The sequence below is a fragment of the Lissotriton vulgaris genome, chromosome 11 (genome assembly GCF_964263255.1).
Source record: "Lissotriton vulgaris chromosome 11, aLisVul1.2, whole genome shotgun sequence".
Taxonomy (NCBI): Eukaryota; Metazoa; Chordata; class Amphibia; order Caudata; family Salamandridae; genus Lissotriton; species Lissotriton vulgaris.
In genome coordinates, this window is record NC_141699.1 from 95,402,449 (window position 1) to 95,690,806 (window position 288,358).

Consider the following 288,358-nt stretch of genomic DNA (forward strand, 5'->3'; position numbering starts at 1 on the left):
AAAACAAAGTCTGGAGAACCATAACTCCGTTCCTGGTGCACAGGTGATAAGCGGAACTATTAACGGTATCTAACAGGTAAGAATCGTTGACGCACACTCCTCCGTAAACTCGAAGAAGAAGCATCAACGGTATTATCACATGTGTCATAAGAATCATTACAAGAAGGAGAAGCAACAGGATCATTAGAAACAGGTCTAGACTCATATTCTGATTGATCATAACCCTTGAGGCCGTGTTCTGATTGATCATATACCTTGAGACCTGTTTGGTTATTTATCTTAACCACTCTTGACAAATTCCACCAATTTTTGTTATTAACCCTTACCGCATTTCCACACACTTTGTCAACCTTGAATGATTCAGAAAATGTAGACAAACCTTTCTTTGCATGTGTGGGAATCTTGATCCTTACCAAATCACCAATTTTGATAACTTGGGAAACAGAACTTTTTCTAAGATCTAAATTTTCTTTTTGTCGAGTTTGTGCATGAGAAATATTACTTCTAACAAAACCGTCTTTGTTATTCAAAGTGTTCATCTTAACCCATCTGGCCATCCAACCAGGGCAAATCTTTGAACATGGTTTTTTTTACCCCTGAGAAGTTCGAACGGAGATACCTTGGAAGAAGTATGAGGGGTGGTGCGATAAAACCATAACATGGATCTCACTGCATTCTGAACATTGCACTGACTAGATAACGCCCACTGTACACAATTATTAATAACTCGGTTCATTCGCTCCACTAAACCATTTCTTTGTGGGTGGTAAAGAGCACTTTTGCAATGTTTAATGCCACTTTGGAGAAGAAAACTCTCAAACTCTTGACTAACAAATTGTACACTATTATCACTAACAATGGTAGTTGGGCACCCCTCTCGTAAAAATATATCTTTCAAAAAGTCGATGATAAATACTTGAATTGGGCTCCTTAACAAAACGAGCCTCCGGCCATTTTGAATAATAATCAATGGCAAACCTTGCATTCATGGGAAGAGTATTCAAAGGCCCTAATAAATCAATACCAATTTTCTCCCACGGTCAACTGGGAAGATCAATGGGTTGGAGAAGAGGTGTGCGCACTTTCAAACTTTTCTCAGAATTGGCACAAATAACACAACTTTCAAAGAAAACATCCACGTCCTTATCCATCTGAGGCCACCAGAAATTTTCCCTCAATCTTGTTTTTTTTTGTGTAAATGTTCTGCCCAAATAACCCTCATGAGCTCCCAGAATCAACCTAGACCTAAGAGAAAATGGAGGAAGCAGTCTATCTCCACGCAACAACAATCCATCTTCAATGGAAAGCTCATTAGCCACCTTCACGAAAGTCTGAAGGGCAATGTGGGCATTCTTTTCTTTAGGCCAACCAGCTCTCACACATTTGATAACCTCTCCAAGAAGAATGTCCTCAGACAATTTTCTTCTCCATTCTTCTTCACTTATAGCCCACATTTCATCCAAAACAACAGCAGCAACAAAACAATCATCCCCATCATAGTCATCAACGAGACCTTCATCACACTCTATTGGATGTCTCAAAAAATAATAGGCTCTAACGTTTTTACATCCTGGAATGAACGAAACTTCAAAATCAAATTGCAACAGCTTGGTGGATAAACATGCGATTCTGGGTGTATGTTCCTTCAATTTGTCTCCAGACAGAATAGACACAAGAGGATTGTGATCCGTGCATAATTTGAAATGCTTGCCCCACACATAGGGTGAACATTTTCTTATGGCCCATCAACATGCCAGCAACTCTTTCTATAACTGAAAATTTCAATTCTGAGCCATGCAACACTCTTGAAGCGTAGCCCAAATTATGTTCCTGACCCTTAACATTTTGAGTGAGAATGGCACCCAAACCAACCCCACTGGCATCTACAGTAATAGTACATGAAACATTTGGATCAAAAGGTTTCAAAATGATAGGACTGACCAAACGCTCTTTGATCCATCTAAAAATAGCGTCACACTCTTTGTTCCAAACAAATGGAACACTTTTCTTAAGCATATTAGACAACGGTTGGACTTTAGAAGCATAATCTGACAAATAACGTGCATAGAACTCACACAACCCAATGAAAGATTTCAAACCAACTTTGTCATTGAGTGCAGGTGAATCCACAATAGCTTTGACTAAACCTGGTCTAGGCTCCACACCATGTTCAGACACAACATGACCTAAATACTCTATCTTCTGTACTTTAAAAACACATTTTTCACTTTTCAAAACAACACCTGCCTCACACAACGTCTTAAGAACACAACTGACCACCTTGTCATGGCCCTCTGATGTTTCACTATGAACCAACACGTCGTCTTGAAAAACAACAACTCCATCTATATTTTTTAGGAGATTAGACCTGATTCTCTGAAAAACCGCAGCCGCGGAGGCTAGGCCAAAAGGCATACGACAATACTGGAAAGATCCAATTGGTGAAACAAAAGCTGTCAAATGTCTAGAAGAAGGATCTAAAACAACCTGATGGTAGGCTGAGGCTAGATCCAACGTAGTGAACCACTTGGAACCATTAATCATGCACAACATGTCTGATATCTTTGGGAGAGGATGAGTATCAATCCATATGTTCTTGTTTAGACTGCGTAAGTCCACACACACGCGAAGATCACCATATTTCTTCTTAATGACGACCAAAGGACTGAGCCACAATGAAGATTCAATAGGTTCAATGATACCCTTACTACACAAATCTTTCAGTTCTTTCTCCAACTGATCCCTCACACTAAAAGGCACATTTCTAAGTTTATGCTGGACTGGGTCAGCACCATCCTTGACTTTAATACAGTGAGTAAAGCCTTTAATTCTACCTAGTCTTTTGCTAAAAACAGAAGGAAACCTCTCACACCATACATCACAAAACTCCTCTGACTTGATAATGGATACCTGATCTTTTGTGCCGGGTCTAAGAACCATTTTGAATAACCCAAGTATATTCAGTCCCTTAATGGCAACAAATTTTTCCCAAAATTTTCCTGCCTCTAAATTCTATGGTATCCTCAAAATATCCAGCAAGTTCGATAGTTCTACCGTCATATGATACAGGGGACCTATCGGGAGGTAACAACGTTTTTGACCCCCAAACTTCACGAAACTTATCTTGGTCAATCATAGTGATTCTTGCACCAGAATCCACTAGCATAAACAAGACCTTGGTGCCAATACCAATCTCCACATATGGGTCAACAACACCCACATCTGTAACTACAACAACCATGTCTCTCAGATCATCCTCAATTTTTTCTAAAGCATCACCCTTAGATTCTGCAGTACACACATTTGCAACAGAAGATGAAGTGTATGATCTGTTATTTTGCCTTTGATAAATTGTAAGATCAGAATACTTTTTGACGTTCTGACAAACTTTTGAGAAATTACCATGTTTACCACAAATCCTGCAATGAACATTCCTACCGGACAAGGGCGACCTGTTCTAAAATGAGGTGCATTCCCACACTTGAAGCAAATATTTGTTTGCTTGAAAAACTTATCATTGCGTAAGTAATTACCGGATAGATATGAAGACAAGCACAAGCCAATGAAAGGAATACTACAGAGCGCCAATCCAGTTAGATCCTCTGACTTGCTTGCTGGGATGTGTGGAAAATGTCTCGAGACTATACCATCGACTGGGGGCGCTGCTACTGGTCAAGTGTAGAGTGGCATGCGCTGTGAATGGTGCACTGCATCGACTTCACAAGCCTAGGCTGTAGACGCTGCATACTGTCGGGAACAATTCTCGGTCTATTGGGACCTGATGCTCCCAAGGGCAAGACACAAAGATATTTGGGAGCCCTTTGTAGCTCATCTGAGAAGTTTACCTGGCCTGACCAACGCGCTAGATCAGCCTGCCATGACCACCAATTAACTCCACATCGGCTATTACTGCTGCATTGGACCCTGCACCAGGAGGGGACAAGATTGTTGTCACGGTTTGCTATAGATGTAATAATTACTGTAAAGTGTTGCTCTCTGATGTGCTTGTGTATATACTGATACTGGACTAACAGACTGTACAATGTGCTGCAAAAATGGTGAAACCGCACTGTATTCCTAAGAAGGGTGATGTTATGTGGGTTATGTTTGTTTTATTTATTTTTCTGTGATTAAAAACCAATAAATAAAAATAAAAACTTCAATGTTGCATCTGCAGAAACGCAACACTCAATAAGGTTCACAGCTTGCTCGTGATGCAATTAGCTTTTTTCTCTACACGCCTTTTGCAGCCCACGTCCATAGATCTGGGAGGTGCGGACAACATAGTTTGGCAAACTGCCTCTGCGCAGTTCGCTGTGGATAACTGTTCTCTTTGTCCCAACCTGTAAAATGGGGTTTAACTCCTAGGAATGTTGTAGTGTGTGACGGGGCAGGTCAAATCTCCTAAACAAGGTCCCAATAGGCCCCAGAATGAAGCGCATGATAGTGGCCTGCTACTAAAAGCCGGTAACTAAAATTAATGAATATTCTCCTGGGGTGTCAGTCATGCAAGCACCCAACAAGGCTGCCCTCTATCCCCGCTCATATCTGCCTTAACAATGGAGCCTTTCGTACAGAGTGCAGAATAATCTGGCCATCAACTGGTTTTTGTTGGACACAAAAGAGCTTAAACTGGCATTATACGTGGATGACCTGCTTTGCTTCTTAACCAAGCCAGATTCCTATTCTATCATGAAAGTAAGAATTAGCGTGTTTCACAGAGGCCTTGGGCTTCCAGGCTTCGAGCTAATAGGCGACTGCGCTCAAATGAGCAATACCTAGAAGTCGTACCCAGAAGTTAGTGAGTTAGATTATTAGCAACAAGTAACCTGTAGGGTGAGCTCCACAACACTCCTGTCCCCACTCACCCCCATAATCTTTAAGCCTTTTTTTAAAGTTGGTTTATTAAGGAAAAACAGATAAAATTCGAGGAACAGCAGCATGTAAAAAAAGGTACAATACATCAAGAATATAATTATTGTCAAGAAACGTTCCATAAAAAAGTGAAAAGGAAAAGAGGGGGAGAAGGCAGGGAGGGAGAGACACCTATATATATATATATATATATATATATATATATATATATATATATTTTATAATCTTAAAACTATTATAATCCTAAAAAGAGAAATAATACATGGAATTAATCTCTGTATGCATAAAACACAATTAAAAAGTAAAACAGCAAATTGTAATAAGAAATACAACGGAGGGAGTATTAATGAAAACATATTTGAGCGGATAAAAAGTGAATCAAGGAGGCTTCCGAACTTAATCAGAAGTATTGACCGGTGGATCACTATGTGAGGCAATGTAGGTTAAATATGTAGATATAGGGAGCCATAAAAGATCTCTTTTAATGGACACAGCAATAGGAGTAATGTAATTAGTATCAAGTCTTTGATGAAAGCAAACAGCATTCCACCACACTCTAAATGTGACTTTGTCGGCCTGTTTCCAATTGGAAGTCAATAAATGGAGGGCTATTACCAATAATAAATCTACTAGTTTGAAATTGGATGGTGATTGGTGCCGGGAAGATGATAAAGAACCTAAATAAACGTTAGAAGGGGAGAATGAGACTTTTGTTTTAAAAAATTTATTAATTGAGACCAAACTAATTGCCAAAAGCGTTATATGCGAGGACAATCAAAAAGCATGTGTTTTAAATCAGCATATGTGCAGGGGCAAGACCAGCAAGTAGAAGTAGAGTTTATAGAGAAAGAAGCTAATTTTGCAGGAGTGAATTAAAGGAGTTGGTAAACAAAATAAAGGGTTTGAGAAGTGTTAGCAGCCCTAGAAGTTTTATGAATTTTGAGCCACAGCTTATCCAAAAAAGGGTCGGCCAACACTCCATTAGATCCTTTTCCCAAGCCAAATCAACCTTCATTTTGTTCCTATCAGAAGAAATAAATAAGCATTTATATCAAGACTAGCAGCCCGTCCCGTCGTTGTCCGGGTATGAATTGCTGCCGGCCAGTAGTATATTGTTTTGTAGGATTTCGTTTTGATAGCATTTCTTATCTGTGACAGGCCTGTGAAACGCTCCGATTCACAGTGCACTGCTGATGCACTTAAGAGTGCGCGTTCAGTAGTGTGTGAACTCGAGTTTCCCTACTTTATTTTTCCTTGCAATATTATATAGCGCGAACTCGACAACATGGCATGAGCACAATTTACATTACAGAAGAACACATTCATTTGTGGTAGGCACGGGGAGACAAAGCGATTTGCCTGGAATCACAGGATGTTGAGCTGATGCCGAGATTCGAACGTAGCTTCCCAGCTGAGCTCTAAAGTTCGCAATTCTAGAACTTGTGGCGGGAGGTGTGTCTAAAAGTGTATGTCGGTGCTGGCCATCAATGTGAGAGACCTGTGCATTTTTCAAATGGTTGGTGAAAAAATATGAGTATGTTGCTGGAGATGTGGGCTGCAGTGCCACCAATGTACTTACCGGGGGAGGGTAAACACCCATTATTCCGCAACTTTCTTTCCGCATACCATCACTCCGCATACTTTCATTACGAAAGTACCATGACTCCGCAATGCCATGGCATTACATTTTATATGCACTTACCACGCATACATTTACAACGAAATTTGTTGTAAATGCATGAAAGTACCATGACTCCGCAATGCCATTATAACGCATGGCATTACATTTTATATGCTTTTACCACGCATACATTTACAACGAAATTCGTTGTAAATGCATGAATGGTAAAAGCATGTTTTTTTATGTTTGGATAACGTAAGTATGGGTATAGGGAAATATGTTTTAGGGTACTGAGGTATATGTTTTGGGGTGTTTGGGTATTTTAAGGGTTCAGATATAGTTATGGGTTATGGGGTACAGGGGTAGTTTTAGGGTTTAGAGATCGGTATGGGTTTTGGGTACAGGGGTATTTTTAGGGTTCAGGGCTAGGTTTGGGTTTTGGGGTACAGGGGTATTTTAAGGGTTCAGGGCTAGGTTTGGGTTTTGGGGTACAGGGGTATTTTAGGTTTCAGGGGTAGGTTTGGGTTTTGGGGAACAGGGTTATTTTTATGGTTCAGGGCTAGGTTTGGGTTTTGGGGTACAGGCGTATTTTTAGGGTTCAGAGGTAGGTTTGGGTTTTGGGGTACAGGGGTATTTTAAGGGTTCAGGGCTAAGTTTGGGTTTTGGGGTACAGGGGTATTTTTAGGGTTCAGAGGTAGGTTTGGGTTTTGGGGTACATGGGTATTTTAAGGGTTCAGGGCTAGGTTTGGGTTTTGGGGAACAGGGGTATTTTAGAGTTCAGCAGGTAGGTTGGGTTTTGGGGTACAGGGTTTTTTTTAGGGTTCAGGGCTAGGTTTGGGTTTTGGGGTACGGGGTATTTTTAGGGTTCAGGGGTAGGTTTGGGTTTTGAGGTACAGCGGTATTTATAGGGTTTAGGGATAGGTTTGGGGGTACAGGGTATATTTATAGGGTTAAGATGGGTTAGTGTTCGAGGGTGTTGGGGTATTTTAAGGAGTACGGGTGGGTTATGATTCTGGGGTGCAGGAGTATTTAAAGGGAGCAGGGTGGGATTAGCACTCTATAAAAGACATGGCATGAAGGGCGGACTGTACCACACGCCCCCAGCACACGCCCACAGCACAACGCAGACACGCCCACAAGGGACTACTTTGCTGGCACGGTTCTTTTACCTTTTATATGTATATGGTAGGCGTCTGCATAGCCTATGTCCTTCTGCTGCAACTGCCCTTTCCAACGCTGTATTGGGTGTTGTGATTGGTGCTGTACTTTTTGAGTTTACACGCCTCAAAGGTTTAGGCTGTCTCTTTATATTATTAGTATGGATGAAGCTGAGGGAGGGATCACATGGAGAAAGGAGTGGATGCAGATGGTATGGAAAGAAGATATTGGAAAAGAGAGGGATTTACATGATCATATTGAGTTTTACAGGAAGATGGTAAGGAAAATTTTGTTTGAAGATCCGAAAAGGATAAAGGAACATTAATTAGTGAAATCCAAAGCAATCCCTTGATTCTCCAGGATTTCCAGTGAATGGTGCAATTTTTTATGCATAATAAGTTATTGTGCCAAACGGGTTGTTGATCTATCAAAGAATAAGGAGGATATGAGGAAGGTAAGAGAGAGGTGAGAATTTTACAAGTATGAGAAATTACAGGGGGTTGAAAGGAGGAAATATTATTGGTAAAAGCAAGAGATTCTTTAAATTCAAAAGGAGACATAAAATACTTTTCTATAGACATCCAGATGGGAGGATGGATATAGTGAACAAGAGAAAGCCAACGGGAAGATTGTTTTATAGAGAAAGCATAATGATATGATTTGAAATCAGGAAATTTAGGACCACCAGAAGGTTTGCCTGCCTTCAGAGTGGACAGGGCTATTTGGGGAGATTTGTCTTTCCAATGAAATTTTATTAAAAGAGAGTCAATTTTCTTAAAGTAAATTCCAGGGATATGTACAGGAATCATAGAGAGAATATATAGAATCAAAGGAGAAAGCATCATATTGATGTAATCTAATCTTCCCCACCAAGTGAGAAAAAGTGGGTTCCAACGATCAATAGAGTCAGATAGAGTTTTAATAATATGGTCAAAATTTAGTTTTACCGTTTCCAGAATGTTTGAAGAGAACCATAGGCCCAGATATTTTATCTTAGAAGTTTGCCAAGAAAAGGCAGTAGATATGAAATCTTGTTTAAGGCAAAGCACATTGAGGGGAAGAACTTCAAATTTGTTTGAATTGCGATAACCGGATAATTGAGAGAATGTATCAACCTGTTTTAGAAAAGAGGGAAGGGACGTAGATGGATTGGAACAGTATAGAAGAATATCATCCGCATAAACAGACATTTTGACATGAGAAGTATCAAGTTGGAAATAAGTAATCTGAGCATCTTGCCTAATTTTGGTTAATAAGGGCTCTAGTGCTATTATAAATAAAAGAGAGAGGGGCAACCCTGACGTACCTCCCTAAAGAGAGGAAAATAGTCTGAGATTTTGCCATGAACAAAAATAGAAGCTTTAGGACCTGAGTACAGTAGTGAAATAAGGGATATTAATTTAGAAGGGAACCCTATCCATTTAGGCGCCTGAAACATGAAATCCCATCCAATCCTATCAAATGCTTTTTCTGCGTCCAACGCTATAGCTGCAATGGGGTAATCAAGAGAGGAAGCTTTACTAAGAATATAAAAAAAGACTGGCATTATCGGATGATAGACAACCTTTTACAAATCCCGATTGTTCAGGGCCAATGAGATTAGGTAAAAATAGGATTGATACGAAGAGCAAGAATTTTTACAAATATCTTTTAATCAAGATTAACTAAGGAAATTGGGCGATAGTTTTTGCAATGAGAAGGATCCTTGTTGTTGTTAGGTATGAAACAGATCATGGCCTCCTGAAACGTTCCAGAAGAAGTTCCAGCTGTGATAAAAGAATTAAAAAGTAATAAAAGATTTGGCAGAAGCAGATTAGCAAAGTGCGCATAAAATTCAATAGTAAATCCACCTGGACCTGGAGCTTTCCCTCTTTTTAAGACCGATACTGCATGGGTAATTTCGGATAGGGTGATATTGGTTTCTAAAAATATAAAATCAATGTAATGAGGTGGCGGGGGAGCAATAGATTGAAAATAAGTAGAAAGACTAGTTAAGGTTGGTTGCTGTGCGGGGGTATATACATTTTTGTAAAAGGAAACACACTCATTTAAAATATCATTATCTTTAAATAAAGAGATACTGGCATTGTTCCGCAGAGATTCTATTTTAGTCCGTTCACGTCATATTTTCAAGTAATTTGCTAATAATTTCCCCATTTTATTTTGGCCCCCATAATAACGAGCACTGCTTTTTCAAAGATGAGAAGAAGCAGCTTTAGTAGATATTTTATTAAAGGTAAATTTTTGCGTCAATACGTTTTTTTAACAAAGATTCAGAGTTCGAGTGATAATAAATATATTCAAGTTGCTTGATCTTGGCAAGATGCTGGGAAGTTTTCGCTTTAAAAGATTTCTTCTTTTGAGAAACAAAATTTATAATAAAGCCTCTGGCCGCAGCCTTAAAGGAATCCCAGATCATTACAGGAGAAGAATTCGGAGTAGAATTGAAAGAAAAGAATTCAGAAGTAAAGGAGGTGAATTGGCTTGTAAAATAAGGATCAGATAGTAAAGCATTACTGAAACACCATCTACCTGCATGAGGGGTAAAGGGTGACAAATCAAAATCAACGTAAACTGGAGCGTGATCTGATATTAAAAAAGAGCCAATTTCGGAACGGAAAGCCTGTTTAGCTAGGGATTTACTAAAGAAGAGGTAATCTATTTGGGATTGTGAGTGATGAGAGGGGGAATAAAAACTATATTGTCGAATGTCTGGGTTACAAAGCCTCCAGATGTCGACTAAAGATTTACGGCGTATGGTGGAAATAAATTGTGAATGCATCTTAGTGTTAGAGAATCTAACCGAAGAGTGTCTGTCTAATATGGGGTCAAATACTTGATTAAAATCGCCACCAAAAATAATATATTCATCATCAAACAAAAGAAGCTTATCAGATACATGAGTTCAAACAACTTTATCAACATTAACTGGTGCATAAATGTTAAAAAGGACTAAAGGTATTTGATTTATGAGAAGTTTGACTATTACCCAACGGCCTTCTGAATCAGATTCCTGGTGTACAACTGAGATCTGATATTTCTTATGACACAGAATAGAGACTCCATTTTTCTTACCTAGAGCTTGGGAAGAAAAAACGTTACCTACCCAACATCGTTTCAATTTAGACGCTTCGGCATCAGATAAGTGGGTTTCTTGAATCAATGCTATGTCAGCGTTTAATTTAGCTAAATGGGTTAATACCGTTGTCTTTTTATAGGATTATTTATTCCCTTAACATTCCATGTAATAACTCTAAAAATAACCAATCAAATTTAACTTGAACAGTTATTATACAAGCAGTAAGAAAACCAAATTCATTACTGAAAGAATGAAAAAAGTAGATAAACAAAGAATGAAAAAGAATTTCCGGATTAGAGGGAGAAAAGAGAGAGGAATGAGAAAACTATTGCAAAGTGTAAAAGAGAAAAAGGAAAAGAGAAGGAAAGGAAAGGAAAGGAAGGGAAGAAAAAAGGACAGGGAAAGAGAAAACACTGAACAAGGAAACAATACAAATCAGATATTTGATGATAAAGAAAAATACGAAAAAGACATACCACAAAGACACAATGAGAATGGGGATGGTGTAGCACACCGGACGGAAGACTCCAAGAGGATGCAGCAAAGGGAACAGCCTCCAGTCATATGACGAAGAAGTCATAAATCAAAGGATCACAAAACCGCGCTTGATAAAAAGAAAGAGGAAATATTAAGAAGGTATCTCATGACGTAACAAAATACAGCAGGAAAGAGGGTAAATACAAATAACTGCAGACATTGATGAGATATTCAAGACAATTATTATCGAGGAATGTCCATGGATTCATCTCTGCAGGAGTCCAGGAAGTGTTGAAGAAGCACTGGGTCTTCATAATATGGTGTTTTATTATTATAAGTCACCTTGAAGAGGCAAGGATGAAACAAGCCATACCGAGCATTCAGGGTACAAAGAGCAGGCCTCATATCTAGAAATTGCTTGCTACGTTCTGCAGTAAATGTAAATGTATTTGAGCTTATATAGCGCACAGCTACCCGCAGTGGGTTTCCCGGCGCTTGCTTAGGGAACCCGTCCTGGTATTCCCCTGTGAGATAACCCCGGCAGGGTATCCACAAGGTGAAAGCCAGGCATCCCGCCGCGAGGGGCCGTTGTGGAGATTAAGCAAGCTATTGCCCAGAGTCGCAGAGTGTGAACCCGTGAGTCGAGAAGGCACCGGAGCGAGAATTATCGAGTCCGTGGAATTTTTAGCCCAAGACCCGCTGAGGCGGGGAATTGAACCCTGGTCCAGGGCCGATCTCAGCTTCCGGGTCTGCCGCCTCTAACCCCTGAGCCACACTTCTCCACTGTAACTTTGGCATATACTTGAACACAGAAAAGATTAGAACCATTTCAAGTAAGTTTCTGTAGTAATCCAGACTGCTCCAAATAGGATTTAAAAGTAGGTTTATTTGGAGGTCATTTACATGCAGCAACCTTCAGCAATACAATCCAATACTGGTAATTTCCTGGAATCTTAGCTGTGAGGCAGTTCCATCGCATCACAGTTACATCATTCAATTCCAGCTATTACCACAGTTTCCCTTTCTGTTTGGCAGCTTGGATGACTTTAAGCAGATTTTTGTATTCCAGAAAATACAAGATAACGGCTCTAGATTTCGTTGAAGAGGATGAAGAGATGGATGAGCGAGAGATCTGACCTAAGCGATGGGCACGCTGAATATTCAATGGAGGAGAATCTGGAAGTCCAAGAAGTGTTGGCAGAAAGGATTGAATGAAGGATATGGGATTAGAACCTTTGAGACCTTGTGCAAAACCGTAAATGCGTAGGTTATTGCATCTGTTACGGTTTTCCAACTTTTCAACTTTTTGCTTAAGATATTGTATTTCTCTGTGCAGACGTGGAACCTGGTCTGAGACTACTTGAACTGAAGCCACTCTTCTCTCAAGATCCTCAACTTTTTGCTTGGTATGAGACCAGTTATCCTCGAGGCTTTGAAGACGAGAATTTTTTTCTGCCACGTACGGTTTGAGTGAGCGAATTTCTTCAAGTAAAAGTTCCATGAAAATGGAAGAGGAAGAGTTGGTGGGGGAAGGAGGATTTGCCTTTACTCGTTTGCCTGATGTGGAAGTAGATGTGGAAGGTATTTTGGAGTTAGTCTTAGAACCTGGACGAGAAGTATTAGGGGAGGAGGCTTTTATTCCAGCAGAGTTATTAGTTGCCTCTTCCATGTTGTCCTGCAGAACACTGAATGGATTATTGTCCTCTAACGACGCGCAGTTAGTACTAATTTGCTGAGAATCACTGCAATTCGAGCGTGACATTGCTGTTGAAGGTATGTGGGGAGAAAAGAATTGGCTGGCAGGTTCGAGAACCTAAAATGGCGGTCAAGGATACACTGGTTACTATTGAGGAGAGCTGAAAATCTAACTAATGTGAGCCAAGAATAAACATACTGTCAATAGGAGCTCAGTATCAAAGAAAAATTAGGAGGAATTGCTGTTTTAATCCCAGTGAGCATATTTTCAGGGCGGAAACATATGGCAAACTGTTGAGCGGGAGACACGGGGAGCGGCAGACATGCAAAATGGCAGTCGCAACGTAGCAGCAGTCCTGGGTCAACAATTGAAGTGAAGAAAACATTCTTCGCGCTCACCCCGTGCAGCTGCGAAGGCAGGAGAGGTTCTGCTCCATGAATTTGTGGTTCCGAAGATCACGCGTCTGGGTTGAAAGCCTGGAGGAGTCCTGTTGCTCTACGCCCTCACGGAGCTCCCCTGAGCGGCGGCCATCTCCTCCGGCTCCTAAGCTACGCCCCCCATAATCTTTAATCCAGACTTTCCCCAAGTCTCATAGAACCACGATTTTAGTGGTGGACCGATGGCAGCCCCCCTTCATTTCGGTGACCTTTTTTCTGTCCATGAGTAAAGATCCCCAGATGATTCACATGCAGTCTGGCATCTGGGCAGGGAGGAGAACTTCTGACTTACACAATTATTACACTGGGCGAGCTTGTGTGAGGTGGGAGATGGGGCAAAAAGTGAGAAAGCTCCACATTACAGTAGAGCAGGGGTCTTCAAACTGTGGGGCGCGACCCCCAGGGGGGCCGTGGAATGATGCAAAAGGGGTCGCGCCTTCACAGTGTCACTTCTGCTCTAGCCTCCAGGGCTTCAGCCCCCTCCTCCCCCATCCTGTGTCTCAGCCCGGGCTGCTGCAGTGCAGCTCGCGCTCCTGGGGCCTAGGCTGGGCAGTGTCTGGAGTCTTATCTCCGTACCGAGTTTTTCACAGGTCTTTAAAGACCATTAGCATATTTACATGCCTTTGTTGACTGATTTCCAAAGCTTAGTTTTTTTATGGTTCCAGTATCCCCTGGGCCCCCACTCGGCCTATTCCTTACATTTGTATTTTTACACTTACTGCTGTAGTGTGAGAATGCATTTAATGAACAGAAATATAAAGTTGGGTTGCCAAAAGAAACTATGTGTTGTTTAAAGATCCTGCAGAGACCTGCTCTTGACATTAAATTGAGTTATAAATAAAAGTATGTATTAATTAGTGATGTGACTTTTCTGTCTTTATTTTCTTTAATTATTAGTCATGGATCATTGAGGCATCCCTAGAACACAATCAAAAGTGCTTTCTATTTATATTTGCTGTTCTAAGTATTCACAGATAAGTGCAAAAAATACAGCTGTAGGTGATTGCTTATTTCTGGGCCATCAAAATAATGAGCTGGTAACCCTAATCATTAGACTGGAAGTTTGTTGCAGGATCAGCACATTATTTATTTCCTCCACCCTCGAACCCTGATTAATGCCATTCTAGCAATAGTTTAACTTATATCTGAAACCCTACGCTTTAAGTTTCTGGGAATGCACCCTGCTTTCAAACTACTCACTTCTCATTCTCGCCTTCACTTTCACGGTCACCCTGCACTCCCAGCGATCACAATACACTCACACTGATCGCAATGCACTCACACTGATCACAATGCACTCACACTGATCACCATGCACTCACACTATTCATCCGCTCACCCTGCACTCACACTGATCACCATGCACTCACACTGATCAACATGCACTCACACTGATCACCATGCACTCACACTGATCAACATGCACTCACAACATTCACCCGCTCACCCTGCACTCACACTGATCACCATGCACTCACACTGATCAACATGCACTCACAACATTCACTCGCTCACCCTGCTCTCACAGTGATCACTCCACTAAAAATTCGCTTGCATTGTTCACTCTGTACCTCACCCTGCAGTCACACGAGCACACTTCTCACCTTGCACTCATGTGACACCCCACTCACCTGTCCCCCCTTACTACTCAATCTGTAGCTCACTCAAACAAGGCCATCACTAACAATGCACTAATTCGTCCCAATCTGCACTTACAGCGGAACCCAAATTCATATGGTCACCTCACTCACCCTGCAGTTACTCCTTTTACTATACTCTCACACTGTTGCATTGCTCACCGTGCAGTCACATGGGCACTCTTGTCACCCACACCGTGCAGAAGGTTAAAGAGCCTGGTACAAAGATGTACCATTCACATCACTGAGTGTGAGTAAACTATGAGTAGCGCTATAAAAAATTAAATGTTTGTAAGACAGGTGCTATAGAGAGATGAGGTGTATTGTTGGTGAGTGGTAGTGAGGGAATTCATGGAGAAGGTGGAAAGACTGTTGCACCGTGTGCGACCATTGCTTCGACAAGCCCTGGTAGGGGTGTTTTAAACCCCCCCCCCCCCCGAAGTTTGGGTCTAGTGGATCCCCTGCTTCTGCCTATTATTTACATTTGGAGTGCGCGAATGTTACCAAAAGGTGTCCTGGGACTAATAACCATCTGCCTGCAAGCTGAGAGAGAGATCCGGGGTTGGGAGAGGAGAGAAGAGAGGGATGGAAGAAAGGGGGTGAGAGGAAAGGGGCATGGGTAAACTGTTTAACTGCACAAGACCGCCACGGTTTGCATGCACCCTTGCTGCTCCCGGCCATGGCCAGGTGAGCTTCTAATGTGGCAGCGCGTATTCCTGAGGATTGGGAGGCCCTTCACAGAGGTTGACTAGACATCTTTTTGATGTTAATTGCTGTATTGTGGTTATAAACTGGTACTGATGGGGTGAAATCTTTCCTCAGTATTACTGTGTTTAAAAATATTCTAAATAATAAAGCAATGCTACCCAAAAATACGCAGCATCACAGAACATTATTTACATTTTCTACTCACACAATTTAGTGAAGCCTGTTGCATAATTTGGCCCTCACCTTCCTCATAACCTAGAGGTTTACAAATATTTGTCAGGAGGGGGTCCTTACGCTTGAAAATGTTGACAGAGGGGTCTTGGCATCCAAAAGTTTGAAGACCTCTGCAGTAGAGCATATTTCCAATGGACTGGGAGGAAAGGGAATAACTTGGCTAGAACAAGCAATCACAGCCTACTAGTGGCAACTCGCCTTGCATTGGCCAAGGTTTGAAAACAATCACCCCGCCAAAGCATATATGGTGGAGAGAAGTATGGACAATTTACGCCCTTGTAAGGGCATAACTGTACCATCTGGCTGTCTTATCATGTATTGTTTAGGTTCCTTTTGCCAAATGCATGTAGTTAATTTTGTCAATATTTATTATCAATTCCTTCTTACTACAATACTTTTTCAACTCATCTAGTTTCCGGTGAAGACCTATTTCTGTCAGGTCCATAATGATCTATTCATCTGCATATAGAGTGCAAGGAATCTTTGAACCATTCATTTTAGGGTTAAAAATATTCGCCGCTACTGAAACAGATGGTAGATCCACTAAAAATATTGAAAATAAAAGAGGGACCAATACACATCTTAATCCATTTTAGATAGCGATCTTACAGGACTGTAACTTCAATGTCTACTTCAATATGAACCCAGGAAGGTTTAGGAGAAGACCTTTGGGGATTTCTAATTTTACTAACATTTCCCACGGAAGATTGAGGTCCACCAGATCGAATACAGCCCTAAAATCTACGAAGCAACAGATTAAATTACCACTTTGCTCAATAGACTTTCGTGCCGGAGACCACAAACTGAATCAAGGATCTAGAGTCAAGTGCCCCTCTTTAAAGCCTCCCTATTCATCTGGGATTGTGTCATTTAATTCAGTCTAATCCATCAATAGGCCCAAAAAGATTTTAGAAAAAACCTTTTCACCCACATCAAGCAGTCAGATCATCATTTTTTTTTAAATGGCTTTATTTTGGCATCCTTTAAGTTTTCCAGGAAAGTTCCTTTTTTAAATATTCGTTGAAACAACAACGAAAACATCCTAACTTCATCAATCAACACTTAATTATAATGGCCAGTAGATAGTAGAGGCCAGCCACTCCCATTAGTTGTAGTGACAGGTTGTAACCTCCATGATCGCTCTTGAAAACTGGGCTACTATCTATACTTTTAAAAAGGGGTTTTCAAGCTGTCCACCCACATAGCTGTTTTCTCCTGCAAGTTTTTTCATACCCTACTAAGCACTGTAAAATTCCTGGCTCATTTCCCGTCCTGTGTTGTAGAAGTTGCTAAAATGTTTTAACTTTTCGGGTTGCAATCAATTCAATCATACTTTTCTAGCAATTGCCATATTGTGATTTTTTTTCTTGTTTCTTAATATTTTTATATCCTGAAGTTGGGCTTCCGTTCAGTCGTACATGAACTCGATCCCTCTCTTCAGATTCCTCATCCGACTTTTTAAATGTCTTACCTATTTTACCTTTCAATTCCTTTTAATTTTGCTCACCTCTGTTTAATTCTACTTTTAAACAGTCACAGTGCTTAATTTGTCAAATATGAAGTCCAGGTGCTCAAATGTTTGTCAGAGGCCACACCTGTTTTCCCTGGCTCCACCCACTTCCTCCACTGGCTCCACCTACTTACCCTGTTGGCTCCATCCACATCCCCAATTGATACTGCCAAAAGTCAGCTTTAATAACCGATCTGAATTTCAGCAAGGGAGTCTTATTCCAAGTAATGTTTTGATAGGAGGTTTCCCCACCCCTGCATTTAAAATTCAATTTTGGAATAAATTAGCTAAAATGACTAATGCATTGAAAGGGACATGTGAAATGTTCCAGTGCCCAGTTCCAAATTCGGCATCACTGGCCATAGTGCCACATCCTCTCCCCCACTGAACACCATACTGCCCCACTGAGAGAAACTTGCACTGCCTTCAGCTGCAACCCAATTGTGCCCCTCTATAAACACCTAGATGTGACTCAATTCAAATTATGCACTAGACAAGAATAATATGCTGCCTGAAAAAAAAAAAGCAATAACATCCTGGAAAAAGCAAACACTCATAGGGAATGCACAATTAAGTAAGCAGGAACAACATGGTAACCTTAACGCTTTTACACTCAATATTCAGAAATCAATGAGAGTTTTCCCCCAGTGAAGTAGTGTGGCTCACTGGTTAGAGGCGGCAGACCCGAGAGCAGAGGACGGACCGGGACCAGGGTTCGATTCCCGGCGCGGCAGGTTTCTGGACCAGGGTCAGCGGACTCGATAATTCTCTCGCCTCGGTGCCCACTCTGATCAGCGATCACACTCGGCAACTCTGGGCATTAGCTTGCCTCATCTTCACTAACGGCCCCACCAGACCGCCGGGGATGCCTGGTCTCACCCTGGAGATACCCATTAAGGGACCATCTCTCAGGGAAGCCTGGAAGGGTTTCGCAGCGGTCGAAGCGCCTTGGGACCCTACGGGTAAGTAGTGCGCTATATAAATTCCTATTCCTATACATTTCCCTTAAAAGTTAAGGACATGACTACAGGGCCCCTAAGGGACCCGTTTTAATGTCCATTGCTTATATCCTTACAAAACGTAAGCAGTGTGGTTTAAAAACACCAAATTCCTGAACACAGAATCATGGAACAAATTTTATGAAGTAAAGTAAGAAACACAGCTGAAAAAAATCACATTAAACGTTTTCTACTCCATGCATCAACCAGGCATTGCAGTACCCTTAGGAATGGTACACTTCCCAACCCGGGGAAAACCATGCTTAAAGAACGACGAGTAGCGCTTCACTGGCAAACTCTGTAAAGTGGTGCTAAAGTGTTTGGGTGTGAATAAAACCAATTTGGCCACTTTGCAACCACTCCGTCTTACTTTATTTAGTTATTTTTCGTATTATGAACCTTTTTTGCATGCTTTCCCGAGGCGGCACTTTGGAATAGAAAAATGCCAGACTAAGACGACATTTCCAGCAAAAGTGTTTCTTTCTTTTTTGGATCCATTTGCAGGGGAATGAATGAAGGAAAGGAGAGGAAATAGAGGGTAAAAGCAGTTTCTTGAAGTCAGGATTTTCATTTAGCAAGTTAGGAGGAGCAAGACAGAGAGACAGAGGAAAAAAGAGGGGGGGGGAGCAGCTGACTGCGGCAGAGCAGGAAAAGTGGACTCTGTCTACTCCTTCTTGACCAGAGAAAACAAGGACACATTAAGGTATTTTTAATTCAGTGACATGGTTCCCTTCACTGTCGTAGTAGCTTTTATCTAAGAACTTCCTCCTGCGCAATGTCCAACAGGAGGTTGAATCCGCCCTGGAGGTACTGTCCTTCCTGGGTAGGGAGAGGTTGCCGATGATGCAGCATGACACAATTTTGTGTGGGAGGCTTCATTTTCCATAAGGATGAGATTCCCCTCCCTTCAGCAACCGCACAGGGTTTCTGTGACGGTCCAAGTGTGCCTATTTGGATGTTTGTTCTCAGGCAAAAACACTTTTGGTGCTTTTTACCTGTACCTGCCATATTTCTTGTGGTAACAGTAAAATAATGCAAAACAAGTGTTAAAGAAAACAGATTTTATTTATATTCCGAAAGAGTGTATCATTTGTTCACACAAGATTGGCTGTATCGTTTGCATCATTAATCTTTTGATGGCTCCTGCTCTGGGTACAACAGCCGAGCCAGACCCCTGGCTCATCTCTCTTGGTTTAGGTCTCATCTGCGACAGCCATGAACTCTTGCTTATGAGAGATATTGTTTTCTAAAATGTAAATGTAGAGGTACTTGTATAGCGCCCGACTACCCGGAGGCATCTCGGCGCTTGTACGAATACCGCTGAGTAACCCTTCCTGGCCTTTCCCTGTGAAGTGCCCACTCCTGGGCACCCCCAAGGTGAAGCCGGGCATCCTAGCGTTGTCGGGCCATTGTGGAGATTAAGCAAGCCATTGCCCAGAGTTGCAGAGTGGGACTCCATGATTAGAATAGGCACCGAGGCGAGAATTAAAAGGGGCTTGGAGCCTGCCCACAGCTTACCATTCGTTGACTTGATTGTCTCTCTTACTTGCTGGCTTGTAATTGGCCCATCCGTGCCGGCTTCACTTCATTTTCTTTCATGTGGAGTATGGACCAAGTACTTATAGCCTAATTTTGATTGGTGTCCTTATGCTGGTCATGCTGTGATTGAGGTACTATTTTTCTTTTTTACTTTCTTCTTCCCTTCGTGTTGGTTTTTGTTAATTTTTCTTTCTTATTCTCAACATGTTAGTTTTTGTTCATTGTTCTTTCTTGGTCTTGTCATGTTGCTTCTTATTGTTGGTGTTGCTTCTTCCCTCCCTCCCCCAGTTTCTGTGCTGCTTCTTTCCTCCCAGCCACCACCCTCCTGTTGTCCGTGCAGCTTCTTTCTGTCCCTCCCGCCCCCCCAACCCACCTGCCATAAGAATACGAAGCGCTATGACTTGACCAGCACTGGCTGCATCAAAGTTATTTTTTTCCCTCCCCATTGACTGTGTTGCCCCTCCAAATCTCCGTCCCGTTGCCCCTCCCACCCTTCCTCCCATTGTCCTTTTTACCCCCGCCCTAAGAAAAAAAAGTGATATAGCGCGGCCATAACTGACAGCATCTTAGTTATTGTCCCCCAACTTTTAGGCATGCTGCACAACTGCTACGCTGCTGTACCACGTGTCTTAAATACATTGTCAACCTGTTGTATTTGCTAATGCTTGTTTTCTATGCTGGCGGTGTTATACAGACCAAACTTGGTCTGGTGATATCAGCGTTGGACTGGGAATCCAAAGCAGCCCTGGCAATTTGGTCACACCAGTACCGCAAAAAGAGTGGTTTCTCAAGTGTGAAGCTCTGCTACTTTTATTACTGGGGACCGATATTGTAGCACCGCTGAAAACCAGCCCCTATTAACGACATGTCCCTCACAACTGCAAAACCGGCTCCCATCCTTCCAGCCTCCCAGGGAAATTCCCGGTGCCAACTACGGCCAGTCTGGCCCTGGCTGAGAAGAGTTTAACTCACACTGTGCTGATAGTTCACATTCTACGTTCTGTCCTGAGGGAATGTTGGCTTTCAAGTGTTGGGCCAGGTGGTTCCTGGCGCTGTTGGGGGCTTGTGGTGAAATAAAGAGCTACAGATCTACAGTGAATCTTCTGGAGTTATTTGTAGATGAGAGTTTCTACAATTTGGTAAAGAGCTAAAGATGTTTAGCAGTGCTCCTCTCAAACGTATGAGTGCATTCCCCTCTCAAACGTATGAGTGCATACCTGAAGGAATCATTCGACCTATGTTGCTGACTACAAGACTTCAAGGAAACTGTTTTTCCTGCAACTCACAATAAAGATATATGAACTTTTACCACTGCAGTGATTTTAGTAAATTAGATCTAATCTTTTAGTTACCAGATGCTCCAGTAGATTATGTTTTCTCGCTGTGTCTCAAGCACCTCCACACGATGTTCTCTGCTTGCGCACACCTCTCCTCTGGGTTCAATAAATCAATCGGGGATTTGTGAAGCGTACTACTAACCTGTGAGGGTCTCAAGGCGCTGGGGGGTGGGAGGATATCAGACAGCTCTGCATTAACCTAATAGCCAGGTCTTGAGGCTCTTCTAAAATGCTTGCAGTGTAGTGGTTCATCTGATGCTGAGGGGTAGTTCGTTCCTGATCTTGGCTGGGATGTAGGAGAAGGCTCTTCTTCCCATTCTGGCTTTTCAATTGCATGGAAATTTGCCTAGGGCGAAGTCAGCATAGTGTACGTTTCTCTTGGGGGTGTGGAAGGAGATTCTTTTGTTGAGGTATTGGGGTCCGGTATTGTGGAGGGATTTGTAGGCATGAGTGTGCAGCTTGAAGGCCACTCTCTTTTCAATGGGGAGCCAGTGAAGGTCTCTAGGTGCTGTGTGATGTGGTCTTGTCATGGGATTCTGAGGATGCGTCTGGCTGCAGCGTTCTGGATGGTCTGGAGTTTGTGGAGTAGAGATTTGTTAATTCCAGCACAGAGGGTGTTCTCATTGTCCAGTCTGCTGATTATGAGTGCCTGGGTAAACTGAAAGAAGCTGAGCGTGTGACCACATCATTGCGCACAGCGTCAGGAGGTGCCATTTTGCCCTGTAAAGTCTTGGAGTGAGCATCCAAGTGCATCACCACGTCATCACTTTGGTGAGTGTGTCTCAGCACATCACGATGTCTTCCAGTTTGAGACATCACAGCACTATGCTAAAGAAGGCTCCATTGTGAATTAGGACCTTTCTAAACGGAAGTACATCATTGGTGCCATGGTGTTTGGGAGTGATGGGAAGATTGGCTTCAGTTCAGACCAGCAAGGTCTGGGGAGCTTCTCCTTTGCATGGAAGCTGGAGCAAGCCCGGAGCAACCAGGCAAGTGGTGTAGTTTTACAAAGAAGTCTTCAGAGGGCTCACAAACGGGAAGACGCAGTGAGCTGAAATGCAGGCGCAGGCCCTACGCGGCACTTGTTGGGGGGGTGGGGGGGTATTATTCCAAAGTGTTTGACACCTTACATGACATGCTTTGATAAAGCCAAACCAAAGTTAGCATTATTAGGATTATAATGCACTTAAGAGTATATGATATGGCTATATCCTAGAACAGCTATAAGGACATGGTTTCGAAAGCTGCAGACGGGCTCAGCTCATCCTAGAGCACCATCTCGAATAAAACCAAGCACTCTGCCTCCAGGATTGTTAAGGCCTGCCATAGGAGTGACTTATAGGTATATATGGTTCTATATATAAGGTTAGATATAGGTATACTATATGTAAGCAAGGAGTGATTACATGACCTTGCCCAAGCTGGGTGATCAGCCTGTGGTGTCAGTTTGGATGGCCAGCCCGGGGTGGCATAATTCATGCTGCAGCCCCTGGTAGGCCTAGGATGCACCTATGCCCTGGGTACCTATGGTACACTGTACAGGGGATCACAAAGGTGACCCAATTCCCAATTAGGTATGTACCTAAAGTACATGGGCCCTTATTTATGAGGCCTTGCGTCAGTTTTGCGCCGCCGGTGCGTCACTTTTTGTGACGCACCAGCGGCGTACAAAATGCACCTTGTTGCGCCATATTTAAAAAGTGACGCATCTAGGTAGATGCGTCACTTTTTAAACCCCTACACCACATTATACCTGCGTCAGGTATAATGTATGCAGAGGGGGTGTTCCCCCGCAAAAAGCCTCGTAATAGTGACGCAGTGAGATTTCCCTGCATCACTTTTAGGATGCTGTTGCGTCAAAATCTTGCGCCTGCCTCACAGCAGGCGTAAGACTGACGCAAGCCCTTTCACATGGGGCTTTCCCCATGTGAAAGGACGCATTGCTGGAGTTGCGTCACTTTTGTGACACACTCCAGCAATGCGTCACTTTTGCGCTTACAGATGCGTCAGAAATACTGATGTATCTGTAAGTCCTTGCGACATGATGCGTCATACATTAAATATGACGCATCATTGGTGTCGCAAGGAGTGCGCAGTGAAAAGTGACGCATCGCTGTTTTCACGCAGCGATGCGTCACTTTTCATAAATGAGGCCCATGGTATCAATTTAGAGAGAGAACAGCTGGGCTGTGGGTCTGATTAGCAGGCCCACAGCCACACTAAAGTCAAAAAGCCAGAGTATCACAGCAAAAAGTGGGGGTGACCATAGGAAGCAGACCCTACTCTCCTACAAGCACCTCCCCAGACAGGCTTTAGTGTATTGGGGTAGGGTGGGTTGATTCAGTGAATGCTTTTGAGACACTGCCTGGGGCACACAAGGTGCTCCATGCATTTCCAAGTTTAAACCGGTTGCTGGAGCACTCAGCCCCAGCTCTGGCGTGAAACTGGACAAAGGGGAAGGGGTGTAACCACCCCCTCCCCAGGTCCTCCCATCGGTGGGACCCTAGAGTTAGTCCATCCACTAAACTTAGTTTTAGTATAGGAACCCAGTCCCTAGGACTTTAGATTACCCTGGACGAAACTCTGAAGACCAAATCCTGGACCTTTGACATTCCATATCAACTGGAAGATGGAAGAAATCTCCCTTGGGGTCAAGGAGTGACCCCCCTGTTCAAACAGGCACCTAAGAGTATCTTGTCGATCTGCATTTTCGAGGTTCCCGCCGGATCCCGAACAATCTGCAACAAAGGACACGGACTTCCAGACTTCTCTGAAAGCCGACACGAGAGATCCCAGCAAGCTGAGACCCGCAGCCGTCACGAGAGACGTGGGACCGAACTCCTGGACATCCTGCAATTTTGCAACTGCACCTACTTCCCGAAGTTGTGCATTGGGCTATTTGTTGGCCTTGCCCCGAGCACCTTTTGCACCGAAGCTGAGAGGCCTACACTCCACGAGTGTTCCGTGAGTCCACTTTCTTCATCGCAGCTCTAGGCTCCTTCGCGATCCCTAGTCCATTGGCTAGTGGGTCACGAAGCATGTATTATTCCACCCCTGGGAAGCCTTCCAAAATGGCAACACAGGTCTGCACTTGCAGCCTGGGTAAGGTGGTGTAAGCACCCCTTACTACGATATAGTATACCTATATCCACCATTTAAAACAGACACATATTAACCTATAAGTCACTCCTTGGCAGGCCTTGACAATCCTGAAGGCAGAGTGCTTGGTTTTGTGTGAGAGGGTGCTCTAGCATGAGCTGAGCCCCTCTGCAGCTTTCGGAATCCCTTCCTTATAGCTGTTCTGTGATATGGCCATACCATATACTCTTAAGTGCATTTTTCATTATAATCCTCGCGGTTAATGCTAACTTTAGTTTGGCTTTATCAAAACATGTTGTGTTTAGTGTCAAACACTTTGGAATACTACCCCCGCCACCAGTTATGGCGGCGGGGGTAGCATTCCACCCTTCTAGAGGGAGAAGACATGTACACACTGGTATACCTGTTTAAAGCTTTACAGAGCCTCAGCATCACAAAATTGATGTTTCTGCCTCAGACACAAGTCTGACCTCCTGCTGCTGGACAAAACTCCAGCAGGGGAGGCCGGGACAATAGGTTTCCTGTCCAGGGAGGTGCCAGCACTGTGAGAAGTTAGCCTGGTATATGATGTCCACTATTCTAGTGGGCACCCTGTACCAATCTTCACAACCCTTATGGTGATGGTTGTAAAGTCAACCTTATAGACCAGCTATCCTAGTGGTAGCATGGACAAAGCAGTCTAAGGCTAAAATTTCGGCGAGCATGTGAAGCCAGCTGTTTTACCAATAATAATCCCTTGAATATCAAATGAAAGGACACCACACAAGGTATATATAAAAAATATATGTATTGTATTACTAACACAACCCCTCTGAGCTCTTTATGAGGTCAAAGAACTAGATACAGCACAAGTTACTCAATAAGCATACTTTAAGTTGCACAAATACAATTCTGCCCTAGTGTCCTCACGAACCATATACTAAGTAAGTGGTATAAGAACCACTTCAGGAAAGGTGAATAGGCCTAGGGAATCGCTGGGGCTACACTGAACAACCAAGGGATTGGAAGTAGGAGGCCCACGGGAGGCGTGTGCAGTGTCTAAACACACACGTGGGTTACCATAGAGTTATAATGGAAACGTAAAAGTTACAAAGCAGTAGACTTTGGACACTTCCGGATGGACTACGATAAAATACCCTTTAAACTAGGACACTTTGAGAGTCAACACCCATGGGAGCACCGGAGTACTCGAGTTACCTCACCCAGGGAAGCCGGGTGCATAGGTGTTCTTTTGTGTCGGGTTTCGTCGCTGTTTCCTATGGAGAGCTGCAAGAAAGTGCTGCAGGCGACCAGGAGAAAAGTGTCGGGGTGGATCCAAGGGTGGATCGAAGTAGTGAAGAACCTGAAAGCAGAGGGGACAGAGTCTGGGTCACTAGCCAGTGACCAGGAAGGAACCAGGCGATGTCGAGATGCAATCAGGTGAGGATGTGAAGCTTGTCTCTGCAGCCACGAGGACCAGGAGGCGTCGACGATGACCAGGAGCTGGATTCAAGCTGCCCCACGAAGTATCTAGTTGACTGCGGTGTCGGTATCCGGATTGGACCCAATAAGCCTTGGCAAACGCAATCCACGCAGGATGGGAAGATTGGCTTTATTTCAGACCAGCAAGGTCTGGGGAGCTTCTCCTTTGCATGGAAGCTGGAGCAAGCCCGGAGCAACCAGGCAAGTGGTGTAGTTTTACAGAAGAAATCTTCAGAGGGCTCACTAGCCAACGGGCTCACAAACGGGAAGACGCAGTGAGCTGAAAGGCAGGCGCAGGCCCTACGCGGCACTCGTTGGGGGGGGGGGGGGGTATTATTCCAAAGTGTTTGACACCTTACATGACATGCTTTGATAAAGCCAAACCAAAGTTAGTATTATTAGGATTATAATGCACTTAAGAGTATATGATATGGCTATATCCTAGAACAGCTATAAGGACATGGTTTCGAAAGCTGCAGACGGGCTCAGCTCATCCTAGAGCACCATCTCGAATAAAACGAAGCACTCTGCCTCCAGGATTGTTAAGGCCTGCCATAGGAGTGACTTATAGGTATATATGGTTCTATATATAAGGTTAGATATAGGTATACTATATGTAAGCAAGGAGTGATTACATGACCGTGCCCAAGCTGGGTGATCAGCCTGTAGTGTCAGTTTGGATGGCCAGCCAGGGGTGGCATAATTCATGCTGCAGCCCCTGGTAGGCCTAGGATGCACCTATGCCCTGGGTACCTATGGTACACTGTACAGGGGATCACAAAGGTGACCCAATTCCCAATTAGGTATGTACCTAAAGTACATGGGCCCTTATTTATGAGGCCTTGCGTCAGTTTTGCGCCGCCGGTGCGTCACTATTTGTGACGCACCAGCGCCGTACAAAATGCACCTTGTTGCGCCATATTTAAAAAGTGACGCATCTAGGTAGATGCGTCACTTTTTAAACCCCTGCACCACATTATACCTGCGTCAGGTATAATGTATGCAGAGGGAGTGTTCCCTCGTAATAGTGACGCAGTGAAATCTATGAGATTTCACTGCGTCACTTTTAGGATGCTGTTGCGTCAAAATCTTGCGCCTGCCTCACAGCAGGCGTAAGACTGACGCAAGCCCTTTCACATGGGGCTTTCCCAATGTGAAAGGACGCATTGCTGGAGTTGCGTCACTTTTGCGCTTACAGATGCGTCAGAAATACTGACGTATCTGTAAGTCCTTGCAACATGATGCGTCATACATTAAATATGACGCATCATTAGTGTCGCAAGGAGTGCGCAGTGAAAAGTGACGCATCGCTGTTTTCACGCAGCGATGCGTCACTTTTCATAAATGAGGCCCATGGTATCAATTTAGAGAGAGAACAGCTGGGCTGTGGGTCTGATTAGTATCACAGCAAAAAGTGGGGGTGACCATAGGAAGCAGACCCTACTCTCCTACAAGCACCTCCCCAGACAGGCATTAGTGTATTGGGGCAGGGTGGGTTGCATTCAGTGAATGCTTTTGAGACACTGCCTGGGGCACACAAGGTGCTCCATGCATTTCCGAGTTCAAACCGGTTCCTGGAGCACTCAGCCCCAGCTCTGGCGTGAAACTGGACAAAGGGGAAGGGGTGTAACCACCCCCTTCCCAGGTCCTCCCATAGGTGGGACCCTAGAGTTAGTCCATCCACTAAACTTAGTTTTAGTATAGGAACCCAGTCCCTAGGACTTTAGATTACCCTGGACGAAACTCTGAAGACCAAATCCTGGACCTTTAACATTCCATATCAACTGGAAGATGGAAGAAATCTCCCTTGGGGTCAAGGAGTGACCCCCTGTTCAAACAGGCACCTAAGAGTATCTTGCCGATCTGCATTTTCGAGGCTCCCGCCGGATCCCGAACAATCTGCAACAAAGGACACGGACTTCCAGACTTCTCTGAGGCCGACACGAGAGATCCCAGCAAAGCTGAGACGCGCAGCCGTCACGAGAGACGTGGGACCCGAACTCCTGGACATCCTGCAATTTTGCAACTGCACCTACTTCCCGAAGTTTCCTGAAGTTGTGCATTGGGCTATTTGTTGGCCTTGCCCCGAGCACCTTTTGCACCAAAGCTGAGAGGCCTACACTCCATGAGTGTTCCGTGAGTCCACTTTCTTCATCGCAGCTCTAGGCTCCTTCATGATCCCTAGTCCATTGGCTAGTGGGTCACCACGAAGGACAATCCTTTGTTGCTTGAGCTTTCCTGGTTGCTCCAGACGTGCTCTGACTCCCCTCCAAAGGGTGAGTACCTCAGACCTTGCTGGTCTGCACCAAAGCCAATCTTGTCATCTTGCGTGGGTTGCTATTGCCAAGGCTTGTTGGGTCAAATCCGGATACCGACGCTGCAGCACTCGACATCCTTTGTGGGCCAGCTGGAATCCAGCTCCTGGTTGTTGTTGACGCCTCCTTGTCCTCGTGGCTTAAGAGTCAAGCTTCACCTACTTCACCTTAAAGCACCCAACATTGGCTGGCATCTTCCTGTCGCCATCCTAGTCACTGGCTAGTGACCCAGACTCTGTCCTAGTGACCCAGACTCTGTCCCCTCTGCTTTCAGGTTCTTCAGATCTCTGATCCATCCTTGGATCCACCCGGACACTTTTCCTCTGGTCGCCTGAAGCACTTCTTCGCAGCTATCCATTGGAATCGACGACGAAACCCGACACCAAAAGACACCTATGCACTCGGCTTCCCTGGGTGAGGTAACACGAGTACTCCGGTGCTCCCGTGGGTCTAGACTCTCGAAGTGTCTAAGTGTAAAGGGGTTCCATCGTAGTTCACTCCAAAATGTCCTTTATCTTTAAAATTGTAACTTGCTTTTCCTCCATAGAAGTCAATGGTGATTCTCGGCTGTGTTTAGACACTGCACGTGTCCCCCGTGGGTCTCCTGCATCCCTACCTTGGGCCGTTACTGGTTGCCCCATCAGTTCTACAGGCCATAGGCCTCACTTCTATCACCTCACGTGGTTCTTATACCACTATTTTAGTTTATGGTTTGTGAGGCCCCTAGGGCATAACGTTTACTGTGCTATTCACTGTGTGCTATTTAAAGTTCTTTCGTTGTACTTTGGCCTCTAGCCTCATAAAGAGACTAGCGGGGTTGTGTTTAGAATAAATACATATATATTTGATATATACTTTATGTGGTGTACTTTCATTTGATCATTCAAGAGACAATAGACTGGTAAAACAAGCTGCTTTACATTCCTTCAAGACTTAGCCTGAAGGCTGCCCTCCACAGCTACCACTAGGATAGCTTTCTATAAAGGTTGTCTCTAAACCTACCATCAATAAGGGTCATTTGGACTGGTTCAAGATGCCCACTAGAGTAGTGGACATAATATGCCAGGCCACCTTCTCACAGCAGGGTGCCCACTTTCATAAGTTTGCATCATATACCAGCTTCTCACACTTCCTCTTTGTATGTATGCTGCATCCTGTAGCACACATAGGAGGATTATGCCTCTCAGGATTGTTTTTGTACAGGAAGGTGCCCCCTACTTCACAAAAACAATCCTGCATGCAACACAGGCACCCTTGTACCATGGGGCAAGGGGGAATGCATTGACGCTAGGGAGCCAAAACAGCCCCAGCACAGAGATAAAGGCAGAAATGCACTGTATTTTTCTAAATATGATGCATTCCTGCCCTTTCCCTGCTACACAGAACATAAACCTAATATACATCAATAGTATGATTAAAACATCTCATAAAAGTCATAAATATTACATACAAGTAAAAAGACATCCAGAGTCCATTTAAAAATATATAAAAATTATCAACCAGAGTCTATGGAGGTCAACTTCAGTAAAGCTCTGCGTGTACACTACATGGAGAATAAAAAGCCTGCTACTGAAAATGCTACAGGGAGACACGTATCCTATTTCAATATCCTAAAAGCCTCTAAACAGTGCCTGGTTCCCAGGTTTCTGCATAACTGAATCAGCCATTGTTTTTTCGCCTTCTTGTATACTGAGCAGAAAAAAAACACACATGACATTGTATCTCTGCTGTGTTATTACAGGCAGGGCAACCCAAAGTTTGTGAACCCGCCCATTTGTTTGTGAAAGCACGCAGTGGCAGTACCCCATGCCTAAACTGCAGGTATAGCTTCCTTGCAGCAGCTGGTTTAATGTCATCCAATACAGGCTCTAATCTGTACTGTTCTTTGATTTCTAAAAACACTGTGGTAAGTTTGCCTATTAGGGAGGTCCCCTGGAGGTGTGCCAGTTTGTTCTCCCAGTAGCTCTCCTTCAATTCCTTCCTGGATACTACAGGGAAGGTTACTTCTGGGTTATGTCACAAATTACCCCTTCCCATAGTCAGAAAGGTGTCCCGGATAAAAGCCAGCCATGGTAGTTTCCCCACCCCTGATATACTCAACACCTCTTTCAGTTCTTCCAAGTACTCCAGCAGTTGTGAGGTGATGCACAAACGTTGCCTGAATAGAAGTGGTCTACGGGCAGCTTCTTCTGAGATTGATCTGACCCCAAGGTCTAGGCATAGCGGAGTGAGGGGGGAGCTATGAGGGAGACCAACTAATTTCCTGGCAAATGTGTTCTCGACTTTTACTAGATTGTCAGGGAGACAGTGGCCCCAAATTTCAGCCCCATATAAGGCAGCACCTATAGCTTGTGCCTTGTAGATTTATACTACCGGGCCCACAGGTTTTTAGATGGAATTTCAGAATACCTTTGTCAGGCCACCCATTTAACTTCAGACTGGCTTTTTTAATTTGTGCCCCAAGCCCATTTTTACTGTCATGATGAGGCCAAGGTACTCAAAAACAGGCACCCTCTCCAGGGATCTGCCTTCCAAACACAGATTTGGTCAGGTGCTGCTGCCTTAATTGAACACCTTAAAATGTGTTTTTTGTAGGTTAATCTCAAGCCCCCTTTCCTTACAGAATATGTCAAACTTATCAAGGACCCTCTGTATACCCATAGGTGTTTTTTTAAAGTATCGTCAGCGAACATCATGGCCGGGGTTTTCAGGTTCACCAACTTGGGGGCGCCTATGTCCTTCCCTGTATTTAGAAGTTCAACTAACCCGTTTATAAATAAACAAACAGGAGTCGGGCAGTGTGGAAATCTTTTCTCTAAAACCAGCTTGGAAAGGGCTAAGAACATTATGCTCCTCCATCCAGCTCTGTAGGCGACCCAGCAGCCCTCGTCCAAATATTTTTGACTGATGTCAATGAGGCATATGGGCCTGTAATTTGTGGGGAGAAGATGTGAGCCCTTTTAATAAACAGGTACGATTTCCGCACCTGCCCAAGTTGCGGGAATTGCCATTCCTTACAGGATGGCATTAAATAGGAACCACAAGTAGGGTGCCCAAATGGTGAGTTCACTACGGTAAAGGTCTCCGGGGATCTTATCAAGCCCTGAGGCTTTTGCTGGAGCTACTTTGCTCAGTGCTGCAGTGATCTCTTTAAGTGTTATCACAGGGGAATATTTTTTCTCCTTAAAAGTTATCGTGTGGGTCTCAGGACAGTTGACCTGTGGAGGAGAAGGCTCATTATCTGCTACACTATCTAATGCCTCTGCCCTCGAGTAGAGGGACTAAAAATGGTTCTTCCACACGTCCGCCCCTAGATTCGGTTCTATCGCGGGTTTACCTTCAGAACTGCCTGTGTTTACCACGTTCAAAAAAGTCCTCATATCATGAGTACTCAGGGAACTTATCAGGGTGTCCCACTAGCCTCGATCTCACCCATTTTTGGCCTCATCCATATTATTTCTGTAGGCCGGCCTTATCTTTAATTAGCGGCCTATGCTTGGCTTAATGGCAGAGATCAGAGCTGATTTGGCCTTACAACAGCTTTCATTAAGCCAGGGATGTCGGTGTTTTTATTATTCCTGATTCTTTTATTCGGGTAGAAAAAAATTGCCATAAGAGTTGTCAGTGTAGTGTGGCTTATGGCAACTTTCGAAAGTGCAATTGAGGTGCCATCAGCTAGAAATGATTGCATCGCATTTGTGAGAATCGGGATGTTGGTTTGGTATAGGGAGGACAACTTTTCTTGAGATTGACATATGTCCACCCATCAAACTCTCTTCCTGCAGTTGGTAAGGGTTAATCTATCATCAACTGGTGATACTGGACAAGATACACTCCCAGGGCATGGCGAGACCATCTCTAGAGTCAAGGTGTTATGGTTGCTACCATGACGAGGCACAATCCTAATGTCTATTACCCTGTGCCAGGATTTTGTATCTATCAAGATATAATCTAGAATGGAGGCATGCCCAGTTCTGTTGAAAATGTGATTACCTGGTGAATCCGATTTTGTCCTACTATTACATGCCCTCAATTAATTTTTTAATGTAAGGGAATTCATCTGAAGCACTAAAGGGGTCCAGACTCTTACTGACGGGATAGGGGTCTCTGGGATATTCTTCACTGGGATTGCCTCCATTCAGTCCATCCAGGGGCTCATATTGGCAATTAAAGTCCCCACCAAGAATAACCAGATAGTACCCGCAGCCTTGGTGGGTCCAAACGGCTATCTTAGATGATGGGTATGGGGGGTTGTGAATGTAAGGCCTCTACTATACTCAAATCTGGAACCTGCACAATCTTGGTGGATGAATTTAAAGGTGATCTAGTTGTTGTGGCCCTGTGGTGCCTCTCAGTTTCTTCCATTTTGTTGCCAAACACCTTCCTGGAGGTCCCACCCCACCTAGATGACGTACTCTGTTCTGGAACCTCCTCTAAGTAAATAATGCTCCCCAGTTGCTCCCTCTGGAGATTGAATTCCTCTGGTTGATGCCTTTCAGGTGTGAGTCAGTCCACTCCCTCTAAGACCCCATATCTATTTGTTGTTGGTATGTTGAAAAGTAGCTGCTTGGGTCGTTCATGATCCAAATTAACAGGTTGATAGATCTGATTCAGCATTCACCCCTCCCAACCATTCTGCCATCTAGTTTGTGGGGGTCTCCCTGGGGGGTAAAAATAGCCCAGCGGAAGGGCCCTTATGTCCCTCTCCTGTCTATAATCCTCCCTGCCTAAGATTGCTTGGGCAACCAATGGATTTCTAAAGTTGATCACAATACAGTCCCCATATGCATCTTTTGGTCTCCGGCCAACCCAGCCAACTTTGCGTGTTAGGAGGATCTCACCTGCATCCTTGTAGGAAAATTGCCTCTGTTTGGCTAGCCAGAACATGCATTTGTTTTTTTAATTCCTGATGTGATTCACTGTGCCCCCTCACAAGCTCTGGTTCACCTTTTAAAACAATAACATATGAGGATGAGGCGGGTGGAAGATTAATACACCGCAGGGCTAGCCTTTCTCTACTGTCTTCTATGCGTCGAGCGGATCCTTCCCCCTTCCGTTGTCTGAGCTCCTGCGGTTGCTCATTTTCATGTACTGGCGGGGGATTAGATTAGCCCTACATACGTTTGTGGAACACTGGTTGGCTTGATTTGGGGCAGTAATAGTGCTTCTTTTTCGTACAAGTGGGGAGTCAACCCTGTTAGTGCTGGGTGCAGCCTGTGCTTCTTGGCCACTGATATTCTCATTCCCCCCAGTTGGTACCCCTTGATTGCCTACCCGAGCCTCAAACAACCATGCCAATTTATCCACCCATGCTATCAGCGATTTGAGCTCATTCTTCACAATCGCCCTAACTTGAGCTTGTAAATCCGCCACTAAATTTGTTACCCATGTTGGGTGGTCGTTGACTATCGCTTGGAAACTAGGTGTTCCTCCCTCCCCAATGCCACTGGTGTCCGGGGTTTCTTCTGCACCCTTCTTCCGTTTTGCCCCTGATCTCACTGATGGCTTAGGTTTTCCTTTTTTTACGGGGTGTGGTGAGCCAACCCCTAGATGCAAATCAGAGTTAAATAGTTCATCTGTAGCTACACACCCCTCTAGCTGGACCTTGGGGGGAATCACTAGCCAGGGTTACTGGAGCATGTGTGGCATCCAAGTCTGTCAGGGGAAAGTCTAAATTCGGAGTTAGCGATAGTCGTCTTGCAGTCAATTTAATTTCAGTAGCTACCACTCCTATAGCCCTCTGTAACATCCTGTCAATAGAAGGGGGATGGGCTGTGGACATGGTTTGCAGAAGTGCCATTTGCTTCTTGTCAGCACAGGTTTGCTTCCCCATTGTTCTGCTTATTTTCAATGTTCTGCTTATTTGCTATGCGTAGAATATGTGGGGTCACCACTTGTGTTTCAAGCTCTCAAACTTTTCAGATATCAGCAGGGGGCAGCAGTTAGCTGGGGCTTGTAGTGAACCACACAAATCAAGAGGGAGAAAATTTGAAGAAAATAAAATAAAAAGGGGCTCAGTGGTGCAAATGTGTCTGCTGCAGGGGATTAAAGCACAGACCTCAATCCATACGATGTCTAGGTACTAGGTTCATCCAGTTCAGAGGGAAAAGCTGAGGAGGGTGGCCCAGCCCAGCCTTGTCGGGCCACGGACAGGCGCAGATGGGCCCGACCTTGTGCGCCTCTTATGCGCCTCCGGTTACGGTCTCTTGCTCAACCTTTTGGCTTCTCGAGGCGCAAAGAACCCTGGGGACTGAAGTCCCCTGCTTGAAAAACAGCTGTGTAGGCAGTATCGGGCTCTCAAACTTCATCTGTTCAACAGCATGTATGCTAGCATTTTAAAAACCATATTAACAGTGTAGTAAAGGAGGCATGGACGATAATGCAGATCTCACTATTTGGTTGTTTTTGAATGCTGTTTTGCACCTGTTGCAGTCTCTTCTGAAGCCCACTTGAGTAGTTATAAGCCTTAAATTTCAGTAGCACATTAAAATTATGTAGGTCAGCAGACCATCTTAAAAAGTGGAAAACTGCAAGTTCCAGAATGCAGTCTGCTTTTGGAAATACTGCACATGATGATGAAAAATGGTTACTTTTAGCAGTAATGCATGGCAGCCACTCACCATCGTCCTGATTTGTGATAACATAATGCTGCTGTAAAGGCAGCAGACAATAATTTCAACTCTTTGTGCCGGTAGAAGTGGATCTTCACTGGTTCAGCGATCTGAATCTAAAATTAAACTCATAGAAGAAGTATAGTTTCTTTTGTTTGTATGTCCAAATGTTTGCTTTTTTATTACAATTTGAGTAAAGTAATCACTATGCATATTTTAAATTCATATGTCTGATCACGCCAACATCATTCAAACTAAATCCTTCTTTAAAATGCAACATTCGTATGGTTATCAGAGAGCTATCAAGTGATCCTAACTTGTGTGACTGACACCCCAAGTCGTAAATGTATAATTGTTAGTTCTTTACATTCCACAACTGAAAAATAAACCTTTCCCATTGGTGGAGTGTCTGCTAACCATCTCAGTGTATGGTTGATTTATAACAGCTCCATGTACGTGCAATCACATTCCTTATTTGCATCAATACAATTAAATATTTCTAAAGCACCATTATAAATTCTGTTTTGCAAATCCGAACTCTCATGTAAAAGAACGCTAACGCTCACAGACTGTGGTACAGAGATCCAGGTAGAAAAGTACCACCACAGGAATGATGAAGAAAGCAAGCCAGCCAATAAAATCCAGAAAGGTTTTTATTTTTAAGTCCAATTAGAACATTGGAATGTTAGGAGCTCTATTGAAAACAATGGAGTGCTCTGGGTTTATAATGGCTGGTATAAGCCTGGAGCTCCAACATTCCAATGTTTCTTTGTTCACAGCTCTGGCTGTGAACAAAGGGTTCAGGGAGCCTGAGGGGATTCCAATCCCCTCACGCTTCCAAAAGGCTTTGTTTTTTTTGTTACAACATTCTGTCCTCTAGTGACAGAATGTTCTAATAGCCTTATGGCCCTTCGTAGATGGGCTATTCCGCTATTAAAGTCCCTCTCCCTTGTTAAAGTCCCTCGCCTTCGGCTCGGGGCCTTTAACGCTGGAGAGGCATAGCCCTCTACGGCGGGCTATAAGGCTATAGTAATAAGGAGCCCACAGCAGCAGGTCTGACAAACACAACAGCCAGGCAGAATATGACATAAATGTCCGGACCTGGACACTTGTATAAATAAAGCACAGTTAACTTTGAAAGAAAACATGCACCCCCACGCAGACAAAGGCATCTGCATTCTGATGCACATTTCAAAGAAAAATAGAATACAGACAACAATGACATTCTGGCGCGCACGGAATGCTGGACGCGTGAGTGGTGGGAAACATGCAACACCACTCACAGTGTGCACTGGCTGTGCGCGAGAACGTTTGCAGAAAAGCAATAGGCATTGTACAACAAAGACCCTTCCACACAGCTCACGTTAGGTATGTGTGCACGTCGGTGGAAGAGTTCACGTGTTGCTTCTGCTTGTCATAGTGTCATTCAAAGTGTCACACATAAGGAAATAAATTTCACACGGAAGCACACTGACAGCACAGAAAGGTCACTCATGGCTGTAATGGTTGGCAGTCTAGTTGGGCTTCACACGCATCCCTACATCCGCAGGCCAGGCGTGGCAGGCGGGGAATTAATAAATGGAAGACGGCTGCTCGGAGCACGTCACTTTCGACATAGAGTCTGGTGTGGGCCGACTCCTTGCCTGCTGCGCGCGACTACCCCTGCGCTAGCCACCGTCACTAGTCGACCCAACACCCCGGCACCACATTGGCGACGAGCGGAGGGAGTCCAACCCTCGCTGGTGCACCGCACTGACCCGGAGCGCATCCGCCGCCTGTGTGCGGCAGCGCCACAACGCCGTACTCTGACACCGCTGCAGGCCCGCGATGACTCTGCGCGGCTCCTGCGGCTGCATCCGCGGAGGCTGGAGGCCCTGGGGAGTTGCTTCCTGTGAGCGCTCGGAACGCCCGGTGATGTCGCGCCTCATACGCGAGGCAACTGCAAGCCCGAGTGTCGGCACGTTTCCCCTGCATCGTGTGCAGGGATGAAAGCTGCCCTGAGCCTGTTCCCTGCAGCTACAGTGGACACCAACGTTGATGGTGCACCCCTCCATGTTGCTGCCCCACGGCGAAAGGGTGATGTAGCACTGGCCACCCTGTGTTGCCCAAGGAAACAAGCACTGATAAAACCCAGAAGGAAAAAAAAGAAGGAAAAATAGAAATTCTTAAGGAAGAAGGAGAGGGGAACATCGCCAAGCCAGGAAGGCCATTCCAGAAAACAAAGTAAGGAGAGTAGAAGGGGGGAGCCCGCTCATGCTGGCGTGCCCCGAGGGCAGGAACAAGCGTCACCACAACATTATCTAGGATGCACGCCGCCACATTCATCTCCAAGGGCTGACTTGGTATTCCAGGAATACCCCTAGCCAAGCAGTATGGGAGACGATGATGCCACTGCCGCGCCTGTCCGCATCCCATTCCAGCACGCGGCGTCAGGAGTCCTACCCCTGTTTAGTGAACTGGAAGACCCAGTGACAGCTTTCCCCAGGTAGAGGACATGGAGAGAGTGCCTAGACAACTATTTTGTTGTGACCCGAGAGACGGACAAGGCGATAAAGAGGTCCCAGCTACTCCACTATGCCGGAGACTAAATATTCAAACTATTCAAGCACCTACCCAACACAGGAGCGGCGGATGACTACAACGCGGCCGTGGCAGCACTCAACGGCCATTTTGACCCGCAGCTGAACCCGGATTTCGAGGTCTTCAAGCTAGGACAAGCATGCCAGAGAGAAGGAGAGTCCATGGACTTGTTCTATGCCCGCCTCAGGGAACTAGCCAGCACATGCACAGAGGAAGACCAGCCAAAAGCAATCAGGAGGCAACTTATTCAAGGATGCCGCGACAAGACACTACGTGGCCTCATACTGCGGAAACCGAGGATCACGTTAGAAGATATCCTGATACTAGCCAGGTCGCACAACCTGTCCGCAGCAAGAGCAACAGCAATGGACCAAGCGCTGACCAAGTCCCAGGGGAAGGAAGAGTCCATCAAAACAGAGCAGGCAAATGCGGTAAGGACAAAACCGAGAGGAGACCAACTCCAAGGACCGCGAGTAGACGCACCCAGAGCGAAATGTGGATATTGTGGACACGAGCCTCACGCCGCTAAGGACTGCCCTGCCCAAGGAAAGACCTGTGCCAACTGCGGAATCCCCAACCACTTTGCATCTGTCTGTAGACAGCGCAACAACACCCGAAACTTCTGAGGGCAGAAACCCCCAATGCGAGATGTCCGGGAGCTATCAGTGGCAGACGCCACGCCACCCGAACACACCCAAGAGAGGCCCGTGAAACATCTACCAACCGTGGAAGACTCATCAGACGATGACGATGAGGAGGCCTACATAGTATCCTCTGCGAAGGAACTAAAGGAACGCAGTAGACCCCAACCCACCTGCGTAGTCCAAGTTGCTGGGACTGATGTCAAAGCGGTCATTGACACGGGAGCGATAGTCAACGTCATGGGTCTACAACAGTACCGGAGCCTGCGCCCTTTGCCCTCCCGTAGTGCCATCCAAGACCTAGATATACGCATATGGAGCCGACATGCCCCTGCCTTTAAAAGGAAAGATGTTAGTACCCATTAAAGCTGATGACCTCGAGGTAATGGCTACGATCCATGTCATTGACAGGGAGGCGGACACCCTCCTGAGCAGCCACACCGCCGAATACCTGAAGATGATCGCATTTGCCAGAAGGATCCGGACGCACCAGGTAGAAGAGCTCCTGGGGCAGTTCCCCGAACTGTTCAGAGGCCTTGGGTGCATCAAGTGTAAACCAATCCAGTTGCATATCGATATGTCTTTTGCCCGGGTCGCCCTGCGGCATCGGCGGATCCCGTTCCACCTGCGACCGCTCGTAGAGAAAGAGTTGGAGAGCCTGGAAGAGCAAGGAGTTATCGAGAAAGTGTCGGGCCGACGCCCGAGAAAATCGCAGACCATCAAAGACACCCCGGCTCCAACAACACCAATGGAAGTAAGGAGCTTCCTGGGCATGGCCACCTACTGCGGGCGGTTTGTACCAGCCTGGCCACTACGAGCCCTCACAAAAGTAGACGCAACCTGGCACTGGAGCCCGAAGGAGGAGGAAGCATTCCAAGGGATAAAGGATGCTCTCCTAGGCGAGGCCACAATGGCATACTTCGACCCTGCGAAGCGGACAGAAGTACTGGTAGATGTAAGCCCCGTCGGCCTCGGCGCAGTACTGGCTCAGGAAAGTGAACCAGGTCAGTGGGCCGCCCTAGCGTTCCCCAGCAAAGCCCTTACCCCAACCGAAGCCAGATACGCCCAGATTGAGCGTGCGACGCTCGCTATCAAGTGGGCCTGCAACCACTTCCATCTATACCTCCGGGGCCACCCGTTCACCATGGTCACCGACCACCAACCGCTAGTTCCCCTCTTCAAAGTACCGCGCCCCATCCACCCCCACGTATTGAACGATGGGCGGTCCAACTGCAACCCTATGAGATGGAGGTAGTCTACCGTCCAGGATCCAAGAACCCCGCCCACTTCCTCTCAAGACACCCCGCTTAGGCAGAAAGACTTGAGGAAGACGAAGACAGCGAAGAGTTTGCCCACTGGATAGCCCTCACATCATGCCCCCAGAGCATGTCACTGGATGAAGTAAAGGAAGAAGTGGCCACCGATGCAGTGTACACCAAGACACTGGGAGCAGTACAGGATGGCTCCTGGACCGACTATCTGCGCCTGGCCAACTCGTGGACTCCAGAAGACCGGGAACTCCTCACGAAGATGTGGTGAGTCCGTCATGAGCTGAGCGCCACCGGAGATGGCATCCTGCTGAGAGGACCCCAGCTAGTCATCCCTCAAAGCCTTAAGCACCGGGCTGTCCAACTAGCCCATGGGGGACACCAGGGAACCACCAAGATGAAGTCGAGAATGAGGGAGAAGGTATGGTTCCCGGAGCTCGAGGACATGGTGGAGGAATATGTAAGGCGTTGCTCATCATGCCAGCTGACAAGCAACCCGTAGAGGCCCCTGCTGGTCATCACTGAAGAAGCCTGTTCCGTCCCATGGTCCAAAATAAGTGTGGACTTCGGGAGCTTCCCAGGAGGAAGACACACACTGGTTATCGTGGATGCCTACTCAAAGTATCCCGTGGTCGAACCAATCGTGTCAACAGCATTTAGTCACGTAGGGCCTGTCCTGGAAAAGATTTTCGCAATGTTTGGCTTCCCTAAAGAAGTACGCAGCGACAACGGTCCCCCGTTCCAAGGGGTTGGGTTTGCCACTTTTCTCCAACAACGAGGCATAGCCCATCGCCGCATCACTCCCCAGTGGTCCCAAGCTAATGGGGACGTGGAGCGGTTCATGCGTACGCTGAACAAAATGTTTTGCATAGCCGTCGTGGAACAGACAGACCCAGAACAAAGACTCCATGAATTCCTGAGAGAGTATCGAAGTACCCCTCCCTGTACAACTCAGCGGAGCCCGTGGGCCCTCATGCTCCATGGCCCCTGCCGGGACCTCCTCCCTACCTGCCCAGGGTGGTCGCCACCTCCCCTGGATGTGAAAGAAACACAAGAGTGAAGAAGGCGACAGAACCAGGAGGCAAGTGTTTGCCGCCGAGCTACCCCCAGAAGACTCAGGAATGGAGCAACGGTCATTCTGCGAAACCGACGTCAAGGGGGAAAATTCCAGACACGCTATGAACCTGGCACCTGGACTGTCACGGCGAACCGAGGCACGATGGAAACTGCAAGCAAAGGAACAGAAGAAGTATCAAGAAACGCGTCGTGGTTTAAAGAGGTCCCGCCAGAACACCGCAGGGAGACCTCGAGGGACCACCAAAGCTCAAGGGCCGTGGAAATATCCGAAGATGACACAGGAGAGTCAGCAAGCAGCCAGCACAGTGAGGCCCCAAAAGTACCATACTCTCATCCACACGAGGCGAGCTCTGGAAGCCCCAGCCTAAACAACATGGGAGGGCGTACTGGCTCCCAACGATACAGCCTGAGGCCTAACCCACACCCGAGCCAATGGCTGAGAGACTATGCCGGCTGACGAGTGCCAAGACCCGCCAAACGAGGTTCACGCAAGTACCGAACATTTTGCCTGTGAAGTCAAATGTACATTTGGAGCTGTGTATTGTGCTAACAGACAATTAAAATCAAAGGACAAAGTTGGATAGGGATGTAATGGTTGGCAGTCTAGTTGTGCATCACACGCATCCCTACATCCGCAGGCCAGGCGTGGCCTGCGGGGAATTAATAAATGGAGGACGGCTGCTCGGAGCACGTCACTTCCCGACATAGAGTCTGGTGTGGGCTGACTCCTTGCCTGCTGTGCGCGACTACCCACGCGCTAGCCACCGCAACTGTCTGGGGGTCACTAGTCGACCCAACACCCTCGCACCACAATGGGCAATCTGAAACGTTGGCCGCTATGCGCTCTGAGACTGTTGCGCACACTAGTGCCAAGGTAATTCTCTCTTAATTTTATTTCTTTTATTCAGAACAGCGTCATCATTCTGAGCCTGTAAATTACAACTCTACTTACAGTTCTGTACTAGGCTGTGTTCAGCAGTCTAGAACGTTGGCTGTTCGTTAGATGGGGTCCAGGATTTGCAGCTTTAGAGCACTTCTTCAACAGCTCTTTTACTTTAATAAACTGGTTAAATCTTACAGGCAATTTGGCATTCATTTATCACCAAACCTCCTGCAAAGTGAGTGCCCTTCCATTCCTTGTGCTTTGCACCACTTTTAAGATCTTTTTAGAGTTTCTTGTTGCTCAAATGGGTGTAATTTCAGATATTTCTGTTTCCCTCATCTTCATTGCTTGATTTTGCTCTCGAGAAAGTGTCACCCATAGTCCTTGAATATCACTCATAATTACACCGAAATTATGAAAATGTCACAGGAGCAATCTGAAACCTTGGCAGCTATGAGCACCCTATAACAACAGTGAATCCATGCACTTGGTCCACTTTATTATCCTTGATTGTTTTTTGAATTCTGTATATTCTTATTGAATTTGTACTGGGACCCCCTCTCTATGTACTTCTAAAACTGACAGCAATAGCAGCATGGCGCCCCCTACTGCTGCAGACGGCGTTGTGTTAGCGTTTTAGATCTTCGTGTTATGTCACATTCAGAAAAGACGAGTAGAGACAGATGTCGCCATGGAAAGCAAAACATAAACAATTCAGCGAACGTCAGGCGTCACTATAATGCCATTTACGAGGATGTCCTAGTGACGCTGTGGCCTGACTCTAAAATGGACGCCATTAAATGGCCATGCACGGCACTATTCTTTGTAATACAAGGCCGGCAGTTCCGGTGTTTCTGCGCTTATTAAAATGCTGAAGTTTTAACTGGGGATATATTTTTTTCACATTTTTATAACTTGAGGCTTATTTTTTCAAATCAACTTGGTGCCTTTTGCTCTGACAATGAGGTGATGTGCGCTTATGTAGTCCTCTTTCTACCCCCTCATTAAGTACACGTCATCTAACTGCGACTGATTTGCTCAGTTTACTGTAACATGCTGTTTTCCCAGGAGTGTGTTTTGAGTGGTTATGTCAGGGAAGGGATACAAGATTGCAGGCAGATAAGAGCGCTTGGAAGGGAAGTGTGGTAAGGTAGGAAGGGAGAAAGCGGAGCGTGAGGGGGCAATAAATAGACTAGGGAGATAAAAAGACGGAGAGAAGGATGGGGTATGTAGCGACGTAAAGAAGGAATAAAAAAGTGGTAGCGAAGGAGGATAAAGGGAAAAGAATGAACAGGCGGCAATAAAGTGGGGAAAGAAGCACGAAGAAAGGGTGCCGGGGCAGACAAGGAAGAAAGAGGCAGGCAAAAGCGGAAAAAAGTTGCTGGCATATAAGCGAGATAGTAGAAGAGGAAGGGAGAAATAGAGAAAAAAGAAAGAGATTCACGAAGAGCAGAAGGAAAAGCCCACACGGGAAACGAAAAGGACAGATAAAAGGAACAAGGGAAGACAAGGAAAGAAGAAGTTACTGTGGCGAGGAGCATTGCTCTTAACGAGCACGTTTTAGGGAGGGAGGGGTGAACAAGTGGTCAAAGTCTCAGCACACATCTTCTTGACAATGGCTCTGTTTGTCGTTAACAGGTAAATACATCTTTTATGCTATTACAATTTTTTTTACCTTAGTATTTGTCAGTTTTCTGCTTTGAGACGGGTTAGGTTGTATGCAGACCTCTGTCCGCGATTGCGGACTTACCTAATAAACGGTCTGGATCTCCGTGGCAAATGACTCCCCTGATCCTTGTAAGTGGGGTTACATTGGCTTTTGTGGAGGTGTGGCGGGTTGGTCCCCTGTGGCAGTGTTCATAGCAGGGTGGACATTCCAGCCTTCTAGTCTAATCTATTAAAGTGTTAATTGCCTTATGGTTATACCTTTGGATGCTCTGCTGGTGGGGGTATTACAGTTAAAGGTGGGCGCAACTTGCACAGTTATGTAAAAACGGAGCAAGATTCTATAGAGTTCTGTGAGTGCCGGAATTTTGGCACGTTGCGTAGATTTTTAGAGCCAGAAGCTTGTTCTGCGCTGTAGAGGATCTGGTTTTCTGTATGCAAGGGATGTCCTCTATTTTTTGGGCTTGTGTAAGATTTGTTCATGCTACTGGCCAGATAGTAATTCTTCTTTTGAAGGAAGAATCCTGGTCACGTGTTAGTACTCCCAGGCCGTGGCCCTCCAGCCATTATATCTGTGTGGTGGAAGGCTGTAACTAGTCAGTGGCAGCTAACCGTTGGTCTCTGTGCATCAGCGAAAATCCACCAGTGAAAAGGCCAGAAAATCACATCTAGACAATAAATATGTTGTTTAACACTTGAGGACTTGCAGGTTCTGTATTAATGACATGGGCTCTGTATGCTTTAGATTTGCAGGAACAATGCCTTCAGGAAGAAAAACATTTATTATATCATGCATGATTGCCACTTCTAAGGCAAACTCTTTCAGTTTGCAAATCCACTATCAAGTGTCTGGAGGAGATTTCGAGTGTCTAACATTAGCAGAATTGCCAGAAGCTCATCCTGCTTTACCAATTGACATTCAATAAAGGAACGGATGAGTTTGTGCTTTGTCAGCAGATCCTGATTTTTGCACTTGTCTCCCGATAGTTCTGCATTTTTGGCTTAAACAGCTACAGATTTATTGGCCAGATGCTCTCCACTTAAGCAGTCATCAGTTCATTGGCAAGTACTCATAAGCATGGAATCGTTGCCTGAAAGTTAACATTTTCTTTAAAAGCCTATTTCAGCGTACTCATTACTGACTTCTCTTTTGGCTTGCCGTTAGTTTGTTTACTTCTTTAATAAAATAAATACAGTTTTGCACTTTTTAATTTCACATAGGTCCTGCAAGTCAGGAATAAGTCTTTTTTTGTTTTGTTGCTTCAGCCCCTGCTGTCGAATCGTGCACATTGAGTCCTCATGAGCATCAGTGGTAATACTGGCCAGTGTTTGAAAGTCTTTCGAACTTTTCATATTTACAGTGCCTTTCTTTTTAAAAATCGATTTAATTACATTTTAAAAACAGATAATTTATAGCTAGTACAATGTTTTCTCGATTGGAGCATATTTTTTCTTTTTTATTATATGGAATTGTGTTTATTGTGCTGCACCTTTAGAGTATGCTTTATCCATTAAGTTGTTGAGGTGCATGTCAAAATATGGTGGGTGAGGGTAGAAAAGGGAAGGAGTGGTTTGTATAACATGTATCCTAAAAGTATGATAATCTTTGATGGAGCTCATGCTCGATGTAAGAATTCCATAGCTTATGTTAAACACAGTGCCTCACCTTTGACGGGTATTAGCCAAAGCAAGGCATTGCTTCCGGTTTGAGTGTTGGCAGCAAAAAGCGCTGACATTTTTTCTATATTTCCCTGATGCCAAAGGTTGCTGTTGGAAATCACTATTGTATACCCTAAACCTTCATTGTTTCAATATATACGTTTATCAAGAATCAATTTACATTTTTATCAGTGAGCTATACATGGGACTGCACGTCTCCTTTTGGTCAGTTCAGAATTCTGTAATAACAATAGTGTTTCTGCAAAATGAGGAAAGGGAAATTGGATTCCAGTCCACCAAGGGTTGAGCCATGCCCAATATTCTTTATTTGCGATTTCCGTTGCATGTAAAGTAGATAATGCAGCAAAGTTCAATTATCAGGCATTTCTTGAAGTGCATATCGTTTGGTCCTGCCCTGAAAACTGAGTTGAAGGAATTGTGAGCATTGGACCTCAATAGATCTGATTCTGTTGTATCTGTTAGAAGTAGTGTTGGGTGATCAGATGTTCAAGTACCCAATCTCATTTCAAGTAGTTAGGAGCTGGTTGCTCTGGAAACCCCATTCCTTTACCCCCGTAGGTATTGCACATGGTATAACAGAGTTTAAAATTAATGCTTGCAACCACCAGAAACCAGAGGACTCCTTTGATCTGTCGGTCACAGGTTTAAATCAACGTGATTGACAACTCATCATTTAATTCTTCCAAGATCGATAAGCTAGTTCACATTTTGAAGTGGGTATAAAATATTAATTGTAAAAAACTTTACATAAAAAACTTTACAGTGCTACAAAAAGAACCAAATGTCATTTGTTAAACATTTACAGGTTCCTCGATGATACTGTCAAAGATGTCAAGGAAGACAGGTCCCAGGCTATGCTGCAAAAAGTTGTTGAACGGGCAAAGGCCAGACAGTTGGAAAAGCAACGGGCTTCAGTTGGCGGGCAGAAACAGGCAAAATCAGAAAGCAAGGTTCTCATGGATAATTCTGCAAGCCCGGCGCAGGAAGAAGTGAGAAAGGGAATATGGGGCAAAGAAAAGAGCCCTAGCATTGTGAAGAAGAAAAAGTCTAGGATTGAAGAAGGCGAAGAGACACCCAAACGAGCACAGACTTCTTTGTCAGATCCCAGTGAAACTGAGAATGATTCAGCGCCGAAGGAAGCAAAAAAGATAAGACCGAAAAGTGAATCCGAACTGGTACCAGAGGATGTAGCCAAAGATGACAAAGAACTAATGGAGGCAGAAGTGGGAATAAAGGATGAAAATAAAAAGACGAGAAAGAAAAGGAAGTCTGGGCTGGGAGAAGGGGATGAAGCAGGAACAGAGAAAGAAGTGAAAAAGAAGAGAAAGAGGAGAAAATCAGATCTAAGCCTGGAGGATGATGAAGCAGATGGGTATGAAAAAGGGAAAATGAAGAGCAGGATTAAAGATTCCAGACAGGAAGAAGGGGATGAATCTGATCAATCGGAGAAGGAAGAGAGTGATGGGGTTGGAGAAAATGGGAGCCAAGAGCTGAAATCATCAAAGGCTGAAGAGGAGGATGACGATAAGCAGGATGTAGCTGCAGGAACGGACTCCGAAATCAGCTCCCTCGTGCTTGGAGGATTCGAGAGGAAAGCAGTTCAGAAGGTAATTAAGATCATATTTCCGCATTGGTGGAAATATGAGTGGCACAGGCTTTCGTGAGAAGATCTGGAATGTGTTTGCATGAAAGGTAGATGTAGCCTAATTACGTAGTTATTGCTGATGAAAGGGACTTGCAGATAAACGCAGATGGAGAGGTGAATTAATAATAAGTAGTTTGTTTGATTTATTTAAAATATTTACAATAAAAATCAATAAAAAGAACAGCACTGGTAGTGATCATTCAAAATATCAATAGAAGTGTATACTTTAGATGATCAACAGTAGTTTAAACGTTTTTAGGTCGAGCAGACGTACTCTCAATGCGTGAGCATTGAGAGTGTCTGCTCCAGACCTAATATGGCCCGTATTTAGGAGAGTGGACACGACTCAGACGCGCGCTTTTGCAGTCTCAGTTTTGACCGCGGGAGCACGCGTCTGAGCCGCGCTTGCGCAGATCAACTCCCAGCCCCTGCTCACACACAGCCAGCCCCCACCCCTCTGCATGCATGCACGCACACACACACAGGCGCGCGCGCGCACACACACACACGCTGTCCCCCCTCCCCCCTCCCCCCTCCATACACACAGACACGCAAGCACGGAGCCCCACTCACCCGGACTTCTACTCGTCCCGCTCCGGGGCTGCTCACTCCGACGTAATACAGGCACAGGGACACCGGCACTCCGCTCCTTGGCTTCCCGGGCGGACGCCGGCTGCACGCAGGGCTCTCCTCTCTCTGCACCGGAGCCATGCGCCAGCCACTGCAGCCTGCCTCCTGGGAAGCTCCGGTCGCGTGTCCGGCCCCGCCCCCGTCCCAACAAAGGTTGCCTGGCTTCCTGTTGAAGCCGGGCTGCGGCGGTGAGTTTGCTTTCGTTACAGTGGCGGCACCTAAACCCATATAGGTTGCAGGACAAGTGGAAGCAGGAAAAAAAATGCAGCTTTGTACTTAGCTGAAACGTGACGGACACAAATAATAATGAAACAGACCTCTTTTGTTTAATTTTACCAATTTCATTTGGCAAACGCTCCTTTCATAAAAGCTAGGCCAGCTATAAAATATTTTTAGGAAACTTAAGGCAATTACATTACAAGATTTAAAAAACGAGTCACTAGACAGATGTGAAAATGTACACCTCTGCCACTGTGCCTCCCTTTTCTGCCCCTGTGCCACACTTTTCGGCCGCTGTGCCTCTTTCTTGTGCTGCGGTGGCTCTCTCTTGTGCTGCTGTCTCTCTCTTCTGCCGCTGTGCCTCTCTCTTGCTCAATTGTGCCTCTCTCATCCTCAAGTGTGCCTCTCTCTTCCTCAATTGTGCCTCTCTCTTCCTCAATTGTGCCTCTCTTCTGCCGCTGTGCCTCTCTCTTCCTCAACTGTGCCTCTCTCTTCCTCAATTGTGCCTCTCTCTTCCTCAATTGTGCCTCTCTCTTCCTCAATTGTGCCTCTCTTCTGCCGCTGTGCCTCTCTCTTCCTCCATTCTGCCTCTCTCTTCCTCCATTGTGCCTCTCTCTTCCTCCATTGTGCCTCTCTCTTCCTCCATTGTGCCTCTCTTCTGCCGCTGTGCCTCTCTCTTCCTCCATTGTGCCTCTCTCTTCCTCCATTGTGCCTCTCTCTTCCTCCATTGTGCCTCTCTCTTCCTCCATTGTGCCTCTCTCTTCCTCCATTGTGCCTCTCTCTTCCTCCATTGTGCCTCTCTTCTGCCGCTGTGCCTCTCTTCTGCCACTGTGCCTCTCTCTTCCTCCATTGTGCCTCTCTTCTGCCGCTGTGCCTCTCTCTTCCTCCATTGTGCCTCTCTCTTCCTCCATTGTGCCTCTCTCTTCCTCCATTGTGCCTCTCTTCTGCCGCTGTGCCTCTCTTCTGCCACTGTGCCTCTCTCTTCCTCCATTGTGCCTCTCTTCTGCCGCTGTGCCTCTCTTCTGCCGCTGTGCCTCTCCCTTCTGCCGCTGTGCCTCTCTTTTCCTCCATTGTGCCTCTCTTTTCCTCCATTGTGCTTCTCTTTTCCTCCATTGTGCCTCTCTTTTCCTCCATTGTGCCTCTCTTTTGCTGCTGTGCCTCTCTTTTGCTGCTGTGACTCTCTTCTGCCGCTGTGACTCTCTTCTGCCGCTGTGCCTCTCTTCTGCCGCTGTGCCTCTCTTCTGCCGCTGTGCCTCTCTTCTGCCGCTGTGCCTCTCTTCTGCCGCTGTGCCTCTCTTCTGCCGCTGTGCCTCTCTTCTGCCGCTGTGCCTCCCTCTTCTGCCGCTGTGCCTCCTTCTTGCGCCACTGGGCTGCCCTCTTGCGCCACTTTGTCTCACTCTTGTGCCGCCATTGGTTACAGACCCCACAGCTGTTGGTGCCTGTGTGAAGGGGACAGGGGACAGAGTACATGTACTTTTATATGTCCAGTTTAAGGACTGGGAACAAAAATAGGTTTCGTCTTTAGAATTAAATGCATTTTATTATGCTATGTTACTGGTCCTTTTTTGGTTTTTGAGCTCTGTGCGGTATGGCTCTGAACTATCTGCTATGTGTTTTGCAGTAGTACCGTGTGCTGCCTGTACTGAGGGTTGCTGCACAGTTCTGGTATATACACATCAAGTAGGTGAGGATTAGTGTGCAAGGGTTTTGGTTCTGCAGTTGTATTGGTTTTATGTGTGTGGTCTTCAACACTTGTTCGTCTTCACAACTCTTAGATCCTTTATTCTCTTCTGTCATAGCTCCCCTCTCTTTCACCCTCCTTCTTTTCAATTCTCTACACCCCTTTCTCATTTTTTTACACCCTCACACACACTGCACACTCACACACACTGCACCCTCACACACACAGCACACACTGCACCCTTACACACACTGCACCCTTACACACACTGCACCCTCACACACACTGCACCCTCAAACACACTGCACCCTCACACACACTGCACCCTCACACACACTGCACCCTCACACACACTGCACCCTCACACACACTGCACCCTCACACACACTGCACCCTCACACACACTGCACCCTCACACTGAACACACTGCACCCTCACACACACTGTACACACCGCACCCTCATACTCTGCACCCTCACACACACTGCACACACTGCACCCTCACACACTGCACACACTGCAACCGCACACACTGCACTGCACCATCACACACACTGCACACACTGTATCCTCACACACACTGTATCCTCACACACACTGTACCCTCACACACACTGCGCACCCTCACACACTGCGCACCCTCACACACACTGCGCACCCTCACACACTGCGCACCCTCACACCCTGCGCACCCTCACACTCTGCAATGGAACATACACTCCAAATACCACTCAGTGCCACATAACACTGTATATATCTGTCGTCCTCCCTCTATCTATCGCCCTCACTCTATCTATCTATCTATCTATCTATCACATCACCATAGCATCACTCAGCTCCACCACAGCATCACTCAGGGGCACCACAACATCACTGTGCGTTACCACAGCATCACTAAACGCTCCAGCATCACTCGTCGTCACCACAACATCAGTCAGCGCCACCACAGCATCAATCTGTGCAACCATTCAACAACAACTGGTTCAAATGTGTTCTCTCAATGTTTCAAACTTTATTACAAATGTCACAAAAATATGTTAATATTTCACTTCTGTTCTTGGATTTTCGTCACAATAAAATACAATGAACATAATCTTCACAAAAGTTATTTACAAAAGCATTTGCCATTATAAATTACAATAACTTTTATTCAAGTATTAATTATTAAAAAAAAGACATTTTTATTTGTAATATCAATACATCTAAGTCACGTAAATAAAACACATATTACATTACAAATGCTATAGGTGTCACATTTGCGAAAGGTAAAACTATTAGCATTGTAAATGACGAAGCTATTAATTTTGCTATTTTCAAAACCAACACATAAATAAAAAAATTGTCATTTACAATACCAATAGCTCAAACTTTCCTAATGCGAGACCTATTGCATTGCAAATGCTTGTTGTACATCTGTGAGCAAGTAACAGAATAAAATGGATTAGTCCAGAGTCCTTGGAAGTGGGCGGGGCAAGTAAAATGAAGCATATTATTGTTGGGACTGACCAAGGATATGACTATTTCCTCAGTCAGAGGGCGACGATCAATCTGTTGTTTGGGCAGGTAGGTGTATTAGCCCTTGGCGTTGTTTTGCTGCCTTTATGGGTGCCTTTTCCACACCTAGAATATACTTGACTGTTCTGGCAATGGAGCTTTGATCTGATGAATTGAAGGTCAGGATAGCTTCCCTACAGATGCACACCACTTGCTGTTTCCATTAAGGGCGTAGAAATCGAAGAATTTCTAGGATGGTTTCGCAGAGGCAGATGGTATGGACCAGGTTTTCGACTGCCAAGCCACATAACCTACATACAGGCTGTGTATCTTGCTGTCCTAAGCCAAGTCTTGTTGAATGGTTGTGACAGGAAGCCGCGCAGTCAGCAGGACAGAAATTGATGTTTTATCTTGGGGTTTAGAGCTTCCACAAGGTACTGCTGAGATCTAATGGATGTGTAGCTGTTCAATGTGACTCGGGCATGTGAGTGTTTTGCTAGGGCTGCTCTGTCTTCAGTGATGCTGAAATTGTAGATGATTTTGATACTGATTTTTTTTGAATTGGTCTTAGCAACCACAATTCCACCAGGCCTAGCAGTTCAACAGTATCATTAACATGTTTGTGACAAGGCGAACATGGCTTTTTTGCAATCTCCTCCCAGACATAGTAATTAATGGAGTTGTGCTCTGAGTATTTTAGCTTATAGCAGAAGGTGATGAAAGCTGCTTCTCTTGCGCGGGATTGCTTTATTAGCCCAAACTCTAGCCTGATTTGTTCTGGTGAGGTGCTTTGGGGGGAGACGAAAGATTCGCCTGAACATCCGAACCAAGGTTTTATCCAGGACCGAAGTATCTCTACCTCTCAGCACTTCACAACCAGAGACTAGTGTAGCTACCAATTTTGCTTTAGTGGTTTCCAGAATCTGGATAATAGGAGGGCCTGCTTCGGTGTCTAAACATGCCTGCAGCGAGAGAAACCCTTTCTTTACGATCTCCTCCTTGTGAGACTCGAAAGAGGTGTCACTTTCAAGTGTGAGGCTGAGGTATTTGTAGCTGTCTGATTTGTAGCTGTCTGTTTCTTCTACACGCCTCCCCCCCCCCCCCCCCAAGGTACCAGATGGTCTTCCCTTTAAGGGACTTTTTTTCCAGATATCATTCTTTTGGGATTTTTGCAGTTTATTTTCATTTAGTTGCTTTCATAAGACGCTCCATCCCGACTCGTGTTCTACCTAGTATCACCAGGTCGTCGGCATGGAGCACGTTACATAGCTGAGCAGACCCTAATTTCAGGGCAAGCAAGTTGGTGGAAGAGAGTATTGGCGGAAGGTCAGCATGAAATAAATTGAATAGCAGTGGTGCTAATACGCACCCTTGTTTGAGCCCTCTGGTTGTCAGGATGGCTCTTGAGAGATTGTCTCCATTCCCCAGTTTGATCCTTACCCAAGTGTTGGAAGATTGGGGTTTCTGTCGCTCTCCGGAGGTAAGATGGGATTTTCCAGGTCTTCCATTTTTCCTATATCTTATTCAGTCCACTCGATCAAAGGCGGCCTGAAAATCAATGTAACGGATGTAGAGGGGAAGCTTTGAGGCTCTAGAGTGGTCAAGTATGAGCGAAAGGGCTATTATATTTGTCATGGTCCCGGTATTCCTGGTGAACCGTGTTTGGTTACGGGGGATGATAGAGTTCGAGTCGTTCCAGTCCCTGAGGTGCTCAAATAGGACTCCGGCATAATATTTAGCTTAATTATCATTCAGGACTGTCAGTCTGCAGTTTCCTGGATCGAGAGGTGAATTAATATTATATGTTGGGAAAAGGAAAATGGTGTTATGCCAGGGGACGTGGAATCTAATTGTAATCATAAACAACAGAATAGGAGTTTTGTAAACCATTGTATGATATAGGGAGTTTCATCTGTGTACTGTTGTCTGTAGAGAATGAAAATAGGTTGTCAACAGTCGTAGGTAAAGTAGGATTAGAATCTGTGTACCTTTCAATGTAGTGGAAGGTTGAACTCTGCGTATTGTGCTGTTGGTGAGACAGTACTCTTTTGAGTTAAATGTAGGGGTGCGTTCTGGATCTGAACATACATGTAGTAATCTGGAAGGCAGTAAGGTATCTGTATTCCAAATTCATGTAGCCTTGAGATGAACCTGTGTAAAGTTGTATCCTGGGGAGAAGGCACTCCTACTAGATTCCTTTGCAGTATGAGCGAGATTTGAAAAGGACAGTATACTGAATCACTTATCCTTTAGCTTTTGAATTTTCATAAAAAAATAATATGTTTAATGGAGAAGTTAACTAAGACCACCACCCTCCCCCTGTAGCAACAGCCATTTTCTGCCCATAGGCACCATGGTCTATCCAGGAGCAGCGAGTTGTTAGGCTAATGTCTAATCCAGGTGGAAAAGTGTAACTTCAGTGTAGTTGTATCCAGGGCAAAAAAGGAATCCTAATAGTTTTATCCATGGTACAACAGGAATCTGGACACAGTCCCATTGAGTGAGAGGGAGGAATCTGAACGTAGTCTTATTCATGGAGAAGGGAATCTGGCGCAGTGTTACCTGGAAGGACGGCAGGGAAGAGGAATTGAGATACATTTGTATCCAGAGAAAGAGCAATGAATTGAGATATGATTTTTATCGAAGGAGAGCTAGGTGTTCAGCACACCGACTTGTACCCCGAATAGCGAAATGAGGATATAGCTGATTTGTAGGAATAAAGGAATCTGATTACTATCTTATTTAAGGAGAGCAAGGAATCTGGATTCAGTTATATGAAGTGGAGAGTAGAAATCTAGACACATTTATGTGCAGATGAAAGTGGGAAAAACTAAGATTGTTTTTAAGCCCTGACGTGAACTTTCAAATTATGAGTTGAAGAAAAGTCCATTAACTAATTTGTGCCATGCAGAGTGATAGTGTAATGGATGGTTAGTTGCCTGCAGCTTGGAATCTTTATATAGTTCCAAGCACTAAATCCGAGCTCCCAGAAAGTCTTGAAGATCTGACCAAAGAAAAATAAAATAGTAATTTTTAATAGTCACAGAAGACTTCTAGGATTTAATTGAGATTAAGTGAGAAGTGCTACTGGTGTCATCTTATTGGATGCCTGAACCTCAAATGGCCACTCTTGCACACTTGTGGGGCCTGCCATCTTTCTCTCCCTCACTCTCTAAATTGCTTGCAACTCTTTTTGTCTTCCAGGTACAACGGGTTTTACCCCACTGGCTCTCCCATCCTAGTCTGGTTCAAAAGGATATTAAGCAGCACTTGGTTCCCATCCATGAGGTGCCAGGAATCCATCCCAAATTGTTGAAGAAACTCCAAGCAAACCAGATCCATTCTTTTTTTCCAGGTATCCACTTTGCATCAAACTCATATATTGTCTTCTAGCTTCACTCGCATTGATATGCAGATTGAAAATAATTGGTGTTGAGGAGAACTTACCGGTATATCTAGAAAAGGGCATGCCTCATGTTAGACATGCTGATAACTCTGCATTTGCCGTGTCGGGCTTTCTGCATTGATGGCATTGTAGAAGTTAACCTGATCCATCTCTTGTGGAGACTACTCCAGCAGTGTTGTTTCATTACTATTTCCACCCTTCTTTTTTCATACATCATTGCTCCTGGTGAATTTGCTCTCATGCTCCATTCTTGCTGCTCTACTTTTACTCAGTGCAGGCGGAGGTGATCCCGGCCATCTTGGAGAGCACCTGCCACGGGTTTTTAATCGGAAGAGGTGGATACCGCCCCAGCGATCTCTGTGTTTCTGCTCCCACTGGCAGTGGAAAGACACTGGCCTTCGTCATCCCGGTGATACAGGTGAGTTCAGACTTTTCGAACAAAGGGAATCTATGCTCAACCCATACAGTCTTGTTTTTAGCTGTGATCTTCTAGAAAACTAGATTAAGTCATTGATTGAATCCCACCCTCGTTACAGCTTCTGCTGTTGTGGGTCCCAAATCCTCGCGTTGGAACCCCTGTGATCAAATTGTACCAGTCAGTTTCCCACACCTCTTTAGGAGCCACTCATGCTGGTGCCTGGGCATTCTGCCAGTGTCAGTCCTCCCTGTGTGTTTGAATCCTGGGAGGGGGAAGTGGGGGGGGGGGGGGGGAGGTTTCACCATCCTGCTAATGAGGTGTTTCCTTCAATAGAACACAAAATTATGCCACAGCAAATGACTTGGGAAGAATGTGTATCGCTAATGATTAATTAAACCTCCTTTAAATGTGTTTCTTTGTAACTCGTGGTGCATTTAAGTACGTAAGTGGCCTATCTTTGAAGTGAGCAGTCTCTATACTGAAGTAATGTTTCATCACTCAAAGATCTGGTGTTCACTTAAATAAGACCCCTTTGGGTAAATATATGGGTGTGTAATTGGAAAACAAAGCTGCTGCTGTTTGACACACAGAATAAGAATGTAAAATCTTTATTGACACAACCAATTGCAAAACCAGCTTTACATTGAAGTGTCAGTTTTCTTTGCTGAACGAATGTTGCATCACTCCGAGACCAGGTGTTGATTAAGATGAGGTCCCGGTGGGTCAGTTTGGCAGTGTGTTGTTTCAGCTTGGATCTGTTGTCTGACAACGAACACACCGAGCTAAACACAATGATTGTTGCTGTCCAGTACTGTACGTGGCCGCTTTAGAAATGTGCAGTCCTAAGTAATGTTGCATCATCCAGGGACCAGGTGCTGCTTGTGGTCCCCTCTGTGGAATACTGTGTGGGTATGTCAGTTCAGAGTAGATGTTAGTTGGACAACAAATAACAAACGTACTTTAAACAGATGTATTCCGCACTAGAAGTAAAATCCTAAACCAAACGTTTCCTTACATCTTTCTAATTTTAACGTCTCCTACTCCACAATGCCCCCTGACATCCTATGTGCATTTTCTGTTGTATTGCATAACTATATAGCAAGCATCTCAGTCCCAACAATTGAACAACACACAAGTAGAAAATGCATCAAAAGCGTTGAAATCCTAAAACGGGTGTCAACAGAGCATACTTTTTAAGTCCACTCACTAACCGGGTACCATAGAGCATATTCCCTGGTTACCAGAGGAGGCTCACACTGTTAGTTACCCTCTGGCAAACCCTGTTCATCTTCCCCTTTCTTCTCTTCACGTAAAAAAGGTGAACCTACCCGTTTATGACACATTCCAAGGAAGACTATTTGTATCTTTTGGCATCACAGGCTCCAGCTATTCATCTCCTACTGAGCTGTGGATGAGGATGCGTACCTTGTTGTCTATGAAGCCCGGGTTGCATTGCTGACCTATTGCAAAGAAAAGGGGCTCCCTGATACCAATGTGAAGTACACCTAGACAGGGAAATACATTAATTTGAATAGTTTCAGTTTCAAAATGCTTTATTCGGTTTGTACAGGTACAACCATATAGCAACATTCATAGATACAATTGAAGTCACTTTTGGAGGGTATTAAAGAATAATGAAACATGCTAAAAACAGAATACATTAATACTTTAGTACAGCCAATCAATTAAAACCTAAAAGAAGAAAGTAGTCACTAAATATAGCGCTAATGTAAACATTTGGTGCGGGACATGCCAGGTGGGGTAATACTAGACAAAGGCCTATGCAAGGCATAAAGTGCGATAATGTGTGCGAAAATAAGCAAAGGGTTGAGCATAGTATTTTAGCAGCAATTTTAACAATTAATGGAAAACATATCATATATTAAAAATAGTCATATTAAAAATAATCACTTATATATAGCAGTCGTTTTAGCATTTGATACAACTTGCAAAGATGGTACAAAAATATGAGACCTATGCTAGGCCTAAAGTGACATAGTATGTGCAAAGTACAAAACGTTTGGAAAGGGGCGACCACTCGGTCCCCCCGAACGTATGGTGGAGTGCCTCGATCCCCCCGGGAAGCCATTTTTGGGCGGGAGGCGTGTCTCGGCTGGTATGCCCGAAGCGGCGTAGCCGGAGCGCGCTTTTTCCCGCCCTAGAGTGGGCTGGCCTAGACACCAACGTAGCCAGCCCCGCCCTAGGGGCAGGCAGGGGCGGGTTCTCGCCCGCCCTGAAGACGGGTAAAAAGTGACGCAAGACCAGAAGACGTCCTCTTGTTCTTGTGCTCCGAAGCTGCACCTCCTCGCTACACGTGAGCTCGGGACAGAACGAAGAGCCAATTTTGAGCGTTTTGATCTTTTTCTTTGTCTTCTAGATTCTTCCTCGGAGAAATGCCCAAGAAAGGTGCAAAGAGAATGACGACCGACCAGATGGTGCGGGCCCTTTGCAAAGAGGTGTCCGACATAAAGAAACGTTTGGCGGAGCGAGATGGGGAGGAGGGTTCGGGCCCTGCGCCGGCTGGCGGGAGACCGAAGAGGCCGAGAAAGGTTCCAGCCGGTGGAGACGTCCCGGTTCCCTCTGCCCCGCTCGAGGCGCCGACCCCAGTACCGATGGAGGGGAATCCAATCCCCGTTGTCGTCACCCCGACATCTAAGGAAGACATGCCCCCCGAGCTGGCAGCACAGCTGGCAGCTTGGTTGGGGGATATTAGTGATGGCGCCACGGCTGCCGAGGCACAGGCACTGATAAAAGGGCTTCGAGAGAAGAGAGAGGCGGCTAGAGTGGCTGCGCCGTTGGCGGGGATAGACAAGCCGCAAGCGGCAGAAGCTGCGTCCAGTTCAGGTAAGCGGCCATTGCCGATTGCAAGGGACGAGTCAGCACCCTCTCGTAGAGAGAGATTGGGACAACATGTGCCTTTAGCTATAAAGGAAAAGATCTGGGCAGGGGAATACGTGAATATTTTTTCCTTGCTTGTTGACCATTATGATGTGGAGCATGTGAAAAGTCAGAAGGACTTAATGCATCCGAGTGTTTGGCGCGCAAAAATGGCCGCCTTTAAGGTAAATGAGAACATTGGCAATTGGGGCAATGCATGGGGTATTTTTACATCGATTTTGGGGGAACGTAGGCCCGAGTTGCTTCCCGAGTTTCCCGTTTATCAATCAAGGATTATGGGTTACTCGACAACGTATCAAGGTAACCATTGGTTTTGTTACGATAATCTGTTCAGGAAAGAAAAGGAACATAACAAGAGTTTAACTTGGGATTGTTACGATTCTCTAACATGGGATAAAATGAAAGAATCGGGAATGTTAAGAATGCCATTGGCCGGGAGCAATGTTGTTGATTACTCCCGCCAAAACGTGGGGACGGCCTTTCGACCAAGTACGAGCACCGACGACCAGTCGAGGCCCGCAGGTAATACAGGGAGAAAGGGTTTCTGTTTTAATTTCAACAAGGGGAAATGTACCAGGCCTCCTGGATCGTGTAAATTCAAACACGAATGTAGTACGTGTGGGTCATCCCATCCTGAGTCATCGTGCAGAGCCAGAACGAGTGAGAATGGGGGTAAGGGGGGCGCCAAACAGGTCTGAGCTAGGCCGAGGGGCGCCTTTACCAACCCCGATTGATACCTTGGCAATGATTCCCTGGCTCAGCGAATACCCGGATCGTACTTCTGCCGGGGTGCTGCGGAACGGTTTTACACATGGTTTCCGCATCCCGGTAGGGGACTTTCAGGGGGTGGGGATGTGCAAAAACCAACTTTCCATTTTACAACATACATCTGTAGTGCAAGAAAAAATTCAGAAAGAGGTTAGCCGGGGACGGGTCGCCGGCCCGTTTAGTGTACCCCCGGTACCGGATTTCGTTTGTTCTCCGTTAGGGGTAGTCCCCAAGAAGGACCCAGGTGAGTTTCGTTTGATCCATAATCTGTCTGCTCCACATGGTCTTTCGGTGAACGACGCAATTGATCCAGAGGTTTGTTCGGTGCGATATGCATCTTTTGATGAGGCAGTAGCCATCTTGAATCGCCTGGGGCACGGGACGTTGATGGCGAAATCTGATATCGAGTCAGCGTTCCGGTTGCTCCCGGTACACCCAGACGATCAGCGTCTTCTGGGATTCGGGTTCCAGGGGTCATTCTACATGGATAGGTGTATGCCAATGGGATGTTCTATATCATGTGCTTACTTTGAGCAATTCAGTACCTTCCTGCAATGGGTGTTCACGAAGAGAACGGGTTTCCGAAATGTAATGCACTACCTTGATGACTTTTTGTTTCTTGGCCCCGCCGGTAATCTCGAATGTGCACAGGCCTTAGCTGAATTCTGTGTGTTAATGGGTCATCTTGGCGTGCCATTGGCACCGGGTAAAACTGTGGGTCCCACGACTTGCCTCGAGTTTTTGGGGATCGAGTTGGACTCAAGGGAGGGGTGCTTCCGTTTACCAGCAAGCAAAGTGTCAAAATTCAGGGCAGCACTCCAAGTTTGTTTAAATGCATCCAAAGTTACACTGCATCAGTTGCAACAATTAGTGGGAAAATTGAACTTTGCCTTGAGAGTGATACCAATGGCTCGCCCTTTTTCCCGCTCAATTGCCCAAGCGATGGTGGGCCTGAAGGAGGGTCATCATCGCACAAGGTTATCGGCTGAGGTCCGCCAGGACATGCGGATTTGGTTAGCATTCTTGGCGGACTTCAATGGCCGAGTCGTCTGGAGCAAGCCAGCCGTGTCCTCCGAAGAGCTTGGGCTATGGACAGATTCAGCAGGAAGCGTAGGTTTTGGCGCCATCTTCGGCACAAAATGGTCGGCACAAAAGTGGCCCCTATGGTGGCATGAGAAGGGGCTGACGGGTAATATCGCTTTCCTTGAACTGTTTCCCATTCTGGTGGCCCTGAGAACATGGCCAGAAGGGTTGAGAGATCATTCTGTTGTGTTCTGGTCCGACAATATGACCGTGGTAGAATGCATCAATAATCAGGCAGCCCGTTGTAAATTGATTTTGAGGCTGCTCAAAGAAATTGTCTTACTGTGTATGCGACTGAACGTGATATTCAGAGCGAAACATGTCCCAGGGGTGATGAATCAGGCTGCTGATGCACTGTCTCGTTTTCACATGCAGGCTTTCTCGGGTTTCCTTCCCTCAGCGGACCCAGAGCCGGCACCCTTCCCCGAAGCTCTCTGGTCTCTCGGTGCCCCGAACTTCGTCACCTCGTGGGAGAGAGTCTAGCACCCAGGACAAGGAAGGCATATGAAGGGGCGTTTCGGGCCTATTTAGCCTTTTTGGGGGCAGAGAGAGGGGGACTTTGGGGTCAGGAGGAGTCGGTAATACTTTTTCTGATGTCTTTACGTAGGGCTGGGAAATCGGTGGCTACGGCCCAAAGGCATCGTGCCGCCATTTCCTTCGTTGCCAGGGCCCATGGCATCCAGGACCCAACAGCGTCTTTTACAGTTCAAAAGGCGCTGCGTGGGTGGCAACGCCTAGAGGGTCACAGTGTAGACGTAAGACGACCGATAGGGCTAGATAGATTGTCCCAGTTACTGGCCTCGCTCCCTAATACATGCTCGTCTCCCTTCGAGACCTGTTTGTTCCGGACTGCATTTACGCTAGCGTTTCACGGGGCTATGAGAGTTAGCGAGCTGGTTGCAAGGAACAAACAGGATGTGGCGGGGGGCTTGTGCAGGGAGCATGTTCAGATCAAGGGCGATGCGATGATTGTCTCCTTTCCCAGGTCCAAGACCGACCAAGATGGGAGGGGGGACTGCACGATCATTCGCAGGATCCCCGGGTCATCCATGTGTCCGGTACAGTGCTTAGTAGATTACCTAGCACGAAGGGTGGCATCATGGGGAGGGGCATTGTTAAGGCATGCAGACGCCACCCCACTGACGAGGTTTCAGTTTCAGCGGGTGCTTGCAATGGCCATCGCCGCAGCGGGCTTGGACCCGGGCGAATTCGGGACCCATTCCTTTCGGATAGGGGCTGCCACTGAAGCTGCAGCCGGGGGTCTTACTGTAGAACAAGTGAAACGTGTGGGGCGCTGGTCCTCCAATTGTTATAAGAGGTACGTGCGATTGCACATGTTGTGAAGCTGTAATCATGTACTCACGCTTCTTGTCTTTTGTTTGTTTTCAGTTGCGCAAGCCTACGCGGCAGGGCGGACTGTGCAGTCGACCCAACACCAGGCCAGCGGTCGCACGTCACCGGCTGAGAGGAAGGAGGTGTGGGTCGTGGGCCACTCATACGTGAGACGGGCCGCAGACGTATTCAAAGCAGGTGACATGATTCACGTACCTGGGGAATACGGGTACAGAGTGTCCTTCTACGGAAGGGGCGGTCTCTGTATTGACCAGTTTCAGGCATTCTTTGAGGGTTTGTTAGAGCGGATGAGGTCACCGCCGTCCATAGTCATAGTGCATTTGGGGGGCAATGATTTGGTCACCACCGGTAGACGACTTCTCCTGGAGTCTATGCTTTCCACGGTAAGTTGGTTAGCAAGGAGAGTTCCGGGGTGCGTAATTGCATGGTCTCATATGATCCCACGTAAAGTATGGCGGGGGGCTATCTCGATCCCTGCTTTAAATCATTCGGTTAGAAAATTGAATAACAAAGTGAGTAGGTTGTTCCGTTCCAAGACATTGCATTCGATCTTGCATAGTTGTATTAATGATGACAGTATGTATTTGGGGGATGGTGTGCATTTGTCGAGGGTGGGCAATGAGTTACTCATAGGAGACTTCTTAGCTTGGTTAAAATCGTTGAAACATGACCTTTAGGTAGGAGTTTTGTGGGGGGTCCGGGTAGCCGGTCAACTATCCGGACCTGTGGCGGTAAGGTCATGATCGGTGAGCACTAATTGGTAGATCCCTATGAGTGGGCGTCACCCAACACGGATGGGAGCGCTCGGGAGAGGTGGCCATTGGCCCCTCAGTGGGGAGGCGGTCCCGTCTAAGGGCGGGTCGCCGGAAGTAAAGGAAAGGCGGTCAAGGCCCCTTCCTTTGTAGGAGGGGTTACAGCCCCCTCCTGGGGAATTTCCCGGGGCCAGGGTCATCTGCGACGGCAGATGCGGTAAGTTGTGTGGGATGGGGGGAGGTCCACGATACCTTCTAGATACCACACACAAGTCTTCGAACGACCTTTAAATGGCGTCGAGTCTTAAGTGCCCCCGTCAAGTCAAGGGAAATTGTTAGTAGTTGCACTTGAGGTAAGCCTCTGTGCTGTCGCCCCTCACAAGTGGGAGGGGTAAGTCTGGTTAGGGATCTTGACTCCGGTTATGACCTTGCCGTTGGCCCTTAAACGTTAGGATGTACAATTTCAGTGTTTCTAGAGAATGTTTTGTTGGATGCTAGTTCGGCTAGGAGAAACTCTGTATTAGAGAATATGTTAAGGTGAGCCAAACATCGCAATGTGATAATGAAATTGTACATAAAATGAAACGTTTAATGTTTTAATTTTTTGTTTTAATAAATACGGCCGGGGGAGGGTCACTCCCTCCCCACATCCAAAAACTTCAAGAACTGTTTCCGGTTTCCCTCCTTTTGGGGATTGTGTTGAGAGGGGGTGGCGGGTATCTCAGCCATATGGAAAGGGGCGACCACTCGGTCCCCCCGAACGTATGGTGGAGTGCCTCGATCCCCCCGGGAAGCCATTTTTGGGCGGGAGGCGTGTCTCGGCTGGTATGCCCGAAGCGGCGTAGCCGGAGCGCGCTTTTTCCCGCCCTAGAGTGGGCTGGCCTAGACACCAACGTAGCCAGCCCCGCCCTAGGGGCAGGCAGGGGCGGGTTCTCGCCCGCCCTGAAGACGGATAAAAAGTGACGCAAGACCAGAAGACGTCCTCTTGTTCTTGTGCTCCGAAGCTGCACCTCCTCGCTACACGTGAGCTCGGGACAGAACGAAGAGCCAATTTTGACCCACCCACCAGCCCCTGAGGACAGCAAGTTGTTGTGCAATAAAGTGAATTGATAAGTTTGTTTTTCCATTCCGTTTACAGGCTGTGAAAGTATCAGTTTGTTGTTGATCATAATAAAGTATGGTGAATATTGTGTAGGTTGTTTTCGATTAAAACGATTTGATGTAGTGTTGCAATTTTAGCATGTTCCTTCGGTCGTAGCGACCAATGTTTTTTGTAGGTTTGAATAAAAATTGTCGTATTTATTTTTGGTAGGCGGTAAGGTCATGATCGGTGAGCACTAATTGGTAGATCCCTATGAGTGGGCGTCACCCAACACGGATGGGAGCGCTCGGGAGAGGTGGCCATTGGCCCCTCAGTGGGGAGGCGGTCCCGTCTAAGGGCGGGTCGCCGGAAGTAAAGGAAAGGCGGTCAAGGCCCCTTCCTTTGTAGGAGGGGTTACAGCCCCCTCCTGGGGAATTTCCCGGGGCCAGGGTCATCTGCGACGGCAGATGCGGTAAGTTGTGTGGGATGGGGGGAGGTCCACGATACCTTCTAGATACCACACACAAGTCTTCGAACGACCTTTAAATGGCGTCGAGTCTTAAGTGCCCCCGTCAAGTCAAGGGAAATTGTTAGTAGTTGCACTTGAGGTAAGCCTCTGTGCTGTCGCCCCTCACAAGTGGGAGGGGTAAGTCTGGTTAGGGATCTTGACTCCGGTTATGACCTTGCCGTTGGCCCTTAAACGTTAGGATGTACAATTTCAGTGTTTCTAGAGAATGTTTTGTTGGATGCTAGTTCGGCTAGGAGAAACTCTGTATTAGAGAATATGTTAAGGTGAGCCAAACATCGCAATGTGATAATGAAATTGTACATAAAATGAAACGTTTAATGTTTTAATTTTTTGTTTTAATAAATACGGCCGGGGGAGGGTCACTCCCTCCCCACATCCAAAAACTTCAAGAACTGTTTCCGGTTTCCCTCCTTTTGGGGATTGTGTTGAGAGGGGGTGGCGGGTATCTCAGCCATAATATTAGCAGCAATTTTTTTAAAACTAGTGCAAAATGCAAAATGAGGTAATATCAGTCAGGAAGAGGCCTAAACTGGATATAAAGTGCAATAGTGTGTGCAAAATATGCAAGGGTAACTAAAGTGCAATGTCTACAACGTCACTTACATATTTTAGCAGCAACAAAGAAAAGGCCTAAACTAGGTATAAAGTGCAATAGTATGTGCAAAAATGCGCAAGAGAAACTAAAGTGCACTGTCTTAAAATTCTCTTACGTTTTTGGCAGCAGTTATATACATTAAAGTTTTTAAAAGGTAGGTCCAGAGGGATATGCAATATCAATATACAATCAATATGGGATCAAAGAACATAATAATACCGAAAGATCATGTGTAAGAGAAATGCAAAGTTTTAGCGATAGCTCACAGTTGGTCAATGGATATTTTTACCAACGGCAGTCATATAATAATGGATTTCCTGTGCCCGATGCATTTAAGGACATAAGTGGCTACACGGTAACATATATTGGGAGACGACAGGTCAAACAACAGTTGCATTGCAGCTCTTACATCACATGTACTGTATTCTAAAAATAGTTGCTTTAGATAAAACTTCCTAAAACCAGTATAAAAGTTACAAAATAGTAAAAAGTGGCAGATATTCTGTTTCGATTTCCCATCGCATGGGCACGGGCAGGACCCTGGCTTCTTTACAGTAGGGAAGGCCACCAAGTGGTGGACTATACCCAGCCTCAGGCGTGCAAGGACAAAACGATGGGAATTAATACTGACGAAAGTAAGATATAATGGGGATCCTGTATTTAGATTATATTCCAGGTACAGTTTAAAAGTACTTTGTGTAGCATACCTCTGCATTCTAATCCCTTCTGCATGATCTATATAAGCGGATTTTAGGTCACGCTTTGTTAGCACTGAATCTGTCAGGGTATCTTTAAAAATGTCTTGACCAAAAAGGGAATTATACCAATAAAAAATGTGTTTTAGCCAGGGGATTTTTAAATGCTGATCCAGTTTAATACAGTCCAAAATTAATTCCTGGGTAAACTTGGTTTCTTCTTTAGCCCAGATGGATCGCCAGAGGGAGAGGGGGCGTAATACAATCAGGTCTATGGCATGGTGTATGCCCAGCTCCCTATGAGTGATTTCGTTGGAGGCTGAGGCAGGAAGACATAGTAAGCGTTTGAGGTACTTATTTTCTTCCTGCTGAACAGAGAGGGCGATCTGTGAATTATATCCCCATATCCCTGCACCGTAAAGGGCAGAGGACATGCACCTGGAATTATAAATAGAAATCATCTCCCTTATTCTACGCCCACCTAGTTTGGAAGAGAATCTGAAGATGCAATTTGTATTTCTAATCATCTTCATGCCTATACAGGATTGCTCACTTGCCCATCTCCCATCCCCTGAAAAAGTAATGCCTAAGTAACAAAAATGTTGCACAGACTCAAGTTTATCCCCGTCGAGGAAGAATGACTTACTTTTCTTTAATTTCTTCCCGCAGGTCATAGTCATAGTCTTGCCCTTGTTGATTTTAAGCATTCTGCCTTTGATAAAAACATTAAATTTGTTGATTAACTTTTGGAGCCCATTCGCGGTCCTGGAAATCAGGACCGCGTCGTCCGCGTATAATAGGACGGGTATTTGTTTACCATTTATCCTAGGGGCATCAACAGAAGACTCTTGTAAAAACTGATCAACATTATTTATAAAAAGGGAGAACAGCAAGGGTGCGAGAACGAGAACGCACCCTTGCCTGATCCCTCTACCTATTCTAAAAAAGGGGGTACACTCTCCGTTCGGTCCAAATCTAACTTTACTTGATAGGCTGCTGTACATTCTGGCCAACAAATGAATAATTTCGGGTGGTGCGCCCATAGCCAGTAATGTTGGCCAGAGCAATGTGTGTTCCACCAGATCGAACGCCGAGCTTAGATCGGCAAAACACATGAACAAATGCCCTTCTTTTGCTCTTGTGTATTTGCCGATGATAAGCTCGAGGTTCACACACTGCTCCATGGTTCCTATGCCCCTGCGGAATCCGTACTGGATTGGTGACAGAATATTATTGTCCTCAACCCAGGACTCTAATCTTCCCAGAAGCACGCGACTCAGTATTTTTAGAGACGAGTCCAAGAGGGAGATTGGGCGGTAATTACGTGCTTCAGCCCTTGAACCTTTTTTGAATAATGGCACCAGAATAGATTGACCCCAAGAGGTAGGTAGTTCATCCTCAATAGCAGCATTAAAATAGCGTGTTAAAATAGGTGCCCACAAATCGATGTTGGATTTAAAAAAGTCCACAGGGACCCCATCTGGGCCCGCGGCTTTCCCCCCCTTACTTTTCACTATAGCATCCTGCACCTCGTTTAAAGATACTGAAAACAATAATTTCATCCATTTAAAATTGATTGGCGTTACAGTTAAAACATTAGGGTCTGTGACCAGGGTACAGTTAGAGGGACAATCAGAGTTAAAAATCCCAGTGAAGTGTATAATCCAGTCTTGACAGCTAACATGCGAGGTAAGTTCGGGGATATTGTCATTCTTTAAGAACGGGCTGTTTACAGTATCCCAAAAGAGTTTATGGTCTTTCGTTTCCGCTGCCTGGTCTAATTTAGCCCATGCCTCGTCCTGTAGTTCTCGCTTCCGGGCGGCTAGTGCAATTTTGTAGTTGTAACGCTCTGCCCTTATCATACAGGAGTCTCTTGGTTGTGTATCTAGCGAGGTTTTTAGCCTTTTTAGTGCCAGGGCACAATTATCATCGAACCATGCTGTCTTGACTTTTCTTCGCCCCCGTGATTTGCATGTCAGTAATTTCTCAACAGTTTGTGTAATGATTAAAAATTTAGACAGCAAAGTTTCTGGGCATGGTGTTGGGGATAAACAGTACTCCACTTCTCCATAGCAATTAGTTATTACATTGGTTACAATTTTAGTGGGGTCAACTTTTATCCATTTCACCCTCATCCCATTTGGCCTTCCTACGGAGATGTCCTGAATAGGTTGACCGTAAGAGTTCCTTTTAGACCCCCATCCTAGTAGTTCGACAGATACACTGTTGTGGTCACTGACCGTTTGTTCAATTACCCAAACGTTTATATATATTGCAGAGCTGGATACGATGATGTGGTCTATAAAAGATTGACTGTTCCTTCCATGGAATGTTGGACATCTAACATTATTTGCGTTCATATTGCATTCGAGGAGCTCCAGGTCATATTTAGCCAGTAGATTATTCAGGGCACTGCCTAAGTTGTTGTGCGGAAAATGATTGAAAACACTGATAGTTTCCCTTCCGGAATATTCCTCCCTGTGGCCACAAGCCCCCTTAAGTGCGTAAGTGCATGTTTTGATGTTAAAATCTCCGACCCACAAGATTACAGCTGGTTTAGAGGAGCTTAGTAACATTGCATCAATTGCCTGCTCGATGTTAGAGATGAACAACCCCTGGCTGTGGCTGGCGATGTTGTTGTAAAAGTTCGCGATTATTAAGTCCTTATCTCCATTATGGGCCACACGCAAGACGGATGCATAATCTCCCAGGACTACGTGATTACTAACCCAGAACTCGGTCAATGTTGTGGATAGTAGAGTCACTAACCCTCCCTTGGCGCGGCCAGACTGCGAAGCCACAGCCAGGACGCTAAAGGAGGTATATCCCTCGACAAATACTTCAGCTCTGTCCCAGGTTTCTTGTAGGCATATGATGTCGTAGCCTTGTTTAAGAAAGTTATCCCATGCGGGTGTATTTACCTTGGAGGCTAGGCCCGCTATATTCCACGTGGTGACCCTCAATGAACTCTCCCTGGATACATTGGGAGAAGTAATTTCGTTTATGGATGTCGATGGTATTTGGACGCCTGGGTGGTTTGTAACAGTACGGGTGCTGTTATCTGTCGTTGTCGGGTCGTTTGGGCTGGTTATAAGGTTCTCTATTGGGGATTCATTTACAGGAGAGATTTCAACCGAGCAGGTGCAGGTGGTATTGGCTATCGTAGATGGATTATTTGAAAAAGTATCAATGTGGGTTTCACTTTCTCCAACCGGTGTATCCGGGAGTCAGTCATTTTCATCAAGGGAATTGAGCACATGGAATCTGTTTGATGTTGGAACAGCGAATTGGCCAAAGATGTTGCTTCCAGACCCGATTGTATTGTGATAACTAAAGTAATTGGGATTAGGCATTCTGTACAGGTCCATAGGTGGTTGTAGGACATGCTGATTATTAAATACATGGGTGGTCGGGGGGTGTAAAGAATGTGAAGGATGCCCGGCTAATAGTACAGGTGCCTGCTGTGCGGGTGGGTAAGGTGTATTAGTTGCTCTAGGATGTTTAAAGTTCTGCATAGGAATCTTATACCCTACTAGGTTCCTATAAAAGTAGTCTAAAGGAAACAAAGTTGTATTATATTCATTGTCAGAAGGGATAGGTGCATTCAAAATAGAGTCTCGTGCCCATTCAGTTGTTTTATAATTTATAATTACACAATCCCCGTTTATTTCTTTTTTGCTTGGGCCCACCCACCCTACCCTTTGAGTTGAAATAATCTGGCCCGCACCACTTAAGGGAAAACCACAGTTAGTGGCCAACCAGTGTAAAATTTTATTTTTGAGAGTTTCACTGTTTTCGAATTGGGAGGGTTTAAGTTTAGGTACATTAGCAAGGATTGCCACCAGAGGCCTGCTTTCTGGTGGGAGATTAATCACAGCGGGGATGATATTATTATAGTAGTTATGCGCTGGTGTATTCCTGCTTGCTGGAGTACAGTCCTTGGGCACCTCCCCAGTTGTTCTGTGAGATGTGGAAGGAGATGGTCCATTAGGGACGCCACTTTGCAAATTTGCAGTTTTACTGGTAGATGCTGGAGGATTTGTATTACTCGCTAGTTGAGTTTGTGATTTAGATACGGTATGGGCAGTTGTTTTAGCCTTATTCCTGGTTGATACATTTGGGATGGGTAGGGTAGTTTGTGTGTTTCGTGGGCCAAGATGTTTGAGGATGTCTAATTTTGCTAGGCCCAATTTTTCCAGGTTTTCCACCTTTTTGCCTATTTGCTCGAGTTTGTCATTTAAAGGAGCAATGAGATGCTTCATAACATCCGTGATGTGGGCCAGTATGGACTCCATATTAGCTGTAGGTCCTGAATTAGGCACTGGTTGTACAAATCCATTGGATTGTTCTATGGGGGGTGTTAGTAAAATGGTATTCTTTTTTTTGCCTTTTTGTTTTATATATCCCCTAAAAGGGGCCTGTAGTTTCCTAATATGGGTGCGTCTAGTTCTACGATGGACAGTACTCTGGTTGTTTATACTATTGTCGCTGCTATTGTTAGCTAGATCTATTGTATGTATATTATCTGTGTTCTCGCAGGTGATCAATAATGCACTGGGCGCAGTACTAGGGCCCGGTTCCTCAGGCAATGAAGCTGCAATCTGTAGATTAGGGGTTAGGGACAGACGGCTGTCCCCATCTTGAAATATTGTGGGGGGTATCGGAGGGTCTTCTGTGGGTGGGGGCACAGTTCCAGGAAGGCCTGTATAAGATTGCATCAGAATGGAGTCATTTGATAATGCTGTCATGTTGATGTTATATACAGTGCTATCAACAGGTTGTGGTGAGCGGTGAATTAGGCAGGCACTAGGTGGTAGGGACAGTCGTCTCTCAGTGTTTTCGATGGCATTTGCTACCACTACGATTGTCTGTTGGAGCATGCGATCAATGGCAGTTAGTGTTGGTAACGGTGTTTTGGTTTGGGCAGTGGCCCTTGCAACAGAGCGTGTGTGAATGGGCGTTTTTTTAACCATGGTCTTGGTGGTGGATTTGGATGCAGTTGGAGCCATTAACAATGTGTATTAATCACAATATGTAGTACCTTGATGGTCACTGTGAGAATGGCCAGGGGGTAGTGCCCAGCCCAGTCTCCTCAGGCCTCTGAGGGCCACAGAGGGCCCGCCCTTTGCCCGGACACGGCCCCGCGCGCGGTCCCGCGACGCGGGAAGGCCAGCCCCTTTAACGGCGCCTCCGGGCGCCAAGCCTCGACGCGACTTCCGGTCGTGTCGCGGAGGCTTCTGGGGGCTGTAGTCTCGACTCCCCCGCTCTGCGGCAGTACCGGTGTTGAAGGACTGCGGCGGGGGGAGGAGACAGCAGGCGCGGTGGTGGTGGATACTCTGGACCCCTTTCGGCAAGGCTGGCGGCGGGTCTGGGCCCCTGGAGACGAACAGGCGGGCAGGTAGGCACACACGCTGGACGCTGAGGATTTTGCGCCAACACCCCGCTCCACCGCAAGGCCAGCCCCTTTAACGGCGCCTCCGGGCGCCAAGCCTCGACGCGACTTCCGGTCGTGTCGCGGAGGCTTCTGGGGGCTGTAGTCTCGACTCCCCCGCTCTGCGGCGGTACCGGTGTTGAAGGACTGCGGCGGGGGGAGGAGACAGCAGGCGCGGTGGTGGTGGATACTCTGGACCCCTTTCGGCAAGGCTGGCGGCGGGTCTGGGCCCCTGGAGACGAACAGGCGGGCAGGTAGGCACACACGCTGGACGCTGAGGATTTTGCGCCAACACCCCGCTCCACCGCAAGGCCAGCCCCTTTAACGGCGCCTCCGGGCGCCAAGCCTCGACGCGACTTCCGGTCGTGTCGCGGAGGCTTCTGGGGGCTGTAGTCTCGACTCCCCCGCTCTGCGGCAGTACCGGTGTTGAAGGACTGCGGCGGGGGGAGGAGACAGCAGGCGCGGTGGTGGTGGATACTCTGGACCCCTTTCGGCAAGGCTGGCGGCGGGTCTGGGCCCCTGGAGACGAACAGGCGGGCAGGTAGGCACACACGCTGGACGCTGAGGATTTTGCGCCAATAATCTAGGGCTACTTCAAAAATTAATTATCTCAAAACATTGCAAGGTAAAAAACAATAGTGACACTAATGATTAGAAAAGTACAAAAATAATTTATAAAACTTTAGTTATTTTGATAAATATAAAGCACACATATAGAACAAAGTCCTACAGAGACTGACAACTAAACAACATTCTGACCGCATTCATTCATTACACAAGCATACTACATTCAAATGGTCATATTGATATATATGATCTTCTTTGTGAGAACAGTTTAATTTGCAATTAATGTAGCAAAACAGCTTGATGAACACATGATTTTTTGGGTGGTTTCCAGAATAACTCTACGCACGTTTTGACAGACTACTGCCTTTATCAGGAGTTCCACCACCGAATGTTGTGCTCGTAATATTTAATCAAGGTCCATAGAATAAGATGAGAGAGAAACAAACTTTCCGAAGTTGCACTCTGCCTATCTGCAGGTAGTAGATGTGCAGAGTCAAGGACTGTATTAGACGTTAATAGGGGTCAAGTTGAATCTTGAACCGTCCTATACATGTGAACACAGATGGCTTCAGCAGGCCTTTAGATATCAGCCTGCGTAGGAGTAATGATTTCCTCTCTTGTGGTTTCTTTTTGATAAAAATGATTCTGACCCCTAAGCTGCTACAAAGATAATTCCTGCAGGACGGACGAGCTGCTAATCCTTTAAAACAGGGGTACACATACTACGGCCCCCGGGCCGGTGGCGGCCCGGCAAGCCTTCCCTGGCGGCCCGCGGACCTTGCACACATCATACCAGTGTTTTATTTTATTTTTTAAAAGAGTGTCTGCAAACTAAGTTACAGCAGCGCGACTCAGAGACTCTGCTGCTCTGTGGGGGCCGGCCGGGCGATTCCTGCCATAGTTAGAGTGGAGCTGCAGGGGCGCTAAGAGGTGAACAACACAGCCTCATTAACATGCTAATGGTCTTTTAAAGACCTGTTCATTATTATTATTATATTTCTTATATAGCGCCAGAATCAACCCCCGAAGGGGTATCTCCGCGCTTGCATTGGGAACCCGTCCTGGTTTTTCCCTGTGAGATAGCCCCTACAGGGCATCCCCAAGGTGAAAGCCAGGCATCCCGCTGCAGGGGGGCCGTTGTGGAGATTAAGCAAGCTTAATGCCCAGAGTTGCAGAGTGTGAACCCATGATTAGGTCAGGCACCGAAGCGAGAATTATCGAGTCCATGGATATTTGAGCTCAAGACCCTGCCGCGTCGGGAATTGAACCCTGGTCCCGGGTCTGACCTCTGCTTCAGGGTCTGCCTGCTCTAACCAGTGAGCCACACTTCTCCACACTTCATGCGCTCGTGCAGCTATGTGTGTATGTGTGCTCCGAAGCTGTCTCAGCCCGGGCTGACACAGAGGCAGGGTGAGATGGCAGAGGGAGAGGGAGGGAGAGGGAAAGAAAGGGAGACAAAGGGAAGGGAAAGGGAGACCAGGTGAGGGAGTGAGAGAGGGAAAGGGTAGGAGGGAAAGGGAGGGGGGAGGGAGGGAAAGGGAGTGACAGTGAGAGAGGGAAAGGGAGACAGAGAGAGTGAGGGAGGGAAAGGGAGACAGTGAGTGAGGGAGGGAGAGAAAGGGAGTGACAGAGTGAGGGATGGAAAGGGAGACAGAGTGAGGGAGTGAGGTAGGGAAAGAGACAGAGTGAGGGAGTGAGAGAGGGAAAGGGAGACAGAGTGAGGGAGTAAGAGAGGGAAGGAGGGAGGAAAGGAAAGGGAGGGTGAGGGTGTGGGAGGGAAAGGGAGTTACAGTGAGGGAGGGAAAGGGAGACCGGGTGAGCGAGTGAGAGAGGGAAAGGGTAGGAGGGAAAGGGAGGGAGGAAGGGGAAGGGAGGGAAAGGGAGTGGCAGTGAGGGAGGGAAAGGGAGACCGGGTGAGGGAGTGAGTGAGAGAGGGAAAGGGAGACAGAGGGAGTGAGGGAGGGAAAGGAAGGGAGGGAGAGAAAGGGAGTGACAGAGTGAGGGATGGACAGAGTGAGGGATGGAAAGGGAGACAGAGGGAGGGAGGGAGGGAGGGAAAGGGACACAGTGAGGGAGGGAAAGGAAGTGACAGAGTGAGGAAGTAAGGGAGGGAAAGGGAGGCAGAGCGAGAGAGGGAAAGGGAGACAGAATGAGGGCGTGAGAGAGGGAAAGGGAGGGAGAGAAAGGGAGGGAGGGAAAGGGAGTGACAGAGTGAGGGAGGGAAAGGGAGACAGAGTGAGAGAGGGAAAGGGAGACAGAATGAGGGCGTGAGAGAGGGAAAGGGAGGGAGAGAAAGGGAGGGAGGGAAAGGGAGTGACAGAGTGAGGGCGTGAGAGAGGGAAAGGGAGACAGAGGCAGGGGGACCGAGTAAGGGAGAGGGAGGGAGGGAAACAGAGAGAGAAAGAGAGCGAGAGAGAAAGAGAGATGTCTGGTGGCTCAGTGGACGAAGGTGTCCGCTGCAGGGATCAGTGATCAACCTCATGATCAGTTTTTTTTTTTTATTACACTAGCCCCGCACCCTCCCCCACTGACCCCGCCCCCACTGGTGCGGCCCTCGGACACAAACCACAGTGTAAATTTGGCCCCCGAGAGAAAGTTTGTGAGTACCCATGCTCTAAAACATGCTGTCAGGTGTGTTTTGTAATTTGTGGATATAGCGGGAAGCTCTTTCCTAAATCCGGGCTCTAGGCAACCGGTGCCGAGGTCTCGTTCTACCGATCGTTGAGATAATTATTTGCAATGCTGACCTATGCAGTCTTTCCAGGTTTCTCGTCCCCTTTCATGATCTCGGGGTTGTGGATGCTGACCATACAGATTGCGGCACTGTGTGCCGGCGCTTTTGCGGTGACTTTGCAAGGCGCGCACCTCTTGTGTAGAGGAATTCCTTCTCTACTTTCAGGGGAATGACTGGCGAATTTGTACAGTTGTAAGGTTTCCACAAGAAACATTTGTTTACACTTCTTGAGGTGTATTATATTCACAATAGCATTATGTGAGTGTTTGTAAGTGCATTGTTGTGTGGACGTTTAATACTTTAAAAAAAATAGCAGATGTGTAGTTTCTGGAGTCCCACTCTGTGTAATCGTTGCATATTCACCACAGTATAGGAGAATCTAACCATTTATCATAAACTGGTATTGGTGGGCTCCCACTTCGTCTAAGCTCTGAAAGACCAATTATTTAGTTTCTGTTTTGTTTAATCCCTGTGTTTGCAGTAGTTTAGAGTGTATTGAGGCTTTGTTTGGGATGTAGTTCTTGTGTGGAGAGGAGAACAGACCATTTGTGTAGAGCAGGCAGCTATTTTTTGTATCGTCCAAGAGTAGCCAGGAGTCTGTCATTCTTCTGAAGCATATGCTAACTTCTTCGTGTGAAGGTTAAATAGATTTGAGCTATGGCAGTTTTTCTGCTTCACCCCTTGTTCCTATTAGAAGCTGTCTGACTCAGCTGTTCATTAGGTCGAGCGTAGCGATGGACCTCTTGTATACTTTAGTATACCTATATGCTTACTGAATATGTGGACAAGAGTCGGACGCGCGCATTTTCCGTCTCGGATTTGGCCTTGTGAGCGCGCGTTTGCTGCTGGCATGAGCTGTGAGCGTGTACGGCGGCGTCAGCAACGTCTGTTCTCGTTTTCTTTTTGGTGATCTTGCACTTTTACCCCAGTCAACGCATTTTTTGCAATCTGCTGCCCTCTTGCGTTGCGACGATTTGTGGTGGTGCCGCAATGCGCCGCTTCCTCTCTACAGTAAGCTAGACCTATGACCTGGGCTGTAGATATTTGATAAAGTACCCCATTCAAAAGCCTTCTTGAATCCCAGCGGCCTCCGTGAAGGAGTGGTCGCGTAGGACCAATAAGTGCTGGTGGAGGATAATATCCGAATCGCTAAACTGAGCTGTCGCCGTATTGATGCAACATGGTTTATAGTTACAATTTGCAGGACAACTGCTGAGACTTAAGTTCTTCTTTCATGCGACCCAGCGCCGACTGTGGAAGCAGCGGATAAAATGTTGATGTGGGAACGAGAATTTCTGAACCGCCACACTGGCTCCCTCAACATCGTGTGAGCCGGCTGTTACTTCGTTGTGATTAAAAATAAATAAACAATTTTTTTAGTCCCTTTATGCTTCTGGTCGGTGCACTTCGGGCGATCTTCCTGTTGTACACTATTTGATCACTCGACGCTCTGACTCCTAACTTAACATTAAATGCAAACGCAGATTGATGCACAAATGAAACCAACGACAAATAACTGTCTGAACAGACTCGGAAGCTATTTCTTTCCCAAGGACTGGCGTTTCTGTAGAATTGAGCAGTTTGTGCGCCGCCTTTGAGTTTCATTTTTTAAAAGGGCTTGTTATTTTCAGTCGGACTCGTATTTAAATTCTTTGCGTTCCAGTCGCTCTCAGTTTTACCTAAATATATGTTTCTCTGTCTATCACCCCTAGAGGATAGAGGGCTGAGTCGCCCTCGCCGCGATTTGAACTGTGACCTGCATATGACCTCACATGTAAGCGGTGAGCGTTCACTTACTGAGCCATATAACATTTTGAAAAAGTTATCTGCGGCATGTTTAGCTCAACTGTGCCATCTTGTGACACTCATGAAAATGATTTTTGCGTTACTTAGGCGGTGTTGTAGAGGGGTTGTGCTTGGTCTTTAAGTAAATAGTCATTAGTGACCCATATATTTTAGTCTGCCAATGTAGGCCTAGCGTGTGTTTCTACCCCAGCACGGCATTGCACACCAGACAGTACCACATCGTAGTTGACTAAGTTAAGCCCTTGTCACTGGACATCAAATCGATATTAAGTTATAGTCGTACCATATCCTACACCATAGTACACTTCTTCCTCAGCACATGTACCCCAACAGTGCAAACTAGACCGCCCCCCACCCCGCGCGTACAACACAACTCCAAGCTACATGTTTGGCCATGTATTTGCCACCTAAACTTCAATTCTATATTAAGCTATAGTCCTACTGAATAGCCCCATTTCTTGTAGATGTTGTTTTGCATTGCAATTACTTTGCTTTTCAAGGCAAGACAACAAAAATAAAATATGAGTCCTGGACAAAACCTATGTCTGCTGCACGAATTGCTCCTCTGATGTGTCTTTACATTTTTATTTTAAGAACATTTAAACCAAATTTTTAGGTCTTGCACCTTTTCTATTTCGCAGAAATAGAAAACAGGGGTGAGTCCTTATGTCGCTGACCCAGTTCTTTCCCCAAAGGCTCTCTTCAGGCAGCTGATTGGCTCTCAAGGAGGATTTCCAACAGTTCATGTGCAGCCCAATCATGTGACCTGCTCTCATGCACGAGGCTTCAAAGCCTCAGCCATTTGCTTCCCAACCAGCGCTGCAGGCTTATTCACGGCCGCAGGCCGTGACTTCAAAGGGTTCCGCTGCCCCGCCCCCTGCTTCACGGCCATCTGTTCCCCAGCACCTCCCCTCTCTCTCCCCTAATTATTCACTGCTGGCCGGCCGGCACATCTATTTTTCCACGGCTTTCGTTTCCTTAACCCCGTCCATGCTGATGACAGAACGGTTCCGTCATCAGCTACGGGTGAGCTGTGCTGATGACGGAACCGTTCCGTCATGACCACACCCAATTCTGAAATTGCAGCACAAGAGGAAAATATCCTTAGCAGCGATGAGGTTAACTTACCCGACCCCGTTTATTTATTTACGTTTAATTTATTCATTCATAATTAAATCACGCTTAAATGATGCAGCCCACGCCGAGGTTCGAACCCTGTTTTCCTACTCCAAAGTCAACAGCGTTATTTGTTGAGTCACCTCCTCGCACCGTTTGTTGTACTTGGTTTCAGATGTTACACTTGTTCATCTCAGCCGTGTTTTTTTTTTTGTGTTCTTCTCAGCCGTGTTTTTTTTTAATTGTATCTGTCTCCCCCTCAGTGTGTATTATTTATTTTATTTGTTTCTCCCCACCCCCACTCCGAGATTGCCGTTTTCTTGTTTAATAATTAAATAACGGTGCCCACGCCGAGGCTCGAACCCTGGTCTCCAGCTCCAAAGTCAGCACCTTCAGCAGAGCGCGCAGCCGGCCATCTGTTTTAGGTCAGGTTACAAATGAAAGCTTCGCTGCCGCGCTTGTTTTCCCCAGCGAGCGCACACCACTCGTTCACTTTCTTGTTTATTTGTGTGTGTGTAGCGCTTGTTACGGCTGTTTTGCAATCACCACATACTTTGAAATTAATCCAGCGTTTCGTTTGTTCACCTTAATACGGTCTGCTCTGTGAACACAGAATGCTCTAGAATGCTGAATTTTTCAGGTATTCAGATCTGAGCTCTGCAGTCAGTACTTTGCAGCAGGCACATTAACCAATGGAGACTTTTTTCTTTGACAGATTGTGCTGCTAATACTGCTGGAGCTCTCGGAATCAGTAAGGTCATGACCATGACTGCGCAGATATCACCTTGCTACACACATTGTCAATGTTGTGAAAAAGAAGGCAATTCAGGCAGAACTATGACTCGTGATTAACCAATCGTCTATTTTATCCACCTCAATGGTACACCTTTTATCAGGGTCATACAAAAGATAGGGTTTGTCGGTCGTGCTAGAGGTCCGACCTCCAACCTGCAAAGTAAAATAAAAACAGCAACTATAGCGTGTTTCCAGCCCACTGAGCTACTAACAATTACACTGCAACTCGGGATTGTGTTAGGGGAAGGTGCCGCTGTGCAGAAAGGAAGCCATTAGCTGTACCTCTCAGGCACGCTTTGAGTCAGGTTCAGTGTCCGCTTACATGACGTAATTGGCAGAATTCCCCTGGCTAGAGGTTTAAGTGTTGGTGTGCGTGTCTTGTTTCCAATCTTACGCTTTATAGTGGTTTTCCACACCAGGCACACAACAGATGACGTCACGGTCTCAGGTGCAGGAATGTCTAGAAAACCTACCTATAGCGCTTTTCATCTAGGTTTTCCCCTAAGTAAAATAAATATACCTTCTTCAATATCTATTTTATCCAGCTTTTGAATTAATCATCACTAATAGTAATACGGTTCAACGAAATCTCCTACACATGGGTACCAATGTGTACAAACCTTTCAAACACCTGAGCATTTCTCTCTACCACTAGCATTTATTTATTGAAGTGCAATAAATAGAACCCTATAAAAAATACTAAGGCACATATTTACAAGACCCCCTGCATCCCTCTTGCTTGTTTAAATAACAAATCACCAATTGTATTCCTGTGCCAAAAAATAGCCTTTAGTTAAAATCCAATTTTTTATTATTTAAACACAAACTTCTTCCATCTGGCTTGTCCCTGCTCTGAACTGGGCAGCACCACTAGTCTAACTCCTGCTGAACCGTGTGTCCCCAATCAGGACGTAGAAGTGAAATAAATAAATACAAAACAAACAAATGTTAGGGATAGCCAAAACGTATTCTTCGAGATCCTGCCACCTTGAAACATGGAATGTGTACTCATGACGTTTACTACAGAGTAAGCCCATAAACAAGCAAATGCAAGCAGAAACTCTTCAACTCAGCGAGCAGACAGAGTCCTAAAATGAGCTGACCAGATAAAGCTTTGCACGCTCAAAGACAGGTGTGGAATGCTGAAGCGCCTTTATGAGCAAAGATTTCACCCGGCCCCACAATGCCACTCTGACCTTCTGTCAGGGTGCTTCTTTCAGACACCACCGCTAAGCATTCTGGAACTTGTAGTTTAAGGATTCATCAAATTATAAAACGGAACAGTAAGAGTCGGCATGCTTGGATCTGTTGGCTGAAAGTCACGAGCAATTTGACTGCTAAGTATAGCAAGCACACACCGTGTACAGTGTCGTTAGTGACAAATGTTTCCCCCCACACGGCAGGCTCCTCCCCATCTGTGGGCTTCGGGTTGCACAATTCACTGTAAAACTGCTTCAAAAGGCCCAGACGGCACTTCACATGGCTGTGTGCGTCCCAGGACAAACATCGAAAGTTTCACACCTCCGTGTTTGTTTCCTCACAACATGTGTTCCTCGCCTGTCTTTCTTTCGGATGAGAGAGAATTTGCCCAGACCGTGTGCTAGCTCGTGCCCCACCAAGGAAGGTTTACATTTCATCTCCTGTTTAACCGAAGGCCATGCTCCTTTACGTACAGAGATCATCTTGGATTTTGGAATATACCATTCAGCTGCTAACAAAACTTGACCCCCAACCCCCCAATCCAGACTCACTAGGAAGGTAAATGTGCTGAGGGGGGCTCCCTGGAGCCCGTTCCCACCCCCTACCCTGCACTGCGGGGGGCCTTTTGATTTCATCTCATGCTTAACAGAACTCCTCTGCCTAGGCTCCTTCACGTGCAGAAGCCATCTCGTATTTTGGAATATTCCCTTTCATGTCATGTTTAACCGAACACCTCTGGCCAGGTTCTTTTACGTACAGAGGCCATCTCGTGTTTTGGAAACACTGTATTGCCATACTATGGACTTGCAGGATCACATTACATTAAATTAAATGAAAGTCATGAAATGACATCAAAACATGACTAGATGGAATACAGGTACTTGGTTCCTAGGACGTGCAGGTGACCAGAGGGGGTTTAGACCTGGGCAGTGGTCATGGTGTATTCACTGCTGACTCTGGCAGCACACTTCCTCATCAGCATACCAGCACTGGCCAGGGTTGGTCTGATATCACTTTTATTGTTAAAAGCAGAGCTGCCAGTTTCCTTTGGCATGAGTAACGCTTTAGAAAAAAAAAAAAATTCCCAGCGGCTATCTAGGATAATGGTCGCACACCAGTTTCCTTTGGCATTCTAGCACTGGCATTGCTCATACTTTGGTCTTCAATGTATTTCATGAAAAGGAGGAGGGGGCATAGCCTTTCAATAAAACTTAGCTTTCAATCAGTGTTTAGTAAATAATTGAAATCTATATGTTCATTATTTTCATGAGTAACGCTTTAGAAAAAAAATTCCCAGGGGCTATCTAGGATAATGGTCGCACACTACAAATCTGTATACCACGATCAAAGGTTGTAACTATTCTAGGGATTATAAGGGAGTGATTGATTGCAAAGCATGGTCTCTATATCAGACCCAGGCAAAATTTCAATTTTGCAGGTATGATCTTTTTAACTAGTTTACTTTCACTGCCATGCTCCGCCCTGAGCTCCGTTATACTATTCTTGCCCCAGCGCAGCACCGTCTCCACTACAGCTGCACAGGGCTTTACTTTTATTTTTTAAATTACGCATGCAGCAGAGAAAGGTTTAAAAAATTAGGCCCCCGTCTTCACTGTGAGCCCCTGTGGTGCCCTTCCTTGGTTTAAGCCTCATGAAGGTCGTTCATTAACACAACATAAATTAGATATGTTCCATCTCTTAATGGAAAAAAAGCCCAGCGCGATATTTTTAACGGAGACTTGGCTACATGATGGTGCAGGTCCAGATGTTGCAACTGCCCTCCCCCCGAGTTACGCTATTGTAAGGATGGACCGTATTGACCAAATAGGAGGGGGCATTGCCATTATTCACAGTAGAGATCTTGTGTGCAATTTTGAACCTGCAGACATTCCTAACTGCGTAGCGGCATCTTTTAAAATTACCCTCAGTCCTAACTTTACTTTCTCTGGCTTACTTATCTATCGACCGCCAGTAAATAACCCCTCATGGTCCGACAATTTGGTAAACTTCATTTTACCTCACCATCTGAACTCCCAAAATTTTACAGTACTTGGAGATCTGAATCTTCATTTAGAAGGCGACAATAACAAGAGCTGTAAAACTCTAATTGATGACTTTATGGTCTTAGATATGACTTTACGCAATAAGGGTCCCACCCACAAAGCTGGACATTTGTTAGACCCTATCATATCTAACATGAGAGAACTCCTATGGCTGAACACCACCCCTATTCGCTGGTCAGACCATTTCCTCACACTTTTCTCTATTTCACTTAAACCTACTAAACGCCCTTCCACGATTCCCTCTGAAACTTTTAGGAGAAATTGGAAAACTCTAAATATGGAGGATCTCAACAATGCATTGAGGAAAGACCACCCATGTTTAGATGGGGATATGGAAAGCATATCAGAGGCCACACAGATATGGCTAAATGGCGCAGTGAATGCCTGCCTGCCCCTATCCCGCTGCAAAGGGAAAGTGCATCGCCCCCCCGCCCCCTGGTATACAGAGGCCCTCAAGAAAGAAAAATCTACATGTAAGACCCTGGAGAGGCAGTGGCGTAAGAACTATGAACTGCATCAAAAAGAGGTTTATCGCAAGGCCAGAAATAGCTACCACTCTGCATGCATGAAAGCCAAAGCATGCTATGTTACTACTACTATTAACACGGCCGTAAACAAATCCCAGACTCTCTTTAACACTGTAAAAGAGTTGGCTGGAGAGAATTCAAGAGCGGAGGCTATCCCTCTCAATACTCAGCAGTGCCAGGATCTGGCATCTTTTTTCACTGAAAAGATTGAGAATATTGTCTCTAACATCAACGGAAACAGTATTATCACACACAAGCAAGACAACACCCCCCAAGTCTCCAGAGGAAGTTGTCACCTTGAAGCTTGGCCTCCCATTAATTTGGATAAACTGAAGGAACTATTAAAATCTATCAAATCGGGTTCCCCACGTGACCCCATTCCTATCAGCATCATTGGTAAACTGGAGGACTCTGCCTTGACTTCCATAGCAGAGATACTTAACGCCTCCATAGAACAGGCCACAGTTCCTGCCTTATGGAAACACGCTATGGTCAGTCCTCTGCTCAAAAAGTTGGCCGCCGACCCTACGATATTGGCCAATTATCGACCAATATCGCTACTGTCTGCTTTTTCCAAAATTTTGGAGAGGCACATTCATAAGGCTCTTTCAACTTATGTGGAAAACAATGACCTACTTCATCCGTCCCAATCTGGTTTTAGGAGTGGTTACTCCACCGAGACTGACCTACTCGGGGTCACAGAAAGGATCAGGGAACTCATGGATGATGGCCAAACGGTAGCATTGGTCTTGCTGGACCTAAGTGCGGCCTTTGACACCATTTCTCACTCCAGACTGCTTGCCAGAATGGTGTCGAGGGCAGGGCACTAGAGTGGATTAGATCATACCTATCCCTCCGCCCCTTCCAGATCACCTCTTCTGCGGCATGTTCTGATGTATTCTACTCTCCCCATGGTGTACCACAGGGATCTATCCTGAGTCCCCTATTTTTTAACTTGTACCTACGACCACTGGCCAACCTTGCAGAAAATTTCGGTCTCACCTTAATGACCTATGCAGACGACTCTCAAATTCTGTTTTCACTCTCTAAATCTGACCCGTCTGCTCCATCTGCACTAAAAATAGGCCTTCACAAAATATTTAGTTGGATGTCGGCTAACCAACTTAAACTAAATGGGGAGAAAACCGAGATCCTCCTCTTAGGGAATAGTAAAGATCTTTGGAGTGATCCCCATTGGCCGACGTCGTTGGGTAAGCTCCCGCCACCAGCTTCTCAGGTCAGAAACCTTGGGGTCATCATAGATGACAGTTTATCTATGACACAGCAAGCCAACAAAGTGGCAGGCATATGCTTTACCATTCTTAGATGGCTACGCAAAATTGTCTGGATGTTACCACCTACCACCCAGAAGACCGTAGTCAATGCCTTAGTGACATCTCGGCTTGATTACGGTAACATCCTGTACCTGGGCTCAAACAAAGCAGTAATAAGACGCTTGCAACCCGTGCAAAACGCTGCTGCCAGACTGCTTTGCAGAATCCCTAGATCCGCCAGGATCACCAAACATCTTAGGGACCTGCATTAGCTCAGGGTTGAAAACCGGATTCGCTTTAAAACCCTGAACTATCTGTTTAAAATCAAAGCTGGTACTGCCCCCAAGTATCTACAAGACCTTGCCAAGCCTTACCTCCCCAAGCGCAGTCTCCGTTCATGTACAGCAGCGAACTTCGCGGTGCCGAGGTACAAACGGGCTAGAATGGGCGGGAGATCCTTTTCATATCTGGGCCCAACTCTCTGGAACACACTGGCCATTCATATACGCAAGGAAGAAAACTATAGGAGTTTCAGGAAAAGCGTAAAAACCTGGTTGTTTGACAAATAATTGCCTTTTGATTGCTCTCTCTCTAGTTGTGTCTTGTGCCTAGCTAGTCCAGCGCCGGGAAACCCTTTGTGGGTAGCTGCGCGCCTTATAAGTGCTATAAAATAAAAATAAAATAAAATGCCTAATTGCCTATCACGGAGCCTGGTTGTGAGTTGCATGGCCATGACTATATTATGCTGGCCAGCATACCGGCCAACTCACCCACATTTGGCGCTTGTCGCATGATCGCGAACACACCTTTCAGTTATTCATAGCGAATAGGGGACTTGGGACTAGTACTTCGCAGGTCTTTGCAGGGCATAAAACAATTTAATGGGGAATCCCTGTGTCACCACAATCAAACTTTGGGCTGATTGTGCTGATGTTGAACATGGTGGCAGAGTCTGGCCGATTGGAACATACCACCTAGCCTCAGTCACTTTCAGTCACAGTCCTCCCAGCCCCTACACCATTCACGGCAAGCACTTTACAACCTATACTCCCTTCAAGGGCCTTTGGGTCAGTCTCCATCAGCCATTGCCTGCTTTTGCCTTGGAACCTTCAACCCCCTAGATCGTGACAATGTCTAAGAGAGCTTAGATCAGCCAACAGGAGTATTTGGTGTCAGCTTTTTCTATTGCCTACTTAGGTATGTCCTTGCACCCCACCCGAATGCATAAGGTACTATTTTACTTTGTTCCAGTAGCAGAGAGAGCAAGCATGGACAAAAATACATGAGGAGAAAAAAAAAAAAGCAACATCAATGTTTCAAATACATCGGTCTTGCGGGGAGTCCACAAATTAGTATCTCAAACTGCACAATACAATTGTGAAACCTATTGGCTTTGTCAATGTGCCACAGATTCACTCAGCACAAGTGAATGCCACAGCACCCCTCAACACCACAGAACCACTCAACGCCACAGCACCACTCAACGCCACCACAGCACCACTCAACGCCACAGCACCACTCAACGCCACAGCACCACTCAACGCCACAGCACCACTCAACGCCACAGCACCACTCAACGCCACAGCACCCCTCAACGCCACAGCACCACTCACCGCCACAGCACCACTCACCGCCACAGCACCACTCACCGCCACAGCACCACTCACCGCCACAGCACCACTCACCGCCACAGCACCACTCACCGCCACAGCACCACTCAGCGCCAAACCACCACTCAGCGCCACAGCACCACTCAGCGCCACAGCACCACTCAGCGCCACAGCACCACTCAGCGCCACAGCACCACTCAGCGCCACAGCACCACTCAGCGCCACAGCACCACTCAGCGCCACAGCACCACTCAACGCCACAGCACCACTGAATGCCAGAGCATCACTCAGCACCATTGAAGGCCACAGCATCACTCAGCACCACTGAAGGCCACAGCATCACTCAGAACCACTGAAGGCCACGGCATCACTCAACACCACTGAAGGCCACGGCACCACTCTGTGCAACCATTCAACAACAACTGGTTCTAATATGTTCTCTCAATGTTTCAAGCTTTATTACAACTGCCACAAAAAGATGTTAATATTTCACTTCTGTTCTTGGATTTTCATCACAATAAAATACACTGAAATTAATCTTCCCAAAAGTTATTTACAAAAGTTTAAGCTATTGCCATTATAAATTACAATAACTTTTATTTAAATATTATTATTAAAAAAATAAAAGCCATGTAAATACAACACATATTGCATTACAAATGCTATAGGTGTCACGTTTGTGAAAGTTAAAACTATTGGCATTGTAAATGACAAAGCTATTAATTTTGCTATTTTCAAAACCAACACATAAATAAAAAAATTGTCATTTACAATACCAATAGCTCAAACTTTCCTAATGCGAGACCTATTGCATTGCAAATGCTTGTTTTTTAATTGTGTTTTGTTTTAGTTCAGTGCTTTGATTATTTCTTATTCAGTTCTTCCTGTACTGTTTCCAGTGAATTTGAGAAAGTCTACAGTGTATGTAGGTTTCATTTTTAGGTCTCGCGACCTATCAATGCGCGTAAGCGCATTGAGCGTAGCGAGAATTCATGTCCTCAAAACGCTCGTGAAACCAAGGGTTTCGTTCGTGCGGTTTTGTTTAAGTTCACGTGAATCACGTGACCAAACAAGCACGCGCATTCACGGCCGCAGAGCACATCAAAGGGCTTCTCCTCCCCTAATTATTCATGGCCGGCCGCAGGCCGGCCGTACTTTCAGTTTCCGTTTCCGAAACTCAGTTTCCCAAAGGGCTTCTCCTCCTCTAATTATTCATGGCCGGCCGCAGGCCGGCCGTACTTTCAGTTTGCTTGTCTTGTTATTCTGCAATGTTTTTAACCCTACTCCACAAGTAATCTGTTTCCCATGCCTGATGCTTTACTTGTTCTTTTTGTGTTTGTTTCATACTGCAGCCACAGTTCATACTTCTCCTTCTCTTATGTCGTTTCTCGCTCCTCCACTATCCTCCTCTCTTTTCCTACATTTACACTTTTAAACTGTTTCTTTCTCAATGTTTCTTACAAGCGCCATTCCTTCATTCATCTTTGTTTCTTTCTTTTCTTCCCTTGTGTTCGCTTCCCTTTTTTCCTTTCCTCTGCCCTTTGTACCTTTCTTCTCTTGTTTTTTTTATTGTCAACCATCAGCGGATCACGCCACGCTTCCCCTGCAACCCGCACACACGACCATACAACCCACATACACAGCAACGGCCTTTGTGGCGCCCGAGCCCCGGAAACAGGCACCGCATAGGCCGATAAACAGGAAATCACTAGGGTGGATGGCGGGTTCCGGGGGAAGTTGAATTATTTTTTACTAGCAAAGAGATCAACTTCCACATCCGGTACGGGCCAGAGAGGCACAGAGCGCCGACACTGACCTGGAAAAGCTTGGGGTCTACATCCCGACTCTTGTCGTGCTGCCAGCAAAAGGTCTGCCAGGCGTGTAACGGCAGTTCCAGCGCTGACCCTTAGAGTAAAGCAAGCAGATTTTCCGAAAATGCCGTCCGATGGGCATAAAACCATAAAAAGTCTTCTTTGTTAGAGTACTTGTAATCCAAACGGTAGAATTGAGTAGCATGCCGAATACTAGGTTACATGTGAATTTGTGTACATGTCCTTTTCAGGGCTTCTCCCTAGAACATCAACACGTGCTCTTGTGCAGTAAATTTGATAAGCCATTTCAAGTCTGCACATTTGCTCGCCGGATGTTCGCTTACAGCAGGAGCATAACACAACAAGCATTTGCAATGCAATAGATCTCGCAGTTACGCAAGTTTAAGTTATTGGATTTGTAAATGACAATGCCTTTTTATGTTTTTAAAACAAAAATAAAAGGCATTGTTATTTACAATGTCAGTAGCTCAAACTTGCGTAACAGCGACACCTATTGCATTGCAAATGCTTGTTGTTTCTAGGGGCTAGTGGTGTGGTTGCTTGTCCACTGTTTGGTGGAGAAATGTATTTGGTTCTTGTGTGGACGTCTTGATTTTGTCTGAGTTCTTCTACTTAGGAGACATACAACAACTTAAATACTTTTCTGCTATAGGTTATCTGTACCTGGTGTGCTCTTTTTTTGTACTTTGGGGAAGGGGTGATCAGCCCTTCTGAACGCGCCTTGAGGAATTATTCTGAATGGAGTGACATGTTGAATAGTTTAATCATTGCAGATAGTAGTCTACAGCAGTGTGTTGGAGCTTTCCATTGATTGTGTTGGCTCAAATGACTTTGATTGGTTTAATTGTGCTTTCCAGTTTTTGTCGCCTTGAAACTTTTTATTTAAACTGGTGTAAGTTGCTTTCATTTTTTTCTCCACTTTCTATTGTTTTGACACGTTGTTTCAGGACATATGTAGCTGTAATGCATAAGAACTATATAACTTTTTTTTTGGTGTGCAAGTACCACTATTCCACCCTGTTTCAGAGGATGTCCACAAATTCTTGGAATTTTTGTGCAAGCTGGAGTTTATCTTTCTTGTCACGGTATTAAATCTTTTAGGGTATTCTAGTATTTGACACTTAATTCTTGTTTGGTTATTTGTATTTTAATTAGACAGTTTTTATTTTTTAGCCACCATGCAAAAGTCAACATTTTAAGTCAAACTAGGTGATCTGTACTTTATTTCCTTTCCTTCGTGGTTCCCCTGTAGCTAGTTATGGACTGGAAACTTTGTTTTAAAGATGTTTGACCTTTTTTGATCTTCCCTATGACTCTTGATCATGTTGTTTCATTTGGCCAATTTCCTGCTGCCTTTCAGTATGTTTCTAATTGATGGTTTGTTTCAATTAGCCATTGCGATTGGTCTCCCACTTGTACTTGGGTGAGAGGCTGGGCTTGTTTTTTAGGTCTCGCAGACCTGCATTGCAGTGCATGCGCGTTGCTCGCTCAGCGGGCTTCTTGTGATCGATATGATTTCAGATGTAGAGTGTAGGCTCCGCCCCTTCTTTCCATTTGATAGCGTCATTGTGCATGCTAAACCCTGGCTTCCCATTGTTAGTGAGGCTTTTTAGTCTCTCCTGGTCACCACCCTGTCCATTTTTAGCCCTTCCCTACTGGACTGGATGCTTTACTGGCCGTGTGACACTCTCACCTTCATTACTCTGTGTATGCACTTTTTTGGGGGAGAAAGCGCGATTTAAACAAGTGTCTGCCGTTCCGCAATGGCGACAATTTGTTATTTTCAGGTAGTGCACAGAAAAACCACAAGCTTGAGCGTTAATCTGTAGAAGAAGCCTGTCCCCTAGTGCCCTAGTTCAGCAGCTAACACGGATATTAAAATACTTAAGATGACAACACACGCCTTCAAGGTAGAAGCAGAAGTGTATTTCCGTGCATTTTTAAACACACATCTCTGCTGTGTAAAAACAGGCATTAATAGGGCAGCTATTAATGCAACGCTGTAACAAACTGGATTCATATTTCGTCCTAATAAATACTTTTATGATTTATTCTCACAATGAAAAAAAAACCTTAAAACACATATTTATTCAAAACTACATTTTACCGCATGAGATAGCAGAGAATGCAACATTATGTATATACGCCCCCTGTGTATACGAAAGGAAACCATTCAAACATAGTAGCGGACTTCAACAACGGTACACTGTACCCCTCCCTTTGTGGCCTGTCGGCTTGTGCCCTCTGTTTAACTGCAGCCTTACGTCACCCTGTATCTAACTGGTGCACAACAAATACAGACTGGCACATTCTCTGCTGTGGCTCAGATGTCCGTTACTCGAATAGGTTTGCGCTTGTTGATTAAATGTGTGGTCTGCTGGCCCGCCTTTCTCTCCAGCATTGGGCAGCGGATGGAGTTTGGGATTGTTGGGCTGTGCAAACAAAGCAGTAATTGGCTCCTTGGTACTGGCTGCGGCAAAGCTAAGCTGCGATGTGTGCAGGATGCAGAACTGCCCCTCCCCCTGCGTGGCGGCTGACTGTCCCTCTGTTGTGTGCGTTCAGCCGCGCGTCGGTTGGCCTGAGGAGGACAGGACCCCCTCGGCAGGTGCCGCAGAAGAGAGAATGCTGGGATCCCTGAAAGCCTGACCCACCCCCAACCAGAGGCACAGAGTGCCACTGAGCGTATTTCCCCAAGTCTGCTGACGCTGCCTGGAGGCCTCAGAGCCACCTGCGAGTTGTCTTAGAGGTAGGCCCTCCCCTCTTTTCCGTGCTAGACAACCCCTTTCCCTGTTTATTCTAGACATCATCTCTTCTGTATAAAATCTTATTCACCCCAATAGACCCCACCCCCTTCATTGATCTACTTATCTCTTTTCGTTAACCGACCATTCTACGCTCTTCTATGTTAGCTGGTTATTAGCAAAAGAAGGTGAGGGAGCAAGGAGTAAGGCCAGGCCTGGAGGAATTGGTGGGAGAGGGGCTGGGAAGAGCCGCAGGGGACAGCTGGCAAAAATAGCTCAGTGCGTGCGGTGCTCAGGGGTTAGCTCATCTGCTGCTTGAGAGGGCGTAAATCACCTCAGCTACACAGTTGCACGTGGTGTGAATTAAAGGTGCTGATTGTGCGTGAGGGTTGGTGCTCAACCCAACATCAAGAAAATGCTAAAATTGTCTCAGCCAGCCGGGAGGCATTATCTACACCCTCAAGCTGGGAATAAAGGTCGGGGTGGCAAATATATACATTTCCGCACCAACATTTGGGCTCTGTTCCTTTTCAATGCTTTGGTGCCTTCTTTCCCCCGCCCACCCTATCTCCCTCCCGTTGTCCTTACATTTCACTCCCCCCCACATATACATTAATATTTACAATGCCAATATCTCTAAATAAACCTTGTTATGTTTTCCAGGCCCTACTTGGGTTCCTAAATTGGTCTAAGCCTAAGTCAATGTCATTGTATTGGAACAAGTGAACAGGTGCGGGGATAGTAAGTACCTTGACAATATTTGTAGACCCAGTACTGACCATAGCATAGTCTACCACACTGCTTCATAAAGTAATAATAGACTCCAATATAAGCGGCTTATCGTGCCCTTTTATGCAGTGAAATGTTGCGCGTCTAAGGGAACGCCATCCTATATGCTACTGTGAAAATCAAAGTGAATAGTAAGTCATTCACTGCCTTCTTATGGCCACATCAAAACATTTGTCACACTTTGCCTGTATACTTTTTTGTGCCTGGCCTTGAAAACTGTTTTACTTGTTTGGCTAGACTTTTTTGCCCAAATAATAATACATAAATTGTAGACATAGAGGGACTTTAGGTCTGCAGGCTTCATCCATTGGTCAGTTGCATTATCGTTCACATTATCTCTAGGAAGGTGGAATCTTACTGCTTGGTTGCCCCCATTTGTTTCCTGATGTGTTGATGGGTTTTGACTTAGTTTGGCTGGGATCTTGCTATTCAGGGCCCCAGCCTAGCTGCTTCCTCTCTAAATCGATTGCATGTACATTAAGTACACTCCAGATTTAGGTACTAAGGGCATAGTTTCCCCAGCGGCCTACCAGGGGCAGAAGCATGTATTATGCCACCCATGGGAAGCCTTCCAAAATGGCACCACAGGTCTGCTACTGCTGCCTGGGTAAGGTGGTGCATGCACCCCTTGCTAAGATATAGGTCACCTATATCTACCTTATATCACTGACACATATAAACCTATAAGTCACTCCTATGGCAGGCCTTAAACAATCCTGAAGGCAGAGTGCTTGGTTTTGTGTGAGAGGGTACCCATGCATGAGCAGGACCCCTCCGTAGCTTTCGGAATCACTTCTCTGTAGTTGTTCTGTGATGCGGCCAGGCCATATACTCTTGCATTATAACCTTGCGGTTAATTCTAACTTTGGAATGGCTGCATGGAAACATGTTGTGTTTGGTGTCAAACACTTTGGAATTTTACCCCCTGCCAGTTCTGGCGGCGGGGGTAGAATTCCACCCTTCTAGAGGGAGAAGGCATCTACACACTTACCTAACCGGTAATAGTTTAAAAGAGCCCCAGCATCACAAAATGGATGCTGCAGCGACAGACCTGAGTCTGACCTTCTGCTGCTGGTCGAAACTCCGGTAGGGGAGGCCTGAACAATAGGTTTCCTGTCACAAGCAGGTGCCCCACCTCCCAGACAGGCTTTACTGTATTGGAGCTGGGGGGGTGCATTCAGAGAATGCTTTTCAGACAGTGCTGGGGGCACACATGGTGTCCCTGTGCATACCCCAGTTCAAACCGGTTGCAGGGGCACTCAGCCCCTGCTCTGGCGCGAAACTGGACAAAGGGAAAAGGTTGTAACCACCCCCATCCTGGGTCCTCCCATAGGTCGGACCTAGAGTAAGTCCAACCCCTAAATTTAGTATACGTATAGAAACCCAGTCCTTAGGGCTTGAGATGACCCAGGACGAAACTCTGCAACATATATCCTGGAACTTCAACATTCTATTTCGACTAGAAGATGGAAGAATCTCCTTTGGGGTCAAGGAGTGACTCCCCTGTTCAAACAGGCACCAAAGAAGCATCTTGCCGGTCTGCATTTCCAAGGCTCCCGCCAGATCCCGGCGGATTTGCGATACAGGACACAGACTTCCAGACTTCTCAGAGGCCGACACGAGATCCCAGCAAAGCTGAGACCCCCAGCCCTCCCGAGTGACGTGGGATCGGAACTTCTGGACACCGTGCACATTTGCAAGTGCATCGACTGCCCGAGCTTTACTGAAGTTGTTCATTGGGCTACTTGTAGTCCAAGCCCCTAGCACCATTTGCACCGAAGATTGTGGGCCTACACTCCATGAGTGTTCCGTTGGCCCGCTTCTAGCATTTTAGCTCGAGGCTCCTTCGCGATCCCTGGTCCGTCGACTGGTGAGTCCCCACAAAGGTAACACTTCTGTTTCCTGGTTGCCCCAGACGTGTTCTGACTCCCTCCAAAGGGTGAGTCCCTCAGACCTTGCTGGTCTGCACCAAAGCCAATCTATTCTTTCTGCGTGGGTTGCTGTTGCCAAGGCTTGTTGGGTCCAATCCGGAAACCGACACCGCAGCACTCGACAGCCTTCGTGGGACAGCTCGAATACAGCTCCTAGTCATCATCGATGCCTCTTGGTCTTCGTGGCTGAAGAGTCAAGCTTCACCTTCTTCACCTGAAATCACCCGACATCAGTTGGCATCTTCTCTTCGCCTTCCTGTCACTGGCTAGTGACCCAGACTATGTCCCCTCTGCTTTCAGGTTCTTCAGATCTTCGATCCACCCTTGGATCCACACAGACACTTTTGACTTGATCGCCAGCAGCACTTTGCAGCAGATCTCCATTGAAAACAACGACGAAACCCAACACCAAAAGACACCTATGCACCCGTCTTCCCTGGGTGAGGTAAATCGAGTACTCCGGTGCTCTCGTGGGTATTGACTCTAGAACTGCCTAGTTCTAAAGGAGTTTGCTCCAAGTCCTCTTCTGTAATTTCCCAACCGCAACTTTACCCATAGAAGGTAATGGTGATTCGCGGCTGTATTTAGACACTGCATGCGTCCCCCGTGGGTCCCCCGTGTCACTCCCTTGGGTGGTTCCTGGTAGCCCCTGTGGTTCTAAAGGCTCTAGGCCTTGTATCTGTCCGTTGTGGTTCTTATACCACTTTCTTAGTATATGGTTTGTGACGCCCCTAGGGTTAATCCTATATTGTGCTAATTTACTGTGTACTAAATAAGTTTACTGAATGTACTTTTGCCTCTGGCCTCATGAAGAGACTAGAGGGATGTGTTTAGAATAAATACATGTATTTTATTGATATATTTAGAGTTAAACCATATCAAATTTCTAAAATGTTGACCTGTAAATCAGAATATGTTGTTTATGTTTTAACATGCCCGTGTGGCAGAATGTATGTTGGAAGTACAAAATTACAAGCCAATTTAAGAATACTGCAACATTTGCGTGCAATAACAAACATGGACAATACCTATCCGGTGGCTAGGCATTTCAAAGAAGTCCATGGTGCCAACAACAAAGGGTTATCCTACTACTTGATCGATTCTATACCCCCAAATAGACGGGGAGGAGATAGAGAGAGTAGACTACGCAAACTAGAAACAAGGTACATTCTGCTACTAGATTCAAAACAACCACAGGGTCTCAACAATACGGAAGACTTATATACATGTCTAGAATAAGCAGTATGTGAAGTAGAATAGAAAATATGATGACACAGGAGAAAAGACAAAATACCATCAACCATGAGATTAACATGTCACCTATACACTAAAGAAAACTTTTTAGTACATAAAGGTACTTATTATATATTCGATCACATATTTTAGAAATGAGACTTAGATATGAAATTTTTAACCTGTATATAGTATTTGTTTATTATATTGATGTTAAATGACATATTGATTCTCATTATGGAATGTCTTGTATATAAACCAATTAATTTATGACATTAAGTTGGATTTAAGTGACTGGTAGAAGTATTAAGTGTGCAAAAAATAACAGAATACATGGAATCTAAATTGTGGTTTGAAAGTTTTAATTGACCGTATATATTATACAGCTATACATAATATTATGATTAATTACTGTGCTGTATATATATATCAATTCTATTTTATTGTTATTTATTATTTTATTGTTATTTATTATTTAATTTATCACAAATTGAATCTTAGGATTCAGACACTTGCACTTTAGGGGTTGTCTTTATTGTATTTTGGTTTGAACTATCTCAATGGAATTATGAACATACTAAACGGTATTTTACTACAATCGCCCTTTTTATTTGCGGATTTGCACATACAACTACGTTTGTAGTTTGACAAATTGTATTTTACCTTTATTTGTCAATGTACATATTGGCATAGTTAAGATATGAGATTCACAGCACAGGCAATATTAGGAACAATGTCCACGCAAGCTGTGCTAATATATGCTAATATCATGCACTATGGACTATATTCACATCGTAAGAGAGAAAAAATGTGTCGTACCGGTATTTTACCGATATATTATATGACATATGTTTTAAAATTTTATTGTACATTTGTATGTTTGCGTATTTGCACTGAAAAGGAAAATTTTGAATGTGGAATGTAAAGGATAGCGATAACATTATAAAAGCAGCATGTTTTCCATATCCATTGTGAATGATGTCACGTGATCGATTTGAAATGAGCACTTTTCACTTTAAATAAGCTTTCCATTGGCCATTGTATTGTCGAGTGAACAAGCGGCGAGAGCCGCGAAACGTGTCTTTGACTTTGGGCAAAAGAAAAATAAAATAACAGAGAAGGAAATTCGGGTCCGTGTCCTGTTTCCACGCTGCATGCGCGATTGAGGCGTGTGCGCCAGGCTGTTCAGGATTTTGGAATATATATATATGTATATATATAATATATATATATCTATCTGGTATGGCTCTCCTTTTATTTGGTCCTTCATGAAATTACAGACTGGTAAAACAAGCTGCTTTACATTCCTTCATGACTTAGCCTGAAGGCTGCTCTCCACAGCTACCACTAGGATAGCTTTCTATATAGGTTGTCTTTAAACCTACCATCAATAAGGGTCGTTTGGACTGGTGCAAGGTGCCCACTAGAATAGTGGACAGCATAAGCCAGGCCAACTTCTCACATTAGACTCTGCCCACCACCGCATACCATGTTCAGACTACTCTATCCATTGACTCCCTTCACTTTGGATGACTGCACAAAATATATGCACACTAACAGCAAAGCTATTCAAAGTATGCTTGTTATATCTTATTTTTCTGTATTATCTTTAAAAGGAAAAAAGGCTATTTATTTTACGTGCACTTTGAGTGCCAAGTTAAATGGTGATTTATTTCCTACGCCTATTTTAAAGTTTCTGGTATAAAGCGTTAAAGTGACATTTTGACTATGTAGCTACCTTCAATTTGATTATATGATTGAATGATGCTTCCTTCTTGTGCCATTACACAAAAATTGTAAAGTGCCTGCACAAGTGAAAGGCTTTAAAAAAAAAAACTGGTGTAAAACATCCACACCAAATACTGTTTTTTTCATGTCCAATTTATTAAGTATATGGTTAGAGAGGCATGTGTTCTTGTGGCATATGCTTGCAATAAAAATATATCCAAGAACCCATTGATCCAGCATGCCAAAGCCAGACTTATCAGCTTTACCAGTGCCTGTTTTTGTTAGGACTGGACACACCTTTATTTGTTTCGCCAGCCTCCCGTTTTCCCTAAAGGTCAAAACAAAAATGCTTCCATATGTACATAAATAAAGCGGCTTTCGGTCTTATGATACATTGGTCTGTTCAAATGGAGAAGGAGGGCAGAATCCCCCAGTGCCGCAAATCACAAGTTGTTTCCTGCAACACCCGACGATTTTGATTGATTTGGACGAGCTCTCCTGACTAGCCTGGTGATGCCACTGAGGAAGTGTGGGGTGATTACAATGGACCGTACTGTGAACCATATTTAGTCCCATCCAAAGCACAAGAAATAGGGAAGTGGATCGGTCCCATTGTTATGGCTGGGGGATGGGGGAGTTACTGATGGAAGGGTGGCAGGTTCTACAGTCCCGGCGGAGACTTACTGTTATGGCAAAGGAAGTGCAAGAAGGTGGCACTAATGGCAGGGAAGTAGAGCGTTGAGTCTTAGGCAACAGTGGCGGTGCTAACTGCAGTTTTACAATTTTGTGATTATCTGGACAGTGGAATAGGTAGACTAACCTCCATTAGGGTGCAAAGACAATACAAACTTGTATTGGCAACAACTCTTCGAGAATTTCTCACTTTCTTTTTAGGCCTGTGTTCCGGATTTTGATCTTTCCTTTTTGTCCTTTTGGGGTTGGTTGTGGTGCTGATCCCTACTTGACTGTTTTATGGTTTGGATGTGCGGCAGTTCATAGGGCTTGAGTCGCCTTGGCCACTGATGGTGAGTCTCATATTGTGACACCGAAAAGCCATGGTAATAGTCCACATTTGGTTGGGACCTCCTGGGGCTAAAAATGCTTTATTAATTCTTTGAGATACTTGGGAGTTAGTTAACTCCTATTATAAGTAAGCCTTTTAAAGAAAATCGAGAAATAATGGAGGACCAATGGGAATTATCCCACTGTTGCCACAAATCATTATAGAGTTAATCAGACGATAAGCACAGAAAATGCTAAATGTTTTGGTTCCGACTTCTACAAGTTGAAAAATAACAATAGCAGTTGTTCCGGGCCAACCTCTGGCACCGGCTCCCTCCTGTCCCGTGTCCCTGAAATGCTGCCCCCAGACCCTGAGCCTTACCGCAGTTGTTCCGGGCCAACCTCCCGCACGGCTTCCACCCGTCCGATGTCCCAGCGCCTTACCTGAGCCGTCGCTCCTCCCCGAGCTCCTCACTTCACTGCCGCTCCTCCTCGTCATCACGTATGTTGCGGCCAGCGCTATGTCGTGGCCGTCAGCGTTGCCGCCGGCGCTACTTTCAGGGCACTACTTTTTTTTTTTTATAAGTTACATTTTTAAATTTACGTTTTTTTAAATTTTCTATAGCCTATGTCCATCTGCACACCCTGAGGATTACAACAATGTATTGGGTGTGTGGATTGGCGCTGTGGTTCCCGAGTTTACCTTGCCAAAAGGTTTGTGTTCTCTCTTTATAATAGTAGTATAGATAATGTGCTTTTGTTAGTACAAACTAGATCAAGGCCAGGCTTACGGTCTGTGACAATGCTTGTTTAATTAGTTTTCAAGAACATGGCAAATATTCACAATACACAGAGGCTTTGCAGAGCGACAAGAAAACATTATTAGAAGTGTACATTAACCTCTTTGCATCATAGTAATGTAGTTGTTCATGCTTGGCAGAAACAGGTGCCGATACTACTAGAGTATACGTTATTCGATCTAAATAAATAGACCATAAAAGTACAATAAAATAATAACATTATTGTACAATTAATATTCAACAGTGTATTTTACAATACATTATAAGAACAATTTATAAGGAGAACTAGCATGTCTTAGCATTCCCCTGTCTATGACGTTCAAATATCAATGTTACGTTTTTTAATTGAAATCAAGCGGAAAGGAAGAAGGGCAAAAACTCAAATAGGGTCCGCTATGCACTCCCACCTACCTTGGTGTCACTCACAGGTAGTGCTACTAGTATCTAAAGTAGATTATTTACTTGCATGTCAGAATGAAAGCATTGCTTCTGTACTTTAAAATTAGTTCTGCTGAGAAAGTATATTTTACTGAGCAGACTTATACTCTCGAACCTTTACAAGAGAATTGCCAAAGATTCCTTTTAGAATCGATTGATACCGCTTTGCATAAAAGTTGTTGGTTTTCCCCCGATGTCGATGTGTTTTTGGGTTCAAGGTAAATTTTTCGTTGGTGAAGCTTAGGCAGGTATACTGCTTGCCATACTTTCTTCATTTCTTTGTGTAGAAGAGTAATTCCCTTCCACTTCCTGTTGTAATTCAAGTGGCCTCATGTTAAGATTTTAGTTCATCTCTGTTCTAGACACTGACTAAACAATATTCTTTGGAAATGGTTCCCCTGTTCTTGGTCTGCTTCCATGAAACTCTTGATTTGCTCATTTTAGGGTGTTTTCAGTTCCTAACGTGGTGGGTGAAAGCTTTGCTGTGGGATTTCTGGGAGTCTTTTAAAAAAAAATTATTCACTTATTTCTATTTTCTTTTTTTACTGGAAAAAAATATTACAAATTGCTTAACAATCATATGCTGATCCTGATTCAAGGTGCAACAAGTACTATTTCAGGGATTTTACAGTATTGCAATAACAACTACTTACACAACAAACTACCTAAACCAGTTTACTTGGCAAACATCTTCATTGTCCTGCTTATGTTACCCCTCCACTTCTCCCTCCCCAACTAGGGCATCTTGTAACCCGAGCAGCAACGACATCTTTCTGGAGACTATTATCACATATTGATGTAAGAGTTCTCAATGTTATCAATCCATCCTCATGATCGTTCTGGACTTATGAGGTACTATCTTTGCCTCCAATAATCAATCACGTGTGCATAGTTTTCATCCTGTTTTATCTTATTGATCATTTCTGTTCAGTTTTATATTGGGGCAAATGGTTTCACATTTCTTACCTTATGTCCACCTAATTAATAGCCTACACGTTTCGCCCTTGTGCCTAGCAATTCAAGGCATCTTAGTATCCAGAGAGTCTGTTAACCTAATAATTTCTGTCCAGGCCACCAGCAATTAATTTATCCAGGCGAACTTTTTTCATTTGGGTATCTTTTGCGGTTGTCCAATTTAGCATATCCTTAACCCAGCGATCTAACTCCCAGCAAGTGGATGGCTATTCGCCTCTTGTCGAGCACTGTACCTAAACTTATACATTTCCTACCCGAGTCAAAATATACATTGCTTGGTTGTACAAGTCACAGTTCTACCTGTACAGTGTGAGTATATTTTATGAGTCTGTCTAAAACTCCTGTACCATGTGACAATGACATGATGTTGAAATCAGCCTCCCCAGTATGACATTGGGGTCATCTGGCAGATCACCCCGGATACATTTTACTCAATTGGCGTTCGATATGTCATATGAACATACCTGCACTGAATAAGCTTAAAAGCGTCCACTGCTTGAGACCTGTTTTGTTCCCATACATATTTTATCCCACTCCATGTCTGCAATAGGTTTGTCTGCTATCTCCTGCCGTTTGGTCTTCACTTTTAATTTGATTAGGAATCTGTCCTTTCTTAGTGGCCTATATAGTATAGTTATCAGTATATTGCAATTAAGCTAAAGATCTCTACCACAGTGCGGGTACTTCCGTAATATTGGGACATATGTTTCTGGATGTGTGCGCTGTTCAAGCATATTGTAAAAACTGGCCTAATCTAATCCCCAAGGCCTCCTGTGCTTCTATAAAGGTCACAAACGTATTGTTTGGGCAGAGATCTGCTAACGCCAACCATCCTCCACTTTTCTGCCTGTCCACTGCCATACTTTGGTCTTTTTGTTCAAATGGGAGTATGGTCCAGATATGCATGTACGGTGTAAATAGAGGATGCTTGAGAATTTATTGATCACTCTTTCCTAGATTCCGTAGACCTGTTTTACAATTAATGGCATATTTGCTGGTACTCTTTTACCCATCATCAGTAGGTGATCCATTGAAGCATTCTCATTCCCCCCCCTCTCCCATTCCCGTTTTTAATGTTGTGCGTTTATTCAACTTTTTTTCTGCCCAAATCAATTCCACCAATAGTTGATCCAGCTCTGTAAATACCTTCCGTGTAACTTCGCACGTTGCACTTTGTAGTATATAAAGACATCTCAGCTAGGGCCGCCGTACCCATCATTGACAACGGTAACATAGTCCAGAACTTTATAGAGGTACAAAGCTTTTTCACTGCTCTCCCCATGTTCATTTATGACTTTCAGCTTCGTTGTGTTGGATACATACGCAGAGATATTGGAAGCTTGATGTTACCCGTGACATTCCCAGAAGTGTCAGCCAGCTATGCCTCTAAAGGAGCCCAATGGAAACCCTTCAGATTTATTCCGGTTAATACAGGGTTCCAAACTATTCCCATGTTCCTCCATTGCCTGCAATAGGATTAGAGCTGAATAAGCCATCTGTCGAAGACAGCCTAGAGCATCTTCTGCATATAATGATCTTCGTGTGTTACTTACTGACTGGAATCCCCCTGGGTTACAGGACCCCCCTCAGTCTGCATGCACGGATCAGTTGCTAGCGCAAATAATAGCGGGGACACAGGGCACCTTTGCCTTGTTCGCCGCTCCAGCTTTCTGTGAGTTGTTTGTTCTAGGTTCGAGACACAGTGTGTTTTCTTACTTTGGTGCACCTTTGGTGGTTGCATTCTCGTTCTCTCCCTCAGTTTTTATCTTTGTTGCCAGGTTATAGGTTTTATCTTATGTGGTCTGGAGGTGCAGACGCTGGTTGTACACTTAATAATTTCTTTAACTCCTCATTGGTTGGTTTTTGTGCTTCATTTTCTCTAGCCCTTCTTGTCTTTCGTTGCATATTTGCTTGGTTCTCTGCTTTGTCTTTTTCGTGGTATTTTGCCGTTGCCTGTGTGGTTGGACATCTCTATATCTTTCTCTCTTGCTCTCAACTTTTTCATTTCATAATGGACGATGCCACGTGACTGTTCCACATTCATCACCTTCTCCCCCAATACAAATCAATCCAGAAAACAGATTTTTTTTATACTTTCAGTACTTTGGCGGGGGCTTCCCTGTGGCATGGTCCTTGCTTTCCCATGAAAAGAGAGCCAAGCGGAAGTGGATCATGTTAGTTTGTAATATGGTTTGTTGTCGGGTTTTCGGACAGGCCAGCAGCATTGATTTGCATTTTTGCACATGATTGCAGGCCATAGAAGAGTTGAACATTTTAAGAGTTATTTTAATTTCATGCAGAATTTGAAATTGATCTGAGTATGTTTTTGGCCTTATTTTTTTAAGCCTGCACAGAAAATGCATCCTGGTTGTAGGGGTACTTTGGCAGAAATGTAAGACCGCTCATACCTCTGTATGGTAATCCCAGTATTACTTATTTGGGGGCAGAAGTCGTTTGACGTGGAGGGTGGCGGTAAATGGAGGCTGTGCATATAATGACCCTCTTAAGCTACCCAGAGGTAGTGTCTTGTTGCACAAGCACTGCAGAATACGTCCTTAAATTACCCTGGGCCCTTTTCCTCCAATTGAAACCTTCTTCTAGTGTCAAGGCACACTGATTCATGAGGTAACCGCTCATTTCCTCACCAGTCTTGCCTCTCACTATTCTCTCCTGGTGAAATGTCTGTCCTCAAGTATTGCTATAACTATGGGTTTCAAGGAGCATTTCTAGCTTGATTATTCACAGCACAGTCTACCCATGCCAAGCATCTTGCAGCTTTAAGTACCACATCCACTGCTTTTACAGCGTACCCAGATTCTACCTTAATAGATCCCAGGACGCTTTATCTACTTGTTGGATATCCGCTTAATTGGAGTTAAAAATACATCTAGTAAAACGTCAGGTGAGAGATCAGTTTTCAAAAATAGTTTCTAATAGCCTGAAGTCTGTATGCATTGGCGTGAAATGTCCTATGGCCATCGGTGTATATGTTATTCTAGGTGTCAAGAAGAGGGAGATTTTGCACATGTGTCTGTATATCTACTTTTCACTGTTGTTGTGCTTCAATTTAAGGTTGGCAATTGCGTTCAAATCTGATAATCCCTTTCCATGCAACTTCCAAATGCCAGAAAAAAATGGGGACATATTTAAGAAGAGTTGGTTTGCAGGGAAATGACTAGATGCTTGGATTTATCACAAGCTGCACAGGAGCAGAGGGGTGTGTTTAAAATGGGGATTCTGGAAAGAAATTGATCATTCTTACCAATCAACAGTGACCGATAGAGATGACAATTTTATTTTGTTGTACAACAGGCTCTTTTGGAACGGGTTGTATGTTGTGTTCGGGCCCTGGTGGTGCTACCAACCAAAGAACTAGCGCAGCAGGTAAGGTGCACATTTATCTTTGATTCTTCATGCCACATTGTTGAACCCCTCCACGTGAAGCCCCCATGGTTTCCATATGATGGTTTCAAACAAAATAAAACCATATATGTTTTCTTTTGCCTACACATTTTCTGTTCTCATCTTGTCTCCACTAACCATGGGGCATAAAGCAATTTAATGGCCATTGACATCTCTGCCCATAGCAAAGGGATACCAAATAAATGGTCGAGTTATGAAACCGGTATTCGTTATCCTTAGTACATTGTTAAAATCTTAACCTATGAATGAAATTGGGGTGTAGCAAACCAAGGAGCTCAGGGACGCTGGGGCATATGAATGTGCTAAAACTATGGAGGGAGGATTATTAGACGCACAAAGAGACTGTGTATAGCCTCAGGTCTAGTCGAATGTTATGTTCTGTTAGTAGAATTTATAAAGCATCATTGATTTCTTGGCACTAGAAAACTGCCCTGACCATATAATGCCAAAATGAAGGAGAAGCGAGAGGATCATAATGCCTGGTAAAACCAGCAGATTTTCAGGTTGCATCGAAATTTGCTTAGACAAGCAAATTCAGCAAAGCAATGTATTGCCTGGATGCGCAAACCTAAGAACTGTAACTTCCAATTCGTTATTTTTCTTTTTTTTGTGTACATTTTTGTTTTGGCAACAAACAAGCAAAGGAAATCTGCAAGGCTCGTTTTTGTATAATACAGGGTGAGTGTCTATTGCTCTGTGTACAATGCATACTATCTTAAAGTGGATACACAATCTGATTGAGAGTCAGTGAAGGTATTGGAGGAGGAGACATGTTTGGCTGATTGTGTGGGCTCTCAGCACAAGCTTAGCTGCTTAATTACGGATTACCTGAATTAATTGAAGACAATAGTAAGGCAGGCCAAGGTATAGGGAATTGCTATAGGTAATCAGCAATGTATAAAACAGAGCAAGTATTCAAACAAAATAGTATAGAAAAATGAACAGAGTCCGATATCTTCTATCTAAAGCAAGGAGCTAGTCAAGAACAATGCCATAGCTCAAATCTATACCTGCTCATAAAGAAGTTAGCAGCTGCTTAAAAAAAAGAACAGATTTCTGGCTACTCCTGGATCATACAAAGATCAGCTGCCTGCTCTACGCAGATGTTCCGGTTCTCCTATCCAGAACAGAACTGCATTTACAGCAAAGCCTCACCATTCTCTAAAAGACTGCAAACCATAGGATTGAAAATAAACAAAATAAAAACTAAAATATTGGTCTTCCAGAACGAAAACAAAGTGAAAGCCAACCAATGCCAGCTTACAGTAAGTGGGACGATTATCGAACTCGCAACCAAACCTAGTTAGGAAGAACATTCAAAAGATCTGCAGATGTCACCTGTACCATGAAAAGCTTTGTAAACGCAGCCAGGCAATGACCTGTGCTGTAAAGAAACATTTCAATGTGTGTATGCCCAGTGAAGCTCTGGAAGAAACTGTTTAACAGGGTTGCGAAAACTAATTTTTTGATTGCTGTGGGCCTTTTATACCATTCCCATTAAGGAAAGGCATCATTTTCAATAGTATTGTCAGATGGTATGAGCAAGGGGACACCAAAGCAGAAACCTAGTTGGAAAGGAATGTATTAGTATCAAAGTTACTCCTAGGCTTTTCGACTCTTGCTGCGACAGGAAGAGGGCTTCTAGAAGGCTCTCGGAACACAGGCCAAGCTAGCTGTTGAACCTTGCCCCAGCAATTACGGGCTTTCGAGAAGTTCTTGATTTCCTCCTTGGCCAGTCCACCACCGGGATTGGTAAATCCTGAAAACCAGCCATCTTCTGATTTAACAGAGGTTATTGTGATGGTGAAGCAGTGGATCCTCCTTATAGTAATGAAATTACTGTGTAGTTATTTTGGGAGACTGGTCACCCTATTCCCCTTATCAAATTAATGTGTTGTTTGTAGGATCTTCTGTTCTGATAATAGGCAGCAAACCTCTACTTTGACTTCCCTTTCTCTTCTGTCTGGCAGGTGGGTAAGGTCTTCAGCATCTACGCTGATGGGACGAACCTAAAGGTCGTATTGGTGACTGGCCAAAAATCTTTTTCCCGGGAACAGGAGACCATTGTGGAAAAAACGTAAGTGTTCTAGATTTTTTATTTTGTTTTTGTAGAGTTTTATTTAGCGCAAACCTAACACGAATCGGCTATCAGAGCATTTTACATAACACCAGTTGCATTACATGAGGACACATTCATTTTTGTTAGGTATGGGGAGATTACATGATTTGCCCAGAATCACAGGATGTTCAGCGTCCTTGCGGAGACTCGAACCCTGTTACCCAGATTCGAGGACGACCGCCCTAGCCGTTAGGCCAACCCCTCTCCCCTTTCTCTCCAACATTGACTAGCTCTTCTGTGCTTCATGTAATTACAATCCTACGTTCACTCATTTGAGCTTAGTTCCGGCTTGTTAAGTACTTTGATATGCAGCAAAACCGTCAGAAAATGTATAACTTCTTTATTACTATGACAATGTGCCATAGCATCAGAACTCTTGAGTTCAGATGTAGGCATGAAACACGTCTTCATGCCTACCACTGGGTCTGCAACAAAACCAGTGGCGCAGGGTGGAGGGTGACACCTCACCCATGACCCACTCGAAGGCAAACGCTGCTCCACAACAAAAGACTGTTGCTCACTTGGGCACGGTTGCTCTTCAGGGGCAACACCATCGCCAGTACTTTGCTCCAAACTGGTCTGAAGGAAATTACCAGATGGAACTCTGCCATATTGGAACCCACCAAGCTCCCCTCCACCCCAAACACTCCATTTTGTAAAATGATGCGGGGATGGCAATTTTTTTTCTATATGAATAATTAGAAAAGCTGAATTAATATGAAATGTTATATAAACTGTAATGCAAACATGCAAACCTCTCACACACTCGGTTAGTAAACATAATTTTAAATGTAGTTCATGAGTTTCATTAGTTTCATAGGGTTTAATTGGGCAGGTGTTATTTGAATCAATATATAAAAATTAATGTTAGTAGTGTGTATAAGCTTTTTGCACAGCATAATGGTCTGACAGGAAATGGCAACAGCCAAGTTCTAAATAAAAACATTAAAAAAATGTGGGTTAAATGTCCGAAAGTGATTTGAGGAGCAACTGAGGAGCGGGTGGTGGGGGTGTGAGGACACCAGGCAGTGGGTGGTAGACGAAGGAGCAACAGAGGCATCGGGGCAGGGAACATGGAAAACCAATGTCCCAAAAAATAATAAAAGGCAAGGAGGGGTGGAAATTGCAATGGAGGAGGGGTAATACCCTGAAACCGGCCCCAGGATGCTTGTTTCTGGCTCAAGGAGGACCTGGCTTGACAGTTCCGGCTGGACTGTTACGTGAGGAGCAAGGTCTATGCGTATTTGCATATGGCTGGGTCCAAACTGGGGTGGTGTGGTGGTAAAAAAAACAATGGATTAAACCCAGATCTGTTGATGACTGGAGGTGAATGTTTTCATTGTTCAGCATTCTGTCCATAATCTATTCTTTTTGCTATGGAAGAATGTAAGTCATCCAGTCGGAATGATGGTAAAGAGGCTGTGCTTCAGGGAAGTGACAAACACAAGAAGAAGATGGCAAGCCCGATGTCGTGTTTCTTACTGAAATTAAGCTTTGCGATAGCTCTACCCCAGATATCCTGGATGCTTTACCGGAAGGTTATGGGATAGCAAAACAGGATCAGATTGGACATAGAGGGGGGGGATTGCAATAATCTGTAAATCACCAATGAAATGCTGCATCAAGGAAGCCTACCTAGAAAAATATGAGGGGTTCTTTTTTACGCTCTCCATAGCAGATAATGACTTTAGAGCTGTTTGTTTTTTGATTTATGATTCTCTGGCCCAGACATGCAATTCAATACTAGCCTCGGGGAAAAAGTGATACATACAGCGATACGTCACAATAAACTCCTCGTTCCAGGGGACCTCAACATACACTTAGAAGAAACTGAGAAATTGGAGGTACAAACTGTTTGCAAAGACCTCATTTTTTTTTTTTAAAGACCAACGGTCCCAAACTTTATTTAGTTTCACAGTTAAGAAGGCAATTATTAACACAATGTCATTAAGAGGGATAACCACTACAAACGGTACCCAGCAAGTAGCACATTTTGACATGTCAGGCATACATGAGTGAAAATAAACAGTAGTCAGGGGAGATGCATTAGTCCGCAAGCGGCAGTGCCAGGAAATGTCTCGGGCTGCAGTGCTCGTGGCACGCAGCACTGCAAAAGGACCAAGGTGTACAGGAACGCCAACAACCATTGTCTCGGGCGCGTTCCCTGGTTGACACAGTAGCAGTTAAAGGCAGGATCATATCCCACATAGTCATATGGGTCGCTGGGTTTCAGTCTCCTGTTCTTGGCAGTGTCCAGCAGGCATTGTGCGAGAAATAAACAGGGTGGGGAAATCGAGCATCATCAGGGGGAAAGCGTAAACAATCTCTTTGCCAACCAAGAGACATAACTGGGAATTAAAAGAAGGGTGGGGAGGGAGAAACATTTCAACAACTGTTGGACTAGTAGTGGCGTGTACAGTAGTGTATCAGTGATCCTAGCTGTGTGTGGTGCACCCTATGCGGGTCGTGTGGGAGTGGGGACGGCTGAGGATGTAGCGTCGCTGCGACTGCAGGGCAGGGGGGGGGAAGGGAGGGGAAAGGCGGGGAGGGACGACAGGGGACATCTCCCGTCGGGCAAGACCCTGGTGGCCGGAGGAAGGGAAGGGGGGTGGGAGGAAGAGAGGGGGGGGGGGAAGCTCGCGCCGTGTCTGGACAGTAGTCATCTGGGCCCTCACTATTCCGTGTCGGGGCGGTCACGCTATATCGGCCTGTGTGCACGCCCGATGGTATGCGGTCAGGGTAGCGTCCCAGTCTTGGGCGATCGGGTACTTCCGTAGGCCCGCAGTCTCCTCCCTGTGTAAAGACACACTCTCCGCGCAAGCCCAGTTGCCAAGAGAGCGACGCCAGTCCGCAGGGCGCGGTGGGGTGGCACTCTTCCATCGTTTTGTGATGAGACGTTTAGCCGTGATGAGCCCTAAGTCCCAAAAACGCGCCCTTAGCTTGGTCTGTTTGGTTCTCTTGTAGAGTCCCAGCAGGCATGCTTCCCACGTCTTGGGGAGGGTGTCACCTGTGGCCGCCGTCAACGTGTCAATGACCGCCGACCAGTACAAGGTGAGGTGGGCGCAACTCCAGAGTGCGTGCAGGAAGTCCGAATTCAGGAGGCCGCATCTGGGACACGCCGACGACGTGAGTCCGAAGTAGCGATTCAGTTTGTCTGGAGACAAATACGCGCGGTGTATGATGTAATATTGGATGGTCTTAAATCGCGCGTTGCGAGGAATATTTCTGGCGCCCGCTAATACCACGGCCAACTGCTTGTCTGTCCAGTCGCTACCCCGGTCGGTCGTCCACTTCTCCCTCAGTCTTTGAGAGGAAAATTGAGTATGACTGTGCAGTGCTTGTGCTAACCAATGTACTATATGGGAGCCATCGGCCATTACATGCAGATACTGGATAAGCATATGTGTGGACGGCTCGTGGCCCATGTCACCCCATGCCTTCGTCAGCTCACGGAGAAGTCTGGCTTGTGCCAGAAATTGGCCCACTGGTAGACCGGTATCTGCGGCCAAGGACTCGAAGGGCAACAGCTCTCCGTCGCTATACAGGCCGCCCAGTTCGTCCAAGTCTGCCGCAGTCCAACTGCGTAGCTCGGTCGAGGACAACACGCCAGTGCCCAAGGGAGTCCCCAGTAGAGGCAGGTTCGGAGCATAGGGCACCGTACTTTTGGTAAGTCTGAGGCTCCGCATAAAGCACTGCTTCGCGACTGCCACATGGACCTGAACGGGGGGCCGGCCCCGCGTCAGGGGGTGGAAAAGTGTCAGCACCTGCACGGGGGACAGGGTAGTGTCAATCGTGGCCGTGTCCATCAGGTTCTTACCGCTCAGCCAGTAAGCGACCCATTGTAGCTGGGCTGTAATATAGCTCCTGATTGGGAACCGCCAAGCCTCCGGCGTCCGAGGCCGCGTAGAGGGTCTTCAATGCTACCCGGGGTCGCCCTTTATTCCAGATGAGGCGCCTGGTAAGGGCTTCCAACCCTTTGAATATGCGTGCCGGTACGTACACTGGCAGGTTAGCATAATAATAGAGGAGCCGGGGGAGCATTATTATCTTGGTGAGCGCCACTCTGGCCGGCACATTCAGTGGGAGGGAGTTCCAGAACGTGACCTGGGCCGAGAGCGAAGATATGGCTCTCACTAGGTTGCCCTCCAGGAGATCCGCAGGGTCTCGGTATATTAAGATCCCCAGGTACCTGAATACTGTCGGGTGCCACCGGAGCGTCTCCCCCATCATACGCACATCACATTGTGGCATCTCATCACTGAATGCATAGGCTCCCGATTTGGCCCAGTTAACGCGGAGCCCTGACATGTCCCCGAACGTTCGAAAGATGTCCGTGATTACCGCGGGTATACGGGCGAGGTCTCTGATATATAGCAATAAGTCGTCGGCATACAGAGACACCGAGTGAATGCCATCCGCCAGTGGGATGCCCCAGTCGTCGCCGGAGTTGCGGAGCAGTTCTGCTAACGGCTCCATCGCCAGGGCGAATAATAGAGGGGAGAGGGGGCAGCCCTGCCTGGTGCCCCTCCCAATACGGATCCTGTCCGAGAACAATCGCCCAGTCCGGACTCGCACCTCGGGTGCCCGATAGAGGAGCCCCACCATCTGGACATAAGCGTCGCCTAGCTCGTACTTCTCGAGGACTCGGAGGAGGTATGGCCACTCCACCGAGTTGAACGCTTTTTCCAGGTCAAGTATGATGCATCCTGAGCGAGGCCAGGTGGGGGTCGCATACCGTTGGACTCTGAAAAGCGGCACAGATTGTAGGACGTGCTCCGGGTGGGCACAAAGCCGTTCTGATCAGGGTGTACAAGCGTGGGGACCAGCGGTGCAAGCCTCCGAGCCAGTGCCGCCGCTAAGATTTTGTAATCGGTGTTGTGGAGTGCTAGTGGCCTGTACGAGCCGAGTTCGTTTGCCTCTCTGCCCGGTTTTAGTAGGGAGGCCACGTTAGCTTCGTTCAGGGACGCCAGGAGTTCAGCATCCTCCGATGCTGCCTTATACACCTTCAACAGTTCCGGTATTAACACCAGTGAGTAGGCTTTATAGAACTCAGCCGGGAGTCCGTCAGGGCCCGGAGCCTTGCCATCTCGTAGTTCCTCACTGGTAAGCGCAGCGCCCAACTCCGTCTGGTGGGCAGTAGTCAGTTTGCAAAGACCTCATGATGTTTAACCTAGCACAAAAAGTTAACGCTCCAACACATTGAGCGGGCCATATTCTAGATTCAATTTTTACTAATATAACTGACTTTTAAGTGGGAGCATCTTGGCCAGTCCCCTGGTCCGACCACCACATAATCCCTTTTCGTATTCGGCGCCTGGGTCCACTAGTCAGTAAACCTAAACTTTGCCCCATAGGAAGTGGGATACTTTTAATTAGTTTACTCCGGCACTACTAAAAGATGAGCCCAAATTGAATAAGGATATTAATATAGCTAACAGACAAGTGGGAACTTGGATAACAGAAGCACTGAATAAAGTAGCACCATGGACCACTGAAAATACCAGGAGGGCGAAGGTATCATGGTTTACTGAAACCTTAATAAAGGCCAAATAAAAGTGCAAACAGTTGGAACGCAGATGGCGTAAGAATTACTGTATTAAAATTAAGGGGGAGTATAAACGAGAACAAAAAATATATTACACACTGATGAAGAAAACTCGCTGTGATTTCTATACTAGAAAAATTGAAATGGCTAAAAATCCCTCAAAAGAAATGTTTACCATACTAAAATCCCTACAGTCAGCTGATAGACTAACGGAGCCCCCCCTACATCTGAGGAATCCTGCAATAGAATTGCAGATTTCTTTGCAGAGAAAGTGGCAAAGATCTATGATACCTTCCCTATGGAACCAAGTCAGTGCATCTGCACCAAAGATACTATGGATACAGTAGTTAAAGGAGAAACCTTAGATGAATTTAAACTGCTAGAGCCAGATGAGATAAGGAAGCTAGCTAATGGAATTCATTTTGGCTCTCCGCGGGACCCAGCACATTGTGCCACTCATATGGGAACTAATCTCCCACTCCTTCCAATCGGGAGAAGTTCCCTATGACTGGAAGCAAGCCATGGATCGCCCACCAAGGAAAAAAACCGTAAATAGATCATGTGATACTAGAGAACATACGTCCCATTTCGCTCCTACCTTTTTTTGCGAAAATTGCAGTAGTCGTCAACAGACAGCTTACCGGCCACAGCAATATTTTTTTTTTTATTTTTTTTTATTTTTGAAAACCTTTATTGTGCATAGTAAGCATACAAATACGGGCCTACAACCATACAGGCCGGCCTCGAAAGCAATCTGTGGCACAAAAAGTAAGGATAGGCCATCTCAGCGGTCCCTAGGAAAACCAAAACGAGAAGTGTCCAAGGCATGAGAAAGAAACAGGACCGCTAGGCTGAGGAGAAGTGAGGTTAATTTTTAAAAGTTTTGTAGATAAGAAGGATCAGATGCATTCGATCCACTGAGAGCAATTGGCAGGCAACGAACCTGCGAGTTAGCAACAAAACGAGGAAGAGACATGATATGCAGCGAAGAATAATAATCATCAGAAATAGTTGCAAATTAAACAGTACATATTGGCCATCACCCGCCCACGGACTCAGTACACCCAAATCCACTAAAACGACAGTATCAACAGCGGATAGAATAGGTATCACTACCCCAAGGCACCTGAAAACCCAGAGGGAAAGGAAAGAAAAAGGAAGAAAGAGGAGATAATAAAAAGAAAAGGCCCATAGAAACTGAAACTGAAACAAAATCCCTACCCCCCACCCCCCACCCCGCACGTATGCTGAGGCTACGGCCGACCCCCCCCCTAGCAACGTGCCTGTCGCCCACAAACCGAACCCGAAATTTAGAACAGAGAAGGGAAGAAAAGAAAAGCAAGAAAAAGAAAAAGGAAACGTGTTACACATAAGACCGGAGGAGGGCCATCGGATATTCCCAAGACTATCATCACATATCACTCCGGCCGCCCGATCCCAAACCCCGCGACCAATACAATACCAATATTCACCATCTCCGGCAACCCATCAGTGTCCCAGCAGTGCAAGCAAAACAAAAAACAGTCCGAGCATATGAAGAAACGACCTCATCCCTGCCCTCTGCGATGCGAAGCAGCGACATAGTCCAGCCTCACGGTAGACATCTTGGGGGAGGCGGGCGAGCAAAGTAACCACATCCGAGCGGGGGGATGTCCATCAAAGTACATCCAACACACAGCCTTGTTGAGAACCACAGTACAGAAGGATGTAGCGCCCTTTAGTGAACCACCAGGATCAGCAAGCCAAGTCAGTAGAAACCATTCCAGGATAGATGAGCAAGTAGTGTCAAAAACCCCGCAAGGAGTAGCCAAACGTGGCACCCGGGCATCGTTCCTCAGCACCATTGCATCTCCAGAGATTTCAAACCTCCCCAAAGGAATAACAGCTAGCACTGCAGCAGTAGTAGGGTCTCGCATCCCAGGTGTGGAATTAGCAACCGGGGAGGAGGGAAGGAAAGTAGAAGCCGGGTGTGGCATAGTGTCCTGCTCCCAGAGGCGTTTAACCAAGGATGTAGGCGATAGAATCTCATCCAGCCGGTCCCCCAATTCGCGGCCAGCAATATCAAAAGCTGCTCCTAAGTTACGTAGGGCTACCAGGATGTCACCAAGCAGTACTGGTTTATCAGGGAGAAAAGACACAGTATTTCCACTGGGCGAATGTTCGCAGTACTGACCCGGGATATAGCCGCCATCCACCTCCACAGTCAGCTGGTCCCTTCGCCGATATGTATCATGGCAGCGCCCAACCGAGGGGACAGGGGGGGCAGACTCCATAGTGATTCAGTGCCGATGCGGTGTGGGCAGGCGTCCGCGGTTTCAGAAGCAGCCCGGGAGCCTCCGTCACGGGAGAGAAAGGCAAGCTGCAAAGATGGCGGTCGGCACAACACGCCAAGAAACAAAGTAGCAAGGAAGCCGTCCCCGGGCTAAGAATTAAATACAATGTTGCCTTCGCGGCGGCGGCGCCCAAAGCCGGCAAAGCGATAGATCAGGGTCCAGGGAGCAAGACGCGCTTGCCGCATGTAGTCGGTCGATTCCGATCTGCGAGGAATGGCGGCCGTCGTTGTGGACAGGGCCGGTCAGCGAGAGAACAAAGACCCGGCTCAGCCTCGCAGCGTCAGGAGGAGGCAGAGGCGTCTCAGCACTTTCACAGCCGGGATCGAGCAAAGGAGCACATCGGCAGGTCCGGGTTCGCCTCCCGTTTCCGCTACCGCCACTCGTGTGGAGGATGAAGTGAAGGATGAGGCGGAAAACGGGAGAAAGGCGAGAGGGTCGGCGGAGCCGAGAGATCAGGCGGCCATCATGGTTTCGCGCTAGGCTCCTCCGGCCACAGCAATATTAATGCCCTATTGCACTGCTCACAATCAGGTTTCCAAGCTGCACATTCCACTGAAACCGCTCTGCTCCTGACCCTAGAAACCTAAGGCAATGGGCGGACGAAGGACAAACAGCTGCACTGATCCTGCTGGACCTCAGTGCAGCACTTGATACTGTCTCCCATGGCCTCCTTCTCCAAAGATTGGAGTCAACATGGGTGGTAGATCACTACCTAAAACTCAATGGCAGTAAAACAGAGGTAATAAAATAAAAATGTAAATCCAGTATTTGTAAAGCGCACAGCTAACCGTAGGCATCCCGGAATATGAATTGAGCTATTGCACAGAGTCACATGGTGCTGGGCTGACCTGCCACCGGTGCCGGGGATCGCACCGTGATCCCCAGCGTCCGGCGTCAGTCGCCCTGGCCGCTGTGCCACACCTCTTCCCTGATAGTGGGAGGGGCACCATCTGTCTGGAGATCTGCATGGTGGCCTGAGACGCTCGGCCAACTCTCAACCCCTAAAGCAGAAGTCAAAAACCTTGGAGTATGGGTTGACTCCAACCAGACGTATGAGTGTCAAATCCGAAAAAGTAACAGGTAAATGCTTCAGAACGCTGAAAATCATGAGGAAGGATCTTGACCTGCTACCAGACAATGCCAGAAAAACCATAGTACATGCAGTGGTCACTTCTCAGATGGACTACGGCAATGTCCTTTACGTAGGCGCATCTAAAAAAAGGCTAATGAAGCTGCAATCAATTCAAAACGCAGCTGCCCACCTAGTGCTGAATCTCCCTAAAAGATCATCTACTGCAAAGGCTTTAGCCAACTTACACTGGCTACCTGTGGAAAAAAAGGATATTTTTCAAGGCAATGTGCTTTTGTCACCGTATCCTGGCAAATAAAGGTCCAAGGTACCTACAAACCATGAGAACATCCAACAAACCCAGCAGAAACCTAAGATCTGAAGGAAATGAACTAGTAAATGTACCTAGAATGAGGAAGGCCAGGATGGGTGTCAGATCGTTTAGATACCTAGCTGCAAAACACTGGAACTCATTACTGGTTGATATGAGAACAGAGCCATGTGAAGCTGCTTTTAAAAAAAGATAGAAAACATGGCTTTTCCCCACCATTAAATTAGAATAGACACAAGACATGCTAGCTGTATCATACTTACTTATCTCTTGTCATCTGAGAATCTGCTATCAGCCCAGGGACACACCGGGGTGTAACCATGAGCTCTATAAATGGAAAAATTAATAAATAAAATAAAATAACCCCTGAATGAGAAACAACTAGATGAGTGACACTAAATACAACCACTCGTAAGTAATGGTGGCCTGAAAACCTACTGTAAATTTTTGGTATGGTCCTCAAGAAGCATTTGTCTTAAGACGTTGCCTGTTATGGAAGACTAAAATTCAGAGGAATAAAAATTTTCACTCCAGATAATTCCTGGTGAATGAAACAAATACAGCCTGAAACGACATTTTTTAGAGCGGTAGTGCAATAGGGCACCTCCCTGCTGGCAAACACAGAAATTAGCTTAATTTCATTATGGGGAGACAACACACTCCCAGTCCAGCCACATTCCTTTAGTATCAAATTGACACCGAGCAGGTTTATAAATTCTTGAGCTCATATTGCCTGCATGTCCAATGCTTCAAACTCTGCATATTCCGCTGCTTGGACAATTGGCGTCTAAAACATCTTCCTGCAAGGGAGCAACCGACCTTTCTCTCAGTCCACTGGAGCACTGTGGAATTGGGCCTTTCAAAACATTACAATTGGTATATAACACCTGTCAGGCTTGTTATGCCAGCTAGCATGCATGCATGGAAAGGAGATGTGAATTCATGTCACACGATTGAAATTGACTGTCAGCAACTTCAAAAGGTATTTACCACACATGGATTGCCTCCCCTGGGTCTGTAATGCTACATTCACGAGCTAGAAATTCCATAGCTCTGACAGCAGACATTGGCAACAATGGTTTTAGGTGCATGGAAGGGCGTTTTTCACATGATGGCCAGACATCTTTCTGCTTCTTTTCTGATCTTGCCCTTGTCACCAGATTACTGGCGAAAGCTAAGGAAGAAAGACATAACCATGACATGTCTAAGACAGTTTAATGCTCCAAAGCCATCAGTCACTGTCCGTAGCAAAACAATTTATGAATCTCCCCCACACTATTGACACTAGGTAAGGGCTAGGTTTTACGCAACAAACAAGCATGGTTACACTTCTCATTGTCTGGCTCCTGAGGTACATTTTGCATGCAGCCAGAACCAATTCTATCATAAAGGCATAACAAAGAAGAGATTCTGCCACTGGTGCGTGATAAAAAGGCTGTGTCCACTGCCCTCTAAACATAGGCAGGTATTTCAGTACTTTACTGCTCTTGACTCACTTTGAACTCAGAATCAGAAAATGCTTTATTCGATTTTAAATACTATATAAAATCATAAAAGCAAGAAATACCAAAAACAATTCATATGTACATTTTATCATTTTAAAAGTAAGTTACAAAAACAGCTTCCCCCATGAATCACAGATTATCACAATTATTAAAACATTTAAAAATGTATGCTTCTCCTTTTTCTTAATATACATTTTAAAAAACCGGTCATGATTCCAATACCATACACATTTTCCAGTATTTGTAAGAATAAAAAGGCCGGACGACATTGCCTCCTTGCTCCTTGCTTTAAAAAAGGGATAATCCATCTTGCACGCTCGTTATCATAAAATTTACAAAAAAAGAATCACATGCAATGTGGTTGGTGAAGATAGATTATCACACAGACATGGGCAGAGCTGCCTAGACCAATCGTTTGTGGCTGGGAAAGATACTAGACGATAAACTGTCAAACCTGAAGCCGGTCAGGACATATCTATCATATCCACCTCGGCACAATACTAAGTATGTTTGTATAGAGCTGTAGGCCAAAGTCAATTAATGTCGGAGCACTGTACTTTTATTCATTTCCAGCCCAATACTTAGAGACTCGAAGTGATTTAAACAAAAACCCTTTAGCTCTTTTCTAGATATTGTGCACATTATAACCGGATTAGTATAAAAATCTGATCGGCCTAGATCATTAGACAGCTTTCTTATATAGTTCAACCAGGGAATTTTTCCAGACTGTTCTGATCCCAAGTAGTCTGTTATAATTTTTCTATTTAATGTCAAATGGGGCGACGTCCAGACTCTGTGCCAAAGTAACATGGGCTGCATTTTAATCACATCGGCAGTGTGGGATATCCCCGGTTCACTGTGACAGTTAAAAACCAACGAACTTTGAGGGACGGCTAATATAAATCTTAAAAAAGCATTTTCTATTACCTGAATAGAGGAAACATCATAAAATCCCCAGATTCCCGCCCCATACGTAGCTATGCTTAAACATTTAGCTGGATAAATTTTTAGCAGGATGCCTGGGGGCCTTTTACCCATTTTCTTCGTTAATAGCATCACAGCTGCAGTTGATCGCTTAACCACTTCAGCGCTGCGCGAATTCCGCGGCGGGGCTGAAGGTTCTAAAGAACCAATAGAACCATGACGGAACGGTTCTGTCATAAGCACAGGCCAACCGACGCTCATGACGGAACCGTTCAGTCATGAGCATGGAAGGGGTTAAAAAGGAGGGTCCTATTCTTAATCGCAGATCTTCATGATCCTGTGTCCTCTAATAGGATGCCTAAATAAGATTTTTTTTTTTTTGTAGATTCAATTTTACCGTTTACTACTATTAGGTTACACTGTTTATTCCTTACCTTGCCACATGACATTACAAAGTTCTTCTTGACATTAATCTTCAAACCCCTGTTATCCATGAAGTCAATGTAGGTTGTGAGGGCCCTTTGTAAACCAAGTTGGGTTCTTGACATCAATTCTGCGTTGTTCGCGTGGAGAACGGAGACAATGTGTTTGTTAACTTTTGGAGGATCTCTTGCCGTGGCCACCAGTTCCTCCTCCAAGGCGTTGGTGTATAATGAGAAGAGGAACGGGGCCAGTACGCAACCTTGTCTAACACCCTCTCCACACGGAACGACTTGGCACATTCTCCCTTTAGGCCATACCTCACCCTGGCTGTGGCTCCTGCATGTAATTGTCTCAAGAATAACACCAGGGAGGACTCGACCTTAAGGCCCTCCAAAATTTGCCATTACCTGTTATGGACAACACAATCGAAAGCTGCGGTAAGATCAACGAAAACCACAAATATTTTCCCCTCTTTTGCATTAATGTATTTCCCCTGTAATAAAGTAAAGTTTAAAACTTTTTCAACCGTTCCCCTACCCTCCTTAAAGCCATATTGTACAGGGCTTGAGATATTATTGTCCTCTGCCATCTGTTGGAGTCTATTGAGGATAACCCTTCCTGCAACTTTCATGAATGAGTCTAGGAGTGATATAGGCCGGTAACAAGCGGGGCCTTTCTACCTTTGCTCTCATTTATGGCTGTCAAAACTTAACCATGAGTGAGGTGAATATCAATTGGGAGAAAGGGGTAACAATGTCCGCGGTTAACAGGTCTTGTGAAATTACAGAGTTTTTACCCTCTTTACCGTATACCTGGGAGAAAAAGTCTACCCAGAAGTTCTCACTAATTGAAACCTCCACTCTAGCTCCCTCTTTATTAGCAAAGAACGGTGCCTTTACTGCCTGCCAGAAATAAGAGCAATCCCTGCGAAGAGAGGCTTCGTAGAGATTCTGCCAAGCCTGCTCTTTAATTTCCTTATTTCGTTTGTTCCTGGCACAATTATATACCTTCCTATACCCCCTGATTACCTCATAATCCCTGTCTGTTTTACTTAAAGCAGCCTTTATGCAGAATAATCCTTGGTCCAAGGTTCAAACCAACCGTTCTTATTATTGTGAGACATATTATGGGGACGGCTCAGCTTTTCTTGTATCACCAATACAATCTGCGAATACGCAGTCAGTATGTCCTTATACGTGATCCTTTTGCGTAGGTACTCTAGAATGTGATCTTTTGCCTTGGAAATAATCTGTGAGTATCCATTTTGACGATCCATTACGCTATCTTGTGTCCATGCCAAGCTTTCAACCACCGAAACAGTACTTTTAAAAGGAAGAGTAATCTTAATGCTTAGCGGGAGGTGATCGCTTAACCCTTTGGGTGAATAATACATTTGTTGATCCAGGTTGCATACCGGTTTGGAATTATGATGAAATCTATCGTAGAGCTAAGGCCTCTGCCAATAAACATGGAACCAAACTCTACTGGTTGGGAACAAAGCTTATTAGCAAAACCGAGGTCATGAGCGGCCATAACCTCATTATAACTTTCGCCCCTAACGGAGTGAACAAAGTGGGGTGTATAGGTGTTATAATCTACATCATTGTCCCAAAACCTACAATGCGCCTGGGAACAAATTCTAATATTGAAGTCCCCTCCCCAGATTGTAATTAAGTCCTTCCCTGTAGGTGCAGATAAATTACTCATGTCCTCGTTGAGGTTTTTTAGAACACTAATAAAGTTTCCCTTGTCTATATTGTTGAAGAAATTAATAACCACAACCACAATTTGTTTTGAAAAATGAATATTAACTATTTGGTAATAGGTAGATGACTTAAAAATGTTAATCTTCATGACCCTTAGAATGTTTGAAATATAGACGCAAATCCTCCCTTTATTCCTATCATGAGCTGATCGCAGTGCTGGTATATGGAAGGTCTTAAAGCCATCTATATGCAGTTTGGTCAACAGCCAAGTTTCCTGAAGGCAAAGAATATCAAAGTTCCTTATAAATTCAACCCGTACCTGGTTGGTAACCTTAGTAAGGAGCCCAGAAATATTCCAGGAAATTACTCTCACCATCCCTTGAGCTAATTCAGTTTGGGATTTTAGTGTCTCGGCTCTGCCTGTCTTAAGCTCCTCCCTAGGTGTGTATCTACAACAGGGGAACCTACGACAGTTGCAGCCATAGGTGCAACAATGGGTAATGCATCTCTTGACACAACATTAGAAACTTCATTCTCAGTTCCAGCTAGGGACAGTAGTTCCGTTCTATCTAAATCCTTGCAGACATCACAATTTACATAATTACAAAGAGTTGGAAACAGAGCCACAATTTCCCTCCCCCACATGTATCAGTGTAAACATTAACAGCTAATTTTTCCAGCGATACCAAAGAGTTTCCCATCCCACAAATTATGGAAGCCCAGTCAGCTATGGTAACTTGATGTCAATCACTATCCTGGAGTTAGTCGACCTCCTCTAGGGAGTGTAGAGGACTATACCTATTTGTTACTTCCAAATTGTAGCTCCAGTTGTTATTCGGTTGGGAGCTACTATAACAATTTGTGTTTCTCTGCAATATTTCCAAACGATAAAAATACCCCAGGGGAAAAATTGTTATATATTTGAACTCAATCATCCTTTAGTCTAGTGCTTAGTGCAAATATTTCAAGGTACAGATAAGAGCTGGAAGCCACATGCTCCATCTTGAATCAAATGATTTCTGCAAGGGTTCTCCTAAACATTTCCATCTTCCAAAGAGCCAGCTGTCCAGAGGCAACTGATAACCGTTAATTAAAAACGTAAGACTCTTCCATTTGAACCATACCATAAAGCGAACTTTGATTGTCACACTGTTGAACTCCTTTGCTATCTCCCATGTCAGCCTAACAGGTGGATGTCTTCAATTAAAGAACTCTTTCTTCATTCCTATAAGGATAAGGTTCCTTTTTAAAGACTAAACCCAACTTCACTCTTAAAGTGCTGATAGATTTCCCCCTCTACGGACCAGTAGATGTTTTTGCTTTCCCAGATCTAATCCATTTGCATGACTCAAAGAACATGTCACTGGCTGGATCCAAAACCATGCATCTTGTCCAGCTTTTAGAAGACTGACTTTTGGAATATCCAACCAGCTCTACGTTTCCATCAACCCTTTAAAGAAGAAGAAAGGTACTCCTTTACGCTGCATCAGATTCTTTCATGAGAAAACACAATGCCTGCTTTTTCAAAGAGTAACTTCTCAATTTCGTAGTGCAAACCTCTCTATAGAGTGGCAGAACATAGTACAATAGCTGAAAAGCAGCAGCGTATTGGACTTGCTACTTAGTTACATAGCGCTTCTGCTGGTTATCCAGTAGTCTGTTGTGGAATAGGCACTTCTAAGGTGTAGGGTTCAGTATTGCAAGGTGAGCCTCATTTTTGCCTTTAATTTTTTATTTTTTTTGTAGTGTTTGCTAGTCTTAATTCAGCCATGTTCATCTATGAAAGACTAATGCCCGTGAAGAAGATTACTTACCTGTAACTACTGTTCTAATGCATTGATATATTTTATCTGTAGTCATATGCAACTATCCCTCTTCCCTCAAATAATTTTAGAATCCTTTCCACCAGGCTGGTGTGCAGTTCTAAGTTTAACCATCTCTTTGGCTGCAGTACGTACTAAACCATGCAGCAGAAAAGTGCAACATAGTTTTATTAAAGGTATGAATCTTTAACATTTATATATATAACATTACACTGGGAATCCCACTGTAACAAGCTGGAGTAATTTCGACATGTCAATTTATAGTAGATTTGCCTGTCAGTAACTTTCCTACCAAATTTGGGACTTTCAATGGCTAAAAAAGTAATCCGCTTGACTTGGCATGAGAATTGAAAATGCTGTGCGTACGTTTCTCAGCTTTCATATGGATGCTGCAATAGGGACAGTGTTGTGGGCCATTTAAAGTTCAGTCTTGGTACTGCTCACTAGCACGCCATTTGCCATGGCTTCACTTAAGAAAAGGATCTTCTAGAGTACATTTTTGCTTTGGCGCTTTAATTTCATGAACAAGACTGACGACTTAAACAACCGGCGCAGATCCTCAAATGATGCATTTACAGAAGGTGTTTTGTGGAGTTTCTGTGTTGGTCTCTTGATTGATGTAGTTTTAAAATTGCATGTGACTTGTTAGGGGCCTTATTAATATTTTTACTATGGAGGGACACTTTTTCTTTAAACTGGTGTGTAATGCACACACCACCTATGCTAATTTCCTGCAAAGTCTCTTCCGATTGGCAAACTAAGTTAGATCCATTCTTGCCCTTGGTTTCGTTTGGATCCGTTTCAGTGGGGCTGTTTTTGTCAAGGGTCTTTGAAATGTTGCAGTAACAGGGTACCTTGGATTTTTCTGGGCTTGTATTGCCCAGCAGAGTGACTCAAATGTCATAACCATTAGCTTGAGCTTTGAGTTATTTATTTTCTAAAACTGTATGAACTGCATGGCCTTGGGGGATGTGGAGGGAGTTTTGTTCAGGGGACACCCTATGTATTTCAGTTGGCTAGTTGCATCTGTGACAATAATAGATTTTCCACTTGTATACCTTCTTTACTGAGCAACTATAAAGGAATTGCTATTGCAGGTACAGTTTCTAGGGTAGGTGGTGTACTCTAGAAGTAGATTACGTTGCTCCAGTCGGCTCTCTTCATACTCAAACCCATTTCAATTCCTGCTGCTTCCTAGTGTTTCAGGGATTCTGAACAAACACAGAACTATGCGCAGGATTATAGGGCCTTCGTGTATAGGGACTGAGTCATCCTACCACCTTAGTACACAAGAGTCCAGGACAGACTAGCTATAGTGTCTCACTTGCTCTCCTACTCACTCACAGAGAAACAAATGATTAGACACCCCAGAACACAACACTCCCAGATCTCTCAGGAATTGCAGTAACAAGACACACCCCACACCCTTTCACTCTCACTCTTGTACTTGTCCACAATAAGATCTGACAGAGACCCAAAACAGTTTAAAATTGTTACTTTAACTAACGTGCCCTAACATGCAGTAGAAGTGCCACAACAAGCAGGAAAATGCATAATACAAATACTGTCAGCATATCAGCTAGTCCATAAATCATAAAGGGAGATGTCATTACAGGAAGACAGTAGAACCTAACCTCCCGCCCCTTCTTAAGAAGCAGTATTGTTATATATTAGAAGATCTCTGGGCTTCGTGAGCAGACCCCATACTTCAGCCTACAGAGGGGAGATCTACATCACAGGTTCTGTCTCGCTCTTCTCCCTGGAAAGCTCCCTCTCCAAGTGTGTGTTACCTATTTGTGTACCCCCATAATTCCAAAGTACGTTGTCCCAAACAGTAGCTGCATCAGTATGTTTTGTCTAGGTGCTAAGGCCTGACCAGAAGAAAATAACAAAGGGCATTGTTTATCGAACTTGCTCACAATGTTCAGACTAAATTCCAGGAAGCTGCAGAAAGTAAGCACAGAAATTATTTCTCATGTGAAAACTGTCATGGAAGTTATTTAAAAAAAATAACGTTGTGTAGTAATGTGCGCAAAGCAGCAAACAAGCTGCAGTGTGCTCATAGTAAGTTAGTGAAGACCACAATGTCCCTATGGGCCATGTGACACTACAGCTTACAAATATTTACTTAAGTGTCACACTGCATTAACTATGGTAGAGAGGGACGTGACCCTCAAACGTTTTAGGTCTTCTTCATGTGGTTTCTGTGGCAGTCACTGTCCTGAACCTTCTGTCAACTGGGCTAAAAATGCAGCTGATATTCGACTCCATTGTTGTCAGGGAGCAGCGAAGCCATTTTAATAATTTGTTGCTCATTGGTAAAGAGGTTGTAATGGGAACTTTAGGGAGGAGATGGCCAGAGCTGCCGACTTAGGGACTGAGGAACCAGGTTTGAGACCTGATGTTGGCTCAACTTCCTGCGATTCTGGACAAATCACTTAATCTCCCCATGCCAAAAAATGAGTCGCCCCTTGTGTAATGTAATCTGGTGCTAAGGCAGAGCACTCCAAAGCCCTTGTGCAGAGTTTGTGATATGACTACAAAATAGGTAAATTCGAAGATAAAAGGAAAACAAGATAGGCCCCCAGATAGGACTTGAGAAGCACTGTCACCACCTAGGGTGACATTAGAGTATTCTGTAGTGGAGTCCTAAACTATTGCAGCCAGCTTTCTTGGGCCGTATCTTGCTAATTTATCAAGGTTGCAATAGCCCACAGCAACGCCCTTGTGTTCTATTTTTACTTATCTGCTATCTATTGTATTTTTCAGAAATTATTTTTGAACATACTATCCCCTCATATCTGTATTCTCTTTTCCTCCAGAATAATGGGTTACCGCAGTTTGGCAGACATTATTGTGGCCACTCCTGGGCGTCTTGTGGACCATATAGAGCAGACGCCGGGGTTCAGTCTGAAGCAGCTGCGTTTCCTGGTGAGTGATGGGGTCGTCTGTGATGGCCAACAGCCTGACAATGTGCTGCATGTTTGAGGAAGATATTTGTGCAGAAATCTAGAACATCCTCTGCCTAAATTACGAAGGGTGGCAGTTCTCAACAGCCAAGAATGTTTAATTCTGTGGCTTTTTTTAACCAGTTCTAGCAGTGGAGATTTTCTCACATAAGTGCAAAAGCATTTGCTACTCATTGGCTATTTTCTCTTTAAAACATGTCTGTAGTCTGAAATGCAGAACATTCTGATAAATAAAGGTCCAGTTAAAGCCACCAGGGGGTATGAACAAATGCAATCCGAGTGAGGTGCATGAGTATCCATGTCAGTGCGAAGCCTCTTGCATGCCAGAGTGAAGACCCTGTGCGGTCCCTTTTTAGTCACAACATAATACAAGCTAATTCTGACCCTGCCTGTCTGTCGCCCTAAGATACCTGGTGTTTAATGCAGAGTTGCACAATGATGAGCAAGCAAATCATTCCAGATTTTCAGCATATCCGAAGCATTTCTGAGCTTTCTTTTAATGATGTCTGTAGCAGAAGCAAACCAAAGACAGTTATGTTTGTTGTTTTTTTCTGCAAATTACAGACTGATGATATTTTAGGATGTCAGTCCTCTTCCAGTTCCACAATGCCAGTTGTCCATAACTACAGACAATACCACTGTCTACTGATTCTGTTGTGATCCAGGACTTTTGACCACATCTCACTCTCAAGGACCAGTGCTGGTTCCTTGGCACAAAGGACCTGGTGTGGTCATTTTAGAGCTAGAAATCCGATTCTATTCAACGATGTGCACGTGCATCGAGATAATCTTAAGGAAACATCAACAGGAACTCTTTTTCATTCAAGTCTGTCGTCAGCAGATAACTAGCAGAACCAAAGTTCCAGCAGTCAGGAAGTACAGGCTTACAATCTTGTGCAAGACACCCTTTGCCTACAGATTCACTTTTTTCAGAGCCTTTGCAGGATCCCTTATTTCATTATTATGCATGTAAGTAATTTTTTTATATATTGTCAAATGTATTTTTTAGCTCTCGCCTAGGCAGTGCTTGCGCTGCCTTAGAGACATGCTGTATTCTCGACCTAAGTGTGCCGGGTATGCCCAGACACGGGTCCCGGATTTAACCCAGATCTCTTGACTGGGGAGGATGTTTTGATTTGTTCTGCATTCCGTCCATCAATTGTGTGTCTTTTGCTTTCTCGCCCTAAGTGTGGCGGGCACGCCCAAAAGTGGGTCCCGGGCTCACTGTTCCACTGGATTCAAGCTATCGTGGAGGGATGAAACCCCGAACCAGGTCCTAGGATGCTTGTTTCCAGTCCAGGGAGGCCCTGGCTTGGCAGTTCGGGCTGAACTATTCCCATGAAGCACAGGGTCAAGATTGATTCGCATACGGCCAGGTCTAAACTGGGGTGGCCTGGTGAGCAAAATAATGATGGATTAACCCAGATCTCTTGGAGGAGAATGTTTTGATTTGTTGTGCATTCCGTCCATCAATTGTGTGTCTTTTGTATTCAGGATATGGGTATAAAGCTCCGCCCACTTTCTGCCCAGCTTTTTAATTGGCTCCTGTCCCTGTCCTTTGTAAATGGTGGCTTGTCGTTGGTCAATAGGCTTAGTAGTTCCTCCTTAGTACCGCCTTGTGTCTTCTTGTAACCTGCCATTAGGACACCCCTGTTACATTTGTTGTTACTCTTTAGGTTTTAATTGCATCCTCAAGGCACTATTTTCTTAAAAGGCTTCATGCAGGACACACACTTGGCCTAAGCTGGGTTAGCAGTGGTTACTTCACCCACTAGAACACCTCACATTTATAGGAGACTGTCTATAATTTTCCATTCATCAGCTCCACACAGAGTACAACCTAATCTGAAATTAACTTAATAACTCTGTCACATTTCAAAGCTACTAATTGTATACATGGACATAGCTATTTGAATGTACTCTTAGTTCTGTCTTTCATGCTCTGCATTATGGGTAGGGTGGATTTACCATATCTTTTGCAGGGTGCAGTACCATATGTGGGCAAAAAAGGTCCCATGGGACCTTTTACTTCGTTTCTCACACATATGCTTTAATTAGAGCCTGTGTTCACAATTTTGTTTAATTGGCTTTCTTGTACTCTCTCTCTCAACTCTTGTTTGAAAATTTTATCAGCACGGCCACCTCAGATGAGATAATGGCAGACGTGCTTTTCTTTTATCTGAACATGGGCATGCTTGTTTTGTTATAGTGGATCGTCAGCTGTCCATTGAGGTCACCACGGTCTTATGACTTTAGACATATAATTGGTCATATTTCAAGCAGCTGTGTACTGTTTCACTTAGGTAGTTTATGATGCTCAGCAGTTTGCGGTACTGCACCTAGACATGTAGTGATAGTGCCTTGCTCACTAGGGACCTCTAGGAGCAGTTTGCGGTATTGCACCAAGACATGCCGTGCTGGTGTCTTGCTCACTAGGTGTGATCCTCACAGTCTCCGGGATCGACCTACGGTTGGTACGGACCACCACAGGGAGGACCTACCAGCACTCAAGCGCACTGGCTGCCTACTGATTTTCCCTTGTGTGTGAGATAAAGCACAGGAAATGACTTCCGCTTCCTACGCTATGCGTGCCGCAAATACAACAACCAGACAACATAGAGTGTTTAAACCTGTTAGGATGTTTTAATGTCACATCCAAGAAAGAGCACACAGGAAAATATAACAGTAAGTAAATATAGTTAACGATACCCTTCACCGCTCCGCAACTCCTTGCGGAACCCCTCCTCGGCCGACAATGCCGAGCGAACTGTACGGACCAACCGTCCTCCGCAAGAGCCCCCGTCCAGGTAGCTCACCAACGGAGGGCACTGTGAAAAGTAGCGGCCGAAAATGCCGCTCGAGTTCCGCTTGCTGCGATAGGGTCAAAGATAAGCAACTGTGTAAGAGAAGCCGCGGTTACATCACCGCTTGGAACCCCAGGTGTACTCTGAGACTGTCCGCTCAGCAGGGCATCTCTTGATCAGCGCCACTCGTTTCAATCCTCTTGGTATCAGGCAGGCAGGCAGTGAGAAACCCCAGAACAAGGCGATAGGCTTCCGGACCGTCACGGAGTGTAAACGGTCCTGGCTGTTCACGATGGTCCAAAGAACAAGAAAGGGAGACAAGCGCTGGCCTCGCGCTTCTCTCGTAGTGAGCTGGTCTCCTCTAGCGTTCGGCAATATCCGACGATGTGCCTTACTGGCGGCCGCCATTTATGCTGGCAAGTCTGCACATGCGTCGCGCATGCCCCTAGCACGGGTTTCCTGGGTACTGTTGTTCCGTAGTCTGCGGCGGCGGTGACGCTCCTGTACCACGCGCAGCTGACCGGAAGGCTCAGAGACCGATGGAGGCTGTGGCTAGCGCCGTGCGTCCAGCTTCGGGATCAGGTAGGGGGCGGGGGGGTTGTCCGGGGTGCGAGTCTGACAGTAGGGACCAGTACTGTACCTAGACAAGCAGTGCTGGTGCCTTGCTCACTAGGGATCTCTAGAAGCAGCTTGCGGTTCTGCACGAGACATGCAGTGCTGGTGCCTTGCTCACTAGGGACCTCTAGGAGCAGTTTACGGTACTGCACTGAGACGTACAATGCTGGTTCCCTGGCTCATTACGGAAGCATTTGCAATGCACTAGGTATCTCATTACTGAAAATATGCGCTATTGGCGTTGTATTATTATTTGCAACACCAATACCTCAAACTATCAGTAATGCTAGACCTATTGCATTGCAAATGCTTGTTTATTCAGCCTTGAGGCCTTTTGGTACAAAATAACAGTAGATTATATCATTAGCACATGTTTGACTTTAATATAATTTAGAAAAGGCAACAAAGAAAACCTATATTTTTACTGACAAATGAATAATTAAATGGACGAAGTCCATTCTAGAAATGAATAATAAGGGTTCGGATTGGGTGTTAGGGATGATAGCAGGGCCTGCTTGACTAGTACTGCTTGAAAAGAAGGCCATTTCAAAGGTGAGATGATATGCGTTTTTTTTAAATTAAAAAACGTTTTTTCAATTTTTGACTGCCTGTCCTCATCCCAGTGCTTTCAATGAGGGCATGTACAGTTTTTCCTAGGTTACTTGTACAGTCTATGCCATGTAAAGCGCCCTTAAATGCATCCCAGATGATGAGGAATGCTATAGGAGGTCTAGTTCTGGACTGGGTCCCTGTCGAGTCCAGACACCTTTGAAAACATCTCCCCTTGCCTCTTCAGCATGATGTACTGGTGTTGTGTATGGGCAACATTTATTTTAGGTATGGATGTGCCCTTCGTTGTCACGGAATCTGGAGTGCACTCTTTCCTGCATATGAATGACACGACTTCGGTATTTGCAGTTACCAGCATTACCAGTTTAGTGACTTTTATGACCTGTTGACGTCTAATATCACCACCTTTCCTGCTGATTGTCTCTTGTTTGGGGAATTAGTAAAATCACAGAAACTGGGAAATTCCTTAGATGATTGTATGTTTAAACCAGGCTTGAGAGAACCAGTTTATTGACAGGTAGATATCAATGACAGAATAGTTTTCTATTTAGGATTTCCAAGCAGCATTCTAGACAGTGAGAGAAAAATGCATTTCATATTCCATCCTCCACAGGTCATTTGTACAAAACAAACCTTACTGTTCCCTGCATCCTCTTAACACCTTGGATGCTTGAGATATTTTCCTCCTGTGCTGCATTCCCTGAATCCCCATTGTTCATGACGAGCTCAGCTCATCATAAGCACAGCTCAACCGTGCCTCATGACGAGCTGAGCTTGTCATGAGCATCGAAGGGGTTAATCCAACCCAAGCCTGAACCTTAAAAGTCCCTTGCAACCTCTTATTCCGACCCTTACCTGAACCCTAAAAAGAAAGCTCTCTTAATGTGAACCGTAAAAACTCCCACTACTTCTTGCAAACCTTTACCATTATCCATTTCTAGAAGGGACTTCGTCCATTTGTCAATATAAGTTTTCTTTGTCAACTTTTTCTTTTATTTTTTTAAAGTCAAACGTGCTGGTAATAGAGTCCTGCTTTTTTGTACTAAAAATCTAGTCGGCCTAAATGCTGAATAAAAAATCAATTTAATACAAATATTTAAAAAATTGACTTGCATGCATAATACATACTGAAATATGGGATCCTTAATATGCTCTGAAAAACACTCTTGCTAAAAAGCCCATTTGTAGGCGTGGAGGTGTCTTGCACAAGATGTTAAACCTGTATTTCCTGAGTTTTGGAACTTTGGTTCTGTTAGTTGTTTGCTCAATGGATGAAGGACTTGAATGTAAAAGAGTTCCTGTTTCCTTAAGATTATCTCATTGCATGTGTGTGTGCACATTGTGAGACACTGGCTTAGTATTTGGTGCACACTTATGTAAGTGGGCACCCTGCACTAATTCAGACCGCTTTTAGATGATTTCAGGGGTCTTAGACAACCTTAAAAAGCTCTCAAAGTGGTAGTTGCAGGGAGCATCCCTCAGGCTTAATCCAGAAGGAGCGCAAAGCAGCTTGTTTCACCATAACATAATCTTATACGTATAGGTTAATTAAAAAAGTGTGTTTATAAAAATATGCATTCATTATAAGACACTCACTAACACATACAGATCTCTCCCAGCCGGAGATATACACAATACTTTTGAATAGAAACAGGTAATTAGCATGAATACACAGTGGTTGCCAGGGGGAGACCAAATCATATAATAAAATAGTGGTATGCTACTACGACTCGAGTCAAGACTATACTCGTAAGACGTAGAAGTGCCGGGGATCCAAGGAACCACCCGAGGTAAGTAACCAGAAACTCCACGGAGGCCTTGTGCAGAGTGGGAACAGGACCGCGGGCTCAACACAAGTCAGTGGGTAAGTTGCGGTTGAGATTTTAAAGAAGGACCCTTCCCTATTGACCCTGAAGAAACCCTGTGGAAGACAGAAGATTGGAGAGCCACTCCACCAGTGGATACCCTAGGAAACAGGATACCTACACCTGGGAAGCCGGGTGCATAGGTGTGAAGTGTCGTCGGAAACCGCTGTCTAACTCAATGGAGGACTTCAGGAGATGTTGAAAGTGTCCGGTGGAACCCAAAGGTGGTTTCAAGTAGTACCTGCAAGCAGAGGGGAAAGTCTATGCCACTCAGGAGTCACTAGGAGGCACAGAAGATTAATGCCCACCTATGTTGAGTGTTGCTGGAGAGGTGATGATGACCTTGGAGCTGCAGCTTTGCGGGCCAGGCGATGCTGTGGAAGACCAGGAGCCGTTCACGAGCTGTTCCATGTCGGATGTCAAGCGTTGAGGAGGTCGGTGTCCGTGGGGATCACCAACAAGCCTTGGCAACTGCAAACAACTTGGAAAGTGAAGAAGGTGCAGTGTCGGTACCTATAAGGTCCCAGTGACCCACCAGAAGCAGGGAAGTCAGGGCAGGCCCAAAGCAATCCTGGGAACTTGCTGAAATGAAAGAAGACCCTCAAGAGGACCCGCAGGCCGGAGGCACTGGAGTCACAAGATGACCTCGAGCAGCTCAACAAAGATGCAGGTCCATGATGCAAGTGATGTGGTGAAGACGAAGATCTTGGTCACAGGCGATGCTTGAGGTTGGGGCTACTTAGAGCCTGAAGATCTTGGTGGAAGACAGCCATCAAGCCTTAGCAACTGCAAGTCACCAGGGTGCGCAGGGGTTCGGTTTCAGCGGCTCCGACGAGGGTTATTGGCCTCAAACATGGTGAGAGGACTCGGCAGGCCACCCGTGTTGCTGAGCCTTTCGAGAGTCCGTGGGAGCTCTGGATCACCAGTCCGGTCAGCTTAGTTGCGGTGCCTGCAGATGCAGGAAAGAGACTTCTTCACTTCAAGGGATATTCCTTGAGGTGTCTTAGATGCCCACAGGCCTTGGAAGGTTCCTGTATGGAGCACAGGCACGGGGGTTGCAGCAGACGAGCAGGGCGACAATAGTAGGAGCAGCAGGAGTCTTCCTAGTTGCAGCCTTGAAGCCCAGAGTGCCCAGACATTCGAAGAAGTGGTGTCTTGAATCTTGTCCTACGACGATTCTAGGTACCAACACGCAAGTAAACCCTTAAGTACCCTAAGGAAAGGGTTTGGACGATTCAGGGTTCCCTCCCAGGAGAGGGGTCGGACAGTGTGGAGGATACTCCCATGTCCTTTGTCCATTTTGGCGTCAGAGCGGGAGCCAACTGCTCCCTAAGCAGGTTTTAACTGGACTACGCAAGGAAGGCACCAAATGTGCCCCTCAAGCAAACTGAGTGGTGCTGGCAAGCGCTCCAATACACTAAACCCTGTCTGGGAGGTGGTCACACCTCCCTGTGACAGGATACCTATTGTTCTGCCTTCTCCTGCGCGAGCATGGCTCAGCAGCAGGAGGGCAAAATCGTGCCTCTGGTCGGCAGCAGCCATGTTGTGCTGTCTGGGTTTAAAAGAGTGGTACCGGGAGCACTGAGGGTCTCCCGGAGGTGCTTTATAGTGCATGAAACCTACCTCCCACACCGTGTACGGTGTGGGGGCTGTGATTTCAACATGTTTGATACCAAACATGACCGGGTTTGTTACAGGTAGTTTAGAGATTGTCATCGCGTAATGAAGCATGGCCACTCTGTGTATCGTAATGGCTGATGAACTTACAACCCTGAAGAATAGATTCCGAAGGTTGTAGGGGTGTCCTGCTCTGCTCATGCAGGGGCACCCTCACACTTAGAACCAAGCACCCTGCATTAGGGGTGACTTATAGGTTTCAAGTGCAGTGACCTTATATATCGGGAAACCTATATCGGTCGTAAGTGGTGCTAGCACCAGCATACACAAGATGCAATGGCAGGCCGGTAGTTACAATTTGAGTGGTCTCTCATGGGTGGCATAATACATGCTTCAGCCCATGGGGGACCTCTGGTGTACCTATGCCCTGGGTACCTCAGTACCATATACTTGGGACTTCTAAGGGTTCACCAGTGTCAAATCTGGGTTGTACCTAAGTACTTATCATACCAGTTTACGAGAAAAAGCGCAGAGACTGGGGTCCTGATTAGCAGCATCCCTGTCAGATTAGTCAGAAACCCTCACAGCACCATGCAAAAAGTAGGGGTAACCATGCAGAAGGATCCTACCTTCCTACACACGTTGTTGAAAAAAAACAGAATTCTAGTTTTGAAAAAAAATAATGCCGAGTCCAAGCAGGTTTCTGCTCAAGCCAGAATCCGTTTTAGTAGCCAATCGGGACATTCTCAGCTCTGTTTTTTGGATGCTTAGATTTAGCCACAACTTTTGACAATGTTTATCATCTTAGCCCATCCTAATAATTTAGCTACGAAAAGTTGTAAAGAGAGAAGGTTTAATAGGCTGGATATTCTCCTTTTTTTAAAAACAAAACAAGGTATTGCGGTGCTTACATTTCGTTCCATTTCCATATTGTAAATACCCTTGGAGTCGTCTCTTAGCCCAACTATTTTCAATATTTACTTATCGCCTACCCTACATCTCATTAGAAGGCATGGTGTTCAGTTGAAATTCTTGCCTAGTCTAACTTATTTAACTTCAAATCTTTTTTACTCCAGGTGTGTTTCCAAAACTGCGTAAAGGACAACACCACCTGAGTGCGAAAGGACAGCGTAAACATTAATAGTGTCAAGACAAATGTAATACCACACAGTATCAGCCGCTTGCTATGAAAAGTCTCCCATAAAACCCCTCTAGGAGTGGTACTCACTGTGTGATCGAGCTGGTGTATAGAGACATGCTATACAGACCAACCTATGCTTGTGGACACAACAGAAGCTGATGATAGGGATCCATTTTCTATGGTGACCATCATGATAGACTCTTCCAACCATGGTGGTGGTGGCGTGGGGGAGGGGAGGTCACTTGAGTGCAATTTGACAGACCAAGGACAATACCACCAAGACTGTCTGCTTGAGCTGCATAGGGAGAATTTGAGTTTTTAGGTGTTTCTACCCACACATACATGGAGTTGTCCAGAACTTGAAGGACAGCACCACAGCTATCTTGTGCCTGAACAAGCAGAGGGTAGTATGAATCAACACCCTGTTGAAAGCAGCACCGAACACAGTATACTAAGGCACTAAGCATGTAATGACAAACCACTCAGTACAGACACTTTCAGCAGAGTACAATGAAACCCCCCAGAATCAGATTTTACCTTCTGGTATTGTCATTGTCCAAGAGCAGTGCCATATGGATCAGTTGGTAATTGCCCTTTGTATATAGTTTTCCACAATCATACCTATCCCACAAGTGGTCCAGAAGTTTGCAGTGTTTGAAATGACGCTAATGGCACCAATTTGGATGAGTCATCCATGATAAGCGTGTGCCATGCACGGTCATCCACATGTTTGGCTAATATTCATATGATAGGTGAAGTCAGTTTTGTTACCTGTATTGCTTATATACTTTTATGGGCATTCTTCACAAGGCTAGACGGCCAGCTGTACACATTTAATGTTCAGCATGTGGACTTGGCTGTCTCCTGGTGTCATGAGATACAAAAGGCACCTTTTACAGCAAATATCCACACTATTTTGCCACACTTGTTTAATTTAGCTGCATTCATGACATACCACTGCGACTAAGGGCTGCACTTCTCTTTTAAGTTGCGCATAATTTTCTGGAGTGGCGCAAACACATTAACCCTCCACTCCTGCTCCGCTTCCACTATGGTAACTAAATACCGTACTCACTAAGTTGTTGTCAGCTCTGTTTGAGCTAATGCTGAATGATACTCTCAAGCACCTGCCTTTGAAAACTGCTTTTTCCTTTGTGATTACCTCACTACTTGAGTTGCTGAGATTCAAGTGTCTATTTGCAGAATCACAATAGCAAGGTTTTCTACTCACTCAACCCAAGTTCATTCCCTAGGGAGAGCCATTGGTTTCAAATCACACTTAACTATAGAATTGCTTTGTTTCTCCAGAGACCCTAAAACGGCAGCAGAAAGAGTTTAGATAACCGTGAAGAGTGAAGAGCTTACTTAGATAGGGCAGAAAACGTTTGTGGAGTCCTAACAAATGTTTGTGTTGTCTGCCAAGCATAGCATAGGTACTTTAATTACCACAACTGTGATTACACACTAGATTGTACAATATGCATACTGCCACGCTACTCGGTACCTTGGAACCTTTTACTCACAAGACCATGAAGGCATTTAACAAGAAGCAAAGCAACGTCTTTGATTTTCACTGGCAGTGTATTTTTTGTGGGCATTTGAAAGGTGGCAAGGTGGCCCTTGGTTCATGCATTCACTAAACACTCCTATGTAGACCTTCATTAAGGCAGAAGACAGTTGAGGGGTAGACTATTTCAAAGAATCTGTTTGCAGCACTTGCGCACTTTCTGCCTCCCTGCCTCACTGCCTTACAATGGGAAAAAGTGTTTTTCAATAGGTGAACTTCGTGCAAATTTAGGTTTGGTTCTCTAAAGGAAAACCTTAGTTACCTGTATCACAGATTCTGGCGTCTGATGAATTTATTAGATTCAATGAAGATAGCCCTCCACCACGGAAAGTGGCGATGACTACTGCATTATTACAGACGCAGCGGTCTAACACTTTACATGTAGAACAGGGCATGTTGGGTTTCAGGTTGACATCATGCGTCATACTGCCTCCACCTGTGGTGGATGCCCAAAAGGCCTTGTGATAGATACCTGAAAAGCCTTGTGGTGGGATGTTGCAAAGCCTGCAAATATAGCAAACCCTCAAGGTGCAAAACTATTTTTACAGGTAAGTAGACTCCCCTAAATGGTGAGCGCATGTATTTTTCATCTAGGACAAGACATGCACCTCAATTGCCATTCATTCCATCTGTCTCCTAGTGTGTCATTCTGTGAAGTTTCAAGTATATTTATTTGTTTGACATTGCACTTTTTTAGGCTTTAAAAACATAATGTAAAAAAACACAGAGCAGATGTGTGCCACTTCAAACAAATATTGCAGACAGTTTGATACAGTAAAAAAAAAATAGTTTTCCTTGTATAAAAGCGTCTGTCTTAAAAAGCCACCCTATTTCATCATTCTTTCTAATAAGTGGAAAGAAAATCCTATTTTGTAGCATAGAAATTTATATTCCTATTTCACCGCATATATCGATCGGTCCATCAGTGACCGACTCAATTCGCCTGACAGAGGAACTGTTGATTCCACCGTTTGCAATATTTGAAATAAAGAACGTGATTAGCACAACTATAATCGTTATACAGTATATTATTTCTAAAGTGAGTCCACATCAGTTTGAGATGCTTATCAATTTCTGTAGTAGCACAAACCCCTGGGGGTCGTGTAATTTGTATACAGTTATTTAGTTTGTTATTGGATTTAACTTGAAAATCGCTCCTTCAACTAAGCACCACCACGCAACCCAGTATGCTGTTTCCTTTTTTTTTAAAGTTATGGTCTGTAACATTTTAGACTCTATTTTAGGTTGTATGAATTTAAGACCACATCCTGATGGTACAGGAATTGATGACCACCTCAAATCGATATGGCTAATCTTAGAAGAAATATTCTACATAAAAGCTATAGTTGCACTGATCTCTATTTGTGTTTGGTATAATTCCAGCAAGCAAACGAGCATCTTTACAAAGAAAGCAAAAGTAGTTCTCATGCTTGTTAACCTTTTTGCTTTTGACCCATATGATGGTAGTGGGAAGGCTCTGCATTTGCACTCATTGGACAAAAGGAGGTATAACAATACCTCCATTTTCTTGTAAAGCTTATAAAGGTGCTCTATATTTGCAAGCCTTTTCTTTCTTTTTTTCTCCTTCTTTTTCTTTCTTTCTTGTTTGTTGTTTCTTTTCTTTTCCCTTAATTTCCTCTTGCTTTTATTCATTTCCTCTTTTTCCTTCATTTCCTCTGATTCCTACATTTCCTCTTTCCTCTTTCTTTCCCACATTTCCTCTAACTTTCCTTGCTTTCCTTCATTTCCTCTTTTTCCTACATTCCTCCTCCTTCCTACATTTAGTCTCTTTCCTACACTTTCTCTTTCTTTCCTACATTTCCTCTTTCTTTCTCACATTTCCGCTCATGCTTTCTCTCATTTCCTCTTTCTTTTTCCCTTCCTTTTGTTTTACCTTTAGCCTATGTGTTTGGGAAGCTTGTTGAAGTTCCAGCAGCTTCCCAATCATGTTTCTGTTTGCAGCCAGCTTTCTTTCATATGTTGTGCATGTTCTATGATTGGCAGTTTTATCCACACTGGATGTGTTTTGCTGCATGTATCCTCACAGGTCATCGATGAGGCTGACCGCATGATAGACAGCATGAGCCAGGATTGGCTGCATCGGGTGATAAAGGCTGTTTATCGATTAGAGGAGGGGGATGACCCCAGCAGCCCATTCACCAGGAAGGAACCGGGACCCATTACAGCTGCCAGGTAATTTCCTAGTGGCTGCCTCAAGAGCAGCTTACCTCTGATTGCAGGGAACATGTATGCCAGCATTTATACTTATTGAGCATCTGAACACTTAAAGAAAAAATGTGGTATCAAAGTTGCTTCAAACCATCCCTACGAATATATTCAATAGTAAACCAGTACTTGACTGGTTATTTAGAAACTTTGACACGAAACGTAGTACATTCAAGTTTAGGAGGTGTTCCTATGTAAGTGGAGTTTGCTTTTCAAGAACTTCGGTCCGGAATGAACGTTTTACATTAGAGGGGACATTTTTGGGGGGCCTTGGGGATTATCTGTGTATAGCTTCTAAAGAGAGGACTAGATGAAGACAGCCCTAAATGTCTCATCTTCTAATAAAACGCTAATGATGCACACGGAGAGCCATCTCCCCAACCATCTTCATGGCATCAGATGTACTACTAGTTTCTATCTAATCTGTTGTCTTGATAATGATGTAGTTCTTGAGGAGGAAGCCATTTTGATTCACTCCACCACATCAGAGCCATTTTATGCTCTGTGTTGGATGTGCATCTTTTCACACGTATCTATTAAATGACTTGGCATCATCAGCCACCGATAATTCATACCCTCTCTAAGCAGCTGGGCCGCTTGTTCAGCAGTTTATGCTCAAAATACCCAACTCTACTGGTTTGGTGAATGAATGCAACGTTTCTAGAATCTGGTTCATTTGGCATCGATCTTCCACCCAATGCTTATGTTCTCCGCCTTACACAGAACCACATCTCCTTCAGAAAAGAACTTAAAACCTGGCTATTTGATAAATAATGAACCCCTTCCCCAAGCGCCTTGAGACCCTCTGGGTGAGTAGTGCGCTATATAAATTCTTGAACTTGAACTTTTTTCATCCTTGCCCAATTTTTATCATAATGCCATGATCAATCTCTGAACCTCAGACTCTTGGTCTGTTCAACAGAAGAATCTGCACAAGACTTTTGTGCAACAGGATCTGTACTTTGACTAACTAAGAGCATTGTAAGTTTACCCATGTCTGTTTGTATTAACTAACTTCGACTCAACGCTTTTACGGCCTCATTCCCTTCCCCCAACTTCTCAGCACTTTGAAGGTGCGTGAGAGTAGCACATGAAACAAATAAATTCGGGATTGAACTGCGCCGTGCTGACCTGCAGACAGTCTGAGGGGGCGAACACAGAAAGGAATCCACGCTCCCCTGCAGTCCGTGCGGACCCCTACGCCACATCTCGCGCTTCCCGCTCCGCGGGAAACGCTCGCAGCTGGGGGTCAAAGGAGCCACAGGGTGAGGCAAACTACAGCGCCCACAAACCTCTTGGCCTGCTGAGAGGCGTGCTACCGCCAGGACATCGCCAGGACACGCCCCACAGGTGAACAAAATCGGATCAAGCCTCTGGCATCGCGGGATTGAACTGCGTCGTGCTGACCCGCAGACAGTCTGAGGGGGCGAACACAGAAAGGAATCCACGCTCCCCTGCAGTCCATGCGGACCCCTGCGCCACATCTCGCGCTTCCCGCTTCGCGGGAAACGCTCGCAGCTGGGGGTCAAAGGAGCCACAGGGTGAGGCAAACTACAGCGCCCACAAACCTATTGGCCTGCTGAGAGGCGTGCTACCGCCAGGACATCGCCAGGACACGCCCCACAGGTGAACAAAATCTGATCAAGCCTCCCGCACTGCGGGACGCGCCGGGCGGAGCCCGGGCAGAGGGCGGGCCGTCTAAGGCCGTCCAAGGACGATCAGGGACGGGACGGGCCACATCTCTAACATCATGGGTAAGCGCAAACTCGTGACAGCGGCTGTTGGCGAGGCTAAAGCTAAGGTTCCTAAATACACTACTAGCATTATCACGTATTTGACTACGAAAGTGTCTGAACTATCTACCCAGATCGCAGAGTCAGAGCGCGAGCTGGGTCTGGAAACTATTCCGGTAGGCGCGGACTCTTTAAATACCTCCACCATTAACTGTATACCGTTGGAACCCAGGGTTATAATTGAGTCTTGCAGGCCAACTCTGCCACAATCTCCCACGGTTCTCCCGACCCCGGCACTGCCTGAAATAGTGAGGCCGTTTATTTCAGCGGTTACGGGTGATCCAGGAAGCACAGCCTGTAGTCAGCCTGGGGCTCAACGTGCATTGTTTGTTACTGAGGAGGGTATCTCAGCTCTTCTTGAAAAACTTTTTTCGGACAGGCTTGAATCTGCCCTAATCCAGATTGCCACTGACATTACCGAAACATTGAAGGACTGCGTTAAGGAGCTTCTGGTGAAATGCGAGCGCATCAACAATGTTCTAAACACACGGGCTCTTTCAACTACTATACAAGCGGCGTCAGGCCCAACAGCGGTACAGGTTTCTGCTCACAAGACTGGTGGCCCATCCACTATTGCATCCACTGGGGCTACTAATGTGGCCGCTGAGAACCCTGCTCAAAGCAAAGGGAAAGTTAACAAGGGTTTGCCCGCACCTTTCCTAGAGGCCGTACCTAGTGTAACCCCAATAGTAAGGTCTAGAGCTACACAGGGGGGCCGGGGGAGAATGGTACCCCCAGTAAATTTACCTCCTGATGCAACACCTTTTGTAGCAATACTGGTTAATGTACCGAAACTTGCTGTTGGGGAGGTTGAACATCACGAAACCCTTATGAAGCATATCAAAAATTGGTGTAATGCGAATTGCACGGGTGCAAGTAACATCGCTGATAATATTTTGACAGGAAGAAGGGTGGACTGGGTGGGCACAACTAGGAAAAGTGTAGCTGGAGACTGTAATTGTTAATTTTAAATCGAGAAACGTCTCCAGCCGTCTTTTTTGGGACGGTTCCCCACTGGACTCAGCAGGCAAAGGTGTTCGTGCTATGCCCCTTGGCTTCTTCTATCCCCCTGCATTTAGGTTAGGTGGTGGAGCGAACACTATGTCACATCATATTAATAATGTACAGGCAGGATGGGCGGAAAACAAACCTATCCCGCCTTCACAAGCGAACCAATGGGTGACCAAGCAACCCAGGGTTGGTGGCACAGTTAATTCTGTAAAAAATATCCCTACTTATGACTTACTACTGTCGAATAGATTCTCGGCTCTGGCAAATAATTTAGACACTGATTGACTAGAGCATAATCATATTACCCGGAATGACCCTTGTAATGAAAATGCTCCTATTGACTTATCATGTAACTCAGCTACTGCCGTAAATGGCCCTTTAGTTTTGGGTAGGGGTAACTTCAAGCTCCTTTCCTGGAACATTGCGGGATTACGTTCTAAGCAGGATGACCCGATTTGGCTACATAAGATAAAAGAACATGATATAGTGGCCTTACAGGAAACTTGGGCAGGAGATAATGCTCTGTGGGTGGACGGTTATACATCATTTTCTGTCAAAGCACAGAGTTCCACGGCGGGAAGGGATAGGGGGGGCCTGTTGCTTTTAGTCTCGGTTAACGTAACAGGCACTGTAAAGGAAATCCCCAGCTCCTCATATTATTTTCAGCTGGTGGAAATTCTGCAAAAAGACAATAATAAGATTGTGCTAATAAACTGTTATAATTCTGCGCAGGGGGGTCCCCCAAACTTTGTTTTAGAAGAGTTCTCTTCATTTTTAACCAATTACATGTCAAAACAAACCACTTTTGTTCAACTCATATTGATGGGAGATTTTAATGTTCATTTGTGTGGGCTACACTGCCAGATTGAGGATGACACTGGCCCAGATTATACGACTCTGCCACATTTTGAGCACAGCCCTAAGGGTGTGGCAATGGAGGATTTGCTTTCTTCTAATGATTTATTTGAACCAGGGTTTTTAGACTTAAAGGAGCGTGTGGTTACATACAACGCGAGGGGAAGTGAATCGATTATATTTTTATGTCCCCGGGTTTGCTCCGCTATGTATTGTTTTATAATGCCATAGTAAGTGGGTTCAGTGACCACAACCCGGTGTCGCTAGTCTTAGACGCTTCCATTGGTCTATGCAAAGGGGCCTTGAGGGCCACCTCTGTGAAGGATGTAAGGAGTAAAGACCAGGGAAGGCGCATCAAATGGTGCAAAGTTTGCCCTGAGGATTTCCTTGCCGTTATTGAGCAAAACATGACAGTGGAACTTGGGACATGTAGGGATCCAGACATGGGGGGGAGGGAGGTAGTTTGTGCTTTTGAGGATATTTGTGCTAGAGTGGAAGAAGAGCTTAAAGCTAGACCAAATAGGGGATCTGCCCCAGCTTTTGGTTGGTTTGACCACATATGTTCCAAGGCACATTCCGCTCTGTTGAAAGCGCTTAAACACTCCCCCAGAGATAGGTCACTGGTAGCACAGTTGAGGAAAAAATATGCAGTGGCAATAAAGACTAGAAAAAGGCCATAAAAGAGGAAGCCTGGGACTCTTTGATGGATTCTACTACCCTCAAACAAAGCTCCAAATTCTGGTCTATAATCAAAAACCCTTTATTTGCTCAATCAAACAACTCAGATCTTGATGTAAATATAGCTGAAGCAGAATGGCTCAAACATTTCTCTAATATCTATGGGTCTAATGAAATAGCAGAGACATTTGTTATGTCTTGTTTTTCAACTTCTCCCCCCAAGCTAAATTTCAGCAAAACTGAAGTGGAGGTTGCTATAAAAGGTTCAGCTGTAAACAAAGCCCCCGGTCCAGATGGGGTTCCTCTGGATCTCTATAAGCTAAACCCAGGCATGTGGGCAGAGATATTAGCAAATGTTTTTAACTGTGTACTTGAGGGGGTTTTGCCAAAAACTTGGGCTTCTTCAATCATTGTCCCTATTTTTAAAAAAGGTCAAAGAAGCGATCCCAAATGTTACCGACCCATATCCTTGCTGGATTCTTCGATGAAGGTCTTGGGCAAAGTTTTACTGGCAAGAATCAACAATTGGTCTTTGAATAATGACATCTTATCGGATGCCCAGTATGGGTTCCGTTCAGGAAGAGGTACAGAGGACCAGTGTTTAAATCTCCATCTGATAATTTCTAAATATTCAACGGTATCAAAGGGGTCAATTTTTGTTGCATTTATGGACCTGTCCACGGCCTTTGATTTAGTCAACAGAGCTCGGCTGTGGACCATGCTGCTGAAATTGGGTCTTAATCCTCCTCTTGTACACTTTCTAGCTGAACTTCATAAAGACTTAAAGACATCGATTAGAATGGACCAAGAAGGAAATCGCACAGGCTGGTTTAAATCGAGCAGGGGTGTACGGCAGGGCTACATTCTTGCCCCCATGCTGTTCACTCTTTACATAAACTCATTGGAGAAAAATCTTTTAACTGCTACCTTGGATACACCGCGTGCAGGGGATACTCGCATCCCTGTTCTCCTGTACGCAGACGATGCTGCATTAATAGCTCGGACACATTTAGACCTCCAGAGACTTTTAAACGCATTTAGCGAGTTTATGTCCTCACTTGACTTAGTGGTAAACAATTCTAAATCCCATGTTATGGCTTTTGGGGCTGTTAAAAACAATACCAAATCATTTTATTGTAATGGTGAAGTGATCACTAAAGTCAAAATTTTTACTTATCTTGGGGTGATTTTTGATACAAAGGGCAGTTGGTTACCGCAAATCACAGCCAAGACCAAAGCGGTGAGGAGTTCGACAAATGCTATTCTAAGTTTTTCTAGGAGACTGGGAGGGAAGCAGAGCGGTGCTTTATTAAACTTGTATAGGGCAAAAACTCTGGCAATAGCCAGATATGGTTCAGGTCTGTGGGGCTATGTGAATACCGAAATCATCCAAACGGAGGAAAATAAGTTTCTTCGGGCCATACTAGGACTCCCCCAATCGACAGCCACATTTTCAGTTCACCAGGAGTTAGGTTTAGGGTATATCACCGATATCCTTTTAATGGCACCTATTCTCCTATGGATTAGGACTTGGACCAATAATAACTTAGGTCTAAACCATAAAATACTGTTGGACTGCTTAAAACTGGAGAAATCCAAAAACATTGCTTGGCTGTCATATATCCATAGGTGCACTCTGGAATTAGGACGCCCTGAGATATTTACTGCCCCCATGGGTCTGAAGAAATCTGACTTAGATTGGGTCAAGCTCAATTTCTCCAAATTGAAGACCCTGGAGAGAGAGGATCAGCAACTTATTAAGCCCACGGTTAGAGCCCATTACATGACTATTACTTGCTTTGATATTCAACCGTACCTTGCTACAGTGAATATCCCTTTTCATAGGTGGCTTTTAGTAAAATTCAGGTTAAACCAGATTTATATGGTTCTGTGTGATAGCCAGGGTTGGTATAAGCAGGAGGATGCACCTGTGTGTAAATGTGACAACTTTTCACTGCAGGATAACATGCACCTAATGCTGTTTTGCTATTTCTGTAACATGCCCAGACAGAAGTACCTGGTACCCTTATTGAAGGATAAAGCTTTTCTTCAGGCAAAACCAGCCCTCCTGTATCTCCAACTGCTGGACTCACCTCTGGTCATGTTTAGCGCGGCAAATTATCTCGTTGCTGCAGTTAGGATTAGGAGGAGGCGATTGAAAATGTAATATGGGGGTATTCTTTGGAAGATGAAATGTGTTCTTTGTATCTGTAATGTTGGCTAATTACCTTCTCTTTTTTAGCTGTTTTTAAATTGTTTTTAAACTGTGCACATAAATGATAATTTTGTATGTAATTTCTATGATATCAGATTGCCCTTTTTATTGATTGTAGTATGCTTTTATGATTTTTAACTAAATCGAATAAAGTGGTTTTTGACTTTGACTACTTGAATAAGTGGCAGAGCCTGTGACCTTAATTTAGCAGCTCTGCATGCCTCTCACCCAATGTAACTGCTGCAGTGTGGCCTCTCACCCGGTACCCATTTAATTATTTTATGTTCTTATTAATGTAACACTAAGCAGACCCAACTTGGCAACCGAGCACTCCACATGGCTACCTGCACTTTCAAGAGAATGCAAAAGAAAATATATAAATCAGTATTACTATAGAGTTTAGTTTCAATAAGTACAGTGGGGCAATCATTGATATGCTATTATAGACCTCTACATACAAGGACATAAAGAGGAAAAACATACTGACAGACCAGCTATGTACATATAACATATGTACAAATGTAAGAATATATTCTTTCTCCAGTATGAAATAAACTGTCGTTATCAAGAGAACCATAGCAAGTTACAGTATGGATATGGTGTTATTTCAAAGTATCCCTTTGAGTGCTTTTTACAGAAGTATCAAATGGGGGATTATTCTTGTTAGAGGAAGGAATGGGATTCCAAAGTTTGGATGCAGAGCCTGAGAAAGCTTGTCATAAACTTCTTGACTTTAAGAAAAAAAGAGATCTCAAGTCTGAGAGGACCAGTGTTCCACAGGGCACGGATGCCCACTTTTGCGCTTGCTAGGTTGTAGCTCACAGTGAAATATATATATATATATATATATATTTTTTTTTTTAAAACCTTTATTGTGCCTTCACAGTTTTACACAGCTTGTCGCCTACAACCCAAATGGGCCGGCCGCTAATCAAGGTGTCAAAGGAAAAACGTTCTTTACATTACATTTGTGCAGGTAGTCGCCGAAGTCATGAAGGTAAAGATCGGTAAACAAGTGGTGATGGTAAAATGCAAATGGTCCATGCTTGGTGTACGAGGTTTTCATTTTCTGTTTTATACCTAAGGAAAGAACATTCAAAACTTCGGGAAGTCACAGTACGATCAATGAATATGCTTATTGCCAGTTAGACATGAGTTTACTCCTGAGTTAAATCCAACCTCATTCACGCCCATTATGCAAGGTAGAGTGTGAGCGAACCATCTTTACCCCCCCCATCCCCCCCAGAAGTACCCCCCCGCACTAATCAGCCCTCCTCAGCCCAACCCGTCTTCCTCGTCTGAGTCTAGTGGGTCATCGTCAGGTAGCGGATCGCAGATGTCGCCCCTGTATGCGTTCCACGGGGACCACACCTTGTTCCACTTGGCGGGACATGCCCTGTTCAAGTAGACTGCTCGTTCTGTGATCATGGCCCTGTCCATATTTACGCACCATTGTGAGGCCGTCGGGGGGTCCGCCACCCCCCAGCGCTGCGCGATGTCTCTCTTGGCCAACATCATCCCCAATGTTACCCAGAGGCGGCCATGCCGGGACAAGTCAGTTGGCTCCCACACATTGAGGAGGCATCGCCGCGGTTCCGGGAGCACCGAGACCTCCAGCACCTGTGACACAGTGCGCATGACCTGGCGCCAATAGGTGTGTATAACTGAGCAATCCCAGAATGTGTGGAAGAGTGTGCCTTCCTCCCCGCAGCCTCGCAAGCAGAAGGGGTCAGGGGACCGTTGTATGCGGTGAAGCAATGTCCTGGTGTAATATGTTCTGTGTAGATCTTTGAGTTGGATGAACCTCATTCTAGACGATATGCCCGCTTCCTTAGGGGACGCCAGTGCCTCGTTCCATTCATGTTCATCCAGCTCGCCCACTTCCTGCTCCCATTTCTCCTTAAGAGGCACTAGCGGGTCTGGGGAATTGTTAAGAAGTTTTCGGTAAGTGAGGGAGGTGGCCTTTTCTATCATGTAATCCGTCAAGAGGCGATCTTCTAGCGGGGAGGACTCGGGGAGAGTCGATCCCGCCGGGATAGCTGCCAGTAGTGCATGACGGATTTGGACATACCTGTAGGTTTCATGTGGCCCTAGGTCATAGAGTTCTTTCAGACGGGCGAAGGTAATGACTCCCCCATGTTCCCACATGTTTCCCACCGTAGAAATGCCGATATCGTCCCAGCGGGAGAACCCCTTACTGGTCCGAAGATTGCCTAGGGCTCGTGAGTCCCAGAGTGGAGTGAGTTTAGTGAGGGTGTCTTTCCACCCTAGCGCAGCGGTGGCTGCGTGCCAGGTGGCCACTGTGAGCCTAGTAGGGCCCTTCAGCGGTCTGAGTTTCCGTCTATCATAAAGCGGTGCTAACAGGGCACTGGCGCCCAATTGGGCCCTGTCTGCCTGGAACGCTGGGTCCGATTGCGATGCATGCAGCCACTGGTTGAACGGTCTGAGCTGTGCCGCCCAGTAATGGAGATAAAGGTTGGGGAGTGCGATGCCGCCCTCGTACCAGCTCCTACATAGCTTGGCGTGTGCTATTCGCGCCGGGCGGTTGCCCCACAGCAGACCAGAGACCACTGCCGCCACCCTCTTGAAGTACTTTTGGGGTACAGCAAATGGGGTATTGTCTAGGATATATAGGAAGCGGGGCAGGGATTTCATCTTAAACAGGGCTGCTTTCCCTAGCATCGTCAACGGCAATCCCGCCCAGAAGCTTGCATCTTGTTTGAGGCGGTCCAGCGGTGGCATGAGGTTCAGTTTTTCGTGTTCTGCCAGGTCACCCGTGACGTGGATTCCGAGGTACTTGAATGAGGAGCCTGCTAACCGCAGAGGGCAGTCCGGACCAAGCGTTGGGTGACCACCCGTCAGGGCGTACAATTCTGATTTACTCCAATTAATAGTGTAGCCTGACATCTCTCCGTGGTCATTACAGAGGCGCAAGAGGGCCGGTATGCCTTGATCGGGGTCCGTCAGGTACACCAGCATATCATCTGCGTAAAGCGATATGCGGTCCTCCCAGCCCTCCCTCCATTTAATCCCTTTAAGTAAAGGGGTAGTCCTGATGCGGATAGCCAAAGGCTCCAGTGAGAGTGCAAAAAGAAGGGGGGAGAGAGGGCATCCTTGTCGGGTGCCGCGCCTGAGTGGGAAGGTGCGTGAAATGTGGCCGTTCGCTACCACATGTGCTACCGGTGCAGTGTACAGCAATTTGATCCACGAGATGAAGACGGGTCCGAATCCCATATATTGAAGAACCTCAAAGAGATAGGCCCACTCCACCATGTCGGAGGCCATTTTTGCGTCAAGCGCCAATATAGCCGCAGGTTCGCCTATGTCATCCGCTTTAGCTAACACCCCATGCACCCGTCTAAGATTGAGCGAGGTGTTCCTGTGGGGCATGAACCCTGACTGGTCCGGGTGAATCAGATCGGACAGATGGGGCATGAGACGATTTGCCAGAAGCTTTGCTAGAATTTTACTCTCTGCGTTGAGCAAAGATATAGGGCGGTATGAGGAGCATTCCCCAGGGGGCTTACCGGGCTTAGGAATAGCCACGATTGTGGCCGTCCGCTGGTCTAACGGGAGCACCCCCTTATCACGACAATCTTCATACATTTGGAGCAGGTACGGGCTAAGAACGTCTGTGCGTGCTTGGAACCATTCCACTGGGATGCCGTTTGGCCCCAGCGCTTTGCCCGTACGGAGGGCCCCAATGGCTATCCGCAGTTCGTCAGCGGTAAATGGTGCTTCCAGTTCAGTTGCGGCCTCCGGTGGCAGTGTTGGGATGTTTATGTCATACAGTGCGCTTTGGGCTGCAATCGCGGTGATGTCCCGTTCCGGAGTGTATACTTTTTCAAAATGGGTAGCCAGTGCCTCTACCACGCGGTCCGGGTCTGTCTGTGTATTTCCCTCCTCGTCTTTCACCTGCTGGATCCCTCTGGAGCTACCCCCTCTCTTGTCGAGCCAGGCCAACATCTTTCCCGCTTTGTCTCCAACATCGTATACTCGATTCTGTGTATCTGAGATGTGGCCTTGTGTGATGAGCCGAGCGTGGTCTATATATAGGCGCTGGGCAAGTGCGAATGCATGTGTTGTGTCCTCCGTGGGGTCTGCTTCATGGGCAGTGGTGGCTTCACGCAGTCGGAGCTCAAGGGCCGCGTGTTCAGCTGCCTGTTCTCTTCTATGTGATGTTATAGAACTGATAGCTTGCCCCCTCAAGACTGTCTTGTAGGCCTCCCAGAGGACCTCAGCCGAGGCTGCTGTCGGTTCGTTCTCCGTGAAATAATGTGTCGTGGCAGTCTGCAGGGCCTTCCTGACCGTAGGGACCTTAAGATAAGAGGCGTGTATAGGGAAGACGCGGCGGCGTGTTCGTGTCTGCGAGGTAATGGTGAGAGTCAGTGGTGAGTGGTCTGAGATGCCCCTAGGGTGAATGATCACCTCCTCTACGCGCTGCAACCCATCCCCTAACGCCAGAAAGTGATCAATGCGGGATAGACTATTGTGGACGGTGGAGTGGAACGTGTACTGTCGCAGTGTAGGGTGAACATGGCGCCATACGTCCACCAGCCCTAGTGCCTCTGTGAAGCGCTGAAACCTGGAGGGACTCCCCGGGAGGGCAGCCGTTGGGAACCTGTTGAGTTGTGGGTCTGCAGGTGCGTTGAAGTCCCCGCCTAGTAGCATGTCTCCCTCGGGGAGGGACAGTAAGTAGTCACCCAGGGCTGGTAACATCACCGAGTGTAATGAAGGTGGGATGTAAACTGAAACTATTGTCAAGGGGCGCCCATCCCATTGTCCTGCCACTGCCGCAAAACAGCCTTGTGTGTCAGTCCTAGTGCTGAGGGTGATAAAGTTGGAAGATTTCCTGAGTAGGATACCCGTACCCCGGGACCCGGTGGAGAATTCCGAGTGGGCCAACATTTTATACCCCCTTCTGTCCAGGGCCTTAGTAGCGCTCCCCATTAGGTGGGTCTCTTGGAGGAGTATTAGGTCAGGTTTGTGACGTTTCACCTCGGACAGAACGAGGCCACGTTTCACTTTATCACCTAGGCCGCGCACGTTCCAGGCAAGAAGTTTGAGGGAGGAGCCGCCCATTCGCGTCTCCTCCGCTCGTATTACGTTAGGTTGTACATCCACCATCAGTAAACATCAGAAACATAAACCATCGGAATAGACTCCACCTCCCCAGCAACATTTTATTAAGCATCATAGCACATTGTACAGTTTGTGATCGATTCTGTGAGTGTCCCGTAAAAACGAACAATCCCCTCCCCAACCCCCCCCACCCTGCCTCCCTGCCAAACGGACTCAGAACTGCCCGCCACCCCAACTTAGCAGAGCGCTTATCCCATGCCAAAAACAGAGTACTTGCACGTCAGGGGAGAGTGTCCCCCAAAGCAGGCGGTCCCTCTGCTGTCCTCGGGCTGTCCGGGCCAGCATCCAAGAACGACTTGATGAACAATCATCGTGGGAGTAAGATCCAGGTCACACAGTTAGTCCCTCATGGTAGTGTCATTCGCCTCCAGCGGCACCCACGTGGTCCTGCGATGGCGATCCATTTGCACTGCCCCTGGTCGACGATTGCGAGCCCGGCCGGCTCTCCTCTCCCGTCCTGTTGCGTCGGCGGTTGGAAGTGCGTTCCACCGTGCGCCAACCGTCCAGCCATTCTCTTGCAGACTCCGCCGAGTCAAAGAACCAGACCTTCTTGTCGGCCACCACTCTAAGGCGGGCCGGAAACAACATGGAGTACGGCAGTTCCTGGTCGCGGAGTGATTTTTAACCTCGAGGAAGGTCCTCCTCCTGCGGGTGACCTCCGCCGTGTAGTCCGGGAAGAAGGATATCCGTGAATTTTGGATTTGGATGGGCGGTGCCACCCTGGCTGCCTGAAGGACTGCATCACGGTCTCTAAAGTTAAAGAGTCTTGCCAGGATGGGGCGCGGGGCGGCCCCCGGCGCAGGTGTCCCTCCAGGGACCTGATGGGCCCGCTCTACTGTAAAGAAGTTGGATAGTCCCTTCGGGGCCAGTTTTGTCTTTATAAGTTCCTCAACATACAGATCCATGGCTCCCTTTGTTTCCGACTCCGGAACTCCCAAGATACGGACATTGTTGCGTCTGGAACGCCCTTCCTGGTCGTCCAGCTTGCTTTTAAGAAGTTTGTTGTCCGCCTGCAGTCTCTCCATTGCCACTTGTAGGTCGGAAACGTCCTCTATCAAAGATTTGGTCACCACCTCCACCTGCTTCACCCTTTCGCTCATTTTCTGGAGGTCGGCTCTAATAAGGGTAACCTCGGCTGCGGTCGAACCCACCGTGGCCTGTACCTGCTCCAGTGTTCGCAGTACATCGTCCAGCGTGGCTTTTTTTGTCCCGTCGTTGTCCGCGCCCTTTCCCAGTGATTTGCGCTGCTCAGGTTGAGTGGACGTCTGGTTGTCATAAGCATATTTTCCGAGCTTCGCCTGAGCGGCGGTCTGTCGTGGCCCCTTCCCCGCCATTGACCCTTTGCGGCGAGACACCGTTTATGATGGAGAGGGGCCGGACGCCCGTAGCCGTCCGCTTGGGGGGAGGGGGTATGTAGAAGGTTCAGACTGGGTACAGGCCAGGGGTCGCTGACGATGGCAAGGTGCTGCCGATGGCCGCGGAGCTGTTGCGGCCTCGGCAAGTTCAGGCAAAATGGCGACTGGTGCCTCGCAAGTCCCACGGTTTATGTCGAGTGCAGCAAAGGGGTCACCACGGCGTAGCGCCACTGGATATGCCACGTGAAGGGTGAAGTGGTCGGCGCAAAGGATTGCCAGCCGGTGGTGTCAAGTGTCGTCGTCAGCGGCTACTTCCGGTTGGTCGTGCCGGGGAGGGTAGACTCCCGCCCGGCCCAAGGTTCCACTCGATACCGGTGCTCGCCTCGTGTCGCCAGGCCTTTCGTCCGTGAGGGGCGCGGACGAAGTTTCGTCCCGTTGCAGGGGTCTGAGCGCTCCCAAGTTTTCTTTGCGGGCGCCGTTCGGTCACCGCACCCAGGACACACCTTCTGGACTGATCAGTGAACGGATAGGCATGCGGATTGTTGCGGGATGCCGCCTTGCTACGGGAGCCTCTCTAGGTTGCTGCCGCCATCATCGGCTGCTAGCCACGCCCCCACAGTGAAATATTTTGTAAACTTCTCAGGCCAACATATAAAAACCTGGATACGTTAGGATGCCATTGAAGAGTAACCAGGACTGGGGTGATGTGTTCTGGTATTGCATTTAAATGCTGCAAAGGAGTAAGGAATTGTCGCAATCAAATCTTGACAAGAGTAAAGTTTGAACTACTCGAACTGACCTGATAAATGCTATTGTGAATCTCTGAGGTGCCACACATTTTACTGATCTGATTCCGGCTACTGTTCTTAGACCGCAGCACCTCTGTCACCTAGTAGTTAACATTGATTTGAAATCCTCTGTTGGTTTAAAGCTTGTCATATCCCAGTGGAGCCTGATTTTGCCTTGTGCAGGTGTAGACTTTTGTCCAAGATGAAGTCTGTGGATGTCTGAATGTCCAAGAGTGTTTGTGTGGTTGGCAATGATGTCTATCAATCCCCCCTATTGACTTGTGAGACTTATTGATCTTATCAACTTGTAGGACTCCTCCACTTCCCTCTCCTTGTTGCTGGTTTTTAAAACTGAGAATCCTCTATCCTCTTGTTAAGGCCTTTTGCAGTTACTTCCCCATCCCTGCTCCACATGTATCTAGGTTTGTATTACCATGACTCTGTTTTCCCTCCTTCTCTCCAGTAAACATTCTTCATGCCTTCCAGACAGACTTGGAAAGGTCAACATCAAGATTATTGTTCATATTCTCACCACTTTAATTCCCTCACACACTACTTCAACCCACAAGCCTATACTAACCCATGCACCTACAGTATTTTGTGTTGTGTTATTCGTATTTATACCGTGCCCAGTCTGCCACCAATATGGCTTTTTAGAACTGTCTTTTTTTTGCCTTCTTGTGTTTCTGAGGTTTCCATCATAGACTGGAGTCTGAGTCGTTCTGTGATGTTTTGGCTCTGTGTTCTAGCTAACTCTTTATTTGACAGGTAATATAGAATTGAGTAAACCATAGATATACTCTACCTGTCAGGGAGGTGTGTGTGGAGGTCTTGTTCAGTTGCCTACATATATTTTAGTAGTTCACCTGCTTTTGGCCGAGCTCTTAGAAATAATATAAATGTGGTGTTGTGTATGTTGCAAATTTGTGCTGTGCTTTATACATGATTTTGAGTGAAATGCCGTAGACTGTTTTCACAGTACAAAGCTTGGTGTATTGCAATCCCTGTGCGTTTCTGCCACACTTCTCCTGCGTAGCTTGCTTTTTGTTGTATGCCCGGCGGGGTACATAAATTACTTTTAATGTAGCTGGTCATCTGGAAGTCCTTTCCCCTTGTGGGTATGCCACTAGAGCAATAAGTAAATAGGCTATAGCTAGCAAATTTATAACCACTTCCATTGGCACGCATGCTAGAACATCATCAGATACAATTCTAAAAATAAGCAGATAATACCCAAATCCACATCCAGATATGTGTTGTTTGAAGCTCCATTTTTTTTTTTGTAAAAGAAAATCTGTCTCTCAAATATTTATACATTTTCTAAGAGTAAACCCAAGAGCAGTAGAACAACGCCCTCTCTGCTCAGCGTTCATTTGAATAATATACATTGGGTATATTTGGTTGTAATTAATCTTGCCAAAATTAGTATTTCACTTATTAGGTAATGCTATTCTGAACTGCACAGCACTTTGCATCATAAGTTCTCTATCACATCGTGAATTCAGGGGCTTTGATTGTTTGGGACTTGTAGCAGTAATCCGCCTATAGAAACTCTGCTGGTATTGCTGAGTGAGAGCTACCATTCCAAGTGCTAAACAAGAGATGTATCGGTTTCCCACCACAGTACTCCTGTAATTGCTGACCTCCTGTAGGATTAAACCTGACACAGCATGTGCAGCTCTATATCACATGCTGTGCACAGTCCTGCTATGTAGTCTTGGGCACTGATGATTACACATGGTTTTCCTTTGCAGGAGACGTTTTGTTTTTTAGGTGGCATGTGGTACCCTATGCTAAAATCCACATTGCACCAGGACAGACTACATCTCGGAGTGTTTTTTTTCCTCGACTATTGGTATCTGATATGCAAAGTTTTTCGCCATGCGACTAAATTAGAACTATTTTTTTTTTTTTGTAAAGACCTTTATTGTACTCAACTGAACTTACACAGCTTATGGCCTACAACCACCGGGGCCGGCCGCAGCAAATATATACCGTATTTTCCGGCGTATAAGATGACTTTTTAACCCCTTAAAATGTTCTGGAAAGTCGGGGGTCGTCTTATACGCCGGGTGTGAAATTTGAGAGTATGTTTTCATGCGTTTTTACATAGCGCGGACTTCACCCGAAGGTGTCAGACCGCTTCTCAATAGGAAATGGTGCATTGCAGGAGGAAAAAGTGACATGTGTGCAAGTAGAGGTACAGTATAATACTGCAATAAATGGAGGGCACTCAAACACAAGAACTAACGTTAAGTAGGCGATGGGGGCACTGTGGAAGTATCAAAAGCAAGCCCACTGAAAGCGGATCTGAAAGAGGGAAATAAATTACAGTTACGGTACCGGTAATCTAACAATACTAATGTGGATAATGGCAATGTACAACACAGGGAAGTGGGGGGCACATCTGGTGAGGACATTCTATGATCCAATATGACAGCATTCACATTACATTTTGAATTGATTTTGGATGAAATGCCAAAGAAAGGATATCAAGTACCGTAAACCAAATATCAAAAAGAATGCTTTGGGTGCAAATCTTATGCACAATTCTCCAAATGGCTATGCAGGACTGTGTTGGAAGTGGGGGTAGTCTTATACGGCGAGTACAGCACTAAACCTACATTTTATCAAGAAAAGTAGGGGGTCGTCTTATACGCCGGGTCGTCTTATACGCCGGAAAATACGGTACCTTGATCAAATCTGTCGAAACAACGCAGCCCTTCAGCCGACAACCCTGAGGTCCGGCGGCGTAGTTGATTAATGTGCGTACTTCACCTGCACTTGCACACCGTATAACTTATAGGTCTGTATTTTCCGTTTTGAAGAAACATACAAATTAACTATGAAACTAACACAATACACTTCGTAAGGCAGACACTTAGGTTAACACTCATCCTCCATCCCGACCCACCTCCAACACCCACTCTCTTTGGGCATACAGAGGACTCCAATCTGGCTGGGTTATTGTTTAACACACCTCGGGGCGGGTAACCCCATTCAAATGCTGTGTTGATGCATGTAGTTAGGCCTCTATCTCCCCCCCCCCCCTACCGTGTTGCCTTTCTTCAATGGAGTAAGCAGTCCCCATGTCCGCCCACCCCACCCCACCCCACCTCAATCCCCCTCCTCCTCTTCATCTGAAGTGAATTGCTCATCCTCCTGTAGCGGTTTGCAAATCTCCCCTCTATATACGTTCCACGGGGACCATATCTTGTTCCATTTGCGTGGGCAAGCCCTAGTTGTATAAACTGCCCTCTCCGTTATCATCACCCTGTCCATGTTCGTACACCAGTGTGCCAGCGTGGGGGCCTCTGCTGCACCCTATTTCTGGGCTATATCTCTTTTTGCTATCAGTATGCCTATTGTGGACCATGTTTGGCCGTGTCTAGTGAGGTCGTTCAGTTCCTATATGTTCAACAGGCACTTCCGCGGCTCTGGGACGAGGGACAGCCCCATCACCTGAGATAAGGTGCGCATTATTTGTCTCCAATACTCCAGTATACGAGGGCAGTCCCATATAGTATGTAGAAACGTACCCTCCTCCCCACACCCGTGTAGGCAGTAGGGATGTTGTGCCTGCTGTATTGTGTGCAATGTCGTTCTCGTATAGTACACCCTGTGTAGGACCTTAAGCTGCACCAAATGGAGCCTAGCGGAGATGCCCACCTCCTTCGGTGAGGTCAGTGCCTCGTTCCATTCAGAATCATCTATATCGCCCACTCTTGCTACCCATTTTTCTCTCAATGTCAGTGTGGGGTCCGGCATGTTGTTGAGCAACTTACGATAGGTGAGTGATGTGGCTTGCTGTTGCATGTAGTCTGTGAGAAGACGGTCCTCAAGGGGGGATGCCGCCGGGGCCTCCGAGTCAGGTGGTATGGCCGAAAGCAGGGCGTGCCGTATCTGCACATATCTGTACGTTTCGGTTTCCCCCAGCTCATATTGCTGTTGCAGCCGAGTGAAGGGGATCACCGTCCCTTTGTCTCATAAGTCTCCCTCCGTTGAGATACCAATGTTGTCCCATTGGGTGAATCCTTTACTTTGTCTCAGGTTCTCCAGGGCTCTAGCGTCCCACAGTGGGGTGAGCTTGGTGATGCGTCCTTTCCACCCTAATTTATCCTGCGCTGTGTGCCATAGTGCGGTCGTAAGTTTAGTGGGTCCCACCATCTTGCCTATGAGGCGTTTATCATACAGGGCTACTAACATGCTATTGGTGCCCAACTGCGCTCTGTCAGCCCTGTAGGCAGGGTCATCCTGGAGGCGTGCAACCATTGGTTGATGGGCTTCAATTGGGCCGCCCAGTAGTACAAGAGCAGGTCTGGCAAAGCAATCCCTCAGTCGTACCAACTCCTATTCATTTTAGCCTGTGCTATGCGCGCTGGGCGATTGTTCCACAGCAGGTTGGAAACCAGCGCCGACACTCGCTTGAAGTACCCGGGCGGTACCGGGTATGGTGTGTTATCCAGGACGTAAAGAAATCTAGGTAACAACATCATTTTGTAAAGCGCCGCTCTGCCCAGTAGAGTCAACGGCAATGTCGCCCAATACTTAACATCGTGTTTCAACCGGTCCAACGGCGGTTTCAGATTCTTGTTGAAAAATTCTGTTGGGTCTCTAGTGACATGTATGCCAAGGTATTTAAAGGAAGACCCTGCTAGTCGCAGGGGGCAGTCAGCCTCCAGGACGGGGGCTGGCTCCCGCAGCACGTTTAGTTCGGACTTCTCCCAATTTATGGTGTATCCTGAGACCCTCCCATGCGCATCGCACAGAGCCAACAGTTCCTTTATGCTACGGTCCGGGTCTGTCAGGTAGACGAGCATGTCATCGGCGTAGAGGGAGAGACGATCCTCCCACCCTTCCGCCCAGGTGATCCCCTTCAGTAGCGGGGTCGAACGTATCGGAGTCGCTAGGGGCTCCAGAGCTATCGCGAAGAGTAACGGGGACAAGGGGCATCCCTGTCGGGTACCTCGCACCAAGGAGAATGGGGGGGGAATGTGGCCGTTCGCCACTACTTGCTCCATAGGATTAGAATACAGCAGCCGAACCCAAGCTATTAACTTAGGACCAAACCCCATATGGGTCAGGACCTCGAAGAGGTAGTGCCATTCGATCAAATCAAAGGCCATTTTCGCATCTAGTGCCAATATGATTGCTGGGACGTCATGTGATGTTGCGCCGGCCATCATTCTGTGCACCCGTCTCAAGTTGAAGCGGTATTTCTGTGAGGCATAAAGCCCGATTGGTCCTGGTGTATCAGGTGCGGGAGGTGGGAGATCAGCCTGGTAGCCAAAAGTTTCGCCATAATCTTGACTTCCGCATTGAGAAGGGAAATGAGGCGGTATGATGTACATTCCGCCGGTGGTTCTCCGGGCTTAGGGATCGCCACAATTGTGGCGGTCCGCTGAACCAGTGGGAGTTCAGCCGTCTGCAGACTTTCGGTGTACATAGCCAATAAGGGCTCGCTGAGTTGATCAGACATAGCTTGGTACAGTTCGATTGGGATACCGTTAGGTCCCGGTGCCTTCCCTACTTGCACCTCGTGAATGGCCCTTCGTGTTTCCTCTGCCGTAATGTCTGCCTCCAGCTCCTCGACTGCCTCCGACGATAGTGTTTGTGTAACAATGTGGCTGAGCGATGCTCGCGCCATGTCAGCCGTCACAACTCTATCCGGGGTGTATACAGCCTCAAAATGCTTTCCGAGGATCCCTACCACTTCCTCGGGGCTTGTGTGTGCTATTCCGTCCATATCGTGTACTTGCTGTATCCCCCTAGCACCCCAGCCTCTCTTGTCCAACCAGGCCAACATTTTTCCGGCCTTGCCCCCATTGTCATATATTCTATGTGTGGTGGCCGTGAGCCGCTCAGTCGTCCGATGTTGTAGATGTTCTATGCTGCTGTTGACGTAGGAGTAGAGTGCGAGATGTGTCTGGTCCGCCATATGGGTGACATCCGCCTCGTGCAGGGCCAGTTCTAACTTGGTTAATTCTAGAGTTTTCTCACGCTTATAGCCTGTGATGGACGCTATTGCCTGCCCCCTTAGAATCGTTTTGTATGCCTCCCAGAGGACCACTTCTGACTGTACCGAAGCCGTGTTTTCTGCGAAGTAGTGTTTGGTCGTAGCCTTGAGTGCCTTTATAACCTTGGGGACCTTGAGATATGACGCATGTATAGGATACGTCTGTTTGCGGGACTTCTCCTGGGTGGATAGGGTCAAGAGGACTGGGGAATGGTCTGAAATTCCCCTGGGTTGAATTTCGATGTTCTCTACGTGTTGCAGGCCCCCTCCTAACGCCAGAAAGTAATCTATCCGAGTCAGACTGTTATGTACTGTGGAATGGTAGGTGTACTGTTTCGCGCAAGGATGTACATGCCGCCACACGTCCAGCAAACCCAAGGCCTCCAAGAATCGTTGAAAGCTGGAAGGTCCGGGAGGCTGGGCCATGGCCGGGAATCTATCTGTTGTAGCGTCTATTGTCTCGTTAAAGTCTCCTCCGATAATTATATCCCCTTCCGGTAGCGTCAAGAGAAAATCACTTAATGCTGGCAGCATGACTGAATGAAGCGCCGGGGGTATGTACACTGAGACAACATTCAGTAGCCTCCCCTCCCATTGCCCCTGAATCGCCGCAAAGCAGCCCTTATCAATTTTAGTGGTCAACATTATGAACGGGGAGGACTTCCTTACCAGAATACCTGTACCCCTGGAGCCTAATGTGAATTCAGAGTGCACCGCCATTGTGTACCCCCTCCTATCTAATGCTTTGGATGTCCCTCCGGTGAGGTGGGTTTCCTGCAGGAGTACTAAAACGGGACCCTGCCTCTTCACTGCGTGCATGACTAGACCGCGCTTGATTTTATCCCCCAATCCTCTCTCATTCCACGTCAGAAGTCGGAGTGGAGCGACTGTGGACCTCAGCGTCCTTCCCTCAGGTGTGGTGGATTGGGAGTCCTGCATGCCCGCCATAAAAGCCTATTTGGTGCCCGGTGGATCCCACCATCCGATTGCATTGCCAGTCTTAGTAGCCTGTCGAGAGTGTGTGCCCCGTGTTGTGTCATGCCCTTACTTGAGAAACGTGAAAAACAACAGAACTGCCCCCACCCCCTCAGCCCCCACTCCCTGCCTCCCTGCTTACCGGACATAGAACCGCCCGCCACCCCAACTTAGCAGAGTGCTTTACCCATCCCGTTAACAGTGTACTTGCTTGCTGGGGTGGAGTGTCCCCCGGAGCAGGCGGCCTCCCTGCCCTCTTCAGAGTCCCCCAGGCCTGCATCCCAGCTCAGACCAACCAGCAGTGTCCTCTTCATGTAACGCTCACGGGCGTTCCGGGTGCTCGTGAATTTACGCCTCCTTCTGCTCCAATGTCCTCTTGTGCCGGCGAACGGGCCATGTCATCTCTGCCGGATACCTGCAAGCCCGTCCGGCTGCCCTCTTTGTGATTCCGGTTGGACCTATTCGAGCGGCGGGGTAGGCCTACTTGTCTCCAGCCCTCCAGCCAATCTTGAGCCGCATCCGGCGTGTACCATACTTTATTGTCCGCCACTACTCTCAGCCTAGCCGGATACAACATCGAGTAGGAGAGATCCTTCGCTCTCAGCGCCTTTTTAACCTCAAAAAAGGTCCTTCTCCGTCGCGAGACCTCGGCCGTGTAGTCCGGAAAGAGGGCTATTGTGGAGTTTTTGAATCTGAATCGGATCAGACACCCTCGCTGCCTGCAAAATGGCGTCCCTGTCCTGAAAGTTGAATAGCCTTGCCAGGGGGGGGTGGGGGGTGGGGGGTGGGGCCCGGTTTCGGTTTCCCTCCGGGGACTCTATGCGCCCTTTCAACCGAGAAGAAGTTCGAGAGCCCTTTGGGCCGAAGTTTCGTCTTGATCAGCTCCTCCACATAAAGGTCCATTGCACAGGTGTCTTCAGATTGCGGAACTCCTAGAATGCGGACGTTATTTCTTCTCGAGCGCCCTTCCTGGTCGTCCAACTTCTCCTTAAGCGCTTTGTTGTCGGCTTCCATCCGATCCATCGCAATTTGTAGTTCCGACAAGTCCTCTACCAAGGATTTTGCGACCACTTCAACCTGCTTCACTCTCTCGCTCATCTTGTGGAAGTCCGCACGCAGTAACGTGATCTCAGTGGCGGTCGACCCCACCGTTGCTTGTACCTGTGCCAGGGCTCTCATGACATCTTCAAACGTTGGTTTCTTGGACCTCTCGCCTGCTGGTGACTTCCCCGTGGACGTGCGCGGTTCCGTTTGTGGAGGGTTATGCTTATCTTTAGCAAATTTGTCCAACCTGGATTGCGTTGAGTTGTGCTTCAGGCCTCTGCCTGCCATGGTTCCCTCCGTCTGAGTCTCCCCGCCGCCAAAGAGCTGTCCTGGCCCTAGGTAGTCCCACTTGCGTTGAGGCCCCGGATGTGCTTATCGGGTCCTGCGCCTCTTCACCTCACTGGTCTACTGAAGCATAGGCAATGGGCGACCAGGCGCTATATGACGTGTGGGCAGTGCCCCGCAACTAGCCCAACCTATGCACGCCCTCTTCCGGTGCTCCAACTGTTCAGGGAGTCTCCCGGGCTGCCTCCTGTGTGGGTGAGCACCCGATGTCCGTGATGTGCGGAGGGGTCCCTTCCGAGGCTATACCACAACCTTGTGATGTATCAGTCAGCTTGCGCTCCGTGACCGCCTATGCTCAGACCTTAATACAGCATCAGGGGCTCGTAGTCTGCCTGTGCTGTAGCCCCATTGAGCTCCACTGGCTTGTTCTGTAGAATGGGTGCTTTGGAAGGTGGCAGAGTTGCTTCTATCGGGTGCTCAGCCTAACGTGATCTTGTGCCTTTTGTGCCCGGTGATATTCTGGGCGCCACCCTGCTATGCTCAGCCTCCTGCTGTCCTGCGCACCGATGCAGCATGTGTTTGGCCCTTACCGTAATGTCGGGGGCCCACCGTTTGCCTCTGCTGCAACTTAAATGTGCATCAAAGGGCCGCTCCGTAGTGTGTGTGTGCGCAGGGAGGCGCCGGATCCGCTGCTGTCGGGCCCGTCACACAGCGCGTTCCCGAGCCTGCGGGGCCGGCGCTGTTCCGGGCGCCCCACCGCTGATTTGTCCTCCGGACGGCTTCCGCTGATGCCGGCGTGCTGGAGGAGCCACACAGGTAGGGTCAGCGTTAGTCTGTCCCTCTCCGCCGCCGATACGTTGCAGGTGTCTTCGTCTGAGGCGGACTTCCGGTGTCACTCTTGCCGCTTTACAGGCACTTCCACCCGGCTCATGTGTCCACTGTGGCTCGGTGCTGCTCAACTCCTTTAGGCCCTCACCAGTGAGGACATACGATCACCGATTCCCGGTCCACAGTCCTGATCAAAAGCGCACCGGCTGGTCGTTGCCCGATCCCGGACCCAGGACCTCCTCCTCCGAGGCTATTAATGGACGGATAAATGTACGGATAGTCAGGGAAGGCCGCCTCACCCCCGGAGCATCACAGCTATGCTGCTGCCATGCTCGGCTGCTAGCCACACCCCTAAGTGAGAACTATTTTGACGATGAACAGGGGGGGAAGAAGAGCACTGTATCAAAGAAAAGATAAATCAAATTGACCGCAACAACATACGTTGAGTTGGATGCTGTGATGCAGGTCATATGAAAATGGCTGATTTGGGGGGAGAGCATGGAGAACACTCGTTTTGCCCCTTCTACTAAAGCAAGTTCCTGTGGTTGGACCAACAAAGGGTCTGTAACCTTTGCTTACCAAGGGTCCTCAGTGAGTCCTGTTGCACAGTGTGTAAAGAACATCTATCAAAGAAAACTATCCGGCACCAATGGAACAGGGGCAGGGCGCATTATTCTGCAGGGCCAGGCTCATACTGTGTCCCCATCTGGGGCGGTAGTCCAGAATATCAAGGGTTTTGAAGACGACAGTGAGTTGGGAGAACCATCCAGTAGACCGAAGGATCAAAGAGAGCAAAGTCCTATTTCCATCTCTCCTGAAGACTGACTCCAGAGAAGCTGAATATCCATGACCTTATCAGAACCCACACACAGGTCAAACACCAGACCTTGTATATGTGAGAACGACACCAATGACAGGACACAATACAGACAGCCCAAAAAAAGGAAGTCATTTTACACAAAGGAGCCTCCCTCTGGGAAGGACCCTTGAAAAGAGGCTCAACCCAACTGAAAAGTTGGGATACCGTCTTTTGTCTGAAGAGCCTACACTAAAAGAGACTCTACAGTCGATACTGCCCATTGGTATCACTCGGCACTGAAAAGCACCCTCAATGGCAGAAGAAACTCAACTTACAGGATAGGAATCTAGAAACTGAAAAGATTCTTGAGGCAAAGATGATGCCCTGTGGCTCCTTGATGTTGAAGATGGTCTTGAAGTTGAGACTTCTGCACTGAGGGAGATATGAGTCAGAGAATGATGTGCATAGATTCTGACACAGGATACAGTGGGCAGCATTGTATGTAGATCATTTTACCAACCACAGCAGTCCTTTCTGGAGCCATATCAACAAACTAGACAAGGACAGTAAGCCAGGAGAACATGTGGCAACAAAAGAGCCAGAGCAAGAGGCGCATAAGGAAAATGCACTCCTGACAACAAGCAGTGATTTTCCTCTGAGTCCCCTTCCAAGGGAGGATTTGGGATCATACCTCCCAACTTGAAAGGACTTAACCTCAAATCAATGAGTATTTTTGCTAGGTGTTTCCCACTATCCCTCACAATTCCACAACACCACCACACAAATCAAGCAGGGTCATCTTAAACAATTACTAGTAGTGCAGGCACTTCTACAAGAAGGTGGAATTGAAACAGTGGCATATCTTCAAATAGGACAAGGAGTGTACTCTTTTTATACTTCCTGATTCCAAAAAAAGGACAAGACCCTGGGACTAGTGTAGGATCCTAGAGCACTAACATGTTACATGATCTCAGACAACTTCAAGATGTCACACTACTTCTTAAGAAGGGATACTGCTTGACATCTCTCAATCTGAAAGTTGCATTTTGCCACATCCCTATCCTTCAGGCTTACCTCCAGTGCCTGATGTTGTGTGAATGGAACATATTACCTGTTAAGGTTCTACCACTCAGATTGACATCATCGCCAGCTATATTTACACATCTTAACTGTGCTGTTTGCTCACTTGAAGCACAGGCAACTTCATGTGTTCGCATATCTAGACAATTGGCTGGTAAAGCGGACAAGTCACATGCAGTGCCTTGATCACAACCAAAAGTTTTATCAACTCCTCGTAAATTAAGGTTCACAATAAATGCCAAAAAATCGTTCCTCTGCCCGCAACAAACACATAAATTCTGTGACCGAGAAAGACTACGCAGAATCGAAAAAGTAATGTCATTTCAAATGCTGCTTCCTTTTTACCAGACATCATGTACTCTGGCTGTGAGGACAGTAATAAATGCATTGTGTTAGTACCCAGTGCACGGCTGCACATGCAGCCTTTGCAAGAATGTCTAGCTAGCAAGTCACAAGCGACTGGGGAACTGTAAGATCTAGTATTATTGGATCCTACTGTTCGGCACACGCTGCAGTGGTGGAAGAGGAAAATGTTTTACTAGGCAACTCTTGACCCCTCCACACCTCCCCCCTCCTACAGGTGACCATCAAAATGGATGCCCCCCTAACAGATTAAGGAGCACACACAGACAATCTGACAATTCCAGGGTATTATTCCTCTCTGAGCAAACTTTACTCATCAGTGTGTTAGAGCTCAAGGCTGTGCAACTAGCACTTCAGGTTTGTCGAAGGCAATTCAAGACCAGGTTCTACTTTTTCCTGTAAACAACATGACATCCATGTACTATCTATAGAAATGAGGGGGGAGCGGAGCGCACTCAACCCAGCTTTCAAAGTTGGCTTAATAAATTAGGCAGTAGGCACTGTGTCATTGGATATACATATTAGGAGGTATCTTAAAGTGGTGTACAACTTTGACGATCTCCGCGGGTCACATCAGGAGTCTCACAAGTAGGAGAAAAGTTCCCATATGGTAAACAGTTATTTCCAACTTAGGGGAAGCCCAGCAGCTTCACTGACATTAAATTGTTATCTCACCCAACATGAGCACGTCAGCCATGGTTTTCTCCCCTAATCGAGATGTCCATTCATCCACATGTAAAGTTAAGGTTCCATTCTGTTGAGATCTGCTAAGTCAGCATTATGTGTGCTTACTACTTCTAAGCTGCACGTCGCTTAATCTAGTGATTTGGTGTCTGAGGTCTTAGAATTTGGTTACTTCCAGTTACCAGAGGAAAGCATGCATATCCAAAATGAAGCTAGAAAAGTACTACTCGTGCATACTGTGGGGTTAAATGGTACAGCGAACTGCTGCACAAGCAAAGACGGGTCCGTGGACACACTTGCCTGAGGAAAGAGAGTAAGCGCCTGTATCCTGGGACGACCCCCGTGCCTGGCTGAATCCATCTGCTGGTTCCTCCCTGCCGAGACGCTAGGAAAAACAGCGTCGCAGGTTGAAGGAACTAGCCTTCCCAGAGGGCACCGCTTTCGCGCACAGGAGCGCGTCAGCACCCAGCGCCAGGCGGCGCTACAAAGCGGGACTCCGCCCGACCAGAGGGGCGAACTGCTGCACAAGCAAAGACGGGTCCGTGGACACACTTGCCTGAGGAAAGAGAGTAAGCGCCTGTATCCTGGGACGACCCCCGTGCCTGGCTGAATCCATCTGCTGGTTCCTCCCTGCCGAGACGCTAGGAAAAACAGCGTCGCAGGTTGAAGGAACTAGCCTTCCCAGAGGGCACCGCTTTCGCGCACAGGAGCGCGTCAGCACCCAGCGCCAGGCGGCGCTACAAAGCGGGACTCCGCCCGCAACGCGGGACGCGAGCGGGACGCCCGGGGCGAAGCCCGGGCAAAGGGCGGGCCCTCTACGGCCCTACAAGGCCAGATAAGGCCGGGCTGGGCCATTCCCATAACCTGTGCTTCTGTTCCACACAGTCCTAGTAGCCAGAATCATGCCCAAAACAGGAACTGAAATGCATCCAAATGCAGAAGGGACCCTGATCCTTGGTCCATTGGACAAATTTTTCTTCAAAGCGACAGGTGAAATTGATAGAGACTTGGCCCTGGTAGAGCGTCGTATTGCACGGCGTCAATCCATAGAGCTACTTAAAAACATCATTCTACTACCAGACCCGACTCTTACTCCGGAGCCCCTTCCACTTAATTCAACTTTAAAAAACATAGATGAGGATCTAATGAACACGGATAATGTCCCCTCAGTGTTCCGATCCTATTTTCCTCCAAAAAGTGGATCCTCTCTCCCATCCCCTTTAAAATCCGCTAACAATACAATCTCTGCACCCTCTGACCTCATTGACCTGGTTACCCCAAATTTGCCAAAGATTGCAGAGTTTGTTCCACCTGACATAATAGAAATCCCTCACTCGTTGGCCACTCAAAAGGTAACCATGTTTCAACCTTTACCAGTTGTATTAAAGACAGATAAAGTTTCACTTTCTAAAAATCAACCCAAAAAGAAACAGGTCATTATTCGATCCCCACCAAAAAAACGACGTAAAAGAGCCCCTATGAAAAGCATTTCTAAAACCCAAACATCGGTTAAGGAAATACTAACCAAAGAACTACTACAAATTGTAGAAGGATCACCCAGAATACCACGGGAAACCTTTACTTCATGCGTCCCTCCTTCAATTAAAGACTTTGTGGACGCCATGGAACATCTTGTTAAGGCTTTGCTAATACCAATACACGAGAGAGTGAAAAGAATAGCCACCCAACTTGACACTCTCTCAGAAACTTTGACCCAAAACCAACTAGCTAAGGGGGCTCCAGACGCCGTCTCAAACTTAACAGCTGTAGACAAAACTATCCATGAATCAAAACTTACAATCCCCAATGTAAAGCCCACTACATTGGTTGCTGAGGGAACAAACTCGAAAATAGAAAAAATGACCAAAGCCCAGAAATCTAATAAGCAACCCACTGCTCCAATTCAGCAAAAAACCCACCCACCAGTCCCAATAAAGAAGACAGTAACTATTCATAATCCAGTTCCCTCTCCAAAAGTGTCTTCTGATACTCATTCATCACAAGTTAACTCCCTCATAGCCTCTGCAAAAATGGGCAATGCACAACCTACCCCTGAAAAAATGATGTCTGCTGTCCAACAGGAAAAACGTGTACCTAAAAGATATGTCGACTTACCCCCTGCCGCAGCACAGAATGTTATCATTCTAACGGGAGTTGCACCATTACCTCCTACAGGAGGTTATGAAAACCATCATAGCCTAAAAAATAAGGTGATTTATTGGCTTAGAGAAAACAGGCCCCTACCTCCTCACATAAACGGCGACATAATAATGGTAAAAAGAACTTACTGGATCGGAATTCGCCCCAAGGACATAGAAGGGGATGTAGTTATTGTTACCTTCAAAGATCCAAGGGTCATCACGCACATCACAGACTGGTTCTCTGGTTTTAACAGGGGTCCAATTTTGCCAAAACCCCTAGCTTACTTTTACCCTGAGGCGTTAATGCATCCTAAAACACACCAATCTAAAGCTTACCACAATAAACCCACATCTGTGCATTACAGAAATTACAACCGAAGGCATGGAACAAGAGACCAACCTTTTTTTCCTTTTAGTGATTACATGCAACCGCCGACACCACGGCTTTACCCAGAGGGGTTTGCCCAACCCCCACCAATCTTTAATCCGACCTGGAACTTACCTTGCCATAACTACTTTGAGTCACTCTACGGGCTGGAAGACGTGGAATGACTCCTTCAAGTTAAGGAAGCAGACCATGACACTGGGATTGGTGACCGCATAACTGATCATACCCATGCCTTGCAGGACGATCCACTAAATGGGACCAATAAAAATTCCCCAGAAACGGGACAAGCAATAGAGTAAAAATTTCTGAAAGGGGCAATGCCAAAAGACTATCTTGTCCTGCCATAATTGCAACTGACAACTCAACTTCCACCTATAAGGCACACCGAAATAACATGTTCAACCTGCATTTCCTCTCATGGAATTTGGCAGGTCTTTCCTCAAAAATCACACTACCGGACTGGCTAAAGGTTGTTAACCAGTACTCCATCTTGTGTTTCCAGGAAACCTGGGCGATCTTACCTATCCACCTCCAAGGTTTTCAGACATTCCACTCTCCGGCTGCCATGAGTAAACAGAGTAGACATAAAGGAGGATTATGCTCCTACATCAGTGTAGCAGTTGGTCTTAGGATTAGGAAAACAATACTGAGAGACTCTTTCCAGGTAATCGCTATGGATATCGCCCCGTCACTGCTATTATTAATTGTCAACTTTTATAACAACCTTACGGGAGAACAATTGGGGGTTGTCATTCAAAATCTCCAACAAACACTGCAAAAGATCAAAGATTCCTCTGGTGGAGAGTGTGCAATAGTCTTTCTCGGCGATTTAAATTGCCATATTTGCCCAAACATTGTAAGAGATGATTGTGACAGGTTTGTGACAGATGATTCAGACTCTGGTAAAGCTACTTTCAACCATTTCCTGCACACAAAATCAGGGGATCTTTTTAACAACTTTGTGACCTCATTTAATTTACGTTTTGTAAATGAGCTTCTTCATACCCCAAGCCCTCACAAACCAACCTTTTATGGCAGAGGCACGAACACCACCATTGATTTCATACTATTCTCAAAAACTCATGCGCCACTAATACGAGACTGGAACACCCTCGACCACCCACATAGTGATCACTATCCTTTGTCTATGACCATCGAGCTACCGGTGGTTATCAAGAATCAAAATCTACACAAGGTTACCTACGAACAACCTATTAAAATGGGAGCTAAAAACGGATACTGTGTTAAATGGAATAAAATCAATCCAAACAACCTTCTCAAAAACCTAGTCGACAAGAGGAGGGAAGAGATCCATACCTGTCTTTCTAATGAAAAGAACCCTGATGATATCTGTAAAGCCTTCATTAAAATTCAGGCCACCTTGAAAGAACTTTTGACGAGACAGTTCAAACCGGTGTGTTACCGTTACAACGGAACTTTTACAACGTAATGCTGTTACAACGCAGCTATTACATCGCAAATACCATTACAATGCATGCCATTACAACGCATGGCATTACATAGCAGATGGTATTACAACGCATACCATTACATCGTAAGTATTGGTAAGTATTTAATTTTTTTTTTTATTTTATTTAATATGTTATTATTGATTTAATTATTATTAATTATAAAAAAATATTTATTTCGTTTTTAAATATTATAAATTAAATATATTAATTTAAGTATTTTTTAAAATAAGTATGAGTATAGGAGTATATGTTTTGGGGTACTGATGTATATGTTTTGGGGTGTTTGGGTATTTTTAGGTTTTAGGGCAGTGTTTGGGTTTTGGGGTACAGGGGTGTTTTTAGGTTTTAGGGCAGGGTTTGGGTTTTGGGGTACAGGGGTGTTTTTAGGTTTTAGGGCAGTGTTTGGGTTTTGGGGTACAGGGGTGTTTTTAGGTTTTAGGGCAGGGTTTGGGTTTTGGGGTACAGGGGTGTTTTTAGGTTTTAGGGTAGGGTTTGGGTTTTGGGGTACAGGGGTGTTTTTAGGTTTTAGGGCAGGGTTTGGGTTTTGGGGTACAGGGGTGTTTTTAGGTTTTAGGGCAGGGTTTGGGTTTTGGGGTACAGGGGTGTTTTTAGGTTTTAGGGTAGGGTTTGGGTTTTGGGGTACAGGGGTGTTTTTAGGTTTTAGGGTAGGGTTTGGGTTTTGGGGTACAGGGGTGTTTTTAGGTTTTAGGGCAGGGTTTGGGTTTTGGGGTACAGGGGTGTTTTTAGGTTTTAGGGCAGGGTTTGGGTTTTGGGGTACAGGGGTGTTTTTAGGTTTTAGGGCAGGGTTTGGGTTTTGGGGTACAGGGGTATTACGACTTTATATAAATTAAATTAATTAAATTAATTTTATTGAATTTAATTAAATTAATAACAATATTTACAATTATTAATTTAATTGTATTAATAAACGATTACAATTAAATTATAATATTAAAAAATGTTTAATTAATTAAATTCTTTTAATTTTATTAAATATAATTATATTATGTATTATTTATAACTTAATTAAATTATAATTATATTTATTGTAATTAATTGCATTATATTATTTTCTATTTATAAATTTTTTATATATCATTAATTATATTATTTTAAATATATTAAATTATTATATTATTAATTTAATTGTATTAATAAACGATTATAATTAAATTATATTATTTAAAAATGTTTAATTAAGTAAATTTTAATTTTATTAATTATAATTATATTATGTATTATTTATAACTTAATTAAATTATAATTATATTTATTGTAATTAATTACATTATATTATTTTCTATTTATAAATTTTTTATATATCATTAATTATATTATTTTAAATTACTATAATTAAATTAATTACTGTTTTAATAATGTTATATTATTTTTATTATTTTAAATTAATTTAATTAACTTTATTACATTTTTTAAAATAAAGATATACTTACCAATACTTACGATGTAATGGTATGCGTTGTAATACCATCTGCTATGTAATGCCATGCGTTGTAATGGCATGCATTGTAATGGTATTTGCGATGTAAAAATCGCGTTGTAACGGAACGCGTTGTAAAACATCGCGTTGTACTGACACCAATCCGTTCAAACCAGGTCCCATTGTACAAAAAGGATGGTTCGACACAAACTGTTCGAAGGCTCTGAAACACTTAAAGAACTTGCTGCATGTCATACCCAAACCCCAAACAGAAATAAGCCAGGCAAGAGCTCAATATCGCCTAGCCATAAAAGACAGAAAAAGGGGACTCAAACAGGAAGCATGGCAGAACCTGGTCACAACATCGGAAATGGGGGATATGTCAGTTTTTTGGAGACTCATCAATACCCCCTTACCATGGGTGAAAATGCCTGAAAGGAACCTGGATATGGCAATAAATGGGGAGACGTGGGCGGAACACTTCCAGAAGTTATATTCGAATCCCACATGTCCGAATAAGTTGGAATTAGAAGGCCTCCCCTTACCAATCTTAAATCCACCTCGAGAGAGTCCCTGCAAAATTCCTTTTTCGCTTGAGGAGGTAGAACTGGCCATCAAAGAAACTCCAGCAGGGAAGGCACCTGGACCGGATGCAATTCCTGCAGACGTCTATAAGGCAGACATGGAGTTTTGGGTACCTCTATTGACCTCTGTCCTAAACTCGATAAACACCGTCGATCTCCTTCCAACATGGGGAGAGGCAATAGTAATACCAATTTTCAAAAAAGGAGATAGACACTTGCCATCGTGCTACCGGCCTATATCCCTCCTCGATACCTTGATGAAAATTGTTGGACGAATACTCCTGAAAAGACTAACCACCTGGCTGGAGGGAAAAAACATACTCTCGAAACTACAATATGGCTTCCGGACAGGTAGAGGCACAATTGAACAGGTCCTCAATTTGCATCTAATCAAGTCCAAATACATCGACATCAAAAAACGCAGTCTGTACATAACGTACATAGACCTTACCTCAGCTTTCGATTGCGTCCAGCATGACCAACTATGGGACACATTAAATCAACTTGGGATAGATCCATCAATCCTTCTATTCATCAAGGCTCTGTACAGAGAAGCCGGAGCCAGAGTTAGATTCGGTCTGAGGGGAGAGTGTTCGCCACGTTTTGATATCAATAGAGGGGTCAGACAGGGGTGCATTTTGGCACCCCTTCTCTTCTCCCTTTATATAAATGCGATTGGGGAACATCTCAAAAACATCGAGTGTGATTTCCCCAAAATAGGAGGACAACCGATTCCAATCCTGCTATATGCAGACGATGCTGCAATCCTCTCCCAGACTAGATTGGGTCTTCAAAAGGCAGTTTCAGCGTTCACTGATTTTATGAAGGATAGGGGCCTTACAGTGAACATAGGAAAATCTTATTCCATGCTAAGTAATAAAGGCCACAAAAAAACCCCATGCCCCATTTTCATCGAGGGTCAAAGACTGGAAACAGTGGAGGCTTTCACTTACTTGGGTATCTGTCTACATAAAAAATTATCCTGGAAAGCTGCAATAGAGAAAAGGAAATTTGCTTTTTTGAGTGCCATTGGCGGGCTCCGTGACTTCGCAGGAAAAATAGGGGGAAGACCGGTGAAACAATTACTAACTGTATATAAAGCAAAATGTGTCAGTACTGCTATGTACGGGGCAGGCCTTTGGGGAATAGACAAAAACATCTCGCCGATACAAATGGTGGAAAATAAATTTGTACGGTATCTCCTGGCCGCCTCAAAAGCAACCTCGGTGTACCAGATGCACATTGAACTGGACTTACCGTTTATATCAGATATTATAAAATCTGAACCTCCCCTTCTTTGGCACAAAATTTGGACCACCCCCGAGACTGATTTTAATAGAGAGGTGATACAAGACATTTTAAATTTGGAAGGGGCTAAACACTCTCTATCAAACTGGCTGGTCTATGTGAAAAAGTTCTTTTTTAGGTCGAGCAGACCTACCCTCAATGCGTGAGCATTGAAGGTGTCTGCTTCAGACCTATTGTGGCCCGTATTTAGGAATGAGGACAGCTACCAGACGCGCGCTTTGACGAGGTCAGATTTCACCTCGGGAGCGAGCGTCTGGTAGCTGCGCATGCGCAAAGCCCTTGCTCAATACAGACACAGGCAGCCCCCACCCCTCTGCACGCACGCACGCACACACACACACACAGGCGCGCGCATGCACACGCAGGCACACGGCACACATACAGGCACACTATCCCCTACCTCGCATTCTCTCTCTCAATCACACACAGTCACGCATGCGCACACACATTCCCTCGCGCGCACACACGCACGCACACACTCTCCCCCCCTTCCCGCCCCCCTTCCCTCCCCCACAGGCACGCACGCACGTACTTCGCTTCAGCCCTGGGCCCCACTCATCAACTGCGCTCTTCCGGCGGGGCTCCTCGCGGCGCGTCTCCTCATGTAAATCGGGGCTCCCTCAGGTCAGAGGAGCCCCGCAACAGGCGCCACACTCCTCCTTCTCCCCGGCCCCCTCCTGGGGACACGGGCTACCTCGGACGGCAAGGCGCTCCATGCGCCGGCAGCCGTGGACCTCGGGAGGCGGGACTTCCGGTCGGCCGCGAGCAGATTGGCCGGCCGGCCAAGAGCTTCCGGGTCGCCGCAGGCAGCGCGGCGGCGCCTGCCTCCCAAGGCATTTTTTACACCCCTTAGTGCTTGTTTTGAAGAGCGACGAAAAAAATAATAATTCGCGGTTGAACTGAAAGTGAAGAAACTTCGCTAGAATCAAAAGCTGGGAGCTTCGCCTGCGTAATTAAAAGCTCAGAAGCGTCAAGTGCACCAGGAAACCGCTACTTGTGTGAAAGTTTCTTAGTGTGGCTAACAGCGTAAAGTGTAGGCTGAGCGCGTGCAACGTGTGGCTCGCGGCGACAAACATGTTTTTCATCTTTTCAATCCCGTTGTAAGCTTTTAAGGTAACAGGAAACCCAGTGCTGCAAACACCAGCTTTCAGTCGCCAAGAACGGCATCGTTGTCTTGGTGGTAGAAGCAGTGTCGGTGTAGCACTCTAGAAAGCACCCGCTTCTGAGCGCTACAAAGGATATAGCACCCAGCTGTTCTGGCATTAACTGCGTTATTCGGTTAGGGTCTTGAACTTTTCAGCACTACAAACAGTCACAACGGTTCCCTGCTGCAGCTGGGGGTCTTCGTTTCTTAGTGCTACGAAGCAGTTATTTCACAGATTCCACTGCAGGTGGCGCTATGGGTGCAGCGCGGGACCCGTGCACTGCCAGTGATGCACTGTAAGAGCGGCTGGGGAGATGACTAACTTCACGTTCAAAAGTAAGAGAAGAGAATCAGAAATGGAAGGGCAAGTAGAACAAGCATTGGCAAAGCTAGTAGGTCTGAGTTTAATGTGCTAAAGGATCTATTTTACCAGATTAGAGGGAGCAGTTCTTAATTTGTAAAAAAATAAAATAAAACATAGGTGCCAGAGCCCTTCTCTGAAGAACACTACAGCTTGCACCACCGATTGCGCCCTCTAGCGCTGCCAGTAAGTCAACACAAATAACTATCACATTCATGCGTGTGAAATTACAGACTTTAAATATACATTAAAAAGTATTAATACATGATAAACTCAAGCTATACCCCTCCTCACCCTCTCACCCCCTCACACCCCCCTCACCCTCCTGCACCCTCACCCTCCTGCACCCTCACCCTCCCGCACCCTCACCCTCCCGCACCCTGTCACACCCCCGCACCCCGTCACACCCCCGCACCCCGTCACACCCCCGCACCCCCACACACCGTCACACCCCCGCACCCCGTCACACCCCCGCACCCCATCACACCCCCCCTGCCATTATAAATTACAATAACTTTTATTTAAGTTAATTATTGAAAAAAAATTAAAAGCCATTATTATTTGTAATATCAATACACGTAAGTCACGTAAATACAACACATATTGCATTACAAATGCTATAGGTGTCACATTTGCGAAAGTTATAACTATTGGCATTGTAAATGACAAAGCTATTAATTTCGCTATTTTCAAAAACAAAACCTAAATAAAAAATTGTCATTTACAATACCAATAGCTCAAACTTTCCTAATGCGAGACCTATTGCATTGCAAATGCTTGTTGAAATTGGGCACCCACAATGGTTCACAGATCCTTTGACATTAGAAAATATTACACGAAAATGTTTAAGAAAGACTCTTATGGCCCACCTGGAAACAGCCAGATGGAATAAACAAAAGCACCGTGACACTATTCTGGCATATCAAAGGGTGACACCACACAAGGGTCTTCAACTATACCTTTCAACAGATTTTTCGTGCTACTCAAGGATGCTGCTCACCAGATTCAGACTGGGTTCTTTCTTCCGATATGTAACATTTCCAACATGTAACGATTGGTCTCGGACTCTTTGCTCCTGCCCCTGTGATAATATATCTCAACAAACTAACATCCATACCATTCTTTTCTGTAAATATTATGGGTTATTGAGAAAAGCTCTATTATCTCCCCTACTTAAGAGATGGAATCTCAGGTCGTGTAAACTTGCCTTCGAGCGTCCACAGGAACTCGAAGATAGGGAGGTGATAACTAAAATGGAGCAGTTTTTAAAATTATTGATAAAATTTAGGAATACTTTAGACTGATACCAGAGAAAACAACCATCTCTGTTTTTTTAACTGTCGTTTGTTGTTTATGGCTCTTTTTTAATAGTCCTTGTACCAATGTTTTTAATATGTTACCAAGTACTGGATGACTTTTTTAATTGAAATCTTTTTTTGTCTTTTTAATTACCATGTTTTACAAATTATGTATAATAATGTATGCTTATATGATATTTCTCTGAATATCGAATAAAGCTTATTTTGAACCTTGAACCTTTGGTACCATTTTACGGATTACTGCTAAAGACAGAAACTTCTGCCCTTATATGCTACCATGCAAAACGTTGTCTTTATCTGCTGCACCTGCCAAAATATGGATTAGCGTACACATGGCAATAATAGTTGGGAACTCGCAGAATTGAGAGCACCAATCAGTACTTAAAATTCCTGTCTTTAAAGAGTTTTTGGAAGGCCTTAAATGGGTTTTCGCTACAAATCCTTTGACCCATGTCCACTTGGGACCTTAACATTCTCCTAAAAAGACTCGGGGTCAGTCTTTTGAGCAACAATATTCATGTCCTTCACAGTTTCTCTTTCTTGGAACGTAGTCTTCATGGCAGCTATCCCTTCTGATGGGCATATTGTGCTTTCCTACAAGGCCTTAGAATGTGGTGCAGAAGTACACCCATGACATGTAACATTAAATGCCTTGTATAGACTGCAGCACCTATTGTGCCATCCACTACAGTGGCAGTGAAAAGTATGGCTTGAGGTCTACCCTGCGCAGCTTAATAGAAGCAGCTTGAAGCCTGCTGCACATACCTGTCAAAACCACATGGTGTATCCAACCAATGCTCCATCACGTTCAGCCATAAATCACGTAGCGGTCCCGGTCTACCGCTTCTGTGGACTATAGTTGGCTCTTTGTGCTTTTTTAACACATTTTTCAGTTACATCTTTATATCCTTGTTCCCCTTATCAGATTTTTGTTTTGTGGTCTTTCTCGCTCATTACATTTTTCTCTTTATTTCATAATTGTGACTTTTTGAACTATGTATGCATTCCTTTAAATACTTAACACTTTCCTTTTGATTTAACCCTGACTGCTTCCTGTCATGTGACCAGGAGCTTGAGCACAGGTTTATTGTATTCAATTTGTGACACAACTAGAAAGTCCCTTTATTAGGGATGTGGGTGCTGCTTTTCAGTCTACGCACAGTATGTAATATACAGCTACATGTGCAGCAAAGAGAAAACTTTACAGATCTGTAACGCTTGGTTTCTAGCTTGTACATGTGCCCTGCCCACCATACTGGATACAAGCATAGTGGTACTCATGTAGACCTTTCCTAGCCATGCTTCCAGAACACAAACATTCTTTTTTCACTTTGCTTCAAACACATGCCTACCCTTGGTGCTTTGGGGCCTAGGAGAGCACACAATCTGAGGTGGGGCATGTGTCATGGTGCACTGTGGGTTTCAAGGGAGGTACTAGGAGTCACAGAAACTCCTGTTTTGCCGAAAATAAACTTGTTGATATCTGAGCCCAACACTAGATACAGGAGTATGCCCAGCATGTGATATACTGCACCACAAGCTGAACCAAGTGTTTCTTGCTCCTCATGAACAGGCTACAATGCGTGTCTTATTCGCTTACATAGGTTAACATAGTTACTCACAACCACTCGGATCATTTAATGAATGTACAATAGATACCACTATCACAAATTGCTGAGATATAAATAAATATATAGATATATAGTGCCACAGCTGGAGGTGCGCACCAGTCGTATAAACACATTCAAGCAAAACCCTGTTTATATCAAAAGAGCGCTGTCTCGGGGCAGATGCGTTGTAACCAAAAATCATTTATTGTGTGCAGGAAAAAGGCATGTTTGGTTGAAGATAGATATATGTCCGATTAATTTTATTTAACATTCTTTCCTGCAGGGTGTTATTTTAAGTTCCTGCCTCCATTATTTTCTATGGTAGTGTGATATAGTACCTGTGAGTGGCAATGTCTGATGCTTCACTTACTCTAAGTTTGGGCCAAGGACAGATGTACTACTGATTTGTCACTTTCAGGGCTTTAGTAACTTTTGAAGTGTTGTTTGTGCATATCAAAGTGCTTACTCTTTTGTAGGTGGGTATTTTTAGTAGCCCCTCCAAAAATCCTCCTTACTTTCCCATACACCCCTCCCTTTTTCATAGTAGATATTCCCCATTTTCCCACCACTCCGCTGTTCCCTTCCATATTTACTTCTTAGTAATAAACATACATGTGTGGCCATCCCCCTATAGAAAAGATAGGAGTGTTAGAGATTTCCCCTGGTAGATTTGTGAATTGCATTCTGTTGGAAGTAAGTAGTACTAGTTTACATACTACAAAATGTAGTTTGTGAATTAGGACTTTGATGCCAAACCTTGTCCTCTGTCTTGTTTGAAGCAACTGCAATTCTCTTGTCAATTTATGGCTGACACAACATATTTAATAAATAATACCCTTTCCATGGGAACTCAAACATGTTATCATCACTGCTTCTGGAATGACCCGAATCCCATGAGTTCAACCCATAAGAGCCCAAACATGGTCCAAAAACTCCTGATGCCCTAACTCTTTAGACAGACATCTGATTTCTAGCACTGACGAGCAGCAATAGAGAAATACTGATCAGTGGGCTTCACTTCACATTTGGTTGGGCTCTATGCCCTTTCCCTAGCCTCTATGGGCCCATTTTCTAACTTGTACTGCTCGGTAGCCGCTACAGGGCACCCTGTCTGGTGCTTTAGAAACCCTCTAAATAAATACATATAATACAACCCATACCAAATCAAATGCTTTATAGTAGACCCGTACAACACTCCTATATATGTTGTTACGCTAGTCCTCAGTCCTCACTCATATTTTAAGTAGGTTTCTAAATTGCCATTGCTTGTTACACATCATCTACTGTGAAAGACCTCACCTTGCTTTGTGAGTGTTGCAGATGATCATATATTCAACCCACAATACATTAAATACACTAGACCTCTAAACATCCAACATAAAGACTTCACACTAGCATGGTTAATGATCTCCTGGCCACTTCATATTCTGAAAATATTCCATCTGTTATAAAGAGAAAGTTTTAGTCCTCATTAACTCGTGAAACATTTTCTCTAAAACCAAATAAAAAAGAATTCCTCTTCCTTCTGGTTCACACGAGTTTGTTCCAGTAGATGCCTTGTTAGGAAGTTGGTGGAAAAATTGCAAAAACAACAAACCTTTGAATTCATGATTGCACTAAAGATTCGAAGAAATTACCAGAATGAATTTATTCTCCATGCCTAAGATTAAGAGTTCAGAAAGAAGTCACATACACCGTGCAACTTTCTCCTTCTCCTCCTCCATATTAGTAGTACTTTCCTCGAGGAATGCTTTACTATTTTTCAAACATACTACCAAATCAACCCCTGCTAAATGACACTTAGTCTCATCTCTTTTCACTGCCAAAACTAATGGGCTGTACTGAGGAAATCTCCTTCATATCGCACATAGTAAAGATTTAGCCACTCCTGTTTTCCCCCTCTTCCTCTTGGTACAGTTCAGAGTTTAGTTTTATTTCCATTCCATTTCTATTGGTAGATCGATTATCTGCAATCAGTGGTTCACGAAGGCAGTTTGGCAGTCCATCAGTACTCTTAGGACATCTAAGTATTCCTTTGAATTTTGAATCTTGACGTTGAGAACTTGAAGTCACAGAGCAAGAAAAAAATATTGAATGAACTCTCACTGAAACAAAATGTTCAAGAAACAGAATTCAGTCTTCTTCGCTCCAAAAAATATGCCTCCTCCAATCCAGTCTGTCTTAAATACATCTCTCTGCCAAGCATATCTCCAACACTTTGGCCATCTGTGGTCAACACCTAACAATGCAGCCTCTCATCTTTAACCCGTTCAGCGCGGCGCAAATTCCTGCGCTGTGCTGAACGTTCCGTTGGGCCTATGGAACCATGACGGAACGGTTCCGTCATGAGCACAGGCCTACTGACGCTCATGACAGAACTGTTTCGTCATGAGCATGGAAAGGGTTAAAATCTTCAAAAGAAACCTCCTACCATATTGACTCTCCCAAGAAAGTAAACCCAGCCCTCCTGTACCTGAATCGATTTTCAGAATAGTTGTATGAGCAGAGATACTGTTCAACAAAAATGGAGGAAATGGCATCCTATCGCCCTGCCGTTCTAAGAGTATGACATTCAGCGGCCCATCTGGTTACATGCTATGATATCCCAAAGCATATGCCCCCGTTTAACCTGATACTTCCATACTCCCTTCACCTCTCAAAGCAAGAAACAAAGAGTTGTACTTTTAGGCTTCCAGTCCTTCCTGAATGGTAAGATAACTATCTTAAACTAGTTGAAATAGCAGATCAATATGGAAATACATAAATTAAGAGCATATAAAGGTTTTACAGTAAGAACTTAGAATCTTTGTCTGAAAATATCTATCTAGTACTCAACATTCAAGCCTTTAAAGCTCTGAGGACACATTCATTCCCCGTAGACTTTCCCATGTAAATTCTGTTCCCACCTGCCCATTATTTTTCCCTTCAGCCTCTCATACCTTCACTCAGTTACAAGTTATTGCTGAGTGGTTTCTTGGATACTGGTTTGTGTGAAGCACTCTGTTGCCCAGGTTGCTATATTACAACTATACAAATGCACAGATGAATAACTAATTGTCACTTTGCATGGATGGTTTACACTGACTTCCACTCCTTTCTTTCAGCACCTGTTTTCCACAGATGCCCCTGCAGAAGCTCCTTTTCTCAGCCACTCTAACCCAAAATCCTGAGAAGCTCCAGAAGCTTGGCTTGTACATGCCACGTCTCTTCACATCCACCTACAATAAGAGCCCTGACTCTGCTGAAACAACAGAGGACTCAGAATTGAAATACAGCCTACCAGAGGGTCTGTCGGTAAGACACTCTGAGCAAGATATTTTTGGGGTCTCAAGTTTGTGGTCCAAAATACTTACATCAACCATCCCAGACCTATATCAACACACAATATGTATGTTCACGGTACTGTTCATTATTGCAGCCCTTTAAACAGCAGATGCAATGACTTTTTGAGTACACCCTAAGGTCTGAATTAGTTGGAAGTGGTATTTTAAATTACCACAAAAGCCAGTAAGCAACGTCCCTATGCACGTTGCATAGAGATATGCAGCCATTCATTCTAGGTAATGACTACATTTCCTTGTTTCCTACACATGAACAAACATTTGCTCCACAAATCTTTCTTTTCCCTGATCATTCCTGTTTGTGTGCCAGATTACATCTGAGGTTTATTTTCATTACACCACTTGTTAGGTAGCTATATATGACACGTAGATTGTGTTCACTGAAGAAATGCATTCCAGGTTCCATTTTTATTCCTGTCCCTCTGCCTGGTATGTCTTTTTCCATGGCCCTTTGAGATCGAGCTACATGTTTGGTAAACAAATATGCTCTTGTCCTCTACTGTAATCACATCAAAGGGGCATTTAAATGATCCCTATTAACATATAAGTGTTTTAATATTGTAAATTGCAATTGAATGGCCCTTTGTTCTCTATTTACATGTTTAATATCGAGTACTGTAAACTGAGGTTTCTACAGCACTGATTGATTAAGCAATCTGAAAGTGCTGAATCTATTTATTTATAAAGATTAATATAGAGCACGAGCATGACCCACGAGGGTATAAGAGGGCTTTACAAGTGGTCAGGAAAGAAGAAACAGTAAAACAAAAACACAATTAAGAGTGAAACAGGATGTGATAGGTCTCAAAACGAGGTAGCGGACCTCTATCGGGATCAAGCCACCCACAAATGCATGATCATACAAATCTAGAACTTTACATGGGTATAGCAAATGTGGAAGTCTACTAAAGTGCATATTCCTTAGAGCAAGAACTTGTTCATAAGTAGCACTTTGACTTCATTTTTAAAAGATACGGGTGAGGGTTTCGGTCTGCTTTCAGGTGGGAGGGAGTTCCAGGTTCTCGGGGCAATACCCAAGGAAGTTCAATGGTACTTTTTCTTTTTACAGAGTATCTGTGGTTTCAGCAATTAAGTGCTTGAACTTCTAGAAGATCTACAGCCACAAGATAATTCCAGTTTTTGTGCTAAGTATAACAGGGTTTTAAAATGTATGGCTTTATGCACCATACATGTGATTTTTTTTTTTTAACAATCCTTCCTTCAATTGGGAGCAATTTAGAGCCTATCAGGAGTGATGTGGTTGTATCTTTTACATCCTGTGATGAGCCTTGCAGCTGAGTTCAGAGAGCCTTAAAGGTGCCAACATTGATCTAGGTAGGCCACAGAGGGTTGTGCTTCCATAGTCCAACCTGGAAATCACTAGTGCTTGAAACACTGATTTAGAATAGAATAGAATAGAAGTGGCATTTATAAAGTGCATGGCTACCCATGGGCAGCCCAGCGCTGGAAATAAGAAGCTGTTGAAGCTTATCTGGGGAAGAGCCAGGTTTTCAACAGCTCGCGAAAAATCAGATGATAAGTTTCTTTCCGCAGCTGGAGAGGAAGAGAGTTCATCCGATCTTAGAGGCCTATTGGCTTGATAAGGTTTGGCTAAAGGGGAGATGATATTAGGTCTGTTCCCTCCAAGCAATTTGTGAGTGATACAAAGAGATTTAAAATGGGCTCTCTCCCAGATTGGCAGCCAGTGTGAGGCTTTCACGCTGCCTGTCGATAGGGAGTTCCCATGAGGGTTCTTGACGCACAGTTCTGAATCATTTGAAGTTTAGAAAGTACTGCCTCTGAAGCACCCAGATAGAGTGCATTACTGAAGTCCATGCATGATAGTATAAGTTCTTGGACTGTAAGTTTCCTAGCTTGAAAGGGGAGTAGAGGCAGTACTTTACGTAGCATTCTAAGCATGCTGAAACAGGCGGCGACCACCTTTCTGGCTTGGACTTTAAGAGTAAGGTCTGAGTCCAGTCAGAACCCCAGACTCTTTATATTTGCTTTGGGAACAGGTGCTGATCCCATTGCCGTCAGCCACATCTCTGTTGGTCTAAATTATGACGAATTACCAAGGAGCGTAAGCTCCGTCTTGTCCCATTCAGCTTCAAATGGGGGTAGTGCATCCATTTAGCCACTTCTTCGAGACAGGTACAAAGGCAGGATGTGGATAAATCAGACTGGTTAAGCGAAACCACTAGCTGAGTGTCATCAGCATATGTTACAGTGTTTACTCCATAGGGCTGTATGACCTCTGCCAGTGGATCCATGTAGGCATTGAAAAGCGTTGGGCTTAAAGAAGAGCCCTGTGGAACTCCACATGAAAGGGGCCAGGGCTTGGAAGTGGTTTCACCCTCAAATACTTGGAAGGATCGCCCTTCCAGGAATAACCTCAGCCAGGTTAACGCTGTTCCGGTCACCCCCAAACTTCTGAGACGGTCAATCAAGATACAGTGATTCACTGTATCGAAGGCCGCGCTTAGATCCAATAGGATCACAGCAGATGATCCTCCAGAATCAAGAATTTTTCTCGATTCTTCCAGGACAGCTAAGAGCGCTGTCTCTGTGCTGTGACCGGGACGAAATCCTGTTTGGGTTTGATGGAGAAGATGGTTGGATTCTAAGTAAGCAGAGAGTATGATATTTATATATTTCTCCAAGATTTTGCTGATTCCCGGGAGAAGGGAAATCGGACGGTAGTTGGCCAGACAGTCAGGGTCTAAGGTAGATTTCTTCAAAAGAGCTCTGACCATAGCTTTTTTCTAGGGAGAGGGGGAACTACTCCGGATACAATAGGAGAATTAACCACATCTAGAAGGACCGGGCCAGCTGTCTCTGCTACTTGCTTAAGAATACTAAGTGGGGCAGGGTCATTAGGTGATCTGGTTTTTACTCGGCCAGCCATCGCTAGCAGACAGTTGTAGTCCATTATAGGAAAAGCTGCTAGACATGTTTCCTTGCCTTCTGTGTATGGCTTATTGTGATAGATAAAATTAGGGTCTTCAGTGGTAGAGAAGCATCCATAGATATTCTTAATTTTATTATGGAAAAATTCTGCCATTTCGTTGCAGCTGGCGAATGGGAGGAAGGGTTTAATTTCCCTTCGGATGTTTATTTGGAAGTTGGCTCCTTTAGTGGCAGAACTGATGTGCTCCTGCATGTTCACGTTCTTGTCATGGGTTATTCCAAGTGATCTTGTGAAATGTAAAATGTGTGGAAGGCAGTTAAGAGCCATTAGTTGCTTCATCCATTCTCCGATATACGAGGACTGTTTAGGTGGGGCCATTGAGGAATTGTGTTGTTTGAGCATTTAGTTTGAAGTGGTTGCATGTATGCCAGTTTTTCGTTTTTTGGAGAGTAGTTTTAAGAAATTGTACATCTTCAGGGGAAGAGATTTTCAAGTACAATTTGGTGTCGTCAGCATGCATGTAATAGTGGATGTTGGATAGCTTCAGGATTTCCGTTAGTGACTCTGTGAACAGTTTAATGATGGTGAGTGAGAGCTTTGATCTTTGTGGAACCCCTAGTGTGACAGGTGAAGAATTGGAAAGCGAATGGTTAACCTTGATTCTTTGGGATCTGTTGTGGAGGAAAGAGGTGAACCAATTAAGGGTGGACCCCGATTGCCCCATTCTCCATTCCAAAAGGTCAATGAGGCTGTCATGTTTAACTGTGCCAAAGTTGATGATAGGTCAAGGAGAATTAGGAGGCAGGATTACAGCGGAGCTGTTTTTTAGGTCTCGGTTATAACGCGCTGAAAGCGCGTTCTCGCCAGAGAACTATTGTCGGTGTCTCAGCAGTCTGAGAACACCGAAGTGAGACAAGACCTGGCCGTGCGCAGCGTTTCCCCATAGGATAACGTTGTGCGCGCGGCCAGGTCTTGTCTCCACAGTGCTAATGCAGCCCGGATCGTAACGCGTGCCTGCTGGAATGCAGGGGGAGTCTGCATACCAGAGCGCAGCGCTGATAACACACACACATGGCTGCCCCTTGAAGCAGGCTTCTTTAAGTTGCAAAACCTGCTCTGACTAAAAGATCCAAATTAACAGATTTAAACTGTACCATATATCTAAGTTTATTTCTAAAATGCAGCATGCATGATACAGAGAATGTCGATCGCCATCAGCCTCAGAGCAAGAAGCCCATTTCCTAAATGTTACAACAACTAGATCACAGTACCACGCAAGGAGCAGTGATGCTCACTCAACTCCGATGAAGGACCAAAGGCAGCGACCAATGGCTGAGCTCACAGTGGTCTAGAACACTCTCACGTCATCATAATAAACACTTCATCATCACCATGAAACAGAAGTATATGACATGCTACCCTAGGGCTGGAGAACATACAGACATTCAGCCAGGACTCAGGCATACACACGACAGATGTTAACACTTCTCCCCTCATCCACACGGGGACAAAGTACAGAAACATACACGGATTATGTGGACAACACAACAGCTTCGGGCTACACCTTCAAAACAAAGCAAAACCAAAAGACTCTGATATACTGTCATTGTACACTGAATTTATATACACTGTATTTATATAGCACTTACTAGCACTAGTAATATCTTCACTCGCCCTCTATGAAAAACAAGCCCTCCCACGTGGGCGGATGGACAGGCGCTTAACTCTCCACCCACGTAAGTGACCCCGGAAACCACTGGCTCAAATTAAGCAGGGTTGGCAAGACTAAGTCAGAGGGGTCTCTAGAAATACCAGAGGCACAAGTGGATGTAAGATTTCGATGCGTGAACAAGACCGACCACATCCCTCTTCTGGTTCTTGCTCGTTCGCCCATTTCTCTTGTACTTACCTTTCACTTTACTCACGCATTGTCTGTCTCCCTTTCTCTATCCTTTCATACCCTGTATAGTTTACTTTTTTCTTTCCTCGGTTACACTACCTGTCTCTTTCCGTTTTTGGCACTATGTGCTTCTTTTCAAAAACATTCTGTGCTGGACTACTTGCATAATACATCTAACTTGCCCACTCTCAGGCAGTGGAGCCGAATCCGCGGCATGTACACTTTAGCTCCGATTAACTACAACTGACATAATGGCTGACACTGCAAGAATGCAATGGTCAGTTAATTAAATTCGGAGTTGCCAACATTGAAAACGAGCATTTGCAATGTAATAGGTCTTGCATTTACGCGACTTTGAGCTATTGCCATTGTAAATGACAATGACTTTTATTTATGTTTTAGTTTTTAAAACATAAATAAAAGACCTTGTCATTTACAATGTCAAGACCTTAAACTCGCGTTCATTCACAATGCTAATAGCTCTAACTTTTGCAATGCCGAGACCGTTGCATTGTAAATGAAAAGTGCTTGAGTGAGGTGTGATTTAAAATTAGCTCAATACTCTTGTGTTTCTAAACTCAATTTAATAATTGAAATTATTGGTCAATGTTAAAAGAGGTGGCAGATATGTGAAGGATATTAATCCAATACTTTTTATCCAGTGGTTGGTCTACATGTTTCAGCCATGTACTGATATGCCCAAAAGGATTTCTTCAGGACCTGTAAATGCATGCATGCACACTAAGACATGCAGCTAGGGTATGGATTGTACTTACAACCCACTATATTGACTCCATGTCGCAGCTGTATGTTCTGCGGTTGTGGCGATTTGCCACCTGAGATCGGCTGGGGGTGGACTCTATAGTCACACTTTCGTCAAGTTATCTCACCCACGGATACCTATTGTTCCTCGGTCGTCCCGCATCCTGATCCGTGGGTAAGATACCTTGACGAAACTGTGACTATTAGGTCCACCCTTGGCTGATCTCAGGTGGCAGAGTCCAGAAAATGCCTGCTCCGGATGAAGGTGTTCACACCTCCTCTAGCAGGATGACTAGGGATTTAGCATAAGAAACAGTTGATGGATGGAATGCTGGACAATGCAAACATTCACCACCAGTCAGAAGGACCTTGGTTTAATCCATCATTCTTATGCTCACCACACCACCCCAGTTTGGACCCACCATATGCAAATCAGTCTTAGGGATTTAGCATACCAAGGCCAAGGGCTTCAAAGACCCTGCTGCTTTTGATATGCGACTGCGGTTTCCTTCAGACCTGGGAGATGCCACCCCCTGCTCTGAGGCCCATCTAGCACCAAGACAGATGGGAAATTAACCATTACCATGAAGGCCTGTTCGGCTACCAGGGCACTCAAACCCCCTAAGATGGTCTGCATGATGTGCTCCACGGAAGGAAGATTCCACCATCTTGTTTTTGGTGCTATTAGGAACTCTGGAACAGGGTTATGCTGACTCCCTACAGGAAGTTGTCATAAAGAGGGTATAGTGACCCCAAAGGTTCGTTACCCATTGGCTACTACCCATCACTTCCTTAACACCCCTAAGTTCATCAGATTCGCCTGACCTAAAGAAGAAGGATGAAGAAGAGCAGATGAAGCAAGAACTTTGGACTACTGGTGGGCTTTGGCGCCAACCCTGCATCCCTGCTCTTGGCCTGACAATTACGACAATCCGAATCATCCTGCAGATTTGCTTCCTCAAAGCCTCCTAGGGTTGCCAGTACTTCTCCAACCAGCCAGCATCTCCCTTGAACTGGAGCCACTTCCCTGCAACCACCGACTGCAATGTCCGGGCTACTGTTCTGCAGACCACTGGGTCCACTGATGCAGCAGCCACACAGACGGAGGTCACAGTGCTCCAGAAAGTCAATTCCATCTCCTCCCCAAGTTTGAATATGTCAGAACCCCTAGGAGCCATCCTTCAATAATATCCTGGGTCCAGACACTTTGCAGCAACCAAAGCTTGTTTGAAGGCCAATCCTGACTCCAACACTGCAACAGCCGATGAGGGGCATCCGCATCACAGAGGCCAGCTCTGAGAGTGGCACAGCTGTGCTATGTCCCCCTCTGCAGGTCTGACCGAGAACCGTGAGCGCCGTCGCACAGGAACAGCTGACCAAAATCCTCTGGACAAACACAAACTGTGCCCCCCCCCCCCTCTCCCAGGATCCTCACGAGCTGAGCCCCCCTGTTGGGAGCTCCTGGACTTGTCCCCAAGTCTCCCCCTGCAGCCTGTTTCTCAGTGCCCCTACCCCCTTTCTTGTCAACTGTGTAGCGCAAGGCATCCACCCCTTCCAGCATCCACAACCGGACACTCCAGGACAGGTAAACCGCAACTGCTGGTGCGTCTTGTAACTTTTAACTTTTACCCCTAACACCTTAAGTCCTAAAGGGGAGCCACAAAATACGATTGCAAATACGTGTATGCATATAGGTTTCTTTCTCCACATAAAAAACACACTTGTGTGACATTTTTTTCTTAATCGTAAAAACTGATAACACAAAGTACTTACTCGATTACGAAGTTCTTGTATGTTAAAAAATATATTAAAATACCTGTTATTTTTAGGTCTCGCGCCTGCGATGCATATGGCAAAGCCATATGCCATCGCGCAGGCGCGATACTATAGTTGCTGGGTCTGCTTCCCAGGAGACAGGAGATGTCACGCGCACGCTCAGGAAAGCGATCGGAGCCGGCCGCGCGCATCTCCTGCCTCTCTAGGAAGCACACAAGCAAGCCCAGCAAGCCCCGCCAAGGCACCACGAGCACGTCCCACGTGGGCGCCGAGCACGAGGACAACCGCAGCAGCAGGGCAGCCCCGAGAGTTACTTGTAAGGCATATTTATGACCACATAAGTGTGTGTGTTTGTGTACCCTTTCCAGGGAACGAGGCCTCTTTCCCTCCCTCCCTTTGGTGCCCCTACAACTGAGCCATCCGTGCTTTGTTCCCACAAGACACGAGGTTTGGGACAGTGGCGGCCCATGTAACGGAGATTCAGTAGCAGTGTTGCATTCTTTCACACCCCCACCGACTCTAGTCACGGCTGAAACTCCTGTATGACTCGAGCGGTGGTCTTACTTGAACCCAAATGTTTAAAAAATAATTGATTAGAAAACCTGTGATATGTTTGCTCTTCGAAGTTGTACAAAGGAATCATCGTGACTTTCTATTATTTGAAGATGTTTATGGTGATAAGATGATGTGCTCACGTACATGTTTATGTTTAAGACGGTTTCACTGTCCGAACAGACAAAAACGAATAAAAATATTTTAAAAAGCTAGTAATAATTGATTTCCTGTTGTTAATTCTAGCGTGATTTATTTCAACAGCTCAATCGGCTATTCTGCCGCAACAGTGCCACCTGATGGATCGGCCCATCACCGCGCCCTGCCACAGGTGAACTGCACCACTCTCTTGTCTCAATTTCTTGAATCCGGCGGCACTCCAGCTGAACACCAGCTGAGCTGCCCTGTGCCTGTTAGCTTGCCCTTTCTTTGTCATTGACAGCTCCACCGGCAGTGCCTGCCAGCCCCTATTTAACAAACTGTCACTCACCGCAGTTCCCTCTCCTTTCGTATTAGTCCTCAAATTACCACTTTTACATCTAATAAATACCCTTACATTGCAGTGGCAAACAGGCCTACCGTACTGAGCGCACTCGCAGACCTCCCAAGGGGCAAATACCTTTATGGAACACACACCTGGTCCAAGAACCCAGACTTATCAACGTTTCCTTCCTGCCCTTCTCACTGCCATCAGGGCCTAAACAACAGCATTTCACTTTGCACCTACCGTGACTACCCTACCACTATGCCCGACCTACAAACAACAAACCAACGAAGCCTTTAATTAACTTTAAGCACAAACCAAAATGGTGATGCCTAAAAAGTAAAACCCTCCACTAGCCTGAGTAATGTGCTGGCACCTATCCAAACAAGCATTGGCATAGCCAAAAGGTCTCGCTTTTGGGCACTTTAAGTATTTAGATATACAGCACAATATCCTTGGTGCAACAACATGAACTGTTGCATGGCTAAACACTTATAAGGTTCCCAAAGACGAAACCTATTGGTTATGCCAATTCTTTTTTTCAATATTTCTCCTGCTTATCAGTAAGTTCACAGTGCCAGGGAACCATTCGCTCTATAGGCATTTATTAATGTATTTGTTTACTTTAAACTGGATTCCAGTAGGTTATAATTACTCATTTTAGCACTGATGTTTTTGAGGTAACACGAGCCATGTCTTCTCTGTGGATGGGACATGTTCAGAAACTTTAAGCCTCGGGATTTAGATTTCATGCTCTGATTGTTGTATGTTCTTACCCAGCCTTTGTTAGCACAGCCATTTAGTACATGGAACTAGAGTGTGCAGGTAAGACTGAAGACATGTGTGTATTCTCTCTCTCTCTTATATTATTTTCAACTGATTTTTGTGAGTGTCATTTTTAAACACAGAATATGACTGTCTGGAAACATGCTTTAGCTCGGTTTTCCTTTTTTGATTGAGTGTGTAATAAATACCTTTTAAATTTTTTATGGTGTGCTTTTTCAACTCCTTGGGAGAAACGTTTAAAAGTAGTATTTCCAGAAGAGGGCCGCCTGAACTTAGCAGAATACCTCACATATCATTGCTTTGCCATAATACATAGTGCGTTACTTCAGTGCTTTCCCATGGTGCCTCCTTTACAGTTCTGGAAATTTGTGTGGACTTTTTTCCATCACTTTTCAAACAGATAGTGCTATTATTTCTTACCAGAGCGCATCAAGGTGTTTCTTGTCACTACTAGAGAACAAAAGTAGGACTTGCATTTCAAAACAAATGCTCTTCTGTTTGTATCACATGGTGGACCAGGGATGCATTCTCTTTTAACACAGTTGGCTTAAGTTTCTGAGCAACAATATCCATTGTCTGTGTTCCTGATACAAAGGACGTTCACACAGTGTAAATGCTTCATTGACAACACATGTTGATTGATGTGCTATTATGTGTGTGTTTTCAGGAAATGTAGCTGGTGTGCTTGCAGCTAAGTTTGTGTATTTCACAGCAAAAGTAATTCAAGTTGTGTGTCTACCAAGTGTTAAGTATTAATGTACCTTTCAGGCTCCTCCAGTGGGAGTGTTTTAGGGAAGTGCATTAAGTATTTTTGCGTACCCCTGAAAGGTCTCTGTATGCACGGTATAAAGCAGTTCCCCTGCAGGAGTGTTTATTTGTAAAGCATACAATGTGTGCTCATTTTTTTGTCAGGCAGCATATTACTCTTGTTACTGTTTTGGTGCCTCTCATTCTCTTGGGCACTGGAAAACAGGAGTGGGGATAGTATTTAATGTTCTTTGTGGCTCTTGTGGCTAATGTTAATTTGATATGTACACATTTTAACTTTCAACTGCATGAGGTCCCTGTGGCTTCTTCCATTCCCACCCCTTGTCTGTTTTCCTTCTTCCTTTCATATCTCCTTTGTCAACTCCCATCTGTGTCGGTTCAAGCAAACACTAAACCAAAACACATGGGTAAAAAGCATTGTCATTAACCACGCCAATAGCGCTACCTCTCACAAATGCGAGACCTATTGCATTGCAAATGCTTGTTCTAAATTTGTCTAGAGTTTCTTCTTGAGTGTGTCTCTCATTTATTTACTCTTGCAACACTCTGCTCGTCCACACTACCACAAAACAGAGCATTAGGGATTATTAATTTAAGGCCTGTAAGCCAATTAGGGTCACCTGGGCTTTCTCCTGAGTACCAGATTTAGGTACACTACATAAAAAGCTAGATTCCTACAAACACCAGCAGCCGCATTGCATTTGATAATCGGAAATCGCTGAGGGGAACTGGGTGACTTGATGACATCATTTCTGGGATGATGATGGTGGTTACTGAGGATGAATGAGTGGATGAGTGTGTCGAATCAAGGGTCATTGGTGAGGGTACATTGTATGTTCAAGCAGGAGGTGTAGTCGGGTCCTCAGGCTTACAAAGAAAGTATTTTTCAATAAAATATGATAATTCTCAAAAAGCCCCTCATTATTGCAGAAAAGCTTCTGATAGCCACACATTTCAAATGTTGTTTACCTGGTATTTACTTTCTTAGTAGGAAGGTTGAACCCATGATAATCTAAGGCATGTGGTGAGCTACACAGTCCAACTCAAGAGCTCCCAAGGTGTCCCCTTTTTTATTCGGAGAACTTTCTCCGTAGGAATAGCAAAAGCAGAAGGTAACCTGCCCAGGGATACTGGATCTATAACATGTTAAATAAAACCAGCATAAACGGCTTAATACAACTAACATCACGGAGGTGCAGCTCTATATTCAATGTTACTTCTCCTCGCCACAAGTTTAAATTCTGTGTCACTTTGCGATAGTCTTTGCATTGGCTACTTTTTGTGTTTTTATTTCATTTTCTGTGCATTCTTGTTTGCTTTGTATATGAGCACACACGTACTGCCACAATTTTCAAAGTATATTTGATTTTGGATACCGAGGCCTTCGTGTAGTGGTTTAATTGCAATTCCTTTGGCCTTGCTCTATGAAGTGGCTCCATGATGGTGTTTTTATAAGAGCCATACATTCTGTTTTTTCTTGATGTTGATATGTCACTAATTGTTCTCACATGTGCAAATATATACAAACCCATTATTATTTTTAACAGCAGATGTTTTTTTTGCTTCTGTCACTGTGATGGTTAAAGACTGATTGCATTATAGATTAACATTTCTCCACCATTATTAAAGTTCTTTTCTCCTTTTTTAGCCTGGGCATGGGGTGTTTTGTGTTACTGTTACTAGCAAGCCACTACTTACTCATATCTGTCTCTTCCAGCAATTCTACGTGCCCTGCAACCTTAATGTGAAGCCCCTGATTCTGCTGCATTTTCTGGCCACCTTGAAGTACTCGCGGGTGCTGTGCTTCACCAATACCAAGCAAGCATCTCACAGGTGGGTGCTATTGCCTTATCCCATAGTGTTGCATGAGTAATCCTTAGACATTGCTTGTGTGTCCATGTGTTGACTGTTCACTTTGTTTACATATGTAGCCTCATTCCCCTTTTCTGCCACTGTTACCTCGGACTGACTCAGCCTTTCCCTGATGCAGTGCTTGACTTTTATCATAGGTTTGCAAAGAGTGGTCGGAAGGATGGGGTGAGTGGTGTTGGGAAGCTCTGCAATTTTTGGAGCGTAATCTTGGGGCAGAGAATTGGGCCAGCTGTGTGGGATGATGGGTAAAGTGATTTTGGGTTAAGTCTGCAAAATGTTAAACTGCGTGTTAGCGAGTAGAGTTTGAGATTGATTTTGGTGAGGAGAGGAGTTTGTGGAAGGTATAAGAAAATTGGGGAAGTAAGCTGTGAGGGTGTGGTAGGCATATCAGGGCTAGGAAAGTGGTGTAAATTAGAGTCGTTTTGGGAGGGTTTGGGGTGAGTCTTTGTGAAACCTGTTGGGCGATGGATGTCCATGGAGTTACAGAAAGCATTAGATTGACAGATTGTTTCCGTTGTCTAGTATCTTAGTACTCCCCAAGAAGGACTTTTTTTTTCTTTTTTTTTCCCTAATAGTAATTCCGGGACAAAGTTGTTCACTGACAGCATGACCGAATACTACTTCCCTGTTAAATATGCTACTACACTGCAGCATATGTCGCCGTGTGTATGCTCAAATCAAAAACATGACTGTAAATACCAACCAAAGCATACAAGGGTTCAGCATGTCAGATTTTGGGGTCCTATACCTTCTTGCGAGGGAGGATAGTGGCATATCCATGTTCTTTGATTGAGGCAGTATTTTGTAATTTTAATGTGCATGTATGTGTGGTGACATCTTTTGATATCTACTGCTTTTGTCATCATGACTCAGAATTGCTGATTTTGTAACTCTAAAACCAGTGCTGTGACCCCGAGAAAGACATTCTCAGGCAATATTAGCACTTTGTGACTAGGTATTAGAAATACAATGATCTCAGAGGTGCCTGAAAAAAATGTATTACAGCTTACATTTGTACAGCTTGTTTAAGTGGAATGCAGAACAGGCACGTTAGGAGTCTGGTCTTTGGACCGAAAAAATGTCATTCAGATTGTGGTGTCGTTCACCGAAGATTTAGATAGGGCAGCCGAGTGCTTCCATGACTGCATGCAACAGATGGGGAGCTGGATGTCTAACAACCATCTGAAGCATAAATCCGAGAAAACCGAGGTACTTCTCTTCGGTAATCATCAATTGTTCTGGTCTCCCAAATGGTGGCCTCGGGAAATGGGAGCTCTCCCGACTCCTGTCCCCAAAGTGAAAAATTTGGGAGTCCAATTTGCCGAGAAAGTTTCCTTTGTGGGACAATCTAATACTATCACCTCCTCCTGTTTCTTCTTATTCAAGTCACACAGGAAGGTTCTTCCTTTCATTCCTTTAAATTTGTGCAACGCAGTGATCACTGCACTCGTCATTTCTCAAAACTTGACTATTGCAATGGGCTGTTTCTTCCTGCCCAAATGAAAGGAAAGCATAAGCTTCAGATGGTCCAAAATGAGAAGCAAGATTATTTCTCGGGATCCCTTAACATCAGTTAGTCTCCCAATCTCTGCCCTCACTTCACTGGGTCCCTGTGAAAAAGCGGGTGACTTTCAAATCTTTGTGCATAGTCTTTAAAGCCCTTCTCCTCGAGGGTCCAGAATCTATCAAACAGCTTTTTCAATGGTACAGTCCATCCAGAACTTTAAGATCATCCTCTCTGGCTAATTTGGTTGTGCCTAAAATCAAAAAAGCCACTTGGGAGGCAAGAGTTTAGCTGTGGCTACTGCCAAACTATGGAACTCGATACCCCTCAAGCTAAAATGTATCAATAACCAATTTACCTTTCGCAAGACTCTTAAAACATATTTGTTTAATAATTAGTAGGGTCTTCATGTTTCTTTTCTTTCGTGGCTTCCTTATTTCTATGTTTGGTTAAAGTACTGTTTTTGCTGTTCTTACCGGCCAGAAGGTCTTAGCACCTAGACACCTATGGGTATTAGTGCGCTTTAAAATAACAATTTCATTTCGTTTTTTGTTTTTTGATATATCACACATTGACATGTCAGGTAAAAGTATATGCAGAGAACTGTGATGAACCAGTGGAGGGCCCAAACAATAGGTCAGATGTCATGAGCTGTGTTAGCAGTCTGGTTTTAATCCAGTTGCCTTTTATTTCTGTCCAAGGTGTTTTATGAGGCAGTAGTTCAGTGGGATAGGGCAGACACAATGCCTTTGGCTCTTTACCTAATTTTACATTGATCATGCCTTTATTCCAATTGCTCATCTGCCATTCACCTTAGCGGGGGTTGCTAAGCTAACATCTCAACCTTCTGTAGTAAGAGGTTCATGTGCTTCTCCTCATAGAAGCAATAGAGGCTGTGCCCCTTCAACATAGGGCAAGGGAGTCTACTCCCTGTACTTACTCATCCTCAAAAAGGACAGCTCCCTCAGGCCACCCTGTCAAAAGATTTCCTCATGACCACTCTGCAGGGCATTATCCCTCTGCTGCAACAAGGCAAATACATGACCCCTATTTCCACGTACCTATCCACCCTGATAAGCACCTCATGAGGTACCTCCGATTAATGATATGTAAACAACTCTACTGATTCAAGGTTTGGCCTTTCAGAGGTACCACGGCCTGAAAGGTTTTTACAAAATGTCTTGCAGTGATATTTACCCATCTCGGCAGGGGAGACACCCTAGCTAGACAATTGACTGATCAAGAGCGCAGGCAGGCAGCAGTGCCCAACCCACACTCTAGCTGCTATCTCCCTGCTCCACAGCCAGGTCCCATATTCAGCTCCTCCCTCCAAGTTTAACCCTTCCCAGGATCCATTCCAAATGACACCGCAGTCAAGACATGCACACACCAATAGTGATTAGTGGCAATCCAGCAGCTAATGCCTCTTTTCTTGCTAAATTGTCAACTTGCAGTCAGAACAGCCATGTGTCTTTTAGAGATTGCCTCTTGCATAGCCACAGTTCCCCATACCAGACTCCATATACATCTGTTACAGGAGTGTCTCTCAGCACAGGAGGTCACAAGCGGAGGGTCACTTGGAAGATCTTGTTTTGAGTAAGGGCAGTTCCCATGGTTCTCTGCTGTAGTGGAAAAGAAGCAATCTGCTGCAGGGCAGCTCCTTTATGGACCCAATTCTGCAACCCACTATTACCATGGACTCGTCACTCTGGTGGGAGAGTGCATCTCCTCAATACAACAGGGGTTGTGGTCTTCTCAACAACAGGGTCACCACATCAGTTACTTAGAGCTCTTAGACATTCACCTAGCTCTGAAAATATTCTTTCAAGACATGCAAGGTAGTAGTAGTTAAAATAGATAACATAACTGCCATGTACTATCTACAGAAGCAGGCCAGCATGCATTCTCAGCAGCAGCACAGCAGATTTGGCATTGGGTGATACACCTCCTAGTGGGATGTCTTCCAGGGGTGGACAATGAAGTTGCAAAAAATGCTCATCAACAAGTCCATAAGTGGGAGCACCACCCACAAGTCGTACTCCTATATGTCTGTCAGTTGTGTGTTTCACACATAGATGTGTTCGCCACTCATGACAACACAAAATACCACAACTTCACTACAGTTTTCCTTACGCTCAGTCCATGGGCAATGCTGCATGGATGAACTAGAAAAAAAACGCTTTGGAGGAGTAATTTTTTTTTTTAAACTTTATTGTTTAGTTAATTAAAACCATAACAATTTGATGAATGTCACACACAAATATAAAATTTACAAATTTGTCGTTAAAAAATGTTACAATGTTAAAAAGTTCAAAGCATTAATTGTTCATATTGTTTTTATACGTTTCTCAAATGCCTGCAAGAACTTCACCAGCTTGCAGTCTATTCTTGGAGCAGTAGTATCCAGGCTTCCAATAATGGCTGATCTACATGTTCGTAGTTTCATGGACCGATAACTTTCCTTTAGGTGTGACCGTTCCTTGGATAGCATCTTACAGTGACAAATTATGTGTATTAGGTCCTCTTTAGGGCTACCACACAGTCGACAAGAAACGTCGTCAAGCATTTTCCAGGCAGGTTCATTTGCTCGTGTGGGAAAGTCACCAAGTCTCAACGCCATCAGCTTTTTCTTAATAAAAATAGAGTAAGTTGTTTCCAGGTATTTTGCAGCTGTCAATGTCTTATAGCCATTTATCACAGCCCATGAGTGGGAACGATGGGAGAACATTTCTTTGTCCAAGATTAACGAATGAAGTTTGGCCACTTTATTTAGGGTCTGTTTTAGGACAACAAATGACAGATTATTATCCCATAGGGTTTTTGAGCAGGTTGTCTCCAAAGCTTGCATGAGAAATTGATTTGCTTTGGAATTCTTTTGGGAATTAAACTCTTGCCATAGGTAGGTATTCAGATTGTTATTACTTGCTTTTTGCTTGATCTGATACCAGACCTTAATATAAGAGTATTGTCTCCCCGATATTTCGTTTTTTAGTCCAAATTCAAGTCGTAATTGCGCTGGTGATGTCGTGCGTGGGAGACGTAATACTTTTTTGTATATTTTAGTTGTCAGGGTGTTTAGTAGGTCGGCATCCTTTCCGTGCATTGCAACACTTTGGAGGAGTAAGAAGCGTAAATAAAGGTTAGAGCCCTCAGCCTCTCTATGCTTGCGACAATATGACTAGAGAGGGTTGCCTTGGCTACTTAATCCTGTTATTGTCTGCGAGATTGTTGAGTGGCCCAACCAATATCTCATTAAGGTGTAAGCTTAATTTCCAAGGTAAATCAGTGAAATCACTCCAACCTCATAGGATATATTGTCGACTCCACACCCACATGTACCACTTGTGGCTTCCTTCATTATCGGACTGACGGGCTCAACGCATTTGTAAGCAGAGGGCTTGAGCTATTTGTTTAGGGATTTTATGAATATTAAAATTGCCTGCCGGATCCTACTATCTTTATTAATGGTTGGTCCTTTGGCAAGACTAAAAACAATGCGATGTCATGCGGTGTAACGACCCTATACATATGAGGTTGCCATTGAAATGCCCTGTGGGTCAGTCGGCATACTTCAGGATCATATACTGTGCAAAGCCTGAAGTACTAAACTAGCTAGTTGCAGCCATATTGATCAGTCTTCTTACTTAATTTGTGTAAAAGGCATGCACACAACTTATGCAGACCAATTTTGTGGACCTTTTCCTTTTGTTATGGTCTGAACTAAAAGAGAGAGAAATCTCATGTCACACTAGTAACACGTATGTTCCATGATTATACGTATTATCTCCCATTCCCATGCTATTGTACTACTCGTCATGCACACACGTGTTGAAAACCCTCACTCAGTAAGAATATTTACAAATACAAACATTTAAGAAGACATAAAAGGCACGCAGTGAAATACAGTGACATCTGCAAGCAAACGGCGAAAATCACTTAATAGCACCAAAAAGTAGATGCACCATGTGGGAGGGCAACCACACAGTTGGAGAATGCACCAGCAGGGTGCAGAATCTGTGGAGAGAAATGGAGAACGCTCCCTTTAGATTCTATTTCAAATGCCACTATATGTTTGCCCAGAGGAAAACCACCAAGTCTGGTCCCTCTGCTTGCTGAGAGACCATAGCACCTTAGGCTGCAAGGTGTGCTCCTAGTTCCTCCTGAAGATACTGAATACTAAAGCCAAGCACAGACAGGTACACTCTGTCACCATTCAGATGCAGAAGAAGGGGAGCCCATTGTTGAGAGAGTTGGGACTGTTGAGTGAGGAGGACAATATTGGCACAGAGGTTGCATAATCTGAAGGGTCTGATGCTGAGCAAGAAGTTGTTGACTTGGAGCCACATGTCCCATCGAAGAGACCTAATAAGAGAGAACTCTGATAATGCCCTCTGATAACGAGCAAAAACAAGGGAGAGCTGTCCATAAATTGTCAAACTTGAAGTCCCCCAAGAATGCCTCGGTACCGAAAGCCTACAAGACGTCCCCAGTGCCATAGTCCCCCTTAGGGCGTCCCCGGTGCCAAAGTTCCCCACAGGGCATCCCTCGGCGCCAGCGTCCCCCGCAGGGCATCCCTCGGCACCAGCGTCCCCCGCAGGGCATCCCTCGGCGCCAGCGTCCCCCGCAGGGCATCCCTCGGCGCCAGCGTCCCCCGCAGGGCATCCCTCGGCGCCGGCGTCCCCTGCAGGGCGTCCCTCGGCGCCAGCGTCCCCTGCAGGGCGTCCCTCGGCGCCAGCGTCCCCCGCAGGGCGTCCCTCGGCGCCAGCGTCCCCCGCAGGGCGTCACTTGGCGCCAGCGTCCCCCGCAGGGCGTCACTTGGCGCCAGCGTCCCCCGCAGGGCGTCCCTCGGTGCCAGCGCCCCCCCCCCCCCCCCGCAGGGCGTCCCTCATGCCAGTGTCCCTCGCAGGGCGTCCCTCGGCACCAGCGTCCCCTGCAACGCAGTCCTCGGCGCCAGAGTCCCCCGCTGGGCGACTAGACTATGATTGAAGTCAAAAGGAATGACTCAAAGCTGAAATAACGGCAGTTCTAAGTAGAATAAAGATTTTTATGCATCCCTTCTGGAATTTCCAACCTGTTGGAAAGTTTCAGGGAACCAAGATGAGAAGAGACAGGAGGTCGAACTGGAGCCACCGACCATGACAGAGTCTCAAGAGGAAGAACAAGAAGTCTTCTTCTACCAAGAGCTCAACAAGGACCAGAGATTATTCCCAGTCATCGAAAGACTCAACCAGTGGCAGGACCTAGACGCCAACTCATCGGAAGAAGGGTTGTCTCCTATCCCTTGAGGTCATCTCCTCCAAATGTAATTGCTATGTATAACTCAGTGTTTAGAAGGGCGCCAGGCAGGTTTGGAGTCCAAGTCAAGTAAGAGAAGGCACAGACATGCTTTCTCCTTAAAATCCTCATATTGTAGCAAAGCAGAAGATAATGCTTCCTGATGCTCTCCAGCACTCTGGATCAAGAAGGAGGCTATGAGAGAGCAAGCAGCTTGCAAGGCTGTAACCCAGAGGGTCGCGTAAATAAATATAAGCACTCCTCCAAGGACCCACTCGGTAGCATAACTAGATTGTTTGCACTAACCATCTTTCAGTGGTGTCCTTTCTTACTGCCAATCCTTTACTAGAGTGTGCGAAAGAGGGGGATAGGATGTAGCCTTACGGCTAGTGCTGTCAATCTCGAAGTTGGGGAGCCAGGTTTGAGTCTCCGCATCGACGCTCAACATCTTGTAATTCTTGGCAAATCACATAATCTCCCCTTGCCTAACAAAAATGAATGTGTGTAGCAGCACTCCAGCACCCTCATAAATCGATACACTCACCAACACTGGGGAAAAAATGGGAAAGCTGATGAAACATCTCCCCGAGCGAATCCAAAGGGAAGCATCTGCACTAGTAGAAGAGTGGAAGACCATCGGTAACAAGTGTCTGCAGTCTGCCCTTGACGCCGCAGGCACACCACCAGCAGACAGATGGTCACAGGCACAGCCCTGAGGAGGCATGCCTGGCAGCTGTTTTTACGGTAAATATCCCTTCACTGGAGAACACATGCAACTACTAAAAAAAGTAAATGGCACGGCGAATGCCATGGCATTGATGCAGTTTCGAAACCACCAACAGAGGGGGACAACCCCCATGAGGTGACTAACTGGAAGGGGAAATTACCAACAGAGGGTGACAGCCCCCATGAAGGGACTAACTGGAAGGGGAAATTTTAGTTTAAACAGGTGCAACCAGTCTCGAATGGCTCTGATCCTGATTGTTCTGCAGTGGGCAAAACAAATGTGATGCTTGGACCTGCTGGAGAAGGCACAAGGAAATATAAAAAGGCTACCAGCAAACAAGACCTCCTCTACATGCAAGGCGGGAAAATCCACCACCTAGAGGCAAGGAACCTGAGCCTAGTGGCCTATATCCTGAAGACATAGAGTTTGGATGCTTTTGTGAGAAGTTAGCCTGGCATATGATGTCCACTAGTTCTAGTGGGCACCTTGCACCAGTCTAATCGACTCTTATTGATGGTGGTTGTAAAGTCAACCTTATAGAAAGCTATCCTAGTGGTAGCATGAACCAGCAGTTTTCAGGCTAAGACTTCAGTAGGCGAGTTAAGCAAGTTGTTTTACCATATATAATCCCTTGAATACCAAGTGAAAGGACATCACACAAGGTATATATCAAATATATATGTATTTAATCTAAACAAAACCCCTCTGCACTCTTTATGAGGTCAGAGGTAAAAATACAATACAAGTCACACAGTTAATACACAATAAGTTGCACAGTATACGTTATGCCCTAGGGGCCTCACTAACCATATACTAAGAAAGTGGTATAAGTACCACGTGGGAGTTAGAAAGCAGGCCTAGGGCCTGTAGAATCGCTGGGGCTACACTAAGCGACCAAAGGATAAGACGTAGGAGACCCACAGGAGTCGCGTGCAGTGTCTAAACACCGGCGCAGGCTCCTATTGACTTTCTATGGAGTTCGTAAAAGTTACAAGTTAAGGACACTTCCGGATGGACTAGGACGGAACCCTTTTAGACTTAGACACTAGGAGGGCCAATACCCTCGAGACTATCAGAGTACTCGTGTTACCTCACCCACGGAAGCCGGGTGCATAGGTGTCTTTTGATGTCGGGTTTCATCATCGTTTTCTATGGAGAGCTGCAAGGAAGTGCTGCAGGCGACCAGAGGAAATGTGTCCTGGTGGATCCAAGGGTGGATCGGAGATGTGAAGAACCTGAAAGCAGAGGGGACAGAGCCTGGGTCACTCGCCAGGAACCAGGAACTAACCAGGCGATGTCGGGTGCTTTAAGGTGAAGAAGGCGAGTTTGTCTCTTCAGCCACGAGGTCCAGGAGGCCTCGACGATGACCAGGAGCTGGATTCGAGCTGCCCCACGATGGATCTAGATGACTGCAGCGTCAGTATCCGGATTGGACCCAACAAGCCTTGGCAACCGCAACCCACGCAGGATGTCGAGATTCGCTCAGTTGCAGACCAGCAAGGTCTGTGGCGCTTCTCCATTGCAAGATGGATAGTGCAAACAATCTAGTTATGCTACCAAAAAGCAGCCGCATGTTCGGAGGAAAGACAGAGAGCATATTCCACAAGGTAAAAAGGAGCCACGGTGGCATTCCTGGCAAACGTGCCAATAAGCGACATATGTATCTCAGCCACATGGTCATCAGTCTATGCCTTCACAAAACATGTGCGGACATCCAAATGAACAAAGAGTCACAAGTGGGACAGAGAGTACTACACCATCCCTTTGCAAGCACAACCTAATTTTAATCCCACCTCCAAGAGTGACCAAAGATACTGCTACAAAATTCAGAAAAAGATTTGTGCTGCAAAACGAGATGGTGCACTAGGAGTAGTTTTGCAGCTTGAAGAATTTACTGGATTCATATGTAACCATCCACCTCCCTGGAAAATGAGGAAAAACAAAGAGGGTTTGATACGGCGATACCAAGTACAAGTAAAAGTCACCTAAGAAGGAAAAAAAACGAATCTTAAAGAGGGCGACCATACACGAGGGCTTCGGGGGCGTATGTCTGATATCCTGGGAGGACGGACATAGCACCAAATGGCCACAGCCAACACCCATCCACAAAAAAAGGCAAAGACGATGATTCCGGACCCACACACTAAGTGTCGGAACAATGCACAGCATGCGAGTCCAGAAAATACAATCCTACTCCTACTTTCAAATCGGGATTAGCTTACACTTCTATACACTTTCACCTGGCTGCTATTACTGCGTTTTTACGCAATAGGGAACCCTTCTCATTATATGGAATTCCATCACGTTAACTTTTATGGACAGATTTGGAGTTCCTCCACGCAGGGTTCCTCCTACTCCCCCAACAACTCCCCCGGCTCCCATTTCCGTCCCTCTTCCAGTCTGGAACCTAAGTGTGTGCTTACAAGACTTTTGGGTCCTTCGTTTGAACATTAGGTTTGCACTTTGCAGTTCCCCTCTTGGAAAGTAGCCTTCCATAAAGCTATTCTGTCTTTCTGGCATATTAATAGGGTTCTTGGTTTTCAGTTGAAACATATTTTAACAGATAAATCAACACCAAAGGGGATATTGGTTTTTTTAGTAGAAGCTGGAAAAAAGTTTTTCTGTACTTTTATTTCTTTGGTGGCCTCTGGTGTCAAATAGTATAACTGCAGCCCCTACCTACAAGCACTTTTCTGTAATGGAAACAATACTCAATACTGCTGTTCGTAGATTTTCATTTTGATCACTTAAAACGCATATTTTAACACAGAGAAGCATCAGGGGCTATATCATGAATATGTTCAGTGCCGAACTGCAATACAATGAAGTCCATGAGCTAGTTTCTGGTTTTGGTGAAACTCTATTGCTTCCCATGCATACATTAGCTCAGAAAATGTATGAGCTGAGTATTTAAGCTGTAGACAATACAGCTCGTAGTTTCCTAGTATGAACTACAGATGGAGCAGCTATCCAAGTTGCATTGAACAATTTTACCTGGGAATATGGAGAATGCAACATTTTGAAAGGGCAAATTCAATGCAAGGGTTCAAACAAGGGAGTTAGGGGAGAGGTGTTCAAGATGGTGACTGGAGCGGCTGTGATGTGCAGAGCTCCTCGGGAGGCCCACTCTAGAGTCCTGCAGAATCCGTGCTTCGCCCTTCCCTACCCAAGCATGACGTAAGCCCGGGTTTTGCGTGGGGGTGGAGTGCATAGAGCTCGCAACGTGGCACCTGTGATTAGGAAAACTTCTGCTGGTAAATTGCCTTCTCGGGCAGCCAGCTGCTGGTTCGCCTACTCTGAGTGAGGTTACACTTGGAAGTGAGCGGTGGAGCTTGGCGGCCAAATCCCGTGGTTGGTGAGACAGTGCCAGTCGGAACTCCTTGCTGCTAGTATACTTCTGGAGTGCTGGAGAGGTCCCAGGCGGACTGCAAGCCCTGTGCTGCTTCTGAGCCCAGCCCTTGGGAGCTGCATGGCCGGGGCCACAGATGATGTAGAGGTGGGGGCAGTCTGTGCTCTTGCGGTCCAGTCCCAGAAAGCTGGGCCGGGGCCTTGCTCTCTACTTTGCGCTACATCTGCCAGGATGGTGAGGTGAGGAGTCGGACCCAGAGGCATCTCTCCATTGCCAGCCCTCCACTCCCTCGTCTCACACCCCCACTCTGGTGTCTCCAGAACTGTACCCCACAGCTTGAGTACAGCCTAATACCCATCTTCTTGCCTCAGCTATGGACACCGCAGGGCGCCGACTTCTGAATTTGTTGGGATCCTGTGGAGGTCGCCTTGGCTGCCTGCGCCGCATGGAAGCATTCTCGCCCTGGATTTGAACTAGGCCTAGTGGGAGGCCAACATTCGCCCTATATATTGTGTGGTACCCTCTGTTGTGCAGGTACGTGGTGCTGGGGAGGACCAACTGGGCACATGCTAACCTCTCACTCTACATCTACAGGTGTGACTCTACGATCTGCCATTCCAACGGATTTGCACATGTGTCGAAGATGGTAGGATATAGCACTCTGCATTGCCACCTGCCCTGGTGCTGTGCCTCACCCGAATGAAGTGGTAAAACCTAAGCAGGCCAAACTTACAGCGAACAGGGACATTATGAACTTAATCGAGATGCCGACTCCCACGACCAGCTGAGTACTCTGGAATCTACCTTGGAAAAAAACACTCAAGACTATTCGAGGAGAACCTGCAAGCATTCCAAAACATTAGGGCTTCTCTCAAATCCAAAATAGATGCGGTCACCCTTGAGTTGAACCTTCTCTGGACATATCACAAAAAGCCAGTTGAAAGGGTTGTTGAGACGGAGTCCTCACTTACTTAGATGCGGCCCACATTGTAGGAAGTGCAATCAGAGCTTTGCCTCCACCGAACAAAAGTTTCCCACTTGCACCCCTGAGCCGAAGATGTGGATGGACGTTCTTGGCTCAACAACATACCCCTATTGGGTTTTCCTGAGCACTCTGAGGGCCCCAATATGGAGCTGTTCCTGAAAAGCTAGCTATCAGACACAGTGCTGGGGTGATCGCCTCCCCAAGTTCTTCGAATGAGCACATTGCATGCCGGGGTGACCAGTGCTGCATGGCTCAAATCCCTGACCAGTGATTGCCATTAGTAAACTTTAGAGACCGGAATTCATTCTACAGCCCTTCACAACTAAAGGCCCATGGCCTTAGAAGGGGGCTGAAAATACATTGTGTTCATACTGCAGTTTTGTGGAGTGCACTCCATGTTAATAGTTTTCAACATTTTATGATACTCCAAGGTAAATATATGTGGCGTGCGACCTTGGCACACGCTCCGTCCGTGCAAGTGAATATCCACGAACAAGCTCCAGCCACGTCTGGCTTAGTGAGCGCCAAGATGCACAGCCAAAAAAGGCCACCATCAATCAAATTATGCCCGCTTCTTACTTTATTCAGCTTTTATTTAAATTTTAGTGCAATTCATTTTCCAGTTTCATTCATCTTTTTTTCCTTCTGTTTCAACTGCTGATATATGGCTTTCCTCAAGCACGCTGTAATTCACTGCTCTTCATAGCCCAATATAGCAGGTAAATTTCAATGCATTTTGGGCATGAGCGCCCTTCCTCAAGGGTAACTATAATAAAAGACATGCTGTCAATATCATCTTTAACTAGTTAAAACTCAATAACATCAGCAGAATTGTATAGTAATGCACTTTTTGTCCTTCAAGCAGAGTGCTACCTAACAGTGAAATTAATTCCCTGAGTGAGAGAACACCAGGACCCCTTGTAGCAAGAAGAGCCCATGAGAGTCCAATCGAGGCTCCAACTACACCAAATCCAAGCAGCTTTCGAGGGATGTTCACACAGCAGAGACCACTTCCAGAGTGGGCCAGATGTCTTGATTTTGCCGCCCTCAATCAGCGAGACCGACAACCGCAAGGTTCCAAGGCGCATAGAGCCCAGCTGACCTTTCCTGTCTGCACCGAGCGCCCCAGCCCGGTTACAAATGAACCGACTGTGCTCCCTTGTCCCCCCGAAGCCTTTGAGCAGAGGATGCTTGTTTCCAGTCAGGGAGGGCCTGGCAGTTCGAGCTGGACTGTTCCCATTGGGAACAGGGTCAAGACTGATGTGCATATGGCTGTGTCCAAACTGGAATGGCACGGTGAGCAAAAAAACTATGGATTTAGGCCCAGATCTCTGTACTGGGGTGAATGTATGACATTGTTCTGCATTCTGTCCATAAATTGTTCTTTTTGCAATTGTCACCCCGAGTGGGACGGGTATGCCCAGACGTGGGTCCCGTGCTCTCCATGCCACTGGAGTCAAGCTATCCTGGCTGATGAGGGCTGAAAGCCCGAAACCGGTCTGTTAGACACGGGTAGCGTGGTGCAGAGCGGTCGGGCCAAACTCCGAAGGAAATGTGTAAAGCATCCACGCAGCACACACAGGGGACACACAAGGCACACTACAAAAAGAGACCACACCAGTTTAGGTGAAAAACAGTATGTGTATTGTAACATATACACATCAGAAGGGAATCATAGGTGCAGATAAACTGTGCCAGCCGGCACTGGGGAATAATTCACAGGGGGACTATATACAGGGAGCGCCAATCGGGCCTCTACCAGAACCGTCATAAGTCCAAGGATAACTGAAAGTACATAAGCAATCAAGGGATGACGGCCAGTAGTGCTGGCAAAATCCTGAACTTATCAACCTCCCATTAGCCTGAGAGCCTCGGGCCTAAACAGGTTAGCATTGGCAACATTGCCATAAACACTAAAGCATTATCTTCAGGCACAATCCTGTGGGCATAAACATGTGAACATTAGGCATATTATGTAAAAAGACCATCGGTGTAAGGGCCTCCACACATTTGCATAAATCCTGGTAACCTCACATTAAACATGTTTATTTATTTATTTATTTAATTTATGTATTTAATGGTTTTGTATGCTCATTGGCATCATCATACACATAGATTCAATATTAGGCAGAACTCCAACAATGTAATCCTGCGGTCAGAAAACATTATCATTAGCTTTAGGTAGGACCATAGAACACCCTTGCATGGCTCGAAGTATAACGTAGGGCCTAAAACCCTCATTAACATAAACGGCATTAGCAATGGCGTTAGTATTAGGCCTTAAACACACTATGCACCACCATAACCTTAGCAGTGGGCAACATCATGAGCATTTCACTATGCATTACATCAGGGCATCAAATCATAAGCCTGAGACATCAACCATAGAAAAGAGCGTTAGGCACATTAGTATAAACGCATTACCATGTGGGCCTGACGGCATGAGTCCTCACTAGCATCAAGTGGGCATAAAGCCTCCTTGGCATAAGTGACGGGTCCTTAGGCGAACATCACAAACATAGAGGCAACCCCAGCATAAACAACACCTAAGGTGTGACGTCAGCTATGAGCCTCCTTAACAGTGGGCATGGCACCACCACTTGTCCTTAGGTATGAGACACATTATGCACTACACCATCAGCAGGGTGAGCCTCTCACCAGCGAGCCCTCGGGCGGCACATTAGGCCCAAACATGATGCGTCTTCTTAGACGTAAACCCCATCAGATTAGGCATGAGTCATGAACATAAACCCAGGGATGACCTCGGGGAAGAGCGTCAGGCCTCAACACCCTAGCACCTGGCCTTTCTGAACCCTGTTGACCCCCTGAAGAAACACGTTGCAGCGGGCCGCACTGCGGCGCCGCTGTGTAGCCCCCGGGGCACTGTGGCCCGGTCCGTGGTGCATTAGTCAGAGCCCAGCACCACTCACCACTCCTTGGGGACTGGGCAGGTGAGTCCTCCGCCGGCGCAGCTCACTGGTGCCAGAAGCAGCCTGGCTCAGTGTCCCGATGCCCCTGTGAGCACCAACGCTGCACCCAGGGAGCTCCACAAGCACCTGGGGACTCCTTGCGCCGCTCCTCCTCTTCAGCCGGACTTCCTCTGATTCTATTCTCGTTGCACGGGGCTCTCAAGAGCCCGGCTGGGCGCCTCACTCCACCCGGACCACCCCTTGTGAGGCCCGGGACTTCTGGTTCTGGGGGGATGAGCGAAAAAATTCAGGAAAAAGGGCCAAGTCCAACACGGTCCTAGGATGCTTGTTTCTAGTCCATGGAGGACCTTGCCTGGCCGTTCGGGCTGGACTGTTCCCATTGGGCACAGGGTCAAGACTCATTTGCATATGGCTGGGTCCAAACTGGAATGGCATGTTGAGCACAAAAACGATGGATTTAGGCCAAGATCCCTGTACTGGGGTGAATGTATGACATTGTTCTGCATTCTGTCCATCAATTGTTCTTTTTGCATTAATCCTGGTGCTGGGCACATGAATGCTCTCCTATCCTGTCATGGATATATACGTACGAGAATAACCTATTGCCACCTTGTGTAGCTTCACCGTACCTGGTGCTGTTGATGGGAAAACTGGCTTTACCTGTTACCTGGCATTTGAAGACTGCTAACCTTTTGTTCTTTGGACTGTGGAAACTGGAAATTCATGTTTTTAAGCATGCGGAAAATGTTGCCCTGGGGTAGAACAGCCACCTAGTGTAAACTGTATTTTAGAACCCATCGGTTTTTGGTGATTGTTACTGGTGAAAGTTCTTTGAAATGCAACATATGGAATTATTTTTCCTAAAATGCCCATGTGAAAGACCTCCGACTCCCCCATATAGTGATAACCTATATTATCATGATAGTGCAATCATTATTAGCACAGTGTGCTTCAAAATAAACATTTTTGTATAATTTTTCTCTAAATTTATCCGTGAGCGGACAGGTCTACAAATTCTTCAGTATTTACCAATGTTACTGGCCAAATGTGCTTTAAACAGATATCACCATGTGAATCTGTTTAGCCCAACAATGCCTTTTCGTAAAACCCTACCCCGTGCCAATAGAGAGGTTTACAATTCCTTCTGTGTTTTTGCCAATGTTACTCACCCAATTCACTTTCATATGTGCCATATACACATCCACCAGTGACATTTAAGGACACCAAATTGTTGTGAGGATACAGGTCATTGAAATGCTTTTTTAGAGAGGTTGGGGCAGTGGCTAGCTGTCAATGTGGTGACTGATACTTTAAGCCACTAACAATTTATTTTTCTGAGAATGTGTTTTATAGAGAAAGAGTAAGTGATGCCTGATGCATGTAAGGTGCTGCTCATCCTTCAGTTCACTGTTCATAAGGAGACATTAAATATGTGCTTGTGCAGCGGTGTCTTTAAGTTGCTAGCGGAGTCTGGGGTGTTGTGTTGCCCTTTTCCTCATGTAAGATATTACACTTGTGAGCGTTTTCCAGGCCTATTGCTCATGTGATGAGATCATAATATATCTTGGAAACAATGTTTAGTGCATCCGTTCATATGGTAGAATTATTAAGTTTCATCAATAGCTTGAATACAAATTTTGAACTACAAAAATGAAGGTAAGAGTGGATTTGATCGTCGCCTGTCATTCAAGGAGGAGTTTCTCTGCCCACCTCTCCCCCTCTTTTCAAGGATGAAGAGCGTCTCTGTGAGGCTGAGCCTGACAGAAACTCTTCATGTTCGGGTGAGACTGGTGGTGCTGTACATGTGCTAAATGAACAGGTACCTGTGAGCCTGAGAGTACCTTTGATGGGCTGAAGATTTCACCGCCCTGTGGGTGTGACCTCAGCCCGGCAAAGGCTTATAACAATAGGGTGTATCAGTAATGGCCTCTGACCTGGACGCCTCCGTTTTAAGCCCCGAAGCGCCCAGGGCTGATTGTCCATCGTTGATGCCTCATCACAGAGTGGAGTGTGGTCAGCAGGTCTCACTAACCACATCCCACCTTGTGACGTGCAAGGGAAGGTCCTCCTCTCTTTGTCTGACCCATGACTAAGTCAGCCAGTGAGAGGAGGCGGCACCCTCTTCCCAATCCTCCAGGAAGCACTGAGGCTTCCCTCCCACCACCCAGTGTCACCGCTGCGGTCCGATTTTTTATTTTTACTGTTTAATATTGATGCATGTGTCTATGTAGGTGTATTTGTGCTAGTGTGCTGTGAATGGCTGTGTGTATGTATATGTGCTTGTGAGAGGGGGGGAGGTAAATGTGCACCCTTGTGAATTAATGGATGGGTGTGATTGTGCATATGAATGAGTTGTGCACATGTGGCCCGTCTGCCCCTTGTCGACATTTTCTGCAAGTTTCCTATTTTGAGCACATTTACTGAGTTTCTTTTTTTTGCAATAGACGCAGGTGCCCCTTACTAAATGGTGAGCTCGAATTGGTCAAATGAAACCACTTTCTGTGTGTAAGGAATCTGTCTCTAAATATAAAACCCTACGGCATACGACTGTGGCAAAGTAAAGCTTTCACTAACGGACCATATACAGGTGACCATACGGCTTTTTGTTGCTAAACAGGATTATTATTTTAAGAAATATTGTTATTGACTTAATAAACCCATCAGGCTTTGTTTGAAATTGCATGGAAAGGTAGGTATCCTCAAAAGTGCAGCATCTAACATGTCTACGTACTGAAGTTATTTATTAGTCATACAATAGGGTGTTGAATTGTTGACTGACACTACAGGTTAGGAATAGGTTTCCTCCAAACACACAATTTAGGGCTTGTACCTTATTTTTGGTGAATGAGAGAATGATTTGTCCTGCTCTGAAAACACCTCCCTTGTATTAAAAATTCTGGTGATTTGTGCCCTGGAGCTCATCTGAACATATGTTGTCCTTTGGTAGACTTAGCTAATAGTAGTAGGTACATCATTAAAATACTAATGTATTACTCCTTTTGTGGACAAAACATCGTGGATTCTTGCCCTAATGACGTAATCATCCAAAAAAGGAATGACCCTTGAAGTTTTTGGACAATGATCTCCCTGCTCCGCTGAGAGCAACAAACAATAATAGACTTGTTTGGAGATCTGGGATCTTGCCTAGAGTGGGTTCCCATCAGTTTGCCGCGGTGTCTGCCTTGCACACAATTTGAAACAACTTATTACAGATAAACTAGGCATCTCTGTCTATGATGAGATTACTGGACCGCTTGCTGCCTTTGACACTACATGCCGCGCTAGCTGCCTGCTGCTGATGCAGACTAAGGAGCCAGCTGTGGGAGGGCTTTGTTGTTTGCTGTTAGAGCGTGAGTGGTGAGGGGGACAGGACAACTTTCCGTCTTCTGCTAAGCACGTTACAACTGGTGGTCCTCGGGACTGGAATGTCTCTCCTCCTTTTTAATATCAATACGAGACAGTTGATGGTTCTTCTCTGGGGCCGTCTCACAAACACAACTCTTCTAAATCTGTAAATGTCTCTCATTTGATATGATTTCTTGGTTTGGCAGATGTAAAACTGTGTTGCGATCTAGATTTGTTTGTGTATAAGACTGTTTGTGTCACTGCTTCGTGGATGTGCTCGTCTCAACCCTTTGAGTTTCGTAATGCTCCGCCATAAATGAAATATAGTGCACAGTTGGAAAACTTGCTTATTTTGAGTCCTGACACATACTTCAAAAATACTTATTTTGTGTATTTTGTCAACACGGAACGTGTTTTCTCTAGTGAGGGCTTTGAAAGTGTCCCTAAACACTAAAGAGTCCAGGACTCAAAGGTTCCCTTAGATTTAAGAGTCTGCATTTAATGGGAAGCAAGATTGAAACCATAATTGTTTCTTCCAGTGGAGCACAGAGAAGAAAGGAGCTGCCTCACAGAACGATAGTAGGGTGTTTCGTGACCATAGACGTTCTAGAAATTTAGTATGGTTTATTCATTATCTAGAAAATGTATGAAGTGCTGTCTTCAGTGGGTTCTTGCATATGCCACATCAAGCTATAGAGATGGTTTTTTTCTGTTTTCTACAGGCTGTTCCTCCTAATCCGGGCATTTGGTGGGGTGAAGGTAGCCGAGTTCTCTTCCCTCCTGAGCCCCTCTGAGCGACAGAAGACGCTGAAGGAGTTCAAGCAAGGGAAGATTCAGATGTGAGTGCCCATGCAGTGAAAAACAACTCTAATGTGAAGTTTGGGGGTGGTTTGATTTTATTGCATTTAAGTTCTGCCTAATTGTGAAAAAAGCGAACGGGAGAATTGTGTGGAAAAACTCCACCAAGGGATCGCTGGCAGTCTCCTGGGAAAGAGACTGGAGGGACCAGAAAGCAGTTGCTGTAGGAAGAAGAGGAGAAATTAGTACATAAATAAGAGGAAAAGCTTGAATGGAATTGAGACTGTGTTTGCTGGTGGCAAGGATAGAGCCTGGAAAGGGAAAAAAAGAGAGAGGAGTGCATAGAATCAGAACTGCCTAATTGGTGTGTGGGATGGGCTACATGGGTTGAATAGTTATGAAAAGAATCAGGTGTTATTTGCACAGATTGTTAAAGTTTGAGTGACATCTACTAATGGATTTGGCATCAACATGAGAAAGGATGTAATCTACAGAGGGGTAAAGATGTGGAGAGGAAGCAGGGTGTAGAATTTGAATTGGGGATAAATGACAATTCATGAGAGGATCACATATGCAGACAATAAAGGTATAAAAAGAATGAGAAGGATCGTTGCATCTCACGTGGATGAGCTTTTCCAAGTTCGAAAGGTTTGAAAGTCACGCCACATTGCTTATGTGTGGCCTCAAGCACCATGAACCCGATAGTTGTCCTGAAGCCAATTCACTGGCTACAGATTGTACATAAACCTTTGCTCAGGCTATCTCTTGGCAATCTGACGAGCACCATCCAAACCTACCTGCCTCTCTGAGCTTATTTGACATTTTCCTTCACTAGTGCCAAGAAAATGGTGGCATATTTAGGGCTCCTCCCGCTGAAAGGCCTTCCCACCCCACATGAGACAGAGAAACTTGCTAAAACTTTGCACGGTCCCTATTCTGTGTCTGTTTTGCTTCCTCTGAGGGTATTTCATCGAACCTTTGACTGATTCACTCCAGTATAGGTCTGCTCTAACATCAACACCAGTCCGTGATCCTCTGGCCAATAAAACACCTATGACCAAGACATAACATTCACACAAGTGGTAGAATCCTGTTGGTGCCTCCTCCACAGGTCTGTGCCATCACACTTCTTGGCTACATGTAGCCCACCAATCAATCAGGGCTACAGAATTAGACTTTAGTAAATGCATAGTTATCTTGAGCCACATTCTTGACTTCATTGTGCCCCCACTCTTTCTGCAAAGCACTCTAAAGCAGCCTCGAGCACTAATAAAACCAAAATACGTGCATAAAATAAACAAGTGTCACACTGTACATATTGAGGCGGTATAGTAAGTAGATGGAAGAGTATACAGTTGAAAGAGTTGTTGAAATGAATGTTTGTGGACTGAGATGACTGAGAAAGGGTTCAGATTGAAAGATCACAGAGGCACTCAGGCATTTGCATTATAAAGAGTCCGAAGTTCCGGATATTTTCTTAGGAACTAGAGCCCTGTCCCTGGTACGAGCTTCAGTAGAGGATCAACGTCGTCGTTTGTGTGCCAGCACAAAAACATCACTATGTTTTGTTTTCTACCCAAAGTTTGATCAGCACAGATGCCACCTCACGAGGGATTGACATTGAAGGGGTGAGGTGTGTGATCAACTACGATGCCCCACAGTATTTCCGGGTCTACATCCACAGGTGAAGCATCTCCAAGTTTTTGAAGTTGTTTGTTTCAGATTATGTCCCACTTTTCTATCTTATTTGTGGTTTGCTTATGTTGTTCTTCTGTTGCTCATCTTTCTTCCAGCTCTGTCATTCATTTTGAGGTCTCGTGACCTATCAATGCGCAAGCATTGAGGTCACGAGACTATAGGGCTTTAAACAGACTTTAACTGACTGGCGATTTGGTCCTGTGCCCGTGCGCTTTTAGGTCCATGCGCAAGCTCATTGACCTAAAATGCGCGTGCACAGCATCAAATTGTCAGCCATCTGTTGCCCAGCTTGGTGCCGCTCCACCCCCTGCAGCATCAAAGGCTTTCACGGCCGGCCAGCCGTGCTTTCAGTTTCACGGCCGCCCGGCCGTGTGAAGTGCTGCTGTGTCGCATTTCTCCTCCCCACAGCAATGCCCTCCGTCTTGTTTCTCTCTCTCTCTCTCTTCAGCTCGTCGTGAACTAGAGGGGGCCAAGAAAATGGGTTAATTTGCTTCCCGAAAACACAGTGCCTGTGAACCGCACTCTCAATAAATTCCCAAAAACTATTCTTTCTGCTGAACTCTTTTTCAGTCTGTTACTTGATGGAATAACTCACGGGAATGTCTAGAAACCACATATTTAATTGCGAATAAATCGCGTTCTACAAATCTCAGTTTGGCTCGCTGACAATGACGAGCAGTTTGTGCCAGACTATCAGGCTGAAAATTGTAAGTACCCCATTCAATGATGTCAGTGCATGGTCCCTCCGAAGTGGCACTGCATCCGCCTGGGTACTATCCCAGAACAATGCTGCTCTCTGCTTGCCACATTGCCGCTGTGGGGTCATTCTTCTACATTAGCCACAGGCCATGCCACGCTTTACCTACGTGGCCACAGTCTCGCTCTGCAGATGCTCTCTATCCCTCTTTGTCTCCCTCTCTTCCTCTGTACCTTATCTGCATTTTTTCTCCGTCTCTACCTACGAACTGCGCTTGTTCTCCAAGTCTGTCCGCGTTTGCAGGGATTCTAGCAAAACCACCATGCTGTCTCGGTCTGCAGCCTCTCTAGCAACTCTTCACCTCTTTACCTTTGTGTTTTTTTATTTCTCTTTCTAGCTTTTTCAGCCTCTTTCCCTCTGTCCGCCTTTGTTTCTCCAACATTTTCTGTCTTGCTTTCTTTTCTCACTTATACATTATCTTTGTTTGTTTCTTCCTTTGTCTTTTCTTCTCTTTTTCTCTCTCCGCTAAGCTGCCTCTGCGTACTATGAGTATGTAGCAAATCTTCTTTTCTTTGCGTCTCATACTATCTCTATTTTACTTTATTTCTTAGTTGTTCTTTGTCTCCCTCATTATTTTTTCTTTTTCCTCTATTTTTTCTTAGTTTTCTATCTTGCTACTTTGATCTCTTGCTATTTTTTCTGTTCCACTTTTATCTTCCATAATTTGCCTCCTACTTCTTTTTTCATCTCTCCATTCTATTTTAATTTTTCCGCTTTCATTCTCTACTTTAAATGAGAATTATGATGAGTGATAAAACATTTGTTGGCAATTTGTTAATCCTGTAAGCATCCCTATCGTTTTTCCGTTAAATTGTAAAATCTAACCTCTAATATGTACTGTTACATGTCTTTCCATTGATTTACAAATGGGAAACTCCAAGTCTAGCCCTAGACCTTAGCCTACACTTATCCTTTACCCTTATCCTGTTTACCAGGCCGGTCGCTCCCCTCACCGCCACGCAGCCCCCTGTGTGACCACTGACCGCTGCTGCATTGTGTCTGCCTGCGTTAAGATTGACTGTGCCCTCCTTCTCTTCTGTACCCACGAGTGAGTGATTCTAATGCCCAGCTCTGCTGATACAAGGCTTCTAGACAATATACACAACCACCCCATCCACCACCGCATCCACCATCACCACATCCACCGCATCCTCCACCATCACATCCACCACCACATCCATCACCTCCACATCCACCACGACATCCACCACCACCACATCCACCACCGCATCCACCACCACCGCATCCACCACCACACCCACCACCAGTACATCCACCACCGTATCCACCACCGCATCCACCACCACATCCACCGCATACACCACCACATCCACCATCACCACCACATCAACCACCACCACATCCACCACCACCACATCCACCACCACCACATCCACTACATCCACCATCACATCCACATCCACATCCACCACCACATCCACCATCACCTCCACATCCACCATGACATCCACCGCCACATCCACCGCCACATCCACCACCATCACATCCACCACCGCCACATCCACCACCACATCCACCACCGCATCCACCACCACCGCATCCACCACCACCACTTCCACCACCACCACCACCACTGCATCCACCACCACATCCACCACCACCACTACATCCACCACCCCATCCACCACCACCACCCCATCCACCACCACCACCGCATCCACCACCACATCCATCATCACAACCGCATCCACCACCACATCCACCATCACCACCACATCCACCACCACCACATCCACCATCACCTCCACATCCCCATGACATCCACCGCCACATCCACCACCACCGCATCCACCACCACCACCACACCCACCACCACCACCACTACATCCACCACCACATCCACCACAACCACCACCCCATCCACCACCACCACCACCACATCCACCACCACATCCACCATCACCTCCACATCCACCATGACATCCACCGCCACATCCACCACATCCACCACCACCGCATCCACATCCACCATCACCACCGCATCCACCACCAGATCCACCGCATCCACCACCACATCCACCACCACATCCACCATCACCACCACATCCACCATCACATCCACATCCACCATCACCTCCACAACCACCACCACATCCACCATCACATCCACCATCACCTCCACATCCACCATGACATCCACCACATCCACCACATCCGCATCCACCACCACCACATCCACCACCACCACACCCACCACCACTACATCCACCACCACATCCACTAAATCCACCACCCCATCCACCACAACCACCACCCCATCAACCACCACCACCGCATCCACCACAACCACCACCCCATCAACCACCACCACCGCATCCACCACCACCACCGCATCCACCATCACATCCACCATCACATCCACCATCACCACCACATCCACCATCACCACCACATCCACCATCACCACCACATCCACCACATCCACCACAACCACCACCCCATCCACCACCACATCCACCACAAACAACAACCCATCCACCACCACCACCGCATCCACCACCACCGCATCCACCACCACATCCACCACCACATCCACCGCATCCACCACCACCGCATCCACCACCACATCCACCATCACCACCACATCCACCATCACATCCACCACCACCACCACCAAATCCACCATCACCTCCACAACCACCACCACATCCACCATCACCTCCACATCCACCATGGCATCCACCACCACCACATCCACCACATCCGCATCCACCACCACCACTGCATCCACCATCACCACATCCACCGCATCCACCACCACCACATCCACCATCACCACCACATCCACCACCACCACATCCACCATCACATCCACCACCACCACATCCACCATCACCTCCACATCCACCATGACATCCACCACATCCACCACCACCACCACCACCACCACACCCACCACCACTACATCCACCACCACTACATCCACCACCACATCCACTACAACCACCACCCCATCCACCACTACCACCACCATCGCATCCACCACCGCATCCACCACCACATCCACCGCATCCACCACCACATCCACCATCACCACCACATCCACCATCACCACCACATCCACCATCTCATCCACCACCACCACCACATCCACCACCACATCCACCATCACCTCCACATCCACCATGACATCCACCACATCCACCACCACCACCACCACCACACCCACCACCACTACATCCACCACCACTACATCCACCACCACATCCACTACAACCACCACCCCATCCACCACTACCACCACCATCGCATCCACCACCGCATCCACCACCACATCCACCGCATCCACCACCACATCCACCATCACCACCACATCCACCATCACCACCACATCCACCATCTCATCCACCACCACCACCACATCCACCACCACATCCACCACCACCACCACATCCACTACCACCATATCCCCCAGATCCACCACCACCACATCTATATGTGTGTGGCTCTGTGTGTGTTTAGGTGCAAATGCAATGTTCTTGGATTTTCGTCACAATAAAATACACTGAACATAACCTTCACAAAAGTTATTTACAAACATTTAAGCTATTGCCATTATAAATTACAATAACTTTTATTTAAGTATTAATTATTTACAAAATTAAAAGCCATTTTTATTTGTAATATCAATACATCTAAGTCACGTAAATACAACACACATTGCATTACAAATGCTATAGGTGTCACATTTGCAAAAGTTAAAACTATTGACATTGTAACTGACAAAGCTATTAATTTTGCTACTTTCAAAACCAACACATAAATAAAAAAAAGTGTCATTTAGAATACCAATAGCTCAAACTTTCCTAATGCGAGACCTATTGCATTTCCAATGCTTGTTTGTTTCTGTGTTTTTATTTTAGTTTTTGCTTTTAACCCTGCTCCTCATTGACATTAATTTCTCTCATTCCCTCTCTGCTTACTCGATTGCTCATTCTGGCTTAAAGAGGATTAATCGGTGGGTCAGGAGGAGGTAATTCAGTGGTTGATTAGTCGTTCTTTATAGTGATGTCCTTTTCTTTGATACAGGGTTGGAAGAACGGCACGAGCGGGCAAGTCTGGCTTGTCATTCACAATGCTCCTGAGAGTGCAGGTAAGTAGTCAAGCTTTTTTAAGGCAGGACTCCTTTCAATTTAGCCGATCATGGCTAGGGGATGGACTAGCGGCTCCATGATTAGCAATTAGTATACACTACATAGTGACTTCTGCTTTAAACTTCAAGGCACTTTCTGAGTGTGATCTTTCTACTGACACCACACTCAGTATGTGACATGCAGGTGGCACTCTGTGCACCAGTGCTCTGTTAACTGCAGTGTTATGTGATACATGAGTGGGTGGTGTTATAACAGAAAGGTAAATGTAGAAGCAGCCTACTTTGCAGCATGTTCGAATACTTGCATCTTAGTATTTACAGGTGGTGACGACTGAGTGCCCTCCTCATTACCGGACCTGTAGTCATTTGGGTAGCTGACCGACTACACTATCATTGTAACAGAGGGATCCCAGTGACCTCACTGCTAACACATAACCGAGGGTTATTGACGGAACTCTCTGTTGAAGCCAAACTAGAGGACATTCAATAAATTTAGCAAGCTCACTGTCAAATGTTAACCTGAAAATATTTAGGGGCAGCGTGACTTTGCTGGAATTACAGGAATTTAGGGTACTGAGTGACCTCACTGTCATACATAGCCCTAATCTATTAGGGAGTGCCATTGCGTCAGTCATTGCACGATCTGGATGGTCACAGTCTCTTTATGCTTCCTTTTTCTATCTCTTGTCTCTTTGCTGAGTAGGAAGCGTCGTTCTTAAACATGTTGAGGGACGCAGGTATCCCTGAGCTTCAGAAGCAGCTGGTGACGAAGGCGCAGCTGAAGCCGTCCTTAGTGGAACGATATGAGGCGGCATTAGTCGAGCTTCAGAAGACTGTTAAGGTAAGCCGACTCCTGTATGACACTCTCTATACTACAGGAAGAGCACGCTGTGCAAAAAGAAATTGAAACTGTTGTCTGTGCATTCTGCATGACATGAGTGGAGCTGAGAGAAATTTGGCGAGAATTGAGCGAGCAAAAGCCAGGTGGTAAAGTGCTGAACGTATGCAAAAGAGCATAGAAAGGGATAGATTGATGGATGCTGGGTCTGTCTCTGAGGATATGAAGTTAGTAAGGGAGATCTTACCATGGCTTTGCTGAGGATCTGTTGGTAAGTTGAGGATTTGTAGAAACATGTATAGTGAAATCTAGGAAAACATTTCAGTGAATAAGAAATGAATGTGAAGGTAGCTTTTAGGGCATTTCAGTGTCGTGCCTAGAAGTTAGGTTTGCAAGTTAGGTAGGTCAGACCCTGGGTAAATGGTGAACACGTAGGGCAGAAGGTGAGGTGTCCAAGATGTGGAGGTGAGCAGTGGTAGGATGTAGTTAAGTTTAAATATCGTCTATGAGTTGGTAAGCATTGGTGATGAGGACTTTGAGCGTGGAGCTGGAATGAAGTGGATTCAGTGTTTAGCTAGATGGTGAGTTAACCAACCAAGGGGTGACAAATGGGATGTAGACATGAGCAGTGTAGTAGATAAGATTGGGGTAGGGTTGAGTTGGTATAGATCAAGTGGAGGAGACTTGACCAGTTTGGTGATGAAGGAATTTCTGAACTTGTCATAGATGTGATGTAGAAATACTGTGAAGTAGGGGTTGTGCTGATATTTCTTCAAGGTAGCATTCTGCTAAGATTACTGCCGAATTCCGCGTAGCAGGAATATTTTAGGAAGACCTTGTCTTTGCGGTATTCCTGTACTTTTGTTTACTTGGGATTACAGATTAGGTCAAAACACTCCTTAAAACGTATTGTTTATGTACTGTGGGCCTTAATAATTTGATCTAGAGGGAGGGCTTATGAAATTTCACCACTGTTGGAACCCAAGTTCGCAGGTTTCATACTGCATCATCAGCTCCTGGAAAGTGATCAGATTGGTAGCGGTTAGAACTTGGTGAAAGTATAATTATCTATGAATTGCTTCTGGCGCTACCATGTTGTCAATAACTAATTAGTCATGAAACATTTGTTAGGACTTCTGATAGGAAAATGCATGTAGGAGTATACTGATCTAAAAGCATGTTGGGATGTCGATCAGAAGATTCAATGAAGTTGAAATGCTGTAGAGTAGCAGAGGAGATGTCACACTATAAGGACCCATAACAAATAACGATACAAGAACAAATTGAACTTGTACACAGGCCAACTTCTATATTTTCTGTAATCCTAGATTTTTTTTTGCTGCAACTTCATGTTAATACCAGAAAATTAAACATGGGAATCTGATAAGTCTGCAACACTCTGCCTCCACAAAGACGCAAGCAAGAGGGGCTCAATTAGAACATTGAGGTATGATTCTCAATGTTATTCATGTGACCCTTACAGTGTTGTCTTCTTCTTGTGCACAGGAGGAACATTTAAATAAGCGTGCATGAGGTGATGCAGACAGTAGAGGCAAGGACTGGCCAAGTATTGACTGTGCAAAAGGAAGATTGATGAAAGGCAGACACGAAAGATGGAGTTCAGAAAGCATGGAAAGGTCTTAACCTGCAGCCTTTTCCTGAGCAGCTGAGGGCCGTCTTCCGCAAGGTCATGGAGTAATACCTCAATGTCTGAGGGTTCATAAGTCGAATGACTGCAAAACCTCGGTTCAGTCATCGATAAATGCTGTAAAACTTTGTTTCAGTCCTGAAGTACCTGAACATATTCATGCCAAGAATAGTAATTGTGCTCAAAAGCATTTACCCTGAGGCAAAGACTAAAGATGTTTCAGATTCTTTCTCGGGGTGGGGGGTGTATCTGGCGGAATGTGGATGGCTTGATTTCTCCTCCAACCTAAAGAATCTTATGAAGCCCAACGTTTACAAAAGCTTGTCTTGGAAAATGAATGGTTTGTGTGATTTGTACCATGAGATGATTAAATAAATTATATTTTTCTGCATTGTTTTTTGTTTGTTGTCACCCTGCTCATGTGCCCTTATTAAATGACATCATAATTTAGTTAGCCTCCCAAACGTGGCAGATATTTATCATGGGTAATAAATGTTAATCAGCAGCTCCACAAGACTGCAATTTTTAACGCGAACAAATTGCAAAGAACTGTCTCTCTAAAGCTACTTAAAGCAATTTTACTGGAATCCTAAATGCTGCACCTATGCAGGTCTTGGTGAGAATAAAATCCAAGGGAATAAGCGGTTCCACCATTACCCAACTCAATTTACTTAGTCGTCCTCAGAAGAGTACCATTTTTAGATGAACCTCTGAAATTTTGAACCTTTGACCCTTGTGGTTAAACAAGTATCTTCACACTACGTGTATTTATTCCACGCTTTCCATAAATCTCCACGTCCAAAGCTGTCTTGAGTGTATTAAGTGTATGTTCGTAACATGGCTCGCTGCAGATACACATGCTCTACATACTTCTGCCATCCCGGGAAAACATTTGCAACTTGTTTTTGTTTGAAGAAATCTTTCAAGTCACGTGACATTGTGTGACTCCTCCTTTAGCTGGCAATGCGCATGGATGCCGACTACATTGTTGCATTGTTTATCTCTGCCATCGGTTTTGGACACGTATCAGCGCCCCTCCCAGACTAAACGTCTGTTTTTGATTCAGGTCCACAACCTCTGCGCTCCTCGCTAAGACACAAAATGGCAAAACTTCACCTCCAGGTTTACACAACACAGTCCATGGGCAATGCTTTGTGGATGAACTGGTCACAAAACTTTGTCTATGCCTTTCCTCCTCTCCACTTTCCCTTACATAGTGAGGCTTCCACTTGGGACAGACAATCCTGGTTCTCAACCCTCCTTAGAGATCTCCATCGCTTCTTACAAGCCACTTCACAACAGGCCAGACCTCACACAGAACCAAGGCAGAATCTGACATCCAGACCCCAATCTGTCTCCTTAGGTAACAAAATGTATATACGTTAACCTACCTCAAGAATGCGTGGACATCCTGAAGGAAGCGCAGGCCCTCTTCACAGGCCTGCTGTACTGTTAAGTGGAAAGTTTGTCTGCTATTCCATCTCAAGTTGCATAGACCCTCCCCCCCCCCCCCCCCCCCCCCCCCAAACCAGTGGTCTAAGACCTTGTATGCTACCTCCTGTATGTACAAAAGCCAGGGCAGCCTACACCTATATGGCTACATTTAACCGCCATCGCTGCATATATGCAGAACATGGAACACTTATCACTTTTCAAAATCCCTGTCATCAAAGCCTTCATGGGAGGCCTTCTAAGAATCATGCCACCTGCCTCAACATAGACCTTAATGTTGTCCTTACTAGTCTCATGGGCCTCCTTTTGAACAACTATACTCATGCCCTCTCCAATTCCGATCATGGAAGGTCGCTTCCCTCTGTGCTATTGCGGCCCCCAAGAGAATTGCGGGCTATTACCCTGCAGGAACCTTTCTTCCAGGCCCACAATGACGAAGTTTTCCCAAGGACAACCATACATTCTTACCCAAGGTTGTTACTTTTCAATTTCCACCAAACCCTAGAGCTCCCAGTCTGTCTTACACAGTCCACTTCAGTAGCCGAAACAGCACTCCAAACATTTGCCGTTATGCGCATCATCATGTATTAAACTGACAGGACCAAATCCTCTCGCAAGACGCAGCAGATTTTTGTTTTCTTTGCTGAACCACATGAAGGTCACCGTATGTCAAAGGCAGGTCCAGCCAGATGGCTTGCCGGATGCATCGAGACCTGCTACCTTAAAGCCAACGGAGCCCTACCTGCCTCTCCCAGGCCACATTTCACTTGTAAGCAGAGTGCCACTATAGCTTTCCAGGGAATAGCTCCATAGCTGACACTTCTAAAGCAGCTACATGGTGAACTCCTCACACTTTCACAAAACATTACTGTGTGGACATTCTGGCACGCCAACAAACTAGAATCAGACAAAATGTCTTAAGGACTCTGTTTCAGACAGCAGCACCATCACTGGCTGATCACCAATATAGGGAGTACTGTTTTACAGTGTATGCAAGGCGTGTGTATCTACAGCCACACAGGCTATGAACTGAGTATATTACCCTATAAGCACCTGTAGAGTATAGTGCTGTAGATTCACATGCAAACTCCTCCTCTGAAGCCAGTGGTTGCAACAGATACCCTCACTTTTAACTTCCTCTTTTTGTATACACATCACATGCATTGTCACCATACTATCCTACTCACTTCTCCATACGTACTCCATATTTACTCTGTGCGGAAAACAATCTAACAATGAAATAAGTGCCCCTGCACATTGCCAGCTAAAGAAGTCACACAATACCTTGTGACTCAAAAGACTTCTGCGAACAAAAACAAGTTGCAATCAATCGAGCTTAACACTAGATGGCTGGAGTATGCAGGGCATGTGAGTCTTCACTGCTACACTCTATGTACAGATGTTTACAGGGTTCTTTATTATGCTTACCAAGAAGATAAACCTTGACTCAGGGGTCAAAATGTTCTTAACTTCCAGGCCTCTGTTCATGCCAATGCAGGCCTTTTTCTAAAAACCTTGCCTCCAATTGTAAACCTTACTCTGACCCGGCTGTGGGTCTGCCTATTTACACGTTATGTGATTGTGTGATTGTTTAATTTTGAGTGCCGGAGTATATTTATAAAGAGGAAATATTTCTGACTGCTGTCAAGAAAGCAACCACCGCAACTGTACCTAGGAAGGGCTTGAGACATGGCTCCATTACTTCTAACACGTTTTGGCAAGACTCCGCTTCCCAGACTAGATCAGGAGTGCATCTCAAAGAGTGAGGGGGCTGCTCAAGAGTTTTTCATGGTCTGGAATTTCACAATTTCAGCCAAATTGGTATTGGATGTCATAAATTTAGGCTATTGGATCGAATTCTGAGGGCAACCAATGGAGGTCTTCTAGGCCACTCCGCAACACCCTTTTCATCATCAAACAATGTATAAGAAGTTGCAGACAATTATACACCAAGCTTCAGTAGCCCCAGTACCAGAGGAGGAAAAGATGCAAGGTTGATATTCAACATGGTTTAGTACAAAATCCTTTTGGGGATTTAGGTTCAGGATTGGCTTGAAGAAAGTCAATACATTATGCATCAATAATCATTCAAGATGTTGACTCTAGCAACAATAATTCCAATTATAATGCTGGAGAATTATCTAACAATGTTAGATATACTGGATGGATACCTACATTTTCCAATTGATTGTAAATTTAGCATATTTCAAATATTCTTTGTCATTGAAAGACCTTTTCAGTTTGAAGTGCTCCAATTTGGCATACCATTGGCTCCATGAGCCTTTTTACAAAATACTGGTAACATTGGTTGCTATTACACACTCTAGCCATATCTCTGTATTTAGAGTACTAGCTAATTCGTTCCCCCTATTTTTCTATGGGCTGTAAGGATGTGCAAGGAACATGTAGAAAACTCAAGTCATATGGATCTCTTCTCAACATGTAGCAGGCACACCAGCTGCCAACTCGGCAACTGCAGGTTTTTAAATCACTTTTACAAATGTTTGCAGGCTGTCTACTCCTTTCCAACATGAGAAGACAAAAACTGATGCTGTGCCTCTCGAAGTTAATAGAGAAACCAGAGGCTTCAGTATGCAACTGGTTGAAAGCGGAGAACCACACAGCAGCTTGGTGATTAAGCTGCCATGAGCCAATCTGCATCTTCATCTATTGGTCTATCATCTTCGGGGGTGGTCCTTAACATTAGGAAACTACTCATCAAACTACTGGAGCAAACTACAGGGGGGCCCCCTCAGTGCTTCAACCAGCAATGGGCCCCAAACGAAAAGGGCGAGTGCACATAACCCCAGAGGAAACTCTCAAAGCCCACTCCTCAAAAAATAGGACCACAAGGATTGAAAGGAGTAAATCTCTTACAGACAACAGAAAGGAATTACTGGTGGTTGCAATACAAAAGGGCTCGATAATGTATTTCCTTAGGAAAAAGGACACTTCGAACCCGGACTACGAAACAACACACGAGACATCCATCGGTGGTTCACCTCACGGCCTGAGTGTGCCGCTAGCCAACAGTCCCAATCCCAAGGGAACGGGCTAAGCAACTCCGGAGTATACTCGAAAATGCAGGGAGGGCCATCCCCCGAGTAAGGAGATTAAGGGACAGAAGGGAGAGGTGGGTGCAGCCTGCATCCTCCCAGACTCAACACAGTCTAAAGACACAATGTCAAGTCCGATTCGCCACCAAAGAGACCGGTCATGAGGCAAGATGCCACCCGCACCAAGTTAAATGAGCAGACTCTAACCAGGGACGCACCCACGTTTGTGATAAAAGCACAAATCCATAAAGTGATCACAGTCCAGATTGCCAGAGTATGGACCCCAAAGTAAATTGCACAACCATGTGACCATACTCAGTGGCCGAGGGGCCAAATTCCCCAGCGGGAAGAGACTTGACAGCATCATTCCTCCACGATCTGGGGCAGAAGATTGAAAGAATACTCGATTTAACACCTAATCTGCTGCTGCCACCAACATCCTCACGGGGCACTAATTCAAAAGCCGGTCACAACCCTAGGAACGCCAGAAACGTCAGCACAGACTTGGATTTGGAGAGATCTCCCTCAATCGAGATAAACTCTTCCACTAACATAAACTCTTCCACGAACAAAGCCCTTCTGTGGCAGTCATCCAAAATGGAAGTCCAAATAGACCTCCTACAAACCATCGCAGCCCGTCTAGTCAATATAAGCACCAGGGTGGAGGCATTGCACAACAGGGTGTATCAGTATTCAACTGCTAATCGGGGGGATTGTACCTGCTGCTGCTCAACCCTTATGGAGAAATGGGCTTCGCTCCCCGAGATCCTAACGGACATAGTTGAGTTAGCTGACCAACCGGAAACACCCGGAGGCAAAAAAGCCAGTGGAATCCCAAGTGGAACCAGATTCAGTGTCGCACGGCAAAATGGGCAGCCCTGGAAAGGCCAAAGAGACATCAAGTACATTCCAGGGACAGCGCAGGGGTGCGACATCCTGGCTGTTGACCCGCAGGCACACACCCTCTGTACAACCAACGTACAAGACTCCACTCTATCAAGGCGAGCAAAAAAGAAGCTAAGGAAACAACGGAACAAAATAAAGACAAGAGGGAGGCAATCGCAGTTGAGGAAGAGCAAACCCTAGCCCCTGCTAGGGATCACCAACTCTCCCCAGCTCTATCAAATCTTCATAAGCCGAAAACTACTGGGGCAAAAAGGCGGCCCATGGCACTCTTTTCCGGGCAGAAGAGCAAAGCCAATCAAGGCCTCCGAGCACCACAGGAGTGACGGACCATAAACCAGCAGGAAGGACAAAATCCTTTGTAAATCCAGACCATCTTAACAGACACGTGGTATCAGTCAAAATAAGTCAGCCACTGTACGAAGCAAGCCCCCAGAAAGCGATAGCCATAACAGCACTGCAACCGCCGGTCCTGGCCTCACAAGAAGCAGAACTAGAACAAGAGGTCGGCGCTGGGGCCAATCAAGCCTACATCAACTGGTCCCAAGCAGGACACACAACAAGTAAACATGTACGCCACAACCCAGGACCGGGCCAGTCAGAGCCCTCCGCATATAGAGGAATAGTGGCTCCTATCCCAGGCTCACCAACATTAGTCCAAGAGATAATTCTCACTCTCGGGTATCAAAGCACAGGAGAGCACGACATCTTGAACAGGAGCAACATACTCCGCCTCTTCAACCATCTGAACTCCCTAGATCAAATACAAACGGGTGACATAGAATGGGTGAAATTCCTGAGTACAAAGGGGGACACACACGGTGACTCAGTGGTAGGATTAAAGCAAATAAAAACACAACAAGCCATCGTAAACAACGCTATTCAACTCAAAACTCAGACAGCCCCCAAGGTCCCAAAGGGGATCAGGATTTCCTGCACAAAACAATCACCGGGTCATTAGTGCAGGCCCCCCGCCCTTAATCAACTAGGAAGGATAAACGGGGGAAACCAGCATTCCTAACATTAGAGAAAGTAGGCCGGCAGGGGCAGGAATAAGGCGAAGACCAGTTCACAAAGAGAAATTAAATGTAATCTCCTGGAACGTAGCAGGAATAAGCCAAATCAGTGGCAACGGAAACTTGAGGCAATTTCTGGAAACTGCCGACATACTCTGCCTCCAAGAGACCTGGGCCCTAGCCAGCTCCTCATTGGCAGGGCACTACGAACACTTTATTGCAGCCATAAAAAATAATTTATTTGGCCGACTGGCCGGCGGCCTATCAGTTTTGCTTTTGAAGCTAAAACTATCAACTTAAACACAACAGGATTGCAAGCCCTACAAATTAAAGGCCTGAACATAAATTCACATCCTATGCCTCTTCTAATAATTACTGTTATATAAACCCGGCCCTGCTCACCACAAAAGAGAAGTTGGAGGGGCTGCTGGGGAAATTAGAAGATCTCCTGCGTAAATATAAATCCCACCAGGTTATCCTAGCTGGGGATTTCAATCTGAAGGATCTAGACATTAACAAATCCCCTCTCCTGAGTTCTGGCAGGGCAGCGCCCTTGATCAACTTCGTCAGCAAACACAACCTGACTTCAACCTACGCACTGAAGAAAGCCTACTCGAACACATGGAATCTCACTCCTACCTTCAGAGACATTTCAAGAATTGACTACATCATGATCAGCGAAGCACTGGCGGCTAGCTTGTACGACTTTGAAGTGGAAGAAAGGTCAGAAAGTGATCACAGGCCACTGAGAGTGGTCTTCCTGATGACATTCCCGACAGCTCCACACTATCAAACCATTGGTACCATTGGTACATCGAGAGGGGATAAAAATTACAGTGTTTTGAAGAGAATCAAATGGTCGGACTTGGAGGGGTGGGCAGAAGAGAATAGCATTATACCATCTTATCAAACGGGCTTCAGGGCAAAGGCATCGACCATGGATAACGTACTGGCATTGGCCTATTTATCCACCCAGGCCACCACGAAGAACCATCCCACACTTTTCTGCTGCTTCGTGGATTACAGCACAGCCTTCGATAAAGTGTTGCGTAGAAGTCTATGGTGGAAGCTAGAAAACTGGGGCATTCCACCGAACCTATTGAAGGCAATAAAATCGCTTTATGAAGATCCCTGGGTAAGAGTCAAAACCAGCGCCAGCACTGTGTCCTCGAAACTCAACACGGAGAACGGGCTGGAACAAGGTTGCGTGTTGGCTCCCATTTTTTCCAATCTTTAAACAGTGGATTTGGGCGAACACTAAAAGGAGCCAGCCTAGTAACTCCAAGACTAGGAAATGTGAGGTAGCCGGTGCTCCAATACGCTGACGAAACTGCCATAATGGATCACATAAAGGTGGGTCTCCAAAGAGCCCTAACTGCTTTAAATCAATTTAATAACATCAATAATCTGTTAGTACACCAAGGAAAGACCAAGGTTGTCATCTTTGGGTCCTACCATCAGAAAAAGAATGCACAATAGCATTTGGGTAACCTGCAAATCAAGACGGCGGTGTCATACAATTACCTAGGGGTATGGCTGATGGATCGATCTAAGGAGACTCCCCATTTGAAACATCAAAGCACTAAGGCCAACAGGGTCATACATTAAAACAACTAAACAATCAGCTGACTAGTCCAGTCGCCGGCCCAATATAGAAAGCTATGAAAGCGAAACTTCTACCTACAATCAGCTATGGCCACCAGGCTTTCCCAGGGTCACCTCAGGCCTACTTAAATACAGTGCAATCTAAAGCTGATAAAACAGGGTTTCAAATCCCAAGGCAAGCAAGGCTAAGATTGGAACTGGGAACGGCAAGGCCGGACCTGACGTGCCGGTGTGACATCATAAAACTCTACCTCAGGATTTTAAGGGCTCCGGCCAACTCCTTAAAACTCCAACTCAAATCAATCTTTGAAGAGCCATGCACGCCCTGGCATTCTGCACTCGATAAAGCGATTGAGAGATTGGATATAGTGAGAGAAAGCATATCGAAGCCGAACATTCCCCTGAACACATGGAAAAAAGTGATTAATAAACAAGTGTGGGAAATCTCATTTGATCTGGACTAAATCCCTTCGTTCAAGTCCATTCTTAGACTCCTTGAATAGTTCTTACACAGTAGGCAAAGCTCAGGCTTATTTAAATGACGCCATTAAACCATCAGTTTGAAGTAAAATCTTGTCCAAGAGACTAATCACCCTAGGAATTGAGGATTTTAATCCTGTGTGGGCTCGCTGAGGGGAAGCCACTAAATGTAGACTCTGCCCATACAAGAGTGAATCCTGGCTCCACCTGCTATTTTGTTGCCCCAGTCTTATCAAGGAAAGAAGGCGATTACTGCGTCCAATTTAATCCACCAATGGAACAAAATCCTGCAGCGAAGGATCAGCCATGTGTTTTTCCACAAACAGCACGATTATTCTTGCCAGACTGGGGAAATGTATCCATCATATTAGGACTGACTTAAAACTGGCAAATAAATGCAATAAAACTATGGAGAAGATCACTGCAAACCCAGTGCAAGGATGCTGAGGTGGCCTAGTCTGTGCATCGACGCTTGCCTGCACTTCCAGCATCCCAGTCAGGAAAACCTCTCTCATGGTGAATGGTCTAGAGGCCAAGGAGAGGAATCATTACCTGACCATGCCACCCATTTAACAACATGGGAGCCCCGGCCACCTTTGAAACCACACCTCCACACACACTAACTCTGGAGAGGACCGACTTTGGTGGAACTTGGCAAGGGGAGTCAAACCATTTCTGTATTAAAATGTATTTTAAACTCCTGTTACAAATAATATTTTTTAATTATTGTTCTAGTTGCAATATGATGAGCACTTTTTACTGTAATGATTTTAATTAATTGTACAGTTAATAAAATACCACTTGCACTCATCAATGATTCTAGTAGCAGGGTGGATTAAACCAGAACTTTCGGGGGTTGCTAGGCAGGAAAATACAGGCCTGTTGATGGGCATTGGGCCGAACAAAAGATGCAAGTGGTGTACGCTGGGGGAAAACCTCATTTCAGCGCGATTGTAACTGGGAGGAGAAGAACACCATTTCTAATTGGAAAGAACTGACAGCAGTTCTACAACCCCTCTACCATTTTGCTCCTCTCCAACTACCTGACTCCGTGGCCCCCTACCTGGCCAAGATCTTTAATGTCATGTTCAGTTCAGGAGTGTTTCTTAAACTGTGGAAAAGCCTGTTGATACTACCACTGCTAAAGAAACCTAACTTAAATGTATTGGACCCGAATAGTTCTAGGCCCATCTCCAGGCTCCCCTGCCCAGCTAAACTGGTAGAAAAGGCCATGAACACGCAGCTGGCCGGGTTTTTGGAAAATAGTCCTTTGCTGGCTCTTTAAGGGGCCTACATTCTGGTTGTCGAAAAACTTGGCAATCATGGAAGAAAAAGGGAAAAATCACGTCTAGCTCAGCGCTGTCTGGGGGACTTGCACCCACATGCATCAAGGGTTTTTGCATTCGAGAACGGTGCGAATCGCAATTTTCGGCCGTTTGCGAATGCAAATCCTTTTTTTGGGATGCATTAACGTTTTGGCTATTTTCGCAATTTAAGAAATCGCAATTAATTTTGCGATTTCTTAAAATGCAATAGCATTTAAGAAATCGCAATTTTGCGATTTCTTAAATGCTATGCATGATCATTTTGAAATTGCGAATTCGCACTTTGGAAGGGGTAAATTAGCATGAAGTTAAACTTCATGCTAATTTACCGAAAACTTTCAAACATGCACTAGTTGCATATTTGAAAGTTTAAATTTACACACACACATGTCCTTGGGTCATGTGTGTGTGTAAATTGCATTTGAACTTACATTTCAGGGGTGCAGGGAGGGGTTCTTTGGACCCACCCCTGAAATTGCATTTACATTTTGCGAATCGTAATTTGAAATTCGCAAAATGTGAATGCCTTCCCATTGATTCCTATGGGCCTTTTGGCCCATAGGAATCAATGGGAATTGCGAAATCGCAAATTAGAATTCGCATAATATTTGCGATTCGGTAAAAATTGCGATTTTTACCGAATCGCAAAAATTGTGCGAATAAATTGATGCATCTCGTTTTGCGATTCCTTATTTGCGATTCCCTAATTTTCGCAAATAAGGAATCGCAAAACCTTGCATTGATGCATGTGTCCGATAGTCATCTGATAATTTGTTTATAGACGTGTCCTGCTTTTGACTATCTCTCATAGAACATTTAGCATGCTTACTGTTTACGTCCTGTATCCGAGGCGAACTTGCACTTCCTGTCTCGAGCTTTGCATGCCAAGTCTTCACTATTGTGCCCCAACAGCCTCTTCTTTGATGTCCATCCCTTTGTTTCTTTACCTGTTGTAAGTGTTGTCCTATTTCTTTGCAGCGCCAAGAACGCCATGTGCAACATCTTAATATAAATTGAAATTTGGGCCAAAATACTTGTTTCTGTTTGCAAGACGGACTACTCAGAATGGTCAATTTCTGCTGCAAATGTTGGTTAAGAGTTTTGGGCCTGAATATTTGCACATTCCACCTTACGGTAGACTTCCAGTCTTGCCATCTCTTCTACACTGACCCTTAGCTCATCCTTTTTCAAAAACACAGCATTAAAACTCGTATTTGTGGTTTCTGCATTTTTTCCAGCCACAATACTGCACTGGAATGCCCCAAAGCCAGGCCTGCAGCATTCCTTCTACCAGACCTGGAGGAAACTGCCTCATGGTGTCCACTTACACCTGGGCTGCCGGGTATTCCATCTTAAGTAAGTCAAAGGCCCCTCTTGCACTGTATGAGAAGCCCTAACAATGCCGATTGTGCGCTATACAGGTGCTAATTCCCGATAGCAGCTGTTGCCAGACATGTCTGACCTTGGTAGGGGCACACGTCCAGTTCTGTTTCCAGCCGGGACAAATCCTAATCCATGTGCGACTTGCAAAAGCATCACAGCTGACTTAGACGGATATCACTAATACACAGGATGAATCCATTGTACTCTGGGCAACCCCATTATGTGCAGATAGGGGTAGGGCAAGGTCAGTGCTAGACCGAGCACCGAGGGTGGCTGTACCCACATCCAGGGTTAGATACTCTGGTTAAACGTAACGCAGCTTCACATTACCGCTGACTGAGACATCATGGAGAGGGCACGCTCCATGGTAAGAAGGTTTCCTGTAGTGCTCATCTTAAATGGACTCAGGTTAACATCAAAACATCAGACTGAAGCCCAACCTATGATCCTTCCAGACAAATATGAACACTCTCCTCTTCAAAAACCATTTTAAAGACAAAACATGTCCATGCTCTTTGTAATATTCTACATCCATCTGCAATAATACCCCGACTTTCTTTAGCTAACACATCACCTGATCACTGCCCTTAGTAGACTCTAAAAGCGAACCAGGTCGAAACACGTCATCAGCGCTTCATAGGCACTAAAAATCCATACGTTTAAACACTGTTACATTTCTGAGATAAATAGCAGATCTTTCTCCAAAAGCCCTAGACGGATTGTGACCTCCATCGCGTCATTCTGCTATCCAACTGTGTTCCTTAATAAGACAACATTACAATGAACGTTACAGAATATTTTCGTTAAGCAAAATTGCATGTATTGGTGTTATACTCATCTTTACATTAATGTAACCCTATTGATAAAATACTTTCTAATGCACTCACTTGTTGGAGACGGTTTCCTTCTTGTGTGTTTCTCCATAAATACTCTAAGGGCCTAATTACGACTTTTAGTGGTGCAAGGGCGGGTGGCTTGCCACCACCGCGCCCCCTCACTGGCAAAAGTTGCCGCCACCCGCCACAGTACAAGTTTTTTGTAGTTTGGCAGGCGGCGTGGTGGTCCCGCGGCAAAGCTGCTTAAAAGGTTCATCGCCACGGGACCGCCAGTGCATGTTCCTGCACAGGAAGAAATCAAATGCACCATGTCGTGCATTTCTTCCTGAGCAGGAACTAGGGGTGCAGAAATACAGGGGACAAAACAAGTGTCTCCCTGCATGCGCCCCCTGCATGGGGTCAAGAGGGGGCCCTATGGGGCCCGCTTACTTTCCTCTGAGAGCTCTGGCAGTGATGTAAGTCAGAAAATGCTTGGCGATGCCTCAGGGCACCACCAAGCATATTGCAGCCCTCAGACCACAGCGGGACTGCCAGGAAAACGCGGTTACCTGGCGACTGTGGTGGTGGTGACCGCCGCAGTCCTAATAGGGCGGTGGGCCTGCCAGTGCGGCGTGTGGCTGGACCACCACCACCGTGCCCCGCATGTCTGGCAATCCTAGGACCACCAAACTCGTGATTAGTGCCTAAATAATAAATAAGATTGTTTTTAACAAAATATGTTTTCTTTGTAAATTATCCTTGTTTTTTTTTTGGCTCTTTATGCTCTGAATATTTAGTAAGTATTGGATAATGAACTGCTTTGAACCAATGATGCATATGTGATTATACCCTACTTGGGGCCTAATTTATGAGGCCTTGCGGCAGTTTTGCGCTTCCGATGCCTCACTTTTTGTGACGCATCGGCGGCGTAAAACATGCCTCCTGTTGCGCACTATTTACAAAGTGAATCATCTAAGCAGATGCGTCACTTTGTAAACCCCTGCACTACATTATACCTTCGTCAGGTATAATGTATGCAGGGGGGGCGTTCCATCGCAAAAAGCCTCATAGAAGTGACGCAGTGAAATCTATGTGATTTCACGGCGTCACTTCTAGGACGCCGTTTCGTCAAAATCTTACGCCTGCCTCAGATCAGGCGTAAGACTGACGCAGGCCCTTTCACATGGGGTTTGCCCTATGTGAAAGACGCATTGCTGGAGCTGCGTCACTTTTGTGAAACACTCCAGCAATATGTCACTTTTGCGCCATACAGATACGTCAGAAATACTGACGTATCTGTGACTCCTTGCGATATGATGCGTCAGTCATTAAATATGACGCATCATGTATGTCGCAAGGTGTGCGCACTGAGAAGTGACGCATCGCTGCTTTCACACAGCGATGCGTCATTTCTCATAAATGAATGTCACAGGACACAACGTTCCATTTCTGAACTGAATTTCTTTTCTTTGCACCAGCAATGTAGAAGCTGAGGGCCCACTTGGGATCCAATCTAAATGGGTAGTCTCTCCTCTTTCTTAAAAAGAATGTGGCGGGGGGGCGTGGCCAACTGCTGAGCATGGCGGCTGCTTGAAGCGGGAGCTCCCCAAGGCATAACGGCCCGCATTATAATCCGCACATCTATCCGTACTCTTGCCCGCCCGAAGTGGCGATATCTGCTCAGGGAACCGAGCGGCACCTGCTGATCGAGTCCCGGCTGAGATCGAGAACCGGGAGCTGCTGTGTCCTGCAGTGACGATCTGGGGCCTGTGACTGACTGGCCGCACCGGCTTTGCGTGTTTGGGGAGTCCCGCTGGAAGTGCATCCGGTCCGGCGGTGACGCGGTGACACCGGCCGGCCCCTTCAGGGATCGGGGGCGAAGGCTGCTCCGACGCTGCATATTGCTGCCACAAGCCCGGGGGGGGGGCAAGACGACCTGCCTCATCGGAGGCGGCTGCCTGGAGCCGCGGTCTGCTGTACTGGCACCAGCGTGGACGGAGCTGCCCCTGGGTTCCGGGCGCCATGTTGGAGAGGTCGGATGCCTAATGCCCGCATCAGGAGGTGAGGCCGATTGCACTGGGGGCCTTGACGTCCTCCCGTAGCGGCATTACTACCCTGGACCCCACTCAAGACTTACGGAGGGGCGGGTCTGGGCCCCTGGATCCTGGCATAGTGGTCAGTGACGAAGCAGAAGCGTCCGAGGGGAGCGGCCTGAAGGCGCTATACACGCCAGGGGATTACACCGTGGTGACCATCCAAGCGGGGGGCTCTTAATCTACACGGCCAGGACCATCCTAGCGCTGCAACCGACGGGAGCCCTCCTGCTGCATTGTGGGGTCCTGAACGCTGGTGAGCGGGGTGACCCTATCAAGAGGCTGGCGAGGAGTCCGCAGGGCACCGAGACGGGACCCAGTCTACTGACCACAAGGACGTGGGGCGGCCACGCGACCGACCGCTCACCAACACACTAGTGAGAGGGTACAAGACTGGACACGTAGAGGGGTGGTTTGAATGGCTGCGCCTGGCCTGACGCACTGAACGTTGAAGCGGCTGAGGTAACTGCGAATCCGCCGCCGCCTGGGGCTCACCTGGGCCCTGTGAGGAGCGGACTCAGATCCTGGAACCGGTGTGGCACCAGCCCCCCTGACCAAAGGAGACGCCGCGCAACCCATTGGCGAGTGGTGCTGAGGGCGCCACTGGGAGCAAACTCTACGTCCACAAACGCGGCGCCATGGCGGGCAAGGGTACTAGGAGTGCCTCGACGCAGGCCAAACTCGACAAGTTTGCCTATAGTCAACACGGACACTCGCAGGTCAGTGGGCGGAATTCCACGGGCATAGCTCCGGACACAGAAGGGACGAAAAAGGTGACTTTGGAGGACATTATGAAAACCCTCTCTGAGGTACAAACAACAGTGGGCTCCATCTCTTCCGAAGTTACTCTGCTGCGGGCGGACTTCAAGAAAATGTCAGAAAGGGTGTCTCAGGTGGAGGTGGTAACAAAATCGCTCATTGAGGACACTTCAGACCTGCAAATAGCGATGGAGCGAATGGAAAAAGTCACTAAGCAACTACAGGATAAACTTGACGATCAAGAAGGGCGCTCTCGAAGGAATAACGTGCGCATCCTTGGCCTGCCGGAAACAGAAGGAAAGGGTGCAATGGATTTATACGTCGAGGACCTCATCAAAACTAAGCTGCAACCTAAAGGCCTGTCACACTTTTTCTCAATTGAGAGGGCGCACCGGGTCCCCGGCGGGACGCCCAAGCCAGGGACAACACCGCGACCAGTACTGGCTAGACTGTTTAACTTTAGAGACAGGGACGCAATCCTGCAAGCGGCGCGGGTCTCACCACCTGTCAAGGTCCAGAACTCAACTCTGGCCTTCTTTCCGGACTATACGGCGGAGGTGGCCAGATGCCGGAAGTCCTTCACGGAGGTGAAAAGGGCGCTACGAGACAGAGGTCTACCCTACTCAATGCTGTTCCCCGCCAAATTGCGGATTGTTGCAGAGGGGAAAACGTGGTTTTTTGATACGCCGGAGGTGGCACAGGAATGGCTTGACGGCTGGAGACAGGTGGGACAATCCCAACATCCACACAGAGAACGCCAGAATCATCGCAACGGCAGGCCAGCGGAGCACTCGTCCAGTAGTCCTTCGCGCAGGGACGACGCTGCAGGACTGGAATCCGATCTTGAAAGGGACCCCCTTGATTCAGGACAGCCGGTCCGGATTTGATTAGTACGCTGCATATGGGACAGTATGATTGCAGCAATTGGGTCCCTGAAGCGGATGGAGCTGAGTAGGGTGGGCATTGGCCTGTGCCTGTGGGGGTTCACCGACCCCACGAGCAAGTAAGATAGTAGGGGATGGGATTAAGCACTCTGCCAAGTTGGGGATGCGGGCGGGAGTCAGTCCGTGGCGCAGGGAGGGGGGGGGGGGGGAGTTGGAATGTTAAAGTTGTTGTTTTTGGTCATCACTATTTTCCGATGGGGCATGGTCCTGTCGCATAACATACAGTTCTGGTACCCTAGCACACGCCGCTGCAAAGGCGCTGCGTCCCACTGCCACACATCAGTAACACCAATCACGCGCCCTGATGGCCCGACAGGTACACCATACGCCCACTGAGGGCGCCCCGGTGGGGGCTGCGGTGCACCCTCTGCGACTGCTCACATGGAACGTTAGAGGCCTGGGAGACAAAATTAAGAGAGGTCTGGTCTTACAGTCCATTAAACGCCACGGGCCTGAATTGGTGCTGCTTCAAGAAACGCACCTGGCAGGGAATACATGTAAGGCGCTTGACAGACGTGGGTATGCCATGGCAGTACATGCAGAGTTCACTAAGGGCTCCAGGGGCACTGGGATACTCCTCAAAAAGAACTCCTCTTTCATGGTAGAAAGCCGCAAGATGGACGATCAGGGTCGCTTTGCTGCGCTACATGGCCAATGGGAGGGTAGACCCCTCAGTGTGGTATCCGTGTATATCCCCCCGGCACTCCACTCTACAGCGCTGCCAGAACTTGACCTGTTTCTCCTTGACCTCCCAGAGGGTGATATGATCATTGGGGGGGATTTCAATGCCATAGCGGACCCCACACTAGACGCCTTTCCAGTGCGTGACCGCCCAAGGGGGGCTGCCGCACTTCCAGGTTTTCTGGATGCAATGGGCCTCACGGATGTGTGGCGTCAGTTAAATCCAACAGCGACCCAATACACATATTACTCCGCTACACATAACAGCCTTTCGCGTATAGACTATATTTTGTTTTTAGGGATGGGACTGGGTTCAGTGGATAAACTTGAAATTCTGCCCAGAGGCATTTCTGATCATTCCCCGGTGTCACTCCATCTTACTACCAAAGAACGGAAGTGCGCTAGACTGTACCCGGTTTACCCCAACTTTCTAAAAGTTCCTGGGATCAAAAAGAAGCTCAAATTAGCGACTACACACTACTTTAACGAAAACGAAGGAACAGTGTCCTCGCCCTCGGTGCTGTGGGAGGCATACAAAACTGTCCTGCGCGGCGCGGCTATAGCGGCGATCACAGGGCATAAACGGGACTCCAGACGTGAACTCGCAGAATTGGAACTGGCACTTCATAATGCCAACGCCACCCATATGACAGACCCCTCTCCAGAAAATGCACACATACTACAGCTCCGATAGCAACAACACCAGGCTCACCTCACAACGACCGTTAGGGGGCATCTGGCGAACACCGCACATAGAATATATGACGTGGGCGATAAAGCTGGGAGGATGCTGGCTTGGTTGGACAGGCGGGGAGGCAGTCACAGAGGGATACAAAGACTCTACACGCAGGATGGCCGGCTACAGACACACCCTGAACACATAGTGCGCACCCTGGCACGTCACTATCGGGAGATATACACCCCGGTGCGAACCGTCACCGCACAGGAGGCGGCGGCCTCACTCGAGCATATTGCTATCCCCGTGCTCTCGCCAGAGGCACGGCAGGAACTCGAAATTGACCTGACGGAAGACGAAATCCAATTGGCTATACAAGCGTTGCAGTCTGGTAAGACATTAGGGCCCAACGGCCTACCCGTAGAATGGTATAAGGCAACGGCTTCTACACTGAGTAAACCCCTGCTACTTATGTATACTGAGAGTGTGGAGCGGGCGGAGCTCCCGCTCGACCAGCGCACGGCCACAATCGTGGCCATTCCTAAACCGAACAAGCCACTGACCGCATGCACCTCATATCGGCCCATTTCCTTGCTCAACGTAGACGCAAAGATCCTGGCGAAACTCCTGGCCACTCGTTTGACTCAGCACCTACACGCCCTGATACATCCCGATCAGTCGGGATTCATGCCACACAGAAGTACGGCACTGAATCTAAGGAGGGTCCATGGCGTGCTGGCACGTGCATATCTCCTATCGGAACAAGCAGTGATTCTCTCCCTCAACGCCAAAATGGCTTTCGATTTGGTGGAATGGGAGTATCTGTTTGCAGTCCTTGATCGTATGGGCTTTGGGCCAAAATATATTGCGTGGGTGCGGTTGCTGTACACATCACCGGTGGCACAGGTGGCTGCCAACGGTCACATTTCACCGACGTTCCCATTGGGACGCGGGACTAGACCGGGGGGGCCGCTGTTGCCTCTACTCTTTGCACTGGTGCTAGAGCCACTGGCCATCTTGCTCAGAGCAACGCCACTGTTCCGGGGTATCACCTGGGAGGAGGGCTGGGAGGATAAAGTCTCCCTGTATGTGGACGACATGCTTATTTACATGGTTAACCCTAACGACGGGATACCAGCCCTGTTGCGTCTCTGTGATGAGCACGGGAAATCGTCAGGGTACACCCTGAACTGGTCCAAATCTATAGTGAACGTGCTTAGCGGCCCGGCACCGCTACTGCAAGACGACTGTCCCCTGACATTGGCGACCACCTCCTTTAAGTACCTAGGTATTTTCATCACGAATAATGCCGCGGACTTCTTTACCGAAAATTTGATGCCGCCAATGGTTCGCCTACGTGCGGACGTTAAATACTGGGCAACCTTGCCTCTGACCCTTCTTGGGAGGGCGGCGTTATATAAAATGATGGCTCTCCCCAGATTTCTCTACGTACTGGAAAATACCCCATACATGGTTACACCGCGTTACTTCAAACAGGTCACGGCACTGGTCTCCAATCTACTGTGGAACAACGGTCCAGCCCGTATAGCACATGATAAACTGGTGAAAAGCTGGTATGACGGGGGGATCGCACTACCCAATATTCAATTGTATTACTGGGCGTCCCAACTTAAGGTAATTAATTACTGGATCCACGTCCCGCGAGGCGACCCGGCTTACAAGGCGGACTGGTCGCAATTGGGGAAGGATGGTATGCTCTCAATCCTGTATAATTTGTCGCAAGTTAAATGCCTGCTTGGGCCGACGCGTCATACGGCGGCCCTGTGGCATGCGGCAACTAATCGACTGGGCTGGAAAGGGAAACTTACCAAGGTGACGCCGTTGTGGGACGCGAAATCACTGGGGAACTTAAGGACATGCAAGGGATTTGCACAATGGGACTGCATAGGGATTTCCACGGTAGGCGACCTTTGGGACAAAGGCACGGTAATTGCGTTTCCACAACTCCAACAACAGTACGGTCTGGGCCCCACTGAAACGTTTAGGTACATACAGATACGTCACGCACTCCTACAGGCGATCCCACCTGACACCACACTCCCGGAGTCCTCGCCACTAGAAGACAGACTGCTGACGGATTTTATGGAACAGAGGGCGACCTCTCTCACGTATAAAAAGTTGGTTAACAACCTGAATGACCCCACACGGAAGCTTAGAGAGAAATGGGTGGAGGACATAGGGGACATGGATGACTCAGAGTGGAACGAGGCACTTGCATCACCAAGGGAAATAGGCATCTCAGCTAGATTTAGGTTGCTACAACTCAAGGTACTACATCGCACTTATTACACTAGAACACTACTTCATAAAATTCAGAGGGCTACACACCCCTTCTGCCTCAGAGGTTGCGGAGAGGAGGGGACTTTGTTCCACACACTATGGGAATGCCCACAGATTCGAGAATTTTGGAGGCAAATTATGCGCACGATCTCCCAGACCCTTAAACTTTCGATCCTGCCGGAACCCCGTAAATGCCTATTGAACATTTGGGACCCTAATGACCTGGACAGATATGGACTGATTTGGGCGACGTTGGCAGTGACGGTGGCCAAGCGAGACATCGCACAAAAATGGGGCGCCCCAGAACTGCCTACTGTTGCGAAGTGGGCCAGAAATATGGATTTGCTGATGGTGAAAGAAAGGGCGGTTTACGTGCTAAGGGCCTGCCCCCGTAAATGGAACAAGGTTTGGGCCCCCTGGAACATCTACAGGGGGGAACTGTGTGAACCCTTACCAGAGGACGAAGACCTGGACTCAGAGGAGGAGGAGGAGGATTAGGGGGACGGGTCTAGGTGATGGGCTCCTGTGGGTACTGGGTTGGCGCTTGAATGCAGCTGTGACGTTGATCGTGTTCTAATTCCGAGCAATGGTTATTGACTGGATCTACGCATGTGGTACCTACTGTTAAGTGATGACATTAGTTGGGTTTTATAGTTTTAAGTTAATACTTACTGGGAACAAGTAGCTGTACTGAAGGTTGATGAGTCACGGAGTGAATAATGGGCTAGTTATACTGTGTTCTACAATTTATGCGGGATGGCCACTAGAGGCACCCATCCGTGCCTCTGTTTTGTTAATACTTGCACCACGCCAAACTGTGATCTGCTTAATCATTTCCTTTGATAATACTGGCAAAAACTGTACTGCTGATATCTAAATATGATTTTGTGGTGTATCTTCTACCTTCATGTTAATAAAGATTTTTTATTTTTTTAAAAAGAATGTGGCGGAGAAAAGAAAACAGGGAGTGTGCTGAACTGCCCCAAATAAAAACGTTAATAAAACCACGGAGTTTGGTCCTGGGACAGGGGGCAGCTGGACCCAATTTACAGTGAACAGAACAGAATTGCTGGCCCTCCTACTTATTTAGTCTCCCCTTAAGTTTATGAGACAAAACAAACAAAAATCACCGTCTCTTTGTTTGTATGGGTAATTTTATTTTACCCTTGTGTTCATTATTTTTAGTAAGATTTATCTATTTCATAGGCGAGAAGAACACTTTATATACACCTATATACAAATACAAAACATTTAAACATATTTACAATTACTATACAAATATCACATAGACAATAAATCAAACAGTTATCAACAGACTTCCCGTATGAGAAATATATAGCAATTCCGTGTTCACAAATAGTTAATCTTTGCGAAGTAAACAAAACCGCTACTAAACCCAAAAGGTTGAAAAGAAATAATGCGACAGAAATCAGAAATTAATTCACAGTTAATTCCAACATTAAAGACTGCACCCGTCAAGGGCAGATATTTTGAACTGTCTGTCTGTCGTTTGTCTTGCCAACGCGTTTCGAATCTGTCAAGAATTACAGATTCTCCTCAGGGCTCTCTCAATGTTAAACAAAAGAATAAAAGGAAGCTTGTTTCAATGTTTGTGACTTATTTTTAAAGGGCCCCCTTCTCGCCTATGAAATAGATAAATCTTACTAAAAATAATGAACAAAAGGGTTAAATAAAATTACCCATACAAACAAAGAGACGGTGATTTTTGTTTGTTTTGTCTCATAAACTTAAGGCGAGACTAAATAAGTAGGAGGGCCAGCAATTCTGTTCTGTTCACTCCAAATAAAAACGTGGCACCACTTTAGGTAGAAAGGATTCCTCAGTCCCAAGAACCAATTGTCAGCAATAAAGGTGGTATGTGACAGCTGAACAGACAACAACTGTAGTGTATTGACTGACACGCAGATGTAGGACCAGGAAATAAAACTGTCTTGATAGTCAAAAGCCTTGTGTTGTAGCTATATAGGCTCAACAGGTGCACCCATTAGAAAGGTCCGAACTAAATTCAGATCTCAATGCGGCATTATAAACAGAGCAGTCTGACACATAAGAAACATTCAAAGAAACACAGCACAAAGAGTGATGTGGATATGGGGGCTGATCTTGCAAATGGATAAAAGCAGAAAGGGCCAAAATGTAACCTTCAGCAGAAACCACAGCATGTTCTTGCCGGGCCAAAGATGAAACAATCAGATCATTGGGCAGCTTATCCTGTAGAGCATGGGTACTCACAAACTTTCTCTCGTGGGCCAAATTTACAGTGTGGTTTGTGGCCGAGGGCCGCACCTGTGGAGGTGGGGTCAGTGGGGGAGGGGGAAGGGGCTAGAAAGAAAAAACTGTGACCATGAAGTTGAACACAGGCCCCTGCAGCTGACTCGTTGATCCACTGAGCCAACAGACCAGCATACACACACATCTCTCTTTCTCTTTTTCTCTCTCTCTCCCTCTCTCCCTCCCTATCTCTCCCTCTCTCTCTCTGTCTCTCTCCTTCTATCTCTCTCTCTCGCTCCCTCCTTCCCTCTCTCTCTGTCTCCCTCTGTCTCTTTCCCTGTCTCTTTGTCTTACCTCTCTTTCTTACCTCTCCTTCTCTCTCTGTCTCCCTCCCTCTCTTTCCTTCCCTCTCTCCGTCTCCCTCCATCTGTCTCCCTCTATCTATGTCCCACTGTCCATCTCCCTCTGTCTCCCTCCCTCTGTCTGCCCTCTGTCTGTCTCAGTCCCTCCCTCTGTCTGTCTCCATCCCTCCCTCTGTCTCCCTCCCTCCCTCCCTCTGTCTCCCTGTCTCCCTCCCTCTGTCTCCCTTCCTCCCTCCCTCCCTCTGTCTTCCTTCCTCCCTCTGTCGGTCTTCCTCCCTCTGTCTGTCTCCCTCCCTCTGTCTGTCTCCCTCTGTCTTTCTGTCTCCCTCCCTCTGTCTGTCTCCCTCCCTCTGTCTGTCTGTCTGTCTCCCTCCCTCTGTCTGTCTCCCTCTGTCTGTCTGTCTCCCTCTGTCTGTCTGTCTCCCTCTGTCTGTCTTACTCTGTCTGTCTCCCTCTGTCTGTCTCCCTCTCTCCCTCTGTCTCTCTCCCTCTGTCTCCCTCCCTCTGTCTGTCTCCCTCTATCCCTCTGCCTCCCTCTGTCTTCCTCTATCCCTCTGCCTCCCTCTGTCTCCCTCCTTCCCTCTGTCTCCCTCACTCCCTCTGTCTCCCTCCCTCCCTCTGTCTCCCCCCTCCCTCCCTCTGTCTGTCTCCCTCCCTCTGTCTTTCTGTCTGTCTCCCTCCCTCTGTTTGTCTCCCTCTGTCTCCCTCCCTCTGTCTGCCTCCCTCTGTCTGTATCCATCCCTCTGTCTGTCTCCCTCCCTCTGTCTGTCTCCCTCCCTCTGTCTCCCTCCCTCCCTCTGTCCCCCCTCCCTCCCTCTGTCTGTCTCCCTCCCTCTGTCTTTCTGTCTGTCTCCCTCCCTCTGTTTGTCTCCCTCTGTCTCCCTCTGTCTTTCTCCCTCCCTCTGTCTGTCTCCCTCCCTCCCTCCCTCCCTCTGTCTCCCTGTCTCCCTCCCTCTGTCTCCCTTCCTCCCTCCCTCTGTCTCCCTTCCTCCCTCTGTCGGTCTTCCTCCCTCTGTCTGTCTCCCTCCCTCTGTCTGTCTCCCTCTGTCTTTCTGTCTCCCTCCCTCTGTCTGTCTCCCTCCCTCTGTCTGTCTGTCTGTCTCCCTCCCTCTGTCTGTCTCCCTCCCTCTGTCTGTCTCCCTCTGTCTGTCTGTCTCCCTCTGTCTGTCTGTCTCCCTCTGTCTGTCTTACTCTGTCTGTCTCCCTTTCTCCCTCTGTCTCTCTCCCTCTGTCTCCCTCCCTCTGTCTGTCTCCCTCTATCCCTCTGCCTCCCTCTGTCTCCCTCCTTCCCTCTGTCTCCCTCACTCCCTCTGTCTCCCTCCCTCCCTCTGTCTCCCCCTCTCTCCCTCTGTCTGTCTCCCTCCCTCTGTCTTTCTGTCTGTCTCCCTCCCTCTGTTTGTCTCCCTCAGTCTCCCTCCCTCTGTCTGTCTCCCTCTGTCTGTATCCATCCCTCTGTCTGTCTCCCTCCCTCTGTCTCCCTCCCTCCCTCTGTCCCCCCTCCCTCCCTCTGTCTCCCTCCCTCTGTCTTTCTGTCTGTCTCCCTCCCTCTGTTTGTCTCCCTCTGTCTCCCTCTGTCTTTCTCCCTCCCTCTGTCTGTCTCCGTCTGTCTCCCTCCCTCTGTCTGTCTCCCTCTGTCTGTCTCCCTCCCTCTGTCTGTCTCCCTCCCTCTGTCTCCCTCCCTTTGTCTGTCTCCCTCTGTCTGTCTCCCTCTCTTACTCTGTCTGTCTCCCTCTCTCCCTCTGTCTGTCTCCCTCTCTCCCACTGTCTGTCTCCCTCTGTCTCTTTCAGTCTGTCTCCATCCCTCCCTATGTCTGCCTCCTTCTCTCCCTCTGTCTCTCTCTCTGTCTGTCTCTCTCTCTCTGACTGTCTCTCTCTCTGTCTCTATCTTTGTCTGTCTCTATCGCTGTCTGTCTCTACCTCTATCTGTCTCTGCCTCTATCTGTCTCTGTCTGTCCCTGTCTCTGACCCTATCTAGCTCCATCTGCCCCTGTCTCTATCTGTCTCTGCCTCTATCTGTCTCTATATGTCTTTATCTGTCTCTATCTCTATCTGTCTTACCTCACCCGGCTCTCACTCCCTGCTTCCCTCCCACCTCACCCAGGCTCTCACTCCCTGCTGTCCTCCCACCTCACCCAGACTCTCACTTCCTGCTCTGGCCTCCCACCTCACCTGGGCTCTCACTCGCTGCTGCCCTCCCACCTCACAGGACTTTCACTCCCTGCTGCCCTTCCACCTCCCAGGGCTCTCACTCCCTGCTCTGCCCTCCCACCTCACCCGGCTCTCACTCCCTGCTCTGCCCTCCCACCTCCCTTACCCGGGCTCCCACTCCCTGCTCTGCCCTCTCACCTCCCCCACCCGGGCTCACACTCCATGCTCTGCCCTCCCACCTCACCAGGTTCTCACTCCCTGCTCTGCCCTCCCACCTCACCTGGCTCTCACTCCCTGCTCTGCCCTCCCACCTCCCTCACCCGGGCTCTCACTCCCTGCTCTGCCCTTCCACCTCCCTCACCGGGGCTCTCACTCCCAGCTCTGCCCTCCCACCTTACCTGTCTCTCACTCCCTGCTGCCCTCCCACCTCCCTCACCCGGGCTCTCACTCCCTGCTCTGCCCTCCCACCTCCCTTACCCGGGCTCTCACTCCCTGCTCTGCCCTCCCACTTCCCTCACCCAGGCTCCCACTCCCTGCTCTGCCCTCCCACCTCCCTCACCCGGGCTCTGACTCCCTGCTCTGCCCTCCCACCTCCCTCACCCGGGCTCTCACTCCCTGCTCTGCCCTCCCACCTCCCTCACCCGGGCTCTCACTCCCTGCTCTGTCCTCCCACCTCTCTCACCCGGGCTCTCACTCCCTGCTCTGCCCTCCCACCTCCCTCACCCGGGCTCTCACTCCCTGCTCTGCCCTCCCACCTCATCCGGCTCTTAGTTCCTGCTGTCCTCGCCCCCCCCCCCCCTTCTCCCCTGTGTGTCAGCCTGGCTGACACAGCCTCCCGGGCACCCCAGTACGTCACATGTCTTTAAACGACCATTTGTTTGTTAATGAGGCTTTGTTCACCTCTTAGTGCCCCTGCAGCTCCACTCTTGACTGTGGCTGGAATCGCCCAGCCCCCACTGAGCAGTCTCTCTGATTACGCACTGCTGCTGACCGAGGTGTTTGCTGAAGTTAAAAGAAACCACACAGGTGCGGTGTGTCTCAAGCTCCGCGGGCCGCCACTGAAGGATTGGCGGGCCACTACTGGCCCGCGGGCCGTACTTTGAGGACCCTTGCTGTAGAGGATCGATATGTCTTTCCTCCTAGTAGATGACAAATTTCGACCCATAGTAGGAAAAAACCGACCTTGGCTGGGCTGCTAGCAGCCAGAATACTATACACCCCCTCTGGTAGAAGATCAAAGCTGCGGATCCAGTGCTACTCTGAAACAAACCTCTAACCATTCACTCCCAGGATCTATCACACTCTACTCATCAGTGGGGCCCATAACACTCTGAGTCACTCATTCACACAAATCGCTCTGCTCCCAGAATCAGTGAAAAACCAGAGGGTGAGTTGCTGGATATGGCAGAGTGTCCTACTTCATCTCTTTAGTCTACATTCTATACATTATGTACATATGCTTTAATTTGGATTTTACCATGGTTTAATTCATAGGAAAACATTTAAGACACCCCACTTTTAGTCAATGGATCATCTAGTAAAAGTTAATCTAATGGACAACAAGACCAGCTTAATTCTCCATTTATTTAGTATGTATTTCAGATTTTAAGTCTCCTAGCATGATCTTTCTTAATTGTCTTTTATTTCTAATTCAATTCAAACAGTTAATTATCATCTGAAAGAAGAAAACATTAATTCAAGCAGTTTACATTTATTAGCAGAACAGTTCAGAAAAAATAAGTCAAAGACATATTACCAGTTCTCTTCAGCAATGAAATCGGGATTAGAAGAATAAAGTTCCCAAAAACAGCCTCTCTATTCTTTCTCGATGTTCACCACCCATCAGGACTCCGATTTATCAAAAGTTAAAGTCAGGAAAATGTTCGGTCTTTGCACCAAAGTATAAATCATTCAGTCTGACAGCATGTCGTGGTGCGAAAAGTAATCGGAAAATAAGCTTCTTTCTCTCTTCCAAACAACCTCTTTTATACCCTTTTTCACTAACTATCTAACTAAAATTGAAATGTTTAGGGTCCGCACTCAATTCTTACTGGTGCAAGAAAGGCGTGGACGAAGATAACCTCATCTCCTCATTGTCCATATTTCCGCCTTGTCATGGTTATGATTCAAAAAAATAAAGTTCCAATTGTTCATTATTAAATTATTTCATCATGTCCTTTAACTTGTCACTTAGTAAGATTTTCCCAGTCTCATGACTCTGACATCTCAACTTAGCACCATTCTGCTCTTCAGGTCATGCTGACCTTGACACCAGCCGCACAGGCAGAGGCTGCTTGCACATCTCTCGAGCACAGTCGCACATGTGTAGAAAACATTCGCTTGAAGTCTCGCAAACCCTCCATATTTTTATAGGCCGCATGGGCCATAACGGGAACTATTACAGAAACAAACACAATTAAACATTAGTTTTTGAAGTAAAACCCTTCTGTCTACCTCCCCTATTCTAAGTTATCCCTGTTAATTATTCTCTAGCTTTAAAGCAATGGATATGCATTGTTTTACTTACCATTCTCCATCATATCTGCCACGATTATAACTTTAAGAAGCATACATGCATAGCTTTTCATGTTTCAAGTTCTTTTTTTTTTAATTAGTATGATTTACACTTTGGTTTCGTCCATTTTCTTTCTATCTTGATCATTTCAATGTCTCCCATTTCACGTTCTCTTCCTTTGCTTTCTTCAATTCTCTTTTTTATTGACTTTTTAAGGTTTCTTCTTTGTCTAAGTTTACAACCTAATCTTAATACTAAAAGAACAACCATCATTAGTGTTACTGGAATTAATACTTTCCCTATTATCGACCTACCTACTTCATAAAACCATTTCTTAACTGCTGAAAAACTCTTACCAAGTTTTTCAAGAACACCATCAACCTCTAGTGGTATAATTTCTTTATGCAATTCTGTAATGTTTGTAATATATCTTTCAATGCTTTGACTTTTATCAGGAATATAGGTACAACAGTGCTGTACCTTTAAAATTCCACAGACGACTCCTCCTTTTGCCAAAAGTATGTCAAGAGCAAGTCGATTTTGCATTACCATAGTTCTCATAGCAACCATTTCTGTATTTACAATTAAAAATCCCCCTGCACTGTCTGTTGGCAAACGATCTACTATCGCTGACATTTTCCGAATTCTGTTTTTATTAAAATATATACCCACTGCTGGTATCAATGCTCCAAACACATCACCTATTATTTCTAACACACTCTCTCTTCTACGACTTAAAGGTTTACCTATCTCATGAATTCCGTTAGTTCTTCTATCTACATGAAAGATTTTAGGAAAGACCAAACCCATATAACAAGATCCATACCAATGATCAGGTAATCCTAATAAGCTTTGTTCCCACACAAAAAGTAGATTCCAGGAAAAACTGGATCATTACCTCCTTTAAATTCCCAACCCCCTTTTTTAATATATGTATCTTCACATTGACTTGCACCCACAAAATAGTTATCATACACAGTTTTGTCTCTTCGAATACATATCTTCCCTAACAGTGGAGTATCTATATTTATGGCCACATTCACATTATATCCTTCTATATTTTCATCCTCAAATGTCCACATTGTGGATTTAGATTTCTTTGCATTTTCATTTCTTTTATACTGCATTCTCCTTTCCTCCCTCATGTCCGAAAAGGCTTTTTCTTAATTTCTCATTTCACAGGTCAAATTCTGTTTAAACGCACAATCATAAGTCAATTCTTGTGTTTCTAAAAAGAATTCTCCAAAAACTTTTACAGGTTTGATTTTGTTCAGTCCAGCTACTACCTTCAAATTTGCAAAAACGTCACCCGAGTTTGAATAATAGTATTCTAATTTACCAGTTCTATAAAACAGACTAGCCAACACACTACATGTAACACCATATGTTAATGGAAGATGGTGATATGTCACACCTTCTGATACAGATGCAGGTAGTTTTACACATACGTAGCAATCACTTGCATCCATAGTTCTCACATACTCAGACAATAATTTTGAAAATGTGTTCCTTGAATAATCAATAACAGATTTGTCTTGCTGCATTTCAGTTCTATAAACATTCTTCATTTCACCTTTGGACTCATGGGCCTTTTCTTTCATACTCTCATTTGCATTTGCCCTTTCAAATTCAAGCCTAAAAGGAATCTCAATAGCTAATATTAACCATACCAACATTAACAACCCTGTACATATTAACCACATTCAACACCATTTTCTAACAATGGTACATTTTGATCTTTGTACATCATTAGTAGCAATTTTTTTTTACACAGCGTTTTTTACAATCTTTTCAAACTTTATAGTGTCCTTTTTTCAATTCCCTTCACACTTAAATGTTTCTTTTATTATTCAAGATCCTTAAGCTTGTTTTTCTTTATCTCTGTATATCAATCTTTGGTTTCCCAGTTTAGACGCTTCTTGGTTATCTTTAAGTTCCGATTCACTCACTTTCTTTTTCGTCACTTTGTCCATCCAAGTTTTTCATGACTACTATTGACTTCTCTTATTGGAGGCAAAGCAACATAGGTCCATTCAGGTGACTTGTATTTTTGATTTGGTCTCCTTACTCTTTTTGGCCTTTGCAAAATCTCTATCTTTTCTCCCACTAAATCCTTTTGACTGGGTATTTCATTTACTTGTTCTTCTTGAACTTTAGCCTTGTTAACCAGTTTGAACTTCAGTCCATCATTTCCAATAGGCCAATTATTTCCTTTACGTGGTCTTTTGTTTTCAGTTTCGACAGTACCACGTTCCACTTTCTAAGCTCTTTTTCTTGAGCTCCTTCTTTACTGAGTTTCATCTTCACTGTCTTCAGACTCAGTTTCAGATTTCTCATCTGTTTCCTTTCATAGTAAACTTTATAATATCTGTTTCATTCACTGAATCTGTTCTTTCTTTTGTCAGTTCTTTCACTCTGTTTGGAACTTCTTTATAGCTGGTACTTGGAAGCTCATCCTTGTCGTGAGGTATTTCCCTTTCACCAGTTTCAAGATTTCGGTTCCTGCTTCCAGAGCTTTCCAACTCCTTTCTCACTCGTATGACTACCAAATTTAACTTTGTTTTGATCAGTATTCACACTGGTATCAGACCTTACCAGATGTCACCTTTCAGGTCGATCTTCAGAATCTGGTATTTCAATGACTTCACCTTCTCCTTCAGATGCAGAGCTTGAATCTGATATTTCCAGATGTCGACGAACAGGTAGAGCTTCAGTATCTGGATTTTTTTCTGGTTCAGCTTCAGAATCCAAATCAGTTGTACTCTCTGCTTCTTCTAGCAGATTTTCAGGCTTAGGCACATGGATTGTGTGGCTAGCATAAACCCATCACTTTACTCCAGCACACTTAACTGCAGTTGTGCTAACAAGAATGACTTGTCTGGGTTTTTGCCAACGAGGAACTAGACAGTTTCTTCTCCTGTGTACTTTTATCCAAACCCAATCTCCAGGGACTGAATGTTTCTCTTTTGAGTTTGCCTCAGTTCCCACCAGATGGAACACAGAAGTTACCACGTCCGACAGGCTCTTGCAGTAATCCAGTATGATATAATCATTAATAGTTAACAGTTTATCAACTGATACAAATGCTTGTCTCATCACTCTTCCCATCAGAATCTCATGAGGACTTAATCCTGTCTTTCTATCAGGTATACTCCTCAGGGTCATCAGAGCAAGTGGCAAAGCATCAAGCCATTTCAGTCCAGTGGCTAAACACATTTTTGCAATTCTGTCTTTCATTGTTCAATTTACCTGCTCAACCACCCCAGAAACCTCTGGTCTGTAGGCACAATGTAATATCTGACAAATGCCCAGTGCCTCACAAATAATTTGTATTAATTCCTTTTGGAAATGTGTTCCTTGGTCACTTTCAATCGTTATCGGGAAACCAAACCGTGGTATGATTTCTCCTAACAATAGCTTTGCAACAGTTACTCCATCGTTCCGTCTGGTAGGGAAGGCCTCCACCCACCGGGAAAACAGGCAAATGATCACAAGTACATATCGAAGCCTATTACAGGGTGGTAGTTCAATGAAATCCAACTGCATTCTTGTAAATAGATCTCCCTCCTCTCTTATGGTTCTCAGACTCACGACTGCTTTCCTTTTAGGTTTATTTGTTGACATACAAGACATCCCTAACAAAGGCTCTCAGTGATCATCTTGAACTTAGGATTGTACCATGTTTGCTTAAACAGTCTTATCATTGTGTCCCTCCCCACATGAGCTTGACCATGATACATTCGGGCCATGTTAGAGATCATGCTATCAGGCATTACTGGTCTTTCATCTTTGTAAACCCAAATGTCATCCTCCTCTCTTTGTCTACATCCTGCTTTTAACCACATGTCTTTTTCTTCCTCATTTGCTTCGTCCAGCATTTGTCTGACCTCCTGCCAAGTCTCAACCACTGTGGTCAGCATTAAAGGACTTGCACCATGCTCTTCTTTTCTGTCCCAATTTATAGATGCAAGATTTTTAGCACAGTATTTTGCAATGGAGTCAACTAAACGATTGCCTCCAGTGACAATCATCTCCTTTCTTGTGAGCTGCACATTTTACAACAGCAATTTTGTCAGTTAACTGAATTTTTATCAATCAACATTTTTACAAACTCAGCATTTCTGATGGGGGATCCTGCAGAGGTTATGTAACCCCTTTTGGACCACAGTTGACCATAATCATGGACAACCCCAAATCCCTATTGACTGTCAGTCACTATGGTGACTCTGATCTCTTTTCCCAGTTCACATGCTCGAATCAAAGCAATCAGCTCCGCTATTTGAGCAGAACGAATTCCTTTCAGACAAGGTGCTTCCAGGACATCTGCCACTGTAGACACAGCATATTCAGCACTCAGAGCACCCATATCAGTTCTCAGACACGAGCCATCTACAAACATTACATAATCAGATTCAGGTAATTGTTCATCTTTAATGTCAGGTCTTGGTTTAGTGCAGTACTCAAGAACATCCAAACATTTATGATCAACTTCATTTTTCACTTCCACTTCCATGGCATTAGGAAACAAAGTAGAAGGATTCACATTTACACATCTTATTATTGTCACATTATCTGCACCCAAATTACCTTTTCATACTTGGTCATCCTGTTATTTGTAAACAACTGGGTTTTTGTCCTAGTGAGGAGAATCTCCACTGAGTGAGGTACATATATCTTAACAGGGAATCCCATCACTATGCCTTCGCTCTGTTCCAAACTCACATTCGTAGCAGCTACTGCTTTCAGACATCCTGGTAATGCCTTTGCAACTGGAACCAACACAGCTGAGAAATATGCAATCAGCTTTCTCAGTTTGCCATGTCTCTGAATTAGAACTGATCATGCACATCCTTCTCGCTCACTGCAATATAGTTCAACCTCTTTCTCATAATCAGGCATACCTAATGCTGGTGCTTCACACAGACTAGTTTTTAGCCGTTCAAAGGCCTCCAATTCTGTTTGGTTTAGCACTATGGGGTCTTTCACATCTGCTCTTGTCAGTCTCTGCAATGGCTTTTCTATCTGGGAAAATCCACTAATCCATTGTTGACAATAACCTACCATTCCTAGGAACATTCTTACTTGTGTTTGAGTTTTAGGAGGTTTCATTCCCTGTATCATTTTAATTATTTCTAGGGTGACTTGTCTAACTCCTTGAGAGATCTTGTGACCTAAATACTGCACTTCTTTTTGACAGAATTGTAACTTCGATGGTGACACCTTATGTCCTCCTTCTGCCAAATTGTTCAATAATTCAATGGTATCTGAGACACATGCATCTTTAGTTCTTGATGCAACCAATAGGTCATCAATATATTGAGCAATACTGAATTCCCTGACATATTTAAACTCTCTAGTGACTTCTTTAGTGACTGATTGAAGATTGAGGGACTCTCAGTGTACCCCTGAGGAATTTGGCACCATGCCAAAATACGGTCTCCAAACCGGAATGCAAATATTGACTGGCTATCAGGGTGTAATGGTACTGTAAAGAACCCATTACATAAATCAATGACTGTATACCATTCTGCATCATGTGGAATTTGGTATAGGATTACTGCTGGATTCAGTACAACTGGACAGCATGGGATAACAATTTTATTGACCTTTCTAAAACCCTGCACTATCCTAAATGTTCCATTAGGCTTCTTCAACCCCTTTATAGGTGATTTACATGGACTGCTTATTATTTCTATCAGAATTCCTTGTTCAATCATTTTGTTTATCACAGGAGTTATTCCTTCAATTATTTCTGTTGTTAACTTGTACTGGGGAATATTTGGGTAGCTCACTCCTTCTTTTACAGATACCTTTACTGGATTCACACCTTTCATTAATCCAACATCTTCTCCTGTAAAATCCCACACTTCTTCTTTGACTGTCTTTTTTAATTCACTTGGTATCTTTTCTTTGTTAAATACAGGAAACATGTTATTTTGCTCTGAATCTATCATTGACATGGTCATTCTGTACAATCTATCTCCATCTGGAGTTTGGAGTTCAATGCCATTGGGTGAACAATAAATGGCACAGTTCATCTTGCACAGTATATCTCTACCAAGAAGGTTAACAGGACTACTATTGCATACTACAAATGGATGCATATCTTTGAAATTTTCAATTTCAACTGGTTCAGTAAGGGATGTTTTAATTTGCCTATTCGCTACACCTACTACTTGGATGTAATCACCTGAGAGAGGAAGATTCTTAACTTCTACAGATCTAGCAGTAGAACGGGTAACACCTGTGTCCACTAGGAAAGTTAAATTTACGCCATTCACCTTTCCATTCACAAAAGGACCAGATTGATCTACCTCTACAGTTGCGCCAAGTACCACTCTTCTCCCTCTCCTAGGCACCATCAACAGTTCTTGTCTGACTCACTCTCATCTTCCTTCATCCAATACTGTGGACTCAAATTCACTCGAGGTGGTCTTGTTACCTGCTCTCCTCCGAAGAATCCTGTCTCTGCTCTGTATTTCTGTAGATTTACATTGTGTGGAAGTGGAGGTTGTGGCACCTGACTGCTGGGTAACTACCTGTTGCTGTGGTGATGACTGCTGATTTACCTCATTCTTCACCTGTGGATTCAATGATGTATTTTCGGGATTAACTCTTGGAGGTAACTTACACTCTTTCTTCCAATGCCCTAACCTGCCTCAATTGAAACATGGAATCTTTTTCTTCACCTCTTCTATATTACCCATTCCTTCCTCTGTTCAGATTTCATCTCATTTTTGCTTGACCTCCATCCAGACTTTTATTCTCTAGTTGAGCTACTTCATGTTCAGCCACTTTCACTTGTGCCCACATGGCTTTCTCTTTAAGTTTTCTTTGCTTAACTTCAATCTCATCACTATCTTGCATGTCTCAACACTTCATCTATAGAACATGACTGCCATCCCATCAAATTATGCTTGATCACATCCCCTATCTCTGGTCTTAATCCAAAGACAAATCTATACACAAAATGACTCCTATCTTTTTCACTCAACTCCTCATATCCACTGTATTGTTTAAACACTAACAACAATCTCTCATAATATGAATGTACAGATTCTTTTGGTTCTTCTAGTGTCCTGTCAATCTTTACCCAATCTGTTTCCTTTGGAGGAATTTTATTCTTCAAAAATGTTATTACCTGTTCATATTTCCGCATTACTTCAGCTCCCGGAGCACCTGTTGTTGGATCTCTTTTTTACTCTGTTTTTGGCCAATCCACAGTAGTCTTGCATTCAGACCATAAATCTGCTAGTACTACTATGTCAAACAACCCATCTAAATCTTCCCACAATACTTTTGATACCTTTACAAATCGATCCACTTGTCTGTACCATTCCACTGGTTTCTCTTGTAACCTAGGGAAATCATTTGTGAATTCCAATATATCCTGTCTAGTCCAGGGAACATGTACATACCCTCCTCCTGGTATTTCTCTCATAGGAAACTCATTCACTACGGGCTCTTTTTCTCTAAGTGAAAATGCTAATGTTGTTTTGTCATTAATTTCTTCTCTTTTCTTTGTCCATTTGGCCTTCTACCGATCCACATCTCCCCACTTTCTCAATAATAAAATCAGTTATTTTATCTGTGTTATTCTTCCGGCAGTGTTCATATTGTCAATGTCTTTTTCAGTGAAATATACTCTGTAAGGCTTTTGTAATATCTTAATTTTTGCAAAGTCCATAGCAAGTTCATTAGCTAATCCCTCTAATCAGTCATGTAGATTTTTAGCTCTCCACGTAATGCTTTTGCACATGAACATTAATTCATCATCTTGGTATGCTTTTAATCTATCAGTTCTAATCGTTCCAATTATTAATTCCTCCATGTCAATTTTTAATCTGACCACATCTAATGTTTTGGGTTCTGTGTCCTTTAATTTCAATGTTTTGAGCCAATCACTTAATTCTTTTTCTGTCGGTCCTACAGGAGTTTGCTTTAAATCGATTTTTTTCTAAACTCCTTTCAGGAGTTGCAGAATCTGATTCCGCACCCATCAGGAACTTATATGGAAGACTCTGATTAAAAGTCAAATTAGGCGGTATCATATCACTGGTACTATTCCTAACTTCAGATAAATCTGGATAAATGTTTTCTCTTACTTTTTGTAAACTCTGATTCAAAGGAATAGTTAACAATGGTTCTTTTATTTTCTGATTTTCAAACACTGGGATAACAGGGCCTATAGTTACTGGGACTGTTACTGCTTCTATATTGTTTGTTAGCTCCTGTATCTTTTCAGTCAATTCATTAGTAGAGCGTACAAATTCGGAAGTACTTGGATTTTCTTCAAATCTTCTTTCTGCTCTATCCTCACAAACTCCAGTTTCACAATACTGTCTTGGAGTACCAGAAAATCTATTCTCCATTGACAATACATTTGAAACATACCCTAATTCTTCTCTTTCAGCATTGTTTTTATTCTCTAAAATACGTCTTGAAATACAAGTTTGTCTGGTTTCCATTGATGGGACATTAGAATCATATCTTAATTCCTCTTTTTGGGTACTTCCTTTATTCTCAGAAAATCGTCTTGGAGTGCCAGTAAATCTGGTCTCCATAGGTGGAGCATTTGGAGTCACTGATACTGGTTTCGGTTGATGTGGAGGGGGTCTTCTATTTAAAATCTCCTCCAGCACTGCATCCTCTATTTCACTATCTCCATAACTCTTTTTCTCTGTTTCCACATTATTCCTCTTTTCCGTACATTTCCATCCTACCATTTCCTCAACTGTTCTTACCAGATGCATTCCATCACACATATCAGCATTTCTCCATCTCCGCATTTTACTCTCATGAGTCGTTCCCCACAAACCTCTCAATCTACCTCTAGAACCCATGAACTCCTAAAATCTCTCTCGTTCTAATTTATGAATTTCATCTTCCCACTCGGTCAATGCTTCAAATTGAGTTGGTCTAGGTCTCGGGTCAAGCTTAGTCATTGTCTCTCTCAAATTTCGTAACACAGCAGTACTAAAAGAACCTACTTCTGGATATGCCAACACTCCATCATTCTTAGTGTATTTGGCTCAATTTTCCAACCATATGCATGTATGATAGCCATATGTTGTCATCATGTATGATGCTGGCGTTTTAGGTGGAGGAAGTAATTTTCCCTTTCTGGTAACAATTTCCTTGTCAAACATGTTCTTAAATTTTTTTAACCATGTAGGTTTTTCTCTTTCTTCTCCGTAATAAAACTCAATTTTTTCCCAATCAATTACTAACTTTAAACAATCGCGCACTCTTCCTCAAACTACTTCACTACACCGACCTATCACAGCGCGGTTCACACTAACACACCAATCAGAACAAAATATGTCACAAACGCTTTCAACCAATGCTTTCACGAGTTTTCTAACGCACTAATCGGCACTCACTATGTCCTAGTCACGCGGGCCAATACCAGCGCAACACTTCTGACGTCAGCCTTGTTCCGGCTTCTGCAGCTTCTGATGACCCCTCCTTTACAAAATCTATCAGCACACTGTTTTACACCTATATACATCTAAAACCAGTTAGTAACCACATAAAACAACTTCATATGTCTGTTTGCTAAACCAAAGTGATAGTTTCTTCAAACTCACAAGAATTCTGTATTACCGGTAGACAGCTCTCACCTCTTCTCTACCACAGAATTTTAGACTCACCGATAAAGTAGCACTACCCTCTACCTTACCCTTATGTAATGTAATGATGTCTTGTAAAGCGCCTGAATCACCCCACCATGGGGTATCTCCACGCTGTAGACCGCTGGGTAACCCGTCCTGGCTTTCCCTGTGAGATGGCCCCTACTGGGTATCTCCAAGGTGAACCCAGGCATCCCCGGCGTATGTGGGGGCCATTGTGGAGATGAGGCAAGCTAATGGCCAGAGTTTCCGAGTGTGATCCCTGGTTAGCGTAGGCACCGAGGCGAGAATTATCGAGTCCGCTGACCCTGGTCCACGACCCTGCCGCGTTGGGAATTGAACCCTGGTCCCGAGCTGTCCTCTGCTTCCGGGTCTGCCGCCTCTAACCAGTGAGCCACACCACTCCACTATCTCAAGTTTAGGTTAAACTCTATTACTGTCTCAGGGAGAAGTTTTAGTCGGAATACACATTGATTCTGTGCTAAAGCCCAAGATTTTATAGGTTGCCTTTGCTATGCATTCACCACTTTTACATGTAAAATGTCCCTAAACTTGTACCATACAACAATTGCACTACTTTGAAACAGACCATGAAAACGTGTGACTTACATGCCACATCTTTCTCTTCCTCGGCAGAGTAACCAGCTTCTTACTTCACAGAAGCCTTACAACTTCGACTACACTTAACGTAATACAGACTCAACATATAATGTTAGTCATAATTTCTGTACATCAAAATTCGATATACTTTACCCTAATAAATTCATACATAGACTGTCCAAGTTAACCTATAGCAACCAGATTCCTGCTACCAAGACAACTGATCCAGCACTACTCTGAAACAAACCTCTAAACCATCACTATATCTCCCAGGAACTATCACACTTTACTCATCAGGGGGGCCCATAACACCGTGAGTCACTCATTCACACAAATCGCTCTGCTCTCAGAATCAGTGAAAAACCAGAGGGTGAGTTGCTGGATATGGCGGATTGTCCTACTTCATCTATTTAGTCTAAATTCTATACATTATGTACATATGCATTTATTTGGATTTTACCATGGTTTAATTCATAAGGAAAACATTTAAGACACCCCACTTTTAGTCAATGGATCAGCTGGTAAAAGTTAAGCTAAGGGACAACAAGACCAGCCTAATTCTCCATTTATTTAATTTTTATTTGAGATTTTAAGTCCCCTAGCATGATCTTTCTTAATTGTCTTTTATTTCTAATTCAATTCAAAGAGTTAATTATCATCTGAAAGAAGAAAACATTAATTCAAGCAGTTTATATTTATTTGCAGAACAGTTCAGGAAAAATAAGTCAAAGACATATTACCAGTTCTCTTCAGCAATGATATCAAGATTAGAAGAATAAAGTCCCCAAAAACAGCCTCTCTATTCTTTCTCGATGTTGACCACCCATCAGGACTCCGATGTATCAAAAGTTAAAGTCAGGAACATTTTCAAAGTCATTGCACCAAAGGAAAACTCATTCAGTCCGACAGCATGTCGCGGTGCGAAAAGTAATCGGAAAATAAGCTTCTTTCTCTCTTCCAAACGACCTCTTTTATACCATTTTTCACTAACTATCTGACTAAAATTTGAAACTTTTAGGGTCCGCACTCAATTCTTATTGGTGCAAGAAAGGGGTGGATGAAGATAACCTCATCTCCTCATTGTCCATATTTCCGCCTTGTCATGGTTATGATAAAAAAAAAGAAAGTTCCAATTGTTCATTAGTAAATTATTTCATCATGTCCTTTAACTTGTTACTTTGTAAGATTTTCCCAGGCTCATGACTCGGACAACTCAACTTGGCACCATTCTGCTCTCCAGGTCATGCTGACCTTTACACCAGCTGCACAGGCATAGGCACAGGCACAGGCTGCTTGCACCTCTCTCGAGCACAGTCGCGCATGCTTAGAAAACATTTGCTTGGAGTCTCGCAAACCCTCCATATTTTTATAGGCCGCATGGGCCATAACGGGAACTATTACAGAAACAAACACAATTAAACGTTAGTTTTCAAAGTAAAACCCTTCTATCTACCTCCCCCCGTTCTGAGTTAACCCTGTTAGTTATTATCTAGCTTTAAAGCAATGGACATGCATTGTTTACTTACCATTCTCCATCATATGTGTAAATGTAATATACTTGTAAAGCGCACAGCTGCCCCAGCACTGGGGCCTCCCGGCGCTGTATAACGCTGTGGAACCCTTCCTGGCTCTCCCTGTGAGATGCGCCTCCAAGGTGTAGCCAGGCATCCCAGTTTTGTTGGGGCCGTTATCTGCCACAATGATACCTTTAAGAAGCATACATGCATAGCTTTTCATCGGATTATAGCATTTGCATACTATATTAGTAAGACAGTATCACATAATTAATGTATTATGGTTTGCAACATAAGTAAATTAGTATCCCACGTGTATTTGTGTATATGCTTTCTATTCTATGTTGGTTACTTTAAAAACCACACGATTAATGCATATTACAGTTATGGGAGATTCACTTCATGAGAGGTATACAAAAAATGTTTGTTTTCATCACCCTCGCTCCATCACTGCTTAGAGGATCCTGACCGATCTCCAAGCAAGGAAGTATAGATAGTAAAGATTTGGATGCAAAACTCTACCCTGCTGCTGGGGTCAAGGATCCTCCTAAAGAGGCAGATGGAATTGAAGGCATATGCTCAGATTCTGCAGGTGGTAGTATCAGACCCTCTGGATGCAATTCAAGGCTAGGAGCATGCATTCGGTCCCTCCTGACATTCTTCAGGACTCAAGAAATCCATGGCAGAGGTGAAAATGAAACAGAATCCCAGAGTCCTATCGAAGGCGGAATGCATCGCCTACAAAGCCTCAAGGAGAAAACTCCACTGTGCAAAAGACTGAGAACTGTGCTTTCTCAGAGTTAGTGAACCGACCTATCTTGGGCACACCTGCCGGTGAAGGTTCCCTGTGCCAACTCAGAGAGCGGATGCCACTTGTGATTGGCAATATGACACCTGCCGAACTCATCTGCCCCACATTCACAAATATCTCTAGATGACTGCCCATTAAGGATGTGACTTGAGTAAGCAACCAGAGCCTGTGAGCCTTCAGACAGGGGGTTGGGTTGTTTTGCTTCCATGCTTGTTTCAGTACTATATGGAGGTTGTGGTGTTAGGACCTGAACAGACCTGTTCATGATTGTCAGCAGTGATGCTTTGAACGCCAGACAGATGATGCACCCTCCAGAAGGTTGATGTGGTGGCACTGGTCCATCAGAAGCCAGAGCCCTCTGATCTTCAGGTCATCCAGGTGATCTCTGCAGCCCACAGACTTCGTGCCTCTCACTCCAGTGAGTTTTGGATGAGGCAAAAACACCATGCTCTATGTTAAGTTGGCATTAGCCATTCCCACTTAAGACCAGAAATGGTTTTGTTCAATATGTGGATGCTATGCAAAAGGCATCCCCACTTTTGTGCCGAATGAACATGTGGGAGCAAAACTGTACCCCAAACTTTTAACACCCCCAAATTTACCTCATGCAGTTCTCCTTCAGATTATGGGATCGGAGACTGTCTTAAATCTCAATTTCATGATGCATGGTGTCCCTGCGTTAAGTCACCTCAATAATCATGGAATTAGCAGAGTAAAACAATTTTATCAGCAATGAATGCTACTCAATAACTGATTTCTAGATCAATAAAGAGTTAAAGGGGTTTATTACAAAAATTCAAATAAGCAGTGCATAGTAAATGTCAGGCAGTCTCTCAGAAGCAGAGTATGTAAAAATCTGAAATTATTCTGTGTCCCAAATGAGCAGAAAAATCAATAGTCAAGGATAATCCCTAGTAAAATAGGGAGGTCTCACCAAATCTGGCTCACCAACAAATCAAGGAATTTTAGACAAAATGCTTGCATTGAACATTAACAATATTTGCTTGTTCATCATATTGTTGCAAAAGTATAATTTCTTTACCAAATCAGTACTCAAAAATAATAAATACCATCACCATAACACATAAGGACCATCCCAATTCTGTTGAATACTTATTCAACACCCTCTATGCTAATGTCATCCAGAGTATTGAATTTTTTTTTATTTTTTTTGGGGGGGGAAAACCTTTATTGTTACTTTGACCAGGGCCGGCCGCTAATCAGTTTAAGCACAGCAAGTCAATTAGGACACAACTCGGCAGCCCGGGAAGCGAAAGTACCACAAATTCGGTTAAATCTGGCTATTAAGCATACCATGCGAATGACAGGATTATAAAGGCTCCATTTTACAATATAAAATAGAAGGATCAGGTGCCATACACTATCACAGAGTCGCATAAGGGGCGGGCCAAATAGTAGTACTTCCACAGTTAAATCGATCTCATTTAGGACAGTGGCGCTAAGGCATACAATTCAGGATAAACAAGCTTATAATCACAGGTCGCACCAGTTAAGCGCCCGCCCAGTTATAGTGAAATACCGTGAAAAGTATAGGCACAGATAAGAAAAATCAATAATTGACAGAAGAGTGGACCCACTACACTGACCCGAAAAAGGAAGAAGCAAAAGAAAAGGCAGAAGGAAGGATACGAAAGAGAAAAAAGGCCATAGAAACAATAAAGGCAAAACAAAACAAAAAACAAAAACAAAAAATCCCCTCCCCCGACCCCCCACCCTGCATCCCTGCAGATGACTACGGCCTACCCCCGTAGCAGCGTGCCTGTCACCCCAAATAACTGAAACCCGAAATATAGGAAGAACAAATAGAAATAAAGAAGAACTAAACCCCTACACTAAAAGTAGAAATGGAGGAGGGCCATATCATACGCTTTCCCGGTCTCCCCCCACCGCCTTAACCAAGAATCCCCCACAAAGCTGACACAATCGAGCAGAACACAATAGAAAATTACACCGGAGGAAACTATAAACCCCGCCCGGTCTCCGTTAACCTAGTAAAGCAAATCCCGTTACCGATGAAACCACAGTGTGAAACTCAAAACCACAATCTCAGCCTTGACCCCGTCGATCAAATTTGCTGATTCCCTCCGATAAGTAGGGCCCCATCCTCAAATTGTCAAAATGTACACAGAAGTTACTGAAGTATAGTCTGTTAGATGGAGAAAGGATGGCAAATCCCAAAGTAGATGGCCGGTTCCAACGATGCCCCTCCCCGACTCCAAGGCCAGACACTGTCCCATCCGCCATCTTGATGGACCAACTGGGAAGGGGGTGCTACACAGTCCAACACAGTTCACAGTTCCGACCAAAAGTTTCCAGAGTGGGAACAGCAGTTAAGTGTTCCGCTGGTAGCGAAACCAAAGATTCCGACCATATAGTTGATACGCAGATCTCAGCATGTTCCATCAGTTCCACTTCTGTAGGGGCAGGCACAGCTCCATGCACCGGGTCTGAATGCACCGCTGGGGTGCCTGTCGGGAGTAGAGCTGGCCGCTGGGTCCCGCGCAACGAGTCAGGGTCCGGTCCCGATCCTCTAATTCCATCCGCTGCTGACATCGGTTTCCAGACCTGGGCCTCCATAGTCACCTGAAGTGCCTCGAGAGCTGCCAGCACTATTCGCAATGACGGGCCTCACTTAGCCCGCTCTGCCGGGTTTCGCATAGCATCAGGCATAGTGATCCCCTCGGAGAGTCGCCCTCTCTGGGGGAAGATTAGTCGGAGTAGGAATGAACCGTGAGGGACAGACCGTCAACATGCGTTCGTGCGCGCCAAGTCTCCAACCCAAAGGCACCGGCGATGCAAACGCTAGGCCTCCAGGTCAGGGACCCCCGCCACACCGCCTCGGGCGTCACTCGTCTCCTCACCTTCGATACGAGACCAGGCAGCAGATCGGCAGCAAAGCAATCCAAAAGACTTCGAAAGTTCCATGGGCGGGACCCTGCCGCCCTCACCGGTCCGCTGTTGTTCAACTAGGACCCGGCTGGACCAGCACTCGAGACCCCGGCTTCCAGACTGGGTTAGGTCTCAAGTCAATCCTCAACATTACTCCACTCCACAATGTCAGAAAAGCCTCGGGATTGCTCCATCGGACTGCAGATTAGTTCATAGACACGGATATGGGGCGGAATATCAGGATAGAGGACAGGATCTTCGAGCAAAAGACGGAGGTCCGCGGAGCCGGGAGACTATGCGGCCATCTTGCTTGCTGTCGTAGCTCCTCCCTTCAGAGATTTTCAAACAAATATGAAACATGTAACAGTAAGAATTTCTCCAAATGAATAACACTAGTGAAGGAACGGAAAACATTGATACATGTTACAATTCTACATCCGCACCATGCAAGATTCAACACTAGCAGTGGAAATAAACTATTATGACATCAGCTCGACTGTGCTCTACGAAGCCTGCGGGAGGAGATGTGCACAGGTGGAGAAGCAGGAGTGAGTGACAGAGATGGCAGCCATTTTTTTCAAAATAGAGTTTTACACATATATATGAGCTAACTAAAACACATTAATTACTTGGGGCCTTATTTCAATGGTGGTGGTCGAACCGCCGACAGTCCATTGGTGGAGGTCCGACAGCACTTCGGTCCGACCGCCATATACTGATACTGGCGGTCGGACCCTAAGATGTCGAACACAAGACCACAGACTCCGCCAGGATCATAGATTCCGACGGGGCAGCGGTCTGAGCAGCGTCCCAGAATGGTGGCGGTGGCGAGGCAGGAATCATTGTCTGGATTACAATATCCCTTTCTGACAGCCTTTTCATGGTGGGAATCCCGCCATTAAAAGGTTGTCAGAATGTGATATGGGGGCCACTTTTGGTGGCATCCTGCTGGCAAAGGCCACTTAAAAGTGCCCCCGCTCACCTCCGTGCACCATGCACAGCATGGTATATGGCACACGTGCCCGGACGTGCAGAAGGTGCTGTAGAGCATCGGCATGTGCTGTGGCCCTTTACCATGGCTGCAGCATGCCCCAGAGACTTTCTGATCACCAGCCCAGTGGTCCCATCGCGATACAGCGGTCTGACCACTCGCATGCTTGTCGGCAGCCTCCTGACTGCCGCAACAGAAGCTGGCGGTCAGTCTGACCACCATCCTAATGAGGGCCCTTTTTTCTATACATCGTGAAAAAATGTGTTTCAATTGGAATTATTTTAGTTCAGTCTTCATAAGTAGAATCATGTGTAGAAATGCATATTATACATTATTATTGATCTACAAAATAGAAATATAAACTCCCAAAATATTTTGACAAATCCTCCGCTGATTATTGTATAATCACTAAAACAATTAATAAAACTTTCTTAATCAGGAACTCATCCAATTTGCATCACTTTGTGCTTCTTTCTAAAATTCGCATCCATCATCTTTAGCTGTTTGTAGACACAATTTTTAATCTTCTCCATTACATATTCCTTATCACTTTTCCCCTATTATGATTTCCTTTTGTATTTATGCTTACAATTTTTAATCAGACACCCAGAAAATGTTAGTAAGAGAAACAGAACTATTACACAAATCCTTATACTCATTACAGGCGTTAGTGTAACACATATAGTTTCCCCCCCACCCCCCCCCAAAAATTAACAATCCATTTATTATTCACTTCTTACAAGCAATGCTCTTCTAAAGATTGAAGTTCACAAGATAATTAGTCATATTTACTACCGTTAATATTAGGACTAATATTAGGTATGAAAGTGTAGTACCTAATAACTTTCAATACCTACAAACACTGCCCTTCCTTCGCAAGAAGGATATCTAGCTCTATGAGGTTTTACATCAACATACCTCTTATGGCAATCATTTTTTTAGTAATTTGAATTAGTGCTCCAGTAGTGCTTAAGGCACGTCTATCCACTAAATTAGATGTAAGTCTAAATTTCACATCATTCATAGCCCCACCTGTCATTTTCAGAAATTTACCACGTTTAATAGCATTATCAGATTTTTCATTCTCCAAGATAGGCAAGCCCTCGCATGGCACATTGAAATCCGACAAGTAAGGAGACAAAAATTAATTATTATTAGATATACCAACAAACGCTTATGGAACACTTTTTAACTTTCCGTATATCAGAATATTCTTGTATCATTTTAGTATAAATATTACCTTGAAATACACTAACTAAAATGTCCCTATGTATCACTGTTTTATGTTTCGCTTCATTTTGTACAGTAGGTAATTCAATTCCTGTGGAGACCTATATCACCGGAGATGGTAGGCACAACAACAGGCAAACTAAAACAAAATTATTGTGAGGCTCCAGATATTTTAAAATTGATTGATTTTTTCTTTAAGTTATTAATAGGTTTCTTATTTTCTTCTTATTTCTTTCAAAACAATAGTCAATACAAAACGTTAAAAAAAATCCTTTTAAAAGTGCATTTCAGTTCGGGCTCTCCAAGTTTCTTTCTTCTTTTATTTCAGTAGGAAGTTTCACTGTAACTCGGTCTTTACAGACTTTTTAAAACTTTTCTTCGTCCACTTCCGATTCACTTTCAAATACACTTTCAAAAGTATATTGGTAACGATTTATTGGGCTCTCTCTGACTCTTCCTCCTCTGACACTGTGGCAGGCTATAGCCATTCAGGTGATGCATACTATTTAGAGATCTTTCTTGCTGGTGTTTTATCAACAGGTGAGTCGCTCACTTTTTTCTGAATCTAATTCAATTACTTCTGATTCTTCATTGATTGGCTGTAGTTCATTTGATTCTCATGTTGGAAGCTTTTTTTGCAGGTTCTTTTCAATGGCATTTTCTTTTGTTCTCTCTTTTCACTGTTGTCTTTTAACAATTTCGACTGTACAATTTACTGTGAACTGTTTTCTTCCTCAGGGGGCTTCTAGTGACTCAAAATTTCATTGTTTGAGGCTACTTCCTCTTACTGCCAATCATGTCTTTAACTTTCACATTGTAGCAGTTTTACACTCTGATTCCTAATTTGAAGCTGGACTGCAGCACCACTGGTAGAGGTGCCAGGATCTTCACCAGAACTTTCACTTTCTCAGACCTGGATATTTATGATTATGTTTTTTCCACTCAATTCAAAATTCTCAAAATTGTTACCAGTATCTGGATCCAGATGCAAACTTGAGCTTGACCTTCTGAATCAGTTGTTGTTTTCACCACTTCTTCTTCTGTTGTCTTTACTCTTTTTTGTGTGAGCGACGTGGATCTACTGCAGAATTCTAGCACATTTCACAGCAATGTTTCTCGTCAAAATCACCTGGCATGGTCCCCCCTCCAACGCTCCTTCAAACAACTCTTCCTCACATGTCTTCGGACCACTATCCAGTCTCAATCCATGACACTGTATTTCTTTTGTTGCTTCTGTTTCCAAGTTCACCTGGTGAGAAACAGATTTCACTATATCAACCAGACCTCTGCAGTAATTTAGCACAGTGTCATCAGTTATTTAAACAAATACTGTTGAGGGAGTATAAGCCATTCTCATTGCTCTTCCCATGGTCACCTCATAGAGCGACAGACCACTCTTTCCATCTGGAGTACATCTCATGCTCATTAAAACAAGAGGAAGAGGTTGCCACTTTAAGCCACTTTAAACCAGCAGAGTCACAGATTTCCCTGCTGGTTTTCACATATCATTGTCGGCAAAACAGGCCTCAGATCCCCAGGTGGTGACTGCCAGTGGCTATGATGCTGGATGGAGTACACGTGCTTATGCTTCATGACGAGATAGAACAATACTTTAGGCATTAAAATAACATTGCAACCTATAGAGGCACAGAATGGGTGGCAATGAAAGTAATAATGAGAGGAATGGTGATATCTCAGGTTACTTCGACAAGAAGGGCATTAGACAGTGATATTAGCACTCTTGATCAGAGGCTCGAGGCTCTGCAGATAAACCTGACCCGGAAGGTGGTACAAACTGCAAAAGCTTGAACTTAAAGGGTATATTTGTGAAAATGACAGGTAAAGAGTCACTACATAATATACAGTACAGACAACTACTCCATCAGGAAGGAGATAGACCTGGTAGGCTACTAAAGTAGCTCCTGTGCTGAGAAAACGCCGTTGCCATGATTACAACTGTTTAAAATGAACAAGACGATATATTGAACACTTAATACCAAATCAATGACATTGTTTAGTTACTACAGGCCATTTTACACGCAGCCACCGGTCTTCGAAGAACAGGACATTTATCCAGTGTTGCGAACACTTGCAAAACATAGGCTTATACAAGCACTGATTGCGCCAGCCGAGATCAAGGAAGCGATTAGTGATCTAAACACATCCAAGACCTTTGGGCCAGTTGGCCTCCTGGTAAAATAGTATCAAAATTCACAGAGGCATTGTTGTAGACGCTCTTAGAAAGTGTAACAAGAGGTGCTGGAAAGGGGTGTTCTCCTCAAATCCATGAGAGAGGTGACTACTATACCCAATCAAACAAAGAGGGAGAAAGTGCTCAGGTTTGCTGTAGACAAAGTAATTAAATGTGCCAAAAACAACAAAAGGGACACCCTATTGGAGAGAAGACCACCAAAAGAGGAAAGACCCGTCTCTGTAACCACCTACAACACTAACCAGGTGAGTAAGATAATCAACAGACACTGGTGGATTCTGAACTGCTGTACGTTAGATTTTTCCAAACCAATGTTCTCTCACAGAAAAGGAATTGCCTAAGAGGTATGAGTATCCATAACAAACCATGCCAAAACAAGGTTGGAAAAACATCACAGGTATTTCTTTCCCCTTTACAGGTCACCATCCATGCGGAAACTGCAGTGTCTGCCATCTGACCACTATGAGCAATAATATCACATTCAGCAAAAACACCAATTGGGAACAACGCCGTTTTCTGAATAGCAACTCAAAAAATGTGATTTACATGATCACTTGCCCATGCCAACTCCATTACATTGGTATGATAACATGCTCGGCCAGAGCACTCATTTGTGGAACAACCTAAGATGTAACAGAGCTACAATAAAAATGTCCGTACATTACATCGAGGAGGGATACAAGGTACATGACCTACAGTGGACCATCATAGAACAAATTCCTAAGGAATCCCAACTATTTGAAAAGGAACAACGTTGGGTTTTTGGACTGGGAACTCACACAAAAAGACTGAACGATGGCATACCAGGGAGCCATTTTGCTTAAACTCATGATTAGTCCTCAGCAAATCTGGAGAACCTGAAAGTGGTTTCTACAAATAGTCTATAAACAATTAGGACCCATGTTCAACATATTAACAATGCATCGTAAAAAGAAAGAACGATGATAGAACATGGTGCCCTTTTTTGGCTTAAACCCAACAAATGGCACACCCACACTGGATATTTTCTTTTCTTTCCTTTCTTTTGAGAACCAGCACATATAGATATAAACACCTCCATCATACAAGGCACAAAGAGCAGATCAATGATCGCTAATTTTTGTGAATAATAGTTTTTTAACAACCTCCTAAGCGGCCGTGTTTACTTTGCAAATTGTCTTTGGAAAACTTAGAGCAATAAATCTCCCTCAAATGGCAGTCCTGCTTGTTTGAGAACTTTTCAATTTTTTCCATCCATTTTCCTATTATTTATTCTTCAACTTTTTCAATTTTCCATTTTTTTAATTCAGCAAAATGGGTACTATACCACGACAGCCAAATACTAAACTGTCAGCCCCTGTGGAAACTAAAATAGATATACATCTTAGTCTGACCCTTTTTTTAAAAACCTGCCACAATGATGACTCACATATTTAACACCATGTGAATTTTACATTTTTTTAAAAAAATATTAAAAATACTCCACTGGCCAAAAGACACGAACCGGCGCAGGAGTATTACACTTCAAACCAGGAAGTCATGTCACTAACGGGCGTCCATTATGTGTCACTCAGCTGCCTAGACACCACTGACTCGAGGACGCGAGCAACGGAAACCTCCTGACATTTAACAGGACGGTCCCGGCTCTTCAGTCATTTTCAGAGCCACGGGAAGGCTGAGTATGTGAGTACGGCTTAGCCAATCCCCTTGACAACGAGTATTCCCCAGATGAAAATCTATCGATCTCTTTTTTTTAAGCATGGGCGAATTTTGCAAATCTGGCGTTCACAAATTTGCGAACTCGCAATCCGCAAAATCCGCACATTCTCGCGAATTTGCAAATTTTTTTTGTGTTCGCAAGGGTTTCTGCCAGTTTGCGAGGGTTTTGTACCAGTTCTCAATTGCGAACGTACTTGTCGGCTCGCAACGGTCGCGACTATGTTGTTTCTACATCTGGTTCATCATCACAGGTTCACAGCACCCTCTGTTTCACCACTGCCACCCTCTTATTCACCCATGCCACCCTCTGGTACATCACTGCCACCCTCTGATTCATCACTGTAGATTATGGGGGTGAAAAGCAAGCACACCTGCCCTGCTTCAACTGACATGAATTAATTTGGGGTTGATTAATGTGTCACTGAATTTAAACTTTCTGTCTGGCACCTGCTTCCTTATCTGTAATTTGCTTTCTGTTGCAGTGCAATTTTTTTTCCCAGGACCTTTGTGGCCTACTTGTAGCTATTCTATGAGCCTGCTGTGAGGGTCAGAGCAGGGTCATAGAATAGTTGCAAGTAGGCAACTGAACTCTGGAGGGGCCCCTCAGGAAGCACTATAGGGAATGGTTACTAATGATGAGTGAACTTTTGCACCTGCTGAGTGCTTTCAGTTTTGCAAAACTCATTTTTCTGCAGAACAGCAACTGTAATGCCCCAAACAAACTTACTTGTGAAAGTTGATTTCTAATCCAAAAGTGATCCAAAGAAAGTCAAAAAGGCCTCAAATCCAAAAAAGTGCAGGCAAATGTCAACCTGAGGAGTTATTCTGATAAAAATCATCATTTTCAGAAGGTTTATGCTGCTTGCTGGTGGATTTCTTGTGCAGAATTGCAAATATTGTAATTTCGCGAGTGCGAGATTGTGGCTGCCCGCCGCATCTACATGTTCGCAATTGCGAACTCTCGCGATGCGTCGCCAAACTCCCGCGGGATCCCGCAGCAAGGTCCAAAATGGCGCAGCACTTTCAAAATATCAAGAAAAACAACTCGGCAAACGCTGAATGACGGTAAGTGAACGCCGCATGCCGCAATATTGTATCACCAAGCCAAAAAATCCGCTGCGTGTGAATTTGTGGATTTTCGGTAAATTCGCGAGAGTTCGCGGATTGCGAATTTACCGAAAATCCACAAAATCCGCGAGCGGAATGGATTTTCTGCCCATGCTTACTTTTTTTCAAAAAAATTCTTGATCATTTTTGCATATCTCCTTTGCTTTCAGTGTGTGACTACAAGCGCCCCTACCCTTGCGAGTAGAGTTCATGGGGCCAAAATTAGACAAAATCATATATGTTACATGTAACGTATTTGCATTTTTCAACAAATTCACAATTTATGTTAAATTGAGTCATGAGAGAGCTCAGACCATCGATGCATGCATATAAGAGCGTTTTTTCTCTTGCCAATGCAAGATACTGTATAGAGTGTGTGATTTATGTTCCATGTTTTGTATTATCTTGTTAGTCTTCTAAAAGGGTAGCACAACACATATGATCCATATAAAAAGATTATCGTGCACTCACTTCCCTCACCTACTCATTCTCTATAAGAGCTTGCAATGGGAGATTTCGCAGGGACTCCCCAGGGCAACCGACTTACAGGGGAATGGGTTACGCTTCCGTGATTGACTACTTCCTGGTCAGTCTGGAATTTTGGCATAAAATTCTAGACTTTAATATAACAAGGCATACGGAGAGCGATCACGATCCCCTGATGATTGAATTAGATCGCCAGATGGTGGATGAGGACCACGATGATGTGATACCCATAAATGATGATTTGAGAGTGGTGCAAGGTTGGGAGGCGAGTTTGTTGGGCAACGATCAAGCAGTCAAGTGAAAATATGGCCTCCCTGTACCAGAGTATACTTCCCCTATTTGAAAGGGTAAACCTCACCCTTGGTAATTCTACAGCTAATGATGTGGGAGGTGACATGGGCGGAATCCACAGGGATTTGGTCGCAACCCTGGCGGATTCCTTCTACAAAGCAGCCACCACTAAACCTAAAAAGCGGAAGGATACAAACCTCTGGTTTACTAGGGGATGTAGGATTGCCAAGCGTGTACTACTCAAAGCCCTTGAGCAAGGCAATAAGGCATGTGTCACAGATGCCAGGCATATAAGAAAATCATTCATAACGCAAAATCAGAATGGGATAATGAACAATGGCAAGCCTTTAGGGCTGCGCTCATCAAAAAAGATTCAAGGACCTTCTGGAATCTCGTTCACAGTGGGAAACCGGAGGGTAAATCCTCGATCGATCCAAACATTCCTGAAGAATCATGGGCTCTTTATTTCAAAGAGCTCTATACTACTTTTCAGACTAAGAATAGTGAACCCCTGTCCACTCTATTGACCATTGACCTGACATGGGGCACGCCACCCTGCACACTTACGGAAGTTCAACTGGCACTAAAAAGCCTTCAACAGAATAACAATATCACAAAATATCCCTAAAGGAGTCATTCATACAATAACTTTAGTATTTGATTGTGTCATATCCATGAACACTTAATTAGTGATAGTCACAGGAGCTTGAATGATAACACCAGTTTATCAAAAAAGATCAAGTTCTTTAATAATACATGAGTTTTGTGTCAATTGATTGTTGGCAACATAAACTACCAATCATTTCAAACAATATAGAGTGGTAGGAGGAACACCTTTCGCATTATACATGGGTTTTACAGATCGCCATGTTCAGAGTGGGCATTGCACATCTTCAAAGGATCAACAAAAATCAGATTAAATGTTTTGAGCAAAAACAGTGTTCACACGTCGACGTTTTGGTCCCTGGTGGTCACCTGGATCCTTGGGACCATCTTCAGGACAAATAGTTGCACAATAACATCTAATATACAGAATAAAGCACCAGGGTTAGACCGGACCCCAGGCGATCTGTTCAGAGATGAACCGATCATATGGGCACCTTACCTGTTATTATTATTTAATGATATCCCCCAGGGTTCACCATTATCATCCACTTGGACGGGCACAGAGATAATTCCCATATACAAAAAGGGTTCACTGCTTAAACCGTCCAATTATAGGCCCATCAGCCTTATTGATGTGAGTCAGAAAATCTTTGCTCGGCTTCTCCTGCATTGTTTACAGGCCTGGATTGATGAAAATAGCATCCTGACCCCACTTCAAGCGGGTTTCAGGGCTAAAATTTCAACTATCGTCCAACTTTTCAGGCTCCAGATCCTGCATTGGAAACACGTTGTATTGGATGGGGGTAGCCTCTATCTGGCCTTTGTGGACTTGAAGTCCGCATTTGATATGGTGGACCCTAATCAGCTCTGGAATATATTGCTATCAATGGGAGCTCCACCATAACTATGCTATCAATTCAAACTCCTTCACGAAGGGATATATGTTAGAGTTCGATACGGAAAGAATGGACAATTCACGGGCCCGTTTCCAGTAGAAAAGGGTGTTCGTCAAGGCTGTGTTCTCGCCCCCACCCTTTTCTCTCTTTTCCTTAGCGGGCTCATCGATGAACTTCTGGCTATTAAAGATATTGACTCCCCTAAATTGGCCTCTCAAAGATTTCATGCTCTCATGTTTGCAGACAACACTCTGCTGCTTTCAAAATCGCCAATGGGGATGCAGAGGGTGTTAAATCAGTTTACTACTTTCTGCAAAAAAAGGGACTTGGTGGTAAATATCGACAAAACTAAGTATATGGCTTTCAATGCCAATACTACTAATTGCTCTCACCCTATGATGGAGGGTAAGCCTTTGGATAGGGTCCATACCTTTGAGTACCTGGGTTTAACATTGAACGACAAAATGGGCTGGGCTCCCCAAAAAGTCAAGGCAAACTTAAAACTAACGCAGGCTGCAGAGGGTATTTTAAAAGTACAAAAAAAATGTGCCGAAAAAATAATAAGTGCCCCTCTCGAAATTTTTAGCGTTCAGGCAAGGTCCCTCGTCCCTTTACGTGGCGGAACTTTCGGGTCATACAACATCGAATTACTTAATTTGTACAGAAAATAAATTCATTAGGCAGATTATGTCCCTCCCAAAATATACACCGCTCGGGCCGCTAAGGCTCGATTTAAACATACGTCCTATTTCTGACGTTATAGCTTCGCGGCCCTTGCTGTATTGGAGGAGACTATGGAGCACCCCGGAGTTGGCGAGCTATAAGCACGAATTAAAAGTGGTTTTGGGTTCCTTAGGTGCTTGTAAGATTCCCTGGCTTTCATTTGTCAGGCATTCTCTTATTTCGATTGGGCTAGAGAACCTCTGGATTAACCCCGAGGACTCTAGCTCAGATTATAACCTCACAAAAGTTTTTGCTGCCGACAAAACTCCAAGCCTAACTAACGAGTTCCTCGAATTTAAGCCTCACAATGGCTTCGAGACCGAGATAGATGTTATACAACCTACTCTAGCTAAGAAGCTATTTTCACAATTTAGATACGGAACTCTGCCTCTTCATGCTTTTAACGATAGGTGGATGGGAGGCCCCCAACGTAATGCCCTGGATGCAGGAAGGAGGAGGAATCTCCTCTTCATGTTATACTTTTCTGCCCTACATATGCTGTAATCCAGAAGAAGTGGGTCATTAATTTATGTAAAAACCTGGGCATTAGGAACTACCTTGTTTTTTACAGGATTTTGAGAAACAATACTAGTCCTGTGATAGTCGCTGCAGTTGCAAAATACGTTGGAAACGAATTAGTTAAACTCTGTAATTTTTCTGTACTAACTTATTCATGTAGATTTCAGGAATGAATTTGTGTAAACATGTATTTTTTTACGCTTCTTTTAATGATATTTAGACCTAATTTAAAATTTTATATATCTTACATTTTTACTTCCCATTGTGATGTTCCGTTGTGTTGATCTATTTTAAACTAAATGGATTGTGTGCAAATGGACTTTTTTTTTAAAAAAAGGGATGATTATTTGGAATAAGTATTTTTTTTTTAACTTCTATGTACTTTTATGGTTATATCCAACCGAAATAAAGTCTTTTGGAATTGGAATATGCATTTTTCAACAAATTCACAATTTATGTTAATTGAGGCATGAGAAAGCTCAGACCATCGATGCATGCATATAAGAGTGTTTTTTCTCTTGCCAATGCAAGATACTGTATAGAGTGTGTGTTTTATGTTCCATGTTTTGTATTATCTTGTTCGTCTTCTAAAAGGGTAGCACAACACATATCATCTATATAAAAAGATTATTGTGCACTAGTGAAAAATATATCACTTTAGTTTCCAAATTTGGTGATGTGTTTTCCTCAATATAACGTTATTGACTACATTAGCAATGTGATAAAGCCCTACCTTTCCTGATCTTTTTGAAGAATCATACCAACTAGGTATTGTATATGCATGACAAATTGTATACTTCACCATAAGTATTATTAAAAAGGCCGATTTTGCTATTTAGGAGTGGATTTAGGGATCATTTAGTTTGGTCCTGAAGAAAAACCTTCGGGGATAGGCTGGAAACTTGCAGGGCAGGAGACATACACCCATTATTTATTTATTTTATTTATAAAATTTCTATAGCGCACAATTACCTTACGGTGTCTCGGCGCTGGAGTTCACAGATTGCAAGGGATTCATATTTAAAATTTACTGATTAAAAAGCCAGGTTTTGAGGTGTTTTCGGAATATTAGTAAGGATGGACTAAATTTGATATGGGGAGGAAGCAGGTTCCATAATTTCGAAGCAGCAACTACAAAGCGTTTGTCTCCCCATGTTGCTTTCTTTGTACGTGGAATATGGAGCAGTTGGGATGCAGATGAGCGTAAAGATCGATTAGGTTTGTAGAAACTGATGAATTTTTAAAAAAAATCTGGTCCAGCATTGTTCAGAGCCTTATATATAATACACAAGGCCTTGAACTTTGTGCGGCTTCTAACCGGCAACCAATGTAGTTGACGAATAATGGGAGAGATGGAAGAATATTTAGGTGTGCCGGTTAGGATTCTTGCAGCAGCATTTTGAACAAGCTGTAATTTGTTCAAAACTTGCTCCTGTGCATTCAGCAGTAGGCCCTTGCAATAGTCCACCTTAGATAATACCAAAGTGGACATTAAGGTTTTGCCTGCATTTGGGGGAAGAAAAGGGAGTAGTTTCTTTACCATTCTTAGGGTAAAGAAGGACGCTGAGACCACTGCATTAGCTAGGCTGACAAAAGCTAGTCTGTTGTCAAATAAGACTCCCAGATTTCTGACTTTTGATACTGGTAAGGGTGGGGCTCCTAGCTCCGAAGGCCACCAAACTGGGGACCAAGACGGGGTCAGCTCACCAAATACCATAACCTCCGTCTTGTCGGAGTTTAGCTTTAAACAATTCTGTTCCATCCAGATACTGATGGCTCTCATGCCCTGCTGGAAATTAGCGGCCACTGCTGCTCCATTTTTGTGGATGGCCAGGACTAGTTGGGTGTCATCGGCATATGACGTTAGTCCAATACCAAATGACTTGATCACCCTTGCCAAGTCTGACACATAGATGTTAAAAAGTGTCGGACTTAGCAAGGAACCCTGGGGAACTCCACAAGGCAAGGTGAAATCAGGAGAGTAGTAACTCCCCATTTTCACAGACTGCTCTCTGTCAGCTAAAAAGGATGCCAGGAGTGCCTTGGCTTTGCCCTGAATGCCAATTGCAGCGACACAGTCGATCAAGATGTTATGATCGACCGTGTCGAAAGCTGCAGACAAATCCAAGAGTATTAAGACCGCTGCACCACCCTGGTCCATGATTATCCTGACCTCCTTATTGCATTTCTCCCTCTTTTTCACAATACCAGCTGCAGGATTTAATAAAGGTTAGGTTCCTTGTACAGGTATCTTTTAATTCACAGTTTTTTTACCCTTCCACTCTCACATCACTAAATAGCCCACACCCTACAAAGTGCTCCCACCTTTTCGTCTGTCGTAGAACGCCCCATCCTGCAGCGGGGCGGGAAGAACCCGAGGATGAAGCATGCCACCAAGGGTCCTTTTGGTGGGTGAGGGTTGTTTTAAGAAAACTTATAATTTTGCTTAAATAAAATGACTGGAAGGATAGTTATTTCAGAAGAACATAATACAATTATTCCTCTACACAAGCAAGGTAAGGACCCCAAAGCTTGTCAAGCAAATAGGTTGCTCTCAGTGTTAAATTGTAACAAAATTCTTGGTAAGCTTTTGTCATGGTGTCTGAAAGGGGTCATAGTAGTTCTAGTGCACCCGACTCAGAATGGGTTTATTTGTACAGGCCTATGGCTTTAGATATAATGGCGCCGATCGGGAACGACGCTTCGCACTTTGACGCCAATGCAGCGACTGTTTGATGATAGTGGTTCAACAGCCTGTGTGGCCTGCTGTCCCTGCTCTGCACGGCTTGACGATGTCGCATTGCCTGTATCTCAACAGAGCTTGACAATGACACAGTGACCCGACTGTGTGGAAAAAATCAATGCATTGTGTCTTAAGTGTCAACGCTTTGGTCATCTAAGGCACTTTTTTCAGCAGGACCTGCGTGAGTCTCATAGCCAGCCTGCCCTCCATCGCGATTGGACTGCACATTGGATTTACCCCGGTCCCTTGCGACCTCAAGTAACCTTTTAGCGCAATTGACTTCAAAGTACTGTTTTAGCATTTATTCTTTAAAAATCATTTATTGACTTCTACTGATTGGATTTTTGTCATTTTGGTCTTGTTTACTCACATAAAAATCCTCTATTTTTCTAAACCTCATTGGGGTCTTTTGTGGTGTTTTCATTGTGTTGCTGTGTGTTTGTTGCAGTTAAATGATCGAGCAAAGCAATTCTGTCACATTTGCTGTCCTTTGTCGTTAAAGCGACCAGAAGCTCATGAATATATTGCACCTGGACTGAGTTGCAGCGCAACCTCACATTTTTAAGATCTTTCTTCAAGATTAGACTAAAGATTGGATGTCTTTCAGTGTACCCTGGTGGAATTCTACACCAAACAAGCACTTTATTTCGGAACTGGAATGCAATTTGAAACTGGATCTCCTCATGGAGCAGAAAGGAGAAGAACGCTTGGTGCAAGTCAGTGAATGTATACCATTCTGCATCTAATGGAATTTGGAAAAAAAATACTCCTGGATTCAGTACCAATGGATATTTATTTATTTATTATTTTTTAATTTATTTTTGTGTTTTATAGAGCGCGAACATGACCCGTGAGGGTATCGGAGAACTTTACACGGTATACATTGTTGAGCAAACAAAAGATTAAGGTGCAGGGACAAACAGATCATACGTTACACGGTATACAATGTTGAGCAAAAAGATTAAGGTGCAGGGACAAACAGATCCACACGAATGGTTGCACTCATTGTCATAGACAGAAACAAAAGCAAGGTTCCAAATGTATTTGTCGTGGGTAGCTTTTGATATGTGAGGCGGTAGTCTTAGATTAGTCCCACTCAATGAGGAGGTTCTGGGCAGACCTTAGGCGAAGAATTTACCCATGAGGAAGGTTTTCGTCTCAGTTTTGAAGCGTGCTAGAAGAGGGATTTTTCTGATGGAGGGTGGAAGAGAGTTCCAGATTCGTGGTACTGCTGCTCCGGTGAACGCCCTGTTATAAGTTCTTTTTTTTTTGAAGGAGGCAGGTTGAAGCAGTAGGTTTCCGGCAGACCTGGAGTTTCTGCTTCCTCCGGATATCACTAATTTCTGTGCCAGATAAGCAGGGGAGTTTGTGTAAAGCGCCTTGTGTACAGTGCAAGCCAATTTCAACTGGATTCTGGCCTCCAGGGGGAGCCAGTTCAGCGCTTTCATGTGTGGAGAGATGTTGTCAAACTTCCTGGTACCTGTGAGTAGTCTGGCAGCCGCGTTGAGGCACGCTTTTAGAGGTGCTAAGGAGGTCTTAGGTAATCCTGTGAGGGTAGAACAGCCGTATTCCAGTCTGGAGATGACAAGTGCTTGAACTGCAGTTTTTAAGTCTGGTGCATCGATGAAAGGTTTCAGCTTCCAGAGGTAGCTCAGGTGGAATCTGGCTGCTTTGGCCATCGAGTTAATGTGGTCTCTCATATTGAGGTTACTGTCGAGGATAATGCCCAGGGATTTGGCAGAGTCCACAATGGTCGGTGTGCAATTCAGGGCTGTGATGGCCTTAATCCACATCTGTATCTCCGGGTTGGTTTTAGATGGGGAGATTAGGAGAAATTCAGTTTTATTTGCATTTAGTTTGAGTTGGTTATTGGCTAGCCAGTGGACAGTTAATTTCAGGGTCTCGTTCAGGGAGATGATCTCATTGAGCGAGGAGATGTTGATGTATAATTGGGTGTCGTCCGCATACATATGGTAGGAGATGTTGGCGGAGCGGAGAACTTCGGTGAGTGGCTCAAGGTAAAGGTTGAAAAGGGTAGGGGAGAGGGTTGAGCCTTGAGGGACTCCGACTGTGACCGGGGTGGGAGCTGATAGATTGCCGTTGATGAGGAATCTCTGGGAACGATTGTGGAGGAAGGATCTGAACCATTCTAGTACCATGCCATCCAGGCCCATCCTGAGTTTGAGGCGTTCAAGTAGTTTTTCATGGTTGACCGTATCGAAGGCAGAGGATAGATCAAGAAGGATTAGAAGGCAGGTTTTGCCTTGGTCTAGGGCTTGGAGGGCATCGTCCACGATGTGCAGCATAGCAGTTTCGGTGCTGTGCCCTGGTCTAAATCCAGATTGGAAGTCATCTAGTAGGTGGAAGTTGTTAATATGCTGGCTTAGTTGCTGTTGAACACACTTCTCTAATACTTTGGCTAGTAGCGGGATATTGGAGATAGGTGTAAAATTGTCAGGAGAGGCAGGGTCAAGTGAAGGTTTTTTTAAGATGGGGAGAACTTGGCCAGCTTTCAAAGGGTCCGGGATCAAGCCCTGCTGGAGAGAGGCGTTGATAATTGCAGTCCAACAGGGGACGATGGATTGGGAGGCGGTGGTGAGGCAGTTGGAAGGAAGCGGATCATTGAAGTGATTGTTTGGTTTTAAGCTAGAGAGAATTTTTGAGATGGAGTCTTCATTATAGTATTTGAAGTCCGTCCAGCGGGCTTTGTTTTTAGGGGAGGCCATAGAGGTAGGAGTGGAAGGGTGTGGCAGAGCAGGAGGGGGTTGGGCGCAGTTGGTAGTACTAAGTTAAATTCCTAATGCCGTGATTTTATCAGCGAAGAAGGAGGAGAATTCGTCTGCAGATATTACCGATTTGGGGGATTCTTTTGTTGTTTTAGCCAGTTTGTTAGATTGGAATTTGACCAGTTCAAAAAGCTTTTGGGGTCGGTTCTTGGCGTTCCCTAATTCCGATCTGAAGTACTCTTTTTTGCAGTTGATGATGTGCTTGTTGTAGGCATTTCTCGCCTGGCGCAGCAGTTTTAGATGCACTGCTGAGGGGTGTTGTCTCCAACTTCTTTCAAACTGACGGAGGGCTCTCCTCTCCATGTTGAGGGAGCCAGTGAACCAAGGGTTTCTGTCCTTGATTTGAGTTCTTTTACGTTTTAGAGGGGCAAGGTCGTCTAGAATGTTCGAGATGGATGATGAGTAGTGCTCGTTGAGATCGCTAACCTTGGTTATGTGCAGGGGTGGGGGTAGGTCAGATCTGCATCGAGCCTCGAATTTCCCAAAGTCAAGGTTCTTAGTGTCTCTGGTCCATCGCTTGGGAATCACCGGTTGAGACGTCTTTGTCTTGCGAGTCCCGGGCAAAATGAAGGATATGGAGTGATGGTCAGACCAGTCACAGGGGTCTATGGAGATAAGCTTGACAGCGGACTCCTTAGAAATGATCCAGTCAAGGATGGCTCCTTTTGAGTGGGTTGGCATAGAGCAAGCTTGGGTCATGGCTTGGTCATTTAACAGGTCTTTTATGGCATGGACGTAGGGATCTTTAGCGTCATTCCAATGCAAGTTGAAGTCACCCAGGAAGATTTCTGTGGCATTGGAGGAAATCTTTGTAGTCATGATTTCCAGAAGGTGATCAGTGAAAGCATCGTTAGGACCTGGTGGGTGGTAAAAGATGTGCAAGTTACAGAGGTGTACTGAATTGTTGCAGACGGAGAGTGCGAGGTATTCGCAGGAGTCTGAGATGTCCTTTGCGAGTTCAGTGATAAGCAAGGAGGATCGATAGATGCAGGCTATGCCTCCTCCTTTCTTATTAGCATGTCTATCCAGTCTGGCGATGTTGTAGTTTGGCGGGACTAGTATATCCAGGCAAGGCGAAGAGTATTCCTTTAGCCAGGATTCAGTTAAAATGGCTAGGTCTAGGTTTTTGTCCAGAACGAGGTCGGCGATGTCAGCGGCGTGTTTAACTGCTGACCGGCAGTTTATTAAAAGACCAGATAAGGGGGTGTCGGAGGGAGAGTCAGGAGTCTGGACAGATAGAGCTACAGGCGCCAGATTGCTTTTTACCACATTTCTGTTGTGGAGGGTAGCTGGCCTGTTTGGGTTAATGGTGACCGTGCTGATGGGGTGTTCGGGCCGGGTGGTTGATGGACAGGGGATGGCTGGGGTAGAGTTGTGGTCTTGGAGGATGGCTAGGATTTAATTTCCAGTGAGCTCAAGATGGTTAGGGGAGGCGGTGGGTGCGTTGTAAGTGAGGGAGAGAGTTTGGGATTCCTCCTCAGAGAGTGGGCAAGGTTGTTTGCGTGGGCGAAGGTGTCTTAGGGGTAGCGGGAGAGGGTGCTTGGCAGGTTCGGTGTTGGGTGAGGGGGAAGTATGCGGTGACTTCAGGTTAGCTAGTGAGGTCTCGGCACTGTGAAGGAGGTTCATCAGGTCCAGAATGGAGCAGTGAATGCTCTGGGTGAGTTTTTTCGCTCTGGAGTGCAGAGTTTCAAGATTGGTATAGTCAAGGGGTATGAAGGGATAAGGGTTCGAGTTGACCAAATCAGTTGAAGGGGCATGTGACAGTGGTAGGGCATTGGCTGGAGCATGCTCCATGTTCTTTGGAGAAGGAGTGTCAAGCTCTGTATTTTGGTGGGGGGCTGGCGGGGAGGAGGTCTGGTGTCTAGGGGTGGTTCCATTATAGGTGCCTGGGTCGGGGTGATCAGGGGTAGGGGGGGTTAAGGGGCTGGCACTCACTGGGGCAGGGGACATTGGGAAGGTATCAGTGTTCTCGGTAGAGAGGGGCACTAGATGGGAGGAGATCGCAGGTGTGGGGGAAGTGCAGATGCCAGGGACAGGAGATATGGTAGGGTGGAGTGGGAGAGCCGAAGTGGAGACCCTTGGGGGACTGGTAAATGGCTGGCTGGATCTGTTAGGGTCAGGAGGCATGATAGGGGGGATTGGGTGAGCCGAGGTGGGGACCCTTATATGATTAGTAGGTGGGTGTATGGGTCTGTTAGGGTGACGTGATGGTGGGTCATTGGTACCAGTATTAGATATAATTTTTTCTTATATCCTGTACAGTACGGAATTTGCAGATTGGCTTTTTTACCCCTTCACAGGAGCGTTACAAGGGCTACCAAGGTCTATCAAGTGCTTCCGGAAGAATTCTCTGCTCAATCATTTTCACAATGACAGGTTTAATTCCTTCTTCTGCTTGTTTTGAAAGTTTATACTGTTTAATTCTGGAGAAAACTGCACCAGCCTTCACGTTAATCTTAACTGGTTCAGCACTTTTTATCAGTGCTATCTCTTTACCTAAGAAGTCCCACACCTCTTCTTCGACAGTATGTCTTCAATCCAAAGGTATGTCATCTTTTGTTAAGGCTTAAAACAATTGAACCCTTGAGTCCTGTAATTTAATTCTAAACACAAAATCTTTGTCCTGTGTTTCAAACGTAACACCATCCGGTGTAAAAATAAATCATACAATTTATTTGTCAAAGCAAGCCTCTGCCTAACAAATTTTCATGCTTAAATCATACAAAATGAACTGATGTTTATTCTCTATTTGGCCGATCGTCATTAGGACATCTGCTGTAATCCACTCAACAATATCTTTATTACTGATCCCTACAACTTGGACTTCTTTTCCTAACAGGGGTAAGTTTGGGACTTCCACAGAATGAACTGTAGAATTGTGTTAAATTTAAATTACCTATACTTAATTTATGCGGTAAAGTTCAATAAGAATAACTCAGTCAAAATAAGAGGCAGAATCCGTGGTATTTGAGGTTTATAAGGGTTTTATTCCTTAAAAAGGAATTGGTTCGAACCAGGTGTCATCGGGTTCCATCACCACAAGGGCTCAGGAAGGGAATCACAATACTTTATTGACAAGACATCATATATATAGTCAATGCATTACATTAGTAATAGATGCAGAAGGCGTAACAGCTGAGAGAAGAGAGATAAGAATGCATGTACGTAATAGAAAGGGCGTAACAGAAGGTGTGCACAAAGGCGTGTACTTGAAACGTCACATAAAGATGTTACAAGTGAGTGGATCCATGAGAGAATCCTGCAGAGTCAGCAGAAATACATGGCAGAGATGCGCGTGCAGCAGCATGACGTGTAATTGACGTGGAAACTGGAGGGTGAAGGGGACTTGACATTTAGCCTTACATGAGGAGACAGAAGTCTGGGGTGTCAGAACAACCTAATCCCAAATCATATCTAATATCTGGTGTTTGAGGAACTGTATTATCTGGAAGGAAAGGTCTCTCGGGCAAAAGGCTATTCTATACTGACTGCTAGTGCGTGCATAAGCGTCTACGTGTCTACATGTAGTGAAAGGGGGCATGGGCCTACCATGGTAACGGGAGCTATGAATTACTTGCATGGAGACAGTGAGGCCGGGCCCTTCGCTCTGCAGCTGGGAAGGATGTTTACCTAAACTACTAGACAGGAATGTATTTTCGAGGAGCGGAGCAGATAACTTGAAGGCTGAATACAGTCTTGGCAGGCAAGCAGGCCGGGCCAGGCTCCGCTAGCCGCGCAGGGAGTAAGACAAAGGTCAGGGATACGGATGCAGGTCCAGGCTGTAGCATCCAGAGACAGAAGGTAGGAAAAGGCTCGATGGCAGAAATCAGGGCCTAGCTCGCCCTGGCCAAGGAAAACGTGAAAAGTGCACCATGTAAAGACGTTGGCAAGGCATACTTAGGAACAGAATATTCGACCCATTCATGGTGGATCTGAAAGAGGACATGTTAACGTTGGACGCAAATGTATTTGCGTCATCATAACTGGTTGTGGAGGGAACATACATGTACTTGAAGCACATACATGGAGCCGTTGGGGTACACGTTAGGGAACATTTCTGACCATAAAATTTTATATTTCCTCATTCCCTCCTTGTTCCCTACGGACCCTTCATGATATATCAATCCTCATTATTCTATCAATCTGTTCATGTAACATCATTTGCTCTTCTTTCTTCTTACGGTGTTTTGAACGTGGACTTGAATGAGGAATACATGATGTGGCGCACAAGCCGCAAATCGCTGGCCCACATTGTAAACATAGGCAACAACTGAATACTATGTGAAGGGCAATACCTAGGAAGGATAGGACCTTCCATCCCCAGGCTGACAACACGCTCCAGAACCAACCGGACCAAGTCCAGGTGCCTGGATTCTGGTGTATCTGACTTGCAATTTTGTGAAGACGGGTTATGGCTCTATATACTGATGGCGCGTTTTCTGGAATGAAAACACAGCAACTCGATCCGATGACTCTACAAGCTCCGCCCCTATCGGCCAGGATGACGTCAAGAACAAGACGATTTTGAAGAACAACAATCCGCATCGCAGACTGCTCCTCCGTTAAGTTGCCTAGGGCGGAAGTAGTTTCATTCACTACTGCTTCGAGGGTTCTGGTTAATTTACGTATCAGTTTACTATTAAAGACAGCACCTAAGTAGGGAAAGAAACCTTTATTGAAGTCTGTATATTGCTCCCATGCCGTTTCAGTGTAGTCGACAATCGGGAGATCTCTCTGGGGCCTAGTGTGTACTAGATGGGAGTTCCTATGATAATCAGGAGGTGCTAGGAAAACAGGTGGCAGAAGGAATGCAATGTAACAGGTGCCATCCCAATCTGGAGGTAAGCGTATGTATGCGGTATGACCACAAATGAAGTAGGAATGACGGGAAGCTTTAAATGTAGACTGGCCCTTGTCACTGAATTCGATCACAGTAGTACATTTACTATGACCCAGGTGTACTGAACCATTCTTTCTGACACATAATTCACCTTTTACTGGCAATACTGACATAGCAGGCAAGACTGGTTCGGTTTCAGATTCAACGTTCAGGATCATGAGGTTAAGTGTGAAGTTACCTAATCCATATACTTCATTCTCTAGATCAGTTCCTGTCCTTTTTGGAAGACCCTCCTTGTCAGGGAAACATACTTTATGCAAAACGGTGTTCAGATTTCCCCATATCCAATTGCCCTGGTACACTACGGAATTGGAATCTAAGGAATTAATCAAACTAAACCATGCACCACAGGAACCATTGTGCGTGAACGGGTACGGAAAGAGGGGCAGAACTCCCTTGTATTTCTGATAGGGAGGGAGTCGGCCACATATCCAACAATTTGTAGCGTTGCTGGTCTGATGGGAATGGTGTAACATATTAATGAATGTATTGTTACGCAGCGCAAGTCGGTAAGACAATTCATGCGGAGGTAATTCGCTGAAAGAGTGCTCTGTAGTGACATTGAAGGGAGAATGTGCACGCTTGAAAATAGGGTAATAGATATGCAACAGTACACTTGCAGCAATAATCAAAAGACTCAGAAAAAACATAATCAATAGTGTCACAATGCAGTGACTGCGAAGTGATTTACAATATTCATGTTTCTTGAGCTGTTTCTGTCTATCTCTCTCTCTGTTTGGGTCTAGGGGGTACATGTCAGAAACTCGTCTAACCGATTCAAAGTTTATACTGTGTTTTCTGAAGCGCTCTGTGGCCAAAGCATTAGTGAAAGGGTAGCGCTCTCACCCGATGCACTAGAGACCGCGCTGCTTGTGGTTGGGCATTTCACGCATTTCAGCATTGTCTGCTGAGTTTCGTTTCCAGTCTCCACCACCATCTTGATTGTTGTGCTTCCCCTGACACGCCTCCCCGAGCCCGCCTCCCAGCGGACACTCCCATCCAGGAATAGAGGGCTTCCCACCTCCCAATTCAGATCGTGACCGCCTGGACATCGTCCTGAACGGCCGCTCCCTCCCTCGCTCCCTGACTCCTGACAATTACTACGCCCTGACACTGATTCAGCTGATACAGATTGGTATCGTTCATAGCGCGCTGAGCAATTTTATCTAAACTCCGCATCTCACATTGTTTGCTGCTTTGTAACTGCGCGCTGAGCATTGTAACTCCGCACTGAATGCAAAGTTTATACTGTGTTTTCTGAAGCGCTCTGTGGCCAAAGCATTAGTGAAAGGGTAGCGCTCTCACCCGATGCACTAGAGACCGCGCTGCTTGTGGTTGGGCATTTCACGCATTTCAGCATTGTCTGCTGAGTTTCGTTTCCAGTCTCCACCACCATCTTGATTGTTGTGCTTCCCCTGACACGCCTCCCCGAGCCCGCCTCCCAGCGGACACTCCCACCCTCCGCCCCCTCCTCTCTCCATTAAATGCCTGATGTCCCAACGCGCAGCGTCCACGCGCTACGGACACGCCGAAGGTGCGCCAAAGGTAAGCCCGTCTATGCCCGTCCGCGCCTGGACCGCGCCCAGCGCCAGACCCCCTGCCCCTCGCGCTGCCCAGCCCCCCCGCATTACCTACGATGCCGCCACCCTCCTAGCCCTTAACTCCGGTCGCGCCCCAAACTGCGTCCAAGCCGCTCCCGGACACACCCATGGACCTTTCTCCTGCTACTCCTGCAAATTCATCGGCACCGACAACATCTCCGCTACGACCACAACACAGACTCCTGACCCCAACCACCTACAGTGCATCCTTCTCAACACTCGATCGGTCCACAGACACGCCATTGACCTATGGAACCTACTAGACACCATCTCTCCGGATGTCGCCTTCCTAACAGAAACATGGATGAACGCCTCCTCAGCCCCAGACATCACCATTGCCATCCCTGAAGATTATAAGATCATTCGTAAGGACCGCACCGACCACACAGGAGGAGGAATCGTTATCGTCCATAAGAAGTCAATCCGCATCTCAACCAGCTCTGACGCCAATCTCACCAACTCCGAACACCTTCACTTCCAGATCCACATCGACCCCAAGACCACACTCAGAGGCACCCTCCTCTACAGACCACCAGGACCCCGCGCAAAATTCAGTGAAGACATCACGGACTTCATCACTCCTCACGCGCTCCCCTCCAAAGACTACATCCTACTGGGAGACCTCAACTTTCACCTTGAAAAGATCAACGACCGCAACACCACCACCCTCTTGGACAATCTCGCCAACCTCGAACTTAAACAACTGGTCACGTCCCCCACCCACATCGCAGGTCACACACTCGACCCCATCTTCACCTCCAGCAATCATGTCTCCTTCAGCCACACTACGGATCTCCTCTGGACTGACCACAGCTGCGTTCACTTCACCTACAACAAACCAAAACCCACCAACCACCTCCAACCAACTCTGCAAAGAAACTGGAACAAAATCACCACGGACCAGATCTCCGCATCGCTCCTTCTAAACACCCCAGCCCACTCTTCTAACGCAAACGAAGCCGCCGCCAACCTCACCCTATGGTTATCCAACACTGCCGACACCTTAGCACCACTGAAGAAACGTCAAAACAAACCTGCCAGCAAAAAGGCCTCATGGTTCAATGATGATCTTAAGAAGTCCAAGAAACTCTGCCGCTCCCTCGAAAAGGCCTGGAAAAAAGACCCAACCACTAGCACCAAGGACGCCTTCAAGAACGCCACCCGCACTCACCATCAACTAATCCGAAAGGCCAAGAAAACAGCATTCAAGGACCGACTTGACAACAACGCCCACAACAGCAAGGAACTCTTCAACATCGTCAAGGAATTTTCCAATCCCTCGGCCAACTCCAACGACATCACCCCTTCTCAAGCCCTCTGCGACTCCCTGGCTTTATTCTTCCACAACAAAATTGCAGACATCCACAACAGCTTCGACAACCAACCCGGAAACCAACCCACCCTACCATTTGCTCAACATTCTCCCCCCGTGAACACCCTTAACGACTGGAACCCAATCTCCACTGAGGACACAATCCGCCTGATGAATTCCATCCACTCAGGATCCCCCACTGACCCATGTCCCCACCACATCTTCAACAAAGCAGACTCCGTCATAGCACCGCACCTCCGAGACGTCATCAACAGCTCCCTCAACTCCGCCACCTTCCCGGAAGACTGGAAACACGCTGAACTCACCGCCCTTCTGAAGAAACCCACAGCGGACCCCACCGAACTCAAAAATTACCGCCCCATCTCGCTCCTTTTATTCCCGGCCAAAGTCATCGAGAAAGCTGTCAACAACCAGCTCGCCGCCTTCCTCGAAGCCAACAAATCCCTCGACTCCTCACAATCTGGCTTCCGAGCCAAACACAGCACTGAGACCGCCCTCATCGCAGCAACAGACGACATTCGAACTCTACTGGACAATGGAGACACAGTCGCCCTCATCCTCCTCGACCTCTCTGCAGCATTTGACACAGTCTGCCACAGCACCCTTTTACAACGCCTCAATAACATCGGAATCCAAGGAAAAGCACTTGAATGGATCACCTCGTTCCTCACCGGAAGAACTCAGAAAGTCCGCCTCCCACCATTCAAGTCCGAGGCCACTGAAGTCATCTGTGGCGTACCACAAGGATCCTCACTCAGCCCCACCCTCTTCAACGTATACATGAGCCCCCTCGCGGCCATCGCCCGCCAACACAACCTCAACATCATCTCTTACGCGGATGACACTCAACTAATCCTTTCTCTCACCAATGACCCCAGCACCGCCAAAACTAACCTACACGAAGGAATGAAAGAAGTTGCCGAATGGATGAAACAAAGCCGTCTGAAACTGAACTCAGACAAAACAGAAGTCCTCATCTTAGGTACATCCCCCTCTGCATGGGACGACTCCTGGTGGCCGGAAGCCCTCGGAAAAGCACCCATCCCGACAGACCACGCACGGAACTTAGGCGTCATCCTGGATTCTTCACTCTCAATGAACAGACAAGTCAGCGCCGTATCCTGTTCATGCTTCAACATTCTTCGCATGCTTAGAAAAACATTTCGCTGGATCCCCACCGAAACAAGGAAAACAGTCACCCATGCTCTGGTCACGAGCCGACTGGACTACGGAAACACCCTCTACGCAGGCACTACCGCTAAACTCCAGAAGAAACTACAACGAATCCAAAACGCCTCAGCCAGGATCATATTAGACATCCCACGCAACGAACACATCTCTGGTCACCTTAAAGACCTCCACTGGCTACCCGTCAATAAGAGGATCACTTTCCGACTGCTAACCCACGCACACAAATCACTCTACGACATCGGACCAGAATGCCTCAACTCACGACTGTCCTTCTACACCCCCTCCCGCCAACTACGTTCTTCCAGCCAAGCCCTCGCCACCGTACCTCGCATCAACAAGACCACCATGGGAGGCAGATCCTTCTCATACCTGGCTGCTAAAACATGGAACTCACTCCCCGCCTACCTTCGCCTTACCCAGAACCACCTAGCATTCAGAAAGCAACTTAAAACGTGGATATTTGACAAGTAATCCTCCTCCCCTTTCTAAGCGCCTTGGGACCCTCTGGGTATGTAGTGCGCTATATAAATTCTCTGACTTGACTTGACTTGACCTAGGGGAGGACTTAAACAATTAAACTGTCTGACTTGCTAGACCTTAGCTTTAATTTATATTCCTGGGAAGACGTTTTCTCTACCAGGGGGAGTTTTGAATCAGTCTGTGGAGGAGGGCAGGGCTGAGAGTTCAAAGCTGGCGGCAGTCCATGAAACTTCTTTATGTGGCTCGAGTGAAGCCAGCCCTTGCGGCCCTCGACTTTTATGGCAGTCCTTGTAGTCAAAAGTACTAATTTCGGCGGTTGCCAACGGGGCTCCAGCGGACTCCTCCTGTCGAAATTTCTTATGTAGACGAAATCGCCTGGAACCACTTCATGGGGCTTCACCTCGGTGTTGTCGGGAAAGGCTGCAGCGACCTGTGAACGACATGATTGTAGTGCAGACATCAAGGAAGCAAGGTAATCTGTCAGCATATTACAGTCAACATCGGTAATTTTTCGAGGCAAAGGCGTCCCCCACATATTTGGTGGCCTACCAAAGACCACCTCGTACGGGGATAGCCCTGTTCTAGAATGTGCGACCATCCTCATATAAAAGAGTGCAACTGGTAGAGCTACTATCCAGTCGACACCTTTCTCTCTACAGATCTTGGCAAGACGAATTTTCAGAGTCTGATTATGACGCTCCACGAGACCTGCTGCCTCGGGATGTCGGACACAATGGAATTTCCACTGGTAGCCGAGCAGGAGTGTAACCTGTTTCATAAGCTCGGACGAGAATGGCTGACCGTTATCTGAGTATACGATACGGGGCAAGCCGTACCGTGGGAAGAATTCACGTACCAGCTGTTTGGCAGTGGTCGGAGCAGTGTAATCTGGGACTGGATATGCTTCTGTCCAACGGGAAAGTGCACATACAACTACGAGGACATATTTGAATCCTCGACAACGTTCCATCTGGATATAATCCATCTGGAGGACTTCAAAAGGGTGATCGGGAGGATGAAATCCACCTTGCTCTACGGGAATGCTTTTACCTGGGTTGAACTGACAACAAATCATGCAAGTACGCACTTTCTGTTTGGCTGCTGCTCGTAAATGTTTATTGAACCAGAGGTTTTGAATACTATCTAACATGGCTTTTTCTCCTAAATGTGCAGGACTATGTACTGTGTTAATGATAACTTGAACCATAGAGTCAGGGAGAAACCATATAGATTTTCCCTTCGTCATCCATCCCTGATCTGTTTGGATCCCTCCTAGTTCAGTTCATTTCTTGATTTCATCTGGTGTAGCATGTGTCTGTATGTCAATTACATCTAGGGCGGGATCCTTAACTGTCATGCAGTGTGTCGGAGCTATTGTCTTTGTCAAGTCTGTTGCGTGAACCTGATTCTGAGCTGTCTGCTTGGCTGTTCGGTCTGCCAGGTCGTTACCCTGGGAAATGGTATCTGTGACTTTCGTATGTGCCTTGCACTTCATGATGGATATGGCTGTAGGCAGATGTATTGCATCTAACAGAGCTTGAATGAGGGGACCGTGCTGAATTTTGGCACTGTGAGAAGTCAAAAAACCTCTCTCGCGCCAGAGCACTCCGAAGTCGTGTACAACTCCGAATGCATAACGTGAATCTGTGTATATATTAACTCTCTTATTCTTGGCTCGAATACATGCTTGGGTTAGAGCGATGAGCTCTGCTGCTTGAGCTGACAGGGTGTCTATACAATTTGTTTCTATAACGTCAGTTTCTGTCGTGACTGCGTAGGCGGCCACTAACTCTCCTGTACTTGTTCTCATGCATGAACCATCCACATAAAGTGTCAGGTCTGGATCTGGTAATGCGGTGTCTGTCAAGTCTTGTCTGGGTTTCGTCGTAATAGTAATGACTTCAATACAATCATGTGCCAATGGGTCTGTCTCACTTAATGGCAGAAGTGTAGCCGGATTCAGTGTGTTACAGCGTCTGATATCTATGTGTGGCTGAAACAATGTCAATTCATAACCTGTCAGTCGTGCTATAGTCAAGTGCTGGGTTTGTGTTCGGTTTAAAAGAACTTCCACAGAATGTGGAACTTGTACTGTCAATCGATGTCCTAGCACTATGGAATCACTTTGTCTGATTGCTAGAGCTGTCGCTGCTACAGATTTCAAGCAAGCAGGCAACGCCTGGGCTACTGGGTCTAATGTGCTAGAAAAGTAAGCACACGGTTTGTGTGAACCTGCTTGTTCCTGAGTGAGTACTGACAATGCAGTACCTTCACGTTCTGTGACGAAAAGTGTAAAAGGCTTGCTGTAACATGGTGTCGCTAAACAGGTGCTTGACATAAGGCTTTCTTTAAGTCGTCAAAAGCTTGTGTATGTTCCTGAGTCCAAGGGAGGACAGTCGAAGACGCTGCCTCCTGAGTTGTCAACTGTATTAGTGGTTTCGCTAGAAATGCATACTGAGGGATCCATTGTCTACAGTAAGAAGTGAGGCCTATAAAAGCCTGCACCTCCTTTTGTGTCTTGGGTGGTGACATGTTTACAATTAACTGGATGCGGTCAGGTGTTAGCTGTCTCCCCCCTTTGGACAGCAAGTGCCCAAGGTAAACCACTTGCTGAACACAGAATTGCAGCTTCGAAGGGGACACCTTGTGCCCCTTGTCAGCCAGAAAATGTAAAACCGTCAGTGATGCTTGTTCGCATTCAGGTTCGCTTCGGGCAGTGATTAGTAGATCATCAACATACTGAAGCAGGGCAGTGTTTTCGGGCATGTGGATACTGTCAAGTTGTCTTTTTAGTGCTTGGCTATAGATGCTGGGGCTTTCTGTGAATCCTTGAGGTGCGCGTGCAAATTTGAAGCTTCGTCCATTTAAACAGAATCCGAAAAGATATTGGCTTTCCGGATCGATCGGGACACTAAAGAAGGCGTTCTTGAGGTCAATTACAGTAAATAACGCTGCTTCTGAATCAATAGCAGTCAATAGAGACGAAATATCTGGAACCACAGGGTATTGTGGTACAATGCATTTATTCAATTCGCGCAAATCGATGACTAATCGATACACTGGAGGTGAATTTGGATCAGTACGTTTAAGAATCGGAATGATAGGGGAATTACAGAGATTGGAGTCGGTTTCAACAACCACTCCTTGGGCAATGAGCTCGTCAATGATTTGCAGTAAAGCCACTACAGCATCTGGAGGTAACTTGTATTGTCGGATTCGTGGTAGTACTATTCCTGGCCGGAGTGTGACTCGATATGGTGTAATGTGCATACAACCTACATCAGTGGGGCCTTGTGCCCATAAATGTGCAGGAACATTCTGTAGTCTGGGATCAATATCTCTCAACACATAGTGACCCTTAAAGTCACGCAAAAACAATCTTACTCCTTCCGGAGAACAGCAAATTACAGCTCCTAGAGCTTTCAGTGTCTTTATACCTAACAAGTTTTCTGGACATGATTTTGTAAGTAATAAATCTGTAGTACGTGTCAATGGACCAACTGCAAGAGGAAGTGGTTGCGATACTTCATTAATAATAGGCTTTCTTGAAAATCCAAGGGAGACATTCTGTGAGCCTGAGAGGGGTGCCCCTGGAACCTCGTCGTGACTTATAGTCGTCCTGCTTGCCCCTGTATCAATTAAAAACTTTCTATCTTTCCCTAATACTTGACTATGTACATAAGGACCCTCTTGATCTACAGGAACCTCAATAAGAGGCAAGCCAACTTCCCTCTCTAGGCTGTTTCATGTGTATCGCTGATAATCGGGATAATCATTTTGTGCAAACTGGTACATCTGTTGTGTCGTGTTTTGTGTTGCGGTAATGGACTGTGGCTGTGGTACTGCTACGGTCTGTACTGACTGTTGTGAAGCCTGCATAGGCTGGATATTCTGTGGTACTTGTTGTTGGGCCTGATCCTGTCTAGGTGGACGCGGTCTCTCTTTAGTTTTACCTGTCGAGATATTATGTTTCAAAACTGCACAATCATTTATATAGTGACCTGGCTGTTTACAATAGTTGCATGTCCCTTTAACGGGAGCTGCCGAATTACTGTGCTGGGTCATACCCTTTTTCTGACCGTCAGCTGGAACTGACTGGGCAACTAGCATTTTCATTTTCGTGTCTTTCATACGTCTTTGTTCGTGTTCATGTTCTTCTCTAATTCTATTCTGGTGGTACTGTAACATTTGTAACATTTGTGAAGGGGTATTAGCTTGCCAGGTGCTCTCGACTTTCAGTACTCTATCTTAACCTGGGGCAGGGAATTCTCGACTAATTTGGATACAAAAAGATGTGGATATGACTCGCTACTTGCTTTCAGGCCACTGTTAATACCAAAACATTTTTCAAACCGGGAATAAAAATCACTAGTGTCTTCATCAGGTTTCTGTTTGCAGGCTGAGATTGCATCCCAGTCTTCCTTTTTCGTTGCTAGTAAACGTGGCAATACTTGTACTAACAATCCTGGTAATGCTTTAGTTTTGTCCCCAAGCCCTAGGCCTGGAGTTCGAGTATTTTCTTCGTCTATCTTTTGTTCTCCCACCTCCCACTCTTTTTCCTTGAGTTTCTCGTAAATACCGGCAGGCAATAATACTTTCAATATTTTCATAATGTCGGGATAGGTATAATCACCCATGAGTAACATGTCTTTTATTTCACGGTGGAAACCTGCTGGATCTTTGTCATGGCTGGGCACTAATTTCTTCATTTCCAATAGTTCTATTTTCGTTATAGGCGTGTATACAAACATGCGTCTAAAAGTATTATCTTCATTCCTGACTGGGTGTACTTCTCGTAAAGGACTCTGTCTGTCTATGTAATACGTTTTTCTTTCTATGGGTGGAGCTGGATCAAACTGTGGACACAGGAAGGCACTATATCTGTGCCGATGTTCTAGAATTACTTTAATTAAATCGGTACCTAGGCCTCTCCATTTATTCATGAGTAGTTCTATTAATATATCAGGTAGGGGACCAGGATCAGAGTGTTGACTTTTGTACAATATAAGGAGGTGTTGTATCATGTACATACCAGCTAGACGCTGTTTGTCTGGGGAAAGATTCAAAAACGTTTGTGCTAGCGCATCATCATTATATTTATCAGAACTGTCAGCCCATTGTACTGCTGACCTGGCTAATTCTTGTTCATCCATGGAATCGAGTACATGGTACCCCATTCGTTCTTGAAGTATTCTATCGGTAGCCTGAAACAGATGTTCAGGGGTCTTCGGATTTAACATGGCTGCTTGAAAAAGTCTTTTACTTTCTGGGCGTACCGGACGTATTGAATTATTAAAGGGTCTTCCCTTTCCTACATATGCTATCGTTTCTCTAGTTGGTAACTGCAATGTTCCTGTTGTCGTCTCTGGTTGTTCCTCCTCCTCTGAGGAGTCAATTTTGTCTGAATCTATTTCTCTTTCAGGCTGTCTTCTTTCATGTATTTGTTCTACTGCTTTTCGAATCCTTCGGTACATATTTTCTTCGTTTTCTAACGCAGCCCACTCTATCTTTTGTTCTCCCACCTCCCACTCTTTTTCCTTGAGTTTCTCGTAAATACCGGCAGGCAATAATACTTTCAATATTTTCATAATGTCGGGATAGGTATAATCACCCATGAGTAACATGTCTTTTATTTCACGGTGGAAACCTGCTGGATCTTTGTCATGGCTGGGCACTAATTTCTTCATTTCCAATAGTTCTATTTTCGTTATAGGCGTGTATACAAACATGCGTCTAAAAGTATTATCTTCATTCCTGACTGGGTGTACTTCTCGTAAAGGATTCTGTCTGTCTATGTAATACGTTTTTCTTTCTATGGGTGGAGCTGGATCAAACTGTGGACACAGGAAGGCACTATATCTGTGCCGATGTTCTAGAATTACTTTAATTAAATCGGTACCTAGGCCTCTCCATTTATTCATGAGTAGTTCTATTAATATATCAGGTAGGGGACCAGGATCAGAGTGTTGACTTTTGTACAATATAAGGAGGTGTTGTATCATGTACATACCAGCTAGACGCTGTTCGTCTGGGGAAAGATTCAAAAACGTTTGTGCTAGCGCATCATCATTATATTTATCAGAACTGTCAGCCCATTGTACTGCTGACCTGGCTAATTCTTGTTCATCCATGGAATCGAGTACATGGTACCCCATTCGTTCTTGAAGTATTCTATCGGTAGCCTGAAACAGATGTTCAGGGGTCTTCGGATTTAACATGGCTGCTTGAAAAAGTCTTTTACTTTCTGGGCGTACCGGACGTATTGAATTATTAAAGGGTCTTCCCTTTCCTACATATGCTATCGTTTCTCTAGTTGGTAACTGCAATGTTCCTGTTGTCGTCTCTGGTTGTTCCTCCTCCTCTGAGGAGTCAATTTTGTCTGAATCTATTTCTCTTTCAGGCTGTCTTCTTTCATGTATTTGTTCTACTGCTTTTCGAATCCTTCGGTACATATTTTCTATACTACTCTGTTTATCATGTTTTCCGTCTGCTATATTCTGACCCCATTTGTTAAGCGCTTTCATTTCTTCCTGGTCTACACCAGGCCTATCTCGGTC

At 45.4% G+C, this 288,358-nt stretch overlaps 1 protein-coding gene across 1 annotated transcript; it reads left to right on the forward strand.

Annotated features, from left to right (window-relative positions):
- The first annotated feature begins 42,247 nt into the window (after positions 1-42,247).
- DDX51 (DEAD-box helicase 51) lies at positions 42,248-214,186 on the forward strand. Its single transcript, XM_086942761.1, has 15 exons — positions 42,248-42,879; positions 45,392-46,193; positions 53,460-53,610; positions 53,934-54,079; positions 99,738-99,809; positions 101,819-101,925; positions 120,449-120,557; positions 132,822-132,967; positions 173,781-173,970; positions 185,674-185,789; positions 204,665-204,781; positions 206,323-206,424; positions 211,246-211,309; positions 212,013-212,150; positions 213,654-214,186. The coding sequence occupies exons 1-15, from the start codon at positions 42,857-42,859 to the stop codon at positions 213,678-213,680; spliced, it is 2,310 nt and encodes a 769-aa protein (XP_086798887.1). The 5' UTR covers positions 42,248-42,856; the 3' UTR covers positions 213,681-214,186.
- The last annotated feature ends 74,172 nt before the right edge of the window (positions 214,187-288,358 follow it).

What these genes read in the sequence shown, in the direction of transcription:
- DDX51 (XM_086942761.1), top strand. Translation starts at nt 42,857, where the DNA reads ATGGCTCTGTTTGTCGTTAACAG. An exon ending in GATCCATTCTTTTTTTCCAG is followed by an intron (nt 53,611 to 53,933) that starts GTATCCACTTTG and finishes ACTTTTACTCAG; the next exon opens with TGCAGGCGGAGGTGATCCCG. An exon ending in ACCAAGCAAGCATCTCACAG is followed by an intron (nt 185,790 to 204,664) that starts GTGGGTGCTATT and finishes TGTTTTCTACAG; the next exon opens with GCTGTTCCTCCTAATCCGGG.